The 270974-nt window shown below is 42.2% G+C and overlaps 6 protein-coding genes and 2 long non-coding RNA genes across 14 annotated transcripts; 5 read left to right on the top strand and 3 right to left on the bottom strand.

The window, feature by feature from the left end:
• The first annotated feature begins 26353 nt into the window (after nt 1-26353).
• LOC124148609 (alpha-(1,3)-fucosyltransferase C-like) lies at nt 26354-33095 on the top strand. The gene is made up of 2 exons (XM_046519792.2): nt 26354-26398; nt 31246-33095. Exon 2 carries the CDS (start codon nt 31255-31257, stop codon nt 32557-32559), a length of 1305 nt encoding a protein of 434 aa, XP_046375748.1. The 5' UTR covers nt 26354-26398; nt 31246-31254; the 3' UTR covers nt 32560-33095.
• Nucleotides 33096-42849: 9754 nt separating this feature from the next.
• LOC124148637 (ran guanine nucleotide release factor-like) lies at nt 42850-58107 on the top strand. Of its 2 annotated transcripts, XM_046519833.2 has the most exons (7): nt 42850-42998; nt 43153-43198; nt 44941-45048; nt 46344-46457; nt 52300-52404; nt 53728-53880; nt 55584-58107. In XM_046519833.2, the coding sequence occupies exons 3-7, from the start codon at nt 44954-44956 to the stop codon at nt 55696-55698; spliced, it is 582 nt and encodes a 193-aa protein (XP_046375789.1). In that variant the 5' UTR covers nt 42850-42998; nt 43153-43198; nt 44941-44953; the 3' UTR covers nt 55699-58107. The 2 variants fall into 2 exon arrangements, with proteins under 2 accessions (XP_046375789.1, XP_046375790.1); XM_046519834.2 differs by lacking the exons at nt 42850-42998; nt 43153-43198 and adding an exon at nt 43302-43322.
• A 2168-nt stretch (nt 58108-60275) lies between these two features.
• Nucleotides 60276-63527, bottom strand: LOC124148610. Its single transcript, XR_007220315.1, has 3 exons — nt 63373-63527; nt 61583-61772; nt 60276-60581 (listed from the first exon to the last, which is right to left on the bottom strand). It is a non-coding gene; the product is annotated as an uncharacterized LOC124148610 (long non-coding RNA).
• Nucleotides 63528-66696: 3169 nt separating this feature from the next.
• Nucleotides 66697-74603, bottom strand: LOC124148611 (cytidine deaminase-like). Its single transcript, XM_046519793.2, has 5 exons — nt 74495-74603; nt 70003-70122; nt 69213-69324; nt 67680-67737; nt 66697-67186 (listed from the first exon to the last, which is right to left on the bottom strand). The coding sequence occupies exons 1-5, from the start codon at nt 74526-74528 to the stop codon at nt 67064-67066; spliced, it is 447 nt and encodes a 148-aa protein (XP_046375749.2). The 5' UTR covers nt 74529-74603; the 3' UTR covers nt 66697-67063.
• Nucleotides 74604-77063: 2460 nt separating this feature from the next.
• Nucleotides 77064-146395, bottom strand: LOC124148639. Its single transcript, XR_006862992.2, has 3 exons — nt 146326-146395; nt 78801-78934; nt 77064-77525 (listed from the first exon to the last, which is right to left on the bottom strand). It is a non-coding gene; the product is annotated as an uncharacterized LOC124148639 (long non-coding RNA).
• Nucleotides 100151-211530, top strand: LOC124148638 (transmembrane protein 47-like). Of its 4 annotated transcripts, none has more exons than XM_046519837.2 (5): nt 100159-100835; nt 193047-193212; nt 197036-197041; nt 204046-204195; nt 207380-211530. In XM_046519837.2, exons 1-5 carry the CDS (start codon nt 100764-100766, stop codon nt 207610-207612), a joined length of 627 nt encoding a protein of 208 aa, XP_046375793.1. In that variant the 5' UTR covers nt 100159-100763; the 3' UTR covers nt 207613-211530. The 4 variants fall into 4 exon arrangements, with proteins under 4 accessions (XP_046375795.1, XP_046375793.1, XP_046375792.1 ...); XM_046519835.2 differs by lacking the exon at nt 100159-100835 and adding an exon at nt 182827-183157; XM_046519839.2 differs by lacking the exon at nt 197036-197041 and having other exon boundaries at nt 100151-100835.
• A 5605-nt stretch (nt 211531-217135) lies between these two features.
• On the top strand, nt 217136-236356 carry LOC124148640 (flavin-containing monooxygenase 5-like). 3 transcript variants are annotated; one of them, XM_046519840.2, is made up of 8 exons: nt 217136-217327; nt 219060-219123; nt 221479-221601; nt 231470-231925; nt 232407-232462; nt 234135-234531; nt 234719-234957; nt 235195-236356. In XM_046519840.2, exons 3-8 carry the CDS (start codon nt 221484-221486, stop codon nt 235510-235512), a joined length of 1584 nt encoding a protein of 527 aa, XP_046375796.2. In that variant the 5' UTR covers nt 217136-217327; nt 219060-219123; nt 221479-221483; the 3' UTR covers nt 235513-236356. The 3 variants fall into 3 exon arrangements, with proteins under 3 accessions (XP_046375796.2, XP_046375797.2, XP_048250029.1); XM_046519841.2 differs by lacking the exon at nt 217136-217327 and having other exon boundaries at nt 219048-219123; XM_048394072.1 differs by lacking the exons at nt 217136-217327; nt 219060-219123 and adding an exon at nt 230517-230584 and having other exon boundaries at nt 221474-221601.
• Nucleotides 236357-245917: 9561 nt separating this feature from the next.
• LOC124148641 (flavin-containing monooxygenase 5-like) lies at nt 245918-263019 on the top strand. Its single transcript, XM_046519848.2, has 8 exons — nt 245918-245947; nt 246833-246934; nt 252693-252815; nt 258457-258912; nt 259420-259475; nt 260775-261171; nt 261355-261593; nt 261839-263019. The coding sequence occupies exons 3-8, from the start codon at nt 252698-252700 to the stop codon at nt 262154-262156; spliced, it is 1584 nt and encodes a 527-aa protein (XP_046375804.2). The 5' UTR covers nt 245918-245947; nt 246833-246934; nt 252693-252697; the 3' UTR covers nt 262157-263019.
• Nucleotides 263020-270974: the final 7955 nt, after the last annotated feature.

Raw genomic sequence — 270974 nt, 5'->3', positions numbered from 1 at the left:
GAACGAACTCAAATTTGAAATTTTCTCTCAGGTTGTATTTAGTTTTAAGCTTATATACGAGAGTGGCAACAGAGCTGCAGTCACAGTGGGCAACCTCAGCTGAGGTAGTCTTTCGCCCAAAACGGCAAGCCAAGTTTATAAAGTGTGTTTTTTTTTCACAAACTTTATTCCAATACTACGGATTAGCATTTACATGAACATAAGTAGCCAGATATCTGTTTATCGAATCTGTTTTGAATGAAACATGAAACATTCATATCAACGATAATACATCACTCTCATACCTACTATTTGTGACCCGTGAAGATCCGGGTAGAGAATAGGTCTTCAGCAAGCCATGATTGCCGTGAAAGGTGACTATGCTTGTCGTAAGAGGCGACTAACGGCATCGGGTGGTCAGGCTCGCTGACATGGTTGATGCATGTCATCGTATCCCAATTGTGTGGATCGATGCTCATGATATCAATCACTGGTTTGGCTGGTCCAAACTCTGTTATTTACAGACCGCCGTCATGTAGCTGAAATATATTGCTGAGTGCGGCGTTAAACAATAAACAAACAAACAAACAAACCCGAGGATTTGTAACCATGCGTTTGATTTAGCTTTGAAAGACAATTTTACAAAATAAAATCAGTCAACGTCCGCTGATCTTTCTTTGCAGAGTTTTTTCACAGCTTGTACACAATGCGCTGTTGGAAGTTGCGAGGGAAGAAGGCAGTGGATACAAAGATTCTACTGGCGGCGTTGTGTTGTATATCAAAGGCATGTGTTTATGGATTGCTATAATATATAATATATATAATCCATATTTAATAGACTTTTAGTTTTTGTAGTTTTTTAATATGAACATTCAAAGAGTGGGGGCTAAGCTGTATGCACGTCGGAACTTCACACGCAATCCTTAGTAAGAAAATAAATGTAGCCTTGATACAGGGTGCACAGCTTTGTTGTTTTTTCACATGACTCCTTGTTTACAAACATCCGATTGGCACTTATTTATCCAATGGAAATGTGATTGACACATGGCTTATTTTACAAAAAATAGGAAGACGCGTGTGTTTTTCTCGGTTTTATTTTAACACATGACTTTTGCATATATATTAACATAATTACTTCAGGCTTGTAATGTGTTTCGCTGACCCGTGACGTTTGTACAAGGGGTTGCTGGATCTTTTGTTTTTGACAAACTATTTTATTGATATTTTATGTTCGCTGCCGCGACGAAGGCACACGAGTTTGTCTGGAACATGTATTCTGTCTGAGGACATATATGTTTATTCGGGACGAAGTAATAGTGTGCGTGTTATTCATGCGTTGTCACTCTAATTCATATGTAAATATGCCCCGTGTACCTTATGATGATGTGGATAAGTATTATTGGAATCCGCGACAACGAAAGTGAGATAACTGAGGCGATTAACCATTTGAAAATTAGAAAAGGCACCATGCAATGATAATACCTCAGCAGACATGTTGAAATGCCGTCAATCTGAAATAATTCCATTCCTCAAAAAGATTTTTACCAAAGTTTTTGATAATTTTAGGTGTTTTCCCAAGTTCCTTGGTTTCGTCTGTTATAATCCCGCTGCAAAAGGAAAGGTCCCCAACACTCCTGACATCTATACGGGCACAGATACATATCACTGATTTATTTGTGTAAGTTGCTGTACATTATGTTTACTCTGAAACGTTTGTATGTGGGTCGGAGGCCTCAAAGTAATATTGAGTATTGGCTTGGACGTGGGTGTTGGGGCGGGCGTGGGTGTCGGGTGGGGGAGGGGGTTGGGGCGGGCGTTGGTATTGGGATGAGCGTTTCTTTTGGGGCGGTCGACGTCGTTGATGGGTTGGTGAAGCTAAGGAAGGGTGGTGGAGATGTCGAAGTGGTCTGCAATGTGGCGTATGCATCAACATGTCCGTGGTCGGGTGTTCAGCTTCAACCTACGAGTCTTCTTTTGCTGTCCCTTAATTCTCTCATATTACCGGAGATAAATAGTGTGTACAGGTAGGATTGTTGATGGTGGAGGTGACCATACGCCATACACGCTGGGATACAAGGAGAGGCGACCCGTGAAGATCCGGGGTAGAATAGGTCTTCAGCAGCCCATGCTTGCAGTAAAAGGCGACTATGCTTGTCGTAAAAGGCGACTAACGGGATCGGGTGGTCAGGCTCGCTGACTTGGTTGATGCATGTCATCGATCCCAATTGCGTGGATCGATGTTCATGATGTAAATCACTGGATTGTCTGGGCCAGACTCGATTATTTACAGACCGCCGTCATATAGCTAGAATATTGCTGAGTGGGGCGTAAAACAACCAACCAAACCAAACCAAAATACAACGAGAGGCAGCATTGTCTCTCAGTATACCGTGTTCCTTGGGTCCACACAAACCCGACATCGCGTGGATATAAACATATTTATCACATGTTAGAATGAATGACATCTCGACCAGAGAGGATCCAAGGGCGACACGGCCATCCATATTTACAGACAACTGTCGCATTGTTCTCCCTTCGAGTTGAGCGAACAAAGATGGATAAACAGTTTGCAATGAGCGTTATTTATTGACATTCTTTGCGTGAAGTAGCAGGTTTGTTCAGTTATAGATTGTAGCAATGGGGTGGCGGTCGATAAACAGTAGGCCGTCGCCGTCATTTGAAAACAGATATCAGAATAAAGGCGACACACCCCTATCAATATTCATAAGAAATCTGAGAGCAGAGTCGATTGCACCGACTCTGTCACGAGCATCTATCAAATAGTGATGATATCAAGTGTTCGCGAATTCCTGCCCCACCCGTAACACCCGTCACAAACACATGCGAAGGCAAGTCAATTGTTCACCTGAATAAAACGGGAACATAGAGTCAAAGTGGGGAAATGAAATGAAATAAAAAAAATGAAATGAAACTGTTGGTGGTTCCTAGAATTTGAAATATTGTGTGTCTGATTTAGTGGGGTCTGTTTCTGGTTTGGCCAGATGTTTCAAAGCAATATCAAGAACTATGTTCTCCAGTCGATACTGTGCGCTCTGATACTGTTTGTAGTTCCACCCATCGGTCTTTTGCTTCTTTCAATGAAAACTTATAGTCGTGTTCTAACTTTGTGCAGTCCAACACGAACTAGAGTCGATTGTTCTATTCCGACTATATCATGAGCATGTGTGCATGAATCACCATCAACAAGTGATGACACTAGGTGTTCGCGAAAAGGAGAACTACCCTTTTTGATGTTCCTAAATACACAGCCAACCAATTACACTTTCAGTGTATCATTGCCACATGAAGATCTTATGACAAATCGAAGTAATGTGAAAGAAGACACTGATAATATATTTACACATCATAATTTGCATTCACAGCTTCAACACTAACAAACGTCCCCACGCCTCATTTTGGCTGCAATCTTAAAGAGCATGATTGTCATCTGCATTGGAACTGTATTGGAAAATCGAACCCGGTTAGGACACAACCCGGTTAAGCGAACGCTTTGCCCACTACCCCACGCCACCATCATCATCATATATTCCTTTCCCGGGCTCTTAATAATGCAGAATGTTATTGTTACATGTCATTGTAGGAAATCTACCGCAAGATTTGTCCAGTTCGATACTGAACTTATGTGGGACATTATATTATTCCCTGTAGAGTGAAGGGGGAAATCGATTTCAACGACTACACATCAGTATTGTACTGCGTGTGTTGTAGCTTGGACGACTGCTTCAATATTAATAAGTTCGTTTTATCCCATCTAAGTCAACGTTGGGTGCATTGTTTTTGCAGAGCTGACACCTTGCACACAATGGACCGTGGGAAGGTGAGAGGGAAGAAGACAGCGGATATAAGGAAGATATTAGCCGGATTGTTGATTACCAGCCTGCTGTCAATGTTTATTTTATTGCATTATGCTCAACAATCTGTACACGATCGGGAGTTGACGCAAAGCCTGTCAATGATGACGTCACCTCATGGATTTACACAAGATATCGATGCACATCACAATACGCAGATCCAACACATAAGCCGGACCAAAGGGCGAAACTTAGATAGAAGCAATTCTGAATCTCAGACGGGATTCCAGAGAGTTGGAGACACTCTCAACACGTATGTGTATTCGGCAATATACGACGACATTGATGTCCCTATAATCAGGGTAATAGCATTGGTTAGACATATCCAGGATGCGAGGGAACTGCCATCATTTGTATGCACGTACTTTAATGGTTCTGGACAAGCTTCTCCGGTCACGTACAGGGGAATACTGCAGTATGTACCAGAGCCTAAGTGGGGATACAGGTAGGTTTTACTTGACGTATTTCATTAAGTAAATACAGGACATGGAGGGTCACAACAGCCAAAGTATATTCACAATATTCACAGTACATATATATTCAATGTGAATGTGTCAAACAGAGTGATTGTGCGGCATTAAGAGGAGAGAATTGTGTATAACCCTGAATTAATCAAATATAATATCGATTGATACGATCCTTGAAACAAGTTCAATGCAAATTGAAATGCACATGCGTTCCCCCATATCTTGCCACCCAGATCGGATAATATTCATTCGTTATTGAATTGCTACCACATGCCAAGATTGAGAAGAAATCAGCGACACCATGCCCTTGGACGATTGCAAGCTGGACAAACCGCACGGCAAGTAGCCAACACATTTCAAGGCCACGTAAGGACCATATACAGGCTCCAGCAACGGTACCAGACCACCAACACTACAGATGACCGACCACGTAGTGGAAGACCAAGGGTCACCACCCGACGTCAGGATCGTCAGATTGTGCGACAGCATCTTCAAGATCAATTTGTTACTGCTGCGGAAACTGCTCGACAGACCATGGGGACACACCAGCGACACATTAGTGCTGACATCGTGCGTCGACGATTGACGAGCAGACCACTGTCACAGGCCACACCGAGGACCCATTCTGACGCTACGCCATCGCCGGGACCGTCTTCAGTGGGCAACACAGCACCAGCATTGGCGCCGACAGCAGTGGAGAAGAGTCCTCTTCTCAGACGAGAGCTGTTACTGTATCTGAACAGCAGATGGCAGACAGAGAATTGGTCTTGCACAGAGGGTCGGCCCTGTGGTCTTCCAGAACATCGGTCCAGGGAGAGGCAATGGTGTCACAGCAACTCGGTACATTGATCAAGTCTTGAGACCACACGCCATACCTCATTTGGCACGTCGCCGCAACCACGAGTTTCAGCATGATAACGCCCGTGCCCACACTGCGAGAGCAACAAGAGACTTCCTCCAGCAGAATGGCATCAGAACCATGCAGTGGCCTGCCCTCAGTCCCGATTTAAATCCTATTGAGCACCTGAGGGACGAGATTCAAAGACGGCTGAATGACGTCCGACCAAGGCCGACAACTGCAGCTGAACTGCGTCAGGCGTTCCTCAGAGTGTGGGCTCAAGTGCCTATGGCCTTCACCAACCGCCTCATCCATTCCATGTATCGACGTCGCACGGCAGTCATCAATGCACTTGGCGGACACACGAGATACTGACTTGTGATGCCATTTCCTCAGAGACTAGTGTTGTGTTTCACTTTCAGAACATTTGACACTTTAATTTCAATCTTGATGATCAGATTTGCCAAGTTTCATCTTTTTAATATGTCTCAAAGTATGTTTAAAGCGTTTGGACAAATAAGGTTTCGCATATATCTATCCGTGGTGGCGTTTCATTTGTGGTTCAGTATATATCAACCAAGTAGGAATGACATTAGGGACATAGAATCCGTAGGGTGGGGCATTGAAGTGGTAAGGTTTTCAACGACCTTCATTTAAGGTCAAGGTCATTCGAATGGTCAAGTTCTCTTTGTTTCATTTGTTTTTTTCAGATACCATTCTGGATTTATTAAGTGTGGGTTTCCCAAAGACGGACGGCCAACAGCAGTAAGGATAAGTGGAAATAATACTACAAAGGCTTACAACATGCTGAGAGTTATCTACCCTTTGAAGAAAAAAAGACAGCTTACAAGATGTTTCTCAGCACTTCATTCAAATTTCAGCGACACATTACAGCTTATACAGACACTTGAAATCAGCCTCATGTTGGGTGTTGAACATTTCATTGTTTACAATTACAGTATACACGAATCTGCTATGAATGTTTTAAAACATTACCGTAATTTGGGAGTTTTAGAAATCTTGCCATGGGATGTACCTGTAAACCGATCTGAGATTCATTACTTTGCACAACTTGCTGTCATTCAAGAGTGTATGTACAGAAACTTGCACGTCTCCGATTTTATACTGACTGGAGACACGGATGAAGTCTACATACCAAAGGTGTATGCCAATACTACAGACATGATCGTTGACAACTTGAAAGGTCGACCATCGTGTTCTTGTCTGCTTGTCAAAAATGCCTTTTTTCCTTTGAACCTTCAACCTCATACGGGGAATTTCACTCTGAAGCAAGAAGCAAGAAGACTCAATCTCACCTACCTGTTGTACACACGCGGTTTAAGAATCAACAATCCTGGCGATAGATCAAAATTGATCATCAAACCAACAGGTGTTGAAATCGCTGGTATACATAAAGTTGAACGATTTCGGAAAGGACACAATGGTTGCATATGTCAGTATTCTCGGTGCCTTCTGCACCACTACCGTATTGTACCACCAAAGGAGTGGGGCTCCTTCCGAGCAACAGACGTTACGTTGCTGAAGTATTCTGAAAAAATTGTTAAACGTGTGATCGTGAGAATAACCCAGTTAAACCTGGATAGACAAAGCCATTGAAATTTTGATGTTATGAACTGCTCCGAGTTTAACAAAGAATATATTGGTCTTATCATTCAATTCTCTCTGAGTGAGCGTGACAGTAGAAATTCGCACATTCGACCCAATACTGGAATCGACCTTGGACCTTCAGCGTGAGGAGCGAACACTTGAAGCACCAGGCTACCCTTTCATCTGACAAATTCGATCGGCTAAATGTTCACAGCATATTTCTGTAGGCAATGTAAAAATGCCTTGCTTACTTGTAATAAAACAACAAATACAGTAAACTACGGTTATAACAAACTCAAAGGGACCACTAACTTTAGTTTGTTAAAACCGTAGTTCGTTATAAGCATACTAAATACAGGATAACTATAGCAAATATATATCTGTCAGTTCGTTATAAGCGTGTTCGTTATAAACGTACTTTACTGTAGCATAACGGTAGACTGTGTAGTGCGAACCCAGAGTGTTCAGTCATTATTTCAATTAAATCGGTGGCTATTCCTTGACTTCACAGATCCTCATTCCAGTGCCAAGTTGAGATTGTAGTTCGAGCACTAGAACATAGCTATAACAGTTCTGACAAAGGCAGTAAATACTTTTTATTCATTCATGCATGGAGGATGACTTTCGGGGGTTTGCCAAACTTGTTAAAGTTGAATAAGTCCTTGTTTTAAATAAATTTATTTAAGTCAATTTAAAAGAATCTCCTTTCTTTAATGGTTAACATTCATTCACATCCGTACATATATACTACTAAAACATGTTAAGGATCACCCTATTCTTTCATGTTACTGTTAATGTGTTTTACAATGCCAGATTAACTAAAGCAATATAAAAGAATTGGGTGATCCTTAATTTGTTTTTTGAGTATTATGTAATTGTCAGCAAGTTTGAGAAGGGTTTTGTCACAACTGTGCAATTCTAACTTGGAGGACCAGAGCAAAAGAGATATTAACAATGCTGAGGCGGAGATCATGAGTACATCACTTACAACTGTAAAAGGAATGACAGTTTGTGATGGGTTGAAAAACGTTGTTTTTAAAGACAAAACAACATCTTCTGAATACATCCACTGAGTCATTATCACCAACTTGGGCATTTGTCATTTCGTAAGGTGTAATGTTGTTTGTGTGTTCGTTTTTTAACGCCGCACTCAGCAATATTCCAGCTATATGTCGGCGGTCGGGAAATAATTTAGTCTGGACCAGTCAATCCAATGATTGACATCGTGAGCATCGATCCACGTAATTGGGACACGATGACATGCATCAAACAAGTCAGCGAGCCTGACCACCCGATCCCGTTAGTCGCCTCTTACGAAAAGCGTTGTCGCCTCTTGCGGCAAGCATGGGTTGCTGAAGGCTTTTTCTACCTCGGATCTTCACGGGTCGGTTTCAATGTAGAGTGGGGTTACTTGTAGACTTAAACGCGCTACATTGAATTTGGAACCGAACGCGCAGAGTAACCTAGCTCTACATTGAAATGACAGTAATAATAAAATTAATTGTTGTTCCACTTTGAAAATAATAAATGGGAACAATTTGTTGTTAGTGAAGATACTGAGTGAAAGGCATTTGTTGAATTTTGTGTTTTTAGTGGATTTCGATCTGAATTAAGGAAACACCGATGATGGCTGATTAATATAACCAAGTATGGCGCTGTATATGTTCAATTGTTGTTGTTTTAAATTAATATACTTTACTCTCTTATACTTCTAACATGGACTTTCCGTCCGTAAAGAAGATGATTGAAGCCTTGCAACGTTTAGTTCTTCACCGCGCGTCACTATTATGACGTCACACCGCACATTGTTACGCCAAAGATGTGGCGTCTGAGACTGTGGGGCGTGAAGAGACAAGGGTAAGAAATTCGCCCCCTTTTAGCCTACAGGAACTGCATGCTGATATAATTGAGCAACTCCTTTGTATTGACAAGGCTGAGGTTTTCGGGAAGCCTTTTTCTTGAATTTGAACAAGAGCAAGTTTGTTATTTTAAGCTGGTACAAACATATAGTAAAATCATCATCTGGTCAAAAGCTTTCTCGTTGTTAGTTTTACCCTTTTGATTTGAAATCGGCCCTGCAACCCATTTAGTGGTGATACTTAACAGTATGTTCTGCCTAACTGAAACAATTTAACACAGGTGAGAGGTTAGGTGAAATTGGGTGGCCAAGATTACATTGCGACGTGCATGCACGTGTGTGTGTGTGTGTTTGTGAGTGTGTGAGTGGCTGCTTGTACTAGTCCGGACTGATGCCGATTTATAGTGCTAGCCCACTGAGATACCATGCCGCAGTTTAACATGAATACCCCACTCAGACACAGTATACTGACTCCGAGTCAACCAGTCCTTGTTTTAGCCCCTTAATGCCGAACGCCACGCAGGGTAACAACAAGTACCATCTTTTAACTTCTTTTGGATCGAACCCCGTACCTTCCGCTCTCCGGGCGGACGCTCTTCTACCAGACCATGGAGGCGGTCCAATTAAACACAGACTATTTGTCTCTCTCAAGTGCTCAACTTCTATCCTATCTATTCTATCTTTTATCCAACCCCATTCACTGTTTACTACTTAGAACTTAGAAAGTAAACGGGGAAAGAGGGAGGCTTGTGTCCGCTTATTCTGTCCGTCAATATAATGAAATATGGGTTTAATAGCTTGTGTGTATGTATGTATGTATGTATGTATGTATGTATGTATGTATGTATGTATGTATGTATGTATGTATGTATGTATGTATGTATGTATGTATGTATGTATGTGTGTGTGTGTGTATTTGCGTGCGCGCGTGTATGTGTGTTTGGATTTTTTTGTGTATGTGTGTGTGTGTTTGCGCGCATGTGTTTGCGCGCGCGCGTGTGTGGATGTGTGTGTGTGTGTTTGCGCGCGCGCGTGTATGTGTGTTTGTGTATGTGTGTGTGTGTTTGCGCGCGCTTGTATGTGTGTGTGTATGTGTGTGTGTGCGCGCGCGCGCGTATGTGTGTGTGTGCGCGCGCGGTTGTGTGTTTGCGTGCATGTGAGCGTGCGCGTGTGTATGTGTGTGTGGGTGCCCCTACTGTTAATTCTGTATAAAAAGCTAAGGGAATCATGTACCCATGACGTCAATTCTGAGTGTGTTAATCGTGCTTTGCAGTTCGGGTGGGTTATACGCGACTTTACGCTTACACCAATATCAATAACTGTATCCATAATTGATCGTGGTAACACATACACATGATATAGCCTGAATGTTCCACCGCGCCAGGCGTCATCCGTTCTCTCCGTCACCAATGTTAGAAACAGTCACGTGTTTCATGTGAAATGGAGCACATACAGCACAAACATATTCAGATGTATTCACGCTTCAATAATTTACGACCCTACAAAATATACTCAGGAACCATATGTATTGTTCAATGCATCGATTTATCTGTCCTTTGATTTCCATTGACTTGGTGAAATCTTTAAGTGTTTCAGTGTTTTGTATCTTGTAGTTATGGTTACCGTTATGGAGATGATGTATCGTTGTCGGGGACAGGGAGATGATGTACAGTGGTCGAGGACAGGGAGATGGTGTACCGTGGTCGGGGACAGGGGGATGGTGTACCGTGGTCGGGGACAGGGAGATGATGTACCGTGGTTGGGGACAGGGAGATGATGTACCGGGGTCGGGGACAGGGAGATGATGTACTGTGGTCGGGGACAGGGAGATGATGTACCGTGGTCGAGGACAGGGGGAAGATGTACTGTGGTCGAGGACAGGGAGATGATGTACCGTGGTCGGGGACAGGGGGATGATGCACAGTGGTCGGGGACAGGGAGATGATGTACCGTGGTCGGGGACAGGGAGATGATGTACCGTGGTCGTGGACAGGGAGATGATGTACTGTGGTCGGGGACAGGGGGAAGATGTACAGTGGTCGGGGACAGGGAGATGATGTACCGTGGTCGGGGACAGGGAGATGATGTACCGTGGTCGGGGACAGGGAGATGATGTACCGTGATCGGGGACAGGGAGATGATGTACCGTGGTCGGGGACAGGGAGATGATGTACCGTGGTCGAGGACAGGGAGATGGTGTACCGTGGTCGGGGACAGGGAGATGATGTACCATGGTTGGGGACAGGGAGATGATGTACTGTGATCGGGGACAGGGGGATGATGTACTGTGGTCGAGGACAGGGGGAAGATGTACTGTGGTCGGGGACAGGGAGATGGTGTACCGTGGTCGGGGAGATGGTGTACCGTGGTCGGGGACAGGGAGATGATGTACCGTGGTCGGGGACAGGGGGATGATGTACTGTGGTCGAGGACAGGGGGAAGATGTACTGTGGTCGAGGACAGGGAGATGGTGTACCGTGGTCGGGGACAGGGAGATGATGTACCGTGGTCGGGGACAGGGAGATGATGTACCGTGGTCGAGGACAGGGAGATGATGTACCGTGGTCGGGGACAGGGAGATGATGTACCGTGGTCGGGGACAGGGGGATGATGTACTGTGGTCGAGGACAGGGAGATGATGTACCGTGGTCGGGGAGATGGTGTACCGTGGTCGGGGACAGGGAGATGATGTACCGTGGTCGGGGCCAGGGAGATGATGTACCGTGGTCGAGGACAGGGAGATGATGTACCGTGGTCGGGGACAGGGAGATGATGTACCGTGGTCGAGGACAGGGAGATGATGTACCGTGGTCGGGGACAGGGAGATGATGTACCGTGGTCGGGGACAGGGGGATGATGTACTGTGGTCGAGGACAGGGGGAAGATGTACTGTGGTCGAGGACAGGGAGATGGTGTACCGTGGTCGGGGACAGGGAGATGATGCACCGTGGTCGGGGACAGGGAGATGATGTACCGTGGTCGGGGACAGGGAGATGATGTACCGTGGTCGGGGACAGGGAGATGATGTACCGTGGTCGGGGACAGGGAGATGATGTACCGTGGTCGAGGACAGGGAGATGATGTACCGTGGTCGGGGACAGGGAGATGATGTACCGTGGTCGGGGACAGGGGGAAGATGTACTGTGGTCGAGGACAGGGGGAAGATGTACAGTGGTCGAGTACAGGGAGATGATGTACCGTGGTCATGGACAGGGAGATGATGTACCGTGGTCATGGACAGGGAGATGATGTACCGTGGTCGGGGACAGGGAGATGATGTACCGTGGTCGGGGACAGGGAGATGATGTACCGTGGTCGGGGACAGGGAGATGATGTACCGTGGTCGGGGACAGGGGGAAGATGTACTGTGGTCGAGGACAGGGAGATGATGTACCGTGGTCATGGACAGGGAGATGATGTACTGTGGTCGGGGACAGGGAGATGATGTACAGTGGTCGGGGACAGGGAGATGATGTACAGTGGTCGGGGACAGGGGGAAGATGTACTGTGGTCGAGGACAGGGAGATGATGTACCGTGGTCATGGACAGGGAGATGATGTACTGTGGTCGGGGACAGGGAGATGATGTACAGTGGTCGGGGACAGGGAGATGATGTACTGTGGTCGGGGACAGGGAGATGGTGTACCGTGGTCGAGGACAGGGAGATGATGTACCGTGGTCGGGGACAGGGAGATGATGTACAGTGGCCGGGGACAGGGAGATGATGTACCGTGGTCGGGGACAGGGAGATGATGTACCGTGGTCATGGACAGGGAGATGATGTACCATGGTCGGGGACAGGGAGATGATGCACCGTGGTTGGGGACAGGGGGATGATGTACCGTGGTCGGGGACAGGGAGATGATGTACCGTGGTCGGGGACAGGGAGATGATGTACCGTGGTCGGGGACAGGGGGAAGATGTACTGTGGTCGAGGACAGGGAGATGATGTACCGTGGTCATGGACAGGGAGATGATGTACTGTGGTCGGGGACAGGGAGATGATGTACAGTGGTCGGGGACAGGGAGATGATGTACTGTGGTCGGGGACAGGGAGATGGTGTACCGTGGTCGAGGACAGGGAGATGATGTACCGTGGTCGGGGACAGGGAGATGATGTACCGTGGTCGAGGACAGGGAGATGGTGTACCGTGGTCGAGGACAGGGAGATGATGTACCGTGGTCGAGGACAGGGAGATGATGTACCGTGGTCGGGGACAGGGAGATGATGTACCGTGGTCGGGGACAGGGAGATGATGCACCGTGGTCGGGGACAGGGGGAAGATGTACCGTGGTCGGGGACAGGGAGATGATGTACCGTGGTCATGGACAGGGAGATGATGTACCATGGTCGGGGACAGGGAGATGATGCACCGTGGTTGGGGACAGGGGGATTATGTATCGTGGTCGGGGACAGGGAGATGATGTATCGTGGTCGGGGACAGGGAGATGATGTACCGTGGTCGGGGACAGGGAGATGGTGTATCGTGGTCGGGGACAGGGAGATGATGTACAGTGGTCGGGGACAGGGAGATGATGTACTGTGGTCGGGGACAGGGAGATGATACTATGGTCGGGGACAGGGAGATGATGTACCGTGGTCGGGGACAGGGAGATGATGTACCGTGGTTGGGGACAGGGGGATTATGTATCGTGGTCGGGGACAGGGAGATGATGTACCGTGGTCGGGGATAGGGAGATGATGCACCGTGGTCGGGGACAGGGAGATGATGTACCGTGGTCGGGGACAGGGAGATGATGTACCGTGGTCGGGGACAGGGGGATTATGTATCGTGGTCGGGGACAGGGAGATGATGTACCGTGGTCGGGGACAGGGAGATGATGTACCGTGGTCGGGGACAGGGAGATGATGTATCGTGGTCGGGGACAGGGAGATGATGTACAGCGGTCGGGGACAGGGAGATGATGCACAGCGGTCGGGGACAGGGGGATTATGTATCGTGGTCGGGGACAGGGAGATGATGCACAGCGGTCGGGGACAGGGGGATTATGTATCGTGGTCGGGGACAGGGAGATGATGTACCGTGGTCGGGGACAGGGGGATTATGTATCGTGGTCGGGGACAGGGAGATGATGTACTGTGGTCGGGGACAGGGAGATGATGTACCGTGGTCGGGGACAGGGGGATTATGTACCGTGGTCGGGGACAGGGGGATGATGTACAGTGGTCGGGGACAGGGAGATGATGTACCGTGGTCGGGGACAGGGGGATGATGCACCGGGGTCGGGGCCAGGGGGAAGATGTACCGTGGTCGAAGCTAGGAAGATGATGTACCGTGGTCGGGGACAGGGAGATGATGCACCGTGGTCGGGAACAGGAGAATGATGTACCGTGGTCGGGGACAGGGGGAAGATGTACCGTGATCGGGGACAGGGAGATGATGTACCGTGGTCGGGGACAGGGGGATGATGTACCGTGATCGGGGACAGGGAGATGATGTACAGTGATCGGGGACAGGGAGATGATGTACCGTGGTCATGGACAGGGAGATGATGTACCGTGGTCGGGGACAGGGAGATGGTGTACCGTGGTCGGGGACAGGGGGATGATGTACCGTGGTCGGGGACAGGGAGATGATGTACTGTGGTTGGGGACAGGGGGATGGTGTACCGTGGTCGGGGACAGGGACATGATGTACTGTGGTCGGGGACAGGGAGATGATGCACCGTGGTCGGGGACAGGGGGATGATGTACCGTGGTCATGGACAGGGAGATGATGTACTGTGGTCATGGACAGGGAGATGATGTACCGTGGTCGGGGACAGGGAGATGATGTACCGTGGTCATGGACAGGGGGATGATGTACAGTGATCGGGGACAGGGAGATGATGTACTGTGGTCATGGACAGGGAGATGATGTACCGTGGTCGGGGACAGGGAGATGATGTACCGTGGTCATGGACAGGGGGATGATGTACAGTGATCGGGGACAGGGAGATGATGTACTGTGGTCATGGACAGGGAGATGATGTACCGTGATCGGGGACAGGGAGATGATGTACCGTGGTCATGGACAGGGAGATGATGTACCGTGATCGGGGACAGGGAGATGATGTGCCGTGGTCGGGGACAGGGAGATGATGTGCCGTGGTTGGGGACAGGGAGATGGTGTACCGTGGTCATGGACAGGGGGATGATGTACAGTGATCGGGGACAGGGAGATGATGTACCGTGGTCATGGACAGGGAGATGATGTACTGTGGTCGGGGACAGGGAGATGATGTACCGTGGTCATGGACAGGGAGATGATGCACCGTGGTTGGGGACAGGGAGATGATGTACCGTGGTCGGGGACAGGGAGATGATGTACCGTGGTCGGGGACAGGGAGATGATGCACCGTGGTTGGGGACAGGGAGATGATGTACCGTGGTCGGGGACAGGGAGATGATGTACCGTGGTTGGGGACAGGGGGATGATGTACAGTGGTCGGGGACAGGGGGATGATGCACCGTGGTCGGGGACAGGGAGATGATGTACAGTGATCGGGGACAGGGAGATGATGTACCGTGATCGGGGACAGGAGGATGATGTACAGTGGTCGGGGACAGGGAGATGATGTACTGTGGTCGGGGACAGGGAGATGATGTACCGTGATCGGGGACAGGAGGATGATGTACAGTGGTCGGGGACAGGGAGATGATGTACTGTGGTCGGGGACAGGGAGATGATGTACCGTGGTGGGGGACAGGGAGATGATGTACTGTGGTTGGGGACAGGGAGATGATGTACAGTGGTCGGGGACAGGGAGATGATGTACAGTGGTCGGGGACAGGGAGATGATGTACTGTGGTTGGGGACAGGGAGATGATGTACAGTGGTCGGGGACAGGGAGATGATGTACTGTGGTTGGGGACAGGGAGATGATGACAGGGAGATGATGTACCGTGGTCAGGGACAGGGAGATGATGTACTGTGGTTGGGGACAGGGAGATGATGTACAGTGGTCGGGGACAGGGAGATGATGTACTGTGGTTGGGGACAGGGAGATGATGTACAGTGGTTGGGGACAGGGAGATGATGTACTGTGGTCGGGGACAGGGAGATGATGTACCGTGGTCGGGGACAGGGAGATGATGTACCGTGGTCGGGGACAGGGGGATGATGTACTGTGGTCGAGGACAGGGGGAAGATGTACTGTGGTCGAGGACAGGGAGATGGTGTACCGTGGTCGGGGACAGGGAGATGATGCACCGTGGTCGGGGACAGGGAGATGATGTACCGTGGTCGGGGACAGGGAGATGATGTACCGTGGTCGGGGACAGGGAGATGATGTACCGTGGTCGGGGACAGGGAGATGATGTACCGTGGTCGAGGACAGGGAGATGATGTACCGTGGTCGGGGACAGGGAGATGATGTACCGTGGTCGGGGACAGGGGGAAGATGTACTGTGGTCGAGGACAGGGGGAAGATGTACAGTGGTCGAGTACAGGGAGATGATGTACCGTGGTCATGGACAGGGAGATGATGTACCGTGGTCATGGACAGGGAGATGATGTACCGTGGTCGGGGACAGGGAGATGATGTACCGTGGTCGGGGACAGGGAGATGATGTACCGTGGTCGGGGACAGGGAGATGATGTACCGTGGTCGGGGACAGGGGGAAGATGTACTGTGGTCGAGGACAGGGAGATGATGTACCGTGGTCATGGACAGGGAGATGATGTACTGTGGTCGGGGACAGGGAGATGATGTACAGTGGTCGGGGACAGGGAGATGATGTACAGTGGTCGGGGACAGGGGGAAGATGTACTGTGGTCGAGGACAGGGAGATGATGTACCGTGGTCATGGACAGGGAGATGATGTACTGTGGTCGGGGACAGGGAGATGATGTACAGTGGTCGGGGACAGGGAGATGATGTACTGTGGTCGGGGACAGGGAGATGGTGTACCGTGGTCGAGGACAGGGAGATGATGTACCGTGGTCGGGGACAGGGAGATGATGTACAGTGGCCGGGGACAGGGAGATGATGTACCGTGGTCGGGGACAGGGAGATGATGTACCGTGGTCATGGACAGGGAGATGATGTACCATGGTCGGGGACAGGGAGATGATGCACCGTGGTTGGGGACAGGGGGATGATGTACCGTGGTCGGGGACAGGGAGATGATGTACCGTGGTCGGGGACAGGGAGATGATGTACCGTGGTCGGGGACAGGGGGAAGATGTACTGTGGTCGAGGACAGGGAGATGATGTACCGTGGTCATGGACAGGGAGATGATGTACTGTGGTCGGGGACAGGGAGATGATGTACAGTGGTCGGGGACAGGGAGATGATGTACTGTGGTCGGGGACAGGGAGATGGTGTACCGTGGTCGAGGACAGGGAGATGATGTACCGTGGTCGGGGACAGGGAGATGATGTACCGTGGTCGAGGACAGGGAGATGGTGTACCGTGGTCGAGGACAGGGAGATGATGTACCGTGGTCGAGGACAGGGAGATGATGTACCGTGGTCGGGGACAGGGAGATGATGTACCGTGGTCGGGGACAGGGAGATGATGCACCGTGGTCGGGGACAGGGGGAAGATGTACCGTGGTCGGGGACAGGGAGATGATGTACCGTGGTCATGGACAGGGAGATGATGTACCATGGTCGGGGACAGGGAGATGATGCACCGTGGTTGGGGACAGGGGGATTATGTATCGTGGTCGGGGACAGGGAGATGATGTATCGTGGTCGGGGACAGGGAGATGATGTACCGTGGTCGGGGACAGGGAGATGGTGTATCGTGGTCGGGGACAGGGAGATGATGTACAGTGGTCGGGGACAGGGAGATGATGTACTGTGGTCGGGGACAGGGAGATGATACTATGGTCGGGGACAGGGAGATGATGTACCGTGGTCGGGGACAGGGAGATGATGTACCGTGGTTGGGGACAGGGGGATTATGTATCGTGGTCGGGGACAGGGAGATGATGTACCGTGGTCGGGGATAGGGAGATGATGCACCGTGGTCGGGGACAGGGAGATGATGTACCGTGGTCGGGGACAGGGAGATGATGTACTGTGGTCGGGGACAGGGGGATTATGTATCGTGGTCGGGGACAGGGAGATGATGTACCGTGGTCGGGGACAGGGAGATGATGTACCGTGGTCGGGGACAGGGAGATGATGTATCGTGGTCGGGGACAGGGAGATGATGTACAGCGGTCGGGGACAGGGAGATGATGCACAGCGGTCGGGGACAGGGGGATTATGTATCGTGGTCGGGGACAGGGAGATGATGCACAGCGGTCGGGGACAGGGGGATTATGTATCGTGGTCGGGGACAGGGAGATGATGTACCGTGGTCGGGGACAGGGGGATTATGTATCGTGGTCGGGGACAGGGAGATGATGTACTGTGGTCGGGGACAGGGAGATGATGTACCGTGGTCGGGGACAGGGGGATTATGTACCGTGGTCGGGGACAGGGGGATGATGTACAGTGGTCGGGGACAGGGAGATGATGTACCGTGGTCGGGGACAGGGGGATGATGCACCGGGGTCGGGGCCAGGGGGAAGATGTACCGTGGTCGAAGCTAGGAAGATGATGTACCGTGGTCGGGGACAGGGAGATGATGCACCGTGGTCGGGAACAGGAGAATGATGTACCGTGGTCGGGGACAGGGGGAAGATGTACCGTGATCGGGGACAGGGAGATGATGTACCGTGGTCGGGGACAGGGGGATGATGTACCGTGATCGGGGACAGGGAGATGATGTACAGTGATCGGGGACAGGGAGATGATGTACCGTGGTCATGGACAGGGAGATGATGTACCGTGGTCGGGGACAGGGAGATGGTGTACCGTGGTCGGGGACAGGGGGATGATGTACCGTGGTCGGGGACAGGGAGATGATGTACTGTGGTTGGGGACAGGGGGATGGTGTACCGTGGTCGGGGACAGGGACATGATGTACTGTGGTCGGGGACAGGGAGATGATGCACCGTGGTCGGGGACAGGGGGATGATGTACCGTGGTCATGGACAGGGAGATGATGTACTGTGGTCATGGACAGGGAGATGATGTACCGTGGTCGGGGACAGGGAGATGATGTACCGTGGTCATGGACAGGGGGATGATGTACAGTGATCGGGGACAGGGAGATGATGTACTGTGGTCATGGACAGGGAGATGATGTACCGTGGTCGGGGACAGGGAGATGATGTACCGTGGTCATGGACAGGGGGATGATGTACAGTGATCGGGGACAGGGAGATGATGTACTGTGGTCATGGACAGGGAGATGATGTACCGTGATCGGGGACAGGGAGATGATGTACCGTGGTCATGGACAGGGAGATGATGTACCGTGATCGGGGACAGGGAGATGATGTGCCGTGGTCGGGGACAGGGAGATGATGTGCCGTGGTTGGGGACAGGGAGATGGTGTACCGTGGTCATGGACAGGGGGATGATGTACAGTGATCGGGGACAGGGAGATGATGTACCGTGGTCATGGACAGGGAGATGATGTACTGTGGTCGGGGACAGGGAGATGATGTACCGTGGTCATGGACAGGGAGATGATGCACCGTGGTTGGGGACAGGGAGATGATGTACCGTGGTCGGGGACAGGGAGATGATGTACCGTGGTCGGGGACAGGGAGATGATGCACCGTGGTTGGGGACAGGGAGATGATGTACCGTGGTCGGGGACAGGGAGATGATGTACCGTGGTTGGGGACAGGGGGATGATGTACAGTGGTCGGGGACAGGGGGATGATGCACCGTGGTCGGGGACAGGGAGATGATGTACAGTGATCGGGGACAGGGAGATGATGTACCGTGATCGGGGACAGGAGGATGATGTACAGTGGTCGGGGACAGGGAGATGATGTACTGTGGTCGGGGACAGGGAGATGATGTACCGTGATCGGGGACAGGAGGATGATGTACAGTGGTCGGGGACAGGGAGATGATGTACTGTGGTCGGGGACAGGGAGATGATGTACCGTGGTGGGGGACAGGGAGATGATGTACTGTGGTTGGGGACAGGGAGATGATGTACAGTGGTCGGGGACAGGGAGATGATGTACAGTGGTCGGGGACAGGGAGATGATGTACTGTGGTTGGGGACAGGGAGATGATGTACAGTGGTCGGGGACAGGGAGATGATGTACTGTGGTTGGGGACAGGGAGATGATGACAGGGAGATGATGTACCGTGGTCAGGGACAGGGAGATGATGTACTGTGGTTGGGGACAGGGAGATGATGTACAGTGGTCGGGGACAGGGAGATGATGTACTGTGGTTGGGGACAGGGAGATGATGTACAGTGGTTGGGGACAGGGAGATGATGTACTGTGGTCGGGGACAGGGAGATGATGTACCGTGGTCGGGGACAGGGAGATGATGTACAGTGGTCGGGGACAGGGAGATGATGTACAGTGGCCGGGGACAGGGAGATGATGCACAGTGGTTGGGGACAGGGAGATGATGTACCGTGGTCGGGGACAGGGAGATGATGTACCGTGGTTGGGGACAGGGAGATGATGTACCGTGGTCGGGGACAGGGGGATGATGTACCGGGGTCGGGGCCAGGGGGAAGATGTACCGTGGTCGGGGACAGGGAGATGATGCACCGGGGTCGGGGCCAGGGGGAAGATGTACCGGGGTCGGGGCCAGGGGGAAGATGTACCGGGGTCGGGGCCAGGGGGAAGATGTACCGTGGTCGGGGACAGGGGGATGATGCACCGGGGTCGGGGCCAGGGGGAAGATGTACCGTGGTCGAAGCCAGGAAGATGATGTACCGTGGTCGGGGACAGGGAGATGATGCACCGTGGTCGGGGACAGGAGAATGATGTACCGTGGTCGGGGACAGTGGGAAGATGTACCGTGATCGGGGACAGGGAGATGATGTACTGTGGTCGGGGACAGGGAGATGATGTACAGTGGTCGGGGACAGGGAGATGATGTACAGTGGTCGAGGACAGGGAGATGGTGTACCGTGGTCGGGGACAGGGAGATGATGTACCGTGGTCGGGGACAGGGAGATGGTGTACCGTGGTCGAGGACAGGGAGATGATGTACCGTGGTTGGGGACAGGGAGATGATGTACCGTGGTCGGGGACAGGGAGATGATGTACCGTGGTCGGGGACAGGGAGATGATGTACCGTGGTCGGGGACAGGGAGATGATGTACCGTGGTCGGGGACAGGGAGATGATGTACCGTGGTTGGGGACAGGGAGATGATGTACCGGGGTCGGGGACAGGGAGATGGTGTACCGTGGTCGGGGAGATGGTGTACCGTGGTCGGGGACAGGGAGATGATGTACCGTGGTCGGGGACAGGGGGATGATGTACCGGGGTCGGGGACAGGGAGATGATGTACTGTGGTCGGGGACAGGGAGATGATGTACCGTGGTCGGGGACAGGGAGATGATGTACTGTGGTCGGGGACAGGGAGATGATGTACCGTGGTTGGGGACAGGGAGATGATGTACCGTGGTCATGGACAGGGAGATGATGTACCGTGGTTGGGGACAGGGAGATGATGTACCGGGGTCGGGGACAGGGAGATGATGTACTGTGGTCGGGGACAGGGAGATGATGTACCGTGGTCGGGGACAGGGAGATGATGTACCGTGGTTGGGGACAGGGAGATGATGTACTGTGGTCGGGGACAGAAAGATGATGTACTGTGGTCGGGGACAGGGAGATGATGTACCGTGGTTGGGGACAGGGAGATGATGTACTGTGGTCGGGGACAGGGAGATGATGTACCGTGGTCGGGGACAGGGAGATGGTGTACAGTGGTCGGGGACAGGGAGATGTACAGCGGTCGGGGACAGGGAGATGATGTACCGTGGTCGGGGACAGGGAGATGGTGTACAGTGGTCGGGGACAGGGAGATGTACAGCGGTCGGGGACAGGGAGATGATGTACAGTGGCCGGGGACAGGGAGATGATGTACCGTGGTCGGGGACAGGGAGATGATGTACCGTGGTTGGGGACAGGGAGATGATGTACCGTGGTCGGGGACAGGGAGATGATGCACCGTGGTCGGGGACAGGGGGAAGATGTACCGTGGTCGGGGACAGGGAGATGATGCACCGTGGTCGGGGACAGGGAGATGGTGTACCGTGGTCGGTATCTATCGGATAAGCTAACTTCATTTGTTTCTATGCACGAAGTTAAATAACATAGATCAAGGGTCGTAACTCTGTAAAACATAATTGATCGACAATTTTCGAACTCAGTGTTGACAAGTGTCTCTTAGATAAACATGCAAACATTCATTCCAGTAACTTCGGTAGTATCAGAGAAATTTTTTGAAAAGCACGGAGCTAGGGCCAGTGGCGCTCAAAACATTCTTCTAGATATCAAATGCCTCCGCAAAACCATAAGTTTTTTAAATGTCTGCGATATCTTTCAAGATTTACAGTGCAAAATTGTGACAGGGACTGCATTCCACAGAAGTGGGGTTGCGACAGACAAAGTCCCCTCTCTAAGACTGGTTTCGGTAACAGAGACTGATGGCTGGACTTTAGACCCAGATCGTAGATTCAAATTACAAATCAGTCTTAAATAGCACGTTTAAACATATTCTAAACAAACATAGAATCAAACGAAGAAAAGTATGTCAGACAATGTAGCATGCCCTTGTCACACTCCCGCTCGCCCGCCCCGCATAATTTTGTGTGTTTTCAAATCTATAGGTTATTTAAAAAAACAAACCCAGTTAATTGAATTTGATTTCAAATGTTTAAAAACTGACAGTGGTTCACGACAGTGCAATGACAAATAGTGTGTGAAGTGTGCATAAAATAAGCTAATAACGGCAATTGAGCTCATGCGTGCATCAATATTAAAGTTCGTTTTGATCCAGGTTGCATTGCCCAAATGAATGCCGACACCTCGTCAAAAGCAGAATTACAGCTTTTTAACTTGACTGAGTAGTGCAAAGGAGTGGGGGGAGCTGAGATTGTATCGAAATTAATTAATTGTCCCCGAAAATGCTTCAACAAAATAAAAAAATGCTTCAGATTGTGGAATTGTTTGATAGGCATGACTTTAAAGTTGACGGATGACAAAGTAGACACAATGGATAACAACTTCTTAAATATTGTAAAGGTGACGTTTCGGTATAGACCCTTACACCGTTGTCAAGCAAGTCTTGCAAGTATAAGTCTTCAGCAACACGGGACGGGAGGTCAGACACGCTGATTTGGTTGATGCGTGTCATCGTATCCCAATTGCGTGGATCGATGTTCATGATGTCAATCACTGGATTGTCTGGTCCAGACTCGATTATTTACACACCACCGTCATATAGCTGGAGTATTGCTCAGTGCGGCGTTGAACAACAAACAAACAAACCATACCAATTAAATGTCGACAGAAGATATTGAGAAATAGCAAAACTATGCATTTCAAGCAATAATGTTTCGAAACTAGACGTCAACATCATTTGTATACTACAACCCCTTGAATCAAGTTACACCTGTAAATGAATATTAATATTCTTACAGAAACCTCAGTGTAGATAATGCACAAACTGACCGCCGCATACCAGTAATATATATCTTACATATGCGGCTAAACACAGTGTCACTCCTACTCTGAGACCCCTTATGTAGGTCTTCCAAACCAGACTAACACAGAGGGTCAGTCATAAAAGAACGCTAAGGCTCTGAAAATACATAATTTTGAAAGAAACAAACAACTGAAAAAGAGCCCCAGTGAACCTGTGAAAAATGTAGACTTGCTTAAAATAGTGCGTGACCGGAAGGGAAGATACATGTAATATGGTTCAGGGACTGTGACCGGGGACGAGGTCACTCCCTTTAGGGGGCCAGCGATTAGTGTGACGTCACTTGGTCGCGCACACGGTTAATCCGTCTGAGAGTCAAAGATCAGTTTGTAATTTGACGCGGTAATCCATGGTTACAGACGATTGATCGGCTTTAATCTTCCATTATGTAATTAAAGTAAGGTCTCAGTTGTGTTATATCGGGTAGCTACTTCACTCTGTCGCCATCGATCAACACCTACACCTACAACGCCATCGATCAACACCTACAACTCTGCGACCTTCTCTGTTCATCAAGGTAAGAAAGGATGTTATTTAATGATGTAAACCTGCACTGCTTGCACCATCTGTACTCTGAGTACATTATATGTACATATTACACTGTTGGGCATTAACAATGATTAGAACTTACATGGTTGTATCGGAGCGTTATAATATTTATCACAGGGCTAATATCCAGTTGAAAACACTCAACTTTGCGGATATGATATTCTCTGAAAAATGTTATTGTAAATAATATTTAACCAGCTGTTTCTTTTCTAAAATGTTTGTATTTTAAGGTAGGTTCATCATACCGTAGTTATGTAAACAATGTGTGAAAGTCAATAGTTTACATGGTCTTATTCTTCACGGTAAGAATACCGTATTGCTGCTAAGATAATGTCTTCAGTACTTGTCAACATATGTTTCTATGTCATGTACCATCAGTTTGTCATCCCACATTTTCTTAATTATCTTCGTACGACAGCGTGAAAATGTATTTCCTTATCTGTTTGTATACTTACTGTACCGTCAGGATGGTTGGACCCGGGAAGATCCGGGTTAGAATTGGCCTTCAGGAACTTATATTTGTCGTGAGAGGCGACTAACGGGATCGGGTGGTCAGGCTCGCTGACTTGGTTGATGCTTGTCACCGTATCTCAATTGTGTAGATCAATGTAAAAGAAACAACAAACAAACATGCCACACAGTTTTCTGATTCACCTCCAATGTCGAGAACAAGGCAGGGTCACAAAAAGTACCATCTTTTTACGTCTTTGGGTATGACGGGATCGGGGATCGAACAACCGACCTCCCGCTCTCCCTACTTACTTACTTACTTTGGAGATTTAACGTGCGCTTTCCGACTGATGCGTATTTCGCACACGGGCCCGGCCAGGCCATTTAATGTGTTTCCGAAAGGGGCGAAAGTGGTGTGTGCAACCCAAGAGGGGGCTTTAGGGGCTGCTTATATAGAATTTGGGAATTTTGAGATTTGGAATAGATGCCGATGGGGTAGGGGAGGAGAACTAAGGGAGCTGGGTATGGTGGATGTTTGTGTGTTTATGTAATTTTTGATTTGGTGGATTATAGTGTTTTTAGATGCGTTTTATTAGTTCCGTTTTGATTAAGAATACGCCTAAGGCCTTGAAGTTTTCTAGTTTATTTTGTGGGTTTAGTATTGCTTCTAGAGTGAGAGCCTTGTTTAGATTGAGGGTGGTTGTAATGCGGTTCAATGTGTTAGGTAGTGTGTGCAGTAGATGAGTGCGTGTTCTGGGGTTTCTAGTTGTTTGCAGTGTGGGCAGTTACCTGTAGTATGTTTTTTAATTTTTTTTAGGTGGTTATTTAGGTTGGTGTGTCCTGTTTGGAGTTTAGTGATTACTCTGTCGATTTTTTTTGATGGATGGTGAATTTTTGGTTTGGTTAGTGGTTTGCTGAGTACTTTTTTGATTTGGCTATTTGAGTTTAGATATAGGTTATGCCATTTTTTGGTGATTTTTTGCTTATTTACACATTTAATTTCTGATTTTGAGATGGGTAAGTTTAAGCTTATTTCTGGGATTTTGAGGGATATTTAAGGTGCCTTATCGGCGTTTTCATTACCGTATATTCCTACGTGGGCGGGTATCCACAAGAAGGTTATTTGTTTGCCTGCGTTAGTTAGGTCGTTGGAGCTTTTAAGTATTAGATTTATTAATTGAGGTCGGTTTTTGGTATTTTTGTTTTGGAGGGCTTGCAGTCCACTTAGGGAGTCGGTAAGTATTAGGATTTTACTGTGGTTTTTGGATTCTTGACCTCCCGCTCTCCCTGCAGGCGCTCTATCCATTAAGCCATGTTGGCTCTCTGCGTTCGTTCAAGATAAATATACAGCAATAACACATGTGAGCATTACATTACCGTCTTGAGTTGAGCATTTAAGGAACCCGTTCAAGCATATTGACATAAGACACTCATGTTTCATAAGGTTGGGTGCATTTCAATAAGTTCTCGTCACTTGCACCTCACTGAGAACTCCCCATGCTATGTCAGTGTTGTCATAGCGACTGATTTATGACTACCATTGTCTGCAGTACATTTGACTTCAAGGGCAATTTACCCTGTAACCATGTCTCCATAACATAATTGTCATTACGTTTTAGGCGCTAATCCCCGTTGTTAATCCTCACCAACATTTCATTGTATTTTGACTGTCAGTCAGCCTGGACTACCATATCACTTCCCTTTAACTACTGCTTTTTATAGTATTGCATGTATTGCCCTAATTGATCATCCCATGAACTGTGTTTGTTAATCACGCCCATATGTCCAAAGCAACGTCGTTGTCTCTTTGTCTGTCCGTTGGTGTTCATTACTATATATGTGCTACCATTACACAGTTACTACGGTGTTAGTCAGGCTTGGTATTCCGAGTGCTGGCATAGGGAAGACCTCGAGCAGGATATGCCCTGAGGTGAGCTGGAGCTCCGCTCACCTCTTGTACGCCTGAGCTGGAAGGTCCGCTCATTGCTGTGTTTGTGTTGTCAGAGCAGGTATTCCGCTCATTGTGCAATTGTTGTTTATTGTTTACATGTTGTGCATAAAGCGTTCCGGGACAGTGATGTCGATTTTGTCCTTTATTCCCCCAAGAGCTAATTCCCCGTCAACATGCACGTTGACAATATAATGAATATATGGTGACGCTATTTCTTCTCAAACATTACAGGTGTGTGGAGTTTCAAAACGTTATCGAGCGGACAACACAGCTCAGCTTGGTGAGTCGCATAGGGAGGCACATCATAAACACATTTTTAAGACTGTTATTCCGAGTTTTCACATCAATCTCATCTTCCGCGACAAAAAGACTTTTGCTCACAATTACCGCTTGTTTCTCCAAACGTTGTCCCTAACATTTTGCTTGATAGCTTTGACACGTTTTCCAAATTGTTTTTGAATAGCTGGCGAATGAGATTGTAAATTCCGTTCTGCAGTAACGTAGGCCTCGAAGGTTATTGCTTTGAGGTACCTGTAATACTGTTCACAGCAGTTACATGTTCTACCTTCATTAATGTCACTTGCAAAATGGCGACTCCGTGAACTGATTTTCGAGTAGAAATCCACAGATTTATCGTCAATAAGCGCCCCCGTGTTCTTCTCAATCAATATACATGTAGTATGTTATAAACAATCGGAAAGAACTTTTTTACTTAGTCGCGTTAAGCACAGATATAATGCCTTGTTTACTTAGAACAACCGTAAAGGATATTCAAAACATGTCTTTTCAAACGCACTTTGAGTCAAAGATTGATCATTCCGGTGTCCCGGTATAAACTCTCCCCCGTACAAATTCTCCCCCCGGAGAGTTTATACCGGTACAGATTCTCCCCCGGAGAATCTGTTCTGAAATAAAATCTCCCCCGGGCGGATATGTTTCGCGCCCCCCTCAGTATAAAGTCTCCCCCCTGATTATTCGGTTTGTTGCAATGTCTTTCAGTACTATATTCTTTAAATAGTTATCTTTAATGTAAGGAGGGTTACTTTAAAAAATAGATTATGAAATATGGTCATAATGAATTGATATTTCAGCATATTTTATTTGGTAACTGTACCTTCCATCCTAAAATAATTATAAGACATAATCATACCAAACAAATTTGAATGAAATGACTTAATGTAACAAATACACGTACGGTTACTGTTGTAACAGAATTCAGAAATCTTATTAATCCTCGCAAACATTCGGTTTTACCACTAACTACGTAAAAACTGTCAACATATCCACGCGCGCCTCCAGCTCAGGCTGTCCGTTATACTCTGATTTAAGATCTAAAATATATTCCTTAATACAGGCTACGATTTGAAAATGGTATCAGTGTAATATCAGTGGCTAGAATATCATGGTGCAAGCAGGTTTCTGTTAAACATACAACATCATAACTATCTAATTCAGCACTGATAAAATCTACTTTGTCTTTAAGGCTGCGTACGTTTAGATATATAATCTTTAAATCTGGACTATGCAAAGGTCCTGGATTCGGATGGATATCACCGCAGCCGAAGAGAAAAAGTAAAACTAAGAATGATAATCGGAAATTAGATAAGCAAAGTAACCCAAAATATAGAGAAATGTGTATCATCTTCCCGAAATGATAAGCATGTAGAATAGATTTTAAAAAAACCCCACCCCATCCTGTATTGAATAACATCAACCGGCATCGTCAAAGCAAAGTGTACATGTAATTGTTACAATCGGGCTGGCCGTGAATCTTAATGAAGAACACCTTGTTAAAAAGACACACCGAAACTGATTGACCACAACCATCAAAATAGTAAAAATGATACAGTATAACCTCATACTGAAGAGAAAACAAGAAAAACACAGAGAAGTAAAATAGCACGTCATATAGAAATAAGATAAAGTAATCTGAGAAGGGATTCATACGTTATATACAACTTAAAAAAATAACATTATGAAAAACGAAAGGAAAAGTGCCCCCCCCCCCCCAAAAAAAAAAAGAAAAAAAAGAAAAGAAAGAAAAATACCCCGCAAAATCAATCAAAATCAAAATCAACAAATAAAAGGAAACAACCACACACACACAAGTAACTAAATGTATATTTAGATAAATATATAACCCAGAACAAATAAAGGAGAGAAAAAAATAAATAAAAAATACATTTTTTTATTAAACAAATAAACATTCAAACCTTGAGGAATATGAAAAGCCAATGTGTAATACCAAAGCAAGAAGACACGATAAACTGTACCAACATTACAATGTTCCCCGATGTGCATGCTTTACCTGGGCTACATACGGGTGATCTAAGTTAGAAATATATGACTGATATAAATTCTTTATACACGGTAATATCGAATATTCTTGGATTATCTTTTTTTTCAAATGTGCTCCATTCAAGAAAAGTTATATAGAATTATATATTTACTCTCCCCCATGTATTTTGCTCTTTTATGTAAAAGCTTTTTCACCTTACACATTTTAATTACAGATTCCTTTGTTTTGATTTTAATGCAAACAACCCAGGCTTTTGAAATGCTATACAAAAAGTATGCTCAAAAGTTCGGCGACTTTGTTTCCATAGTGCGCGGTTTGGCGCAAAACATAAAACCAATATTTATGAGTATATAAGACTTTATCACTGTATCCAATTCCAAAATTTTAGATATAAACTTAGGACAGTTCAGTTTAAAATTCTTCAACCTTTAATTCATCACAGGATGTGTAGCTAGACGACGGGAATCTATAGTCTTGACTGTTTTCTTTGATGAGAATGTTTACGATAAGATAAACCAAAGAATGTCGGCTATCGACCTAACCATATGCACCGCAGATCTATCTCAAAGTACTCAATGGGAAGTGCACGACGTCCCGCTAGGTAGTGACCACTTCCCGATAAACATAACCATAGTAAATACAAACGTACCAATCCAAACAGAAAACCAAGAACCAAAATTCTATTACAATAAGCTAACTGGGACCAATCCCAAGATATCTGCAATGAAGCTAACTTGAACGAAATAGAAAATAATGACCCAGAAACCTATTGTTAAAACCTTACAGACTAATATATAATAAAGGCAGCCAAAACCTCCATCCCCTTCAAAACATCAGGCAAACCCACGGTACCATGGTGGAATGAGGAAATAGAACAGACTAGACGAAAACGTAAATCAGCCTTCAATAAAGCAAAACGCGACTACACACATCTAAACTTAGCCCACGAACTAAACCACCAGGTTCAGAAACTAGTCCAAATAGCCAAAAGTAGAGACTGGAAAAAATTCTGCGAATGTATAAATAACCGTACAGATGCCAGAACGGTCTGGCGCAAAATCCACGCCATTAGAGGCTTAAAACGACATAAAAAACTAACATTAACAACTCAACCAACCCCGCCCAAAAAGCAAATAATCTCGCCAACCACTTTTCGGCCGTTAGCAGTAGCACCAACTTCAGCCAAAAATTCCAAGATAAACTTAAAACAAAAAACAAACCCACAAAAGAACCAAACAATAACAATCTAGAAATAAACCAACCCTACACAATGGAGGAGCTCCTCTACGTAATCCAAAACAGGAAAAAGGGCACAGCCCCAGGATTAGACCAAACTTCTGAACAAATAATTAAAAAAAACCACCTAAAACTATATCCTACTCCCTGGAAACAGGCCCTAGTCATACCAATCCCTAAACCTAATAAACCAGCTAATCAAGCTAACTCATATCGACCAAAATCTCAACTTCAAACTTATGCAAAGTAATGGAATCAATGGCTAAAAATAGATTACAACATTACCTAACCCAAAATAACATCAACTATTGAACTGCATGGCAAGTATTTATAAAACGACCGGGGGAGGAAATATTCTGGGGGGAGACTTTATTTCGTAGGGTGGGGGAGAGTTTATTTCGAGAGGGGCGGAACTGTACCGGTATAAATTCGCCGGGGGGAGACTTTATTCTGGGGGCGAATATATTTCGTGACACCGGCAATGTATGGCTGGATATTGGTAACACCGACCTCTTTTCGATTCGGTTGCAACTTGACCCCGTCTCCGCACATAGAAACGCCGTCTACACCGCGTCACGTAGTTGCTTTGTATTGATCTACGTCACAATTAAAGACTTCGTGCATGTACTTGTTCGTTTCCACTCTACATGCTCCTGCTTTTAAATCTTCCCACTTTACCCGTGTCGGCTATTTCATCGCCATTGTCCTTTCGGTTACTACCGATGTACACGAAACACGATTAAATTTCATTGTATTACCTCACAATCGGAAGGAAATCGCTTTGTTTTTTTTAACGGTTCCACCGAAAGAATATTACTTCCACCAGATATTCATGAACACAAGCTACGCTGTTCACAATCTTACAAGGAGACAAGCTGTACACTCATGACATTGGTCATTTCTGTTTACAAACTGAAAACGTATAAAAAATATCAACAGTCGTCGGTGTTTAAATCTCCTCGCCAAGTTATCAGAAGACACTCTGGTGAGATTCTCTACACGTGTTGTATACCGATAATATATGCGACTGGCCTCTGACCAATTACCATTAGATGGTTGTAAAAGGCGTTTAACGTCGATGGTTGCCATTAGTTTGTTTGTTTGTTTGTTGTTTAACGCCGCACTCAGCAATATTCCAGCTATATGACGGTGGTCTGTAAATAATCGAGTCTGGACCAGACAATCCAGTGATTGATATCATGAGCATCGATCAACGCAATTGGAACACGATGACATGCATCAACGATGTCAGTTAGTCGCCTCTTACAACAAGCATGAGTGACGGTGGCAGTGTTGCTGAAGACCTATTCTAACCCGGGTCTTTTGCCATGAGTAATTTCCTCTGCTCTGTACATGACTGTGATGTTTTATTTGATATGCCAGGCAATGTCAAGGTTACCAGTTACTATCGTCTTAGTGGTAACATCGAATGCCGAAACCAAGGGTTCATTATCACCCCCATTTGATCGTTTGATTGTGGAGGGTACTCATATATTTGTGGCGTTACAGATACATTTTCGTTCCCTTCTTAATTGCCGATGTGACGTAAAGCATTAACTCACTCACTCACTCACTCACGTTCTCCTTTTTAGGTTCCGACGATGCAACGATTACAGCGCATCACATTCGTTGTGAGTGGTATATTATTGTCGGGAATGGTTGTTCTGTACTGCAGTGTGTCAGAGCAGGAACCAGTGTGGCTGATGCCGCTTCAAGCTGCCGTTGTGAACTACACAATCGACAGTCTGTCGGATACAGACCTAGCATCGCTCAGAGCAGACAATGACGTCAATGATATCACCGGCCCTTACTACAAATTGGTTGTCAGTGCTTCAAAGACATTTCCATATTTTTATAAACCAATTTCATTTCACTCCACCGAAAAGTACAGACAAAGAGTTTCCTTTAATGTGAATTTCGGAAATGGACACCAGACGACACAGGGAAACCAATCAAAGATGATACTGTTTTATAACGCGCCAGAATGGTTTCAGCACAAGGATTTCAAGGATGTTTGTCCACAAGGTTTACAAAAGTGTCCACAGAAAGGCTGCCAATGTTCATACGATCCCACGCAGATTGCAAAAGCAGATGCTGTCATCATCGATGTAGTGCAACTTTCAGACAACATTCCACCTGCCAAACAAGCTAACCATGTGTGGATCATGTTTGGCTTGGAGTGTCCCAAATATTTTGAAAGTCAGTTCTACCAATCCAGTCGATGGCGCCGTATGTTCAACTGGACCATGACTTACCGACTTGACTCTGACGTTGCCTTGCCTTACAATGTTCTTTTACGCAAGGCACCACAAAAATCAGTTAATTTCACAAAAATCGCTTTGAAAAAAACTAAGTCGGCTCTCTGGTTTGTAAGTAACTGCAAGACTCCCTCCAGGCGCGAAGACTACGTCACCGAATTACGCAAGCATATACCAGTGGACATATATGGGAAATGTGGTCCCTCGCAGTGTACTTATGGTAGCGATTGCCAACAGTCATTTTTCAATGAATATAGATTTTACTTCGCGTTTGAAAATTCTTTGTGCATTGACTACATCTCTGAAAAGTTGTATAAAACCTATTCTCACACCATTGTCCCTGTGGTTCGCGGAGGTGCTGATTATAATTCCCTGATACCAAAAGGAACGTACATTAATGCAGCGGACTTTTCCAGTCCAAAAGAACTGGCGAAATATCTTAAATATCTGGAAACAAACGTGACGGCTTATGCTGAGATACTGGAAGAGAAATCCAGGTATACACATTCCAAGTTAGTAGCCACATATGAATCTGCCTTCTGTGACATTTGTGTGAAGCTTCATAATGTGGAGAAATATTACCAATACTATTATGATAATGTCCACTGGTTACACGAAGGCACATGTCACAATCCTAGCGACGTTTGACAGGCTTTTGTGTAGGGTATATCATATTTGAAAGAGGTGTTGATTTTCATGACCATTATATTAACATACGCGATATTCCGAAATACATGTTGTTTTATCCAGTCCTAACAGTCTTGGGTGCCAAAATCAACCCTGCCACATTATACTGTGTCAGTCAGTCATTCCAGGTTATTCAATAGTTAGTGAGTTAAAATTTGACGTCGCCTCGGCATTTATTCAGCTATATAGAGACGAGGTTTATTCAATGGTGCTGAATTAATACATTAATCATTAAGTTTGCAGCGTTTCGGCGCCGAGTAACGTTTTGATAACGTTTGTAATGTAGTGGTCAAGTCCAACTTTCAAGTGAATATTTTCTTTAGCCCCCGGGTTAAGTTCATTTAAAACACTTTGTTCAAATTGGAATGATTGATGCTTTTTTGTGCAAGATGCGTTTACTCGAAATTGTATGTATATTTATCATGTATTTATTTTCCGTGTTCGAGTGCGAATCAAATAAATATATGTCTGTCTAACAGAGGTTACTAAACGAAAAACTTATAACATGTCCCTTCTATGTCCCTCCTATTGACCAATCAGATTCCACCTCTTATATTACAGTCAAGTCTCGTTAATCCGACACTCGTTAATCCGACAATCGGCTTTATCCGACACTAATGGGTCTTGACTGTACTTGCATTTTGCCACAAATAAAATGGCGATCTGATCGATATTCAAGATATATATTGTAATAAAACGGATCTTACTTCGCGATGTGCATCAAATCACGTACGTGAGCACCTTGATTAAACACATGAAAAGATTTCGAAAATATATGTTAACGCTTAGTTTTCGGAACACATACTTTGTAAATGCTGCAATCGCCTGAAATCTGCACGGCAGTTTACGAACCGGAACCGGAAACTGGACATTTATAGTCAGTTAACTCCCTTGCCTCGGGGAGATGCAGAGCCCTGTGGTAAGAGCTGACAAATGAGGGTGTAAGTTTTATAAAAGGTTTATTGCGCCAGGGGTTAAAGATATTGGTGCATATAATTCTGATATCACGTTTTAGTTATTTTCGGAATGTGTTTGACTGATTGTGAATCCTGACAAACTACTTTCGCAACATTCATTCGTTCGTATTCGTTCAAGAAAACCATTTTATTTAAGCTGTAATTGCAATATGGTAATTGCAAGAGGTCAACAAACTGAGACTCGTGAAGATCCGGGGTAGAATAGGTCTTCAGCAACCCATGCTTGCCTTAAAAGGCGACTATGCTTGTCGTAAGAGACGACTAACGGGATCGGGTGGTCAGGCTCGCTGACTTGGTTGATGCCTGTCATCGTATCCTAATTGCGTGGATCGATGCTCATGATGTCAATCACTGGATTGTCTGGTCCAGACTCGATTATTTACAGACCGCCGTCTTATAGCTGGAATATTGCTGAGTGCGGCGTTAAACAACAAACAAACAAACAAACTGAACTTCAAGCAATATTGATTTTGTAGTTTTATTATCAAATCCTGAAATGATTTAACGATATTGTCGTTTTAGTAATCTATTTCGCTGAACGAATGTATGCCAGTTCAGGATGAACGATGAATGTGGGATGACCCATCACAGTTGGTCTGTTCCCCTCAACTGACATATCTTATGCAAATTACAAATAAAAAGAATGCCAAGCCAGAAACCAAATTGTATCGTGAAGTGTTCTGAAGAGCACAATCACCGACTCCGTGGTCTAGTGGAAGGAGTGTCTGCCCGGAGAGCGGAAGGTCTGTGGTTCGTTCTCCGGCTGCATCATACCAACATACGTTAAAAGATGGTACTTGTTGTTATCGGGCGGTGGGTAGCCTGGTGGTTAAAGCGTTCGCTCGTCAAGCTGAAGACCCGGGTTCGATTCCCCACATGGGTACTATGTGTGAAGCCCATTTTTTTATGTTTCCCGAAGGAAGGAATAGCGGCGTAAAACCATCCTCACTCACTCACTCATTTGTTGTTACCCTGGCTGGCGTTCAGCATTAAGGACAAAAAACAAGGATTGGTCGACTCGGAATATACTGTGTCTGAGTGTTAGATGGTATCTCAGTGGGCTTTAAACCCGTCATTAGTCCGCAAACACACATTTCAACGTTTTCACAATTACCCAATTTCACCTCACCTCCTCTGACGAACACAAAGATCTGCTTGACATTGTTTGTGTTTTTTTTGTTTTCCCGTACTTAGGTGGGAGTTCGTTCAAGTCCACTAAAAGGTTCGCGTTCATGTGGATAATATTAAAAACAGAATGTATGGCGGAATTACCTTTACAGGGAACTGCTGGTTGTCCATGGTAGTATCGCGAAATTGGCAGAGTCAGAATTGTTAGGGGGATTACAACTAGGCTAAAGAAGAGGAGACGATAAGTCTTTCCGACAGCACACTCTGTTGTAGTGCCCACTGTCTTCCCAAGGCAAGGGGGTTAACTGACTATAAATTTCATTTTCCACCCTTGACGGCTTACGTTTTTAATTAATAACATGAAAAGATTTCAAAAATATCTGTCGACGCGCATTTGATCGCACCACGGACGTATATACGTCTTTGATCGCACACATGTTTTGCAAGTCACGGAGTCGACCGAAATCTGCACATGAAATCAATGTTGTTTACGAACCGGGTTTCTAGTTCGTTTCGCGATTTTGATTGATCTATGCATAGACTCGTTAGTTCAGCCAAAATGTAACTCCGGAATTCCAGAATAGTTAGGCAAGGGCGGAATCTGGACTTTTATAGTCAGTTAACTCCCTTGCCTCGAGAAGATGGCTCTGTCATGAAACACTGTTTTCATCAGCCATGACTGTGAGGACATTTTCAGCAGTTCTAAGCACCCGGTTAACCTCAATGCCTGAAGCCAAATGGGAACTCGGTGTCTATTCAGCTACGTACTTGTGATCATACAGAGTACTAGTTCATGGGGTGTACTTAACAAGAGGTTACGATCAAAGTTTACTCCCAATTTAGCGTTACTTCATTGTTATATTAAATTTGCCACCGACTTTAAATGAATGGACTGTCACGTACTTTCAGTGCCTAAATAACTAAGAGACGCGCCATTAACTACCACCTTGCAATGCAGCTATTTATGCATAGAATACTAGCAAATATAGGATCATTAACTGCAGGAGCCCACAAAGTAAAGGTTCTACAAAATAATACCTCTACCAACCAAAGTGACCCGAGGCGTGGAGAGACCGTCCCAGATCTTCAACATAAGCGGACTGATTCCCAGGCTTGTCATGGCGTTGACTGCGGCTGCCGCTGCTACAGCGATATATCTTCACCCCTCTGTTACCAACTGAGGGCAGTGTAACGGGTTGGAGGACTGGGGACGTGGTTATCAGGAGGTTTGATGTCCCATGCTGACCGTCAGTTTTGAAGCGAAAACCCAAACAAATAATAAAAGTCAACTGAAATATTTGCTTATTATTTATTTGATGACAATTACACTTTAATTATATTGAGCTAACTGCGAGACGTATACAAAATTAACGTTGTTGGTTTTTTTGACAGATTATTAATTTCTACAATTTATATTTTGTTTAATTTATCAGCTTAAAAGAATAAATACGAAGCACAAAGGCAGAGGCAATATTGCTGCAATGTAATTATTATCAAAGAGCTGTAATAAAAGTCGATAGAATCATTATAAAATTTCTATAAATTCGCAGGACCGAAAACCACAACTTTCGTTGAGTCTGTTAGTTCTGCAACTGATTTGCAACAAGATTATGGTTACAAAGTGACGTCACATCCGGTAATACATGTAGTAGACGACGTCAGACGTTCGAACGAGAAGGATGCGATTAAACACCAAATATAGGAATATTTAGATGGATGTAATCTACCACTTAACATGTCCAGGGAAGTGTTTCCGTATTGCAGCCTCTTTTTCTTTCCTTACAAGCAGCAGAATCTCTCCACTTGAACACAGCACACGTATTTAAACATTAACATGTCGTTTTAATTAGTTTCAACAAAATCAGTAAATGCACTACGTGTCACTGGATTTTCTGGTTCATCGGTAGCGAGACAAGATGGCGGCTTGAGGTAGCCGGCTATTTTCACGCTCCTCAAATTACGTGAACATTTGAGAGACTGATTAAAGAAACACAAATGCTGAAAATAGAAAAAAAACACATATCATGTTTTGTTATTAATATACAATTCAATATAATGCGTGGGGTATTGTCCGTGTGGGGTATTGTCCGTGTGGGGAAATGTCCATGTGGGGTATTGTCCATTCAGGGTATTGTCCATGCGGGGAAATGTCCATGTAGGGTATTGTCCATGTAGGGTATTTTCCATGTGGCGAAATGTCCATGTGGGGTATTGTCCGTGTGGGGTATTGTCCGTGTGGGGTATTGTCCATGTGGGGAAATGTCCGTGTGGGGAAATGTCCATGTGGGGAAATGTCCATGTGGGGTATTGTCCATGTGGGGAAATGTCCGTGTGGGGAAATGTCCGTGTGGGGAAATGTCCGTGTGGGGTATTGTCCGTGTGGGTTATTGTCCATGTAGGGTATTGTCCATGTGGGGAAATGTCCGTGTGGGGTATTGTCCATGTAGGGTATTGTCCATGTGGGGAAATGTCCATGTGGGGTATTGTCCGTGTGGGTTATTGTCCATGTAGGGTATTGTCCATGTGGGGAAATGTCCGTGTGGGGTATTGTCCACGTAAGGTATTGTCCGGGTGGGGTTTTGTCAATGTGGGGAAATGTCCATGTGGGGTATTGTCCATGTGGAGTATTGTCCATGTGGGGAAATGTCCATGTGGGGAAATGTCCATGTTGGGTATTGTCCATGTGGGGTATTGTCCCTGTGGGGAAATGTCCATGTGGGGAAATGTCCATGTGGGGTATTGTCCATGTGGGGAAATGTCCATGTGGGGAAATGTCCATGTGGGGTTTTGTCCATGTAGGGTTTTGTCCGTGTGGGGTATTGTCCATGTGGGGAAATGTCCATGTGGGGTAATGTCCAAGTGGGGTAATGTTAATGTGGGGTAATTTCCGTGTGGGGAAATGTCCGTGTGGGGAAATGTCCGTGTGGGGAAATTTCCATGTGGGGTAATGTCCATGGGGGGTAATGTCCGTGTGGGGAAATGTCCATGTGGGGTAATGTCCATGTGGGGTAATGTCCGTGTGGGGAAATGTCCGTGTGGGGAAATGTCCATGTGGGGTAATGTCCGTGTTGGGTAATGTCCATGTTTGGTAATGTCCATGTGGGGTAATGTCCATGTGGGGAAATGTCCGTGTGGGGAAATGTCCGTGTGGGGTAATGTCCATGTGGGGTAATGTCTATGTGGGGTAATGTCCATGTGGAGAAATGTCCATGTAGGGAAATGTCCATGTGGAGAAACGTCAATGTAGGGTAATGTCCGTGTGGGGTAATGTCCATGTGGGGCAATGTCCGTGTGGGGTAATGTCCGCGTGGGGTTATGTCCATGTGGGGTAATGTCCATGTGGGGTAATGTCCGTGTGGGGAAATGTCCATGTGGGGTTTTGTCCATGTGGAGAAATGTCCGTGTGGGGTAATGTCCGTGTGGGGTAATGTCCGTGTGGGGTAATGTCCGTGTGGGGTAATGTCCATGTGGGGAAATGTCCATGTAGGGTAATGTCCGTGTGGGGTAATGTCCGTGTGGGGTCCGTGTGGGGTAATGTCCGTGTGGGGTAATGTCCGTGTGGGGTAATGTCCATGTGGGGTAATGTCCATGTGGGGTAATGTCCGTGTGGGGAAATGTCTGTGTGGGGAAATTTCCATGTGGGGAAATGTCCGTGTGGGGTAATGTCCGTGTGGGGAAATGTCCATGTGGGGTTTTGTCCATGTGGAGAAATGTCCGTGTGGGGTAATGTCCGTTTTGGGTAATGTCCGTGTGGGGTAATGTCCGTGTGGGGTAATGTCCGTGTGGGGTAATGTCCGTGTGGGGTAATGTCCATGTGGGGAAATGTCCATGTAGGGTAATGTCCGTGTGGGGTAATGTCCATGTGGGGAAATGTCCATGTAGGGTAATGTCCGTGTGGGGTAATGTCCGTGTGGGGTCCGTGTGGGGTAATGTCCGTGTGGGGTAATGTCCGTGTGGGGTAATGTCCATGTGGGGTAATGTCCATGTGGGGTAATGTCCGTGTGGGGAAATGTCTGTGTGGGGAAATTTCCATGTGGGGAAATGTCCGTGTGGGGTAATGTCCGTGTGGGGAAATGTCCATGTGGGGTTTTGTCCATGTGGAGAAATGTCCGTGTGGGGTAATGTCCGTGTGGGGTAATGTCCGTGTGGGGTAATGTCCGTGTGGGGTAATGTCCATGTGGGGAAATGTCCATGTAGGGTAATGTCCGTGTCGGGTAATGTCCGTGTGGGGTAATGTCCGTGTGGGGTAATGTCCGTGTGGGGTAATGTCCGTGTGGGGTAATGTCCATGTGGGGTAATGTCCATGTGGAGTAATGTCCGTGTGGGGAAATGTCCGTGTGGGGAAATGTCCATGTAGGGTAATGTCCATGTGGGGTAATGTCCGTGTGGGGAAATGTCCATGTGGGGTAATGTCCGTGTGGGGAAATGTCCATGTGGGGTAATGTCCAAGTGGGGTAATGTTAATGTGGGGTAATTTCCGTGTGGGGAAATGTCCGTGTGGGGAAATGTCCGTGTGGGGAAATTTCCATGTGGAGTAATGTCCATGGGGGGTAATGTCCGTGTGGGGAAATGTCCATGTGGGGTAATGTCCATGTGGGGTAATGTCCGTGTGGGGAAATGTCCGTGTGGGGTAATGTCCGTGTTGGGTAATGTCAATGTGGGGTAATGTCCGTGTGGGGAAATGTCCGTGTGGGGAAATGTCCGTGTGGGGTAATGTCCATGTAGGGTAATGTCCATGTAGGGTAATGTCCGTGTGGGGTAATGTCCATGTGGGGTAATGTCCGTGTGGGGAAATGTCCATGTGGGGAAATGTCCATGTGGGGTAATGTCCGTGTGGGGAAATGTCCATGTGGGGTAATGTCCGTGTGGGGAAATGTCCGTGTGGGGTAATGTCCGTGTGGGGTAATGTCCATGTAGGGTAATGTCCGTGTGGGGTAATGTCCATGTAGGGTAATGTCCATGTGGGGTAATGTCCATGTGGGGTAATGTCCGTGTGGGGAAATGTCCGTGTGGGGTAATGTCTGTGTGGGGTAATGTCCGTGTGGGGTAATGTCCGTGTGGGGTAATGTCCGTGTGGGGTAATGTCAATGTAGGGTAATGTCCGTGTGGGGTAATGTCCGTGTGGGGAAATGTCCGTGTGGGGTAATGTCGATGTGGGGTAATGTTAATGTGGGGTAATGTCCGTGTGTGGTAATGTCCGTGTGGTGTAATGTCCTACACCCCAGTAAAGGTACCCACGGGCAAATTGTTCTGAGCTGAGCAGATATATTTGTGCTAAGAACTTTGGATTTGGTTGATTTGATTACAGTTTTATTAATTTGGTGAATCTTTGTTTGTTTGTTGTTTGTTGTTTGACGCCGCATTCAGCAATATTCTTGCTAGACGACGGTCTGTACACAATCGAGTCTGGACCAGACTACCCAGTGATTGATATCATGAGCATCAATCCACGCAATTGGGAAACGATGACATGCATCAACCCAGTCAGCGAGCCTGACCACCCGATCTCGTGTGTCGCCTCTTACAAGCACAGAAGCCTTTTACGACAAGCATGGGTTGCTGAAGGCCTATTCTACCCGGATATTTGTGTATCTAATATTGACATGCTGGTACAGAAATGAAAAGTCAACCAATTTATTCTTAACATGATATACCTGGGCTGATATGCTTCTAGCGAAGAGGTGAAACATTGCATAAATAACTCAGTCAATCATTCGAAATTACAGAAATGCATTTTGACATATTGGAGTTTGTGATTGATGCCATATATACTTGCATGTGGATTAAACACATTTATAATAACTTTCACTGATCATATTAAGATATTGACAAGACAGTGAGTGAGTATGGTTTTACGCCGCTTTTAGCAATATTCAAGCAATATCACGGCGGGGGACACCAGAAATGGGCTTCACACACTTTACCCATGTCGGGAATCGAACCCGGGTCTTCGGCGTGACGAGCGAACGCTTTAACCACAAGGCTACCCGACTGCCTCTGACAAGACGGAGTTGGGGCTCTTTATACTCATCTTTCAATTGTTTAAGCAGTAGTGCGTAACTGGTATTACACTCAATTTTGATAGTATAAATATATATACTTAAGATTATACTAGTTAAGACGAAGAGCGGTATATAAAACATTAGAAACTTTGGGAGAGTTGGAAAACGAGTTTGGATTTTACAAATTTAAAATTTATATGTATATCCATTTTTTATTTCGATTCATAATTAATTAGGGCAGGGGCGCTGCTAATCGCCAATTCAGAATACAGAAAGTATAAGGGGTGTGTTTTCACCCTACAAAGTTAGACTGTTATAATCATAATGGGACTGATTAGATCCTGGGGAGTGACCTGGTCCTACTACACCGGTTAAGCAGCCTAAAATCAATCCCTCAATAATTCTTTCTCGAGTGAATTGCGTCTTGGCCCAAAACACTCACTCAAGGCTCATGCAGATCACTCCCTATTGGGCTCAAATAAATCCCCTACATTTGTTAAAATATTCTACTTCTGTTCAGTTTTGGCATACTAAATGTTTCAGATGTTCATGTGACTTTCTTCTCACCTGAAAGGGAGTAGCTGATTGTTCAATTGTCCATACAATAGTGTGTGTGTACAGTAGGGAGGTGTGCAGGAAATGTTGTATAAATAGTTGGGGGAGTGATTGGAGCCCAGAGAGTCATTTGAGCATATGAGTGTGGAGTGTTCTGCTTCTCGGGGGAGTGATCTCAGCCTCGGCCCTCACCTGGAGTGATCTCAGCCTTGGCCCAAGTCATCCTATAGTGATCTCAGACTAGGCCCAAATCACCTTAGAGTGATTTAAGCAGGGCATTAAGTTGGGCCTCCTCCACCGGGCTGACATGGCTCAATACGGGCGGTCGATATCAGCCCGGGTGGTAAGAAATTGGAGTTACGTCCCTTGGTCCGTCGTCTGCTCGTCTTGCTTTCCTGTGACAATGTCTTCCAAACAAGTTGAAAATGTATTGCATTCACATGCAAATAGAATTATGGAGCTAGAAGCTATCTTGGACAAAACTGCGGACACGGATTGTTTTGTGAACAAAATGAAAAACAAGAATACGATACGTGAAACCCACAACGACGTAAATTTATGAATGTTTTATGGAGGGGTACAGTGATGTTATGGTATGTGATAGAAACGTTATTACTATCAGGCCTAGAGGGCTGTCATAGGTCGAGGGTTGATAATGTGGTATGATATGAAAACTGACATAATAACCTCCAAATATCTATATGTTAGGCAGTCTTATATACGTGTATGTATTTCTTGTTTTAAATGAATAGCAATATTTCTCCTGAAGATTAAAAAAATATTAATATGTATATCCCACGGAAGATGTTTGTTTTCGGGCGTTTAAAATGGGTCTAATTAATTATTTGTTTGTTTGTTGTTTAACGCCGCATTCAGCAATATTCCAGCTATATGACGGCGATCTGTAAATAATCGAGTCTAGACCAGACAATCCAGTGACTGACATCATGAGTATCTAATTTATTAGCAATGTCGGGACAAAATAGGTTCCTTGACCCTAAAGGATTCCTACCAAGTCAGACAGAAACAGGGTTGTTCCACTCACGAAGTAATCAGTTTGGTTTGGACCAAAACAATTGAGATATTACACGTGCACTCATGGGTGTCATTCTTTTTGTAAGACCTTTTCCGTAAGAACGGACGTCCGTCACCTCCAATACGGCAAGGCATCAAGAAAGGTCCGAATCATTTGGTGAAACATCGGAACTAACATGACAATTATCAGTTTGATGGTCGATTTGTCTGTTTTACCAGGGGGCGGTCGGGTAGCCTAGTGGTTAAAGCGTATGCTCGTCACGCCGAAGACCCGGGTTCGATTCCCGACATGGGTACAATGTGTGAAGCCCATTTCTGGTGTCCCCCGCCGTGATATTGCTGGAATATTGCTAAAAGCGGCGTAAAACCATACTCACTGAAAGCTCACACCGACTTACTCGTTTTACGAAGGATGCATCCATTTGTAAACTCCTTACAGCTACGTTTTGGACACGATTACATATTCCGCGACAAAATATAATTCAGCCACCACACTGATTTTACGAGCGGTTCATTAATCAAATCTCACAACAGTGTTGTTGTTTTGTCACTGTGTGGAGCTCGCGGAACTTGCAACATGGCGGCGCCCTTTTCGATTTCACAACACATGATGTCATGACATATATACTGGATGAAACCAGATAATTCCACCAAGAACAAGCATATTGCTCACAATTTGCGACTGGGTCGTTGATACTGAATGGTATTATTTCTTGTTATTCAATTAATAAATGCTTGCTTTCTCAATTTGATTCACAATTATGTGGAAAATGTTTTGTATTTCAAGAATGAATGACCATGTTGACATCACCGAAAAAATGGGAAATTTTGTCATGTTTGTTTCTTTTAAATTTCAGCTGCAAAGTTCGCCAAGTTGCACAGAACTGAGTATAGTTTTCACGGGTAAGGTATTGACTTTTACTCATGTTAGTTAAATTTCGTCTCACATTGGAGAATCTGTTGACAATGACATGTGCTTGTAGGCCGGGACAGGAACATCTTGGCGCACGGTCTGCACATGGCGGAAGTTAGTTTGTGAACGGAATTATGGACTTAAATTATAATATTTAGGTCCGTCATGGAATTGTCTTGTCTGTATTTCCTTTTGTATTTTCATATTTATGTGTACAGCTGAAAAACCTGCCCCTGTTGGGGTGTGACAACTGTGGGTTTCAGGATACCCGACAGTATCTTGAGAGCTGGTCGTGCTAATGGCCGTTGACATTAGTGCAAATGTGCAGAAGTGAGGACAAATGGGGTGTGTGAGTGTGGCTGCTTGTACCAGTCTGGGCTGATGCCTGATTTGCAGTGCTAGTCCGCTGAGCTACATGACACAGTTTAACATGAATACCCCACTCAAACACGGAATGAATGAGTGAATGATCCGACCAGTCCTTGTTTTACCCCTTTAATCATGTTATGCCGAGTGCTAGGCAGGGTATTGACTCTAACAAGAAATACCATCTAATGTCTTTTGGTATGACTCAGCTGGGGATCGAACCTTCCACTCTACGGGAGGGCAAACGATTGTCCAGAGCTGATGGTTTCAGTAGTAATTTGTTACCTTGTGGCAGCTTGTGTCCAGTTGGTTCCAAAATGGTTCCAGTCAACCTGTTTGTTTTACTAGAAGGTAAAATGTAAGACATGATGAAGAAAGAAGTGTAGCCCTTTGGATTATTTGTACAAAATGACCAAGCAAGTGCCCTCCTGTAAATCACCACCATCCCTTATCTAAATCCATAATAATAGTTGATCCCTCGTCATCCTGGTTACATCCATGGCCAAAGATTACCAGCACATGTCTGTTTAGAATGATGTAGATGCTGATTACAGCGTTACCGTTTACCGGTAATTACTGTTTTTATGCTAGACTTAGACTGGTAATTCATGTGACTGCCAGTCCCTGCGAAAAAAATCAGCTAGTCTGTTACCATCAGGGTTTCCCTTGTCTATTTCTAGGTTAAGTATCCATTTGTAGCGACTTTGTCTCGAAATATTAAAAGAAAGAAGAGAAAATAATGACTGAAGTTTGTGTGAATGACGTATAGATCTAACTAAGTTATTTGAGAGATGACATCTTTGCACTGAACATGATGCTGAAAGAATAAAGACCAAATAATTTTTATATGTTTTTTTATTTATTGAAAGTTGGGACTGGCTAAAATTTGGGGGGACTGGTAATTTTTAGAGTTGCCAGTCCATAAAGACTCAGTTTCAAAAGCCAGCGGGAACCCTGGATTATGATGTGAAAAGTAGACGGAGAAGTCCTCAGCAGTTATTCAGACCATTTAATGGCAGTTTATTCATCATCATAGTCATAGGCAAGGCATGGCAGCACACGGACAGCATGTGGTTCCATAAAAAGGTAGGAACCGGGTGCATACAACTGTCGAACCGAAACGGAATGGCAGACAAACGAAATCACACCCAACGACATGTACACAGCATCAGCAATAGGCAAACAGCTTTGCTGTTCTTACTTTTATCGAACAGCATTCATTCATTACTTTATGACACGATACTAAAATATGCAGTTAACTTGAAGAAAGAATTGGGATTCAGGATTCAGTGAGAGATTGTTTGCCATGTGTTCACAACTGAATTCAAAAATCCTTTAACTACAAAGTTAATGCAATATTGTCCAGTTGAGACGAAACCATGGATGCAGTCGCAATGGACACCACGTCAAATGTTCGGAAGCTCTTCGGAGGATGTCTGTCTGCTGTTTTGCCTGCTGGTGTCAAAGATGTCAGGTAAGATTAGTCATGAGGGTACAGTGCAGTGTTTCTTACCGAACATCCATTGTATGTTTTTTATTCAATATACCATAGATTTTATTGAGATTAACTTTTTTTTGAAAATATTTAATTGTTTCAACATTGGACTCATGTTGATGAGCTGCCGACTGGCGTGTGTAGGATTCACAGCTGAACCAATACCTACTGAGGTTAACTGATCTGTACGTGTACTGTCGTTATGTTTGGACATCTTACATATACACTATTTAATTCACTGCTGATGGTGACTGACACTGATTAAGTTTAAGGTGAAAATTCAGTTTGCTGTAGCTGTTAAATTGTTGTACAGAATTTGTCATTTACATGATGCTGGCGGTCTAAAGCCCGTTTTTATAATGTAATGTTATGTATAGTGCTATTGATTTTATGATTACATACAAGTTTTAGATATTTCTGTGGGGGTGTCCGGTATTTCTGTGATAAGTCTAGATATTTTACTGTCCCTCGTTGGCAGGTTTTTATGTAAGTCCCAATGTATTTATATGTTTAACCTTTGATAGTCACGATATGGCTGAAATATTGCCGATGTGACTTACAATTTTTAACTCAATCACTCATTTGCATGAATTTTATATGACAATACAGAAAGGCAGCCGTGACTTGTGATATGACCATTAGGATGTTATGTCACATGTTCATTATAGTCATGGTCTACTGTCTGTGCCTCATTTTGGTTGGTTGGTTTGTTGTTTTACGCCGCCCTCAGCAATATTCCAGCTATATGACGGCGGTCTGTAAATAATCGAGTCTGGACCAGACAGTCCAGTGATTGACATCATGAGCATCGATCCACACCATTGGGATTGATGACATGCATCAACCAAGTCAGCGAATCTGACCACCTGATCCCGTTAGTCGCCTTTTACAACAAGCATAGTCGCCTTTTAAGGCAAGCATGGGTTGCTGAAGACCTATTCAACCCCGGATCTTCACGGGTCCTTCATATTGCATTTTACCTACTTTACTATCGTGAAATAGTCATGTTGTTTTGTAGAAGCCAAACTTCTTCCAATGTAATTTTAGACCATTTTTGTTTTACAGTGTTATTATGATCATTATAATCTTATGTTGCAAATGCACCCGAAACTTTCAGGGGGGGCAACAGCACCACTTGGTACTAAATTGTCAATAGTTTCACACAAACCCTTCATTCCAGTCAAAACATTAAACCCTGATTAACATGTTTAAAGTTTGAACAATGTTTGAATGATTACAGGTCAGGAGATCTGATGTTGATATGTACATTTCAGTGAACTGCGAGAGATTCCAGACAACCAAGAGGTGTTTGTCCACACTGTGACCGACCAGAGTCTCATCATTGAGATCTTGGAGTTCGTGGAGGAGCCAGATGAACAAGCAATCAGGTGAGAAGGAGTGGCGCCAGATGAACAAGCAATCAGGTGAGAAGGAGTGGCGCCAGATGAACAAGCAATCAGGTGAGAAGGAGGGGCGCCAGATGAACAAGCAATCAGGTGAGAAGGAGGGGCGCCAGATGAACAAGCAATCAGGTGAGAAGGAGTGGCACCAGATGAACAAGCAATCAGGTGAGAAGGAGTGGCGCCAGATGAACAAGCAATCAGGTGAGAAGGAGTAGCGACTGATGAACAAGCAATTAGGTGAGAAGGAGTGGCGCCAGATGAACAAGCAATCAGGTGAGAAGGAGGGGCGCCAGATGAACAAGCAATCAGGTGAGAAGGAGGGGCGCCAGATGAACAAGCAATCAGGTGAGAAGGAGGGGCTTCATGGTTAGAGAGTGGCTTATCACGGAGAAAACCTGGGTTCAATCTCCGCAAGGATACAGTGGTGAAATTTATTCTTGGTGTCCTCTGTTGTGGTATTGCTAAAAGTGGAATAATACCTCACTCACTAGCGACATACAGATAACATGTACACTTGATGCCCGATAACATGTACACTTGATATCTGATAACATGTACACTTGATGCCCGATAACATGTACACTTAATATCTGATAACATGTACACTTGATGCCCGATAACATGTACACTTAATATCTGATAACATGTACACTTGATGCCCGATAACATGTACACTTGATATCTGATAACATGTACACTTGATGCCCGATAACATGTACACTTAATATCTGATAACATGTACACTTAATACCCGGATAACATGTACACTTGATACCTGATAACATGTACACTTGATGCCCGATAACATGTACACTTGATGCCCGATAACATGTACACTTAATATCTGATAACATGTACACTTAATACCCGGATAACATGTACACTTGATACCTGATAACATGTACACTTGATACCTGATAACATGTACACTTAATATCTGATAACATGTACACTTGATGCCCGATAACATGTACACTTGATGCCCGATAACATGTACACTTAATATCTGATAACATGTACACTTAATACCCGGATAACATGTACACTTGATACCTGATAACATGTACACTTGATGCCCGATAACATGTACACTTGATATCTGATAACATGTACACTTGATGCCCGATAACATGTACACTTAATATCTGATAACATGTACACTTAATACCCGGATAACATGTACACTTGATACCTGATAACATGTACACTTAATACCCGGATAACATGTACACTTGATACCTGATAACATGTACACTTGATACCGGATAACATGTACACTTGATACCCGGATAACATGTACACTTGATACCTGATAACATGTACACTTAATACCCGGATAACATGTACACTTGATACCTGATAACATGTACACTTGATACCGGATAACATGTACACTTGATGCCCGATAACATGTACACTTGATACCTGATAACATGTACACTTGATACCCGATAACATGTACACTTCATACCTGATAACATGTACACTTGATGCCCGATAACATGTACACTTGATACCTGATAACATGTACACTTGATACCTGATAACATGTACACTTGATACCTGATAACATGTACACTTGATACCGGATAACATGTACACTTAATACCCGATAACATGTACACTTCATACCAGATAACATGTACACTTAATACCCGGATAACATGTACACTTGATACCGGATAACATGTACACTTGATACCTGATAACATGTACACTTGATACCCGATAACATGTACACTTCATACCTGATAACATGTACACTTGATGCCCGATAACATGTACACTTGATACCTGATAACATGTACACTTGATACCTGATAACATGTACACTTGATACCTGATAACATGTACACTTGATACCGGATAACATGTACACTTAATACCCGATAACATGTACACTTCATACCAGATAACATGTACACTTGATACCCGATAACATGTGCACTTGATACCTGATAACATGTACACTTCATACCTGATAACATGTACACTTAATACCCGATAACATGTACACTTGATACCCGATAACATGTACACTTGATACCTAATAACATGTACACTTGATACCCGATAACATGTACACTTGATGCCCGATAACATGTACACTTGATACCTGATAACATGTACACTTGATGCCCGATAACATGAACAATAGATACCTGATTCACAATTCCTCAAGGTGACACACTAAGTATCCATGAACAATAGATACCTGAATCACAATTCCACAAGGTGACACACTAGGTATCCATGAACAATAGATACCTGATTCACAATTCCACAAGGTGATACACTAGGTATCCATGAACAATAGATACCTGCTTCACAATTCCACAAGGTGATACACTAGATATTCACTCACTGTTTTGTAGGTTAGGGCAATTTTTGCTGATGATTATGATGATGGTATGGTGCCAGAGTCATTCTTACAAAACTGGTTTGAACAAAATAAATGAATATGAGGTGATGAGGTGAGAGAACCCGGGACCTGTCTGACCCAGACTCCCCACAGAGATAAGCTTGGGGTACAGGGCACCTGTTCTTATCTAGACTCCCCACAGAGACAAGCCTGGGGTACAGGGCACCTGTTCTTATCTAGACTCCCCACAGAGACAAGCATGGAGTACAGGGGACCTGTTCTTATCTAGACTCCCCACAGAGACAAGCATGGGGTACAGGGGACCTGTTCTTATCTAGACTCCCCACAGAGACAAGCATGGAGTACAGGGGACCTGTGCTTATCTAGACTCCCCACAGAGACAAGCCTGGGGTACAGGGCACCTGTTCTTATCTAGACTCCCTACAGAGACAAGCATGGGGTACAGGGCACCTCTTCACAACCGGACTCCCCACAGAGACAAGCATGGGGTACAGGGCACCTGTTCTTATCTAGACGCCCTACAGAGACAAGCATGGGGTACAGGGCACCTCTTCTCAACCGGACTCCCCACAGAGACAAGCATGGGGTACAGGGCACCTGTTCTTATCTAGACTCCCCACAGAGATAAGCATGGGGTACAGGAGACCTGTTCTTATCTAGACTCCCCACAGAGATAAGCATGGGGTACAGGAGACCTGTTCTTATCTAGACTCCCAACAGAGACAAGCATGGGGTACAGGGCACCTCTTCTCAACCGGACTCCCCACAGAGACAAGCATGGGGTACAGGGGACCTGTTCTTATCTAGACTCCCTACAGAGACAAGCATGGGGTACAGGGCACCTCTTCTCAACCGGACTCCCCACAGAGACAAGCATGGGGTACAGGGCACCTGTTCTTATCTAGACTCCCCACAGAGATAAGCATGGGGTACAGGGTACCTGTTCTTATCTAGACTCCCCACAGAGATAAGCATGGGGTACAGGAGACCTGTTCTTATCTAGACTCCCCACAGAGATAAGCTTGGGGTACAGGAGACCTGTTCTTATCTAGACTCCCCACAGAGACAAGCAGGGGGCCACAGGGCACCTGTGCTTATCTAGACTCCCCACAGAGACAAGCATGGGGTACAGGGCACCTGTTCTTATCTAGACTCCCAACAGAAATAAGCATGGGGTACATGGCACCTGTTCTTATCTAGACTCCCCACAGAGATAAGCTTTGAGTACAGGAGACCTTTTCTTATCTAGACTCCCCACAGAGACAAGCCTGGGGTACAGGGCACCTGTTCTTATCTAGACTCCCTACAGAGACAAGCATGGGGTACAGGGCACCTCTTCACAACCGGACTCCCCACAGAGACAAGCATGGGGTACAGGGCACCTGTTCTTATCTAGACGCCCTACAGAGACAAGCATGGGGTACAGGGCACCTCTTCTCAACCGGACTCCCCACAGAGACAAGCATGGGGTACAGGGCACCTGTTCTTATCTAGACTCCCCACAGAGATAAGCATGGGGTACAGGAGACCTGTTCTTATCTAGACTCCCCACAGAGATAAGCATGGGGTACAGGAGACCTGTTCTTATCTAGACTCCCCACAGAGACAAGCATGGGGTACAGGGGACCTGTTCTTATCTAGACTCCCAACAGAGACAAGCATGGGGTACAGGGCACCTCTTCTCAACCGGACTCCCCACAGAGACAAGCATGGGGTACAGGGGACCTGTTCTTATCTAGACTCCCTACAGAGACAAGCATGGGGTACAGGGCACCTCTTCTCAACCGGACTCCCCACAGAGACAAGCATGGGGTACAGGGCACCTGTTCTTATCTAGACTCCCCACAGAGATAAGCATGGGGTACAGGGTACCTGTTCTTATCTAGACTCCCCACAGAGATAAGCATGGGGTACAGGAGACCTGTTCTTATCTAGACTCCCCACAGAGATAAGCTTGGGGTACAGGAGACCTGTTCTTATCTAGACTCCCCACAGAGACAAGCAGGGGGCCACAGGGCACCTGTGCTTATCTAGACTCCCCACAGAGACAAGCATGGGGTACAGGGCACCTGTTCTTATCTAGACTCCCAACAGAAATAAGCATGGGGTACATGGCACCTGTTCTTATCTAGACTCCCCACAGAGATAAGCTTTGAGTACAGGAGACCTTTTCTTATCTAGACTCCCCACAGAGACAAGCATGGGGTACAGGGCACCTGTGCTTATCTAGACTCCCCACAGAGACAAGCATGGGGTACAGGGGACCTGTTTTTATCTAGACTCCCCACAGAGATAAGCTTTGGGTACAGGAGACCTGTTCTCACCCTGACTCCCCACAGAGACAAGCCTGGGGTACAGGGAACCTGTGCTTATCTAGACTCCCCACAGAGACAAGCATGGGGTACAGGAGACCTGTTCTTATCTAGACTTCCCACAGAGACAAGCATGGGGTACAGGGCACCTGTTCTTATCTAGACTCCCCACAGAGACAAGCATGGGGTACAGGGGACCTGTTCTTATCTAGACTCCCCACAGAGATAAGCATGGAGTACAGGGGACCTGTTCTTATCTAGACTCCCTACAGAGACAAGCATGGGGTACAGGGCACCTCTTCTCAACCGGACTCCCCACAGAGACAAGCATGGGGTACAGGGTACCTGTTCTTATCTAGACTCCCCACAGAGACAAGCCTGGGGTACAGGGTACCTGTTCTTATCTAGACTCCCCACAGAAATAAGCATGGGGTACAGGAGACCTGTTCTTATCTAGACTCCCCACAGAGATAAGCTTTGGGTACAGGAGACCTGTTCCTATCTAGACTCCCCACAGAGACAAGCATGGGGTACAGGGCACCTGTGCTTATCTAGACTCCCCACAGAGACAAGCATGGGGTACAGGGGACCTGTTCTTATCTAGACTCCCCACAGAGACAAGCATGGGGTACAGGGGACCTGTTCTTATCTAGACTCCCCACAGAGACAAGCCTGGGGTACAGGGGACCTGTGCTTATCTAGACTCCCCACAGAGACAAGCATGGGGTACAGGGGACCTGTTCTTATCTAGACTCCCCACAGAGACAAGCATGGGGTACAGGGGACCTGTGCTTATCTAGACTCCCCACAGAGACAAGTATCTAGACTCCCCACAGAGACAAGCATGGGGTACAGGGGACCTGTTCCTATCTAGACTCCCCACAGAGACAAGTTTGGGGTACAGGGGACCTCTGCTTATCTAGACTCCCCACAGAGACTAGCATGGGGTACAGGGCACCTGTTCTACCTGGACACCAGATGGGGCTTTACATGATAATTTGATTAGTCCCTTTGTATGATCCAAGTGGCAAAATGTTTTAGTGAATGACAACAAACATGATTAGTTTAAATTTTTTATATTTCCAGATCTGTATAAGCAATCTCAGAGTGATATATGTTTTCTTTGTTTCAGAACCCATTTTGATGATGTTGCGGACAGCAATGGTGCAGCCAGCAACGAGGACAACACACTGCAGCACACAGAGCAGGTCGACAAGCCACAGACGAGAATGTCAGAGTGAGTTATTTTGTCACAGACGCACATGCAATAGCAAATCTGAATTTTATGCTCACCACAACTGAAAATTCAGGTGAGTTTATGGCTCATTTCCCCATCTGTCATCCATCCATCCATCATTACAGGGGGATGATAGTTTGTTACCTTTTCTTGGCTCGATCGTGGGGCCACCCCATGTAGAACACATGTTGTGTCCCTTGCGATGAAAATGCAATAATCGAATCAGATCGTTGTGTTCTTGTTTCGAATGGCTTCACAAAGATGACTACCAAAGTAGATGACTACGTCGATGAGATAACAAAATGTTTCGAGATTTCATCCCCGACAGACAAACAAAATGACAGATTACCACAGTGAAGATGCCTATGACTGTCCGTTTTGCTATTACAATAACAGAGGCATACAGACCAGTGAGACGACACAGCATCAATATTGCACATCACGGCAACTTGAAATACAGAGCAGGGGATCATCTAAAAATAGCACTGCATCTCAGTCACTGTGATAAGTGTTCAGTCGGAGTTCAAATACAATGAAGTTTGCACTCTAATATATAAATGTACTTGAGTGAGTTGATTAAAAACTTTGAACCACCCTGACAATATTCAGCTTCACTCACTCACTCACTCACTCACTCACTCACTCCTGAAGCAGTAACGTTTTACTGAATTATAAGCTTGATTTTGGGCAAGTTCATTTGGAAATAGGGCAAGTAAGAATGTTGGCCAAGTAACATTTTTATTCATTTTTCAACTTGGTACAGAATGTGTTGAATGAAAAAAAAATTGACAAACTTAGTTGACATATAAAAACTGACCCCACTACCAGCTCATGAATCATTGCTGAGTTGGAGTTGCTTGACAAAGGAATCTGTTGGAGGGAATCAACATTTCAGAATTAACTTCCTGTTTATGCAACCATGTAACCCTGTGGACGCAGTTCCCTAGTTCTCTCAGCAGCAAAGTGTGAATTTGGCAATTATAAATGAACCTAGGTCATTAGAATGCCCAGCAACCCGCTTCTTTTTTCAGTGGGGTAGCCTAGTGGTTACAGCAATCACTCATCACAGCAATGCTGGGTTCGATTCCCAAAATGAGTACAATGTGTGATGCCTATTACTGGTGACCCCGACGTGATATTGCTGGAATAGTACAAAAGTCATACTTACTAACTCACTTTTTCATTCAGACAATTAAAATGAAATAGATTTATAGAACCTTTCTTTGGCAAAGTTGTTCTTGAAATACAGAATAATGGACTTCCTTAAGCATGTTTGTATGCAAGGAGCCAGCAGGACTACAACACTGAATCACTCTGTTGCAGATGTGACAAGATTTACTACATCCTTGGACAACAGAAAGTTTCAAAGTTCAAAGAATCTTCTAAGAACCTGATCAACGTGCACATGGGCCTCTTCCGTCTGCCCCAGTACACCACCGACATCCTGGTGACCTTCAACGACCCAGTCAGTATTGAGTAAGTAATTGAGTTTAACAAGCAGGTCCAGCACTTCACCACACACTTTACAGCATGATTCACTGTGGATCGGGGTAATATAGGGAGGCTTCACTGTGGACCGGGGTAATATAGGGAGGCTACACTATGTATCAAGGTTATATAGGGAGGCTTCACTGTGGATCGGTGTAATATAGGGAGGCTTCACTGTGGATTGGGGTAATATAGGGAGGCTTCACTGTGGACCGGGGTAATATAGGGAGGCTTCACTGTGGACCGGGGTAATATAGGGAGGCTACACTATGTATCAAGGTTATATAGGGAGGCTTCACTGTGGATCGGTGTAATATAGGGAGGCTTCACTGTGGATTGGGGTAATATAGGGAGGATTCACTGTGGACCGGGGTGCTATAGGGAGGCTTCACTATGGATCAAGGTAATATAGGGAGGCTTCACTATGGATCGGTGTAATATAGGGAGGCTTCACTATGGATCAAGGTAATATAGGGAGGCTTCACTATGGATCAAGGTAATATAGGGAGGCTTCACTATGGATTAAGGTAATATAGGGAGGCTTTACTGTGGATCAGGGTAATATGGGGAGGCTTCACTGTGGACGGGGGTAATATATGGAGGCTTCACTATGTATCAAGGTTATAAAGGGAGGCTTCACTGTGGATCGGTGTAATATAGGGATTCTTCACTGTGGATCAAGGTAATATAGGGAGGCTTTACTGTGGATGGGGGTAATATAGGGAGACTTCATTGTAGATCGGGGTAATATAGATAGGGAGGCTTCACTTTGGATCGGGGTAATATAGGGAGGCTTCATTGTGGAATCGGGGTAATATACGGAGACTTCACTGTGGATCAAGGTAATATAGATAGGGAGGCTTTACTGTGGACCGGGGTAATATAGGGAGGCTTCACTGTGGATCAGGGTAATATAGGGAGGCTTTACTGTGGATCGGTGTAATATAGGGAGGCTTCACTGTGGATCAGGGTAATATGGGGAGGCTTCACTGTGGACGGGGGTAATATAGGGAGGCTTCACTATGTATCAAGGTTATAAAGGGAGGCTTCACTGTGGATCGGTGTAATATAGGGAGGCTTCACTGTGGATCAAGGTAATATAGGGAGGCTTCACTGTGGATCGGTGTAATATAGGGAGGCTTCACTATGGATTGGGGTGATATAGGGAGGCTTCACTGTGGTTCAGGGTGCTCTAGGGAGGCTTCACTATGGATCAAGGTAATATAGGGAGGCTTCACTGTGGATCGGGGTAATATAGATAGGGAGGCTTCACTGTGGATTGGGGTAATATAGATAGGGAGGCTTCACTGTGGATCGGGGTAATATAGGGAGGCTTCACTGTGGATCGGGGTAATATTAGGAGGCTTCAGTGTGGATCGGGGTACTTTTCTTATCTCAGTATATAAATGTCAGCATATCTGATCATGAAACAACTTTCCTGTCACCTGTGCATACAGAACAAGTGTTTAGTAAAACATTTATGAAGAAACCAAAATTTCTCCTGCTCATCAGCTTGAAATAAACAACCAATGAAAACCACTATTCTTTAAGACGAATTTGATATGATTAATTGTATCAGAAGATTGTTATGGTTATAAACAAACATTTTTAGCAGACAGGACAGAAGTCCTTATGCTACCATTGAGACGGTACACATCACATAGCTTATAACTGACTCTTTTCTCCCTCAGCCCAGACAGCAGCAGTCATGCGGCAGTTCCAGTTTCCACCAGCAGATGGACCGAGGAAGAGTTTCACACTCTTGTGAAGTCACTCTCCATTGACGACCCAGACATCTTCCCTTGATTCCATCAACTCCACAAATCCAGTATCCAGCCCCAGCTGGAACTCTGGTGTAGGCGCTGTCTGCTCCTGATGCAAAGTTTGGAAATGATGCTATCCTGAACTCTGGGGAGAGGGCCTCGGGAAGTAGAAGTTTATAAGTGAGAAGTAATGGATGTCAGTCATTATCACATCCTTGAAACCGTGTGTGTTTCTCTGCTTCACACATACCCTGGGATCAGACTGGTAACATTGGACTGGCTTGAAAATATTCCATGTAATACTGACGGTGGGTGTTGTGTTCAAAATTCAAAATACAGAGATACTGTCTAATGAGTTTATTTGCACAATATCAACATTCTTTGGCTTTAAAATTGAAAAATGCTCATTGACCCTATTGGTGGTGGTGACCAGAAAGAACGTCAATTTGCTCCTGTTTTAACCAGTTGAGTGAGTTACCTCCCTTCCCTGTCAGCTTGTCTAAGCTCCTCACACTGTCACAGTGATATCCCGTTAGTGGATCTCTCTATGCCATCGCTGCCACCAGTCAAAACTCCCCACTGTGGTAGATGACCACAACCATGCTTGGAGTTGAACTCGCAACCAAATGACTGTTTTGTTTACAAACAAGTGACGACTGTCATGACGCCGAATACACTTACCCCTGCTAAATTACTTTGTTTGTTTGTCAATTTGACTTTCTATTTCATTAAAACTGTCATGTAATTGATATTGTAAGAATATGATGGAGAATCTCAAACCAATCTGATTATACAAACAACAAAGTAAGTTCATCTGTAAAACATGGTCAGTCGTAAACCTTTTCAAAATGAACTATGATGGCATTCCCAAAGACATAAACAAAAGTATTAACGTTACTACATTGGTGGTTAGAGGCCAAATTTCAAGATTCTGGTGGCAGCGATATTACAGAGAGAGTAACGAAGGTGTCACATGCTGGGAAAGAGCTTGTCAGCTTGTAGTGTGCTGTGCAGTGGGTTGATCGGTGTCCCATCCAGCAGCTTCAGTATATTGATTCTACTTTAGGAATCAAAGGTTACCAATGTTGACATCCCAGGGGTAGATGTGAAGTGGTGGACACATCGAAGATGTCTTTATCACTGAACTTATTCAACGGAGAACAAGATTCATCTATTAAGCATGTTCAGGAAAAAAGTTTCCAAACTTTGTTGACTTAAAACATGCAACAGGGGTCATTTTTGGAAATTGTCGTATATTTTACACAATGAACCATTATTTCAAACAAACAAACCCACATTGAAAAGTACAGCTTAATGATAATTATGGATTGCTGTTACGTTTTGTGCAAACAAAATACTGTGAATGATACACTGTGTAAAAGACAAGTGACCTCTCCAGGGTGTTCCATCAGTGTTCATGTTGAAGGCATCTTCCTGAGGCAAAGTCGTCACGATATGGCTGAAATATTGCCGATGTGACGTAAAGCATAAACTCACTCACTCACTCCTGAGCAAAGGAGCTAACTGACTATAAAAGTCCAGTTTCCACCCTTGCCAAACTGGGCTTGAATGTCTGAGGTATATTTTGGCTGGCCTAACGAGTCTATGCATAGTCCAAATCACGGAAAGAACATGTGGTCCCTAAACAACTTGGCGACTGTCTTGCAGATTTTGTCAACTGGTCCTCGACAGATATTTTCCAGATATTTTCCAAATGTTTCAATGAACTTGCACAAGTGATATGATGCATTTTGGGAGAAAAGACACGTTTATTACAATGTAAGTCTTGATTATCGATAAGATCGACTTAACTGGTCACCTACAGGTGGAATCTGATTGGCCAGTGGAAGGGACATATCTCGTTACAGCCTATTGTGGCATACGATCATGGCACAAAATTCGAGCCAAGGTCAGCAAGGAAGGAAAGTGGACTTTTACAGTCAGTTAACTCCCTTGCCTCGGGAAGATGTGTTGAAAGATGCTGCAAGTTTTGTGAAAGCAGACCCCATGATGAACCGACCATTTGATATTCTGGGATTTTGTGATCAGATCAGATATGTTTCAGCTACAGCTGTGAAACCAGTGGCAGACTATTTCCTATTTTAACAATCTAAAGCATAATTATTATTTTTCAAGCATTTCCTGAAAAATATATGTTTTTGATAAAATCCCAGGCCATCCCCAGAATACCAAGTAGTCTGTCCCTCATGAGGTTTACTTATGTTGATATTTCTCCTCGGAGAATTTTAAGGTGTTTGAATTAGGCCACACTTTTTTAAACTTGTTTTATGGATAAACCAATTATATTTTTTTGAAATGGGGGAAAATAAATAAATCTGAATTTGCTGCTTTTTTCCCCCCTGCCAATAGTATATATATACCTTCTAAACAACGACCCACTATTAAATATTTGTACCAATGCTTAATAAACAAACTTTTGTGAAGAAACTTACAGAAGCTATTTTGTTTATACAAGCCTAATTGTAGTGGATGAGAAAACTAAATAATTAACCTGAATTGCTTCTTTTTAACCTACCAACACTATTACAGTGAAAATCTCAATATTCGGTCAAGGTCACAGCAATTAAATTTGTAGCTATTCCTGCTTGAAATGCTGTGTATCGTGCATCATTATGAGGACAGCACCTCTTAGAATCTACTTTTTTCTGACAATAAATGTAGGGACACATGCCACTTTGGGTATTTCCATGCTTTTTCAGTTCCCAGAAATGCATGTCATCATCATTCTCCACCTAGATATTGCTGTTTCATGGATGTTTGAGTAATCTCCTGCATCATTTATGCAAGGTCAAAGGTCATATTCATTGGTCTTGCTTATCTTGACCAAATATTTTCTCACTTTGGTGTATCAACAACAAATGTAAGACGAACTCCATGAACAGGCTTGATAATTTCATATAATCAGTAATGTAATGTGCACTTTCGGATCTGATCATCTCTCTCAACATTTTTTTTTGGTGATAGATGCATGATCTTATTGACATTGAAAGCCAACACCGGGATCGGAAAGTGAGGCTCGCTGACTCGGTTGATGCATTTCATATTATCCCAAATGTGGTGGTCCATATTGCCGAGTTAGGCGATGAAAGACTGCAAAAGCAATTTCAAGCTAGCAATCATCAGTGTCTTTTGGGGGCTATTTTGGAAAGAACACTTTTCCAACCCATGTAAACAAGGTCACGATCACAGCAATTGGTAGCTGTTAACACAATCTACTTCAGGACATTTTTTGTGTTTCTCTGAAATGAGATTTGACGTATGTAATGTGTGGGTCAGCCTGTTAGATCAAATTGTCTCTGAAGTACAAGATGAAGACCCTCAGTAGATCATGTTCACAAAAGACACTGATTATTGCTAGCTTGAAATTGCTTTTGCGGTCTTTCAACATCAGAAGCCGAACACAGCTATATGACAGCGGTCTGTAAAGTCTGGACCAGATAATCCAGTGATTGATATCATGAGCATCGATCCATGCAATGGGTTGCTGAAGACTGGGAACCAAAGTATAATAACAATGAAGACTAGAGAGGCTGGCACATAACATTTATTCTGCTCAACTACACAAGATGTTAATTGTGACAATATTCCTCCACCCCAGAACATCCTGTAGTGACAACACACCAGACAAAGCCTTCAGAGTAAAACTGAGCACATGAAGTTCTGAAGTGCAGCAGGCTTGAAACATGAACCATTGAGTGATTTACATGAGTCAATCAAGTCACCTCTTACGACAAGCATGTGATGTTGAAGACCTATTCTTACACAGTATATGTCCAACTTCAAGTGCATACATCTTGCAGGTCTCACAAAGTCAGTGGATAATGATGCATACATGCTCTACACTCACTGTATTCTAGTATAGCACCAGTGTGTAATGGACCAATCACACCAAAATGGGCAAGATCCTGAGCAGATTCTTTAATGGGGGAAAATGTTGTCCATTCCACATCAAACTTATATGAAAGCTCTAACATTTTGCGCACTTATTTTGATGTCACAGTCCTATGGTCTGTTCTGATTATAAACACTGCCCAGATAACTGTTTTTTACTCTTTTTTATGCATGACAAAGAGCTGTCACTGGGTCAGGGTTACACTTGCGTCTCAGTGAGAATAGACTTTCATTGCAATCATGCATGTGAGATTCAACCATAATTCGCGACTGCTTCAATACCCTTACTACCAGGGGACCTTCGGCATCAAATTGAGAAACCAAGATATTCTGAGCTGTCTTTAAAGAAATGACATTTGGAAGGTTTCAGTGTAAGATTTGACCATGCTGCATGTCTTGCTGAAGTAAGTATTACCCCAGGGTTAGGTTAGGGTTAGGTATTAGGGTTACCCCACTTAGCAATATTCCAGCAATATCATACTAGGGGACAACAGAATGGGCTTCACACATTGTACCCATGTGGGGTGAGTGAGTTGGATTTAACGCCGCTTTTAACAGTATTCCAGTTATATCGCGGCGTGTCAGCTTCATGTGGGAGGAAAGCCCGAAGTGATGCAGGTCTCAGACGTTTACCACTTCGGTGAAACATACGAGCATGGGTATTGTGCTGACAAACCTAGAAACATAATTGGGGCGGACCGGGATTCGAACCCACAATCATAGGTTTCTGGCGTGCCCAAGGGACGCAACTCTGCACAGCGAATCGCGGCGCCTTAGAAGACTGGGCCACCCGTGCCCCCTACCCACGTGGGGAATTTAACCCGGGTCTTCGCTGTGATGAGGGAACGCTTTGGCCGAGAGGCTACCCGACCGCCCCACGCTTGCTTGTAGCGGTGGACAGTATGTAGAGTAACCAGAGTAGTTTGTTGAAGGAATCGCAAACGCAGGTTGAAGTCCTTAAGATGACACTTTCATCAGAGCCGATGACATCAGCTGGGAAGACAGACGAAAGGCCTTGTGGAAATAAATACAGTTAAGTTATGCAAAATACCCATAGAACATTACAGTTAGAACTGAACAAATATCACAATCGTATATTATCACACAGTTACTTCCAGTGTTTACTAACTTGTTACCTTGAAATATCTATGTAGTCGCCTGTTGACGATCCATTAATATGCCTCAACATGAACGTGAGTGAGTTTGGTTTTAACTCCGCTTTTAACAGTATTCCTATGTCATGGCGTGTTAGCTTAATGTGGGAGGAAAGCCAGAAGTGATGCAGGTGTTAGATGTTTGGTGAAACCCACGAGCGCGGGTATGGTGCTGACAGACCTAGAAACGGGATTCCAACTCACGATCATAGGTTTCTGACGGGTTCAAGGGACGCAAATCTGTACAGACTTGGACACGCGTGCATCCATACACATGATTTTGTCATAATGTATACTGACTAGCATAGGTTATTTAAATATGATAATGATTACAGTTATCCATAGCATAACATGTATAGAATATAATATGAGAAATAACTCACTGTGTATGGCACGGAGTCTTATGACGTCAAGTTTGTTGTTTAGCGCCGCACTCAGCAATATTCCAGCTATATGACGGCGGTCTGTAAATATTCTAGTCTGGACCAGACAATCCAGTCATTGACATCATAAGCATCGATCCACGTAATTGGGATCGATGACATGCATCAACCAAGTCAGCGAGCCTGACCACCCGATCCCGTCAGTCGCCTTTTACGACAAGCATGGTCGCCCTTTCGGGCAAGCATGGGTTGCTAAAGACCTATTCTACCCCGGATCTTCACGGGACCATACGTCAAGTACATAATTTGCCATAGTGACTCCCGCTCGTATCCCCCCTCCCTTCCCCCTCCTATGTGGGCTGGAGTGTTTGCCAGTTATGAAGCTATTTGTTCAGTGCTTGAACAGGACTAAGACTTAGATAATGAAATAGAAGCTGAAAATAAATACACTTCATAATATATATACGTAATCACATACTACTGCATTTGTATTCACTGAGCAATGCTTCCAACTCTTTCCGGTGGAAATGATCCATATGCCCCTGTTTCACATGTGTAGGTTTATCTGAAGATTCCTTACACTCGAGCCCCACCAACAGTCTGACATCTGTACAACCTCTTACAGGTCCTGGATTCACCACCAACACACAGGCCCTGAACTAACACACCTGCCAACAAACAGACATTTCTTGTTTTCAAAATAATCACCTCGTTCAATCATCTGTTCATCACACAGCTTCCCACCAAAACAGACGCCCGAAAACTGACATCTATATGGTATGACAACAGATTCATCATATGTACTGTGGTAACCCTGTCATCCGATTCAAGTTACCCAAATTGATTTCGTTATTTTTAGGTACAGAGTTACACGGTTAAATTTTGATAAGAAATCCCAACCAAGATGATCATCAAAGACGCTTTCATAAATACGGACATACGCGTTAACTGTACCCAGACTCGATTATTTACAGACCGCCGTCATATAGCTGGAATAATGCTGAGTACGGCGTAAAACAACAAACAAACAAAACAGCATCTAATGAATCGACGGATAAGCCGGTAAGCTTCGAGTTCGGTTTCTGGATGAACACTTGGAACATTTGGAAATGCCTTCTCAAACGAGGTAACACTAATGCATGACATGTGCCGGAATCAACGACTAGTAGCATTCTAAGTCAACAGTTTTGGATGGTGAAGCAGAAGGTTGTCACTCTTACGACAGAATCGCGCTGTGTAGCCTCGCATACCACACTGGTATCCATGTGTACCTCTACTGGAACTAGCCGCACCATGTGACCAAAAGGACTGACGTTACACCATAATTTGTACCCCATTGACTAGAAGCAACACGGCTTTCTCTTTATGACCAAGTTTTGTTTCAAAATGATCATTTAATACGCAGAATGTTCTGGGACTGTCAAATTTTGGGGAGTTTAGCTGGCTGAGTGAGTGAGTGAGTATGGTTTTACCCCGCTTTCAGCAATATTCCAACAACATCACGGCGGCGGGTACCAGAAAGGGGCTTCACACTTTGTACCAATGTCGGGAATAGAACCCGGGTCTTCGGCGTGACGAGCGAACTCTTTAACCACTAGGCTACCCCACCGCCCCTTTAGCTAGCTGAAAAACAATGACTTGTACATGATCTTTACCAGATTTGGAATGCAGACCATCATAGAAATGTTGAGCACAAAGCTCTTCCTTATTTGATTTTGCAAATGAAGGATTAGCATCCTCAACTTTTAAAGTCAAACGATGGGAAAGACTTCCGCTCGTACATCCCTCAAATGTATATAAATATATAGATAGATGGAAGAAACACGCTCTTGGTAAATATATGTAACTTTAGGAGGGAGATACGGGCGGAAGTCTTTCCAAATTCATCAGTGGTTTCAGAAGCTTTTTGAGCCAATTTATGGAAATCAGAAACTGCGTTTTGGTTATGTTCAACAGTTCTGTCAATTTGTTCTATCTATTACTTCTTGAAAGTTTCAAAGTCAGACTTTGATTCCTCTGAACAAACCAAAACCGTCAACACGGTGACCCGGTGGTAAAACAAGTGCCTGAACATTTGTCTTAAACTCAAACCAGATCCCCCGGCCTTAATTTTGGAAAAGTTCTAAATATATGCAGAAAAGAGTCAATACCTGGCATTTTAAAATCTCCCCTGAAAGTGCAGGACTGTTCGGCGTTCGGACTCCGTGAGACACACTACTCAAAAACTGTGACGAAAATAACATACAAATTCTTCAGTGTTTCACTCACATGTTGGATTTTAATTTGTTGTGTCTTCAAACTTTCTTCACTGCTGCCACCAGGGATAAGGGAAAAGAACGAAGAATGCCGGCCGGCATGCCAAACATAAAATTCTGCTCGACTCCACGTGACGGAAGACAAGGCTTAACTGCACATGCTGCACGGACGACCCGTTCACCATACTCGGCCCTGATTGGTCTGCCGTGTCACGTGCCGTGATCCACGGATATCGTAACATCTAAAGTTACCACAATACAATGTTTACATCTCACAATAGATTGACACACACATTGCAAACCTCCGCAGTACTTGACCTGGGAAATTAACATTTTGCAATCAGTATACATCAAGGACACATCGATAGTCAAGGTCATTCACTCTTTGATAAACAGAATGATTTAGACTGCATTGACAATATACTTTACATTCAAAGACTGTGAACTTGTAATCCCATCAACATTTGAATATTTAATTTTCCGTCTTTTGAATTTAGGAGTAAAACGATTTAAAACTTTATTTGATTACCCTTCAAAGAAGTCTGGATTGCCATGACCAAACATGACTAATAGGAGCATGAGACATTGTCTGTCTTGGGTTAAATTGGCAGTCCTAAGAGGTTTGATTAATATAGTTAAAACACGACAGCTTGTATCAGCTAACAGAGACTTGATTGAGCATATCTATCTAGTAGTTAATGATTACTCTGCTTCCACAGACAGCGTCCCCGTTTCACACAAGTTGCTCATTACAAAGTCAAGGCATAGATGAGATTTGGGCGTACATGATGTTTCATGATAGTTCCTCATCCGACTAGTAACCTGTAATATTGCCTTTCATTGTACGGACATTGAGATGTGCTCATAATATCAGTCACTGGTGTGTCTGGTCTAGATTCGATTATCTACAGAACATCTTCATACAGGTGGAACCTTTGCTGACCACAGGTTAGACAAGAAACAAACAAGTCCGAACCATAGTCATAGTCACTGTTTCCGAGTTAGTGAGTGAGTTGGGTTTAACGCCGCTTTGAACAGTTACATCATGGCATTTCAGTTTGATATGAGAGGAAAGCCCGAAGTGATGCAGGTCTCGGACGTTTACCATTTTGGTGAAACCCACGAGCACGGGTATGGTGCTGACAAACCTAGAAACATAATCGGAGCAAACCGGGATTCGAACCCACGGTCACGATGGGGTGCTCTAAAACTATCGATTGCTTCCTGTCTTGGTGGATGTCAACAACATTGATATAGCTCTATCAAGGCGACCTGTAAATAATCGAAGCCAGTGACTGGCAGATGAAGCAGCCTCCCAAGTCGCCGTGCTGTGATGACATGCAATCAACACAACACAACACAGCATCGATGTAATTTGCCGGCTCTAGGGACTCACCTGGACAACTCGTGTTATTGCCGGACAAGCCGAAAAGCGACTCGTGGCCATTTTTACGACGGGGTTCCGTCTGAGCGCAAATGGGCACAGCTACAAGAATTGTCACCTCGTTGCGTAATGATTCACGCATATTTTCCCCAAATATCATATAAATTGCAGATGCATTAAAAACACATCGTGATCTTGGGTACTTGAAGTCATACCCGCATTCTGATTGGGGTTTGCCGTATTTTCGTACATAACATTCATCGATAGGGGGACGAGTCTTCTTGTAGATTACGGAAAGGGGCGAGTGGTGACGAATGCTCCAGGTACTACATGTACAATCAGGGAACGGCCTCTGTGTTTCATCTTAAGTTTACTGGGGCGGTCGGGTAGCCTAGTGGTTAAAGCGTTCGATCGTCACGCCGAAGACCCGGGTTCGATTCCTGACATGGGTACAATGTGTGAAGCCCATGTGAAGCCGTGATATTGCTGGAATATTGCTAAAAGCGGCGTAAAACATTACTCACTCACTCTTAAGTTTACTTCGGCTGTGGCATAAAGAATTCTTCACTTACAGGGATTCAAGGGCCCCACAGGGCTGAAATCAACGCAGATACATCTGATAGCAAGTCCATGAGTGTATAGGATTGCGTGCTCATCTGATGCGTGTCTGCATGACGTCGAAACCTCGCCACTTAATGCCACTTGGCGGGACTATTTCTTTTCGCGCCATTGCGGCAGTGTTTATTGCATATGCTAGCCATTTACTTCTCACACAGGGAACCGGAAACAACAACAATTTTAGCATTCGGAATATGATTTCCTTGATAAAGTATCAATATATTATTGATTGAACGAGTGAGTGAATATGGTTTTACGCCTCTTTTATTAATATTCCAGCAATATCACGGACACCAGAATGGGCTTCACATATTGTACCCATGTGGGGAATCGAACCCGGGTCTTCGGCGTGACGAGCGAACGCTTTAACCGCTAGGCTACCCCACCGCCCTACGTGATTGAGACAAAGTGTTACTGAAATTACCATGCTTATTTGTAGCTTAACAAACCTTTTGTCCTAATGTAACAATACCACAACGGCTTGTGAATAATCGAGTCTTGGTCAGACAAACCAGTGGTCGATAGTATGAGCAACGTTCCACGCCGTCGGAGTACGATGACGCGCAACCAACCAAGTCACCGATCATATTACGAAAAAGTACTGAGTTAGCGTCTCTTACCCAGGGCCCTATTTCACAAAGCTGTCGCAGCGCTACGATACTCGTGAGCCTACGTTAAAGTATAGGAGTTAAGTGATTGCCGTAGCACTACGATCGCTTTGTTTGTTTGTTTGTTTGTTGTTTAACGCCGCACTCAGCAATATTACAGCTATATGACGGCGGTCTGTAAATAATCGAGTCTGGACCAGACAATCCAGTGATTAACATCATGAGCATCGATGTACGCAATATGATGACATTCATCAACCAAGTCAGCGTCAGCCTGACCACCCGATCCCGTTAGTCGCCTTTTACGACAAGCATAGTCGCCTTTTACGGCAAGCATGGGTTGCTGAAGACCTATTCTTCCCCGGATCTTCACGGGTTCGATCGGTTCTTGAACGGGGGCCGAAAATGAATACAACTCGTGGAAAACGTTACAAACATAGTTCTTGACAGTCGTCAGGTGATGCGATGTCACGACAGCCTTCCAATAATCCAGCATTTGCCTGGCAGACCAGTGGTTGACAGCATGAGCATCGCTCCACAACATTGGGCACGTGACCACGCTGTCAGCCAGATCACGCATTGTAACCACCAGATCGTCCTAAATCAACACTTGATGCACGGGATGTGGAGGACATGTTCCGCCGTCAACCCCAACGGGCATGGTACTCATCTCTGAAGGATATGCCATGGGAATCTTTTTTTTTTTAAAAACGTATGGAAACTATAGTTACTTTATCAGGTTTTATTGCTCAGATTCAAACATCTTCACATACAATTACATCATAGTGAACTTTATCAGCAGCCTGTGTTACAAACTAGTTCGGGGTATCGATAAAATACCGATACATTGCTGCTTTACCGATTTGCTGTTAAACTTGTTAAGGAACATCTGTTTTTGTTGCATATGTCATCGATAGTCGTAGGTGGGGCACCCTACCGAAACCAGTCGAATATCGTTTTCGCCATTTTGGATGCTGTCAGCTGTGACCGTGACGACTGAATGTTGGAACATCCCGTGTATACTCGTGGAATTGACGTACGATACTTCGTGATAAACGTGTTCGATGTTAGCATTGCAGAGCAGCTCGTGTTTCTTATTTGACTCTTTCCTCCTGCAACGAGGCTGGGGTAAAAGGTAACGGCACCAGCTCTCCCATCTGCATCTTCATCCACGTCTTGTCCGGTTTGACCATGTACAAGTCCCAATCCAGCCCGAACTAAGAAACCAAGAGATATTTGCATGTTTCAATGACTGTTTGGGTATTTACTGTGGTAATCCTCATTAACCGTGGACTGGCAACCATACTGAGCTCGTGGGCTTGGCGTCATGATATTAATAATGTGCATACTTTTATGCGCTAAAGCCACGCCCTGAAGCATGCTCAAAGGACTACATTATTGCCCCGTTCAGTGTGCACTCGATTTTCATTCTCAGACCCACGGGAGTATACAACCCAAGTGCTTTTGAGTCGCTAGAAGGCGACACATTACCATTTCATCCTACCGGGTACCCATTCATTGCTGGTTGGACAAAAGCACATTTCGAACAAGGCGGGGTGGGACCGAAGCAGAGAAGCTCCCACGAGTCAAACTGCCGAAAGTATCTGAGCTTCACCTGACGTGACATACTGTTAAAACCCAAGTGTAACTCACTCACTCACTCACTCGTTTAATGAAAAGATAATTTAAACAGTCAGTAATTGTTTGTACCTCAATAAAAAACTGCCGACAGGCTCCACATGGTCCTTTGAAGGTGTCCACTACGTCGCTGAAATAAACACATATAGTTCATCTTCTGTCAGATAGACACAGAAAACTATTCGATGGGCTCTCAGGGCAGATAATTACCGACGATGGAACGAACATGGGTAAGTTGATCCTTAAAAGTGATTGGTGTGGTATTCTTCTTCTTATTATTTTTTTACACCTTCCAGAGGCAAGAGTGTCCACTATAACCAATAAAAAAATTTTCACAGTGACTTTGATTTACTATTGTGGACTTTACCGCTTCGGGAAAATGCCCTTTGTGATGGTGAGCAACCGACCGGTAGTTGACATCAAATATCTGTTGAACTCACGGTCGAACAAGTTCAGGAATATTTCAGAATACCAGTTTACCATTTAAATCATTGATACACTGGTTTGGTTTTTTAGTAATTTTTTTTCGACGCCACAGTCAGCATTTTTCCAGCTGTAGCGTTACTCGGTGGGGTGACCTGGTTTTACATCGCGTACAAGATTATCTTTACTCGTGAAAATCTGGGTAAAATGGATCTTCAGCAATCCATGGTTATCGTAAGCATTGGTAAAGGGATCGGGTGGTCTGGCTAAAGGGATCGGGTGGTCTGGCGCGTTGACTTGGTCGATTCATGCCATCGTAACGCAATTGGGTACACCGATGTGCATAATGTCAATCACTGGAATATTTTCAAATTGCGTCATATAGCTGAGGGCGGCCCTAAGCAACACACAAACACCCCCCCCCCCCCCCCCCCCCTCTCTCTCTCTCTCTCACTCATACAGACTACTCACCATTATTTTGATCAGAAGTCTCGGATTCTCCTTTCAATGTATGTTTTAACTTAATGAACTAAAATATATGAATACACAGCCTACACAGAGCCATATAATAAATAAACATATCATTATATACCATGCCGCAATTGAACATGCATGAATACCCCTCTCAGACATTCCGAGGCGACGAATCCTTGTTTTATCCCACTTATGCTTAACGCCAGGCAGGCTGCTCACACAATGAAGCCTGGGTGGGACATAATGTTAGTTGTCCACAAGTCTCGGGGGGAACATAAACTAGCGCAGAGGTACATCAGGCCATGTGCCATGGGCCGCTGGACAACGAATTGAACTCACCGCACACCTAATTATATTGCCCGCATGTCTTATGCATGCATGATTTGGTCGGAATAGGTAAAAACACCACAGTTAGGCATTTACAGCAGACACAAAATAAACTTAGAGTTACTACCCTTTGATCTAATTCATTCGGAAAATATCGTTAATAACCGGAGAATGGCGTTTCACATCTATAATTAGCGATACAAATTGCGGTTGGTATGTTGAAAATATAATGCCAACAGTTCCGCAATCTAAGCGGGGAACATAAGAAATATTTCACACACGTTAGCGAGGTCCGTTGTAAATAATAGAATAGATTGTAGCAGGGAGTCTATATCCTTGAATAGTCTCTCCGATTGTAGGTATAAAACACAAAGTCGTTACCAGGAAACTGCCGCTGCTCTGAACTTGCGATGACCTTTGGATAAAGCATTGGTCATGGCTACCCTTTCAGCACATATGCTTAGACCGTAGGAGGCGTTTTCAACGTTGCAGCCTGCAACAGTGAAGTGACATGTTCAAAATAGTGGCTCCTTGTCTTTCCACCAACATGAAGCCTGCAACAGTGATTGGGTTGGTTGGTTGGTTGGTTGGTTTGTTGGTTCGTTGGTTTGTTGTTTAACGCCGGACTCAGCAATATTCCAGCTATATGACGGCGGTCTGTAAATAATCGAGTCTGGACCAGACAATCCAGTGATTGATATCATGAGCATCGATCAACGTAATTAGGATCGATGACATGCATCAATCAAGTCAGCGAGCCTGACCACCCGATCCCGTTTGTCGCCTTTTACGACAAGCAAAGTCACCTTTTACGGCAAGTATGGGTTGCTGAAGACCTATTCTACCCCGGAATCTTCACGGGTCCTGCAACAGTAAAGTGACATGATCAAAATAGTGGTTCCTTGTCTACCCACCACCATGAAGCCTGCAACAGTAAAGTGACATGATCTGGAAATATTTAGACACCTTGTCTTCAAGACTGCAATTATGACATGTTTGAAGATCAGACTAAATATAATCACGCCATGAAGTCCCATTTACTAATCCCACATCTGACATGTAGATAATAAAAACAATTTGGGAAATAATACCTCTTGTATCTCCTATCGAATGGATTTGTGTAATATCGCAATGCACCGATCCGTCGCTCAGGGCTCTGTTTCCATGTTACCTGCGTATACTTCTCCACTTTCTGTCAACACTGCGCATCCCACATGGAAGTTGCTGTATGGGCAGTAGGCACAACCCTTCATGTCGAAGGCGGCGTTCACAAGTTCTTGTAGTTTCTCATCTAGAAAAAGACATGGATATTATTCAAACCTTACTGCATCCCACAGTGAACGAACTCACAGTAAAAAAAATGCGGTTTCCGTTTTCCGGATCACTTCCTGATACCTCCGAACACTCACCCACATCGCATCCGGGTATCCTATGGCAGATACCTTGCCGGATACCCGGATACCAGGAGGCACGCTTTCCGCTGAGGTGTCCGGTGCCGGGTACCACGGATCTGGTCTCCGGCAAGGTAGTGGACGGTGTATTAATTTTAAGAGTTTTTGAAACAGTGTACATTTACTATTTTGAAATTAAATGATTTTACGCTATGATTTTAATTAGCAGCTGTAATAATTGGCCTGATTCTGCATTTCAAAATAGTGTCAAAAATAGTAAAGTTTTATTTAACTGGTATTTGTTAACAGTTTGGCCCCAAGAGGCTGTTTACAACTATTTAGTAGCGAGTCCGAGCCAGGGTCCTCAGTCCGAGCCAGCGTAATAAAGATGGTCCTGGCCTTCCATGGGTCAGTTCCCACGGAGGACTCACACCACTGCTGACCCGGACCTCTCACTGGCTACGGACATGGGGCAAACTTGGTCAGTTCCTTGGCTCTTCTTCCTTAGACCTGGCGTTAACGTTATCTGGTGTCATAGTTATCTGTTATTTGTCAAATGTGTGACTAATTTACACAGAGATCTTGGTCAGTTTGTTTATTGAGTATTTCTGTTGGTAGGTCATTACTTACATTATGGTCTTTATTAAATGAAGTGTCAAGAGTGCTTCAGTTAGTGAGTGAGTGAGTGAGTTGGGTTTAACGCCGCATTTAACAGTATTCCAGTTATATCACGGCGTGTCAGCTTAATGTGGGAGGAAAGCCCGAGTGGTGCAGGTCTCAGACGTTTACCACTTCGGTGAAACCCACAAGCACGGGTATGGTGCTGACAAACCTAGAAACATAATCGGGGCGAACCGGGATTCGAACCCACAATCATAGGTTTCTGGCGTGCCCAAGGGACGCAACTCTGCACAATGAATCGCGGCGCCTTAGACGACTGGGCCACCCGTTCCCCCAGTACTTCAGTTATGTCTGTTATGATCTACTATCAGAGTTATTGGATGCATGTGGTTTGATGTATTGTTTTTTTGTCTCTAACTTGTTGCGAGGGTCTCAGTGGTGCCTGTGAATTCTCTAGACACAGCTAGGGTTGTAAACCCTATAGGGCAAGCATCAGTCCCTGAGGGGCCGTTATCTGGCACCGTGACACTGACATCATCGTTTGTGATTGGAAGCTGAACTAACTAAATTGTAGCTGATAGGTTGCCGAACTGAATACATTGTGTGATGGGTTACTGAACCACTGCGTCGTGTCTGAGTAAGCTTGTTGCCGAACTCACTACTGCGTACCTGACAAAGCTTGTTGCCGAACTGAATACATTGTGTGATGGGTTACTGAACCACTGCGTCGTGTCTGAGTAAGCTTGTTGCCGAACTCACTACTGCGTACCTGACAAAGCTTGTTGTCGATCTGAATACATTGTGTGATGGGTTACTGAACCACTGCGTCGTGTCTGAGTAAGCTTGTTGCCGAACTCACTACTGCGTACCTAACAAAGCTTGTTGCCGAACTGAATGTATTGTATCTGATAAGTAGCCGAATTAACTTTATCGTATGAGACTTGTTGCCGAACTGACATTGTCGTGTCTGATAGGCTGCAGAACTGACGACACTGCATCTGACTTGTTGCCGAAAGATTGTATTGCATCTGATCGGTAAGTTGCGTAGGTCTGGAGTTTAATCACATTTCAAATGTCTTCGGCCTATCTGAATAATACATCGCGCACCATAACTAATAGATTATATCCCCTGTAGTTTTGTCAAGTTACGAAAAATCTCATCTTCATGCATATAAATGATATAATCTAATGAAACATGCATTATCTGTGTTAAACGGTTAAGGTCATACAGGAATTAATTCCATTATGAAACTGATGTTCGTGTGTCATTAATACACAATTATGACATTATGAAGCTCATAATTACTGTACCTGACGTCAAGTGAAGCTGTAATTGATGAAATATGGGCCGTCATTACCATATGAACACTGACCTATGAGGGCATTGGCACACGCTCCCATTCGAGGTGAGGTGAGGTGAGGTGAGGTGTAGTGAGGTGAACGGGGCCTAACGTCGCGTTCAATGCGTTCAAGATTATGTAACTTATACAGCATCTCTCTCTCTCTCTCTCTCTCTCTCTGATTTTATAGCGCTAGCCCACTGAGATAACATGCCGCAGTGTAACATGAATACCCCACTCAGACACTCCAGATTGCCCAGTCCTTGTTTTAGACCCGGAATGCCGAGCCCAGACAGCTCCCATTTTAATGAGTCCTATCAGTACATGTATATTTTACATCTCGTTTACTTCATTTTACCCAGAAAAACGTCATACAGAAAGGGGAACAGGTGGCATATCCGTTGAATGCATCCCACGTTGCTATGGAGGGTTGATGACATCAAATAGGTACATAGTTCAAGGCCTGAGTGAGTGAGTGAGTTGGGTTTAACGCCGCTTTTAACAGTATTCCAGTCATATCACGGCGTGTGAGCTCAATGTGGGAGGAAAGCCCGAAGTGATGCTGGTCTCAGATATTTAGGCCTGAGTTTTACAGCAACATTGATCACAGTTCACGTCATAATGTAACTGAAATACTGTTCAAAGCGGCCATCGCCTTAACTCACTTATCCACTAACAAATAAAATACAACGACCTCGGTTTTCATGCCGGGCAAATCGGGGAAAGCTGACGGCCACGATATGTAATGCCGTCTTACGACTAAGTCTGAGTTAAGTTATGTTTGTTTGTTGTTAAACACCGCACTCAGCAATATTCCAGCTATATAACGGCGGTCTGTAAATTATCGAGTCTGGACCAAACAAGCCAGTGATTGACGTCATGAATATCGATCTAGGCAGTTGGGACACGATGACATCATCAATCAAGTCAGCGAGCCCGACCACCCGATCCCGTTAGTCGCCTCTTACGACAGGCATAGTCGCCTTTTACTATGTTTATGGCAAGCATGGGTTGCTGAAGACTTATCCTTACCAGGGTCTGCAATATGAGTGAGAGAGGCTGCAGCAATGTGAGCAGGTGTGTTACAGTGTGAGTGCATTGTGGTACAGTGTGAGAGCATTGTGGTACAGTGTGAGAGCATTGTGGTACAGTGTGAGAGCATTGTGGTACAATGTGAGAGCATTGTGGTACAGTGTGAGAGCATTGTGTTACAGTGTGAGAGCATTGTGTTACAGTGTGAGAGCATTGTGGTACAGTGTGAGAGCATTGTGGTACAGTGTGAGAGCATTGTGGTACAATGTGGTCAGTTATGTGGTCGCTTTGGTGGACGCGGCCCTTAACACATAATAGCTCGCATCTACATCTCCATGGTTGGTTGTTTGGTTGTTTTACGCCGCACTCAGCAATATTCCAGCTATATGTAAATAATCGAGTCTGGACCAGAAAATCCAGGGATTGATATCAGAAGCATCGATCCACGCAATTTGGATACGATGACATGCATGGAAAGAACTTCCCATCACCCTACTTTACAAAATTATTCAACCCCTTTCCTTACAAATTGTCGAATTTAAAGTATTTATTTGAACTTTCAGTTCTTCTATTTTGTTCATTAGAAAACTTGGATACCACCAACCCTACCTTTTCTAAGTCTAGCCTTGTTTGCGTAGATATTGTTTAAAGTTGCATTCGGAGAATTCTTAATTTCTCCTAATTGTTGGCTTAATTGCTGCGGCGGTATACAAACGTGTGCAGTTGAACATCAGACATGTTTGGATGGCCTACGTCTGCAAACATGTATGAATGGACACATCCGTTCCCTGAAATTGATTGATTCGCATTAATCATAAAATCAATCAATCAAAGGTCTTCGGTAGAAACAGCTAGGTACTTACTTACTTACTTACATTGGGGATTTTACGTGCGCTTTCCGACTTCTAGCGTATTTCGCACACGGGAAACAGCTAGGGCTGACCGTGGGCTAAGTTAATACACCATAATGATGATGATGATGATGATGATGATGATGATGTTATCGTCATCTTCATTAGTAGTGGTGTATTGAGGGGTTAGTACATGTCTAAATTAACCCCAAATCCGGCATATCAACAAGCGGTTCATGTGAAGATTTTCAAGATTGAAAAGCAACAATGGCGACCTAGAATTTAAGGAGCACGTGGTATTCGGTGACGCGGTATCCTCTGTTCCGTGCGACACAAAGCAGTCCCCCACCCTCAACACGCACACAACGTTCCCAACTATCGCCAACGGCAACAAGTTATTCGCCTATTATGTTTTAATCACAGCTTACCCAGCGCGTCGAAAGGTTTTCCTTCCATCGCCATTGTGGGCTAGCACTGCAACACCAGCTCCTGACCGCGAGTGAAATGGACAAGCATTCGTTATTTGAAATATACAAGTCGATCACGTGATTTCGATGGGTCGGTGAAGAGCACATTGTGTCTGAAGTGGCCATAAATCGAGACTAACGCGTAGTCTCTGAAAATATATGCTTTTTGAAAGAAACAAGCAACAACATTTGAATTAAAAAAGAGCCTCATTGAGATGGAAGGACCTGTGGTAAATCTAGACTTGCTTCATCTAGGGCTACAACATTACAGCAAAGGCTTGGCGGAAAGGAAAATAACATGGTTCAGGGGCTGAGAGACAGACCACGTGCATGTTGTAGCATATGTTAGTTTTGCACTGAAGTACATGAATATTTAAAATGTATTTGTGAACGTGTTTTGTTTAAATTCCCAAGTATTAGGTCGCCTCGATTTTCGTTTTTGTTCTAGTTCATGTATTTGTTTTATCCAAACAATGTTATGTTTCACATATTCGCTCATGTTTTAAGTAGTTAAACATTAAAACAAATGAATATACACTTGGTTAAAGCGTTCGCTCGTCACGGTGAAAGCCGAGGTTTGAATCCCTTCATGTGGACAAAGCGTGAAGCCCATTCTGGTGTCCCCCGTGGTGATTCTGCTGGAATATTGTTGAACACGACGTAAAACCGTGCTCACTCCACTGTTTTCGGCGACTTCTGACAGTCTCCCATATTCCTTATTTCCCGCTTCAACTCGACTGAACAATACAAGGTAGTGATTAGGAAATACTTTGGTGGATGTCTTTGTCTAAAATTGTGTGCTCCTCCTTCGGCAGTATGGTCACTAAACTGATAATGCCACAAGCTCTCCGGTGTCAAAGGTAGTATTATACACACTTCTTGAAGATCCGGGGTAGAAGAGGTCTTCAGCAACCCATGCTTGCCGTAAAAGGCGACTAACGGGATCGGGTGGTCAGGCTCGCTGACTTGGTTGATGCATGTCATCGTATCCCAATTGCGTGGATCGATGCTCATGATGTCAATCACTGGATTGTCTGGTCCAGGCTCGATTATTTACAGACCGCCGTCATATAGCTGGAATATTGCTGAGTACAAACAAACAAATCAACCATTTGTTTTACAGTGGCAAAGGGATAAGCTGAGCCAACACCTATTAGCTTAATGGAAAAGTCTGGACTATTCAAGGTTGAGTGAGTGGGTTGGGTTTAACGCCGCTTTGTACAGTATTACAGGTATATCACGACGTGTCAGCTTAATGTGAGGGGAAAGTCCGAGTCTGTGACGCTTACCACGTTGGTGTAATCCTCGGATATAGGCGAACCTTGAAACAATTTGAGACAACTGGGACTCGAACCCATGATCATAGGTGGCACGCTAGAGGGATGCAACTCTTCACATCGAATTGCGTATACCACCAGAGATGAGTAAATCGCTGCCAAGGCGATGAGGTTACTGCGCACGGTCAAGTACAGACACAACCAATAGCAGCATAAAGAACTCCCTGCACAGTTCACGTAGGAAGATCATATCAGTGGGTTCGAATCCCAGTTTGCCTTTCTTTTGTTTCCAGGTTTACCTGCACTATACTGTAGGTGGTAAACGTATACTCCCATCATCACTTCGGGCTTTCCTCCCACATCAACCTGACATGTCGTGATCACAAGAATCAATCCACGCAATTGGGAGACGCATCAACCAAGTCAGGGAGCTTGACCACTCGATCCCGTTAGTCGCCTAAACATCTGTAGACGCCCAGTTGACGGTACTCATGCTCTGAAAATCCTGCAATTGATCGAAAGCTGCACAGCAGTCCCCATGTTGCTTTTGAATCGGATGTCGATTTCGTTATGATTTTGATAGGACAATGTATAGACTGGTTATTCTAGCCAATATTTTCACGTCGCTGTACAAGTGCAATAGCCTTGGACGCGACGTTAAACCCAATTTTACCTCACCTCACCTCTCCTCTCTCTCTTTACCTCACGTTCTCTCCTCTCTCTACCTCTCACTCTTCTCAATCTCTCGTTTTCTCTCTCTCTCTCTCTCTCTCTCTCTCTCTCTCTCTCTCTCTCTCTCTCTCAGTAAGGGTGGTGGAAACTGGACTTTAGGTAACGCCCTTGTCTCGGGAAGATGCCCAGACACTGGAGAATTAATCGTAAAAACTCAAGCCAAGAATGAGTTGGCAAGTCTAGATTGCCTCAGCTGAAATTAAGCATTTTCAGGGCTTCATTTAGATTATATTTTTTAGTTTGTAGATACATATTTTTAAATATGATAACTTTATTCCTGGGACTAAATGTTAGTCTGGTTTCAACATGGTGTACGATGACCCATTAACAACCAAATCGCACACCGTGTCCACCTGATTCCCAAGTTAGTCGTCTCTTAAGGCAAGCATGGTCTGCCTGGACCAACACTGCGCCGGAATACCCAGGAATCAAATACACATAGCGCTCACACAAAATTAAAATTGAATCTAGGTTCCAGTTGGCTTTCACAACCACACATCCACAAACCTCACAAGGCCTAATTTGTTCGGCATCCATCTCTTGTCACTGGCCGACTTATTCCGGGCTATTTGATTTTCTCTTTTACGCTGACACCTTTCCCTCGCTAAATGTACAAATTAACAGTGGCGGTCTTGGATTTCTTCATTAGTATTCTAGTATTTGTCCTCGGAATCGCACCAAATACAGATCTCTGTCTCTTAAAGTTTATTTGATTATTTCTGATCCCTTTCCCAAGGCTGATTAGATTTGCTCACTGGTTCGCTGTGTCGAGGGTGGAATCCTTCACAGTCAATACCAATGCTCTCAGCTGATCACCCTGGCACGTCCCTCTTAGCATAACTTAGTTTCGCTAAATATGTCGAGCATGTAAAGTTTTCAACAAATACCACCGAGGTCACAGTGCTGTGCATAAAAGCCCATTGATCACTGCTTCATATCTAGAAGGCTGGTCGAGGTCCCCGATAGAACGCCCGTCATGCCGTCTGAAAGAAACGTGGACAGACTTCATAGATTATTGTTAGTGATTTTGGATCGATGGTGGCGGATAAAGAAGGAAGCTTTGGGTTTCACAGGTTATTAGGTTACAGAACTAGTGGCAGGTTTGTATTTAACAAAAAGAAAACCGGTTACAAAAATTAAGTTAACAATCGTCCCAGCTCTCGAAAAAAAATCAATTTTCATTTTGGAGTCAACCTTGACACTTCGATCTTAACTCTTCGTTTGGTCCTGGAATGAGTTAGCCTATAAATGTGTGAATCTGTGGCACACCCAGCAGCCGGTATGGCACTCGGTCCATGTCATCAGCCTGGTGGGGACATCCCTGGAACCCTTTCTGAACCTGAATCCCAACTGGGACGGTGGCACGAACACATTTCAACCAAAACTGCGCTGGTTCACAAATTGAGTTTACCGAACAAAAAAGTGGCTTGATTACATAATTTCTCGATTCCTAAACCCGTCCCTAAACTTGCACCCGTCCCTAAACTTGCACCCGCTCCTAAATTTGCACACGTCCCTGAACCTGCACCCGCTCCTATATTTGCACGCGTCCCTGAACTTGCACACGTCCCTAAACTTGAATGTTAATATGTCATTTTAAACACTTCTAAGAAACAACATCTTTAAGGACCCCCGCCATGATTTTGCTGGAATATTGCTAAAAGCGGCATAAAACCCAACTCACTCCCTGTTCAAGGCACACGCCTGCCATTCAAAGTGTGTCAAGCCCGTTCTGCACGTGGTACTTTTTAAGTCTTTTTAAGATTTAAGAATACCTATTAACTGGCCCTTAACTAGGCCAATAGCTAAACATAATCATAGAAATAAAAGGAAAAAGGTCAATTTGTTCACAGGCTTTACCAAAAATATTATCTCGTTCAACGAAAAACAAATTATATTAGCTATTGCTACAACATTCAAATTATGTGTGGCAAATCGTTTTGGACAGAAAACAAGACAGAACTCGACTAACAGTGTAGTGTCTGTTCTCGTTTGTTGGGACCACTTAATGTTGGCTTACGAAGCAGCTGTGCTGTTCACTTCTTCTACCTCTCATATAAGCGAGTAAGATGTATGGGTGTATGTTAAGACCTTTGCGTATAAAAATACAATAGCATACTCAATTTATCGGTTCAATCGTGCCTCTCCACTCATTATCATTACGGAGTTAAATTTAACATTCAATCTGACGCTGTAAATTGTACAGTTAACATAATTCTTCGTCTTAAACATGGCATGGTGTCACCTTAATAACACACCTTACGATCATTGTCCACATTGGTCCTGTGTTGAAAAATGTAAGACTTTTCGTCGGGTGATATACTTGGGTGGAGTTCCGGTTTGTCGTATACTATGGCAAGCCATGCCAGACACCAGATCAGCGCACATCCACCTGTCGATAAACATGAAGAAGGAAATACAGTATTCAGTAATATAAAGACCTTGTTTGTTATTTAACGTCGCACTCAGAAATATGCCAGCTGTATGGCGGCGGTCTGTAAATAAGCAAGTCTGGGCCAGGCAATCCAGTGGTTGATATCATGAACACCACTCTACGCAATTGGGATACGATGACATGTATCAACCAAGAGAACGAGCCTGACCACCCGATCCCGTTAGTCGCTTCAAATGACAAGCAGGGTTGCTGAAGACCAATTACACCCCGGATTTTCACGGGGTCAATTTGAGGATGTGATCTTCTTTCGGTGAAAGAGAAACGTTTTTGTTTTATAGCCCCGTGCTGTTCGTCTACCCAAACTTTTATTGTATTCTGCTTTTCATGCCATTTTGAAATTAATTAATGGCTTTCCATTGAAAAACAGAAATCATGATGCAAATACCGACCAGAGGTTGTACAGAATTTTCATGAATGTGCGTACAATAATGGAAGAAAAGGTCTACCAAAAGATGAACATATTGCACAGCCTATTCTTACATGCCCAACACAATAACCATCTGTCTCATTGAATAGAGCGGATATCGATAGCTGTTGAGCTTTTCATTAATATTTATATATCTTTATATGCTCATACTATTCGAGGAGAAACTGTTGGTTTAAGTGCCTATTTATGGTAAAATGAGGGCTGCGATGAACGTTATCCTATAATTTCTGACGTCAATGTAATCAAGATGACAGTTGTTCAGTGTCCCGTTAACCGTTATCAGTTACAGCTGGCTGTTTGACCTTCTTGTCAAAATGTGGTCTGCAGGGCTGTTGTGAGTGTGTGAAGTTCATACCACAGGAATAAAAAAGTTCAGATTTATAATAGTTTTCCTTTGAAATACGACACTGCAGATGGGAAAAGGGTTTAAATACTCTCTAACTGAATGTACTAAATCATATGAATACATAGCCTACACGCAGCCATATCATCAATTAACATATCATTTGAAAATATACAAAAGTCGGCGAAAGGTACGTGTGGCACCAAAATATATCAGGGAATTATCAGCATGGTTTCAGCAATATTCCGGTATATCAGGCCTGTGACGCAGGCTTCACGGACTGCACAGTCAGTTCATGTGGGAAATCTAACGAAACAGCACGTTTTGCACCCATAGACAACCTGGTCCCTAAACACACATGTATAAGGCTGCATTAAAGAGAAATGAAAAGGTTTCTCGGGCATACTTTTGAAGAAGGCAGTAGGACTATAAGGGCTGGGACGGGTAACTCGGGTACTCGGGTCGGGTAGGTACTGTGTAGGACCCGGGTACCCACAGGACTACCCGAACCCGTGTTTAGTCACGTGATATATTGTTTCATGACAAAAATTCACAATATAACTACGTTGTTACACGACAATTTTAAGTCTCTAATGTTCGCATTTCTTCGTAACTATGAACACGTTCCTTCTGACTTACATATGTTTGAACAAAGCTGAAACGTCAGTCAGCTTCAGTGTATGCATGACCACATCGTTTTATACGTGTATCTAAATACATTCTGCCAGGGCAACTGTCAAACTATTCCCAATCGGACATTTTGTACCTATCTCTTGACACCAACAGCGGGTAGGGTCGGGTAATAGGGGTGTGGGTACACGGGTAGTAAAAATGGACTCGTCCGAGCCCTAAGAACTTTGTTTATATGTTGTTGTTTTTATTGAAAACATGTGTTATATTTTCTTCCACCAAGGATAGCAACTGGTCAACCATTGAACTCGGCCTTTTAACACATTGTCAGTTGTCAATCATTTGTTTATGGAGAACAGAGTATGCTTCAAATGACGTGGGAAATTTGAAGTGATGCACCTATGCCTGAGGTGAGGTGAGGTGAGGTGAAATGGGGTTCAACGTCGCGTCCAAGATTATTGCACTTATATAGCATCGTGCATGTACGTGTGTTTGTTTGTGTGGCTGCTTGTACTAGTCCGGACTGATGCCGATTTATAGTGCTAGCTCACTAAGATACCATGCCGCAGTTTAACATGAATACCCCACTCAGACACAGTATACTGACTCCGAGCCGACAAGTCCTTGCTTTAGCCCCTTAATGCCGAGCGCCAGACAGGGTAACAACAAGTACCATCTATTAACGTCTTTTGGTATGACGCGGCCAGGGATCGAACCCCGAACCTTTCGCTCTCCGGGCGGATGCTCTACCACTAGACCACGGAGGCGGTCCTATGCCTGAGACATATTTCCCTTTTATAATTCGCCTTACCAACGAAGATACCGACACAAGTATATCTATTCATATATGTTTGGGACACACATACCCTCACACTCTTCATGAACGAATATTTCCTAAACATACTCCGGCAGGGTAACACTGCCTTGCTCCTCTACTGGGGGGGGGGGGAAGTAACCACTGTTACTTCTGGAAATAAGGATGACAAAAACCTCAGCCTACTTACACATATCCCCTTAAACTGTTGCACACGTGTTCTGACACACGCTCACGTTATGTGTTGCAAATGTCGGCGTAATAATGGTTCGCGCCGGTCGTTATATCAATACTTGTACGTCGTGACATCATCACAAGCACTTCGCATAGGGTCCCTCTGTGTTCTGAGTCCCACACCATACCCGTGCTCGTGGGTTTCACCGAAGTGGTAAACGTCTAAGACCTGCATCACTTCGGGCTTTCCTCCCACTTTTAGCTGACACGCCGTGATATAATTGGAATATTGTTAAAAGCGGAAAATTCATTCACTCACATACACTCTATCAAAAACACGTAGCCACATGTAGGTTAAACACTTGCTCTCTCATTCTTCCCCCAGCACCACAGGGCATTTCTTTATCCGCCGTCTTATTCTCTTATGCAATTGCCCATACCTGCTTTCACAGAAAAACATTGATCATTGCGTACCAAGAGAACACACAACATTTGCTGTTATAAGTTTTTGGATGGACCACAAAGGACACCTGAAGGCTCTTGTCCAATGGCAGATCTCCATTTGATCACGTGTGACCCATATTGCTCCTGGTGACTTATTGCAGCTGAGTTCAACCGAAATAACACGTACTGCACGTGCACTCCGTGCAATACGTGCTATCGACACTGACGTTGACTGTGTTTCAAGTGACAACGAAAAGTTGTGACAGTGTATTAAAGGAACATGAAAATACTGTCGCATCCGTGTGCGAAATACGCTACAGTCGGAAAGCGCAAGTTAAATCTTCTATATCAGTCAGTCAGTCAGACTGTCGCACGAAAGAAATCCGTCGTTTTTAACTATTGCCCAGGGACCCGTTCCACAAAGCGATCTTAGCGCTACGACTGTCGTAAGTTAGTGTTAAAGAATGGGAGTTACGACCGAGTTAGCGCTAAGATCGCTTTGTGGAACGGGGCCCTGTAATGTTTCTGTCACCTACATATTGTGTCATAGAGACATCCAGATGTTTCGTTTTATCAATATATGCAAACGTCAGCATATTGTACCTTTGACACAAAGCAATCACATTCATGACATGCGCAAATTGCGTTGTTCCCAACTCGACTGTTGGCTCAACACGTGGCTGGAGACAGCTGAAGGCAATGTGCCAGTGATTCTAGATATGTCGGTGCCACATACGTGTTAAAAACGTTATATCTTATCTTCGTGTAGCAGGAAAACGTCTTGTCTTTATTACTGATATGGGCACATGTAACGTTTCTCATAGTAGCGTATTCCATGTTCTATTATTTGATTTCCTTTGTCAAAGTATGCAAAAGAATTTTGAGAAGTCTGAAATGACTCGCGGAGAATCAGTGTTCAAAAGTTCGTGTGCTTCATTGAGTTCAATTACTCTATTATACATAAAATATTAATGCAATGAAATAATGAAAAGTAAAACGGTGCGCCTTCTTGTGATATCGGAGTTCACTCGTCAGAACGCTGCCTTCTTACATTCCTGTGGGTGAGAAACCCATTTAAGATAACTGGTGTCAAACATATGTGTGAGATCGAATCCCAGGTCCGTGGTTGGCTACTCCATGGTGATGACCTAAGGTCAAATTAGGACGGACTACTTTCCCGATTGTAATTCATTCAAGTTACTCGTGCTTCGGTGGAATTCACATTCGTCGGTGTCGAAACTTTTAGAGTGTAATTAATGTTCTTTGGTCCTGTCTAGTGTGCATTATCATCATCGCCTTGATAATCGACATATATGGCGGAAACTTTTATTGTGGAAGGTCACACTATTAAGCAGTAGGTTGGATGACTTCACAATTAACCTCTGAGTTATGTATTAATGCGCCACTGTGATAATGAGAATAGACAACATATGCACAGATTCGATGCTAAATTTGTGCGATTTTAGCGTATGTAACAAACAGATTAATGCAGTCGTGCCTGTCAGATACCATTTACCTTAAAACTCGTTGTTTCAAAATGTATCCCGCGCGCTTTCGCTCGTTAGATACCATATATTTACAGCGAGTTGTTTCAAAACGTATCTGACAGACAATCGTGGCGTAATCTCTATAAGCTCGGTTATCAAGTGTATTATATATCAGTGCTATTAGGACAAATTCCCTGGACCCATTCGCCACCATATAACCGTTTCAGAAGTGACGTCACCATCTCTGTCTCCGATCTGAAACGAAGCACATATTTTTTCTCGCTTGCGAGATTAATTTAATCAACTGCTATTAGTAGAGTCTGAGACACAAATCGTGGCCAAAAGAGGCAATGGTACGTGGTGAATGGGTCCATGGTATCTATTTCACACTTGCTAATGTGGGATGGAATGCTCGATGAAGTGAAAACATATATTTGCACAATTACATGCAGACACAGGTGGAAGGATCGCCGAGTCGTCTCCCAGAACCCTAAGAATAGACTAAAATTGAATCCATCTCAAATCTAGAATGATTTGGTAAGTGTAGATTGCCTCAGCTTTGGGCTCCCAGAAATTGATGGATGTCATCGAATCCCAATTACGTAGATGGATTCTCATGATGTCAATCACTGGATTGTCTGGTCCAGACTCGATTATTTACAGACCGCCGTCATATATCTGGAATATTGCTGAGTGTGGCGTTAAACAACAAAAAACCCAAAGAAACTGATCGTTCGAGATGTTTCTTGATGTGACAGTTTCTAGAAGGCTGGTTGTGCTCATATAAGAACGAGATTCGAGGTGCTGAGTGCGGCGTTAAACAACAAACAAAGAAACAGACAAACCACTGTGACGCAATCACAAACGTTTCTTATACCGACAACCCATTGAGATTCGGGGTGAGAAAAGTACGCCATGTGTGCAGCAACAGCCGACTACAATGAGATTAGGGTGGTCAATGGGTGTGAACACCTGGCTGAGTGTGTATTATCCTTCCGAACTTTCACCCACTTACTCGCAGCTCTGTTTTCCGTGATCCCGTTGTATTGAGTGAGTGAATGAGTGAGCATGGTTTTACGCCGCTCTTAGAAATATCCAAGGAAGACCACAGCGGGAGACAAACAGTGTACCCATGAGGGGGATATAACCCGGCCCTTCGGCGTGACGAGCGAACACTTTAACCACTAGGCTTCCGACCTCTCCCTCGTTCCTTAGATGCAAGACCCGTGAAGATCCGGGGTAGAATAGGTCTTCAGCAACCCATGTTCGCTGTAAAAGGCGACTATGCATGTCATCGATTTCAATTGCGTGGCTCGATGTTCATGATATTAATCACTGGATTGTCTGGTCCACACTCGATTATTTACAGACCGCCGTCTTATAGCTGGAATATTGCTGAGTGCGGCGTTAAACAACAAAACAACCAACCTTAGATGCAAACTAACAAACTGACTTGCTCAAGATGAGACAGACAGAATTGTAGGCGTGAAATACCAATCACTTGTTCTCTCTACCTTCATCATCAGTGATGCTCAATCTCTACAAAGAAACAGGAGGAAATTAAGAGCATCAATCTAAGTCTCTAGGGCCATGTTCGTTTATGCATGCCACACGTAACTGACATATATGCTCCTCTGGAGTTTAAGCTATTATCCCCACCTGTTGAACCGCTGTGGGTGACAGCTAACCTCAGCTGCAGAGTCAAGAGACGACACTGACTATGGGGAGATTTGTCCCCGGCAGCAGGACTGTATCGACAGCGGAACTAGCAACGGAGGGGTGCAAGATGATGTGAATGTTATAGTCTTATGAAATATTGAATGATCTGGATAAGGCAATGACTTTTAACAATTTGTGTGTGATACATGAATATTGAAATTATGTTCGTATGATTTCAGCAATGGTGATACGTTCTGCTCGATGTAGACTTGCACGCTTTTTAGACACAACTTTGCTGGAGCGACAGCAGCTTGTTTTCATGCTCCACTGCTCATTAACAGCAATCACGTTCCGCGTTATTAACGCGGAACGATCTCGGAAATGTAACATGGGCCAAATCTGTTTGTGAGTAAACATGTTGATATCTTGCTTGTGGCGTATTGGGGATTCGCTTTTTGACCTCCTTGAGGATGCTGGGATTGAAATGCGACTCGAATTGTGGTAGAGGGTGATCGCTGAATGGGTCATCATTTCCCGACAGCGTGCACCATTGGTCAACCACTGATTTGCCTGGTCTGTACAGAGTTGCGGCCCTTAGTCGGGCCAAGATCAAGCTCCTCACAGCGATAGTCCGTTCGGGGAGCTCTCTATACTATCGCTGCCACCAGTCAAAACTCCCCACTGTGATAGGTGGCCCAAACCATGCTTGGAGTTGAACTCGCAACCGAATGACCGTTATGTTTACAAACCAGTGACGACTGTCGTGACATCGAATACACTTACCGCTGATAAATTACTTTCTTCGTTTGAATTTCTATTTCATTAAAACTATCATCTTTAATTGTAATAGTAAGAATGTAAGGGAGAAGTTAAGGATTTTCCGTTAGTCTGCAATCTCGAACCAATCTGATTATACAAACAACAAAGTAAATTCATCTTGAAAACATGGCCAGTAGTAAACCTTTTCAAAATGAACTATGATGGCATTCCAAAACACATAAACAAAAGTATGAACGTGAATACATTTGGGGTTAGAGGGCAGATTTCAAGATTCTTGTAATGGCCGCGCCCACACTGGTGGCAGCGATGTTACCGAGAGTGTAACGAAGGTGTCACGCGCTGGGAAGGAGCTTGGGCCAAGATTAGTTGGTTTGGATTCAAGATTTGCTTAGTTGTGTATCTTGGTTTACAAGCATATCACCCATGCTCGAGGTTTTATGTTGGCGTTGGCTGATGCGACGGACACGTGAGATCTCCAATTTTGGCGGAGAGAGGCCATTTTGTTTTAAACGTAATCACCGTAATCACGGAGTCACCGGGAGATTCTCTTCTCCTTTTGTTTGTTTGTTGATAAACGCGGTTTGTAAATAGTCGAGTCTGGGCCAGACAACCCAGTGATCGATATTGTGAGTAGCGATTCACGCCGTTGGGTACGATGACACCGAAATCAACCGAAAGCAACCGAACCACCCGGCCTGACCAGCTGATTCATTAAGTCGCCTCTTCCGCCCGCCATCCCCGGCGGTAAACAAGAAACAAACACAAGAAACAAACACAAGAAACAAACACAAGAAACATTGCATACAGAAGGCAGGGGTTGCGAGCGTTTTGCAGAATGGCACGGATGAGAAATGGTGTCCCTTAAGAGCTAAGATGCCATTGACATCCGTTAAAAACAGCAGGCTTCACGTTCAGACTATCTAGGGGAAAACGACACTCCATTATTTATTATACTGTCCATCAAGACTTGTCGTGATATTCCTTTTAGTCCTACTCCCTCGCATTCTGGTTCTAAAAACAGTTCCTCAGATCTGACAGATGCTTCTTTTGTTGAGTCGGCTATACAAAAACCGTTGGACTGTACTTGTAATTGCATTGTTGGGGTCGAATCAGCTCCTTTTAGAGTTAGTCCTCTGTCCGTATCTCAAATATTGGATGACATTGCTCAAGGCAAACACAAGTCAGCTAAAAAGGCTTTTGTTCAAGGAAAGTCGGATACTCCAGCAAATTAGGTTTTTCTTGTGTGTTCTCCAAGTTGGACGTACCGTTTCAAAGACCAACGACTTCAAGCTTTGGCAGCTGATCTTCCACAGCCTTTTTTACAGTCAAAGGCTCCTGACACTGTAAATATCTACAAGGCCTAACATATAAAAGACAAGGAGTGTGCAAACAGTTGCCGAAATACAACCGCTTCCGGCTTCTGACTTCTATGTTGTTAAATATTTGTTTTCATTTAAACGAAGTTTTGCAAGGTGATTTCCAAATTGGAACCCCAGAAATGGGTTCGTACAGAAGTAAACGGTGAAATCAGTAGATAGCCACACAATATCAAGATGTCAAACAAACATAATTAAAACATACAGTTTTAGGTGTACAATCACAAAGGGCAATACGGAAAAGTAGCAGCAACAATTAGTTACAGGCCCAATAACACAAGTCAATGCCCCCGCGAGTGTCCAGAATTAGTCACTGTCGAATGTTTTGAAATGGGCATTTGCTCAAATCTTGATTAAAAAACATTGTTGGAAGTTGGCAGGAAATCGGTGTTTTCTGGTTAGGTATCCCATCCACACCTGGCAAGCTGATAAGACGTACTTCAGGTCGTGAAAGGCCTCGTAACGCCCTCGTCTTGCTCTTTTATGGGTACAGACAGCCTTCTAGAAACCGTGACCTCACGAAACTTATCGAATGTATACAACTAAGGGACGTAACTCTAATCAACACGCTGTCGACGTTGCCTTGGAAAAACATTCTTGTCACTTTGTACGAGCGCTTCATTTGCTGCCACTGCGCAATACAGCCTAAACAAAATCTACTTCCACTTTACAAAAGTGGCAGACTGCTGCGTCTGTTCATCAAGCAATGTATTTAATCGTCTGGGCTCATCTGACGATCGAATTTAATAACCCATGTGCTTTCCACATCGTAAAATCTATAACTGAAGCTGTTTATGTTCTGAGATGGATCTTGTATCGAGAAAAGAGCCTATTACACCGATTGTTCTTGGTTGTCAAGAAGATCAATTTGGCGGTGATGATGCAAATTAGTCTCGGTTCCTTGGCCTCTTGCCTTGTGGCTTATGCAGGAAGTTTCAGATTTTCGGAGTTCATTCTTTTGAAGTGTGCTGATGGCGTATGGCAGAGGCTACATGACTATATGTTAAGAGTGAGTGAGTGAGTTGGGTTTAACGCCGCTTTTAACAGTATTCCAGTTATATCACGGCGTGTCAGCTTAATAATGGAAGAAAGCCCGAAGTGATGCAGGTCTCAGACGTTTACCACTTCGGTGAAACCCACGAGCACGGGTATGGTGCTGACAAACCTAGAAACATAATCGGGGCGAACCGGGGTTCGAACCGACGATCATAGGTTTCTGGCGTGCCCAAGGGACGCAACTCTGCACAGCGAATCGCGGCGCCTTAGACGACTGGGCTAGCCGCGCCTGACTTCAACACATGAAGTCCATTCGCCGTGTCCCTTCCATGTACTGCTGGAATGTTGCTAAAATCGGATTAAAACCAAACTCGCTCATTTGTTATGTATTGAACTGACTCCTTCGGCTGACCGTGGATTCTTTAACTATCGATCCACCACATCTCGTATTATCTCGCGGGAAGATGCGAACATGACTTATTACGATCGCTGCTGTGTCCTTCGTTTGATGTATTGAACGCCTAATTGGAAGCGGTAGAACACGAGCCATTGTGGCAAGATATAATGATGGGGGCAGTGTGGGCAAGTTTTGCTGTACTTGCAGGAGATTGAGGCAGGTGCTCGTTACAGTATATACATAATCCCACAGGGCAGACCGTTAAATGGTGGTGTCACATGATCAGGTCTATGATTCATATTATATGTATGTGGTGTAACTGAATGTTATAACAAATATAACATGTAGGCCAGTAGGGCAACTGGCAGAGTGCTACATGCATGGGTCACTCTCTCCATACTTTAAGCTTGCCATTGGCTTGTCAATGCTGCTGCTTTGTTATAAGTCCATATATAATGCGACTCATTTCATTTACCAAGTGAGTGAGTGAGTTAGGTTTGACGCCGCTTTTAACAGTATTCCAGTTGTATCACGGCGTGTCAGCTTAATGTGGGAGGAAAGCCCGAAGTGATGCAGGTCTCAGACGTTTACCACTTCGGTTAAACCCACGAGCTCGAGTGTGGAGCTGACAAACCTAGAAACACAATCGGGGCGAACCGGGATTCGAACCCACAATGATAGGTTTCTGGCGTTCCCAAGGGACGCAACTCTGCACAGCGAATCGCGGCGCCTTAGACGACTGGGCCATCCGTGCCCCCCTTAAAATATTGATTTGTGTTAACTCGTGTATTTGTCTGTTGATTGCAATCGTATATGAAAGTAGTGTCGCTTTATGCCCAAGTTTATCATAGGTTCTTTTGTGCCCAAGGGACGCAACTCTGCACAGCGTGCTTATGGGTTTCACCGAAGTGGTAAACGTCTGAGACCTGCATCACTTCGGCCTTTCATCCCACATTAAGCTGACACACCGTGATATAACTGGAATACTGTTAAAAGCGGCGTTAAACCCAACTAACTCACTCATTGTGCAACGTTGATACACACGAAGATCTAGAATATTGGAAATAAAATATAGAATAAACCACAGGGCAAGAAACATATTCTAAGTTTTAATTAATTTTGTTTATTTCAATGAGACAAACATTGGTGTGAAGTTTGATTCATGAGACGAAGTTGTTTCGTGGAGAAATCTGATATGGTTATACTTACTGACGACAAATGACGTCACGCCATCAAACAATGTCTCCAGGACGAAATCAAAACCGAGCAAAGAAATTGGGCCACATCCAGTTTATTCTACTTAACAGAATGATGCTCCAATGTAAACGGATGTCAGTTTCCGAAACAAAATTCCGTTCTGTTCATGTTGGAGACCATCATGTTTGACCTCGGCCAAAACGTGACATTACCTGGTTTTCTTTCTCAGCTTTATCACGTCGACAGGCGACACTATTTTCCATACAGTTATCATCGATAAACTCTTTAATTGCACGAGAAATGTCCTGATTGGAATCGAAGGCTTCGCCAATCACTTGACTTAGCCCTCTGGCGAACATGACTATGTGTCTGCGTGCGATTCATTCTGGGCTGATCCGATTATCGTATCCGGTGCACGGTCGGAAGTATCTGTCACACAGCAGTACAAAGACAGGAGCGGAACCGAATCTGATTTATCCTGTTTATTATAGATTTATCTGTCTGTCTGCACACTTATACGTTTAACGTTACGTGTAGCAAAGACATATTGATAATGTATGTGGACTACCAATAACGGCAGACAGCACACACCCTGTTAGTCCTGATAGAGCTAAGATGAAACACTCATGTTTGGTGTACGGATTTGCACTATGCAAAACGTGAGTGTTACAGTTTTAACCACCTTGCCACTTTCGTCCAGCCAGATCTGTATCTTTCGTCTCACAGGTTTTTGTGTGCCATAGCATCGTTATCGTTTATTTAATCTCATGTAACAGCTTATGATAACATGATATGTGGAGTGCAAGTGTCATTAAAATGTAGGTGAGCCAATCTGGGCAATATTATCAGATTATATTCGTTTCGCAACAGATCCGCACGAACTTACCGCGGGTATACGTAGTCGAACAGGTATGTCCAAAGGAGAATGTGAGCCGGGATTTATTAATGTCAGTGTGTCAGGATGAGAGAGAGGGAGAGAGAGGAGAGAGAGAGAGAGAGAGAGAGAGAGAGAGAGAGAGAGAGAGAGAGAGAGAGGAGAACGAGAGATTGAGAAGAGTGAGAGGTAGAGAGAGCTAGAGCTAGAGAGAGAACGAGTGATAGAGAAGAGAGAGAGGTAGAGAGAGCTAGAGAGAGAACGAGTGATAGAGAAGAGAGAGAGGTAGAGAGAGCTAGAGCTAGAGAGAGAACGAGTGATAGAGAAGAGAGAAAGGTAGAGCGAGCTAGAGCTAGAGAGAGAACGAGTGATAGAGAAGAGAGAGAGGTAGAGCGTGCTAGAGCTAGAGAGAGAACGAGTGATAGAGAAGAGAGAGAGGTAGAGAGAGAGGTAGAGCTAGAGAGAGAACGAGTGATAGAGAAGAGAGAGAGGTAGAGAGAGCTAGAGAGAGAGAGAGAGAGAACGAGTGATAGAGAAGAGAGAGCTAGAGCTAGAGAGAGAGAGAGAGAGAACTAGTGATAGAGAAGAGAGAGAGGGTAGAGAGAGAGCGAGGAGAACGAGAGATTGAGAAGAGTGAGAGGTAGAGAGAGCTAGAGCGAGAGAGAGAACGAGTGATAGAGAGAACGAGAGATTGAGAAGAGAGAGAGGGAGAGAGAACGTGAGGTAAGGAGAGTGAGGTGAGGTGAGGTGAAATGGGGTTTAACGTCGCGTCCAGGATTATTGAACTTAGCGACGTGCATAACGTGTGTGTGGGGCTGCTTGTACTAGTCCGGACTGATGCCGATTTATAGTGCTCGCTCACTGAGATACCATGCCGCAGTTTAATATGAATACCCTACTCAGACAGAGTATACTGACTCCGAGCCGACCAGTCCTTGTTTCAGCCCCTTAATGCCGAGCGCCAGACAGGGTAACAACAAGTACCATCTTTTGACGTCTGTTGCTATGACGCGGCTGGGGATCGAACCCCGGACCTTCCGCTCTCCGGGCTGACGCTCTACCACTAGACCACGGAGGCGGTCTGAGAGAGGAGAGAGGAGAACGAGTGATGGAGAGGAGGGCGAGAGAGAGAGAGAGAGAGAGAGAGAGAGAGAGAGAGAGAGAGAGAGAGAGAGAGAGAGAGACGTCTTCAGTTTGACCCGGTTTTCAAACTTCTAGTGTCTGCTCTTGTAGGTATATTATGTGATAATCAATGACTTCAATTACATCGGATTCCAGATGCATGTTGGTGGTAACGAATTCGAACAATTTTAACCAACTTAATGCACCTTTCTGAACTGAAACTACAGAGGACAGAGGAAGGAGAGGCCGAAGGTATATTCATGCCAGAGTGCTACGGGGCGGATGAGTCGTTCCTTATCTGATTAAGAGGCAGAAGTGATTGTATGTCAATACAATTCTGTAGTCGAGACGTTGAGTAAGTGAGTTATTTTTCCTCCGATTTTAGTACGCCAGAGTTTCTTCTCGGGGGAATGGTTAATGTCCTTGGTTCGTGAACGGTGATTTATTGTGCTTATGGTTAAAATAAATTTGCTCCCGTACTGTTTCATCAAGGTACTTCATAGATCACACTATTTTCAACCACAGTCAGCATCAAGTTGTATGGTATTAGGATGACATACCTTCACGCAGTGCTTTTAAAAGTTACAGAATCAAGTATACCAGTAAGTTTCGAGTTGAGTCCCGTCAGTCATGTTAACAGTCCCGCCATCTTTGATTTTCTGACGTCACGTTTGCGTGTCATCGGGTGGTCAGGCTCGCTGACTTGTTTGATCCATGTCATCGATCCCATTTGCGTGGATCAATGCTCACGATGTCAATCACTTGATTGTCTGGTCCAGACACGATTATTTACAGACCGCCGTCGTATAGCTGGAATATTGCTGAGTGCGGCTTTAAACAACAAACAAACAAACAGTTTTTTTCTTTCGTGTGGTGTATTTTCGTTAGACGTCGTCTCCAAGCCCTGGTATTTATTTTGTCACATTTTGTGACTGGTGGCAGCATCCATTTTTTTAGTAGTATATCCTCCAGTAATTACCGACCTTGTCTGTCATTCAGACCCTGATCAAAATATATCCAATACAGCCCATGCAAGTCTACAATGTTTCGCAAGTCTTGATTACTGCAGTATCAGGAACATCTGAAAATGAAGAGTCTCTGAGCACCTTTTTTTTACATATTTTATGAATAATTTAACAACTTTTTTTGTTGTAAGATATGTTCACTTCAGAGACTAGATATTAGTCTATTATCGACCAGTCTTGGGTTGTTCCAGTACGCCTTTATCAGCATGCATGGGATACAGGGGCCTTTTCTGCCAAGAAAAAAACATAAAAAAAGGACCATCTGCTCAGTTGGTTGGTTGGTTGGTTTGTTGTTTAACGCCGCTCTCAGCAATATTAATGCTATATGACAGCGGTCTGTAAATAATCGGGTCTGGACCAGACAATCCAGTGATTGATATCATGAGCATCGATCCACGCAATTGGGATCGATGACATGCATCAGCCAAGTCAGCTAGCCTGACCACCCGATCCCGTTAGTCGCCTCTTACCATGTGACGTTGAATACGTATAGTATACTAGAACGGATGGCGTAGACGTGAGTGAGTGAATGATGCTTTATGCCGCGCTCTACAATCTTCCTTGTCTGGAGATAGCAATGAAAATGGCTGGAATATTGCTGAATTCGACGTTTAACAACAAACAAACAAAACGTACATGCACGTAATATGCATGTTATTGGAATAATCGTCATCGCGATGTTAACCCAATTTCACCTCACCTCTCACCATCGCAAGAAAACACAGGGCATATCTGGCATTTTTTAACCACTTATATACACTGTGTCGTCTGCTCGCTGAAGCACTTTCGCGCGCACAATATGAAAGGAATGTAGCCAACACTGTATATCAAGCGCAAACACATGTTCGCACACTCGTAAGGAAACAATCAGGATAGCATGTCCGGCCAGGTTACTTTCACTGGTTTTTCTACAGGAATCCACGTCCGCCTGGGAGCATGTAGCCTGCAGCTTTTGGTAGACGAGAGCCCAGTTGATCTCATTCAGGTCTCGCCGCACACGGCAATAGGCTCAGGGGATGCTTTTATTCCGTGTAATTAAACCAGACCCCGCTCTCAGTAATCAGTGCGATTCACGGGTCTGCTGCTGCTGCTGTTGGTGGTGGATCATTAAGACGCCTGCTTCTGCATCTCACAGACTTTCTAGTCACTGCGAGGGCCGATTTATGGCTAGGGAACGGAACAAGATGAAGTATAGATGCCGTCTGATAATTATCAACGAACCTAAGTAGGATTTTTGACAAGTATCGTTTAAATGGCCTCTTAGCCCATGTTCGCCATTTTCTGATTATATTTATAACCGCGATTCGGTTTGTAACAGCTTGTAATTGGTGTTTATCGAAGAAATTATTCATGCATGTTTTCGTTCCGAAGAGATACATTGCAGAACAAACGAACTCGTGATTTTGGATCTATCTAGACCTCACATGTATAGAGACGGGATTATCATCGTGTTGGCAGCATTATAGTCACCGACACATGTGACGTTGTTTGTTTGTTTAACGCCGCACTCAGCAATATTCCAGCTATATGACGGCGGTTTGTAAATAATCAAGTCTGGTCCAGACTATCCAGTGATTGACATCATGAGCATCGATCCACGCAATTGGGATACGATGACATGCATCAACCAAGTCAGCTTGTGGCCTCTTACCATGTGTCGTTGAATTGGATTTGTCGCATATTCCTATTTGTAAGGGGTCGGCGTGCGGCTCTCAGTATGAGATAACAGTCCAGACGATAGCATTCACTAGATACGGATATGCTACAAGGCATGATTAAATCTGAAAATAACTTGCAAACATTAATAAAATAGTGACTTTGGTTTAACGCCGCTTTTAGCAATAGTCCAGCAATTACACGGGGCTAACCAAAAATTGGCTTGTCACATTGAACCCATTGCATTGATCAATGCTCATGATATTAATGATTGGATTGTCTGGTTCAGACTCGATTATTTACAGACCGCCGTCATATAGCTGAAATATTGCTGAGTGCAGCGCTAAATAACCAACCAACCAGCCAACTCATGTCGGGAATCGAACCCGGGTCTTCGGCGTGACAAGCGAACGTTTTAACCACAAGGCTACGTACCCGACTGCCCCTAATGAAATAAAATAACTGTGATACAGAAAAGTATGATGCATACATGGTAATTATCTGAATCTGAAATGATGATAACAGCTCGTTCAGGTTGTCTAACAGTAAATGTACAACACAATGGAGATGAGTGAGTGAGTGATTGAGAATGGTTTTACGCCGCTTTTAGCAAAATTCCAGCAATATCACGACGGGGGACACCAGAAATGGGCTTCACACATTGTACCCATGTCGGGAATCGAACCCGGTTCTTCGGCGTGACGAGAGAACCCTTTAACCACTTGGCTACCCGACCGCCCCGAATAGAGAAGAGGGTTGGTGAGGAGCAGCTCATAAGGTTTTGTTTGTTTGTTGTTTTACGCCGCACTCAGAAATATTTCAGCTATATGACGGAAGTCTTTGCATAATAGAATCTGGACCAGACAATCCAGTGATTGATATCATGAGCATCGACCTACGCAACTGGGATACGATGACACGCATCAACCAAGTCAGCGAGCCTGACCACCCGATCCCGTTAGTCGCCTCTAATGACAAGAATGGGTTGCTGAAGACCTAGGGTTCAGCAAGATTCCTGCAACATCATTTAAGGGGACAGCAAGAATGGCTTCACACATTGGTACATGTGGGGAATCGAACCCCTGCCGTCAGTGTGAGGAGCGAACTCATTAACCGCTTGGCTAACCCTACGTCCCGGCATATGAAGTAGTAGGACAACAGTGCGTAACATCTTTTAAACATCTGTGTATGTGATTTTGAAATTTAGATTAACTGGAAGTGATACCTTTCTTCGGTAGGTTTTGTTTTGCCGCAAATATTGTTAATGTGTTGTGAGTGATTGAGTGAGTTTGGTTTTACGCCACTTTTAGCAATATTCCAGCAATATCACGACGGGGACACCAGAAATGGGCTTCACACATTGTACCCATGTCGGGAATCGAACCCGGTTCTTCGGCGTGACGAGCGAACGCTTTAACTACAAGGCTACCCAACCGCCCCGTTTATGTACTGACGCACGCCAATATCCTCTTTTCGGTTCATAAATACTAAAAAGGGTATCATATATTTCACGGACTGTTACTATTGCCATTTTCCGTCTTTTGGGATAACATGAAATGTGTGTGTGCGTGTTGTGTGTGTGTGCGTATGTGTATGTGTGTGTGTGTGCGCATGTGTGTGTTTGCGTATGTGTGTGTGCGTATGTGTTGTGTGTGCGCGTATGTGTGTGCGCGTATGTGTTGTGTGTGTGCGTATGTGTGTGCGTATGTGTGCATAAAATGATAATCTCGGCGTGTGGCTGCTTTTACTGGTCCTGCTTGTGGTGCAAACCCACTGAGATACCATGTCACTGTTAAACAAAGATACCCGACTCAGATACAGTAGACTCCGACCCGACCAGTCTTTGTTTCATACCTTTATTCTGAACGCAAGGCAGGGTAACAACAAGTACAATCCTTTGGGGCCTCGAACAATGGACCTTCCTCACCCAGGACAGACGGTCTGTCCACAAAGTCACGGAGGCGAACCCACCTCTTGTGATCACCGTTTTAACATCAATACCACCAACGGCACACATTAATACAATACTATTCGAAGGAAATCATGATTGAATCAATGCAGTAACTATTCCAGAAGGTAATCTACATGAAAAGGTGGCTGACGACAAACCTCATCATAAATTCGTCCTCACCACAATCAGCCCCTTGTGAATATGATCTGAAATCAGATTTAGCCAAAGCACACGTGCTGCACGGGATAAACGTGGCATACCAAGCTTCCCGTGCCGTGAAACGATAAACAAAGACATACAGCACGAGGAAAACATGCGTGCGCGTGCATCATTACCGCTAGCCTTGCTCTAAGGCTGCTCTGAAAGACACGTCAATGGATGTGTAGTAATTCTATCCTCCTCATAGACAAGTCGGGGTAAACGCAAGTCTACATTACGGCGCGCATGCTCAACAAAGTGCATCACGTTTCTCGGTCAAAAATGGTAAACATGGTGATGTAATATTGAAAACACGTGGAAATTGTGCGCATGCGCACGTCAGAGACAAAGGAGTCTGTTTCATTATCAAGGTTATATCATGAGACATGAAAGATACATTGTTTGCGTTAATGGAACTTATCTTTTTTAGGAAAATAGCAATCTTGTGTTCGACATGTTCCTTGTGAAATGATTATGTCAGCAATGTGGGAATTTCTCATAACGCAGATGTAAAAGCGTTTTACTCAAATACATGTGTGTTTTGCCCTATCAGCAAAACAACAATATTTTTTGAGCCACGTGAACTTCCGACGCCGAAAGCATTTGCATATAACTTGTGATATTTCTAACAGTCCATGGGTGGGTTAGCCGAGTTGTGAAAGTGTTCTTTCGTTACACTGTAATCCTTGGTTCGATTCGCTGTATGAGTACAATCACAAATCGGGCGGTTGGGTTGATTTGTTTGTTTGTTGTTTGACGCCGCAGTGTCAGCAATATTAAAGTTATATCAGGGTAGCCTGAAGATAATCAGGACCAGACAAACCAGTGATTGATGTTGTGAGGAAACTGTCGGGGTACGATGACACTCAATCAACCAAGTCACCCGTTCCATTAAATCGCCTGACCCGTGAAGATCCGAGTTAGAATTGTCTACAGCAACCCATGCTTGCCCTAAGAGGCGAATAACGGGATCGGGTGGTCTGGCTTGCTGACTTTGTTGATCCATGTCATCGTACCTCAATTGCGTATGCCGATGCTCATATCAATCACTGAATTGTCTGGTCCAGACTCGATTAATTACAGACCTTCGTCACATTGCTGGAATAGTGCCTAGTGTGGCGTTAAACAAACGATTGAGTGAGTGAGTGAGTGAGTGAGTGAGTGAGTGAGTATGGTTTACGGCGCTTTTAGCAATATTCCAGCAATATCACGGCGGGGGACACCAGAAATGGGCTTCACACATTGTACCCATGTCGGGAATCGAACCCGGGTCTTCCGCTTTAACCACTAAGCTACCCGACCGCCCCTAAACAAACGAACAAACAAACATAAAGTCGCCTCGTACGACAAGCATAGGTTGCTTGGGGCCAGTTTTAACCCGAATTTCAAGGGCTGTAGTTCTGCAAGTTAAAGCAATGGCTCCAAAGACTGGGCTGGATTTCCTTTGTGGAAACACTGCGTGAAGCCCCGCCCTGGCTGCAACAATGCTTCACAAGGCAACAAGGCACCAAGTAAGGGCTTAATATAGTTTCAGATAATACTTATCCCTATTTCAGCCGAGCGCCTCCGTGTTAAGTGGTTGGAGCGTCCTCGGTGGGCGTTGGTTCGATCTTGTGCACATCATACGAAAAGAAGCTAAATGAAGATAATTGTTGTTACCCTGCCTTGTGCTCGGCATTTAGGGGATAAAACAATGACTGGTCGGCTCGGTGCCAGTATACTGTGGGCTATCTCAGGGGGCTAGCACTGTGAACCGGCATTAGTCCGTACCAGTACAAGCAGCCACACACACGTGCATTCACGTCTCTACATAAGTGCACTCATCTTGAACGCGACGTTAAACCCCATTTGACCTCACCTCATTATTTCTGCCTCGAAACTGAGAGATTTCAGGATTCCTCAAGTCTCGAAGGCTTCTTTCTGGAACGTCGTACAAAACGCAGAAATGAATTTGAAATCAGCATGAAAAAGGTAAGGATGGGAAGCCGTTGGGCGTCGTGTGGTCGCCCCGTGCGTGACGGGGAGCAGGTGCGCGTCTGGGGTCGAGGCAAATAGCTTGATCCTGGGGATTAGAGAGTTTTGTATCCCCTCTTGGGGAGAAATCGAAGCTGTCCTCACATAAGTCGTCTAAGGCGCTGCAATTCGCTTTTCAGAGTTGCGTTCCTTTGGCACGCCAAGAACCTATGATTGTGGGTTCGAATCCCGGTTCGCCCCGATTATGTTTCTAGGTTTGTCAGCGCAATAATCGTGCCCGTTGGTTCCACCAACGTGGTAAACGTCTGAGACCTGCACCACTTCGGGCTTTCCTCCCACATTAAGCTGACACGCCGTGATATAACTGGAATACTCTTACCAACCTTATAGCAATGAAGCATTACAGCAATTGTCACAAGTAAATGAAACACTATACATCGTGAGATCATGGTGCTTTCTTCAAATAAATACATTATGCTAAAAAGATATGTCTCTTATTTGCATGGTGTTTACACGAAAAACACAATTATAATGTATCTATCTTAATTCCGTGAATAATTAGTGGGGTCGAAGGTCTTTTGTTTTCGCACCCCTTAAGAAAATCCGGATTCTGGTCAGAAAAGGCCCCCAGTACCCCATGTTTACAGAAAGAGCTGATTAAACTTAAGATCCGGTTGTAAGAATGTGTGAATCCCCGTAGAATTGGTCTTCAGGAAAGCCCACCATTGTCGTAAAAAACGACTTTGCTTGTCGTAAGAGACGACGAACGGTTTCGGTTGGTCTGGCTCGCTGACTTGGTTGATGCATGTCATCGTATCCCACCGGATCGATGCTTGTGATGTCAATCACTGGATTGTCTGGTCCAGACTCGATTATTTTTTTACAGATCGCCATCATATAGCTGGAATATTGCTCAGTGTGGGGATATAATACAACGACAAACAAACAGACAATGCGTGACCTGGCTGATTGTTTGTCCCCCACCCCGACGACGTGTTAATGCTATCAAACATGAGTAAGTCAGCTTTGATACAGCTGGAGTGCGGCGTAAAACAACATTTAATCACTCGCCAAAGAATATATTCTGCAACACATCCATTCAACGAGTCATTGATATTAATGTGTGCCACTTCATCTTGACCCGCTAAAAACTATGCAAAATGAAATGATAATTCATATTCAAAGTAAGTAAACAGTCGAAAAGAAACACGGGAATCAATAGTCTGAGATCCACGCGGAACCCTATGATCACAGATATATGAGATCACACCCGATGGTGAATACAAATCACACTTATTATGGATAGTGTTCCACTCGTACCTTATTGCATAATGTAAGTTGTACAGCAATAACTCTTTATTTCCCTAGAGTCATATGGAATTCTCGCACTACCGTCATTCAACAGGCTCTATGACAGGCGGCATGCTGACACCAACAGAGAGACGGTGCTGTTGTTCAAAACATGCAGACTAGTTAATCCCGTGATTGAGTGGAGTTGGCGAAGGCGGCAAAGACTGGTCCAAGTCCTTGATTGCGACTGCTTATGTTGAATGCACGGAAAATATATACACATTGTACCACATATGCTTGAACGTAACGTGCGTGTACCACTCGAGATAGTCGACTACGAGCGCGACACTCAATTATCGATTCTCAGTTCTTCCCAAGGCTTGGTTTGGTAAGGTTCATTGCCAAAGTCCCAATCTGCGTGCTATTGGTATCACATCTCTGTCAGCGCTCGCCCTGACACACTTAATTAATTTCTGTCACACGCATTGACAGTAAGGTCTTTCTCCGCACCGACATATTCTGTCGACTCGAAGACATACTTGTCACAAGCAAGCGCCTCCAAGGGAATCACCTCGCATCTTGTGTTACTAAAAAGAGTGAGGTCTTGGGACATCTGCTTTTGTCACCGATGAACCAAAACATTCCTTCCCGCCAAAACGCTCCGAGCAGACGACAACGTTCCGGGTCCATTGAGCTGCAGATCGCTGGCTTACGGTCATATCGGGCCGCTCAGTTTAAGCGGTGGTCAGTTATCCAGCGTCTGTGTATTTGAATCCGTACAATAGCACGGTAAAAATAGCGAACAGAGCTAAGCCGTGGGGAAACCCAAAGCATCTCTATTTTCTCGGCTCCTCAGCGAGTGCAGCGAGCGCCGCATCATCCCTGCATCCCGTTCTGGCTTCACAGCGGTGTGTTCCAAGTTCGCACCTGGAAACTAACTAACTTCGGAACTATGCCAACGGAAGAAACAGAAATGGCGCCGACAGTAGCGATCGAGACGGTGGTGATCGTTCGCCCGTTAAAGGTAAGGATCTTACTTTTTTTCTCTCCCTAGTTGAACGTCATCTTTTCTGAGATATATGGGCTCATGGATGTGAAATATTAACCGCTAGAATGTGACTGAAGTCGCAAACACAGCGACTTGGATGATATGGTTTGGTTGACCTAGAAAGCGATCTACATGTGTTCCAGGATATCCGACTCCGCCAGAACAAGGCTTGGGTTTCGGTCTTTACCTGTTAGATTCTTCAATGTCAAATGCCTATTTTAGCTTCTACTGGGGGTAATGTTTGAGTTTGTACGAGCTACAAGTGCAGTAATCAAATTAGTACATGCACTTGAACGGCCCTTGCTCTGTGATATATCTATGAGTTGGGAGGCTACGGTGTAATGTTGCCAAGTATGTTGGTAGCACCTGCTTGTATTTCGCTCAAGGGGTTGTGACTATTGTTTGTGCTCGTTTTGCGTCCTGTCTCACTTAACCCGTTCAGGAGGTGAATAGTTCCTACATTTAAATTTAGCAGAATCGATTTGCCAACTGGTAAAACTGAGCGATTGTTATCGTCAATATTTCATGGGGTCTTTTATCAATATCTCCTGCATCTAGAATTCTGCCCTCAGAAGAACGAATAGGTTATGATCAAGCTCGCTAAGAGTTGATGTGTGCAGACCATGCATCAGCCGTTTGATTCTCGATCCATATGTCTGCTCCATGTAATACCCACACGCACAGGGGTTGACAGCCGCACATTTAATCATTTCGTTATGACTGTTTTTAAGAGATAAGTCGGAACAGTTTTTGTAAACGTCGTGACACAACTATTTTATGATATTTACAATCTTCAATGTATTCAATGTGTCGTGCATGACTTAAAGAAATGTGCCTCGTCCAGTGATATTCGTAAGAATCTTTCTTGAACAATCGAATACACCTTGTATTTTATGTTTCACTCATCAGATGAGAACTAACACTTACAAATCATGAAATGTATTGCATATTACAAAGCCCAAGACGCATGCCTTATATATCTTATCCGGGCGGTCGGGTAGCCTAGTGGTTAAAGCGTTCGCTCTTCACGCTGAAGACCCGGGTTCGATTCCCGACATGGGTACAAAGTGTGAAGCCCATTTCTGGTGTCCCCCGTCGTGATATTGCTGGAATGTTGCTAAAAGAGGCGTAAAACCAAACTCACTCACTCACATCGTCCTCGTGAACGTGTGTTCCACCATACCCACACACAAGTGCACAGGCACAGGCACAGGCACAGGACAACAGTAACGAGAACACACTGACGCATTCACACACTTACACACATAACATGTGATGACACATGCATATAAAACATGTTTAACCAGGAGCTTGTGTCGGAGTACTTTACCTTGAACCAATACGATTGGAACACTTTTAACCTCAAATGGGCTTCTCGTGTTGAATATTTGATTTAGAAGTGAACCCTAACTCTCATTCTACACTTACGCATCCTCTAGCGTCAATGAAGTAGTTATCAGTCGACCAACATCATCATTCACGGTTACAAAGATGAGCATCTAACAAATCTATCCGGAATAGTAGTATCATTTTTAGTAAGGCCCTGTCGCATAATGTGTGTTACCTTATTATATAATCTTCGTATCTTTGACTAAGTGATTAATCACACGTACCTTCCACGAGACAATTTGCATTCTGACTAACGGAATGTCGCCCGTGAACACGAGAACACTTGTAATATTCCTGGAACAGCGACTTACTCTGATGAGGTATTTTATAGTCATACATGCCATGCGTGCGAATGGTTTTGCCGGTGGCATACCTCACCAACGTGCCACTTCTTGTGTGTGCCCTACCCCCTGCTCCTCACTACAGTCGTTGATGTTGTGTGATGCGATCCACGTGCATGTCAAGAACGACTACCGTATTAGTTCTAGTAACATGTAGTAACACGTGGGCCTGTAGTTTTCCTTTTTATGTGTTTAGGGTATGAGAGGGCAATGTATGAATTTGCATGCACAATATTTTAAAGAATAGTCTCTATAAATACGTTCAGTCTGTCCAAAAAAATGATGGGAAGGGTAATTGGAAGCGAAGTTGTGTTTTTATACCTTACATACCGTTGTGCAAATTGTCAAGCAATAGTTCTACTAGAAACTGTCGTTGTGTTACAAATGCCTGGCTGCGCTTTCTTTTGTGTAATGATAGTGAAAAAGAGTCTACAACGTATTTCTAATTTCAGTAACGCTTTGTTTGTTTGTTGTTTAAAGACGCACTCAGCAATATTCCAGCTATTTCCAGATTTTCGCAGATTCTTCAATATTTCATTGTATGACATAAATAGCATAACATTCACAGTGCCCCCTAGCCAATATGTTTCTGCCCCGCAAGATCCATCTTTGATGCAGCATCACTGCAGCATAGTATCTCAGTGGGCTAGCACTATAAATCGGCATCAGTCCGGTCGAGTCAGGCAAACACCCGCACGTGTGTCGCTATATAAGTGAAATACTCTTGGACGCTACGTTAAACCCCATGTCACCTCACCTCATCTTGATCCTTCCCTCCATCAGATGAATAACAGGATGGAGAACATCTATCTCACACACACACGCACGCACGCACGCACGCACGCACACACACACGCGCGCGCGCGCACACGCACAAATGAAGCCAGTTATAGTTGGATACATACACGTGACAATGTTGAAGGGACACAACTGAGAGGGAATTGATGGACATGCCAGATGTTATCGTGGAGTGGGTACAGCGCAATGTGTCTCTACAATAGATTAAATGAGTTAAACAGTAAAATGAAATTAAATTCCCCAAGAATTGGGGAGGAAAACTCGATTAAATAAACACCCATTGTTGCCCGACATCACCAGTCTCCTATTTAAGTACTGGTCCGAATTCTGTCGTAGTGATTCACCAGACTGTTATACTTCCGATGAGAACCGCTATAATAAATTATGTATTTGTATTTCCCACCTTGCTGAACAACCCCCCCCCCCCCCCCCCCCCCAGGAAAATAAGGAACCTTCTAGAAACATCTTAGTCACACAGTCCCTGAAAGATTTTATTTCCCTTTCCGCCAAACCCTTACTGTAATGATATAGCCCTCAATGAACCGAGTCTCGATTTTCTACAGGTTCGGAATCTCACTGGGGCTCCTTTTCACTTTAAATGTAGTTGTTTGTGTCTATTAAAATATATATTTAGATACATCTTTACGGACAGTCGATACGACAAAGTTATGCAATCATTATGTGACGAACTACCTGCCCTTTTACATGAAATACCGAGAATATAAATTACACTATTAAACTGTTCATTGCCCTGAAATGTTTTCGCTCATCAATTAAACATATCTCACGTGACAATTACCGATTCCTTGAACATTCATAATTGAACCATAGCCATTTTGGACCGTTTTTATCTTAAAAACATATTAAATTGAAATAGTACCTGGGTATTGTATTGCACGTATTGGTCAATCTGACAGGTCAAAAGGTCAAGTTGTGGAAAGATGTCCATGTTAGCTACAGGCCACCTGGTGAAACATCTGGTATTCATCTGGAAACAAGGTAGTCTCCGTGGCTGTGGTCGTGAATGTGTCCAAAGTGTTGGTCGTCCCACACGCTTCACAATGACCCTTTTATTCATGCTTGTATTTCGTCCTGGATCTCCTGTCCACTAAGGAATATACTGTATGCTATATACTTCACCAGGTAAAGAATGTTTGACTGTGGATTTTGTGCCATGGTTCTCGTTTGGTATGGATAAGCGGTCGTTGGCTTACCAGAATGAAGACGTGTCTACACATTAGGAAGTGGGTCTGGTTCACCATGGCTTGCAGTCTTCGCTTGGTTGTGCTTTCCTTATGCGTCAATGTACAATGAATTGGGATGGATTAATTAGCGAAGGACTCACTCGGGTGTTAAAATAATAGTCAAAGAAATAGATGTGTGGTTTAAACATATTTGGACATAAATACGATGCACATGTAGATTTATCATTTTTATACATACAGTAAAGAACGTTTATAACGAAAACGCTTATAACGAACTGACCGATATAACGAACGTATTTTTTAGTCCCGACCATTTGTTGTATAGATGCTGTATATATGCCTACAACGAACTACTGTTATTTCGAACTAAAATTAGTGGTCCCTTTGAGTTCGTTATAACCGTTGTTTACTAAATGTAAAATATCTCGATGTCAGGAACATGTATGTCATAAGGAATATTTTAATTCATAATTATTGATTCAGTTATCTCGACTCATACCGGTAATTCAAGATTCATATTACATGTCTATATGAAACCAACTATGTCCAGATGCTCCGGTGGTTAAAGACGCATAATACATGTCTATAAGAAACCAACTATGTCGAGATGCTCCGGTGGTTAAAGACGCATAATACATGTCTATAAGAAACCAACTATGTCGCGATGCTCCGGTGGTTAAAGACGCATATTACATGTCTATATGCCACCAACGATGTCGAGATGCTCCGATGGTTAAAGACGCATATTACATGTCTGTGGCTCTATCGAAACTTTGGCAACTTTGGAATCTACGTGCATTTGAACAAACTATTCTAAATTTGAAGGCTTCTATCTTCGGTTAGCGTCAACATGGCGTCCATACAAACCTCATCCGTAAGTAGGGAGGCATTTGTAGTCCACGAATGCATGTATATATTGTACCAGGTACCCTCCACATATGACATCGTATCTCATGAACAGATAGTACTATCGTGAGCACCACCTGTTGTTTATAAAGTATATGCGTTAAGACGTGTCCGTCTGATGGCCATTGCTGTCTTCCCCACACTACTTTCGACAGCTCTGGCACCTCTATAGCTGCTTGTTTATCTAGGCAGGCTGGGAGTTTTCGCATCAATCCCTGTACTTCAGTGTATATATTCGCGCATATGGCCACATGTGTTTTTGGTGTAAGGATCCACTGTTTTCTTTACTCTTGGTGTTTCCATCAATATAATTTCATCCCTATACTTTCGTACATATACGCCCATACGGTTTTCCATATACTTTCATCCATATATTTTCTTTCATATACTTCCATTAATTATTCAATTCTTTCATGCATATACTTTCATACATTTTCCCATATACTTTAATGCATATAATTTCGTACATTACTTTCATACATTTTCCCATATACTTTTAAGCATATACTTTCATACATACACTTTCATACATTTTCTATATACTTTCATGCATGCACTTTCATACATTTTCCCATATACTTTCATACATACATTTTCCCATATACGTTTATGCATTCACTTCCATACATACGCTTTCATAATTTCCCCATACACCTTCATACATATACTTTCATTATACACTTTCATACATTTTCTCATATACTTCCATGCATATACTTTCATACATACACTTTTATACATTTTCTCATATACTTTCATGCATATACTTTCATACATACACTTTCATAATTTCCCCATATACCATCATACATATACTTTCATTATAGTTACACTTTCATACATTTTCTCATATACTTTCATGCATTTACTTTCATACATACACTTTCATACATTTTCCAATATACTTTCATACATACTTTTCCCCATATATTTTCATGCATATACTTTCGTACAAATACGTTCATGAATATACATTCATACTTATACTTTCTTACATATACTTTCATGCATATACTTTCGTACATATACATTCATACATTTTCACATATACTTTCGTACAAATACCTTCATACATATAGTTTCATAAATATATCCACATGTATCCACTGTATAACATATAATTCCACTGAACTTGTGCAATGAAAGATTTATTGTGACTTAAATCAAGTCTCGTTGTCCTATATTTCCAGTTGATATTCACAGCAATTCAAATACCACTTGAGATCAATGAGTGATCAACCATTCTCCTAACCTTAAGTGTATGGTGATATGAAATCGTGCAGTCTCATGTTTCGCTGGCATATAACTGGTTATTTCTATCCACGCTCCATGTGAATTTCTTATATCCTTAAATAATGAACTTTTCATCTTGATTTAACATATTGGATTAAGGAGGACAGACAGGTTAACGCCACTTGAGAACCACTGAAACTGATGCAGCTTTCCTCAAACAGCTTGAAATTAATTATAACGCACACGCACACGCACACGCACACGCACACGCACCACGTACTGATTACGAATCCCCGACATCTCGATATTTATCCTAAAATAGTTGGCGACGAGATTCCGTGTACTGACCGTGTATTATAAAACTGCAGGGACACATCTGCATAGCCACCACAACACGAATAATAGGAATACACGTCCCTCGGTCAACCTTTGATGAATAAACAAGGAGTGAGTGAGTGAGTGAATATGGTTTTACGCCGCTTTTAGCAATATTCCAGCAATATCACGGCGGGGGACACCAGAAATGGGCTTCACACATTGTACCCATGTCGGGAATCGAACCCGGGTCTTAGGCGTGACGAGCGAACGCTTTAACCACTAAGCTACCCGACCGCCCGAATTAACAATGGTTAAGCAAGTATGTTAAATTTTGTAATAGAATTCACAATTCCTGTATTGCTATGTGTTGCACCTATGCCACAATCATTTCGTTGAGACACCCAGGGCGTGACGGGGAAGCCAAGGGGCTTACACTTTCTCTCGTCACGTCAAAGGCAGGAGTTCCATTCCGCATGCTTATATGTACGACATGTGCATCCCATGTCGTGTGTGATGCTCCTGGAATATTGTTGAAAGCGGCGTAAAACAATACTCCCTCACCTATCCCAACAAAGCATATATTCAGCAAATTGCACTTAAATACGAATTATATTTCCCTCAGTCTTCCCCTTAGACACATCCAGACTGAAAAATATAATTATTTTTAAAATAACTTATCATCCATTATCTTCTACTCAGTGACTACACACATAGCATATCCTTGTCGTGCCTGTATCAGACGTTGTTGATGACCACGGTGCACATGTCTATTGTAGTATGTGACCTTCAAGTTTGTCTGCAGATGGTAAATGGCTTCATCACGTCGTAATTATCCCCTTTTCTATTCTTGCTGCTTCACCTCCTGGTTTGTTCAGTGCGGAATCACATTATTGATCTTGTGGATATAATGGCTGACATTACACAGCATCAGGTGTGGCCGGATTAGGGGGATCATTGTCAAATACGGCTATGAAGACACCCTCTGTGCATTTCTTGATACTTGACTAAGTGTAATTGTGTTCTAACCTTGTTTATGCATATATTTATACAGTGCATTAGGTAGCCATATTAAATTGTTTAGGTACGTACAAGAAAATATGTATGCACTTAAAAATTGGTTTTGACACAAAAAATACAAACGTTTTCTCAACGTTACTAGTCTTTAAACACTGCACACTTAAGGTCTAACTATGATACCCATATCAAGTACAGTTGCCATCGCCACCATGAAACATGGATGAACATGTAGCTTTCTTTTGCCCAACAGTTTTTGAAAATGATACTCGTGTGAAGGAAATATCTTTTGTGATTTTAAATTTCTCTTTCATTTGTCCTAGAAGAGATACATGTAGGAAAGTGAGGCTCTTAGGGCCCAAGTGTGAGTTACGTCCCTTAGCTGCCAGGATCCGCTACCCTAACTACGTTCTGAATATGATCCTTGGTTTGTTGAACTTCCACAACCTGCATTTATGTTGGCTTTCTTCTCATATTGAAATGGCAATACGTGATACAGCTGAATTACTAGTCGAAGAGGGGTCAAACAAAACCTTCTATATTTGAATTTGCTCAATGTGTAGGGCGCAATAAAGTACCAAGTTGAACCAATTTCTACATATGGGATCAACGCGGTTGGTTGGTTGGTTGTTAAACGCCGCACTCAGCAATATTCCAGCTACATGACGGCGGTCTGTAAATAATCGAGACTGAACCGGACAATCCATTGATTAATATCATGAGCATCGATCCAAGTAATTGGGATCGATGACATGCATCAACCAAGTCAGCGAGCCTGACCACCCGATCCCATTAGTCGCCTCTTAGACAAGCACAGTCGCCTTTTACGGCAAGCATGGGTTGCTGAAGACCTGCTCCTCCCCAGATCTTCACGGGTCGGCGCAACGCGGACACCTTCGGGTGTTCCTATTGTATACAGTTTAGCAAAATAGCACATTCGTGTTCTTGATTCTAAGATGAATGCATACGATACTCTCGGCATCTGTGATGAAACTGTGTATCCATGCAATAACGGAGAACACGCCATCAGATAGTAGACATATCCATTACTTTCCCAAGAATATATAGCTGCTGTGTGGAGACATGTGCGTTTCGCGTTAAGATGTATTCCTGTATTCCCTTACGGTTTCTTCGGACTATTAAAAAGTCTCAAAAGTTATGTTTATGTATGCATAAATATCGTCGATTTAAAATGAAGTAATCCCGAATGCATCAGAAGTATATCGGCTTCGAACACTCAGTCTGGTACAAACTATCCACATTGTTTCCTTCCACTTCAAGGCTGTGAAAGGGTGAAAGCAAATTGTTGTCAGGTATTCAGTAATGGCTTGGCATAAATATTTACTTTTTGAAATAAATCTATTTAGGTTAGAATTATTTTGTGTTAATCACCGCAGTCTTGTTTAAAGTGGCCTTTTGAGGTTGATAGATTATTCATAATATCTCCATTAGAACGAGATGGAAGGCACTTTACAGCGTGTTTACCAGTCAATGGGAATGGTGATGGGGTGCAATGAAGGCGATCCCCATCTTTCTTGTCCTAATTACGTATCTGGAAGCTGTGTCGGGGTGAAGGAGATAGAACATGCTTGACAACTTTATTGGCAATCGCAAACTTCTGAAGACCCGTGAAGATCCGGGGTAGAATAGGTCTTCAGCAACCCATTCGTGCCGTAAATGAATGAGGTGACTAACGGGATCGGGTGGTCAAGACTCGCTGACTTGGTTGATGTATGCCATCATATCCCAATTGCGTGGATCGATTCTCATGATATCAATCACTGGATTGTCTGGTCCAGACTCGATTATTTACAGACCGCCGTCATATAGCTGGAATATTGCTGAGTGCGGCGTTAAACAACAAACAAACAAAGTACTGAAGGAATATGTGTTTTTTTGTAAAGTGTTATTTCTGCTCGGCAACTGGCATTGTTTTATTTATTTGTAATATATACTTACTAACATGTGATTGTTGTGTCATAAACATATTGCAATTATTTAAAAAATGCAATTTCAGTCTTATAGTCTTTTTCATTTGTATGCCACACAAGCAATTTGGAAAAGGTGAAAAAACGTTCACCAGGTATTCCCTGAAAAAACGCGGTAGTATTCATTCAGCTATATTTTTTTTTAATGAAACACATGTACTGACTGAAAGATTAAACATTTTAATAAAGTTTTAACCTAGCAGTTAATATGCCTTAGGTTGGGTTACTCCCAATCTGTTGACTGACGTTCGGAGAGTACCCGGGTTTGCTACCAGGAATACAGCCCATCTGACAATCTGGGTAATGCAGAAGGCTGCAGTGTTGGGGAGTCTTCACATTCTCCGAAAAGTTCTGGGTGGGTTTGACTAGGCAGCGCTTCCTGGGAGAAGTACCATTCGCTGTCTGGTATGCGTGTAGAGGGGGGAAGGGCCCCGAGCTGATGATGAGCCTAACTGTGCCAGGATCACCCTCTTTTCTGCATGTTTTATTTTAATCAGTAAATAATAATAATCTCCATTAGCAGGTACAAAATGTGTGTTTCGATCTTGACTCGCTAAATAGCAGTTTGCAATGAGTTATAATTTACTATTTGAAGCTTCGGTCCACTTCTCATTCTATAAAGAACTTAACGGACCCCTGAACATCCGGGCTAGAATAGGTCTTCAGCAACCCATGCTTGTCGTAAAAGGCGACTGTGCTTGTCGTAAGGGGCGACTAACGGGATCGGGTGGTCAGGCTCGCTGACTTGGTTGATGCATGTCATCGATCCCAATTGCGTGAATCGACGCTCATGATGTCAATCACTGGATTGTCTTCTCCTGACTCGATTATTTACAGACCGCCATGATATAGCTGGAATATTGCTGAGTGCGGCGTTAAACAACAAACCAGCCAACCAACCAACTTAATTACAACGTCAAGTTTTCATGTGGACACCTAAACTCAGTACATCGTCAAAACATTAATTGCTATCCATGCTCGTATCACTGTCAGGATAGTAAACAAAGTGGAATCGACATTCAGAAACCATCTAGACGTTCACGAAGTAAACCTGTAAACGTACCACCATGACACCACATCGTCGTGAAACGTCAAGCATGCCAGAAAAAGGATTTGTTTTGAGGACAGACAATTTGTGTGTGATGGTTTTGTGGCAAGGGTGTGTACTGAAAGACACCCTTTTCATAAAAAAAACAACAACAAGCTATTATTTTACGTAGTTACAGGGCATATGTTTTTGTTAGAAAAAAAGCTTCCTGAACTGTTCACATAAATAATAGCATGCATGTTTGTCCTGTCCTGTTGTTTGTAATCATTTCATAAACATAAACGCGACTGACGTCTTCATTTGTGACATGACACAACTACGATAGTTATGCCTGATGTTCTCGTGTCAAGTATGACCACCTACTTGTTTTGAGCTCGAGGTTAGCCAGAAATTGTGAGAAATGGAAATAGTTTTATGTGACATTTCGCTTACTCAAGCTTTGTGCTTGACTTGATCGAATTTGCTTTTCCTGCACCCCTTGAAAAATCGATGAACAGTTGATTGATAGGCGAAGGGAGAAGAATATGTAATTCTGCGACAGATCGACTTGACATGATTTTCAGTATGGCGTATGATGGTGATTTAGATTCCATTGATGTTTTTACTTAATGCATCCCACTATCAACAAGCACGTGCGCACTCAGACGCTCATATATATTCAACGTCAACGCCAGAGAATAATCAGCCTCGATTATCTGCCGAAACAGATTTCAATTGGCGTAAAAGGCTAAATAGTGTTGAAAATATTAATGGATCACTGAAAATCACACCAAAAGGGTAAGCACGACAAGCTCCACCGGTAGCACCCGTCACTGACATAAAACATTTGTGTGTGTATTTCATCTCTGAATGAACCAAATCTACGCTATCGCTATTGATTAATGAAACATAGCTTGTCGAGGTGTAACAGTTACAACATGGTGTGATTCACTGAAACCTTGTCCTTGCACTAACGGCTAAAACCCAATTGTAAATATTTCACCTGAAGCTGGTAGTGACATCAGTTCTGACGCACACCTGTGCTGTGACCAATGGATTATCTCTCCAATCTGTTGTCCTAAATAGGAGGTCCGTGAAGATCCGGGGTAGAACAGGTCTACAGCAACCAAGGCTTGCCGTAAAAGGCGCCTCGTTGGAGGCGACTAACGGGATCGGGTGGTCAGGTTGATGCATGTCATCGTATCCCAATAGCGTGGATCGATGCTCATGATGTCAATCACTGGATTGTCTGGTCCAGACTCGATATTTACAAACCGCCGTCAGAGAGCTGGAATATTGCAGAGTGCGGCGTAAAACAACAAACCAAAACAACCAATCCTAAATAGGATAGACCCATTCGCCACCAGAATGAGTGAGTATTGCTTTATGCCGCTTTTAGCAATATTCCAGCAATATCACGACACCAGAAATGGGTTCCGTACATTGTACCCATGTAGGAAATCGAACCCGGGCCTTCGGCGTGACGAGTGAACGCGTTAACCACTAGGCCCCGCGCACCAGAACATCCTTCTCTCTCCCTCATCAGTACCGTTGAACATACTGTCTCTGATGTGATGGCTGATGGGCCCAGGGTAGTTATCTTTACGAAATGTAGATATAATACCCTAGACAAGTGAGGATGAATGTGTGATATGTTTCTTTGATGTTGCGATCAAATATCGTTCTATTTTTCTGCACTGATGTATGCATTGGTAACAAGCTAACCAGTGATCATATGTACCGTGGTGGAGGCAATCACTCTTGCAATCTTGGCTGAACCTACATGTCTTCACAGTGAAATGCCACCGGATATGTGTTGGATATGCGATTGGAGAGTCGAAAATAGAGATTGGAGACATACATTATTATTTATGCCGTAAGTGGTATTTGACCTTTAATGAGTGAGTGTGTTTTTACGCCAGCAATATCACGGCGGGGGACACCAGAAATGGGCTTCACACATTGTACCCATATTTGGAATCGAGCCCGGGTCTTCGGCGTGACGAGTGAACGCTTTAACCACTAGGCTACCCGACCGCCACATTTGACTTTCAAGGTCTGCTCCAAATGCAACTTGGATGTATTTTCAAGTTTTTTGTCGAGAAAAGGGGACATAATAGTAAATATATTTCCTCACAGCAGCGTGTGGACAAAACAATACTTGACATTTAAAATATTTTTTAGTTAAACGCTGAATTCAGATAAACGCCATGAAATTTGGGATGCTTACAAAATGTTTCATGGAAATGACTGTTAAGTGAATGCTATTTCCCTATGTTTCCTCCATCCGCATCACTTAAATAGGCCTATAATCAATACGTCTTTAATGCATTAACAAACATACTCACACTCGGGTAAGAGATCGAAATACGACCGACATTGAGATTGAGGACTAAACTATAGATGTTCAAATTCTACCCAAATGTTATGGGGTCACATGTGTGCATTTTAGAATTTTAACAGCTTAAGTATTGAAGAAGTGTATGAGCATAAAACCATTTAGAGGAATTATTAAGTAGAAAATCAATAATGTCTTCATCTGAAATGCACTGTTATTGAAATCAATACCTACAGAGGTTCTCTAAAGCCCCTGTTAAAAGAAAGGAGTTCAATTGGAGATGTTTCGTCCATCCAAAACCTCCAATTATTGCAGTATTGATCCCTTCGCATGTGCCTGTGCTATTCTTCAAAATGGCATCTGTTGCATTTCTCGACGGAGACAAGTTGGCAGATGCCCGGAATATTAGATACATGGGACCGGCGTATGTAGCGATTTGTCAAGTCAAGTAGAAACTAACTAAATAATAATAATAACTGAAGATGTTTCCAATTTATAGTGAAGAATTTAATGTGGGTTATTTATTTGGAATGGAAATATACAAAAGATCATATTCAGTATGGATCCGCCCAAAAATATAAACTAAATCATATTCCGCATATATATCGCCATGCGTTTTAGAGCTAACCGAAAGCATTCCCGCAGTAAATGTTTTTTTTTACGAAATTGTGGACTGTTTATCCCAGTTCTGGTCGTATCCCATTTGTGGTCGCTACAGGCGTACAGAAAACCCCGATTCCAGAAAGAAAACAAGTGTAACGTGATACTGCTATGGCACTGTGCATGTACGAGCTTTCGAAGATATCGCATTGAGTTTCTGAAAAGTATCTTAAGTAGATAAAGTGAGTGAGTGAGTATGGTTTACGCCGCTTTTAGCAATATTCCAGCAATATCACGGCGGGGGACACCAGAAATGGGCTTCACACATTGTACCCATGTCGGGAATCGAACCCGGGTCTTCGGCGTGACGAGTGAACGCTTTAACCACTAGGCTACCAAGCAGATAAAGATATAAGATGCGTTATCAAGATCAAACGCTTGGATTCATCATGCATGCTTTATAATCGTTTTTTATTGCAGTCGAAAAAATCATGAGTATTGTGCACCATTGATGTACATTTATTGCAAAGGGGGTCGGAATTTTCTCGATACAAATATATTGTCTTGAAAAATATAACTATGCTCCAGACTGTCGAAAAAAAAGATACTTTCTGCCACGTCTTGCATACATTGTTGCAAGACGGTTTTTTTCTAAAAAAGTAATTAAGTTCATATTTTTAAATAAGAATATATCTGGTTTTGTAGTTGTGGCTGAAATAATATCCTGTCTCGATACACAATAAAAAGTGTAAGGTTTTTTCTATTTCGCTTCTTGTCGTCCAATTTGTGGAGGGATTAGCTTCTCGGTGGAAGGTGATATATGTATTTATCTGTTTCGGTCTACATTACCCTTCTTTTCACTAGTGTGTGTTCAGCAGTGTCAATCGATCACCATCTCACCACAGAGTTGATGGGTTTTCGCACGCACCTGCCATCCGAACGGCTTCGGCTCATCCTCATGCCACAGGGGATTGCCTCTATTCCGATAGCATGTGAGGTGTGGACAGAAAAGCATAATTTATTCGGTGGGTCTTTGAAATAACATGTCGTCTTCGTGGTCTTAGGTCGAGAACCCGTCTCGTTACTCATGTAACTGAAGAAATAGGTGAGGTGAAATGAGGTTTAACGTCGAGTCCAAGATTCTTGCACTTACATACATCACATTTCTTCATGCAATGTCAGTATGGTTTTCTGTCCATATGATTGATCTGACAGTATTTTAATAATTGTAATATAAAATGTGATGATTCTAGTTTTGAAGCTTTAAATTAAATATTGAAATAATTGAAGCTTTACTTAATGATCGTGTTTATCAGCTAGTTAGTCAACAGTGTGAGCGCATTCGAGGTGAGTTGAAATGGGGTTTAACGTCGCCTCCAAGATTATTGCACTAATATAGCGAGTTGCATGCACGTGTGTGCGTGCGTGCGTGCGTGGCTGCTCGTACTAGTCCGGGCTAATGCCGATTACACAGTGCTAGCCAACTGAGATACCGCAGTTGAACATGAATACCCCACTCAGACATAGTATACTGACTCCGAGCCGACCTGTCCTTGTTTTTATTCCCATAGTGCCGAGCGCGAGGAAGGGTAGCAACAAGTACCATCTTTAAACGTCTTGTGGTATTACGCGACCGGGGATCGAACCCCGGACCTTCCGCTCTCCCACTAGACCTTGGGGGCGTTCTTTAACTGATAAATTAAGCATGGAAGATGTAGTGTCCCTATGCCTAGTGAAGTAACAGAACATAGTTTGATTGAAAAGATGAATATCCGAACGGAATGATCTCTCGTAAATTCTAACTCAATGACCAATTAAGGTTAAGTGCTAACTGACTTTTATGATAATGCATTTTCGCAATGAAGAAAACCAATTTGACATACTTGCACCCGTTGATTATTTATTGCTTTGTTAAGGGTTCTGTGTACCTCTACTGAGGTGTTATGAACATCTCATGTATGAAATATATCATGTGCAATATATTACGTTGGCTTTTTATCTAAAGGCAAATCGTAATTGAGTCTCTCGTGAGTCTTTCGTACGTCACTTATTAAAAAGACGTAACATAACTTTCTCATGATATTCTCACTAAGTAGACGGAGAAGGTTAGGAGTCTAAAGTGGTTATATAGGTGTAAAGTGCGCTTTCAATTATATTACCGGAAAGAAGCTGAAGGTAGTTTTAACCTTCATGACGATTTTTCCTCTCGGCTGTCGTTTATAATTTGCCAAATTGCAATTTCTCAGACCTGGTTATGCTGTAAACGGTAATCGTCTTCTTTTTAAGTACCATGGTTATGTGATCAGAGTGTGCCTTGGATTAAGGTAACTGCAGGATGTTATACGGGGATGAGAGGGGTACCGATGTTAAAAACATTCTTCATGTTCTAGTTTTTTTTCTTTGTGTTGTTTTTATTTTTGTCGTCATGTTTTCAAAGTACCACTGTTTTGAGAGTGTTTTCGTCTCTGTCCTCTTCATCATTAGTCCGATGAAATTCCCTATTTTGACTTTTACAATACGTTCCCGTGTTTTATAGGTGAACAATTGACTTGCCCTTGCGTGTGTTGTTGGCGGATGCCATCAGTGGTGCAGGATACGCGCACCTTTCCGCGAACACCTGGTGTCATCACGTTATGACGGTGATTCAGAACCATATGCTGAAGATATAGTCAGAATCCTACAACTGACTCTGCTTTTAGCAGATATTTCTTATGATTATTGAAAACAAATAATTATTGTTTTGTCGCTTCCATTTCCAATATGCCTCAGACTGTTTTGGTAGTTCTAACTCCCTGCTACACTTAGTAACTACAAGGCATAACGGTTTATCTGCCCAAGGTGGACAAATGGCTTTGAGCTTTTCATGATGGGGTTGATAGCATTTGTTAACGAGGGAAAGACACTTTGTAGGTAAGGGGGAGTTGGGTTTAACGCCGCATTTAACATTATTCCAGTTATATCACGGCGTGTCAGCTTAATGTGTGACAAACCTAGAAACATAATCGGGGCGACCCGGGATTCGAACCCAAAATCATACGTTTCTGGCGTGCCCAAGGGACGCAACTCTGCACAGGGAATCGCGGCGCCTTAGACGACTGGGCCACCCGTGCCCCCGAAAGACGCTTTGTAATACTTTTGTTTAGTAAGCTGAGTTTAATATCACACGTAATTTGAAGAAAGAAAACTAAAGTATGTGAAATATCATCCCGACAAAAAGACAACCATCTGTTGTCCATTTATAGGCTCATTGACACTGACATCGACAATACCAACATGGCGTCACTTTGAAAATCGCGAAAATGTACGTATCGGTAGAGTATTAACCTACCTTTAGAGACTTATGGGTGAAGTATTTTTAATGTTTGAAGTAAGAACAAATAACGTGAAAATAATGATACAGTAAAGTACGGTTATAACGAACTCAAAGGGACTACTAATATTAGTTCGTTATATCCGTAGTTCGTTATAAGCATATATACAGCATAACTACAGCAAATAGTCGGGACCAAAAAAGTAAGTTCGTTATATCCGTCAGTTCGTTATAAGCGTGTTCGTTATAACCGTAGTTTACTGTACATGTATGCCAAAATGCCAAAGTTTTACAGATCGCATTAGGCAACTTCAAATACATATGGGAGCACTGGTGACCCAGTTGTCTTATTCGCTGTGCAGAGTTGAGTCCCTTGGGCGCACCAGAAACCTGGTGACGTTTCTTTTGCGGTTCAGTATATATATCCATGCGCACATTGTAGGAATACTTGCAATGTTTAGGTAACGTTTGTGAGAGATGAAAAAAAGGTGTTTTTGACGTAGGTATTCAAGAATTGCATTATGTGATGAAGTGGTTATCACGCTAGTGTGTTTTGGTATGGTAAATATCCTGTATTAGGAATAAACACAATGTACTTAGCTCGCCAAGGCTTGATAAATACAATGTTTATTCCTAATACGGGATATTAACCATCCCAATACAAACTCGCGTGATAGCTTCTATTGAACTATCATTTGTTATGTAAGAATATGCTGGCATCAGCAGATCGTCTCGTCAAGTGACATATCTCCACACACATATACGCTGTGTCCCAAGCTTACCACTGTGACAAGGTGTGGATTATATTGATAGCATTCACTGGCATGCATTATTGATTAATCATGACACCGAGTCCCGACCTCAGAATTAAATCCTGACGTTCGGTCTAGACAGAGCACCACACTGTGTTCATTTGTAAGATATTGCAGTTGTGAGAGGACAATATGCATCTTCCAAGGGAGCTTCTTTGCATCATTCTTGATATATTGTCTCTAACTACGAAATAAATATGTACCTTACATTTAATTCCAATAAATTGTTGAATGTTTGCACCAAACAGCTCCTTGATCTTCATAGAAAACTGATTTTCCCTTCAAAGATTACATGATTTATGCTTCTCGCTAAAATACTCGACACCGTCAGTTTCAATATACTTTTGCAGTTCTTATCTTTATGTTCAGAAGGGTAAATGTCTGCTTCATCTGAACCAATATTCCTGATAATATACAGTCTCTTGTCGCATTATTTCTTATGTCTCCATACCATTCTGTCTCCTGCTCGACAGCTGGGACAATATAGTGATGTATTATCCAACACTACATTGTGGTCGGCTGAACGCGCTCCTTTGCGTACCGCCATGCATTATCCTACCGCGGGGCGTATAAGTCGCTTCAAAAAATACTGCACACCTTCGGCTGTACAGAAAACATCGACTGTGACGAATTCCATGAATTCTCGGTGATTCGTTTGATTAGGGAATCAATACACGTCTCACTCCCAATGTGGGTTTTATTACAAGCATTGAAGGAGGTTCTCGAAGGAGGTTCTTGAAGGAGGTTCTCGAAGGAAGTTCTGGGACCACTCCACATCTGTGCAGGAGAAGCAGTACAGACTCTCCAAAGTGAGGAGTGGTTGTTATTCCCTCTGCCATCTTCACTAGCAGCAATAGTACATAAACAATCATTTGAACTTTTGGCACAGCACAATACAAGGATGAATACATTGTATTGTTTTGTTTTGCTCTTTTACCAACATTGGTTAATTTTTAATATATATAGAATTTCACATGAACGACTTGGGCCCTTACTTCGAGGAATAATTTAGTCTAGTCAAGTTGACATAAAAGTTTCCGTTCGCCTGAGTGTAGGAGGGCAAATGTACATTTTATGATAATAATATTGATAAAGATAATAATGATAAAGATAATAATGCATCTCTTTCTATCGGGTACCCATTCATTGCTGGGTGCACAGAGGCACATGTCGAACAAAGTCACTTGCCTAAGGAGACACCACATGTGCTTCAGTGCGGGGCGGGACCGAAGCCCTAGAAACTCGCAGGAGCCAAACTGCCGAAACGCGGTCACCCATCCAACTACTCTCCGCGACCGATGTTGCTGATTTAGAGCCTCACCAGATTTGTGACCTGTGCACAGGACCACGTGGCCATCACATCTTTTGTAACATCCGTCTAAAATGGGGTTCGAGTTGACAGAATGTGAAAAGTGATGTTATATAAAATTTTAGAAATTAAACGCAATGAACGTCACAGCGACAAAACCCTTTCATTAATCATAAGAAATCAATGCCATGATTCCGACTCTATCCCTATCATGTGACCATGAATCAGTATCAAATAGTCATGACAATAGCCTCACCGGTGGAACCCGTCACAAACACACGCAAAGGCAAGTCAGATTATCAACATAACATACACTGGGAATAGGGAATTAATTGCCTCAAAGCTTCCTTACGAGCAATTGATTGATTGATTGATTGAGTGAGTTGGGTTTAACGCCACTTTAAATAATATTCCAGTTATATCACGGCGTGTTGGTTTAATGTGGGAGGAAAGCCTCAGGTGATGCAGGTCGCAGACGTTTACCACTTCGGTGAAACCCACGAGCACGGGTATAACGAGCAATTAAGTAGGACGTTATGTTTTGAACATTAACTGTCGGGCAAAAACAAATACACCCATGTTTGATGGTTGCATAAATGAAACAAAATAGAAATGGTTGTTTCGATGGTGATATATATCATACGGGCATCATAGTTGTGTTTTGAACCGTAAGTTTGCAAGTTTGTTTTTGCGACTGTGTAATATTGTTTGTCAGATCTATTTTTTAAGTGTATACTTTGTTTACCCGGAAGTGTACATAAACTTTAATGAAACGTTGGTCCTAGATTACTTTTAAAAGGTGGTGGACAATGTGAAGATGAGGCATACTCTCCATTCACAAAAAAAACAAGCTTAATGTTCACTTGATGAAGCTATCTTAAGAGTCCGTTGACGACTTTGACGAGTGAACATTAAACTACTTCATCTGAAATATGCCTAAACGATGCTTCTGGAATCAAAGAAACAAGGAATATAGATAGTACTTTGTGGTTCTAAGCTGTAACCTTGATCAAACAACTTCTGAGCAAGAGTCGTATGACGCCTTTTGAAATCTTGGTAGAAAGAGCTTGTTCGATTGTATCTCAAAGGTTGTAAAATGTAAACGCCAATGGCTGGTGCTTCTGAAATATTGCGCGACATGAAGGGAAAATTGACTTTTGGCAGATAAAGTCATCCCTCTTGTCATACAGTCTTCTGGTGAATGCCTTGTCACTCTGAATCTTTACGCATAGATCTAAATATGAAAGAGATGAGGCAGTCTCACTGGTCTCCCATATTTCTAGTTCATTCTACCCCATTTCACCTAAAATTAAACTCCTTTATCTGAACTAGGCATAAAGCTAGAATCAAAGGAACAAGGAATATAGATTGTACTTAGTGGTTCTAAGCTGTTAATGTACCGATTAAACATATTAGAATAATATATTTATAAATACACTTAGTATAACATGAGAAGCAAATCCTTCAAAGTGATTGCCATCAGTAGTGGCAGGATACACCCTGGCCGGAACGACAAGTATGCTGTTCATGATCTCCACTCTTGACAGCAAGGACCAGTTATCCATGTGTTTCTATTTAAGGATAGCCGCGACGTCATTAAGCTGTATAATTAGTTGCCTGTGATAGAGTGTTTACGCATTACACTCCAGAATAACCCACGCATCTTCATATCACCAATAATTTGTTTTATGCAACAATTTCATCCATGTTGACACGCTTAAAACGCTCCATTGACAAGAGAGTGTTATGTAACTTCTTTGAGAGGCATTTAGAAGTGGGAGTACTAAGTAAGGAAAAGATATATGGATGAACAACTTCTTCAACCGACACTGAAACGTCGCTCCTAATTGTGACAAAGAGGTTGTTCATCTATATATCTTATCCTTACCAATTGTAACATAAACGATTATGTCATCAATCTTGATACGTGCTTAAAAAAGCTTCATTGAGAAATAAGTAACAGTAATGATTTGTCTTTTGCGAAGAATATTATTGAAAGTAACGTATGGTTACTGTTGATAAATGTTATTTCTGTATAAATGAGCGTTTGAGTTTTCAATTCCTAATTTGGTCTGACTATGGTGTATGTTACCAACGCCATAGTCAAATTGCATACTGTATGCGGTCTTAAGCGCCACCTACCAGAGAGGTAATTCATCATGTCTTCACGTGGGAATGGGGGCACGAGTGGCCCAGTCATGTGAGGCGCCGCGATTACCTGTGCAGAGTTGCGTCCCTTGGGCACGCCAAAAACCCATGATTGTGGGTTCGAATCGCCCCGAGTATGTTTCTAGGTTTGTCAGCACCATACCCGTGCTCGTGGGTTTCACCGAAGTGATAAACGTCTGAGACCTGTGCCACTTCGGGCTTTCCTCCCACATTAAGCCGACACGCCGCGATATAACTGGAATAATGTTAAAAACTAACTCACTCACCCAATTCACGTGGGAATAGTCGCAGTTCACTGCCGGTAACAGCTCTGTATGTCGTATCATCTATTTATGCAACAACAGGACAATTTAGCGAGATGAAGGACAAGTGTTCTGCCTGAATCTAGGTTTACCGGTTGACTATCTTGAATACGTTTTCTAATTCCAAGTCGCTAAACTTCGTGATGGTGTTTGCGCGATGCATCAAGCTGATCACATGTGTTCTGTTGAAGACACCTTTTCTGACCTTTAACATTCAATCAGACGGAGGCAATTCCACCAGACCTCGATCAATGCGTGAAGCGATTGCTCGTTACCAGCTTGAAATTACGTGTAGAGTCCTATTACCTGTTACATGAGCCTCCTTAAAGTAAGACCTCATTACAGTAATATTCCAATGGAACACGCACACAGGCTCTTTCCTAATTGCAGCTTGTCTTCTTTGAAGGGGATAACAGATCATGAAGTCTCATGGTGTATCGAGGCAAACATGCGGTCAAATGGTATACACGCGCATTAACAACAAACCTGACTCTATGCCAAGTTCAAAACAGGTGCTATACTGCCCTGTTTGACTTAGTCCCCTGGAGAAATAATTGGCTGGCTCGCTATAATAGCTATATAAACAGTTTGCTCGCTATGTTAGCTTGATTGTGTTTCTGAGGCTTGTGTTTTGATATCCAGATCGGTGTCCTGCACACAGGGGATTCCGATGGCACGGCTCAAATGTATTCAGGTTCTGCTTAATGCCTCTCACGAAGACATTCTACACTGATGGATATTTGTATGCCCTGTATTTGTATATTTGTGATGGCTAAGTGAATGCATATGTAAACATGTTTTTTGTCTGTTGCGTCTTGTGGAATGCTTAAATATATTCACGTGTGAGGCGATGTCACACATCACATTTCTTCATGGACATGGAATGTCCGAATGGTTTTCTGTTCATATGATTGTAATAATAATGTAAAGCGTGATGATTATATCCTTGAATCTTGAAATGATTTGTCTTTTAACGATCGTGTTTATCAACGAGTTATTCAACAGTGTGCAACAGTGTCAACTCAATCGAGGTGAGGTGAGGTGAAATCGCGTCCAAGATTTAGCGCACTTATATAGCGACGTGCATGCACGCGTGTGTGTGTGTGTGTGTGTGTGTGTGTGTTTTGCTGCTACTAGTCCGGACTCATGCCGACTTTATAGTGCTAGCCCACAAAGATACCATGCCGCAATTTAACATGCATACCCCACTCAGACACGGTATACTGACCATATGCATTGAGCCGGCCAGTCCTTGCTTTAGCCCCTTTATGCCGATCGCCAGGCAGGGTGACAACAGGTTCTATATTTTAACGTCGATTGGTATGGCCTGGCCGGGGACCTAACCCAAGACCTTCCGCTCTCCTGGCGCAGGCTCAAACTATAAGACTGGTCTGAGCGCAGTCGAGGTACATGATCGATCTGTTTAAATAAACATTCAGGCGTACAGTTTCGTTGACGTAATGTACATTTAGAGTGAGTGAGTATGGTTTTACGCCGCTTTTAGCAATATTCCAGCAATATCACGGCGGGGGACACCAGAAATGGGCTTCACACATTGTACCCATGTCGGGAATCGAACCCGGGTCTTCGGCGTGACGAGCGAACGCTTTAACCACTAGGCTAACCGACCGCCCGTACATTTAGAACAATCATAAACCCTTATCTATAACAGGGATCGTTGGTAAACTTTCGATGTTTCGATAACAATACAAAAAACATGAAACAGTAAGTTTTGTGTACACGGGCTGAGACGAAGTATTTTTTCGAAATAAAAGCGACAAAACACTTTCTATATTCACAAGAAAGATGTTTATGAATGACGATCAAATAGTGATGATACCAGGTGTTCGCGAAAAGGTGAACTTATCCTGTCACTGGGTGCACCCAGCACAAATACATCCAAAGGTAAGTCAATTGTTCACCTGAAAAGACACGGGGTCATATGTTACAAGTCAGAATAAGGACGTGCATCTGGCGTCATTTTTGTCACAGATGCATCAACTTTGGAAATGTCCTCCACATATCAACAGGACTAAAGCAATTGAATGTGACTGGGCTGGTAAATTTGAAGATTTGTTTCTAAAATACACTAAAATGGAAAAAGAACTGGAAATGTTAAAATCTGAACGTATTTCAGATACCAAAAGACATAAAACCATGCAAGAATCCATCACAAAATTAAACCACAGAGTCCAATCCCTGGAAGAGAAGCGTTCTGTAACCCCCCTACCTCCCGAAGACACTGAGATTACTATGTTGATCGGACAACTGGCCTCTCGTATTACACTCATAGAGGACAGAGAAGAAATCATCAACAACTCATCACCTCATCCCAAACCTGCACCCCCTGTGACCTCGGATGGCCAAGCAGTTGAAACAGAGAGCAGCATGCCTCAGCAACCAACTTCACCCCCCAGTGCTGACTCAAGCCCCTCAGAATTCACAGTAGTGAAGGACAGAAGGCCAGTGAAAGACAAAACCTCACAGCAGGAGTCATCACAGAATGATAGAAACACCAGAAATGGAGGGAAAATCACCACTAATGCACAGGAGCAAATGTTCAGAGTAAACAGTCATGTTAAGACTGTGTTCATAGGAGACTCAGTCTTAAGATTTGTAAGGCCACACCTCCCAGACTGTCATCATTCAGCAGTCTTCAGTTTCTCTGGAACAACCACTGAACAACTACTCGAAGAACTCAATAAGTTCAAAGTTAACCATTCAGTGGAGACATTGGTACTTCATGTTGGTGTAAACGACTGCTGGCTTCCACCACATTTCTCACTGGACCAAGACAAATATGAAAAATTGATAATGAAATGTCAAAATGCATTCCCCAGGGCAAAGATACACTTGTTTCTGATGGTGCCAAGCTCCACACGTGGAATATTGTTCCAGTCCATTGCAAAAGGCAACGATACAATAAGACGTATTGGACAGAAGTACAAACACAACGTTATTAACCATGACAGTGTGTTCATTACTGCCTCAGGAGCTCCTAAGAAAAACATGTACCATGATAAGGTCCACCCAAGCAAACACAAAATCCATCTTTTCGTCAATTCCTTTACGGACAACATTTCGTTGATGATACCGCCAAAACTTGATCGTACTAATTTTCCACCTCTGTCATCGAACTTAAGAGATATACAAGCATCCAGACCTCAGCCTACAAGTCATCCAGTGCATCAGATCAGTGACAACAACAACAAACATCACCATCATTCCCAGTTTGGAAATGTAAATCCTGATCTAATGTTACATCAACCCCAGGAATCACAGCAACCCTGGCAGATACAGCTGCTGCCCCCTTATCATACATCCCATGACAGCAGGAATGGACAACTGAGACCACCTCCACCTCCTGGGCACCAGGTACCACCCCCATGGCCTGTCCCCCCACAGATAGGACCAAGCGCTCAACTGAACCCGTCCATGGACCCCGCCTCCATATGGTGGTCATCGCCACCATCACAACTACAAACAAGTGATTCAGCACAGGACATAATCCGCAAACTCCGTATGTGCCTCTCTGGAGTTATTTGAAAAGAGTGATGGAGTATATTTATTCTCCATATTGGTTTGATGTGCCATCAACTTTCTGTGTTATATTAACATACCTTACTTTCATGTATCCAAGGATTATATCATACCATCCTCAAGTGCCAAATTCCATGTGGATTATATTCATAATAATACCAAAACAAGATTGTACAATGCATATATGATGACTCTCCTCCGGACCAACCTGGCAGCTCAGCAAACCGTGCTTTTTCCTGCCTGTGCCACATTAGGCTATATTTTGCTTTGTTTTATTATTCTGTGAATGATGTATACCCAGTGTGATATGAACTTTTCATTTTGGAACATACAAGGACTCCATCATACAAAAGACAATGATTTGTATGACAAACTGAAAAACTATGACTTTCTTAGTTTAACTGACACTTGGGAGAACCAAAGTGATGTTTGCTTTCATGGATTTCATACCATTAGTGTATCTAGAAAACATAGTTTTGGAAACAGTAGTCGAGGTGGAATAGCCTTCCTCTGTAGAAACGACCTTAAACACCATGTAAATGTGATTTCATCTAGCCTTTTTTCTCTCTGGGTGAAAATAGATAGAACATTATGTTGCACCAAGAGAGATATTTATATAGGTACCATCTACATACCGCCAGAAGGGTCCTCATTTTGGACAAAATGCAATATTGATCCATTTGACATCCTCCTTAAAGAAATAATCAAATTCTCTAATTTAGGTGAGATCATTTTGGGGGGGGGGGGGGGGGGGGGGGGGGGGACTTTAATGCCCGTACAGCGTGCGAGGATGAATGTATTGATAATACAAACATAGATCACCTGCCAGACCTACCCAGTGATATAGCCTCAGACATACAAACCCCAAGATGTAGTCTTGATGTTAAAAGCAATAATTATGGGAAATCGCTCCTTGATATAGCCACATGCTGTAAATTAATAATATTAAACGGGCGAACTATTGGTGACAGACTTGGCAACTTTACATGTCACACGTATAATGGTCATAGCGTTGTTGATTACGCGTTAGTCACAGAAGGAATCTACCAAAATATTTCATATTTCAACATAAAACCATTAACATGGCTATCAGATCACTGCCAGCTATCCCTTAAACTTTCAGTAACCACAGATCAACTCCCTAAAATGAACAAAAACATTAATAAGGCCACAAATGTAATCTTTACTAAATACAGGGGTAGAAGACGCTGGCATTCCAACAGCCACACATGTGTTAACGATGCTACCTCAAACTTCAATATTCAAACTGCCTTAAACAATTTTATGTTAACCTCCAGTCCAAAAGATGGTTCTGAATGTGAAGCGCTTGTTGATGCCTTCTCTGATATATTACAAACTGTCAACAAATTGTCAACAAAACCTTGCAAAAATAAATCAAATGTACCAAAAAACCAATGGTATGATGCTGAATGTAAAGCGGCAAAACGTAATATGGAACAAAAATATCAAGAGTTCAATAAAGAAAGCAATATATCAATTAAAAATAGGGCTCTTGTATCCAAAAAAGAATACAAGAAGTTACTCAGAAGAAAACAACGTATCTATAAACAAAATCACATTGAACAACTGGAAACCCTGTCAAAAAAGGAACCCAAAAAATTCTGGAAACTATTAAATAAACTTAGAACCTCATCCCAAAAGGAATCTGTTTATCCTGATCCTGAGGAGCTAACAAACCACTTCAGGAATATTTACAACACTAAAACAAAAATATCTTCTCTGGATCCTCTACAAAATTCTTCAAGACATGGAGATATGCATATATGTGACGGTCTTAATAAACCAATAACAGCTAATGAAATTCTCACTTGTATAAAACAATTCAAAACAAACAAAAGTCCAGGCGAAGATAACATAAGAAACGAACTTTTAAAATCAATATCTTGTTCATTGATAGACCAATTGGTTAAACTGTTTAATGACGTATTAAATAGTGGTCACTTTCCACAGAGCTGGGCAGCCTCGGTTGTTACCGCATTACATAAGAAGGGTGATAAGACTGACCCTAACAACTACAGGGGTATTGCACTAAGCAGCTGCTTAGGTAAGCTATTCTGTAAGGTTATTAATGAAAGAATAATGGAACACATGGACAAAAATCAATTACAAGACCACTGTCAGTCTGGATTTAGGAAGGGCTACCAAACATCAGATAATGTATTTGTTCTTAAAACATTAATAGATTCTACAAAAAGTAAAAAGAAAAAACTATACACTTGCTTTGTAGATTTTCAAAAGGCCTTTGATTCAGTTGACAGATCACTACTCCTAACAAAGGTATTATCAAATAAAATCTCAGGCAACATATTTAAAATAATATCATCACTATACAGTGATATCTCTTATAAAGTGAAAACTGACAAGGGCATTTCACAATCCTTTAAATCCAACATTGGGGTACGACAAGGGTGCATTTTGTCTCCCACATTATTTAATATATTCCTTAATGACCTTCCACATTATATCAAATCTGATAGCAATAATATAACACTCAATGGTTTAAACATTTGTCATTGGTTGTTTGCCGATGATTTAGTTCTATTTGCCGATTCCCCCCAAAAGCTACAAGTGTTACTTGATGGACTAAAGGTATTTTGTGCCACAAATAACCTAAAGATTAATAGTGACAAAACAAATGTTGTAGTGTTTGGACAATCAATTAAAACAGAAGAAAAGAATACTTGGACCATAGGTGATACAAAAATACTAGTTACAGATAGTTATAACTATTTAGGAATACGCTTCGAAGCAAATGGTAAACTTAAAAACAGTGCTAAACCTCTCTTGAAAAAAGGCCTAGGGGCCTACCACAAGCTTCAGTCCACCATTTTGAACCAAGATATACCAATAGCTCTTGCTTGCAAACTATTTAAAACATTAATCGAGCCAGTAATTTTATATAATAGTGAAATCTGGGGTGTAGAATCAATCCTCCTGAACAACTTTGATTCATTTATCCCCGAAAAACTGCAGCTCAAATTTTGTAAATCCATATTAGGTGTCAACAAAACAACACATAACTGGGCAAGCCGAGCTGAACTAGGACTCTACCCCCTTATCTACACAGTATTAATCAAAATAGCAAATTTTTATCACCATGTCTGTTCTTCCAAAAACATAATACTTCAGAACGCTTTTACAGAAAGTACATATTTGGTGAAAAAACGATTAGGATGGGTTTACCAGCTAAATATATTCTTAGGAAAACACAATTTGAGTATTTCAGCTTTGCTTTCACCAATATTCAAAGAGACAATCAAATCTAAATTCAACTCCCTCTTCAAGGAATCTCTTCAAGATGTAAATACAACAAGAGGCACAGGAAACAAACTTAGGACATATAGGCTAGTTAAAAATGAAATAAAATTAGAACCCTATCTCAGTCACTGTAAAGTAAAAAAATATCGAGTTCACTTTTCTAAACTAAGATTAAGTAACCATAAATTAAATATTGAACTTGGAAGACACACAAAGCCACCAACCCCACTACATCAGAGGCTATGCTCTACATGTTCAATCATTGATAACGAAAAACATTACTTACTTCATTGTATTAAACACACTCGAGAAAGAAATATACTATTTGAAAAACTATCCAGACAAAATGTAAATGTAAATGTCCATAGTCATGAAGACAAATTATTTCAATACATCCTGTCAAATAATGAAGCAGTCAATATCAACTGCATTTGTTTCCACATCTATAATTTCAAACAATAAATACCCCCTCATAATCAACCGTTGACATTTTATGTATAAAATATGTAATATTGATTATTTTGTTTTTGTATGTGTCTACAGGAATGTAAATTATGTTTGTCTGTATATATGTATATATAAATCATAATGTCTTGTCTTTTAAAATTGCATTTGTCCCGTAATGGAACGTTTCTGCAATAAATAAATATTATTATAATATTATATTATTATCTACCATAAAAAAAATTGGAAACGTTTTGAAAGCTACACAAATCATGTTTCCCAAAAGCATACGAAAATATGATGTAATCATAATACGTAAAGTTCAAAATGCAAGTAAGATTCCACTGTCTCAAATATCAGGACAATAGCCGAGGTCGAAAGTCTTAGTTGATTTAGACCGTTGAGGCAGATCATATCAATAACACGTCGTGGCAGGTGGCACGCTAGCTTGATTGAGTCAGTGTAAATAGCCTAGGTCACGTGGGATCTCAATGATTGATCTGTCATGATACATTAAACTTTAGATGTCTTGAAGTGGTTCACAAACAACTATGGACTGATGCTGGCCATTTTCAGGCCTCCGGTGTGAAGCGACATTAGTTTTAGAGGATGTATTTGTATTATCTGAGTGACTGAGTGAATTTAATTTAACGTCATTTAAAAAAGCATTCCAGTTATATCACAGCGTGTCAGCATTATGTGGGAGGAGAGCACTAAATGATGCAGGTCTCAGACGTTTACCACTTTGGTGAAACCCACAAGCACGGGTATGGTGCTGACAAACTTAGAAACATAACTGGGGCGACCTGGGATTCGAACACACGACCATAGGTTTCTGGCCTGACCAAGGGACGCAACTCTGCATACCCGTGCCCCTTCTATCTGATGTTAAAAGCTTACGTATATAGTGGGTGATCATGCTGACGTTAAAATGCTATCAAACACAACAGCCACTGTGATATTGCTGCAACCAGGTCCATGACACTGGCAGGTGGTGGTGCAATTTATTTGTTTGTTTGTTGTTTAACGTCGCACGACATCGACCTCCGCAATTGGAACACGATGACATGCATCAAAGTCAGCGAGTCTGACCACTCGATCCCGTTAGTCGCCTCTCACGACAAGCATAGTCGCTTTCTACGGCAAGCATGGGTTGCTGAAGACCTATTCTAACCCGGATCTTCACGGGTTGGATGTACTTTGCAAACCGTTTAATACTATTGAGTTTACATCTGTCAAGAGTGAGTGAGTTGTAACTTCAGTTATATCATTGTGTGTAAAATATGGGAGAAAATAACACAAGCAAGGATGTGTTGCTGGTCGCTGTTCTCGTGTCCATCATATAGAACAGCGCACAGTTAGATCGCGAACTAACAGTAAAGCAGTGATGGTGCTCACAAACCAGTGATGGTGCTTACAGACCAGTGATGGTGCTCACAAACCAGTGATGGTGCTCACAGACCAGTGATGGTGCTTACAAACCAGTGATGGTGCTCACAAACCAGTGATGGTGCTCACAAACCAGTGATGGTGCTTACAAACCAGTGATGGTGCTAACAAACCAGTGATGGTGCTCACAGACCAGTGATGGTGCTTACAAACCAGTGATGGTGCTAACAAACCAGTGATGGTGCTCACAGACCAGTGATGGTGCTCACAAACCAGTGATGGTGCTCACAGACCAGTGATGGTGCTTACAAACCAGTGATGGTGCTAACAAACCAGTGATGGTGCTCACAAACCAGTGATGGTGCTCACAGACCAGTGATGGTGCTCACAAACCAGTGATGGTGCACACAGACCAGTGATGGTGCTCACAGACCAGTGATGGTGCTCACAAACCAGTGATGGTGCTCACAGACCAGTGATGGTGCTTACAAACCAGTGATGGTGCTAACAAACCAGTGATGGTGCTCACAAACCAGTGATGGTGCTCACAGACCAGTGATGGTGCTCACAGACCAGTGATGGTGCTCACAGACCAGTGATGGTGCTCACAAACCAGTGATGGTGCTCACAGACCAGTGATGGTGCTCACAGACCAGTGATGGTGCTCACAGACCAGTGATGGTGCTCACAGATCAGTGATGGTGCTCACAGACCAGTGATGGTGCTCACAGACCAGTGATGGTGCTCACAAACCAGTGATGGTGCTCACAGAGCAGTGATGGTGCTCACAGACCAGTAATGGTGCTCACAGACCAGTGATGGTGCTCACAGACCAGTGATGGTGCTCACAGACCAGTGATGGTGCTCACAGACCAGTGATGGTGCTCACAAACCAGTGATGGTGCTCACAAACCAATGATGGTGCTCACAAACCAGTGATGGTGCTCACAGACCAGTGATGGTGCTCACAGACCAGTGATGGTGCTCACAGACCAGTGATGGTGCTCACAGACCAGTGATGGTGCTCACAAACCAGTGATGGTGCTCACAGACCAGTGATGGTGCTCACAGACCAGTGATGGTGCTCACAGACCAGTGATGGTGCTCACAGATCAGTGATGGTGCTCACAGACCAGTGATGGTGCTCACAGACCAGTGATGGTGCTCACAAACCAGTGATGGTGCTCACAGAGCAGTGATGGTGCTCACAGACCAGTAATGGTGCTCACAGACCAGTGATGGTGCTCACAGACCAGTGATGGTGCTCACAGACCAGTGATGGTGCTCACAGACCAGTGATGGTGCTCACAAACCAGTGATGGTGCTCACAAACCAATGATGGTGCTCACAAACCAGTGATGGTGCTCACAGACCAGTGATGGTGCTCACAGACCAGTGATGGTGCTCACAAACCAGTGATGGTGCTCACAGACCAGTGATGGGGAGGAACCTGATACAGTTAAAGGCACTCGTGAAGATCCGGATGAGAATTGGTCTTCAGCAACCCATGCTTGTCGAAGGGGCGACTGACGGAATCATCGTTACCAAATTTCATCGAGCGATGCTCATGGTGTCAATCGTTGGATTGTCCGGGCCAGACTCGATTATTTCAAACCAAACAAAAAACAGCTAAAGGATCCGCCCAATAACAAAATAATTTTGTTGTATGATTGCTGTCTCAAAGACAGAAGCAATGTGTGAACGGGCACCTGTTCCCCCTGACGATGAGCGTCATGCAACGGAACTAGCAACTAGTAAAGCTGTCAGGATTAGATAAATTACTTTTCAAAACAAACATTCCTCGACGGCGTCTCTTGGGGAACGTTGGGTCTGAACAGTAGCGTAATTCCAAGCAGAAACGTCTGATGTGGTAAGCGTTTAATCGTAACACATGAGGGAAATACATGTTAGATTGGACATTTACAGGTTATGTGAATCCCCAGAGTGCGTTTATGCATTCAAGCAGTGCCAAGCTAAATCTATATTTACTTGCAACTGAGGCGAGCTTGTTATAGTACGACTTGAGGGTTTTGTATTGCTGTAAAGGATGCATGACTGATAGTTTAAGTGTTAACCAACAATGTGGTTTCTGTGAAGTCAAGCTTCCAAGTAATGTTGTGTTTTAGTAACTCCTAGGTGTAGGGTTTTATTTTGTTTTATCCTTGTTATCAAGTGAAACACAATATGTTTACTTCCAACGGAATAAATAATTGACTGGTTGGTTGGTTTGTTGTTTAACGCCGCACTCAGCAATATTCCAGCTGTATGACGGCGGTCTGTAAATAATCGAGTCTGGACCAGACAATCCAGTGATTAATATCATGAGCATCGATCCACGCAATTGGGATCGATGACATGCATCAACCAAGTCAGCGAGCCTGACCATCCGATCCCGTTAGTCGCCTTTTACGACAAGCATGGGTTGCTGAAGACCTATTCTACCCCGGAATTGTTCTCATAGAGGAGATAAGATTAATTTTATCATGATGAGTATTTGGGTCGGATAAATCATTCAGCTTTCTTGCAGTGGTAATCAAATCACACGTTCGTCACCTCATGATGTTGATGACCGCCTCCGTGGTCGAATGGTAGAGCGTCCGCCCGGAGAGCGGAAGGTCCGGGGCTCGATCCCCGACCGCGTCATACCAAAAGACGTTAAAAGATGGTACTTGTTGTTACCCTGTCTGGCGCTCGGCTAAAACAAGGACTGGTCGGCTTGGGAGTCAGTATTCTGTGACTGAGTGGGGTATTCATGTTAAACTGCGGCATGGTATCTCAGTGAGCTAGCAGTTCAGCATCAGTCCGGACTAGTACAAGCAGCCACACACACACACACACACACACACACACACACACACACACACACACGCACGCTATATAAGTGCAATAATCTTGGACGCGACGTTAAACCCTATTTCACCTCACCTCACGATGTCTATTTATTACAGTTATGTAATGTATAACTGTATAAAGATGAAATCCAGAATGATTGCTCCATAGGAGTCCGCCACAAACAATATGAATGATCAGGGTTACAGTTTGGCATCAGTTATCATGGTTTTTTTCGAAGAAGATTTTGTTGCAAAGGCATATATCCCCATCACACTTATCCGCAGATCTACAGCCTTTGTCTTGTCGTCTGCCTTCAAGTTTGTTGACACGTTCTCCGCAAACCAATCAGCGAGCTGTTGTTGGTGTGTTGTTGTCAGGAAAACACTGTCAATTGTTTTTACGGAAGTTTTCCATGAGCGCTAATAAGCGGTGCTATTTGCTGTTTGATTGGATTAAGGTTGGATTAAGGTAAGGATATATATCAGTACACAGGGGAAGGGGGCGTCGCATTAATATCGAGTCGCATCTTTGGCTTGGGGTCAACAGTCGTATTTATTTGGAGAAGCATCAGTTTCAAGATTTACAGTATTAAATTGTTCGCTGGTAATACTGTCTCCTCCGTCAGACAAAAAAAGCACTTTGAGGCAGATATATAAAAATATTTGTCTCGAACAACCCCAGTTTGACAGTGTCTCCAGACAAGCAGGAGTGCTCGTGCATGAGAATATTAATATTGTAGCCTTCGTAAACCTTTATGACAGAAATGATATAAATGTGCTGTCAAATTTTCGATATCCATTTCATTTCATCCTCTCTGCATATTTATCGCTATGTGACAAGTAATAAATCAAATTCTAATATCGTTTTTCTACTAAAATACTTTCATTTCTTGGTTCTCAGAACTGTCACGTTGTTAACTGTCTGTCTGGCAATAACTCCGTTCCATATATGTTGACTTACGGAGAAAGAATCCAGCATTATGTAGAATTGATAAAAATTTAATATTACATCCTGGGTAAGGGCTGATGACAACATCGTAGGGCCACATCGAGTTTATCCACCATCACCAATCACCAATTAAGTGTCTATATTTATTTTGCTTGTAATTAGCTGATGACAATGACTGAGTGGTGACAGCTAGTATCTAATCCCTGAGATGGTCCAATTTACAGCAGTTTATTAGGCGTGGAGAGAGAGCTTAACGATAAAATAACTACCTTTCCTTGAATATAGGTTGACGTGTGAGTTATTGCCCCTGTCAGACTGAACTATGGCAGGGGACTGCCAAAATAATCACACAGTGGAGGCGTCCTTAGGAACCCACTCAGATAATAATGCCTGCCATATAAGTCACATCTCCCCCCTAAAGCAAATTACAACATCCAAAGATTATATAGCCCGCGGTACATTACTGATTAATCCACTAAACTGTATATTCAGGAGCATAATCCGCTGAACTGTACGTACACGAATACCTTAAAAGATTACCATCTTTAACAACCTGAATATCCGTCATCCCTACACTCAATACTGGAATAAACCAGGCAGATGGCTGTTCTTGAAAGAAGTCGACAGACCTCCTTCAACCAACGGACCTGGTTACCAGAAATTAATCACGCCCGACTCCCGACTGTACGTATATTATCAAGAGATGAAGACACTATCTCTGTGCAAGACTTCAAACAGGGCTCCGGAATTACCAGTAGATTTGGTTAAGTCACCCGAGTTTCGGCTCACATGACGTCTGTTTGAGGGTTGGCCAGATCTGGTGCCATGTTGAGATGCATGCCATGATCCTGTCTAACCAATTTGTTTTTTTATCAACAGTCACTTCACAAATAACTCAACAACGTAGGACCTCATATTGCCATTACCTTCATTAAGCCTACACGTCTGTCTGTAGTGAGCATGGTTTTATTACAGATTCGCCGTGTACCAGAGTTCTGGTGCCAATGTGTTCAGAGAACTAGTCTCTGTATTAATACTGACAGTCAAGCGTTTACAAGCGTCTGAAATGAACTTTGTAATAAAAAAATGAATCAATTTTGTGAAATACACGTCAATGTGTGTAAGTTGATTAACTGTAATTATGGACTGGTAATAGTTAAAATACCTACAAGCAGATGGTTGCTGAATATTTGTGCAATGCAGGCAGCTTATCTTAACAGAAATGTATGTTGAAAACGATTGTCACACATTCCAGAGGGTAATTTTACACGAGAATTTCCACTGGTGTTCATCATCATGAGATTTATCAAACAATATGAACCTAACATATTTCATGTTTAATGAGTTGCTTCAGATATGTACGTTATCTGTGCATGTGAGCATCCACGCTGTGATCAGAACATTTATGGCTTGAATAATAATTTACTATCGGTAAATACACATACATGTGTTAGTGCAACAGGTGCATATAACAGAGATAATTGACAAATTCTTATTTTGTCGGGGGTGTAGGGTGATGGTGGTGTTATGGTGTAGTGGGGAAAGGGGGATTACTATACCAAATATTTTGGGTTCGTATCATTGGGGTTCATCAGTGACTTTCAAAATGGTGGTGCAGGGATGTCATCAGTCCACGAAACCGACCACCCCTAATCTGTAATCTCCCAAAAGCATTTATGTTTGAATTATAGTTTCTGAATTCCCCTGAATCATCTATTGAATCATAAAACTATATATGTTCGGTTAACTACAACAATGAGGAATAATACATTTTCCATTTCCACAATAAACATTCAATATTCAACCAAAACTGTTCTTCTAGAAGTAGTTAAGATTCATTGTTATACATCTTATCAATATTCCAACAGCACTGTATGCATAAACGAATTGATTTTGAGGAAAGTTATTTTTTTTAGTTTTATTACATTTGGTGTACATACAGGGAAGAAATGTAGAATCCATAAATACGTTGCCGCAGTCAGAGAATGCCTGGATGCTCTTAACGGATGATGTGATAAAAGAGCTTGATGCTCATCAATAGATTCATCGGATGACACACAGTTTCCGCCTCTTACATTGTGTCTCACGCATTGGCGCAGAAGACGTATCAGATGAGGCATGCGATGAACACTTCGGAGATGGCATAGCATGCAATTTGAATCCAGCAGCACTTTTTAACTCAAACGCTTGGTGATAAATGTCTTTTGAACTCGAAAGGTTCTTTTTATCGAAGTTTTGCATTGCTTTTCGACACGTGTCTGCAGGGAAATTAGTTGGGGAAATTGATTGTATTTAACAGCGGACGTTTTTGTGTGTTTGTGAATTCGAAATAGACCTCATAGAAGGGTAACGTGTTCTTAGTTTAAACCACGTTATGATGATGAGGATACTGACACAAGCTGAGCAAAGGAAATATACTCTTGACCCTTCTGAAATAACGTACAGTTTCGATGACAGTGTACGTGTAATATTACTGTAGGAGTTTGCGCCTGCGTGCGTGCGTGCGTGCGTGCGTGCGTGCGTGTGTGTGTGTCCCTGGAATTCACATTTGACCCCAACTTTAAAGTTTGTTTATCGGTGCACAGCTGTTTATCATTCATTGACATGCAGGTCGTACAAGGCCTCTGACAGCTAGAACACCGGGTGTTCGCGGGGACGAAGACATGTCCAGACCTTTCACCGTCCCTATGTAGGTAGAAGTGACACAGTCATTTCTAAAGTCATAAGAAATCTCAATTGCACGATTCTGACTATATAATGAGCACTTTTTTATGAATCACTATCAAAAAGGGATGAAACCAGGTGTTTCGCGAAAAGGTGAGCGTATCTTGCCCCACCGGTGGCCCAAGTCACAAACACATGCATCGACAAGTCAATTGTTGACCTGCCGTTCTATATGGTTCATGTTACATTCCATGTCATCTATTCCAAATTCACAGTGTATGTTTTTTCATCTTTGGATACACCCTGTAATTGAAGTTTCAGGTGAGCTACATATCCCCATCCTCTCTGTCTAAGGACCACATTACGTCACGCTAGACATCTTTCTTGAGTATGCCATTAGTAGTGATATCATCGAAGTTTGAGACACATGATATTTCACAAAGTAACACTTTCAAACAAAATCGATCAACACATCTTCATCCATGATGTTGTACACAACCAAAATACAAGATGGGATGGATCATAGTTGGACACATGGTGGTGTTTCAAAACAAGATGTAACACCACGTAAATAAACCATGTTCTCTTTTCGCCACGACGATGTCTCCTTTGACACACAACCAGTTCCTTGTACGACACACAGCGTCGCAGGCTTCATGTGATTCCATCCCTCAGAGGCCCATAATCAATGCATAATATAGCATCTGATAGAACTGTGGAACTGTTTAAGAGCTGGTCATGTATTCTGTAGCTTGGGTCTTTCTTCACGGGATCTTTCATCGGCCAGACGAAGGCGCTTATTTATCGATAGATCTTGTAAATGCAGTTAAGTGTGTCAGTTTGATATGTTGAGAAACATTGAACCACGTGCGATGTGTGTCAGGAATATTGATTAATGTTTGGGAACAATTGTACGCATGGGTTTTTTTTCGGCCCGTGCATGTTTGACATAACACACTCATATTCTTTCTCGCTGTATTAAGGTTTTTCAGTACCCTGGTCAAATAGATGTCATAAACGACAAAGGAGGTTTAAAAATAAAATATTTTGAAGTGTGTTAACGGCAGTTTTGAATTATGTTTTGAATGATGCAAATATATTCTTACGAATAAAATGCTAACACAAGATGGATAATCAAAGAGTTGGATCAAATTTGTTTTAGAAGACTGTGTTATTAGACACAACTATTATCTCTTATACAACATACAGTTATCGAGAGTAACAAAAACATATTCCCTTTTCTGGAGCCACAACCTGGTTGTGCGTGCCGCCAGACAACTTGAACAACGCTGTTGTAAAACCCAATTTAATATTAACGGTAGCAGTCAAGATACGTCACGCCAGAGAAACCAGACATCGAAAAAATAGATGTTATATAAGGTATAATGTCAAAAGGAGGCTTAAATGCGAGGGGATCTGACAATTATTTCCACGGAGCTAGACAAGTTTTCAAGCTCCAGCCCTCCAAGCAAAGGATTAACAAAAAAATACATGACATCTTATCGTTTTTTCGGAAAAGAACTCCCCTTTTTCAGTTTTATTGCATAACAAAAGATACCCATTTTCTTGTCGAAAATGGAGCATGTCACAAATTCTGACACTTAACCAGCTGAGGCCTGGGCGTTTGTATTGATCTCTCCCCGACACTGAACCGACCCCATACAGGCCCAATAACATTGATTCAGCTTTAATTTGTTCCACATTGATTTCGAATAAGACATGGTTCTTAACGCATCTTCATGTTTGCAGGTACATCCATCCCTTCCAGCATCCGGTGAGGTGGAAAAGGGTTGGTGTAGTTCCACTTCATTGGTCGTCGGATGTGCCCATGCATGCATATATCTTAGGGTCAGATATTTCCAGGGATGTATTTGCTTGGCTGTATTCAACTTAAATTCTGTGTACTAGGAATTAATATTTTGAATCTAACGATACCAATTATTATAGAACATAACCATACGTCCGCCTCCGTGGTCTAGTGGTAGAGCGTCCGCCCGGAGAGCGGAAGGGGTTCGATCCCAAGCCGCGTCATTCCAAAAGGCGTTAAAAGATGGTACTTGTTGTTACCCTGTCTGGCGCTCGACATTAATGGGCTTAAACAGGGACTGGTCGGCTTGGGAGTCATTATACTGTGTCTGAGTGGGGTACTCATATTAAACTGCGGCATGGTATCTCAGTGAGCTAGCATTATAAATCGGCACTCCGGACTAGTACAAGCAGCCACACACACGTGGATGCACGTCGCTATATAAGTGCAATTATCTCGGACGCGACTTTAAACCCTATTTCACCTCACCTCACCTCACCTCACCTCACCTCACCTCACCTCACCTCACATAACCATACACAGGACTTGTATTGTCGGAATGCCTTTAGTCGTGATTCGCGAACACCTGGTGTCATCACTGATTTTCGGAAAGCCAGTCACATCATTTTCATCACCATTTTTCCCTTCACGCCCAGTGGAATCTGTTTCGGTGGATAATCGAGCCTGGTTACTCTCTGGCATTGACCTTTTATATTTATGAGTATGGAAATTGCATTGTCACTTTTATTTAATTTTTAATTATCCAAATTCAGGTCCACTCTATTTTGGGAATGCTTACAAATGTCCGTCTGTTGTTGCACAATGATATTACGCTGCTTTTTGGTCATCCATATCAAATAAAGATCTTGATAGTTATTCGCGACAGAAACATACTTTTCAAGTTATCAAATTAGGTCGATTTCAAGTTTAATTTAAGTGTTTCTAAATCAGCGTTGACACGTGAATTCTCTCGAGGGAAGGCTACAAGAGACACCAGTTAAAGAATTATCCAGCTCTTCCTGATTGTGACATTCTCCATATAAGTCATTCCTGGAAATATGTGTCAGCGTGCCGGTTACTAAGAGAACGTGTTTATATTATTAATAATAACAAAATAATATTATAATAACCATTTATATTGCGCATATTTCCACACAACACAGGGGCATGCTCAAAGCGCTATGATTTCCCCGGTCATTCAGTGTGCACTTAACAATCATTCTCAGCTCCCTGGGGATCATACAACTCAAGCTGCCTGTTAACAACCTCATCCTGCCGGGAACCCATTCACTCCTGGGTGAGCAGAGGGATATTTCGAACAAAGTCACTTACCCAAGGAGACACCACATGTCGCTAGACTTTACCTGGTTTGGGACCTCTGAGTAATACGCAGGACCACGTGCCACCACAGTGTGTTATGTCGATAGAAGATGAGACTGAAATAACTATGAAGGAGCATATTTACCGAAACAAGAAATAATAATACAGGAAAGGCCTACTTTGTCTGGTAAAGGTGTTACATGTGCAAATATTATCAAGCAAGGAAACCAAGGTTGACATAACACCTTGCTCTGTCTTGTCGGATCAGTTTCCTCTTAGTGTGTCAATGAGATGGTTTTAACAGTACCTCTGTTCAATCACAGCGTGCCAGCTTAACATGGGAGGAAGGTCGAAACTGACCCAGTCACCGGACGCAGTAAGACGTTGGTGAAACCGGCGCTTACATGTGTGGTGCTGACTTAAAATCATAATCAAGGTGGAGTGAGTGAGTGAGTGAGGAGGGTTTTACGCTATATTCCAGCAATATCACGGCAGGGCACACCGGAAATGGGCTTCGCACATTGTACCCATGTCGGGAATCGAATCTGGGTCTTCGGCGTGACGAGTGAACGCTTTAACGACAAGGCTACCCCACCGCCCCTAAACAAGGTGGATCCTCGAACCCGCAATCATAGATTTTGACAAGCTTAGGGGCAAAACTCTGAAAGGATGAGTGAGTGAGTTGGGTTTAACACCCCTTTCAACAATATTCCATTTATATCACGGATTGTCAGCTTAATGTGGGAGGAAAACCCGAAGTGATGTAGGTCTCAGATGTTGAACACTCTGGTGAATTCCACGAGCATGGGTATGGTGCTGACAAACCCAGGATCAAAGTCAGACGAATCTTGGGTGAAGCAAAGTGCGTTGCCTCACGTCCCTGGGCTATTCCTTGCCCCAGCCACACGCATATGAGGCACTTTCAGTACCTGTGTATAGCTTTCATTCCATTCCAGAAGTTTTTGACACGAAGCTCATCGTAAATATTACAAAACATAGGCTTGCTATTGCTTACCGTGTGTGTCAGTGGGTCACTGTTATACCGACCGATATGAAGGACTACATTACTTTAACGTCCTCGACAACTGGCTGGAGAGAAGCGGAGTAGCATGCAACTCCCTGTACATGTCCGCCAATTGATTACTACGTCCGATACATACCGATCCGCAATTACAATACTGAGATTCCAAAAGTAGGGCACGCTGAACGTTGAGGGGTCTGCCCGAAAAAAACATGTTCCAGTGCATTGGGGTTACCCATTTCCAGAACTAAATACAAGATTAACCAAAGTGATCGTGTTTCCATCAAATCAACTTATACTCTGTTATCAAAGCACTTTGGACGATGCTCGAATTTGTGTTTGGTCTAATGGAGCACTTTTTTGCGTTTCATTTTTTTAAAATCGACATGGTAACACTGTGCATCGAGGTAATTGGGGAAGAAGTGTTCAGTAGAAATTCACATTTGTGTATTCTCCGTCAATGTACAAGCTAATTAGTTGATCTGGTCTGTATTTGTCATCGAGCGAAGTTTTTGTTGAAGGTGCACTGAAGAGAAATACAAGAACATATATAGAGGGTACCTTGGGATTCCGATGGAATCAGCCCAGCGGTGCTTGTCATAAGGGTCCTCAAAAAATTGAACGGCTTAGGTTAATTTAAGGGCAGAAACAGGTTGTATGCGATTTCCACTATTTCGACATGGCCGTGATCGGTTATGAAATGGACTGGCCAACGATCATGATCAGAAAGAATATGAGATTCGAACTCACGGTCAGCAGGTCCTGTCATCTATAAGGGGATCAATTCTGCACGGACATATTCGACGCCTGTACCAAATGTCCTTTTAGGAATGTACAGTATTCAGGCATTCGTGTTCGTTAAGAGCTCGTATAAGATGAGGAGGCACAAACATGATATTTGCAGCATAAATGCATTAATGCGCAAGGAACAATTACATCTCCCTGTATAATTCAACCTCTACCATCTCCCAAGTCCCTCATCACAACCCTGGAATAGCCTGTGACCACCATGTCTTGACCTTATCTTAAATGATTTTACCACAATGGTCAGGTTGGTTTTGCCGGCAAGGGACACTCTTTCTGTGAAAGCATATGCTAGAGTACCCTCACTGGGCAGAGAATCAATGAATCTGTTATTTCAGACCTTTATTGGCAGGAGATCGATACAACGTTCTACAGAGGTGTAGATACATTGTTAGGGACAAATTGACTGAAGCATCAGTTGTCGTTGTGGTGTCACATAGTTAATCAGCAGAGTGAAACTCGTCAGCTTTGTATATTTATATCCACGATTTCCTCTCTGTACAAGTGGTCATAGCAATCTAACGAATACATAACATAGTGATTTGCAGTCGTTGTTACCTTGATTAGCAGTATGAAAGTAATGCACCTCACAGATCCCCAAAACATTAATACATTCTCTTTGTAGATGTCTGCCACATTATTGCCACACCTCCTTTGAATATTTTACTTACTGAAGCTATTCAGTTTGTTGCCTTTAATTGTAGATATAATCGGCTGTTTCAATCAGAGGGGGTTTATTGTGATTTGACAACCTCTGATCGACAAATCCGAATCTAGTAATTCCTAATTCATGGTAGGATTTATATTTACGTTCTCATATAAGAACTCTACTGGAATAGTTCGCTGTGATTGATTGTATGCCCTCTCCTAAAGGCGCATGGGGATTTAGGGCAGGAAAGGTATACTTAGCTTTCAGGCTCATCGGAAAAACAGATTGAATGGAGGACCGAGTGGTCATGGTGGAGTGGGTGCCATCCTATCCCGGCGGCGTGGACCGTTGCTCATTGTATCAACCACTGTTCCAGACGCCATTACTTACTGACCGCCCTAGTGAAGCTAGGATGTTGCTGACATCGGCGGTAAATACCATTCACTCACTAACTCCATCCGCGTGCCTCTACAATATTAACTGATAGGGTCCGTTAATATAGAAGTAAGTGATTAGAGACTGTTCATCAAATATTAACTTATCATATATACACATTCAAGTGGTTTCCTTAAAGGTTAAGAAAAACAAAAAGATTTCAAAGTTATTAATGAGCCCTTAAAGAGACAAATGTTAAAGAAAACTCTTAATACTGCGGCGATTTGTCTCAGATCTTGTAATGAGGGTCGGACCGTTTAACATTCTGGTTGGGGATGAGATTTTATCAAAAAACATGATTCGGTTTCAGATTGTTAAAAATAATGAAAATCTATTGACTCATACTTTCAACTTTAGCTGAAAAGAGACCCAGTCTTCAAACAAAATCTCATTCCCGGGACATTTGTTTTCGGTAAAATCCATGGCGGCCATGTTCCGACTTCAGGTGTCAACAGCGTTATACATTGCATTCTTCATCGCAAGGCTTCTACAGTTAGTGATGTCCATCACGAGTAACAGCGATTCAAGTACATCCTGTACCAGTAAGCTATTTCTAAGAGTCGAATAATATCATGAGAGAGCACAGATATGTCGCAGTTCGCTAAACCATGTTAAAACTTAAATCAAAGGAATCAAAGTACTGAAACGTAGACAGGTGTATACCCGATGACATCACGGACATATCATTTCAAGTCTCCTGTCATATCAACGTGCATTGATGTGTATTAAACTTCACCTGTGCCTGGGGGTACGGATGACCCAGTCGTCTAAGGCGCCGCAATTCCCTGTGCAGAGTTGCGACCCTTGGGCACGCCAGAAACCTGTGATTGTGGGTTCGAATCCTGGTTGGCCCCGATTATGTTTCTAGGTTTGTAGTGAGTGTAAGTATGGTTTTTACGCCGCTTCTACCAATATTCCAGCAACATCACTGCGGGGAACACCAGAAATGGCCTTCACACATTGTACCCACGTTGGGAATTAACCCGGGTCTTCGGCGTGACGAGCGAACGCTTTAACCACAAGGCTACCCGACCGCCCTTCTAGGTTTGTTATCACCATACCCGTACTCGTGGGTTTCACCAGCGTGGTAAAGGTCCGAACTTGATATAGCGGAATTACTCACAGACTCTTTTGGGTCAGGTCTTTGTTTTAATTTCACTCAGACAGAAGCCGATGTCTAGGCCAATCTAGACCAGGGCTCGGGGATTAAATAGTCCCGAGATTATACTTATAAGCTAATGGCCGGAATTGATCAGCACTAAATGCTGTAGTTGTTATACCGACAGCTTTTCGTCCAGACATAGCCATTTACGTGGCCATTTCTAATGATTTAATTTCGTAGAGTCTCCCACTGTTTCTTAGCCACGGGGTTAGTCTTGCTGTGACCCACGCGAGGAGGTAACGCTAGAAGTTGGGGTCTCCCAGTGGCTAAAGCATTTGCTTGGTAATCAGAAGAGATCTTATTGTGGTGTCCCCGGCCGTCATAGTGTTAGAATGTTGCTGTGAGCCTCTTCACCTTCTAACCGAGATATCGAGAGAAGCGAGTGCAGTGCACCCTTCTGCATACCAGCAGTTCCTGCTTTGTGTCATGTTAAAGGTCACTGTTCGTTTAGAAATCATCCTATTGTAGCGGCTATAAAATTTCCAAGTCCCGTGATGGAATTCGAACCACGGACCTTCTGATCCGAGGTCGGACGCCTTGTCCACATGACCAAAGAGCTGTTAACCCACAAGCTGACAAGGTAAGGATGTCATCTGTGGGATGACTCCACGCCCTGCTTCACTTTCATCGAAGCACAAGAAATGTTCTCAAAGAGCGTTATGATGCCTCATCATCAGCCCTCAGCCATATTGGTCTTACAGTTTGGATCCTAATGGGAATCGAACACATCGTTTGCACGATAAGCGGTAACCTACCCACTGTGCCACCCCAAAACAGTGCGGGTTTGATTGATTCAGAGAGCAGTTAACCGATGATCCTTTGGTTCCCGTGTGGAACAACATAGGTCATACCGTGTTTCTTTGAGAGTCCCACAGCCGACATTGCGACATTGAACAGGTGTGCCAGATTAAACTTGAGGCTTAGGGCTGGTGCTGCTGCTGACATCAAGAGGATCCTCAACGACGGAGGAGGATGAAAAAAAACCCATCTTCTCTTTGAATATGTGTCTGGCTTTTTTCACAATGTTCACATTCAGAACACTGTAAATGCAGGGATGGCTTTAGTGTTAAATCTGATCGTTCGCAAACGCTTCGCAGGTTCTTGAAAGCTACGACCGGTTTGATGAATTTATTAGATTAGTGTGTAAATTAGAACCATCTTGCGTTACCTTATTCATGGCCAATGAACATCCATTAAGAAAAATCTACCGAAATATATAAAAAATTATTCGAGTTTCAGCGGTTGCTTCTCATGAAATATTTTAGGATGTCTAAAAATACAGTTCCTCTCCAAAGGGTTTAATAGTTTTCTGTTATTATAATATAAGGTTAATTCTTCATCAATTTTCAAATCACGCACAACGACTCATGCGTGGGGGTCTCCGAAATTAATCCTTCACGAGTTATGTCCCTTGATACATTTTCGCGAAACATTGAAACAGTACATGTTACTGTGTGAGGTAGTCTGAAAATATCTCCCTCTGTTACAGCATGTCTCTGCGAACGGATCTCTGAATTTGTCCCAATTTTTATTTGGGATGGTAAACTTGATGACAGTAATCCTCTGCGACAAAAAAGGTCACACAATGTAGCGTGGCCCGTGAATATCCGTGTTAGAATCAGCAAACCCGTGTCATTAGGGAGACTGACGGGGTCGGGTTGTCAGACTCGCTGACTTTGATGCATACCATCCTAATTGCGTAGATCGATGCTCATTATATCAATCACTGGATTATCTGCTGGATATGTTTAGTGCGTTATATGACACCGTCGTCTGTTTCGATTAAATCATGGTGACATCTGGCAAAGAACATCACTTGAAATTCAGATAATTATTTCTGGAGATCAAGATACTAGGTATCATTTTGCGAGTCATACAGATCCTGAAACAAATATATCCAATACAGCCCATGCAAATCTATAATATTTGACAAGTCTAATGAAAACAGTCTCTAGGCTCCTTTTTGTTATATTTTATAACTATAATTTAACAACTGTTTTTTTCTGTGAGCAATTCTCCTAGATATATCTGGAACTATTGTTCACACAATCATCTAACATTGCTGTAGAAGTAAAGTCCATTTCAACCAATTGTTACACAATGAAGTGCTTACCTTGTCGGCGTCATGTTCCGTTTGGTCAGTGTGACAGATTAACTGCAGCTGGAGCTGGATGCACTACCTGAAATAACATCAAATCACCAATAAATTGAGGTAAATCGGAAACATATTAAATTAATGATAGCTTAATATACAATACAGCCCATGCAAGTTTATAATAGTGCGCAAGTCTAGATTACTGTCGTTTGTAGTTTCTGGGCTCCTTTTTATTATAATATATTAAGATACTTCAACAACTGTTGGTTTTTTTTGTAAAATATTTTCATTTCAGAGACGACATATTCGTACACTCTCATTGAAAAGTTCAACCACATTTATGTATCAAGGACGACTTGTGTTATTTTACAAACGCTTCTCCCAATTGTATAACCTGAAACACTTCGTCCCAAGCTGTGTTATAGCCCTATATCAATAAAACATGATACCAGTTACAGGGGTGAGTGCGTGAATGAGGTTTTACGCCGCCTTTAGCAATATTACAGCAATATCACGGCGAGGGACACCAGAAATGGGCTTCACACATTGTACCCATTTCGGAATCGAACCCGGGTCTTCGGCGTGACGAGCGAACGCTTTAACCACCAGGCAACCAGGCTGCCCACCAGTTACAGGAAATAAACGAAAATTTAAAATCATGAATATTTTTTTACAAATTTTGTATAACGCGTGTCAATATCAAAGGCACTTTATCAAATGTCACATGCCTGGTGTCTCGGTAAAGATATATTCAATATACTCAACAACAAAAGTTCCTGCGACACCAATATTTTAGTGTATTTTTCAACCAAGTAAAGTTTGGTTTTCAATATTGTAGTACATGTATGGAATCAAGTCACAAAAACGCAACTGCTGCAGAAAAGCATGCATTCCATGCAAAAGTTTACTTTTATGCAAGCCCCATGCATTTCACTACCCAAGAATGGGCATAAAAACATGTGCGTTAACGGGATTCCATATGCATTGTTTAGCATCGTGCTGACAACAACCACTCAAAAAACAACAAAATTACGCAATTATTCAACATTACGAAATGCCACGCCTGTCCGAAAATGAGCGTCGGCGAGCCATTGGTATGCCTGAAGCAGGATCGAGTCAACGTGGTGTTGCAAGACAATAAATGTCCACAGAAACACCATTTGGTGTTTATGGCAACGTTGGCAACATACGAATGCAGTCAGAAACCATCCTCGGAGAGACAGGCCACGCGTAACCAATAATCGACAAGACAACTGGATTCGAACAACACACCTACGAAATCGATTCCAGCCAGCAACAGTGACTGCAAGAAGCATCCCTATCCTTCGACGAATATCTTAAAAACCGTACGGCGTCGCCTCAGATGTGCAGGGATTGTCGCCAGAAGACCCGCCGGACGTCCCATTTTGACAAGAAACCACCGTCAAGCACGTCTATAGTGGTGCAGACAGCGTCTACGCTGGACGGCCATGCAGTGGGGGACAGGTTCTATTCACTGACGATTCTCGTTTTCACCTCAGCCACAGCGATGGACGGGTTCGAGTATACCGACGTGGAGGTGAACGTTACGTCAATCATTGTGTCATGGAAGAAGATCGGTTCGGGGGCGGCAGCGTTATGGTATGGGGTGGGATTACAGCAAGACAGAGGACCCGTTTGATAGAGATCATCAGCCCTGTTGTTCTACCGTTTTTGCGTCGCCATGGCCCAGGCATTACCTTTCAACATAAAAACATGAAACATATTGCTCGACTTGTTCAGGATTCTCTTCAACAAAACAACGTGAATGTCATGCCCTGGCCGGCTCGCTCCCCTGATCTCTCACCAATCGAGCACATGTGGGATGAGATGGATCGGCGCCTTCGACGTCAACCACGTATTCTACAGACACTCCAGGAACTTCGAAACATGCTCCAGCAGACATGGTCAGATATCCCACAGAACTTTGTGCGACGCCTAGTCCATTCCATGAGACGGAGATGTGTTGCTTGCATCGCAACCAGAGGTGGACACAGACGCTATTGATTTGTAAATTGACATTGGCATGTTCATGTGTTTTTTTTATGAAATCAAGCATTTTCTGAAGTCAGTATGGCAAATTAAACCATTTGAACACTTACAGGATTGCTGCAAACCGAAATTGTTTAAGATTTGGTAAAAAACATAACTTTGCATTAAATCTTATTCAATGTCACACGAACTTTTGTTGTTCAGTATATATCAAAGCACCCACCCATTCATGGACATTTCCCAGCGAATTTTGTTCACATTTAGATCAAATTATTTCATGTGTTGTAGGAAATGGGGATCAGCAGATAATATTAATATTTGACCTATATTTGCCCTTGGACCATGCTCCTAAATTCTGCAATCATCATCTCATTTTCCAGAAAGCTTAAACTTCACATGTTGTTCCTACTACGATGACACCTGAGGTTCGAATCTGATTTAAGTTTTTCGTGGCAATTACCTAGCTTTTTGTGCAGTTAGTAGTGGAATTCAACACATATGTTCAACTTTTTGTGATATTTAATCTTTTTACCTTTGTTTTAACTATGGCCTTAAATTGTCTGACAATGCATATTTGTCTCTGTCAACTGCTTCTCTGAAACTGCAAGTATGAGGCAGCAGAACTTGAACTGACCTGTTTCTCCTTATGATGATATCATGTTTTGTTCAAATCATTAGAATTTAGTGTTAAAGTTTCCTCAGTACTTAATTGTGCAGACAATATTTGAATATCAAGGCTGCCAGAAACGTTTGTTGGGTAGCTGTTGACGACATACACATTGTTTAAAACAATTCTGACACTCTTGTATCATTTGTATACGTGACCTTGAAAGGACATAGTGGAAACAAATGAAAACGAAAACAAGTTCTTTCGTCATGTTATGATCTAATTGCGTCACTGCTCTGCCATTGAAGTCTGTTGTTGTTTCTGTCCATTGACGCTCATACGATTGCGCCACTCTCCGACATGTTATAAAACATTGCCCCCTCCCCCCTCCCCCTATGTAATGAACCGACCATAACTATCCCAGTCACTTGCAGCTTCATTATTGCGTACATCCAACTTGTGCTGACGGAGCTTCTGACAACGGGTGACGCCTTTCATGACATCAACTCTACTCACGACAAGAGCTAAATCTGCGGACCTTGCGGGATGTGTCACGCCCGGGAGACGTGTTTCTACCTAAAATACACAGTCCAGAACATGTTTCACAAGACTGGGGAGTAAAATATAATGATCGAGGACAAAACAATGTACATTGACTATTAACGAGTAAAAATATGGCAATTATGATATATGTGTCCGTTCTCTGTCAACTTCCGTTCGTTTCAAGGGGTCAGTAGTAGTATGTTCGTGGTTGGTTGCTTGTTTGTTTGCACTCAGCAATATTCCAGCTATATGACTGTGGTCTAAGTCTGGACCAGACAATTCAGTGATTGACATCATGAACATCAATCCACGCAATTGGGATCGATGACATACGTCAACCAAGTCAGCGAGCCCCACCACCCGATCCCGTAAGTCGCCTTTCACGACATGCATGGGTTGCTGAAGACCTATTCTATCCCGGATCTTCACGACAAGCATGGGTTGCTGAAGGCCTATTCTATCCCGGATCTTCACGGGGCCTGTTCGTGGTTGGATTTGGTGCGATCAATATTGAATACAATATACAATATATTTGTCACAAACATTAGCCCAGATATACGACGAGCACTTTTTATGGTGGATGCGGGTCGCTGTCGGACAAGTGGACACAATGTTGCATATTTTGCACTGTTGGAAATTGAAATTCACAGATTTCCGGATAAATGATTTCGTTTCACGAAGCTATCGTCCGATAGGTGAGGTTTCCGGATATGTGGTGTCTGGATAAGCAGGGTTCCACTGTACGTTCACTTTACTTAACGCACAACTAAACATTCCCATTTTTCAAGGAACGCATGCACAGGACGCAGATTTATGTTTTGTACTGTCTGTGGTTCCTGGTATAACATTCACATCAAATGATACTCTTTCGTAGGGCATTGGTTGTGTTTTAGTTAACATACCAGGAGTGGCTGAAACGCTGTGGGTCCAACTACGAATGATGGGGGGCACGGGTGGCCCAGTCGTCTAAGGCGCCGTGATTCGCTGTGCAGAGTTGCGTCCCTTGGGCAAGCCAGAAACCTATGATTGTGGGTTCGAATCCCGGTTCGCCCTGATTATGTTTCTAGGTTTGTCAGCCTATACCCGTGTTCGTGGGTTTCACCGAAGGCGTAAACGTCTGAGACCTGCATCACTTCTGCCTATCCTCCCACTTTAAGCTGACACGCCGTGATATAACTGGGATCCTGAAAAGCGGCGTTAAACTAGCTCACTCACTCACTCACTCACTCAAAGGGGGGAGCAGATGAACACCCTCTGTATTCACCAGATCTGGCATCGTCAGGTTTCTCACTTCTCAAATTAAAAGAAGGAACTGTCCAGCAAGAATTGGGCAAATGATGATGACGTAATTTCTCTGGGGGACATTATACACCGGGAGGTTGCCTTCTGCACTAGCAGATCCAGGAACCCCAGCATCGTTGTGGACCTCGGAGTGGATTATGTTGAAAAATAATTAGCAGACAACTCCATCATCGCAGTCCATCACAGTTAGGCTCAGAACTTTCCAGCCACCCTCATACGTCTTCATGTCATAACGTATTATTACTAAAGATGAGAATGATGGAGGAAAGTCTCTGAAGGTTAATGGGAACGCATCACTCATGGTTAACGGAACATGGGATAAACTGTATAACATCGAAATAAATTTTCTCTTCCGAAAATGCAACCACGCCACAATGAACCACCAGATTTCTTCCACATATGGATTCAGTTTTTAAAATTTTAATTAACATTAAACTTAATTCTACTTCTTAAATTCCATATGAATTAGAGAGTCTGATGTAGAAATCAATAACTTTATTATATTAGATGAAATATGACGGGAACATTTCTATGAATATCCCGAAATACTTTATGACAGATTAAGAATATTATATGGGACCTGAAACGAATTAAATCCTGCAAACACTTAATCCGTTTTCCAGGTCGGTTTAATTCCTTTATCTGCGACATCGCTTGTACATTGAAAGGGGGAACCGTATGTCGGCGTCCACGTTACCCAACTCGTCTCTCAGTAATGGGATTTGATCCATGGCGTCAATGACGTAGATATCAGTGCCTGAGAGGAAAAACTGTGTCGTAATGTGAAGCACAATTATGGGCTTTCCATAAGGACGCTGGCCCCGAGGGGACTGTGTCCGCGTGATGTAGGTCACTTATTGACCAGTCTGATCACCACCTTTAACTTTCTGACTGGATAATTTAATTTGGCTATGCCTGAGGGCAAATGTTTTTGATTAAACCTAAAATCGTACATTTGTATGTTATGCCGCTGGAATGTTCTGAAATGTCCGTTGGTGTGGCTTATTTGGCCGGTTGGGGTCACATTAAGGATATATACATAATTTGGACTTATATTTGAACCGGACATCATTTGAACTGGTATGCTTGTATGTTGCCTATGTAGCTAGAAACATTCTTGTAGCTTTACCATGGCATGGCGTCATTTCTTAAACATTTCATGAACACCTGGTGTCATCAATGATTTTTAGGGATGCATGCATATCATTTTCACTGCTATTTTGCTTTTTTGCGCTGAATGGAATCTGCTTTTTCGGGAATCGAGACTGGTTATTCTCAGGAGTTGACGTTTTTATATTGACTGCATTAGGAAACAAACTCTTTCAAAATGCATGCATCATAAATGAACTTTTGACAACAAAATGATTATATACTTTAATTTTGATCATGCATTATTCTGCAAACCATTTGAATGAACAAATTATATCGTTTACTTGTCGCTTGAGGGAAACGTATAATGCTATTATGGCAGCATGAAATATGAATTTGCATAATAATTTGTTTTCGTTTGATTTTGAAAGAATAAATCGCTTTCAAAACCTGATTTGGCAAGGGACGATATCTGAACGTAAAAAATATCCACATGATATCAGACTGGAATGAGAAATTAACAAAAAACAAAGGATTGAAAATGGAATTGGGATCGGCAAAAATGTTCAGATCTGGCGATGATGTGAAAAACGACTGTGTATTGTTGGTCTTCCTGCTCGGTGTAACAGAACCGTCGACGTCATCCCGTGTATTTCATTGTTTGTAGAAGTAACTGTGAATGTTGTTTAACGCCGGTAAAATTCACGTTATTTCACGTCGGCCTAAAAATCGAGACTGGGCCAGACTAGCTAGTGACTAAAAGCATCAACAACGATCTACGTCATCGGGGTATAATGACACGAAGTCGGCCTGACCATCCAATTCACCCGTGTCAAATACATCACCGTTTATTGTACGTTTCAATTCTAGCGCCCATCAAACATGGGTGTATCCTTTCATCTGTCGGCCGTTTAATTATGATATACTGGGGATTTATTCTGGCCCGTATCTCCGACAGGGTATTTGCTCCTTGAATTGCGATGGTACAATTTGAAGTATTTTGGGGGCATCCTGAAATTCCTTTTTTGGCCGTTTTCTAACATGCATGTACATTTATCCGTCTTCCTCAAGAACCTCAATTGCGTCAATGTGTAATAGAGAGCACGGGTGGCCCAGTCATCAAAGGCGCCGTAATCCGCTGTGCAGATCGTGGGTTCGAATCCTGGTTTGCCTCGATTATTTTTCTGGACTTGTCAGCTCGTGCTCGTGGACTCCACCAAAGTGGTAAACGTCTTGGACCTGCATCACTTCGGACTGTCCTCCCACATTAAGCTGACACGTCGTGATATATGGAATACTGGAATACTGTTCAAAGCGGTGTTAAGCCCAACTCACTCACTCCATGTGTGATAATACCGTTGGAATTCCATTTTCTTGAAGAAACAAAACAGGAGAGGCGCCTTAAAATATTGAGTGAGTGAGTGAGATGGGCTTAACGCCGCTTTTAACATTATTCGAGTTATATCGCGGCGTGTCAGCTTAATGTGGGAGGAAAGCCCGAAGTGATGCAGGTCTCAGACGTTTACCACTTCGGTGTATCGCATCGCGCAAACACCATCACGAAGTTTAGTAACTTGGAATTAGAACTATATTTAAGATAGTCAACCGGTAAACCTAGATTCAGGCAGAACACTTGTCCTTCATCTCTCTAAATTGTCCCGGGAAATATATGTCGGTTGTTGCATAAATAGATGATACGACATACAGAGCTGTTACCGGCAGTGAACTGCGACTATTCCCACGTGAATTGGGTGAGTGAGATAGTTTTAACGCCGCTTTTAACAGTATTCCAGTTATATCACGGCGTGTCAGCTTAATGTGGGAGGAAAGCCCGAAGTGATGCAGGTCTCAGACGTTTACCACTTCGGTGAAACCCACGAGCACGGGTATGGTGCTGACAAACCTAGAAACATAATCAGGGCGAACCGGGATTCGAACCCACAATCATAGGTTTCTGACGTGCCCAAGGAACGCAACTCTGCACAGCGAATCGCGGCGCCTTAGACGACTGGGCCATCTGTGCCCCCCTTAAAATATTGATTTGTGTTAACTCGTGTATTTGTCTGTCGATTGCATTCGTATATGAAAATAGTGTCGCTTTATGCCTAAGTTTAGACAATGAACAAAACCTGGACAAGGGGACATATTGTCAGACAGAAAATCGATTGACAATTATTGCTGAATGTCAAATCGTGACTGGAATTCTTAGTTTTGCAGACATCGTTGTCTTGCTCTCGTGACAAGTGTCTAAATAAATTGAGTTTTAACATCGCTTTAAACAGCGTTTCAGTTATGTGATAGCGTGCCAGCTTCGTGTCAGCTTAAACCCACAAGAATTGTCGAGGTATGCCACGAAATACCACGAGCACCGGCATTACGCTCACAAACCACAAATCATAAACTTGGCGAGTCTTGAACTTGAAGCCGCGACTCGCCTTATTAAAGATTTTTCTGGTATTTTTTATCAGTATTTGCTGAAGTACACAACCTTAAATGTGTAAAGTATTATTTTAGTACATTTTAGTTTTTAAAGTCTAGTTCAGTTCTTCAAAATGAAATCTTCATAAAGGGGCACATTTATGACGGTATTTTACGAGTATGTGATTTCTACGAAACAGCTTGAAAATGGATTGATTTGCTTAATATTATTTAGAAAAATAATTAATTTGTGTTGGTTTGATCATGAACTTGGTTCCAAAAAGTTAACGGTACTTTGGAAAGTATTTTAGTTCTAGCACGACGCGGCAATGTGGGAGGTATCCCGAAGTAACTTCAGATGAAACACATAAGCACAGGTACAGTGCTGTCAAACAGTAGATCAAAATCCGGATGTATGGCATCAATCCTGACAAGACCCAAATGGTATTAACATATCTCATGTTCCTTATCGTCGCCAGCCGCCCTGATCTGTAGATGTATACAGAGCGAATTCTACATGAATTACTGATAAAAACTGTCGGGCAAAATAAAGTATACACTTGAAAATTGAATTTGACCAAAACGTTATTAAGACGTTACTGGTCTGAAAACGGTCGCCGACACACTGCAAACATAGGGCCCCATACACAACTATGATACCCGTACCACAATAACCATCCCTTGAAGATTCCGGGGTAGAATAGGTCTTCAACAACCCATGCTTGCCGTAAAGGCGACTATGCCTGTCGTAAAAGGCGACTATGCTTGTCGTAAAAGGCGACTAACGGGATCGGGTGGTCAGGCTCGCTGACTTGGTTGATACATGTCATCGATCCCAATTGCGTGGATCGATGCTCATGATATCAATCACTGGATTGTCTGGTCCAGACTCGATTATTTACAGACCGCCGTCATATAGCTGGAATATTGCTGAGTGCGGCGTTAAACAACAAACCAACCAACCACAAAAATCATCATAGAACAACAATTTCTTATCTACGAAACAATTTCTTGTTTGTTTTATTTTTAGCCACCATCAACCCTGATTATTCTTTCCTTTGCCCCATGTTTAACTTCATGTACTATTTTAACGAAGCGAGACGCTGTTCACCAGTTTTGTGAAATGGTAACTTTCGAGAACGAGTGTACTGTTTTATTTTTAGACGACCCTAGATCAGCGTGTATATGTAAATTGATAACAACTTTCAACCAAACCGAAACACGGTTCCTGCTATTGAAACGTGGCAAAAGACATCTTTTAAAAGAATTGCTCCATCTAATGGTGATTCAAGCGCAAAGTTGCTCGTAAGCAGAAGATCTGTAAGAACGCACACATAATCGAAAAGCTCTGCTCTTTGAATCAGATGATTGCTTCCGCAACTAATTGTCCCAGCCGCTTACCAATCAATATCGTTCGTCACTTGGATGTATCCGTGAATTTACATCTAGACAGAACTTGTCGGTTTGGTAAGGCGTAATGAGTCTGATAAAGGAAGTTAATGATATCCCCACTCTGAAAGTGAAAATGAAAATAATCGTGTTTCCTTGACTGTTGAGTAAGGGACGATCTCAAGCCACAACGAGAACATAAAGAGATAATCGTCAAACGTCATTTTCAACGAGATCACAACGTAATGTCATTGTTTGTGACGTGAAATTTGAGTCAGATGGGTCTTAACGACGCTTTGCATACTATTTCAGTCATGCCACGGCGTGTCAGCTTAATGTGGAGGCAAGCCTGAAGTGATGCAGGTCTCAGACGTTTGTTGAAATCCACGAGCACCGTGCTGACAAACCTAGAAACATAATCGAGGCGTACTAGGATTCGAACCCACGACCATGCGTTTCTGCGTACCCAAGTGAAGTTACTCCGCACAGCGAATTGCGGCTCCTTAGATGAGTGGGCCACCCGTTCCCGCGAGATTCTTGAAGAAGTCGAATACATGTACATATGTATTTCAGAACAGTTATTATAATTATTAGAAAATTAAGAGACGTTTACCACGACTATGGGTGTCCGCGAATCTAGAAACAATCGGAGAGAATCTTGGATTCGAACCCACGACCATGTGTTTCTGGCGCGCAGAAGGGACGCAACTCTGCACAGCGAATCTCGGCGCTTCATGTACCCAAAGAATTTATGACGTTTTACCGGCAGTCCAAGACACGTTTCCCCGTTCCGCGAATACCTGACGTCATCACAGATTTTCGGGGAACCATTAATATTTTCAGCGCTATGTTGCCTTTTACGCCCAAAATAATCAGATATGTTCAGAATCTGTTTCTGTGGAAACTCGAGACTAGTTAACATTCTCTGGCGTGTTGTGTTCAGGAAGATGATGTTGTCACGCGATTTCATGATAGTATATGAATGAAAAATTGATTCAGCGTGACCATTAATGGCTGAGGTCACAGTTATCCAACATCAAATAAAGCTGAATGGACCATTACGGTCTATACATGTGTGAAATAAAGATTTATTGCGTGTATCAAACTGGCCGTCTCTTTATCGCCTCGTGGGCAATGTGTACTGTTGATACATTATACTTGTAATTGAATATTTCCAATACAATAGTTATAACTGTCCTTCCGGCGAATTTCTCCACATTATAGTGTATCTAAATACTGACAACTAGAATAGCTCATACTCAGATGCGCGCGAGGGGGGGGGGGGGGGTGTACATTCGCACCGATTGATGCATACTAACGTTTTGCTGGATGCTTGGGTATGTGATCTGATATATACAATCAGAACCCGTCAGGATCCGGGTTAAAACTGGTCTTCAGCCACTCACGCTTGTCGTAAAAGGCGACTAACGGGATCGGGGGATCAGCCTCCCTGACATGGTTGATGCATGTCATCGATCCAAATTGCGTGGATTGATGCTCATGATGTCAGTCAAGATTATTCACAGACCGCCGTCCTTTAGCTGGAATATTTCTGAGTGCGGCGTTAAACAACAAAGAAACAAATAAAGCTTTGCTGATTGTGATGACAAATACTCTCCTCCTCCACCAAACTGTATCTGAGCTGATCGGCAATTGACATACAACCCGATATTCTGCTGAGCATCGAATGTCAATACTGTAATGTCGTTGAAGACAGTTTAATTTCATCTGTGACACAAATGTGCCTCACCAAAGTCAAACTCGACAAATGCATTCTCCGCAAGTGTCTGGGGACCTGTTTAAATGTCCTCACGCCGTGTGTAACACAAAACCCCATAGCTCATTTTCTGATGTCTCGAGATCGAAGCTTTGTCGGTTTCACACCTCAAGCTTGAAGGGTCATCTTGTCAATTTCATCCCAGCCGCAACATGCAATGAACACCGCATCTGTCCCTTAGATCTCTCGCAACTGTCAATCCCGCATCGGCTAAAAGTTTGGTTACCATGGCAATTGGGATTAGCGATAAAACCACTGGGATGTGTTTTTCAACCAAAGATCTAAATAAAAACCGACCGGTAGCATTGTGCATCAAAATCTTATCTTACAAGTAGTTTGTGTACATAGCAACACGGGTGATAGATGTATCTTGTCAATTTCACCTCGCCCACGTGACATTGATGATGATATAATGTACACACCCCATGTATGTTCACGTGTCTCGTGCTGCAGTGATCGTGGTTACAGCTTTCTTCAAGAGTTATGTTTAACTGCATTTAGTTGTCCACGTGCTGCGAAGTAACATAATGCTGATCAGATGCAGAATCTCATTTTACACATTCACATATACAGGATGCAAACGTGAACTTATGTCTGTCAACTCCTATTATTTTTTTTTTTCATGAATGGATCTTCTGAAGGAAACAAGATATGGTGTGGTATATCCGACATTAACAGTGAAACATTAAATTTGTGAACTGAACGTTTGAGATACTCTTCTAAAAGGTTGGGGATATTAATAAATAACAGATGAATTGGAGAAATGCAAAGAGGTATCGAGTGATCGTAATGGCTGGATAAGAAAAAAGGAACGACTAGGTGTAACATGACCATCAACTGAACATGTTGGCTGTTTATTGTAAGGGAACAAAAACCAAGAAAGACGACAGGGTGTGAAGTAAAAACATGAACGTTTGAGTGAGTGAGTGAGTTGGGTTTAACGCCGCTTTTAACAGTATTGCAGTTATATCGCGGTGTGTCAGCTTAATGTGGGTGGAAAGCCCGAAGTGATGCGTCTCAGACGTTTACCATTTCGGTGAAACCCACGAGCACGGGTATGGAGCTGACAAAACTAGAAATATAATCGGGGCGAACCGGGATTCGAAACTACAATCATAGGTTTTTGGCCTGCCCAAGGGACGCGACTCTGCACAGCGAATCGCGGCGCCTTAGAAGACTGGGCCACCCGTGCCCCCTCATGAACGTCTGAGATGACTTGGATTAATAAAACATACGGCGTGGCAGGGTCCGAATCAACTCAAAAAGACCGTTTGAGAGAGTCTTGTCCGTTCCTCTTGCAGCGCCTAGTCCAGTTCAGCTAACGTAGCGGGTGGTCTTTGACGCCGACGTCCATGTCCCCCAATCATGTCCCAGACGTTGGGATAGGTCAGGACCCATGGCTGGCCAGTGCATTCTGGTGATGTTGTGCTGCTGGGTGGGGGTAGTTACGATATGTGCACAGTGGGCACGAGCGTTATCGTCTTGAAAGACAAAACCTACACCAGCATGCATATGACTCGCCAAGGGCACAGCTATTTGCTCCAGTATGTTCGTGGTAGCGCTGTCCTGTGATTCTTCCGTCGACAATATGCAGTGGCGTTATGTCAGTCACGGTGATCCTGCCCTTATTATAACATACCCACCTCCAAACCGGTCATGTTTGCCTTACGTTGACGTTCGCATGGACGCCTCAAGACATGTCCACACCTTTTCAGAATGACTGGAGTATATCTGGACTCATCTGTAAACATTAAACGGGACCATTGACGATTCTACCAGTTTCTCCGCTTTACATTGGCGTCTTGCTTGAATGTGTTGATTTGTTATGGGCGGTACGACACGCGTCTTGAGTGAATGTGTTGATTTGTTAAGGGCGGTACGACACGCGTCTTGCGTGAATGTGTTGATTTGTTATGGGCGGTACGGCACGCGTCTTGCGTGAATATGTTGACTTGTTAAGGGCGGTACGACACGCGTCTTGCGTGAATGTGTTGATTTGTTATGGGCGGTACTACACGCGTCTTGAGTGAATGTGTTGATTTGTTAAGGGCGGTACGACACGCGTCTTGCGTGAATGTGTTGATTTGTTATGGGCGGTACGACACGTGGTCTCCGTGCATGCAGAATAGCTGCGGTAACTTGAACTTCGGGCCTTTGCACAAAAGAACAACAATTGGATTGGCTCGATTTCTGAAACCATGGGTGATGATTTATGTTGTTGACCCTGAGCGCCCGTGCGGGGCCGATCATAAACACTTCGTGTCTGCAGAAACCAGTTCCAAAGTCTGCAAATCACAGACTGACACGCATTGAACATGTCGGTTACCTCTCTCTGAGTTCAACCAGTTTGAATCAGGCAAATAGACCGTTTGGCGTTCATCGCGTTGGAGACGAACACTCCCAAGCTGATAAATACTGCATTAAAGCATGAGTGGAGAGCTTACGTGTTACGGGGGATAATGGAAGTCAGAAACACTAATGGCTCTGAGCGATTTGACGATCTTTCTGTGTCAAAGTCAAGAATGATCCCCTGTCAATGTGCACGGAGGTATTGCATGGGCCACTTGGAATGTTTTGGATGAGTTGGGGCTTAAGGTTTTGGTTCCGAAATCTCAGGCAGTCATTTTTCAAAGCTGGCCCCTTGTATTTCATTATCCTCTACTTTCTTTGCAGATGATACAAGGTTATTAATAATAAATGTTATGTTTCACATCATTTTATGTGTAAAATTTTAAAGGTTTGCTTTTGTTGATACAAAATTAGAAGTAATGGAATTTACGAACGGCATGTTGACATTGTGGTTTTATAATAAAATTCCCCTACTCCATAAAGAAATACCACCATTGGTATTCCGGGCCAGAATATGTTCCCAGTTCTAAATGCTTTAATAAAGTCAAACTAATGAAGATCGTTAAGTCACAATTTGTGATGTGGCGCATTGTGTGTCTTGGGGCGTGGATTGCAGTTCATGATGTCGACCACTTGTTTTTTGGACCAGGACGTGATTATTTACAGGCCGCAATGGAATAATTGTCCAAATATATTCAGTTAACTGACACGCCTTGATATTACTGAAATAATGTTATATCTTATTATGAATTTGGAAATACTCGATTTCCAAACCCAATAACCATGGCCATATATGACAAAACAGCTGCTTTCACGGTTGCATCTTATATTTATAAAGAAAATATTTCTTTCTCATCTTTGTTGGTAGGTACTTTGGGATAATGATCTTTACATCTGCAGGTTACAAAATGCAGATTTCATACAATATTCAATGTATGTGTGACAATACATTTTGGAAGGAAACACGATACTATGCAAAGAATGTGTATATCAAATTTTAGGGCCAACAAAAGCTTGAATTTTCTCCGACTGTGACGTCATACAATGAGCGCTGTGACGTCATAATAGTGCTGCGTGGCATAAGATTTAAACATTGCAAGGCTTGCTTTATAATTCTTGAGGGGGGTTTGCTGACGTAGAAGCTGTGCTACACAATTCCAGTGCCGTTCACACGTGCGCGTAAAGTATACCATATGATCTCAATAAAAATGCGTGTTTCACTTTTTTTAATCGCTATTATAGGAACTTTCGTAAATCAAATCGACATCCTCCTCAAAACTTTGGACACACTGCGCTTCATTATCTTCGCTAACACCAAGGATTTCATGTTTCATTTTGTCATGTGGAATGGAGATAAACATACTGTGAACTGTGTTAACTGTAGATTTAACGGCGCTTAATTAACATTTGAAACCTGAAGGCTGAGCGTTGAACTTCGATTCCATGTTTAATTTAACGCCATCAAATCTGCAGTAACATACCTCCACATCGACAACTCAGAATGCGTATCTCCAATTCATTCTTACGAATGTAAGATGACTACGAATGACAATTCTCCGCTCACAAACACAACACATATCGGGTGAACTGACCATGTGCCTGAAGCAAGCATACAACACTTATTAGTCTGACAAGTCGAGCTGTTTACAACTGAAAGCATGGTATTAACACGTCACTATCGGTTCAAGTCCACGGATACAGCAAGTCTGCGGTTCAATACTGCCCATTAAGCTCTCTGTTGATAAACTTTGTGTTGCTGTTTGTCATGAATGTAGGTCAGTGTCATGTGTCTGGGTTGCCGATCAGCGAGTAGGGGGTTTGTTCGTCACGACATGTCAAACTGTAATTGCTCTGTTGACAGACGTAAGTGCTGTTACGTCCCCCATCCCCATCCCCGTGGAACATTGCGTAACAGGGCAGCAGCTGATGACGAAGCACGGAGACCCCTGCTTCTGACGCTAATGAGCAGACGTGGTACATTTTGAGAAGCTTTTAAGATTCATGACAGACATAACCAACAGCCTACGGCATGTACTACAGTTAATTGAAAAAGAAAATGCTCGAAGCATTAACCCTACATGTTCTCATCTTCGTAGCATCGTCTATGGTCTATAGAATTGGGTGATACAAGAATATGCGGTATTGTGTATGTTTCAAAGATTTGGTGATACAAGAATATGCGTTATGGTATAAGTATCATATATTTGGTGATACAAGAATTGTCGGCATGGTATAAGTATGACATATTTGGTGATACAATAATACACGGTATGGTATCCATATAAAATATTTGGTGATACAAGAATATCCGGTGTGACATAAGTATGAAATATTTGGTGATACAAGAATATCCGATGTGACATAAGTATGAAATATTTGGTGATACAAGAATATCCGGTGTGACATAAGTATGAAATATTTGGTGATACAAGAATATCCGATGTGACATAAGTATGAAATATTTGGTGATACAAGAATATCCGATGTGACATAAGTATGAAATATTTGGTGATACAAGAATATCCGATGTGACATAAGTATGAAATATTTGGTGATACAAGAATATCCGATGTGACATAAGTATGAAATATTTGGTGATACAAGAATATCCGGTGTGACATAAGTATGAAATATTTGGTGATACAAGAATATCCGATGTGACATAAGTATGAAATATTTGGTGATACAAGAATATCCGATGTGACATAAGTATGAAATATTTGGTGATACAAGAATATCCGATGTGACATAAGTATGAAATATTTGGTGATACAAGAATATCCGATGTGACATAAGTATGAAATATTTGGTGATACAAGAATATCCGATGTGACATAAGTATGAAATATTTGGTGATACAAGAATATCCGGTGTGACATAAGTATGAAATATTTGGTGATACAAGAATATCCGGTGTGACATAAGTATGAAATATTTGGTGATACAAGAATATCCGATGTGACATAAGTATGAAATATTTGGTGATACAAGAATATCCGGTGTGACATAAGTATGAAATATTTGGTGATACAAGAATATCCGGTGTGACATAAGTATGAAATATTTGGTGATACAAGAATATCCGGTGTGACATAAGTATGAAATATTTGGTGATACAAGAATATCCGGTGTGACATAAGTATGAAATATTTGGTGATACAAGAATATCCGATGTGACATAAGTATGAAATATTTGGTGATACAAGAATATCCGGTGTGACATAAGTATGAAATATTTGGTGATACAAGAATATCCGATGTGACATAAGTATGAAATATTTGGTGATACAAGAATATCCGATGTGACATAAGTATGAAATATTTGGTGATACAAGAATATCCGATGTGACATAAGTATGAAATATTTGGTGATACAAGAATATCCGATGTGACATAAGTATGAAATATTTGGTGATACAAGAATATCCGATGTGACATAAGTATGAAATATTTGGTGATACAAGAATATCCGGTGTGACATAAGTATGAAATATTTGGTGATACAAGAATATCCGGTGTGACATAAGTATGAAATATTTGGTGATACAAGAATATCCGATGTGACATAAGTATGAAATATTTGGTGATACAAGAATATCCGGTGTGACATAAGTATGAAATATTTGGTGATACAAGAATATCCGGTGTGACATAAGTATGAAATATTTGGTGATACAAGAATATCCGGTGTGACATAAGTATGAAATATTTGGTGATACAAGAATATCCGGTGTGACATAAGTATGAAATATTTGGTGATACAAGAATATCCGATGTGACATAAGTATGAAATATTTGGTGATACAAGAATATCCGGTGTGACATAAGTATGAAATATTTGGTGATACAAGAATATCCGGTATGACATAAGTATGAAATATTTGGTGATACAAGAATATCCGGTGTGACATAAGTATGAAATATTTGGTGATACAAGAATATCCGGTATGACATAAGTATGAAATATTTGGTGATACAAGAATATCCGGTATGACATAAGTATGAAATATTTGGTGATACAAGAATATCCGGTATGACATAAGTATGAAATATTTGGTGATACAAGAATATCCGATGTGACATAAGTATGAAATATTTGGTGATACAAGAATATCCGGTATGACATAAGTATGAAATATTTGGTGATACAAGAATATCCGGTGTGGTATTAATCGGCTATTGGAGGTATACGTCACAGGTAAATGGATGATGAGTATCCGGTATTGGTTGATACAAAAAGTTGCGAGTACCAGACAGTGGATGATGATACAAGTATCAGATATATATTGGAAGGTATAGATATTGGATAATGGTACCATAAGCGGGTGGTGTTATGTGTATGTCAACGGGTATGTATGCGTGTGCGTGCGTGTGCGTGCGTGCGTGTGTTCGTATGTGTGCGTATCAAGGAGGAAATATTTATCCTCATGTTTCGATTAAAGGAGAGGTATTTGCTGATAGAATATAATTAAACAAATATGTGTTATGCTCTCCAGAAAGTAATTACACACAGTTCTGTGTGGGAGAGGCGTTATTATCCTTATAACAATTAAACCTGTCCATTGGGAAGAATTGGAATGGTCACAAAAAGAATCTTGAACCGCATTATTTTGTTGCACAAAAAGGCAGAGGTATCAATACCATGTGGATTCTCAAAACGTCAAAGCATTTGCTTAATTTTTCCTATCTCAGAAAAGAACTAAGATCAATGCGTGCGAAAAGATCTGACGTTTCAACTTTGTACGCCCCGTTGTACGGACACTCAGCGTTATTTTTGGACTTGTCAAATCACTGTTTATCAATGGAAGTCGAACTGTGTCTATCTAGCTGTAAATGTCACAGATGCAAAAACGTGATTGAGAGTAAGCCTCCTAGGTCAGACATACTTTATCAGTTGTCAATGAAACAAATAGAAAACCGTCCTTGTGGACAGAGTGAGAATTAAGTTACTCATTTCTTATATTGACCAACATCACTCGTGACAGGTCATTGTATATTTAGCATCATAATCTCGGTACGTGTAGGTCTACTGTGAGCGACCTTTCATTTGGCTTGTCTCAGAACGTTAATAAGTTTTAACAATATGGATCGAAAGATTTCATGTCTAGCGTCGATGTTGAAGATATTTCTCGAAAGGTACATTGGTTAAAGATTTTATTAACGTCAGCCGTTCTTTTCAGAGAAGGAATTACAAGATGCGTTATGGTTGAAATGATACGATTATTGACAATAGACGAACAATTACAACTGATCTGTCTGAATCACATTGTGGCATACACGCTCAGAGGAATAACACTCCTTTTCGCACAAGGTCGATCTGTCTGTTTTGATGTATTGCAGATCCATATGAGTTCTTTTAGTCTGCCTCGCCTTCAAAACGTAATGATTCAGAACGTAGTATCGATGGTACGAATGTTCCCCAGATCCATTGATCATGATATATCTGTCAGACGCTAGTCCTGAATTAGTCAAACGTGAGTCACTTTCAACGTATCGAGCATTTCAGTTCTTCAATACTACCCGAGCGAAATGGTTCATAACCATTCTATCAGATATTCATCTCTTTATCGCATTAACCACTGGGTTTTAGATGGGAAATTCAATTTGGCTCTGTTTCACGTCAACAAGCATTTGTTTCAATAAGAATAGCTGCACGTGGCGTTTTGTGTCTGATTTCAGAATATTTTGAAATCGTTTTGTTCCAATCCAATTTCGCCCTCCCCTCCGCTACTCGATCCGTTGCCTTTAATGACGTTGTGATTCCGTGTAATGAATGTGCGGATTGAATCCTTGTGGACTGAGAGGGCCTTGCACGCAGCTGACAAGAATGAAATGTCTGCTAATTCCTTTCCCCATTTCAAAGAAGCAACACAGTATTTTAGAAGTATCTGACGCAGCGGGTAATTAGACGGTTAGGTTCTAGTCTTTGACTGGATTGAAATATTGAATTTTGAATTGCGTTATAAGTTTGATTTCTTCACTTTATCTCAAACATCCATCCTCCCGAGGCAAGGGAATTAACTGACTATGAAAGTCCAGTTTCCATCATTGCCGAGCTGGGCAGCAATTATGTTATTGCTATATTATTGTTATTTTATTTTGGCTGGACTAACGAGGCTATGCTTAGCAATCTCAATTCACAGTGTAATTTGAAAGTATGTCGAACATTTAGACATACTTTGATCTGCTGAAATGTTGTTAATCAAATCTACGATAGGCAGCCATGTAACTGATATGTTGTTATCGTTACAGGCAATTACACGTTCATAGAAACTACATTTGTACTATGATAAATGAGAAGATTCGTTCCTGAGGCAAGATCCATAGGTCCTGTAACTATATTTGACTTCTAAATATACATGTCTCTGAAGACATATCGCCAACACTGCATTTACCTGATGTCTATTCTATTTGCTATTTGATCATGTGTAAGATATACAATACATAGGCATCATCTTCATTCTAGACGGGATCCAGTTTGTTAATTACAAATTTGCGCTGACACCGTAAATCTTACAGATGTAATATCTCTCTCTCTCTCTCTCTCTCTCTCTCTCTCTCTCTCTCTCTCTCTCTCTCTCTCTCCGTAATATTTTATACACAACTGGAAACGATTCCGTTATCAAATTGTCAATATGAAACGGCGGCCTGCAAAAAAATATCAGATTAGCCAGTACCATCAGCTGTTACGATCAATATCCCTTGTCTATCAAGTCTGTATTTTTAATGGAAGTGCCACTGTTGTGTAGATTCCACAGATCTCATATTATGAAAACGTCGAAACATAGCTATCGCTTCAGGCGCCAGATAAGGAAGTAGTACTCGATCAACAAGACCGGGTCTTCAAACACACAATTCCGTCATATATTGTTTAAAAGTGTATAAGCCCGTCTTTTCATAAAATGGCTAACGGAAATGTCACAGACGTACACCAATTATCCTGAACCTTCTTTAGATTCTTGTGGTGCTCTTCAGACGATGAAAATTTGAGGTTATGTTACGTGGTGTTATGAATGATAATCATCTTTGTACAAAGCCTGTCTAATTCGTATGGAATGGAGTATTTGTAGATGCCATCTTAGAACCTAACTACAAAGTCTCTGTTGATCTTTACGCTGATTGTATTGAGTATTTTGATAATAGGTTCTCTCACACTGCACTTTCATATTGGCCTGATTCAAACCTCGAAGACACGTGCGTCACGCACACTGAATACAGTCCTTTTGTGGAACCTAGCGGAAAACTTGACTTGTTATTCAGATGAATATTTCAGTCAAAGAAGTTCTATAGTTTAAGGAGTGCACTTGTATTGGACAGATCGACACAGACACAATAGGGACGTGAAGTGTCTGTCATGGAGTGCATCAAAAGACAATCTTTCAGCAACTTCTGGCACGCAGCGCCATTCAGGTTGCATCGTAGTTCTTAACACATTACAAATTTGTCATCTGAAATTTCCTAACCACATTCGCTGTCTTTGATTCCATTTCTCCTCTGAGAAAAGCAATGTCATACAAATGTGTGTGGCCATCCAGTAATGACAATTGTTTGACATCTGAGGGCCAGAAATAGCCACCCTGTAGACGATCGGGAATCGCAGAAGTATAGACCTAATGGCTGTAACTGGAACACATAACACTCACAGTGTCTATAACGGCTTGTATTAATGAAGAATGGCAACATTAGCATACGCGAGATATGACATCCACAATGAGAGCGTGGGGTATTTTCCGAGTCCCTGATGTATAGCTGATCTTCATGTCAGGTTTAAGCCTTTGTCATGCAAAGCTTTCAAGTCGTCAATGGATCTTTTGCCCAAAAGATACGAATATTTCTATGCAAATAAAAACAAGAATAACGGTATCAGTTGAATTTCAACGAGTATGTTACCATATATACATTTAAAGAAATCACATTGATAAAGCCACCATAAAGTTGTTACTTCTGTTGTATTCAGTATTTAATGGTATCATTTGTCGAGCGCACGTCGTCTTGGTATAAGCATATGTATATATGTATGTACACTGCTTATAGTTAATCTCTCTGGGTGTTTTGTTCGTCCATGCGCCTGATATCATATATATTGAACCGGAAAAGAAACGTCACCCTAAGTAACAAAGTTGTCATTTAAATATCTGGGTAATTTTTGTCAAAGTTTCTAAAATTTAACATTACCTTGTCCGGAAAAATGAAATTTGATGATAAAAAACAAAGCAGGTGACAATAAAACCGATCGCCAAAACGCATCACGACAACGACCATGGTAACCCGATACACGTGCAAATTGAAATGCACATGCGTTCACCCATTTCTTGCCGTCTATAAATCCACCCAGATCGGATAATATTCATTCACCAAGCCCTTGGACGATCTCAAGCTGGACAAACCACCCGGCAAGTAGCCAATGCATTTCAAGTCCACATAAGGACCAAAGCAACGGTACCAGACAACCAACAATACAGATGACCGACCACGTAGTGGAAGACCAAGGGTCACCACCCGACGTCAGGATCGTCAGATTGTGCGACAACATCTTCAAGATCGCTTTGTTAGTGCTGCGGACACTGCTCGACAGATCATGGGGACACATCACTTCTGCTCGTCAATCGTTTACGCACGGTGTCCGCACTAATGCGTGGACACCGTGCGTTGACGATTGACGAGCAGACACCTCCACTGTCTCAGGCCACACCGAGGACCCATTCTGACACCAAGTCATCGCTGCATCTTCAGTGGGCAACACAGCACCAGCACACCACCACCAACTAGGTTGTACTTTCGAGATAAAGAGGAATTCACCGTCGGAACAACGAGGCTGGTAGCTCGGAGACAACAAGGTTGTTACATTCGAGATGGGAAGATTGTTACTTTCGAAATGACGATATTGTTTGACTTTGCGATAAGGAGGTTGTTACGTTCGAGGTTACGAGATAGCAATCACCGCGGTGACAAGGATCGAACAGTTGCGTCACCCAGATTAGGTTAATCCATCTTATGTTCGCAATATTAATCTTTCCTTTGCCAGACGACGTTCAAACGGAAGAAGCAGTTCGCATCGAGTACACTGAAAACAGAGCAGTCAGTAAAACGATTGATAGTCGATATATTACCGGGAATTTCCAGGACTTCCCGTTGTTCCATGGGAACTGACCTTTAGTTTCGTGTGGACAAAAAACTTGAACCGGTAAATCAATATGAACATTAGCAACTGATGGTGAGTTAGGGCTTGTCGAATCGTATAGGATATTCATGTATAAAGTGGTAATCGATATATTCTACTTTTGCCAATGCAGCTGAAGCCATTTATTAACAAGATGGAGCTTTTGAACCAACCAGATTACAGAATATTTTGCGCCCAATACCCAAAAGCCACTTGTGATTGCTGCTACACGTCGGCATTAACTGATATTTGACAGGATTAGAATTCACCACATTGTTGTCCAAGAAGATGTAAGTCTCGAATTGCTAACCATCTGTTCTGAACTTCATGTTAAAAATATTAAGAATTGTCTGAAATATGCTGATTCATGATTTTCAATATTTATGCTTTCCACGAGATTGGTCAGCAACATCAACGACTAAATCAACCTTCTGACCAGCACAAAAAGAGGAAGCACAACAATCCTCGATAGATCTGATACTGAGTCATGATGACAGTAATAGCATAGAAGGAATATCACGTTGATCGTGAAGTTCATCACAATAGACAACGGATGTGCAAACTTGATGATACACTTTGAAGTGTGATCATCAAAGCCACGAACGAGGGAAAACAACATGGCGTTTGATTAATATTTTATAAAAATAAATCAAACTGTTAACTTCAGAACAACATAAAAACCTCTGCTGTCTGATGTTCTTTCCGTCGCTGGCAAAAATAAATATGATTAGAAACGTTCGGGTTTTTTTTCGCCATCTGTTTCCCGTAACATGCTGGTTCTGTATCCACAGTGAACAAAAACACGAGGAAGAAAGTTTAATTCAGGAAATGTATCAAAGATCAATATCCACAATTGTTTCTTTGAGTGTTTTCAAATTATTCAATTTCACAGCCAGAAGGAAACAAACATTAACCAATGTACTTCTTCAACTACTGATTTTCTGATGTCTTCGACATCCTGATGTTGAAAAGTATGTGAGTGAATGTTGTGTCACCCACTTCAGCTGTGTCATGGCGGCCTTGGCGTCGTCGACCTTGGAGCAGAATAAAATATTTGTTAAACGACCAAGGTCGTCGGTGTGCAATGACACACACAATGTTGTGTTAGACAAGCGCGATTCACGACATATATAATCATTAAAGTGAGTGAGTGAATGAGTTGGGTTTAACGCCACTTTTAACAGTATCATATCGTTATATCACGGCGTGTCAGCTTAATGTGGGAGGAAAGCCCGAAGTGATGCAGGTCTTAGACGTTTACTACTTCGGTGAAACCCACGAGCACGGGTATGGTGCTGACAAACCTAGAAACACAATCGGGGCGAACCGGGATTCGAACCCGTAATCATAGGTTTCTGGCGTGCCCAAGGGACGCAACTCTGCATAGCGAATTGCGTATCCTCAGGCTATAATAAGCTCCCTATAATTATTATAAAATGACGAACAAATTAAAAGCTGTTAAAGCTAAAGTATGATTTTCATTTCCAATACCTATTCTAACCATGTTAACAGTGGCTTTTTGGAACAGGTAATGCTAATTCAAAACTATTGATGGCAACAGAATATCGATATCAGGGAAGCAAACGCTGCATATCAGCTGCACACGGTGTCGTGTGAAATGACTGAGTTCTTCCTTCGTTATTCATCTGTAGCCAACGGTAGAATATCTGGCCTTCTGAGCCTAATATTTGTTTGTTTGTTTGTTGTTTAACGCTGCACTCAGCAATATTCCAGTTATTTAACGGCGGTCTGTAAATAATCGAGTCTGGATCAGACAACCCAGTGATTGACATCATGAGCATCGATCTACGCAATTGGGTTCAAAGACATGCATTAACCAAGTCAGCAAGCCTCACCACCCGATCCCTTTTACGAAAAGCAAGGGTTGGTGAAGACCTGTTCTACTCCGTCAGGGATCGGAAGAGTGAACGTCGACCAACAACATCACCATGATCTACGAAAACTTATCGGAGCAATAATGCCATGTGCAGCAACCACTGAAAAGTACTGTCATAATTCTTGACAGCATAACGGAGGCGGTTGTCACGCAACCTGTTCCACAATTATGTGCCAGTCCTACCTTACCATCAGTCCGACTAAATAAGACAAAGAGTACTCATGACCTTGAGATGTCCGTGTTGACAAGTTCCTGTGTGGGATATTTTGTCAGCTGAATCTTAAGTGCCTCCCTGAACTCCATTCAAGTGAAAGCGACAAAATATCAAGCTCATTCACGCGCACGCATGCCAGGGTAATTACGGAACCAGCTCTTGAGACTGCTCCTAACCTTATACCAATGGTATTCTTCTGGGTCCAATTTGACCGATCTGTTTTTTACAAAATGCGCTGCTCATCTGTCTATTGTACACAGCAATGTCCCCTCCAGACATTCAATTGCATGTAGTCCGCTAATGGGCGCGTAATTGAGAGCGACGTTAAAAAGAAATTGGTTTCTTTAACGATCTTTGCTTCCCGGTCTTATGCTGATGCTGTGACCGAACGTGCCTGCATCACCAATAACCTTCTAGCGCTGAGGTTGTTTTTATCAGACTCATGCATCAAAATAATTATTAAGTCTGTGGTCTACATGGCGTGATTGCTTTTAGCATATTGGATGATTGTGCCAGAGAAATATACTAAAATGAGGTGGAACCACAGATCTTGGTAGCTGAGGATTGTAATTCCGACGTTTGGTTAATAATGTATTGTCTCTGGTCAAAACCCAACAAATGAAAGCATATATACACAAAGTCTGGGATATATTGGATGATTGCCACACAGATCAACAAAATAATAAAACATTGTAATTCAACTCACAATATTGGCTCCACATGCAGCTGTTGTCTGCACATCTCTCGATATTTTAACAAGGAACAGCGGAAGGATGTGAAATTGCGCACATGTTTCTTGGTCTAATATATATATATATTGTGCAATATTCCAGCAGCAGCAGCCTTTGAAGTCAACATTTCCCAACTTTTGAGATACAGTCGCGCATGCTCTTTCCACAAAGATCTTAAAAAGCACCATACGATTCTTGCTAAGAAATTGTTTGATCAACATTCAAGGCCTTTGTAAAGCTTTTAGGACCGCCTCCGTGGTCTAGTGGTAGAGCGTTCGCCCGGAGAGCGGAAGGTCCGGGGTTCGATCCCCGACCGCGTCATACCAAAAGACGTTAAAAGCTGGTACTTGTTGTTACCCTCTCTGGCGCTCGGCATTAAGGGGCTAAAACAAGGACTGGTCGGCTCGGAGTCAGTATACTGTGTCTGAGTGGGGTATTCATGTTAAACTGCGGCATGGTATCTCAGTGAGCTAGCACTATAAATCGGCATCAGTCCGGACTAGTACAAGCAGCCACACAAACACACACACGTACATGCACGTCGCTATATAAGTGCAATAATCTTGGACGCGACGTTAAACCCCATTTCACCTCACCTGTAAAGCTTTTAAAACGTATTAGGGTAGACAGGTGGACGACATTTCCATTTCCAAATTTGACGCATCAGTGACAAACATATGTCCGATGCAATTCCCTGTTTTGACTAGTATCATATGTTCCCATGTTTTTATTTCTTCAGACCAATTGACTTGTCTTTGCATGTGTTTGTGACGGACGAGTGCCGGTGTTTAGGCAGGATACGATCACCTTTCCGCGAACACCAGGAAGCATCACGGTTTTATCACTGTGATTCATAAATACATACTCACGATACAGTCGGGATCGTACAATCGACTCTGATTTTAGCAGAGATTTGTTGTGAACATGGAAAAGGTTTTGTGGCTTTTATTTATATTTATTCTGATTCCGTGTTCAGTGATAACGGTGGAATGTTCCAAATTCCTTGAGTTGAAAGCCCAATTGCATACAGCAACAAACAACAAAGAATGCAAAGTTGTCTTATCCTCCAAAGCTTGGCTGTTAGTCATGATGGCTTGGCATAAAAAAATTCCAGAATTACGATCGCTATCCTTTCAGACCTCTAACTTTCAGTGTATTCTTCGAACAATGCCAATTCCAGTGGAGTTGTGGGGTGATGTAGTGCTGTTTAGCTTACAAGTACGGGCATATCAACAGCTCCCCCTTATGCAAGGGCAACGAGTATTGATCCGCAGGTTAGCCAACACGAATCTTGACCTAACTATATATACGTGATTGCCTATATGTGTTTATTTAACAAGGACACAGTTCATTGTTGTTATTGTTTTGTAAAAGGTTAGGATTTCATCAACATATGTTGGTGTTATTTCAAACGCATGTTGTTCGCACTCACATGCTCCAGATATGCCTCCATGTAATCACGATTGTCAAAACCATTTCAAAGAACTGTCAATGTCAGTTATGTCACCCAATTCCGATAATGTGTTTTCATGTTATACTTGGAAGACATGTTATAGAAACGTGCAGTACTTTGGATCTTCTCACACTAATCTGCTTATACACTGTATGCCAGCCACGTCAACAGAAACATTGTTATGTACATATCCCATGCATGGCGTGCAGTGTCTGATGAAAGCAGGTTTTTTTTCTGTTTGTACAGTGCTGCCTGATCCTCTAAGTAATAGGTATGGGATGACTTTTCCTTATATGCTCTAACATTAATCACTGCAGAAGACGACAACTTAAAATATATTTCTCATAATGTAATGATCTTTGTTACAAATGAGAACTGTATGCAGAAAGCGTATTCCTTTATATCAAGTATCATGGTTGGTTGGTTGGTTGGTTGTTTTACGCCGCACTCAGCAATATTCGAGTCTGGACCAGACAATCCAGTGATTAATATCATGAGCATCGATCCACGCAATTGGGATCGATGACATGCTTCAACCAAGTCAGCGAGCCTGACCGCCCGATCCCGTTATTCGCCTCTTACGACAAGCATAGTCACCTTTCACGGCAAGCATGAGTTGCTGAAGACCTATTCTACCCCGGAATCTTCACGGGTCTCAAGTATCATGGACACGTGTGACATGATGGTTATAAAACTCATACTTTTCTAACTCTTGTTACGCCGCTTTGGACAGTATTTTAGTTTGCAAATGTGGCAAAGGACGTAAACGCCTACCCATATGGTGAAACTGTGAGTTAGGGAATATGGTTATAGCAATATTCCAGCAATATCACGGCGGGGGACACCAGAAATGGGCTTCACACATTGTACCCATGTGGGAAATCGAACCCGGGCCTTCGGCGTGACGAGCGAACGCTGTAACCACTAGGCTACCCGACCGCCCCTTTGGTGAAACACATGGGCACGGTTGTGGTAGCAAATTAAGGATCTTAGTCTGGACAAGATGGTTATTCGAACCGTTAACCACACCCTGACATGACCAAGGGGCGCAACAGGGCGAATTTGTAGGGATTAAACGACAGGACGTCTTTTCTTCAACTCATAGTATCATAAAACTGATGGATTGATGCACGGAAGGATGAGTAATTTGTCGATGATGATGGATGCATGCTGATGAGCCATCATGGATGCAGGACTGCAATGAGGGAAAGGCCACTTCATTGAACGCATTCAGCTGTTCGTCCTAATGACTTTGCAATAGTCTCTTCCCTGGCAATCCTAACTTGTTCAACTGGACATATGTGGCAAGCAATCGTCCATCAACGGCACCCATGATCATGTTCTTGTGTGTAACCTGGCAAATGCTTTGTCGCGACAAGCAGATATAGCTCAGCATGGTAGATAAGTGAAAATGGTTTTCAATGGTTTTCAATGCCTGGCAGTGGTTCGCCAGAATGTCCTCATCAATAGCTACCAGACAAAATCAGCACTCCGTGCGTCATCGTGCCAGCGTGGTGTCAGTGCAAGTAAAAGTGAGACGATGTTCGCCAAAACGGAAATTGAGCATCCTCTATGTTGGTGCTTCTTTTATCATTGATCCCCGAGTGAGTCCAGAACGTGTTGGTAACTAAATAACGTAGCCAGGATAGTTCATATACAAGGCATTGAAGCTGGAATAAGTTTTGAAAACAGTTGTAGCGACATGTATGAAAAATCAACAGGTTGCACTGTGCATATTCACTCGGATGTGATAAATATACATATATTCAAACTTAATGTTGGGGTCATATCAGTGAGTAGTGTGTAGTATTGAATAAATCGGAAAATGATAGAATTACTTAATTTACAAAAGAAGTATTTGCATATAAAAGGATGCCTTCTCCTTTGGAAGCTGGGAAAGACACACACCTTCCATAACTAAATATGTTTGATGAAAAGGGTCGTTTGTGGTTGCGAGTGGAATTGTATCAACTGAAATATTACCTCCTCAGTGTTTCATTCTGAATAAAAAAAGATGCCTTATTGCTACATGAATTAAGTAAATGTTTTCTGTACTATACAACCGACCATATATATTGTCAAGATTGTTTTATTCCATCAAATACTACTATTACAAAGTACACACGACATTCAAACAAAATAAAAATACTCAGAGTCATCTTTCTTGATAGAAGTCTGTATATAGCTTTGATGAAAATAGTCTACCAGATACTATTACTTGATGCACGGCATGGTTATTTTGAGACTTGTATCGAATACCAATCTCACGACATGATCCATTTCCGTGTCGATACACAACACTTTTTAAATCCCTCGCTTTAAAGGAATTACATTATGTTGGAATTTGGTTTAAAGAGTGTGTTTTTAACTCTTTGGGTGCGTATGGATGTATCGGTAGTTATATCGTACTCACTACTTAACTAATGTTAAGCCAAGCCAAGATTCAATGATGGTTGGAATCCACGATTATGTCAAATTCGGATCATTGCTTTGTTGGTGCCATACCTCTACTAGAGCAACACGGAAATGGCATGTGAATGTCACATTCATTGGTTCTTGCACGTGTACGTTTATTAAACTAACCTTGAAGACGTGTGAAGAAATATAACGCCAGATCTCATCTTGTCAATGAGTCATCCCTTCCAACACATTCATGTTAACCGATCTAAAACGTGTGCAATTCCATCTTTTGAATGCCAGTTTCCCTTTAACGCCTGGCAATTACAACCGTCGCCGACTGTCGCCGTCCCTATGTCCAATATCTGGTTTCAGATTGTATGGACGCATACTATGTAATTGGTAATGCCACCCTTGGAGACGTGGCGAATGAGTCAAACATGGCTGCAGGCTCCACGGCCTTTGTTGAGAACAGACAGGAGAAGCTCGGCTAATCCTTCACTAATTTGAGCAGAGAATCGCTATTTGAATCCGCTAGCTTCAGGGACATCTCTGTGCATGTTTGTGTCCTGCTCGATGTGTAATCACGGGTCTCATCACGGGAAAAAATCGTGCTGCAATTTCCTTCCATGTTTACCAAAACAGGTCGCATGGTGCTCAACAGGACAGACAAACACTGATAATGAGATCTCGTGGAATCTGATGGCGTCTTGTGTTGGAAGCCGCCATGACATACTGTCAGACGGAGGACAATGAAGTAATGGCACATGCCTACAAATACTTAGCTTCAATACTTTGATACTAAGATTACAATCGTGACGAGTATTGTAAAAATTCCACATATAGCTCTCTAATTCAGACTTTCTGTTTCTCAACGAATCAAGGATATTCTCTTCTTTCTTCTCCTTTTGAAAACAAACTCTAGAAAAACATGAACTTGGCTATCCTTGGTAGCACCGCATGGGCATGGCGACGAAGACATGTGCATGGTTTGATTTTGAATCGTATTTACATAACGTTCGATTATATTCGTCTGAAGGGAATTTCCTGATATACCCACGCATGTCACATTTATGGACGAAGAACTGATTATACGATACAAATAGTGTACAAAGATTTATCTATACATTGCTTGGCGGATAAAAGGGAAAATAACCCATTTCGGTGTGTCATCTATGTGATCGATCTGGCCAAACATAAGTTTGTTCTTTATCATATATATGTAAATGAAATATGTTTGTAGATATGCATTCCATTTGAGAGTGATTGTGGCAACTTGGATGTAGTTTCTAGAACATTGGAAATGAGACATAAACATTCGTCTTGAAGGAAATGCATTCACAGTGAGCCTACATCAAACTGAACTGGAAAGAAAACTATCCTCTGTACACAAATGGGCAATCACCATGTCAGTGTATCGCTCCCGCAAATATCCTTTATTAATCCTCAGGAGGCAACAGAAGGGATCTTTGCGGAATTGGAAGTATTTCGGTTTTGTTATCTGTTTCTGAACATGCCATTGTACATAGAAGACGAGCCACATAGAGTGTCAATTTCATAAATGACAAGAGTGTTTGTCAATTATTTTGAATATTGAATACAGTTCTACCAAATGCAGTTGAACTAGTTTGCGACTCAATACATCCCATGTACATGTACTAAACAGGATAATATTCATATAGAGGATTAAATGTATCAATTATTATATGTAGATGTGAAATGATTCAATTACACATTATCATGTCAGACGGAACTTGACCCAGTGACAATAAAACTAGAAAAACGTCAGAACTAAATTGTAATCAAAGTTACAATTTTAACGTCATTTGCAAACAGATGTAAGTTCAAAAAGCACGCATTACATGGATTAAATCAGTAATAGTATTCCTGAAAGATATCGATTCAGTTTAACTAATATCCTACCCTTCCATTGATTTGTTTCCACTTTGAAAGTCGTTTGTGTCTTCCCTCTTCCGTTTCCGTCATTAAAGACAGTCAACAGACTTGATCAGTACATATTCCAATAATGGACTGTTTGCTGCAATGATTGAGAACAAGCAGCAATTACATGTATGTCACAGTTAAATCGATGTAAGAAAATCCATATATTGATGAACAATTTCTTGGGATGTTTGTTACTTGTACTTCAAACACCTTGATTTATTCTCGGACACAGCTCCACATCAATAAAGATACATCCTTCACACAATGATAACAAAGAATACCCCCTGGCCAGACGCGTCCCAGCACAAATAGCGCTATCGTTGAGATAAAAAATAAGTATAAAATGTCATTCGTTATATTAGTTAGTTTGTTTGTTGTTTAACGCCGCACTCAGCAATATTCCAGCTATATGATGGCGGTCTGTAAATAATCGAGTCGGGACCAGACAATCCAGTGATTGACATCATGAGCATCGATCCACGCAATTGGGTTACGGTGACAAGCATCAATCAAGTCATCGAGCCTGACCATCCGATCCCGTTAGTCGCCTCTTACGACAAGCATAGTTACCTTTTACAGCAAGCATGGGTTGGTGAAGATTCTACCCCGGATCTTCACGGGTACATTCCTTATATCAAGTGTCATTGCCGGCGTAGTTGATGTCTCAAAAAACTGCAACGTATTTGTCGTTACATGAAAACATGTCCACTCTCTACCCCGGAAGCATTTCATCTCAATTCCATGCTCCTTACAATTGTACCGCTTATCTGATTCGGGGCGGTGGGTAGCTCAGTAGTTTAAGCGTTCGCTCGTCACGCCAAAGGCCCGGGTTCGATTCTCCACATGGGTACAATGTGTGAAGCCCATTTCTGGTGTCCCCCTTCGTGATGTTGCTGGAATATTGCTAAAAGCTGCGTAAAACCTAACTCACTCACGCTTATCTGATTCTACCCTCGTATCCTCGTACCTAACCTGTACCTTCGTGTCCTCTTACCTACATTTACCAATGTGGCGTGGACTCTGGGTTTCATCCATCTTCTTCAGGTCTACCCTTCTTTCCACGTCCACACATATCCCGGTTGTACTTCCATCCCAGCAGCATCCTCCATCTACCATTGCATTCACAACCTCGTATCATATTTCTTCCTTCCTTTTGGACACGCTTCCAACTTTTCGAGATTTTCTTTCACAAAACCCGACGCTTAACTTGACATTCTTTCGCTGAAGGCGACGTGTCCATCACACGCGCTTGTTCTCGTTTTCATGTTTGTTCGACGAGACAGCGAACAGATGAAGGAGAAAGTTTTCTGAAAGTAACCCTTTGGTTCATGTTCAGCCGAGGTCAATTATACACTTCAGAATCTAGCTTTGGATACTCTCAACACTACACAGATCTTCATCAAGAAGAAAGTGTTTCTTTATGAGAGAGGTCGCGACTGCTAACTCTTTATATATGCTACGAATAACCATCGTGTGTGTACTGCACTATTTCTTTAAACGTTGTTTTTCCCAGATTATTGAGATGATGTATAATAAAACTATTGTTATTATTACACAGGTAACTCAAATGTTTCCTTCACTCATTTCCTAATTGAAAAACTTCCACTTTTACCATCACTGCAACCATGACCTGTTTAACAACCATTGTCACATGACCTACATAACACTTATTGTCACATGACCTGTATGACAATCATTGTCTCATGACCTGTGTGACAACCATTGTCATATGACCTACATAACACCCATTGTCACATGACCTGTATGACAACCATTGTCTCATGACCTGCATGACAACCATTGTCACATGACCTGCATGACAACCATTGTCACATGACCTGTGTGACAACCATTGTCACATGACCTACATAACACCCATTGTCACGTGACCTGTATAACACCCATTGTCACATGACCTGTATGACAACCATTGTCTCATGACCTGCATGACAACCATTGTCACATGACTTACATACGACCATTGCCACATGACCTGCATGACAACCATTGTCACATGACCAACATAACAACCATTGTCACATGACCAACATACCAACCATTGTCACATGACCTGCATGACAACCATCGTCACACGCCACCATAGAAATTCATGAACGAAGTTTCTGAATGTGCATGACAAGCACTTCTTTAAAAGTGACATTATAAAACAAGTCTGCCATGGGTGACCAACATACATTCTGGATGAAATACTTTCTCAAACTTATGGAATGGTCATAAACGTATTACGTCAATAGGCACTTTGGAAACAAACAAATCCGTTTGAAAACATTTGCATGTGGTCACAGAATAGAGAAAACAACATTATTTTGCGCTAATAATACCGTTCCGAGTTTCCCCCTCTTAAAAGCATTGAAAATCGTTGCTGTAATGAGCTCCCTGCTGAGTTGTAACATTGGGGTCTAGAAGGTACTTGTGAATTATTAAGCTGTTTCTAACTTCCACTTCACAGATTCGTTTATGCGCCCGTATGGAAAGTATAGATTAAGGTATCTAGAAAACATTATGTGTGAACTTGTTATCGATTGTTGCATGTACAACTTTTACTTCAGTGGCACATGTGATGCCAAACAGAGTGATCTCGTGATTGGGGGCGTTGTGATACTTCACAAACTTATTGTCGACAGCCCAAACCTTACTTTCATTTACAGTTTCTTTTCCAGTGATTTATTTGCAATCATTATGGAATATATTTTCTACCAACTGCTCAACTGGACTTTTCGTCACCCCACGTAATCTGTTTTTTCTCCTTTTTTCATCATCATGGAGTAACGATCCATCGATTCTTCCCCTTATCGCGATACTCAGGTGAATGAGCCATGCATTGCCAGCATTGACGAAAAGCAAGACACACAATAAAAGACAATATTATAATTCCAAGCCGGCCAAGTTCAACCATGTTGGTGTGTATTTGGTTTGCGTTTAACTCGCTATGATATGTTCTTTATTCCATAGAAAGGGTATGTGATCTCAGATCATATATGCAAATCCCATTTTGGCAACTCGTGCAAATGAAAAACGTACTGAAATCAACTCGTTAAAAGTATCAGTTTGTATCGTGATTCCTACAGTATCGGACACCATATATGTGGATGTTATATCGCACGTCTATATCGCCTCACATCGAAATCCAGGTTGCCAACGTACTGTGAAAAGCCACGTCATTGTTTCTCTTTGTAACATTTCGGGTACTGTCAATCGATGGTTCCAGCTAGAGCAAAACTAATGATAAATGATGTTTTGTTATTGTATTGGTGGTCACTTAACCAATGCCAACCATTCTCGGTATTTGGTCTCAAAACAGTGACATCACTACACAAGTTTCCATCATGATTTCTTTAAAATCGTTTGTTTAACTTTTCATGATACTTAATCATTATAAATAAACGATAAATTATGGTATCATGGCTTTCGTGACCTTTATTATCATTAATACATGGTCTCGAACACTTTTTAAATAGCTCAAACAACTATAGTATCTGACAGAAACATTTCGTTGTAGGTGTAGGTACAGAGTCCATGTTCTTTAACATCATGATAAAGTTAAGACCTTGTGGCTTTTTGACAACAAGGTGAGGTGAAATGGGGTTTAACGTCGCGTCCAAGATTATTGCACTTATATAGCGACGTGCATGTGCGTGTGTGTGTTTGTGTGGCTGCTTGTACTAGTCCGGACTGATGCCGATTTATAGTGCTAGCTCACTGAGATACCATGTCGCAGTTTAACATGAATACCCCATTCAGACACAGTATACTGACTCCGAGCCGACCAGTCCTTGTTTTAGCCCCTTAATGCCGAGCGCCAGACAGGGTAACAACAAGTGCCATCTTTTAACGTCTTTTGGTATGACGCGGTCGGGGATCGAACCCCGGACCTTCCGCTCTCCGGGCGGACGCTCTACCACTAGACCACGGGGGCGGTCTTGACAACAAGAAGGAACCAGTGAAGACCCGGGGAAGAGCAGGTCTTCAGCAACCCATGCTTGCCGTAAAGGTGACTCTGCTTGTCGTAAGAGGCGACTAACGGGATCGGGTGGGCAGGCTCGCTGACTTGGTTGATGCAGGTCATCGATCCCAATTGCGTGGATCGATGCTCATGATTTCAATTACTAGATTATCTGGTCCAGACTCGATTATTTACAGACCGCCGTCATATAGCTTGAATATTGCTGAGTGCGGCGTTAAAAAACAAGAAAACAAACAAACAAAGCAAGAAGGAGAACCGAGCAACATGGGTCAGCGTTCCACACAATGACATGTCAAAATTGGGAAACTTCTAAAATGACGGTGAATACGATTTTCAGACTAGAAGTAAAACATGTTGAAACGTTTTTTTCATAGTTTATGGGATATGATTCGTGTTTGTCTGGGAATGTCGGTATTGCATGCTTGTGGAAAAAAAGTTGAATAGCTAAATAGTTACAAAAATAAAGGAAGACATATTTATGTTGGTTGGTGAGATTTAGCTTCAAGATACTGGAACCTGTTTTTGTCGGATTTTTAAATTTAGTTTCGAGTATTGAAAACCTATGCGGACATGCGACATAATTTGTCATATATCTTAAGTTCATCAAATAAAACATGTCAAAACAAAACAAAAATATAGGTGTGTTTCCACAGTTTTATGTTAGTGTTATTGACGGATTGGAGTATATAATAACGAATCTTCAATTGTAACAAATGTTATATTTGGGTTAACACTTTCTCAGTAAAGTACAAATTCTAGTACTTTTTTAGCTGGGGTGGGTAAGATCGCTGACTTTGTGTCCTGGTGATTAGGTGCCTCACTTGGTGGACTCAGCACGAAAAAGTACAAAAATGTGTACATGTACATTTGTTTCACTTGACCACTTTGAAAACGTCATCAAAGATCGACTGTATGTGAATCGCGTTGCCATTGAGGTTCGTCCTGGACACACGAGCAAATAATAAATAACCCGTTGCTAACACGAATAACAACCGAACCATGATTCTGAAATTGGTCCTCTAAACATCATTAATGCAATTGGCCCTTGCTTCTTCTGCTTATGGTGACGATCACCTTATACCCAATCATTTAGGGTCTCTTTCTGAAAGAAGCCTCATAACATCATTATCAGGACAGAGTAAAAATAACACCCTCCCGTCTGTGCTTCCTTTATTGCATTCTTCCCCACATTGATGCGTAGGAGACGGGGTTTGTTAAGGAGAAAGGGTTTACCCCCTTACGATAACTGTGGATAATGCAATAATGGGCATAATTATGACTCTAAGCACCCTGTTTCATTGATGGCCTCGCTGGTTTGACGTTTCCTCGGATCCTCTCAAAGGCTTCGGCGTGCCCGGCAATACTGCCACGCATTCTTTCATAATTAGAGGCTCCGGTCACACGGCAGAGTAGCAGGCAAGAAATCGAAGCTGTGTGGTAGAAATCGGAAAAATCAAGGCGTGCGTGGATACAGCGAAACAGTGAAATGTCGAGTAAGAGATATCGTCAGTGTTCTTTCAAAACGACAAATGAATATTTCGTGGATGACCCTTTACCAAGTGAACACCATGTCCGCTGTTCGTCGGTGAGTGGAACTTTTTGACAGTTCTGTTTTACATGTTTTATTTTACTATTGTTGAATGTACGTGTTTTGGGAGTCAGTGTCAATGAGTGTGGGAATGTGTGTTTGTGTGGATATCGTTGCTTGGAAACAAGTGCGATTAGAAATACTCTCAGGAGTGGACATTTTAGTGTTTTATTGTTCACGTCACTGAAGACACGTACATTGTGTTGGTTCAAGGCATTATTACAAATGAACTTTTGTTACTCCGGATGTGATGAGGAACTTGGCCTTTATTTAAAAGTATGAAATATATATCATCAACGCTTGAGAAAAGACACTCATTATTATCCAGCACTGCAAAACCCCTTAAAGTGATCACGAAAAGGGTAAACATGCTTAGAAGTACCTGATCTACTCCATAATTGTATAGTTCGACTCCATAATTGTATAGTTCGTTTCCATAATTGTATAGTTCGACTCCATTATTGTATAGTTCATGGTATATAACTGATTAAACTGCCATTTAGTCCCAGGAATAAAGTTATCTTATTTAAAAAAAATATTTCTACCAAATTTAAAAAAAATAATATCCAAATGGATTTCACGAACAGTTCTGAGGCAATCTAAACTTGCAAAATCATTCTTTACTTGAGTTGAACTCCCTTTTCCATGTTATTCTCTTGGGTCTGGGAGAGTGAGTGAGTGAGTGAATATGGTTTTACGCCGCTTTTAGCAATATTCCAGCAATATCACGGCGGGGGACACCAGAAATGGGCTTCACACATTGTACCCATGTCGGGAATCGAACCCGGGTATTCGGCGTGACGAGCGAACGCCTTAACCACTAGGCTACCCGACCGCCCCGGGTCTGGGAGAGAGACTGATGAAGGATAGATAGGGTAAGCTTAGTCATTCAGGATATTGGTCCTTCTGTTGTGCCTTTGCAGAGAGTGTATTCTTATCATGAGTAGGCGGGGAATCAGTGTACCACATAACTTCAGGTTCATCAGTGTTTTTGACGTAGTAGTATTCCTGGTTATGTTATACAAGGACAGACCGGATCATTGTCATCGTCCCAATATCGGGTTGGGGAACATCAAGAAAGGCCATAAATTGTACAAATTCTGGGCATCTGACCAGGTCTTCGGCGTGGCGAACCAACAAGCCAACCCAACGTTCTGGGACGCGATTCTGAAGAACAAATAATATATTTGTGGTGTTCGGGAGGTTCTTTATACTCCCTAGAACAAATGCACCGACAGCTTACTGACAACACCGTGTACAGGTCTGAATTACTGGCCTTGTTCATTGAACATTAAAGGAAATCAAAACTGAAGTCTCATACTCAGGGGAAACAACCGACATTGATTCTTAGCTGTATGTTCGTTTTATGCGTCTGTATCAATACTTTCACACAACTTTTCAGGGCAATGTAAACAGCCATGCACGTATTATTGACCAATGTGTGGCTAATATGTTTGTTCTTCGTTGCTGTTACTATCGTTACAAGTAGCAGTTTATTGCACAACTTTTCTGATTGTTCAGATTATCTTTGGCAAATTATGCAGTTCTTTTAATTCCCAACCAGACACATGAACCGAACCTGGAACAAATTATCGTACCCGTTATCGATAACAATATATCTCACCGTGTATATTGATAGGGTGAGTGAGTGAGTTTGGTTTTACGCCGCTTTTAGCAATATTCCAGCAATATCACGGCGGGGGAAACCAGAAATGGGCTTCACACATTGCACCCACGTCGGGAATCAAACCCGGGTCTTCGGCGTGACGAGCGAACGCTTTAACCACTAGGCTACCCGACCGCCCCTATTGTAGGGACCCGACAATTAAAAATAAAACAATATTGATAATAATGAACGAATACGGAGACAAATGTGTTTTAATTATGTACATATACATGTGTTTTTATATTTTTCTCAAGTTATGTATTTAACATTTCATGCCAAACTTTCTAAACATTCTATTGTGCTTCTAAAACTTTTCAACCGCCTTCAGTGAAGCACACGTACCAGTGGCGCACAGGATCATTATCTATTCTACTTCGTAAACCATTCCTGTAAGACAGGTGTTAACCTCATTCTCTAAAGTGTTGTGTTTTGCCTTGCAAATGCCCATCAAAATGCCCAGCACCATTAGCTCTAAGGACGAGATGTTTGTATGAGAAATAGTTTCACAATGAATGTGCCAAGTAGATCCTGAACTTCCTTGACAGAACAGGTTTATTCAATCTAATTATATTGTGCTCGCAACAAACATAACCACTTCTTACCAAATACGAATCACATGTATTGTTTTTCATATGAACCTTGCGTAAAGACAAGCATTCCTTGAATGGTTCTGTTTCACGAATTATGAGTGAGTTAGTGAGTGAGGGAGTTGTGTTTAAAGCCGCTTTTAACAGTATGCCAGTAAGATCACGGCGTGTCAGCTTAATGTGGGAGGAAAGCCCGAAGTGATGCAGGTCTCAGACGTTTACCACTTCGGTGAAACCCACGAGCACGGGTATGGTGCTGGCAAACCTGGATAACATAATCGGAGCGAACCGGGATTCGAACCCACAATCATAGGTTTCTTGAGTGCCCAGGGGACGCAACTCTGCACAGCGAATTGCGGCGCCTTAGACGACTGGGCCACCCGTGGCCCCCACGAGTTATGAGTAGCAGTGGGTCATGATACGCTCACCTTTTCTCGAACACCTGGTATCATCATTATTTGTTGGTAATTCATAAACACATGCTCATGATACAGTCGGAATCGTGCAATCGAGTTCTCATGATTATGGAAAGGGTTTTGTCACTTTTATGTTAAAATTCATCCGAATCTGACCACAAGCCTTTAAAGAAACCATCGAGGAAGTGTCGAAACTTATAATCTGTCTCTATCACAGTGTGTATGGAAACCGCTACAGAGAAGATCCAACATTTCTGTCAACGCAATTTCCTCCTCAGATACCCCGAGGTGATTCTACTCAGCATTGTCAGCAACGCACGAATAGCCATCCGTTTTTTTTAGCATGTAATTCTTTGAACTATTTTGACTCTGATGCAAGCATCAGAAGGGGCTTCATGTGTGCGTGTCATCGACTTTTATCCTTACAAATGTCAAATCTGCTAACAAACTGGTCTTTCACTCGATTACATCAATACCACAATATCCCGTTGGGCACGACAATACACCTCTCATTTCTATCCTTCATATAAACGCCAAACAAATACACTCTCGTGTCATATATAGTACACAATATGAGATTTATGATGAGTTTGAGGCTTGTCTGATGATCGTATTAGCACACCTATCAGATTGCTCGTAAGGGCTATAACTTGTTATTTGATCCGTGTCGTACACATAGAACTTACAATCAATCATAATCAATCATTTTCCAAACTAGTTTGGTGGGAGTGTATATGTACAGTGAAGTATGTATTGGAATAACGTAGCAACGTGTAAATCAGTATCTCACAACGACAAAACCTGTGATGGCCTGGGTTAGCATTGGTATTGGGAACCCATGCTCTTTTCGGGTTGTCAGTCTCGTTGGCTGGGTTGATGCATGTCTTTGTATACCATTTGTGTAAATCGATGCTTATGCTATCAACCACTGGACTGTCGGGTCCTGTTTCGAATATTTACATACCGCCATCATATAGTGGAATATTGCCGAGTGCGGCGTTAAACAGCACACAAACAAACAAACACAATGACAACAAATGCGTATTGCTGCTCTCTCACATATTCAATGTCGTGTCAGCAATGGTTTTTTCAAGAATATACGTTTGCCTTATCTTTCAAGTCAATTTGAGGCGAACCAATTTACTTTGTGAAGAGGTGAAGCCATGTGTGGGTGAAGAGCTGCAGTGAAGTAGCTCTGGTTCCCGACCGACAAGAAGCTTTCCGTCCACCTGCCGTTGTCAAAGATGTCTTCGCGACTGTTTGTAGTGTATGCTTTGTCGTACTGTGGAGTGAAACCCACCAAATGGTGATTGATTTGTTGGTGGTCAATACTCGATTACTTGAATTCGACATGTGGACAGGTTGTCATCGTACAGCATTTAGGCTTGCTCTGGGGCCTAAACAGATTAAATCCTTGCACCATATTATGGTAATATGTTTTCATTATGCTGGATGAACACATTACGCGATGACGCATCTTCAGGAAGCGTTTCCTTAACGGCATTATTAAAAAATGCTCTATATGCAGCAAGATATTCACAAACCGGGAGAAGATTGAATAAAGGTTTGTTACTCCGCTTTTATTCAGTTCTGCGTGTTTATTTGATTCTTGCTTTCTCCTTAAGGGACCGACCATTTGATATCGGGATTTGGCTGGGGGCAGAAAATTTCTTGAAAATAATTGAAATGCTGAAATAAATTTCCCCAAATCAATCGCTACCCAAATTACATTGTTTGAATGTGTTTTCAGACACATAGTTGTAGTTTACAAATATTTGTTATTGCATCTGTAGCCGAAAAAATCTTATCTCCAAGCAAAATCTCTCTCCCCCCCCCCCCCATGGGCATCTAAGCGAACCTGTTTCTTATTATTCAGATTAGTTTTTATCCAATAGCTCCAAAGATAACACATTTCACATTTCTCGGGGTTTCAGAAGGAAAGCTATTTTCAAAGTAACATCATCGGAAAGATGATGTTATAGTCGATGGAGAAATACGTTTCGATTTGAATATTAGCTTCTGGATGAAAACACGACCCATATGAATCAATACACATCATTTACAACTTTGGTTTCTACTGCTGCAATTAATATTGCCTTTAAAGCTGTTCATGTGATACTTGGGAGGAAACTAGTTCCGGGCTTAGGCGGGCGTACGTCTTTTCAGGGCCAACTGCATCGTACGTGACACCGTCAAAGGATAGAAGATGTCCACGCGTCTCAAGAACTTTTGTTTAAGTTGCCATTGATCCGTGGGATCAGATGGCTGTGTCGTTTCCAGTTAGATTTGTTAAGATTTTGCTATGGTATCTTCATGTGATAGATATAAGTATGATGCATGATTTAACACTGGTGAACAGAGGGAGTGAGTTGGGTTTAACGTCGCTTTTAACAGTATTCCAGTCATATCACGGCGTGTCTGCTTAATGTGGGAGGAAAGCCCGAAGTGATGCAGGTCTCAGACGTTTACCACTTCGGTGAAACCCACGGGAATGGGTATGGTGCTGACAAACCTAGAAACCGGGGCGAGCCGAGATTCGAACCGACAATCATAGGTTGTTGACGTGCCAAAGGGACGCAACTCTGATCACTTAGACGACATGGCCCTCCCGTGCCCTCCAAGTGAACAGAAATAACGGATCGTTCTAGGATTGTACATGCAATTTTGAGGCCATTTGACCCAGAATTGTAGGATTTCGTTGAACTGAGTCACGAGTCCAGGGTGCCACCACACGTTTTGACACCTCTGTTTCGGGTGTATGGACAGATTCGTGATTCCACCAGCTGGTCATCTACCAACGGGTCAGTGGATTCTTTTGAGTGTACAGGGTGAATATACTGTACACTTGAGATAGTGACAACACCATACAGACACTGTTGACTGAATGAAATACCAGCAGTATACAATCTCAGTACCTGGCTATAGCAACAAAGCGTTCGTTGTGCTCCGACCTATCGTAACTATGTACTTTATCATAGGCTTACGAATAACGTAGTGCTACGAAAGCTTTGTGGAACCGAGCCCTGACCCTTCAGAACGCTCGCCCACTCCGATCACGATTGGTGAAAGGCTTGCCACATTTCCTCACAATGAGAGATACTTCAGATTGGCGAGTGTGGCTTTATTCACGATACGAATAGAAATATTTATGTCGAAACCAGCATTCGGTGCTGACAGTCTGCAAACTTTCATGCAAACGTTAAAACGTAAAGTTTTACAGTGAGCGAGTTGTGTTTAACGCTGCTTTTAACAGTATTCCAGTCATATCACGGCGTGTCAGCTTAATGTGGGAGGATGCAGGCCTTAGACGTTTACCACTTCGGTCAAACCCACGAGCACTGGTATGGTGCTGACAAACCTAGAAACATAATCGGGGCGAACCGGGATTCGAACCCACAATCATAGGCTTCTGGCGTGCCCAAGGGACGCAACTCTGCACATCGAGTTGCGGCACCTTGCACGACTTGGTCACCCGTGCCCCTGTAAAAGTTTACATTAACATTGACATTAAAGTATCTTGTAATGATTCTAATGGAATCAGTTTCAATCAACCATTTTCAGCGAACACCCGGTGTCATTTTGATTCGTGAATACTGGCGTTTCCGTTCTAGTTTCACGCGTTATATTTACGTGACAGAGCATTCCAGTACGAATACTACTTGGTTTTGCCCCAATTTACTCATTTAAATCACAAGCGAGTAAATAATTCTATCGTGACAGTGATGGGGAGGATATGTGCGTGATGAACGTCAAAGTCACACTGATGCATTGCACAGACAGATTCTAGCAAAAGTATTGATTATTTTATTCATTTTGTGACTACCTGTTTCGTTTGGACATATCTATCTGTTCTGAAATATTGTGAAAATAAGAGGCGACAAACGGGATCGGGTGGTGAGACTCGGTGACATGGTTGATGCATGTCATCGTATCCCAACTGCGGAGATCGATGCTCATGATGTCAATCTCTGGATTATCTGGTCCAGACTCAATTATTTCCAGACCGCCATTATATAGCTGGAATACTGCTGAGTGCGGCGTTAAACAACAAACAAACAAAAACCGAACAAACATGTTTTGAAACTCTAACTCATTGGGATGCGATAATGTACTTCGGATTATAGTGGAAACCGAAAATCGGAGCCCCTAAGTCCAAACAAACGTCAGAATGTATTTGGCGTTGAACGTTATTTCCACATTGTGTTATTTGTATGCAGTTCAGCAGCTACAGGACCAGTTTCTTACTCTTGTTGTTCAGACTCGAACGCTCGTTTCCTGATTACGAGTCTTGGTTTTTGCAAGTCCTGCTTGTGTTTCATCAAAGTGGTACGGCCAAGAAGACCTGGGTCACTTCGGATTTCCTCCAGCATTAACCTGACACGTCGGGATGGAACTGGAATGTTGTTCAAAGCGGCGTTAAACCCAACTATTTCATTTTCATTCCGTACCGCACCTAATGAAAGGTGAAGCCATACCCAACCCAGAGGTGGAATTCATAATGTTTGAGAACATATTCCCGCAGCATGGGCCCCGGATGAAGCAATTAAGCTTCCTAACATTCTGCTGTAACACACAAATACGTTACCATTCATAAGTCGTCTTCATGCCATGTTTAATTTTTAACTCTATGGGTTGTGAAATGAATTGAGTTCATCAATGTGAGTGTCACTGAGAACTACCCTCCTCTGTATAACACTTTAGCATTTCCCTGCGGACAGTGCTAGTAGACCAAAGCATCGCGGTTGAATGACCAGTTAGGCGCCTCAATTAGGAGTTCTCTGGGAGAACTCTCAGAGGTACTAGAGTTTTATATGACAGCTTTCCGTCGGCATTTGACCTCCCTGGAGTGTGGTTGAGATGATTGCTACTGCCTGCTTCATTGGAAGGGTTAAACCTGTTATTTCCCTCCTCCATAAACATGAATGAGGCCTTCGTGGGGTTTGTTCAAATATTTAGACGTCAATCATGAATCAACATAAATTGCTGTTCAACTTCTGGACCTATGAAACCAATAGTAACTCTTTAAGCTTTGGGACCACTCAGTATCTTTTTGACAGTCTTGATATATATATATATATACTGATGGAAACGAATCGGGAACAATGCAAAATATAAGGAAAAAAGCTTTACTGTCAGTACATTTGAAATAGGGCGTATACAAATTCAACACGTCAGAGTCAAATGTTGAGATGTGTTTGTGCGCATTGTTTTCAACGCTGGCTAGCTTGTTTGTTTGTTGTTTTACGCCGTACTCAGCAATATTCCAGCTATATGATGGCGGTCTGTAAATAATCGAGTCTGGCTAGACAATCCAGTAATTGACATCATAAGCATCGATCTACGCAATTGGGAATACGATGACATGCATCAAGCAAGTCAGCGAGCCTGACCACCCGATCCCGTTAGTCGCCTCTTACGACAAGCATAGTCGCCTTGTTTCAAACGCTTATGCGGTAGACAAGACTGGGAACCCACGATAGCATATCATTTTACTGTGTCTAAAACTAAGTGTTCCCTTTTCGTCTCCATCAGTATATGTTACTGGTTTTTACGGTTACGGTGTGGGAATATATTCTGTGATCATGCATATTTTCAAGATGTCCACATGGCCTTTGTTGCCTTTAATGATATTTATTGACTAAGTTATGGTCATAAATCATATTTTAGCTGTGCACGTGAAGGTAATTCGGTTCGCTATTCCTGACCTCTGTCCTTTAGTGTCAAGGATTTGTGAAAATCAATGCCGTGGTTAGCGGATGTGTGACTTCAAACGTTTATCCATAAACGCATAACACTAAATGACCTGGTCTCGACGAGCCTTATCGGGGCCGAGACGAGCAAAGCCATACAGTTCACCGATGAGTGTCACGTTCGCTTAATCAAAAAGAAATAATTATGTTTCTATAGATTTGCTACTTTTAGCGGTGTTGATTACAGCGACCTGATTGGACGTCTCGACAGATATATAGTTAAAACATCATGCTCATTCTCGTGTTTGGAGACTGTTTAAAGCATTGGCTGTTCAAGGAAAACAAGAATTATTTACTCTCTGTGGCTGTTTGTATCTGTGACGAAGTACAGCTTTGTACACCCATGGACAAACATATAATTCACGCTGCACATTTCGCTGTAATGCTGTCCAAGTAAGGTGATGTGAAATAGGAGCACGGGGCTCAATAGCGTCCGGAAATTACCATGAATATTAAATGTAACGTTTATTGCATGGCTGGGGCATATGTTGACGCAAGTATATATCGATAATTTTCAGATGGGTCGTGGCAGCATTGTTGTTCTGTGTTAGGGTTATATGCCCGCAAGACCCATTGCTCTTACTTTCATCAGTACACGTCTTTCGGACAACCGCGGACACAGAGCTGTGCCACGTCATTTTCTCGTCAAGAACATTGCCAATTCCCACTGTCTTCACCAACGGTTGCGTAATAAAATATTAAACATTTTAGCTATAATGGCTGGCTGTATAAATTCTACACGCAAGCTTTCTGAATGACTACAAACCTTACAAGAACTTCTTCCTCCTCAGTCCCCACATCCCACCCTAAGTATAATGATAAATGACAAGGTTTGAGAGAAGAAACCCCGATAGGATACAATATGTCGGTTTATTCAACGAATTCGTTTTAAAGCCAGGCAGAACAAAATGTAGACAAAAACCAAATCAAGTCACAATGTGTCTTCAAATTCTGAACAAGATTAAGGGGACTCAGTCATCAGAGCTGTGTATAGACAATGCTGTAATGTTGCTGATCCTGTGTGTTAGGTCATATCAGAGCTGTGTATATACAATGCTGTAATGTTGCTGATCCTGTGTGTCATGTCATATCAGAGCTATGTATATACAATGCTGTAATGTTGCTGATCCTGTGTGTCAGGTCATATCAGGGCTATGTATTTACGACGTTGTAATGTTGCTGACATCGAGTGTCAGGTCAGGTCATATTAGTAATAGGTGTAAATGCTTCTTTCATGTTGCTGACATCGAGTGTCAGGTCATAGTGTTGCTGTTACCGATTGTCAGGTAATAAATGTTCTAGGTGTACATGCCACTGTCATGTTGCTGACATCGAGTGTCAGGTCAGGTCATATTAGTAATAGGTGTAAATGCTTCTTTCATGTTGCTGACATCGAGTGTCAGGTCATGTTCGTGTGGTGTGGAAGTGATGCTGCAATGTTGCTGACATCGACTTGTTGTGTTTCAGGTCATATCAGTCCTATGTGGATGTGTTGCTGTGATGTTGCTGATGCTGTCGATAGCAGCAACGACATGGCTGGAGGCCGACGGTTTTCGCGAGGGATTGTGGGAAAAATGCAAATGGCGCGATAGGATAAACCAACAAGTCGACTGCGAAAAGAATTATCCAAGAGGTGAGTGACGGTTGTGAGATGATAACATATATCAGTTATAATTGCTGTTGTAATAATTGCAGATAATTGTTCTTATGTCACTATTACCTGGATACAGTTAGGGTTATAAGGTAGCTTTTTGGGTTAACCACTCGCTCGTCACGCTCAACGAGCGCTCGACCTGGGTCAGATTCCTTACGTGGGTACAATGTGTGGAGCCCATTTTTGGTGTCCCCGACCATGATATTGCTGGAATATTACTAAACTCGGCGTGAAACCTGACTCGCTCACTTACTCACGCTACAGTTATTAATACCATCATCGCTGAATTACTTGTCCTTCGACATCATTTGTCATTGTTAACATCAGTGTGACAAATTAACAAGATTTGCGTTCCGTGAGGCATTGATGCTCAAAACTTGAAACATGGTTTGAATTTCAAAGGTTGGCAACTCTCATATAGTGTGGTATATTCTCGTTAACACAAGGCGATAAACACACATCTGGACACACCATGACTGATTTGCTTCATAATGACGTATTCACGTTTTCATGGATTTCAATTGCTTCTCCGCGTCAAACGAGGCACACGGCTGTCCGACAATGTTGTGACGAATGCGCCTACGGGTTCCTACATTGACGTCATGCTGTATTTGTGAGATCTGCCCAAAGCATTTGGGAGTGATGTGGGTTTGTCAATGACCCTTCAAAATCAATATTTCTCATGAGGCAACTTTCCACACGTCTTGCAATAAAAATAGGGATTTGTGACGGGTTGACTGTGCATGTGATCTTATTGCATCAAACCTGAGACAATAACAAGCATGATGTGAATGACGGAATATCCCTTATCCCAGACGTGCCACCCCGACCTGGAAATAGTAAGTGAGTTGGGTTTAACGGCGCTTTTAACAGTATTCCAGTATCGCGGCGTCAGCTTAATGTGGGAGGAAAGCCCGAAGTGATGCAGGTCTCAGCCGTTTACCACTTCGGTGAAACCCACGAGCACGTGTATGGTGCTGACAAACCTAGAAACATAATCGGGGCGAACCGGGATTCGAACCCACAATCATAGATTTCTGGCGTGTCCATTGACGCAAATCTGCACAGCGAATCGCGGCGCCTTAGACGACATGGCCACCCGTGCTACCCCGACCTGGAAAGACGGTCAACCTCAGGTCTATTCGATCCGACCTGGTATGTCTCAGAAACCTCGAAAATATAACCTCAGAACAAAGAAGTCTGACAGAACTGTTAGATATCACAGTTAATTTCATTTGTATTCAACCAATGTTGACGTTGTCTCAAACCAAATTGACTTGAACAATAATCTGTCTACCAGATAAGCAAATAACTTCTGGGAGCTGCTGGTTTTGACATCCGTATATAAACTGCCGGGCAATCTATGCACCCATGTTTGATGGTGGCTTAAGAGGAAACACACAAGAAATGGTGAAGCGACGGTAGTGTATTGGAGACGGTATCATAGACAATATTACATGCATTATATCAACGTGTACCTCACATTAATGAGTTAGCCGAGTAAAGTTTTGATGACGTTTGTAAAATTTACGAAGTGTTTACTTTCTTTTGCCCGACAGTTTAAATTCTACGTTTCAAATGCATGTAATGATGTTTGATCATTAAAGGAGAGAAATGGGTGTCTCATAGGCATTTGGTTTAGCGTCGGGGCGGACTGAGTGTTTAAGCGAGTGTGGTAACGCCACTGTGAACAGTATTCCACTTATATCACAGCTTGTCAGGAAAGCCCGATCTGATGCAGGTCTTTGACGTTTACCACTTTGGCAAGACCCCCGAGCACGTGACAAAACTCGAAAAATAATCGGGGCCAATCGGGATTTGAACCCACTAACGTAGGCTACTGGCGTGCAAAAGGGACGGTTTATCGTTAGTGTCTACCCAAAGAGCATTGAGTAGTCAGGCTATGCGACTTTATCGATTGCGTGTTCTCATACCCCGACGTCGTACGACGTTGCTCATGCTATAAACCATCAGATTGCCTGAACATACATTATGTTGCTGACTGTCCTTATGCTACTAACAAAAAATGGAGAAAAAAACATTTCACTATTGTTCATCCTTGAGGACAGTTCATGTTACTTTATAATACGATTTCATATCAGCAATAATATTTATCGTAATTCATGCCTTCCTTATGATGATAAGATGTTACGTTATTAGACATAGACAAATCAACTACTTAAACAAGTTTAAGGAGGTCATTACTGGGCCTCTTGCACAAAAAGATCTTAGTCTTAAGATTATTTTAACGCCTGTATTTTAACAAAGACTTACAACAGCTGTAGCTCTAAGATCGCTTTGTGAAAGCAAGTCCAGACGTGTCGTCTTCATATTCGGACAATCTGCCATTCACGTGTCTACTTTCTATGAGAACCTATCAATTTGTTTGTTCGCCTTGCGTAAACACTGATTTTATGAATGACATTTCAGTCACAAAGTCGATTCATCCTTTGAAGTCTAAATCGATTAGGTGAAGGTTTGATATAAGTGAACTTAGATTGTTAATAGTTTCTTTTAAGTCTTTGCAAACGTGGGTGGAACCTTTGACTGCGACGCCACTCACAACAATTTCCATGATTTAATTATTTTATATAGACATGACTAAATCTTGAAGTAGTGTGTTATTCATATAATAGGATTTCTTTGGCAGTTCTTGTTTCAATTCTACCGTGGCATTACTTGGGAAGGCCGCGTGTATCCCACTGATGACACTCCATGACTTCAGTACTTATTTATTGTCTCACGATGACGACATCATTATATAAAATATATATAAATTGCAATTGGAGTGTACAATCCAGTATTTAAAGTTTAAGACAAAACACAACGCCGAATACTTTCTCCGGCATGTTATATGTATATAACTTTACCACTTCGGTGAATCCCACGAGCATGGGTATGGTGCTGACAAACCTTGAAACTAGATCGGGGCGAACCGGGATTCGAACCCACAATAATAGGTTTCTGGCGTGCCCAAGGGACGCAACTCTGCACAGCGAATCGCGGCGCCTGGGACGTCTGGGCCACCCGTGCCCCCTACTACGGTGAAGTAGAGTCAGGCCAGATATACCAGTGATTGCCATTTTGAGCAACGATCCAACCAGAAAGGGAACGTTGACACACTAACAATCACGAGCCCGAGTCTGACCAGCCGAATCGTCGCCTCGTACGACAAGCATAGGTTGCTGGTGACCAATTCTATCCCGGAATCCCCATTCTATCTGATGCTAACACCAATTCATATTTTTCTTAAAGTGAGTGATTGTGTTTAGCAATGTTCAGCAATATGACGGCGCGGGACACTACCAAGGCTTCATACACTGTACCTTGAGCAGAATCGAAGCTGGCCCTTCTGAGTGACGAGCGAAAGCTTTAACCACTAGTCTAGTCCCAACCTTCCAAGTCCTTTATGAGGATGGTTCTACCTGCATTTATCTTATATAGGTTTACTAATATTAACTAAATAATATATTCTTCTTCTCTTTTTAACTCACTCCCATTCTGGATTTAGATAAATGTATATGACAGACATAAAATGTGTATACTTAATTTTCAAGACGCATTTACTCCGTAAGCAAAACATACGAAATCGTGAATTGGCAAATTAATTATTATGTTATTACATGTATATTCTCTTGCAGGATATTATTTTTGTGTTAGCAATACCGTAAGGCACCTTTCTAAAGCAATATCTTTCTTATGTATTAGATACAATAATGTAGGAAAACCTATATAATATGCATCCATTCCTTGTCTCTACTAACTTCTGTTTTCTTCCTTCCTCTCCTTTCAATGGCTACAGATAAAGGTAAGTTATGTCTTCAATTCACGACAAAATGATGAAGTGCATGCATATATATGTCCTTAACATTGCATTCTCCTTGAAGGATGTGTGCTGGTGCAAACTGCATCGTTACCTAACTGTCGGGCAAAAGAAAGTATGCACTTGAAAATTGGATTTGACTCTAACCCTAACTTAACAATCAAAACGGTTATAGTCTGAAAACAGCCGCCGAAATACTGCCAGCTTACGTCCCAAAAGACAACTATGATACCCGTATCAAATACATCACCATCGAATAAACATTTCTCGTTTGTTTCATTTTTAGCCACCAACAGACATGTGTGTGCTTTCTTTTGCCTGGTAGTGTATGACCTCTTCACAGAAGGGTGCTCTGAGCTGTGGGCATCACTATACTTTTACTTTTCGAAGGTTAATGCTCCTAAACTTTTGGCTTCCATTTTGGTTTTTATGTCCGTTCTTCTTGTGGCGAAGATAAATATATGAAAACCGTTTTGCATATTTTGTGTATTTTACAGTATATCTATAGTAATTCATTGGCATGTACAAATGTTGGTCACCATTGTCTCAATCTTCTCAGAACCATAATTATAAGAATCAAATGATACGTGCAGTGTGCAGGACCGAGTGTCGTCCATTGAGAAAGGCAGCTCCAATTTGTTGGTATGAACAGAAGAAGGCCGCATGCTGGCATCCGTTTTTTAAAACTTAATTAGTTTATGGAATGAAATGATAAACTTCTCCATGTCACTGAAGGTGAGATGATCAGCGAATAAAACTGAAAAGAAATTTATGACAGAATATGATATCTTTCTCTTAAAACTTGTTTTCAAAATCATCATTTTGCTTCCCTTCCGAATCTTATCCTCGTCTCATCTCATATTTCCCGCACACAGGCATACGCACATGTACACGCATACGCCCATGTACACGAACATGCATATATACACGCACACGCATATGTACACGCACACGCATATATACACGCACACGCATATGTACACGCACACGCATATGTACACGCACACGCATATATACACGCACACGTATATGTACACACACACGTATATATACACACACGTATATGTACACACACGTATATGTACACGCACACGCATATATACACGCACACGTATATGTACACGCACACGTTTATGTACACGCACACGTTTATGTACACGCACACGCATATATACACGCACACGTATATGTACACGCACACGTATATATACACGCACACGTATATGTACACGCACACGTATATATACACGCACACGTATATGTACACACACACGTTTATGTACACGCACACGCATATATACACGCACACGTATATGTACACGCACACGTTTATGTACACGCACACGTATATGTACACGCACACGTTTATGTACACGCACACGCATATATACACGCACACGTATATGTACACGCACACGTATATATACACGCACACGTATATGTACACGCACACGTATATAAACACGCACACGTATATGTACACACACACGTTTATGTACACGCACACGCATATATACACGCACACGTATATATACACGCACACGTATATGTACACGCACACGTATATGTACACGCACACGTATATGTACATGCACACGTATATGTACACGCACACGTATATATACACGCACACGTATATGTACACACACACGTTCATGTACACGCACACGCATATATACACGCACACGTATATGTACACGCACACGTTTATGTACACGCACACGTTTATGTACACGCACACGCATATGTACACGCACACGTATATATACACGCACACGTATATGTACACACACGTATATATACACGCACACGCATATATACACGCACACGTATATATACACACACGTATATGTACACGCACACGTATATGTACACGCACACGTATATATACACGCACACGTATATATACACACACGTATATGTACACGCACACGTATATATACACACACGTATATGTACACGCACACGTATATGTACACACACGTATATGTACACGCACACGTATATGTACACGCACACGTATATGTACACACACACGTATATGTACACACACGCATATATACACGCACACGTATATGTACACACACACGTATATGTACACACACGCATATATACACGCACACGTATATGTACACACACACGTATATGTACACACACGTATATGTACACGCACACGTATATGTACACGCACACGTATATATACACGCACACGTATATGTACACGCACACGTATATGTACACGCACACGCATATATACACGCACACGTATATGTACACGCACACGTATATATACACACACGTATATATACACACACGTATATGTACACGCACACGTATATGTACACGCACACGTATATGTACACGCACACGTATATGTACACACACGTATATGTACACGCACACGTATATATACACACACGTATATGTACACGCACACGTATATATACACACACGTATATATACACGCACACGTTTATGTACACAAACGTATATGTACACGCACACGTATATGTACACGCACACGCATATATACACGCACACGTTTATGTACACACACGTATATGTACACGCACACGTATATATACACGCACACGTATATGTACACACACGTATATGTACACGCACACGTATATATACACACACGTATATGTACACGCACACGTATATGTACACGCACACGTATATATACACACACGTATATATACACACACGTATATGTACACGCACACGTATATATACACACACGTATATGTACACGCACACGTATATATACACACACGTATATGTACACGCACACGTATATATACACACACGTATATGTACACGCACACGTATATGTACACGCACACGCATATATACACGCACACGTATATATACACACACGTATATGTACACACACACGTATATGTACACACACGTATATGTACACGCACACGTATATGTACACGCACACGTATATGTACACACACGTATATATACACACACGTATATGTACACACACACGTATATGTACACGCACACGTATATATACACACACGTATATGTACACGCACACGTATATGTACACGCACACGTATATGTACACACACGTTTATGTACACGCACACGTATATGTACACGCACACGCATATATACACGCACACGTATATATACACACACGTATATGTACACGCACACGCATATGTACACGCACACGTATATATACACACACGTATATGTACACGCACACGTACACATACACGCACACGTATATATACACACACGTATATGTACACGCACACGTACACATACACGCACAAGTATATGTACACACATACGTATATGTACACCACACGGATATGTACACGCACACGTATGTATACGTGCACACGCGTATGTACACGCATACGCATATATACACGAACGCGCACATGTACACGAACATGCATATATATATGCACACGTATATGTACACGCACACGTATTTATACACACATATATATATGATCACGCACGCGCTTATGTACACGCACACGCACATATACACTCATATATATACACACAATATGTCACACATGCATATGTACACGGACACCCATATGTACACGGACACGCATATGTACATGCACACGCATATGTACGCGCACATGTATATGTCCACGGACACGCATATGTACACGGACACGCGTATATATACATATACAGGCATATGCACATGCACGCGCATATGAACACGCACACGCACGCTCACAACACACTCGAAATAAAACTTCGTGTAACTGTCGATCACTGCGATCGGTACTCTGCACTTAAATCCCCGGATATATTCGGTGTTGAACATTCTTATTTTGAAGTTGAAATGTCCTGAGGCTTTCGAATTCTTTCGTATAGAATTCTGAGTGTTTTCATAAAATGAGCAAAGTTAATGCCAAACATTATTCACAAAGAGAAATGCTGTAGGCTATTCATCTATGTGATATGAAAGTCGGGATGATGCCCATGTTGCAAGAGCACTGGAATGGACACGTAACCGAAGTTACTCTTAAATTGAAGTTGCCTTAAATAACGTCACAAACGAACACGATACTACTGCTGTGGAAACAGAACTCTGATTTTCATCAACTCGGGCACATTTACAACAAATGTATTCTGTTTCGCAGTTCATAAACAATTTGAAATCTTTTTCATTGTTGTTTATTTGTAGAAACCTTTATATGCTAATCTCGATCAATATTCTTTGCCTTTGGTGTCTACATTTCACTACTTTTGAGGTTACACGAGCATGCTCTTTCCACGAGCAAGATTTCAAGAGCATCATATGACTCTTGCTCAAAAGTTCTTTTGATTCCGGTTATAGCATTCACGAGGGGCGGTGGGGTAGCCTGGTGGTTAAAGCGTTCGCTCGTCACGCCGAAGACCCGGGATCGATTCCCGACATGGGTTCATGTGATATTGCTGGAATATTGCTAAAAGCGGCGTTAAATCATACTCACTCACTATAGCATTCACGGCCTTATTAAAGCCTTTAAAATGTATCATGGTAGACGTGTGGAGGACATTGCCAAATCTGATGCATCTGTGACCAAAATGATGTCAGATGACATTGCCTATTTTGACTTGTGCCACATGTTCCCGTGTTTTCTCCAGGTAAACAAATTACCTGTGTTTGTGACGGGTGCCACCGGTGAGGCAAGATGCACGCACCTTTTCGCGAACACCAGGTGTCATGATACATCATTATGATAAAGTCGGAATCGTGCAATGAACCTTTATCAGATACCATGTCTCATAAGTATGGAAAGAGTTGTGTCTCTTAACTTTTATCAAATTACTACCATCTACTAAACATATCTGTTAATGAATGTTCTCCGTTCAACTCAAATTGCGAGAATTACAGAGCATATGAATTAAACTAACATTAACTAACATTTGTAAAAAGAACTCAATTTACAAACGCGAACATAATGGCATGATGCGACTGCTTTGCTGTTTCATAATAAAACCTGAACAGTACTTGTGCGGCATTTGAACGTTAAAGTTAAACCACAAAGTTATTCCTGTGTGTACATGTGAACGATATTCACATTTAATGTGCAAGATAAAAGCGAAGACCCGAGGATCACTGGTGAAGAACGCTGCTTGTTGGTACCTCGTGCTCGCATCGAGTTGATTCGTCCGTTAATGCCTCAATATATAGGCAAATATGCAGAGATCCCTAATAGTCCAAGGGTTTCACAAATCTTCCAAATTAGATTCTGGCTTCACTGAGCCAGCGGTGATTAACGATCCATTAATGGCCAACATTGTTTCCAAATATAACGCTATAATCAAGAATTCATTCAAGGTTCGCAGTATGCCACTAACCAACATGTGTGTCCACCTAAATTAAATATCATATTTATATAATGTGGACCAAGATGTCTCGGGTTAACTTGTCAGCACCGATATTCCTGCAGACTGTACTATTTTGGATTCTGTTAATACATTATGTGGTTCTTTTTATCACTTAATAAAGCCTCACGTCAAAGGTATTACAATTCTAAATGAGGAATAATACATATGTGAGAAATTAGATGAACAAAAAGGAAAAAAGAAATATTGATATTATAGATTAATGTGTGCTGCTGAATAAAGTTAATATTCTTTGTATCACCAAAATATGTTGATGGAGCCATCGACAGGCTCCGTTGTATCTGTGCCGTGCCGTGCCGAATGGCCTCAGTTGAAGCTAAGGGTACCAACGAACTGTGATCACATTGCTGATTATGCACCAGTATATACCAAAACCAGATTATACCATTGTCATTCAAATACCAGATTATACCATAGTCATTCTAAATACCAGATTTTTACCATGGTCATTCAAAATACAAGATTATACCATAGTCATTCAAAGTACCAGATTATACCATAGTCATTCAAAATACCGGATTATACCCTAGTCATTCAAAATACCAGATTATACCATAGTCATTCAAAATACTACATTATACCATAGTTAGTCAACATACCATATACCATTAATCAACGTTACATACTGTACCACCATCATGTAACGAGCAGTCATTCAAAATACCAGATTATACCATAGTAATTCAACATACCAGATTATACCACAGTAAATCTACACACCAAATTGTGCCATAACCATTCAACGTTCCGTTTCCAGATTATGTCATAGACATTCAACATAGTTACCAATTTTTACCATAGCCATTCAACATACCGTTTATTCTTCAGCCAGGTGACAAACTAAATTAAACCATAAAAATTCAACGTACCCGATTATACCATTGCCATTCAATATGCCAGATTATACTAAAGCCACTCAATAATTTGTTTCTACATCACGCATTCGAAAAACAAGATTATACCATAGTAATTCAACATGTCAGATAAAACCATTCAACGTACCATATTATACCATCGACATGCCATTTTACACCATAGATATTCAACATACCATGTCATACCAGTCATTCAACGTTACATACTGTACCATAGCGATGTAACGAACAGTTTGTTTTTTGTGTTGTGTTATGCCGCACTCAGCAATATTCCAGCTTCTTGTTACCAACTGCCATGTACTGTTTCATAATACTGTTTTCACAACACCCCATTATATCACGACAGTCAATACATAGTAAGATTCCCTTTTCTTAATACGTACATATGGTTCAGAAATTCACCGAATACTTGTCTTCAATAGATAAATAAAGTGCCGAGCAAAAGAAAGTATATACTTGAAAACTGGGATTTAACCCAAAACTTACAAACGTCATAAACGTGAGTTGGCTGAAAACAGACTCCGAAATACTGCAAACCTTGTTTCCCGAATCAAATACATTATCGTTGAATAACCATTCCTTGTTAAAGTTTTAGACACCATCAAACATGTCCATACTTTATTTTGTCCTAAAGTATACATTATAAAGATACGTTCCTTTTCAAAAGAGTCTTGAATCATACACGGACACTCTGCTTACTACAGTTTTATGTTTTAATTTCAGCATGGATCCAGGCGTGCAGGACAATGTGCTTGCTGTCGCTAGCCACCTGTCTCGTCTCCATTGTAGTGGCGTGTATAGGATTAAGGACGGACAATTTCCGCTCCAAGTACACATATTACAAAGCAGCTTTGTCTATCATGTTTATAGCAGGTAAGTGTTGGAAGTTGGTCAACTTCATTATTATTTTCATTCGGTTTAGACACATCGCTATTTGATTTATGACGGATTTTATTGTTGGTTGTGAAATTATGTTGGCAGACAAGTCGAATTGGTTGCACCCAGTTTAATGCATGAAATCTTTGTCACTAAAAGGATATCGGGTGGATTGGGGGAGGGGGGTTGGGCGGACAGTGCAGCCGAATGTCACGCAGTATTTTGGGGTTTTATTATCAACATGTGCACATCATGTGCCGCTCACCCGCGATCCCCATTTCATGTGAACATAACTGGAATTTGACAATTCATGTACATTTTATCTAGGCAGTTCATGGTTGAGATAGAAGGTCAAGGTCATAAAACGGAAGAAATTATAACTTTGCTATTACGGTAGCTAGAGGCATAGGGCTTTCTGTTTCAAAGGTGTGCTTTGATAAACCGGAAGTTTGTTATGAGGTGAGGTGAAATTGGGTTTAACGTCGCGTCCAAGATTATTACACTTATATAGCGATGTGCATGCACGTGTGTGTGTGTGTGCTTGTACTAGTCCGGACTGATGCCGGTTTACAGTGCTAGCTCACTGAGATATCATGCCGCAGTTTAACATGAATACCCCACTCAGACACAGTATACCGAGCCGACCATAATTTGATTTAGCCCCTTAATGCCGAGCGCCAGACAGGGAACAACACGTACCATCTTTTAACGTCTTTTGGTATGACGCGGACAGGGATCGAACCGCGGACCCTCCGCTCTCCGGGCGGACGCTCTACCACTAGACCACGGAGGCGGTCACTTTGTTATGAAGTTGGCTAGATTGTAACACAGGAGAAGGTTGCTCTGTATTGGGCATATGTGAGGTCACCTGCTACTTTATGTCACTGTCAGAATGGTTCATTATTCATACTTCTAATGGGAAACGTTTGGGGCATTCACGGAAAGGTATCGATCCAACCGGTTTATGAGGACTTTAAGTCCCAACAGACTAGTTCCACTGTATCAAAATTAAGGTAATCCTGACATCTGACTGAAATGGGGATTGGCTGCGAAACACGTGTGACTTGCGTCATTTTCTAACCGGCAATGTTGAAGCACCCAGCAAATGGTGTCGCTGGTCCACGGTGGTCTGTGTTCAAGCCGCCATGACGTCAGTCACAGTCAGCAACATCACGCTAACAACAATGTTCAATCCCCCTTCAGTTAAGCTCAGAGCGGCTTTTCGATAAAACTAACAATACATTACTCTACGAATCTTTAGAGGAGTAACATTCTAGACTACACAAGCTCCCATTTCGAATTGAACCTTGACTACGATGGGGAATCTAGTCCATATATTAGAAACCCAATAAATACAATGAAGTAATTATCAAATATCATTCATCGCGGACATTATAAACGGAATACAGTTTGCCGGACATATTTTTTAAAAAAAGGACATGGTTCCATATCTACATATAATCGCCTCAACGAGTATGGTAATGTCACCAATTCGCCAGTAAATGGCATAATTAAGATTACTTGAGCATGGAAAATGAGATAGTACCTTCAGAAATAACTTATCAAGTCTTTCTCCCGAAGCCTCTGACAAGTGCGCCAGTCATAAGGAAGTGTATCACATTCATCACCGTCCTAGCGATGAAGCCAAAACACATCATTACCTTATGATGTCTTTTTAATAGCTTTTGACATGTAAAGCCAGAGACTTACGTAGTCATTATCTGCTTCCAAAACAACCTAAGTGCTGTATCTTAATGTGTACGTATGTGTTTGTGTGTGCTTCTGTAGACTATGAGCAGGTGGCGTACATTGCCAATATTACCTAGAACCATTATCAGAGCGAAGCTGAGGTTCCAACCTGAAATCAGCGGACCCTGGGATCCCTAAGGGAAGCAACTCTGCACAGCGAATAGCAGCGCCTCAGACCCCTGGGACATCCATTGTGGCTGATCGAGCAGTCAGAGGAAAGCATACCTAGGGTCATACCGAATATTAAACGAAATCATTACTGAGACACATTTAGGAATTCCTTCTAAGGCTGACCTTTTTAGTTCATTACCAGAACATTTGTGGATACTAGCAGTTGGTTTTTAGGCCACATTGATCTCGTAGCATCATTAGCGGCAAATAGTTGACAGGAAATGAAAGCCTCGGTTGTAACGGTAATGGGATTGCTTACATGTGATTGACAAGATGATAACAGCTTTCAGATTATCTTCCATCTAATGAACGTGTGTAGAGTGATGCAGCATGTACGTCGCATGGCCTTTACACGAGTCAGTCATGCAACTGGTGTCCTTTGTTTTGCTGATCCAATAAAAAAACCTAATTGCTTAAAACTGGCGCTCATGCAGGATATGAACCCCGCGGGCACAATTGCTAAAACTGATTTTCAGGCCTAGATCATACGTATCCATTATCTTGTGAAACTAATTTGGGTACATACTCGTTCGAGAATTCGTTTTTATTTTTCGCAGCTCGTCCCTCCATTAAACAATGATCATGCCTGCGTTGAAGGAATATGAAGTACATTATGGTCTTGAAATCTTTAAGGAAAAACTGAGACCAGTCCACTCGCATTCGCAATCGCCCTCGCATCCATACCCTCACCCGCACTCGAACTCGCATCCGCGCCCACGCCCACGCCTACGCCCACGCCTACGCCCACATCTACCTCCACAATCACACCCGCACCCTAAGTTGAACTTGTATCTTTGCCAGTGACCCTCCACATCCACAATCACAACCGCACCTACAGCATTGTCCTCATCCACGTCCCCGTCCACTTCCTCACCCACAGTCACGTTCAAACCACGGTCTACGCCCACGCCCACGCCCACGCCCACGCCCACTCAAAAACCCACTCCCACGCCCACTCATAAACACACGCTCACGCGGACCCCATCGCCCATATCCACATTAGGTCCCCCTTTGAAATAATTTATTGATACTGGTGTGAATTCTGATTTTGTGAAAATTAGAAGTTTGGGTAAATTTAAATCTCAGATCCTGTAATGCAATGCGCCTGCTACACTTGGTTCGTTTGTATACTTGGTATACTTCTCTTATGTTTTTACTCAAGTTTAATAATATATTCCACGACGGGGAACTATTCAAATGGTATATCACTATGTGAACAAACTCATTTCCAGCATAATCATTTGCAAATTGAATGTTTCAGCTTTGTTTGAAGTCATCGCTCTCATCATCTTCCCCGTGAAGTTTCTGGAAGAAGTAAGTCTAGAACGCTCTCACCACAAATGGGAGTTCGGCTGGGCATACGGGGTTGGCTGGGGGTCAGCCATCTTCATGTTCGGTGCCGCCATCTTACTATTGATAGACAGGGAGAGTGAGGAAGTCATCTATAGGGAAAAGACGATTTATAATAAAGAACCCGAACCAGAAGAGGTGTGAAACTAACGATTCTTCCATGGAACAAAAACAAACTACCCGACAGTCTTTCCTAATGTGTGTGTCCCGAATCCCAGGGGAATATCCAGACACCCTGTTAGAGTGTGATGTAGAGTGTGTTGTCGCTGATGGGATGTTCAGAGGAAAGCATGCTGAGGACCATGTCGTTTAATGGTCATGCATTTGAAGGTTGCAAAGACTAAACTGAACCAGCATACAGAGAAAATGGTAATTTTAACATCCATGATATGAAGGATTATACTCGTGCCACGCCTGTGCTGTTATGTCAGCGCACGTCTATATAACACGTAAGCGCCAGAGAATAACTGGTCTCAATTATCCGACGGAGCAGATTCCATTGGGCATAACGGCGGTGAACATAATATGAATGGATCACTGAAAATCAGTGATGATGAAAAGTGTTAGCATATCCTGCCGTACAGGTAGCAACTCAAGTGTGTTCGTGGGTTTCAAATGTGAGCTGTGTTATTCAGAAAGGAAATACCGAGACAACATCAGTATCAAATGTTGCAACTATGTATCTGTGTGTCCATCCATCACAGGGCCCTAATGGATATTTTATCTGCATGAATAGTCCTTCAGCAATGACATATATGGGATGGTTTCCAGGGAGTGCCATATAACATGATGAGATTTCTGGTAGATCGATGTCCAACTGCTGATAGCGCGTGTGGTGTTTGACATTAAATAAGTGCACAAACGAGACCAGAAACTTGGACCTGTTACGAGATAATGAACCACAACATGCTGAAGGATTGCTTTCTGTCCAAGCTTTGATCAGATTCTGGACGAAATTATTTGCATCTTTTTAACCACAATTGGAATTTGATTCAAATCGACAAATTTAAAACAGATGCATGCTATCCAATTGAGAGGCCATCATTCTCTGAATTTCTCGCCTTTGTTACTAACATCATCAAGTAACGCCACAACATCTGTACTGCTACTACCGTCTGTATTCGTCCAGAAACGACACATCTCTGTTGAGTTGAGTCCTATACCGGAGAGCTCTCATGCAGTAAACTGTTACTGTTATACATGTAGCTTATGGCTCCGACAATTAACAATGGGATCAAAAAACTTTCTCAAGAAATAGGTTTCCGTGAGCTTATAACATTATATCTTATTTCATTCGGGGCAGATAAATAAGTCAATGGCTTCAGTCGAGGGCCGAAGAAAATGAGAGCTCATATGCTAAAAGGTTGTTTAAAATGGGGCGGACATCAACATCAACACGAGGAATAGCGTGAGCATTACAGTATCAAAGACTACGTCAAGGAACGAGGGACAGGGATGAATACATGGGGCAATACTATCCTTTGAGGATGAGAACTTATCGCCCAAAATGAAACTTCACAATACTTTCGTAGTCTCCAGAAATGTGTGTTTCCTTCCTTGTTTTTATAAACTTATTTTGTCGAATTTGTTGTATTTCTTAAAGATACTGTGTTTAACAAGTATTTATACCGTGCGACTTGTTGGATCTTCCTTGCCATCATCTCTTTATATCCTTCGTGTTTGTTGCAGAAGTGTTTTCGTTCAAGTGTAAGCAAAGGGGTGAGATTGTCAACATTGTCTGTGACAGGACAACGATATTCACTATCCAATAAATTGTCTCCAACCATATTCATTTTCAAGAACAAAAAGAGCAAATATTGCATGTTCGCACGAATGTAAAGTTTATATCAGGGTGCTTGTGCGAATGATCAGATTCTTTTATATGACAGTTTGTAGACGTTTAAGTATAAAGTTGTTTGGTATTATGATGTTGGCATAATACTTCAAGAGACTGTGCAACACTGTCTAGATATTATATGACACTTCATTAACTAGTGCATCGCAACCTTTAATAGAAAAGTGGACACAGTGGTCTGCGAGGTCTCTCCCGATTCGGACTGTTTCTTATCACGTTACATGTTATCTTTTCAAAATGGCCTCCATTCTGTAGCACACGTCGTGACTCTTATTCTCTGTCAATAACCAAATGGTAATCGGTTGATGTAGACCTAAGTCTTCGTAAACAAGCGTGATAAGGACAAAGGTTCATAGATAAAAAAGAACGACAAATGTTGATAAAAAAAATTCTTCAGCGAGATAGAGGACGAATACAAATAGTCTTCAAGTGTGAATTCAGTCATAAATACATGTACATTAGTTACAAATGTCAACCCAATTTGTCTACATATAAATGCTCCTGTTTTAAAGGATCTATTCATGGTTTTTTTCATTTGATGTTGGCATGACAATGTGTTGTCGTGAATGATCAGTTTTGCCTCAATATGCATTCTACTCCTTCTGAACACGACATGCATCGGGTTTTTAGATATTCCAACTCAATAAACAAAACCAACGTCACGATGGAGCATTAAAGCAACAGTTGGATTCCGTGTACATGGCAATAGCATTGCATGACTGATTATAGTATTTGCATGGCAAGTGAACAGAAGAACATTCAGTCGTATATAAGGCATTTCCAGTGTTTGCAATGTACAACGTACAATGTGTGTAGGTCTTCATCTCTGTGTGTACTCCAGCCATCCAGTCAGTCACCACAATGGAAAATGCAGACCATGTTGCTATAATATTTACGTAACTATTATGACTGGCCTCTGGTAACAGTCGTAACATCTTGATGCTGTACTGATTATGTGCATTGTATTGTGCATTTTGTGACTATTGTGTTTGGATATGAAAAGGTAGGATACATTAATGTATTATACAATATTCAAAGAATTTTCAGGATGTTAAATTGAAGTTACCCATTTGCAAAATTGCACTGTAAAACATATGGTATTAAATAACAACGACATATTATACGTCTAAGCCCACTCTATTATGTATAACGCCGTGATATGATTGATGTACTGTTCAGACGGGCTTATTTTTCAACTATTTACTATATTTTGAAATCATGGTCTTATAATATTCACCCTCAGCAGTTTTTGTCGTGAAGCTAATTGGGGAACAGGGTGACCAGCAGCTGATTCAATGAGCAATGTTGGAAACCCACATTCGACCTGTCATAATCTTTGGTCAGTCAGGACCATACCTGTGCATGTGGGTTTCCATGGGCGGAAAACATTTACGGCCTTCATCATTTGGACTTTCTGCAACATCAAGCTGACACGCACTAACACAACTGAAATACTGTTCACATCGGCTTTCAAGCCAAATTGATCTCATTGTGACTGTTTCTACTTTTTCATGATAATTCCTCAGACATAAGTGTACAATGTGGATTGGTTTTATATATGGTCATAGCATAGCAAAACAGTACATTTCTTCATGCAACACTTCCCCTGGGGATCTTTTCCAGCTGTAGAAACTAACAGTTTCAGCTAGTCCTTAAAATGAAAACATATAGCAAAACCCTTAAAAATGGCAAATTTCTCCTTTTAGGATACCTTAACTATTTGGCAGGTTGTCAAGGACTAGGACTAGTGCTAATTTCTGACGCTGTTTTCTATTGATTTTCGCGGCAATAATATTACGATTATGAACTTCAGGCGTTAATTCAATTGGAGAAATATGTTTTCAAAGTGCATGAAAGTTACTTAAATACTTTAGGAAAGAAATATCATTTTTCTTCCCTCAGGTGCTAACAGACAACGCGTAATCTACAGATTGATTTGTGTAAGCTTTCGAGGGAGTATTATGTTGTTCTTCCCCAATCGTTCGATGAATGAAATTGCCAAACAATGGGCAACATTATTCCTTTTGTTATGTGACCTCACTTCAAGCATACCATCAATTACAGTCAACAGTACAAACATCCCCCAGTAAAGTGTCATGCGGGTCTTCTCTTTCCACCAACTCAGAGTTTTCTTATCTGTGTATTGTACAAACACCAACATTTGTATGTTTTCTGGATGTTGGACAATAATAAATAAACATCATGTTTGTCTTTCGTATGTATTACTGTATTATCATGACTGCCATCAATCTGGAAAATTATTGAAACAGAAGGAACTTGTTTCGTTTGTTGTTTAACGCCGCACACAACAATGTTCCAGCTATATAACGGCGGTCAGTAAATAATCGAGTCTGGACCAGACACGCCAGTGATTGATATCATGAGCATCGATCCACGCAATTGGGATTCAGAGAGCCTGACCACCCGATCCCGTTAGTTGCCTCTTCCGACAAAAGTAGTCGCCTTTTACGGCAAACATGGGTTGCTGAAGACCTATTCTACCCCGGATCCTCAGGAAGAAACTGGAATGTTGGGAATACCTTAGTTGGGATTTAACTATTTTTGGATTAAATTGTCGTTGCTCGACTTTTGAGTGAGTGAGTTAAAGTTTATGTCACATCGGCAATTTTTCAGCCATATCGTGACGAGACAAAATTTGACATTAATAATATATATTTAAACTGAATAAAATTCTGTCGGCGAAGGACATTATAATAACTAGTTTGAGAGCATGTATGATAAATACGCATTCAACAACACAAAATAAAAACGGGCTGTAGATCGCCAGCATTTGAAAGTAGATCAACACACAAGGGACCATGGGCTAGACTTTTGAACCCTTGGTTCCACAACGCAAACTTAGCGCTACAGTTTGTTTGTTTGTTTCTTTGTTTCTTTGTTTGACCATGCCACGCTCTCACTTGCGGAACGTCACTCAGGCGTATATGTCACAACAGTACTTTGTAGTCGGTGTCGCTGTCACTTTCGATGAAAATATTGCGTCTTTTGACGGAAACTGGACTTACAGAACTCTAACAAGATTAATCGTGAAATTTACGCCATAGTGATGACGACACCAGAACAAAATGGATATTTTGAGATTGCCGACTGTTGACATGACTCGTGGACCGCAATGCATCACGGGAGTTTCACGAGCATATGATGCTTTTATTGGGTTCAGTGTGTTTCCTGAAATTAGTTTGCATATTCACAGATATGGCATTGTGTGTTCACGGCCTTCGGCCATGGGAGCCATGCCAATTTACACTTGTTAGAGGGGCTTGTGATCTAGACTACCAGTTGTCATAGGGGCTTGTGATCTAGACTACCAGTTGTCAGAGGGGCTTGTGATCTAGACTACCAGTTGTCAGAGGGGCTTGTGATCTAGACTACCAGTTGTCAGAGGGGTTTGTGATCTAGACTACCAGTTGTCAGAGGGGCTTGTGATCTAGACTACCAGTTGTCAGAGGGGCTTGTGATCTAGACTACCAGTTGTCATAGGGGCTTGTGATCTAGACTACCAGTTGTCAGAGGGGCTTGTGATCTAGACTACCAGTTGTCAGAGGGGCTTGTGATCTAGACTACCAGTTGTCAGAGGGGCTTGTGATCTAGACTACCAGTTGTCATAGGGGCTTGTGATCTAGACTACCAGTTGTTAGAGGGGCTTGTGATCTAGACTACCAGTTGTCAGAGGGGCTTGTGATCTAGACTACCAGTTGTTAGAGGGGCTTGTGATCTAGACTACCAGTTGTCAGAGGGGCTTGTGATCTAGACTACCAGTTGTTAGAGGGGCTTGTGATCTAGACTACCAGTTGTCATAGGGGCTTGTGACCTAGACTACCAGTTGTCAGAGGGGCTTGTGATCTAGACTACCAGTTGTCAGAGGGGCTTGTGATCTAGACCACCAGTTGTCAGAGGGGCTTGTGATCTAGACTACCAGTTGTTAGAAGTGCTTGTGATCTAGACCACCAGTTGTCAGAGGGGCTTGTGATCTAGACTACCAGTTGTTAGAGGGGCTTGTGATCTAGACTACCAGTTGTCATAGGGGCTTGTGACCTAGACTACCAGTTGTCAGAGGGGCTTGTGATCTAGACTACCAGTTGTCAGAGGGGCTTGTGATCTAGACCACCAGTTGTCAGAGGGGCTTGTGATCTAGACTACCAGTTGTTAGAGGGGCTTGTGATCTAGACCACCAGTTGTCAGAGGGGCATGTGATCTAGACTACCAGTTGTCAGAGGGGCTTGTGATCTAGACTACCAGTTGTCAGAGGGGCTTGTGATCTAGACTACCAGTTGTTAGAGGGGCTTGTGATCTAGACTACCAGTTGTCAGAGGGGCTTGTGATCTAGACTACCAGTTGTCAGAGGGGCTTGTGATCTAGACTACCAGTTGTCAGAGGGGCTTGTGATCTAGACTACCAGTTATCAGAGGGGCTTGTGACCTAGGCTACCAGTTGTCAGAGGGGCTTGTGATCTAGACTACCAGTTGTCAGAGGGGCTTGTGATCTAGACTACCAGTTGTCAGAGGGGCTTGTGATCTAGACTACCAGTTGTCAGAGGGGCTTGTGATCTAGACTACCAGTTGTAAGAGGGGCTTGTGACCTAGACTACCAGTTGTCAGAGGGGCTTGTGACCTAGACTACCAGTTGTCAGAGGGGCTTGTGACCTAGACTACCAGTTGTCAGAGGGGCTTGTGATCTAGACTACCAGTTGTCAGAGGGGCATGTAATCTAGACTACCAGTTGTCAGAGGGGCTTGTGATCTAGACTACCAGTTGTCAGAGGGGCTTGTGACCTAGACTACCAGTTGTCAGAGGGGCTTGCGATCTAGACTACCAGTTGTCAGAGGGGCTTGTGACCTAGACTACCAGTTGTCAGAGGGGCTTGTGATCTAGACTACCAGTTGTCAGAGGGGCTTGTGACCTAGACTACCAGTTGTCAGAGGGGCTTGTGATCTAGACTACCAGTTGTCAGAGGGGCTTGTGATCTAGACTACCAGTTGTCAGAGGGGCATGTGATCTAGACTACCAGTTGTCAGAGGGGCTTGTGATCTAGACTACCAGTTGTCAGAGGGGCTTGTGATCTAGACTACCAGTTGTCAGAGGGGCTTGTGATCTAGACTACCAGTTGTCAGAGGGGCTTGTGATCTAGACTACCAGTTGTCAGAGGGGCTTGTGACCTAGACTACCAGTTGTCAGAGGGGCTTGTGATCTAGACTACCAGTTGTCAGAGGGGCTTGTGATCTAGACTACCAGTTGTCAGAGGGGCTTGTGATCTAGACTACCAGTTGTCAGAGGGGCTTGTGATCTAGACTACCAGTTGTCAGAGGGGCTTGTGACCTAGACTACCAGTTGTCAGAGGGGCTTGTGATCTGGACTACCAGTTGTCAGAGGGGCTTGTGATCTAGACTACCAGTTGTCAGAGGGGCTTGTGATCTAGACTACCAGTTGTCAGAGGGGCTTGTGACCTAGACTACCAGTTGTCAGAGGGGCTTGTGATCTAGACTACCAGTTGTCGGACTTTCATGTTTATGGTAGCCTCGGTGGCTGAGTTGGTTAGATCGCTAAATTTGTGTGCGGGTGATTAGGTGCCTCACTCTGGCTGTGTGAGTTCGAATCTCGGACTGGACTCAAAATTCAGCATTGTGGTGTGCTCGCTCTATGATTGTTCCGTTTCAGTGATTTAAGAGTGCACAAGTGAACGAATTCGTGAGTATGGTTTTACGCCGCTTTTTAGCAATATTCCAGCAATATCACGGCGGGGTACATCAGAAATGGGCTTCACACGTTGTACCCCATGTCGGGATTCGAACCCGGATCTTCGACGTGACGAGCGAACGCTTTAACCACTAGGCTACCCGATAAGAGTGCACAAGAGCCTAGACATAAGAAGTCGACCCGGTTTCACACATTTAGCAAAAACGTTCAACTACCCAACAAATGCCGTTCAGATGCCTTACGTTGACCTGACCAATCACTCGGGTTGACCTGAAGGTTATGTCAGCGTTGAGGGGTCACCTCAAAAATGCCCATCTTCTACTATGCCAAGAAATATAATTTTTGTGGTGGGATTCACCGCTTTGGTCTCAGATTCTACAATGCCTAGTTCATTAAATGTCTCAGCCTATCAAAAGCCTTCCAAGCTAGACCAGGTTTCTCAACACCGCCAATATCAAAGACTTTCACAACTATAAAGTAGTCCTGCTCCATGATGCAAGTCACTGCTGAAGTTGTTCTCTGACAACACATGGGACAACTCCTTAATCCGAAGGGCACTGCAGTATTCAAGTAGTAGGCACCGTTCTATGTGAATTGTAATTATGTGGATCAACTGGTAACTATAGAAAGGGTTTGCTCAAATCACGCTTATACATGAGAACCCCAGGTCCTCCAGCCATGACCATTGCATCTTCCCGAGGCAAGTGAGTTAACTGACTATAAAAGTCCAGTTTCCACCCTTGCCGAACTAGGTCGGAATTATGGAGTTACAGTTTGGCTGGACTAACGAGTCCAATCAAAATCGCGCACCGAAATCGAAATCCGGTTCGTAGAGTGTCATGCAGATTTCGGTCGACTGCAGGATTTGCACCGCTAACTCGTTGTCAACAGATATATCTTTTCATGTTTTTAATCTAGGTGCTCACGTGATTTGATGCACTTCGCGATGTAAGACTCGTTTTATCACAATATAGATCTTGATTATCGATCAGATCGTCTTGACTGGGCGCCACCGTTTCGTTTGAAACAAATGCAAGTGATACGAGAGGTTGAATCTGATTGGTCAATAGGAGAGGCATAGAAAGGACATAACTCGTAATAGCCACTGGTGGCGCTACGATCGAGCCCAGGAATTCCAGCCTAGTTCGGCAAGGGTGGAAACTGGACTTTTAAAGTCAGTTAACTCTCTTGCCTCGGGAAGATGTGACAATTGCTGCAAACCCATCAGCTGTTGGGTACTGTAAACGATAGTCCTCCTTTAAATAAATGTAATTAAGACTTGACTGAATATTTGACTGAAAAGAATCAAATCAATAACAGTGCTTTGTCGGAACACTCTGGTGAAATAATCAGCTTGCCATGAAATGGGTCGTTCACAAAATGTGCCACAATGGATCCAAACATCACTTCCTTCTCAATATAATGTGATGTGTCTTGAGAAAACAACAGGGCTGGTGTGTGGTTCTGTAAAGTTTGTTTGTTTCTTGTTTAACGCCGCACTCAGCCGTATTCCAGCTGTATGACGGTGTCTGTAAATAATCAAGTCTGGACCAGACAATCCAGTGATTGACATCATGAGCATCGATCCACGCATTTGGGATACGATGACATGCATCAACAAAGCCAGCGGGCCTGACCACCCGATACCCTTAGTCGCCCCTTACAACAAGATTAAACAGGGCATACTAGCACCTGTATAAATCACTGGCCAACCAAACACTATAATCACAAATAACCTTATCCTGATAGTTTCATAAATAATGACGCCACAGCACAATATTCGGTCGTATTGTCCAATGACCCGTCGACCCATTATAATGTAGATTTTACACTTCTGCGTGTTGAACTAACTAATGTCAACACTAACCGGTAAGCGATACCATCCAAAACGCAATGTAGATATCCCTTGAAAGTGTTCTGTCACAAATATCTTGCAATAAGCACATCGTCATGGCATGCTGTATCATATGCCCGAAGAAGCACAACACCCGACATGGGGTCATGTGACACTGAATTATGACGTCACCACAAATTGTGCAAAGAAGTTTTTGTGCCACAGAATAAGCGGAGCGGAGAGGCTGGGTGGTTTTGATAAAGCGTAGCCACGAGTAAAAATATCTCCTTTCATCCGTCACGCGATGAGAGAAACATGATATCTCACGTGACACTTTCTGTGGCTTACTTTGCATGGAAGACGGAGTACACAAAAGGTCTCCTTGCAGGTAACGAAAAGGGGCGAGGGATGACGAATGCACTCTTCCCGTCAACACGGTGACATCAGCATTACCTGGTGAGTGTTCGAAAGTTCACAGTCGTTAGTTATGTTGTCATGATAACTATGTTCTTACTTACTTACTTTGGAGATTTAACGTGCGCTTTCCGACTGATGCGTATTTCGCACACGGGCCCGGCCAGGCCATTTAATGTGTTTCCGAAAGGGGCGAAAGTGGTCTGTGCAACCCAAGAGGGGGGTTTTATATATGCTATATATATATGTGCTTATATAGAATTTGGGAATTTTGAGATTTGGAATAGATGCCGATGGGATTGGGGAGGAGAACTAAGGGAGCTGGGTATGGTGGATGTTTGTTTGTTTATGTGATTTTGATTTGGTAGGTTATTGTGTTTTTAGATGCGTTTTATTAGTTCCGTTTTTATTAAGAATACGCCTAAGGCCTTGAAGTTTTCTAGTTTATTTTGTGGGTTTAGTATTGCTTCTAGAGTTAGAGCCTTGTTTAGATCGAAGGTGGTTTGTAATGCGGTTCGATGTGTTAGGTAGTGTGTGCAGTGGATGAGTGCGTGTTCTGGGGTTTCTGGTTGTTTGCAGTGTGGGCAGTTACCTGTAGTGTGTTTAAAAAATTTTTTTAGGTGGTTATTTATGTTGGTGTGTCCTGTTTGGAGTTTAGTGATTACTCTGTCGATTTTTTGGATGGATGGAGAATTTTTGGTTTGGTTAGTGGTGTGCTGAGCACTTTTTTGATTTGGCTATTTGAGTTTAGATATAGGTTATGCCATTTTTTTGTGATTTTTTGCTTGTTAACACTTTTAATTTCTGATTTTGAGATGGGTAAGTTTAAGCTTATTTCTGGGATTTTGACGGATAGTTTAGCTGCTTTATCGGCGTTTTCATTACCGTATATTCCTACGTGGGCAGGTATCCACAAGAAGGTTATTTGTTTGCCTGCCTTAGTTAGGTCGTTGGAGCTTTTAAGTATTTGATTTATTAATTTAGGTCGGTTTTTGGTATTTTTGTTTTGGATGGCTTGCAGTCCACTTAGGGAGTCGGTAAGTATTAGGATTTTTTTGTGTTTTTTTTATTCTTGATTATGGAGGGCTGAGGCCATGCCCATTAGTTCTGCCGTGAATATTGATTGGTTGTTTGGGAGTCGGAAGGATTAGGTGGTTTTAGTTGGTTGTGTGGTATGGACTCCGAAACCTGTGTGTTTGGAGGTCGGATCTGAGGATCCGTCCGTGTAAATGTGACACCAATTTGGCCAATGTTCGTGTATGTATGCTAGTGTGGTAGTTTTAGCTATGTTTGGGTCGGTTTGTTTATTTATTTGGCTAGCTAGTGTTGTGTCTATTTTGGGTATTTTAAGTTTAGGGGTGAAGATATTTGATTGTTTGCAGTTTTGTTTAAGATTTTTAATTTGGTGTTCATTTAGGTAGTTTGTTATTCTTTGGGCTATTGGGGTAAGTAAGGGGTGTTTACGAGCTAGAGCTTGGTTTTGGGGGCTGATGTTTTGGTTTATTAAGTTTTGGATTAGAGGGTTTGATTGGGACGCGGCCCAGAAATTTAAGCTTAGCTGTTCCCTGCGTAGACTTCAAGTTGTCCATAACTATCAGCGCTAATGACTGTAAAGTGTTGGCTTCCATTGTCTATTGCTAATCACCCATCAGCGCCAATTACCTGTTGGCTTCCTTTGTTAAGTTTCCACCTTTTATCTTATTACTTTTGTTGTTCTTACATGTACATATATATGCTATATGTTTGTCTTTTCATCTTTCGGGTGTAATCTCAGTTTTGACGATCCCCGAGGATATTGTTCACTCTTCCCGTCAACACGGTGACATCAGCACAACCTGGTGAGTGTTCTTAAGTTCATAGTAGTTACTTATGTTGATAACACAGCTATGTTCTTGGTCCCTGTCCCGAGCTATTTGAGATGTTGAACGTTAGTTGAGCGTTACAGTTACGATATACATTACACGTTATCATACAGCGAGTGACTGTGACCTAGATAGATTCAAATTCAATTCAAATTACGCATTCATATAGCGCTACTTATCCAGACATACTGCCTGCTCAAGAGCGCTCAGTCGTATACTCTTTTGAAGAGGATGGTCTTGAGTTTTGATCTAAAGGTGTTGACATCTTCAGATCCCCTGACATCAATGGGCAGTGCATTCCATAGAGTTGCACCTGCTTTTCGGAAGGTTCTGTCGCCATATGTTGTTCTAGATATGTGATGTTAACAGATAAATGTTCATTAATCTGGCATTGTGTTACCGAATGTTTATGTGCATTATCATGTCAGTTTATCTCTAGTTTTGATCACATCACATCGTACTTCACGGGGATTATAGGTCAAATTTTCCACGTAGTGTGTTGCGGTCATAGGTCAAGGGTAAGGTGTCATGGTGGTTGTGGTGTTATTTGTTTCAGTGTTGTGAAAGCCAGATCAACCTGAATATAACAGTATTTACCAAATATCATGCGGAAATGTGGTGTAGGGAAATACCTTGTTTGTATAGTTGCAGTTATTATGGGGAAAAAACTGTGGAATGTATGAATATAACCATCGGTTATGCTGTGTTTCAATATTGTGTATGTCAAGTTAACCCACATATTGTCAGTCATGCATGGAAACACACTTTCAAAGTTATTCAGGGTAGAAAAGAAGTTTTTTTGCTTGATCTGCGATTTTACCTTAGATATTGTGATACAAGGCAGGCGGCGCTGTATGGAGTGTCTCGCCTTGTGTGAAGGTGCATTTTAGACACTCGTGAAATTAATTGATATAGACATGTTAAGGGAACGACACGAGGGGATGTGGTGATGAATGGGCCCAGGGCATTTATCCTAATAGAATGAAGTTATGATACACCGGATCATCGAGGTTAAATCGTAATGTTCGGATGGTATTGTACAATATGCACGACCATCCAGCCAAACTAACACATAAAGAAAACTACAAGAAGCCATTGACATCAGGAGACCGTGATAAGGGAACCTATCTGCCCAGTGCTTGGGACGTATTGCTTTGATCTTTGTCGGGCCTAATTATGTAGCTGTCTTCCATTTGCCAATTGCTATTTCTATTCTTTTACCTTTTATCAGTGCTGATTACCCCCGGCCCTCCCCTTTGCCCATTGTTAATCATTAATAATTTAATTACTGGCTTCAAGTTGTCCATATCTATCAGCACTAATTACTGTAAAGTGTTGGCTTCCATTGTCTATTGCTAATCACCCATTAGCGCCAATTATCTGCTGGCTTCCTTTGTTAAGTTTCCACCTTTTATCTTATTACTTTTGTTGTTCTTACATGTACATATATATGCTATCTGCCTAAAAGCATTCATTCAACTGATGAAGGAGTAAGTATATACTCCGAAACGTTGTGTTCCTCATAACAAAGGAGTTGACATCCATAAATTCTGTTCCTTATGTGTATCGCTTCTAAATGTCCTTCGGGGCGGTCGGGTAGCCTAGTGGTTAAAGCGTTCGTTCGTCACGCCGAAGACCCGGGTTCGTTTCCCGACATGGGTACAATGTGTGAAGCCCATTTCTGGTGTCCCCCGTCGTGATATTGCTGGAATATTGCTAAAAGCGGCGTAAAACCATACTCACTCACTCACTCACTCACTCACTCACTCACTAAATGCCTTTCAAAGACTTGATTATCTACGTACGTTTTGGAAAATGCTTTGAATAAAATATCATATCAGAGAGGAGATGTGCTTTTCCTGTGCATAACTTCAACTTGTTTCAATTTTCACGATCAGTGGTGGGAGGTTTGTATAACCTGTGAGTATCGTTGGTTGAGACACAGAGTTACTTTTAACATACAAACTATCGTAGATATATCAACAGTCGAGTAACGTGACAATATAAGGCATCCCCAATTTGAATTGAAATTACCATCACGGTGTATAATTTCATGATTGCTAGATGATATGTAAGAAAAAAGGAATAACCTGGGATGCTTATATTTCAAAATTGCTAGGTTTGGGCTAAACACAAGCTAAAATATATCAATGTGTAAATACTTTGGCATCAGTGTTTCCTGAACGATTAAAGATCAATCACATTTCATAACGCCTAGAACCTGTGAATATAAGTTGATTCTTTTTATTTTTCTCTCTTAATTCAACGCCCACAGAAGTTAAACGTATGTGTATACTCGACAAATATGTTCTTGAAATTTACCTTTCACAGTAAACATGGACGCAAAGAAGAGAGTCGCCATTGTTGGGGCAGGCATTTCTGGTTTGTCAGCCATCAAGTCATGTTTGGAAGAAGGTTTGGAGCCTGTGTGTTTCGAACAATATGACAACCTTGGTAAGTTGGTGCAAGTATGTGAATGTGGATTCAAGTGTGGATATGGGAATGTGGGTTCAAGTTTGTTTTAACCCCCTGGATGACACAGGGACATATATGTCTTCAACCCTCACTTTGAAGCCGAAAACATTCAAAATATACTGGCGGAAAAAGGTAACTGTGCTTCATGTGAAGTGTTGTGAATGTTATGTTATTCGTCTGATCAATGTTTTATGATAACAAATACCTGGTAGTAGGAGACAGAACGCCCTGAAAGAGGGGGTGGTGTAACAACTCAATCAACAATGTCAACAAGTGAGATTGTTCTATGGATGACACCGTTATTGAGCAAGTTAGCATCTACACCGAAACGTAACATTCATTGTGATAAAGAAGTTGTATATCCAGAGAACTATCGCCCTTGTTCAACATACCAACTTGTAATATAAATGCCACTTAAAGAAGTTAACAATATCAATATCGGGCGAGATCACCATTTGCGTTAACACATACGAAGCAGCGGCGGTGGATATAAGACACCAGAATGTGACCAGATTGTTGAGCGTTGGATGATCATTACCGTATGCCTCTAGTCCATGAATTGTAATGCCACCCCAAGCCATTGCACATCCATCTTCACACTAACGAACTAAAACGTTATCCTGGACGCCTGTAGATCCTTGCACGGCCATCAGAGCTGTTCAGGTGAACCTGGACTCTTTGTGAATAACTGGGCGTGTAACTGGACTCTTTGTGAATAACTGGGCGTGTAGCTGGACTCTTTGTGAATAACTGGGCGTATAACTGGACTCTTTGTGAATAACTGGGCGTGTAGCTGGACTCTTTGTGAATAACTGGGCGTATAACTGGACTCTTTGTGAATAACTGGGCGTGTAGCTGGACTCTTTGTGAATAAAGTGGGCGTGTAGCTGGACTCTTTGTGAATAACTGGGCGTGTAGCTGGACTCTTTGTGAATAACTGGGCGTGTAGCTGGACTCTTTGTGAATAACTGGGCGTATAACTGGACTCTTTGTGAATAACTGGGCGTGTAGCTGGACTCTTTGTGAATAACTGGGCGTATAACTGGACTCTTTGTGAATAACTGGGCGTGTAGCTGGACCCTTTGTGAATAACTGGGCGTATAAATGGACTCTTTGTGAATAACTGGGCGTGTAGCTGGACTCTTTGTGAATAAAGTGGGCGTGTAGCTGGACTCTTTGTGAATAACTGGGCGTGTAGCTGGACTCTTTGTGAATAACTGGGCGTGTAGCTGGACTCTTTGTGAATAACTGGGCGTATAACTGGACTCTTTGTGAATACCTGGGCGTGTAGCTGGACTCTTTGTGAATAACTGGGCGTATAAATGGACTCTTTGTGAATAACTGGGCGTGTAGCTGGACTCTTTGTGAATAAAGTGGGCGTGTAGCTGGACTCTTTGTGAGTAACTGGGCGTGTAGCTGGACTGTTTGTGAATAACTGGGCGTGTAGCTGGACTCTTTGTGAATAACTGGGCGTATAACTGGACTCTTTGTGAATAACTGGGCGTGTAGCTGGACTCTTTGTGAATAACTGGGCGTATAACTGGACTCTTTGTGAATAACTGGGCGTGTAGCTGGACTCTTTGTGAATAACTGGGCGTATAACTGGACTCTTTGTGAATAACTGGGCGTGTAGCTGGACTCTTTTATGAATAACTGGGCGTGTAGCTGGACTCTTTGTGAATAACTGGGCGTATAACTGGACTCTTTGTGAATAACTGGGCGTGTAGCTGGACTCTTTGTGAATAAAGTGGGCGTGTAGCTGGACTCTTTGTGAATAACTGGGCGTGTAGCTGGACTCTTTGTGAATAACTGGGCGTGTAGCTGGACTCTTTGTGAATAACTGGGCGTATAACTGGACTCTTTGTGAATAACTGGGCGTGTAGCTGTACTCTTTGAATAACTGGGCGTATAACTGGACTCTTTGTGAATAACTGGGCGTGTAGCTGGACTCTTTGTGAATAACTGGGCGTATAAATGGACTCTTTGTGAATAACTGGGCGTGTAGCTGGACTCTTTGTGAATAAAGTGGGCGTGTAGCTGGACTCTTTGTGAATAACTGGGCGTGTAGCTGGACTCTTTGTGAATAACTGGGCGTGTAGCTGGACTCTTTGTGAATAACTGGGCGTATAACTGGACTCTTTGTGAATAACTGGGCGTGTAGCTGGACTCTTTGTGAATAACTGGGCGTATAACTGGACTCTTTGTCAATAACTGGGCGTGTAGCTGGACTCTTTGTGAATAACTGGGCGTATAAATGGACTCTTTGTGAATAACTGGGCGTGTAGCTGGACTCTTTGTGAATAAAGTGGGCGTGTAGCTGGACTCTTTGTGAATAACTGGGCGTGTAGCTGGACTCTTTGTGAATAACTGGGCGTGTAGCTGGACTCTTTGTGAATAACTGGGCGTATAACTGGACTCTTTGTGAATAACTGGGCGTGTAGCTGGACTCTTTGAATAACTGGGCGTATAACTGGACTCTTTGTGAATAACTGGGCGTGTAGCTGGACTCTTTGTGAATAAAGTGGGCGTGTAGCTGGACTCTTTGTGAATAACTGGGCGTATAACTGGACTCTTTGTGAATAACTGGGCGTGTAGCTGGACTCTTTGTGAATAACTGGGCGTATAACTGGACTCTTTGTGAATAACTGGGCGTGTAGCTGGACTCTTTTATGAATAACTGGGCGTGTAGCTGGACTCTTTGTGAATAACTGGGCGTATAACTGGACTCTTTGTGAATAACTGGGCGTGTAGCTGGACTCTTTGTGAATAAAGTGGGCGTGTAGCTGGACTCTTTGTGAATAACTGGGCGTGTAGCTGGACTCTTTGTGAATAACTGGGCGTGTAGCTGGACTCTTTGTGAATAACTGGGCGTATAACTGGACTCTTTGTGAATAACTGGGCGTGTAGCTGTACTCTTTGAATAACTGGGCGTATAACTGGACTCTTTGTGAATAACTGGGCGTGTAGCTGGACTCTTTGTGAATAACTGGGCGTATAAATGGACTCTTTGTGAATAACTGGGCGTATAGCTGGACTCTTTGTGAATAAAGTGGGCGTGTAGCTGGACTCTTTGTGAATAACTGGGCGTGTAGCTGGACTCTTTGTGAATAACTGGGCGTGTAGCTGGACTCTTTGTGAATAACTGGGCGTATAACTGGACTCTTTGTGAATAACTGGGCGTGTAGCTGGACTCTTTGTGAATAACTGGGCGTATAACTGGACTCTTTGTCAATAACTGGGCGTGTAGCTGGACTCTTTGTGAATAACTGGGCGTATAAATGGACTCTTTGTGAATAACTGGGCGTGTAGCTGGACTCTTTGTGAATAAAGTGGGCGTGTAGCTGGACTCTTTGTGAATAACTGGGCGTGTAGCTGGACTCTTTGTGAATAACTGGGCGTGTAGCTGGACTCTTTGTGAATAACTGGGCGTATAACTGGACTCTTTGTGAATAACTGGGCGTGTAGCTGGACTCTTTGAATAACTGGGCGTATAACTGGACTCTTTGTGAATAACTGGGCGTGTAGCTGGACTCTTTGTGAATAAAGTGGGCGTGTAGCTGGACTCTTTGTGAATAACTGGGCGTATAACTGGACTCTTTGTGAATAACTGGGCGTGTAGCTGGACTCTTTGTGAATAACTGGGCGTATAACTGGACTCTTTGTGAATAACTGGGCGTATAACTGGACTCTTTGTGAATAACTGGGCGCGTAACTGGACTCTTTTATGAATAACTGGGCGTATAACTGGACTCTTTGTGAATAACTGGGCGTGTAGCTGGACTCTTTGTTAATAAAGTGGGCGTGTAGCTGGACTCTTTGTGAATAACTGGGCGTGTAGCTGGACTCTTTGTGAATAAAGTGGGCGTGTAGCTGGACTCTTTGTGAATAACTGGGCGTGTAGCTGGACTCTTTGTGAATAACTGGGCGTATAACTGGACTCTTTGTGAATAACTGGGCGTGTAGCTGGACTCTTTGTGAATAACTGGGCGTATAACTGGACTCTTTGTGAATAACTGGGCGTGTAGCTGGACTCTTTGTGAATAAAGTGGGCGTGTAGCTGGACTCTTTGTGAATAACTGGGCGTGTAGCTGGACTCTTTGTGAATAACTGGGCGTGTAGCTGGACTCTTTGTGAATAACTGGGCGTATAACTGGACTCTTTGTGAATAACTGGGCGTATAACTGGACTCTTTGTGAATAACTGGGCGTGTAGCTGGACTCTTTTATGAATAACTGGGCGTATAACTGGACTCTTTGTGAATAACTGGGCGTGTAGCTGGACTCTTTGTTAATAAAGTGGGCGTGTAGCTGGACTCTTTGTGAATAACTGGGCGTGTAGCTGGACTCTTTGTGAATAAAGTGGGCGTGTAGCTGGACTCTTTGTGAATAACTGGGCGTGTAGCTGGACTCTTTGTGAATAACTGGGCGTATAACTGGACTCTTTGTGAATAACTGGGCGTGTAGCTGGACTCTTTTATGAATAACTGGGCGTGTAGCTGGACTCTTTGTGAATAACTGGGCGTATAACTGGACTCTTTGTGAATAACTGGGCGTGTAGCTGGACTCTTTGTGAATAAAGTGGGCGTGTAGCTGGACTCTTTGTGAATAACTGGGCGTGTAGCTGGACTCTTTGTGAATAACTGGGCGTGTAGCTGGACTCTTTGTGAATAACTGGGCGTATAACTGGACTCTTTGTGAATAACTGGGCGTGTAGCTGGACTCTTTGTGAATAACTGGGCGTATAACTGGACTCTTTTTGAATAACTAGGCGTGTAGCTGGACTCTTTTATGAATAACTGGGCGTGTAGCTGGACTCTTTGTGAATAACTGGGCGTGTAGCTGGACTCTTTGTGAATAACTGGGCGTGTAGCTGGACTCTTTGTGAATAACTGGGCGTGTAGCTGGACTCTTTGTGAATAACTGGGCGTGTAGCTGGACTCTTTGTGAATAACTGGGCGTATAACTGGACTCTTTGTGAATAACTGGGCGTGTAGCTGGACTCTTTGTGAATAACTGGGCGTGTAGCTGGACTTTGGGGCCGGATGTTGTGCTCCCTCAACCGGTTGTGTACGGTTCTGTCACTAACCGGTCTGAAAACAGGAATCATTCGAGCTGTTAATGTGGCAGTTTGGTATCAATTCCGTAGATGCACCAACCGAATATGGTTGTCTTGTTGACTTGATGTCTTATGTGCACGACCGGCCCGTGGCAAGTCACGAATGTTCCCTGCTGTAGACGTTGTATTTTAGCAAATCGTAGCATTGTGTATTCGTGCTTTATGGTTTTAAAAACATCTCCTTTCCTCCGTCACGAGATGAGAGAAAATTTATATCTCACGAGACACTTTCTGTGGTCTACCTATCACACAAAGACTTTTCACAACCCCTTGCAATTGCGTCTTAAACAGTTTGCAAAATCTTAAAAAAATTAAATCAAAGTAACAAAAATATTTGAGGCAATTTTTTTTATTTGCAAATAAATAGCCAGGATAAACAGGTAGCCGCTACATCCACATGTGCCCAGGGGCTGGTTGGATATTTTCAACCATTTGAAATAGAAGTAGGCGATATTATACAGTATAAAAAGGATAAGATAAGATAGGTAAGATAGGTGAAAAAGTGGATAGGAAAGGGGCACATAGACATAGAAGATGGTGGTATTGTTCTGTTACTAAATACGCAGCAATACCAGACCATTTATTTTTGGCGTTAACGCACCCATGTATGAAGTTTTCAATGTTATAAATTTGTTTCATCATTTTCTGCAGCTGAACCATACTTAAGTTAGTTTCCTTACATATATGTATTTTACTATATGTATATTATTATGAAGTGATTACGTAGAAAGCTCTGGCCAGGTTCTCCAAGTAGAAAAGACAGTTCTGTAACTTCGACACTAGGATTTATTTGTGTTTCTTACCAAGTTTGAAACTGATTAATCAAATTTCTAACATTATGACATTCATAGAAGATATGCTCCAACGTCTCATATTCTTCATTGCAGAAGTAACATTTAAAGTCTGTAGATATTCCTATTTTGTATAAAAATAATTGTGTTGTTATAATGCGATGTAATATTTTATACTGAAAGTTTCTAGTTTGATTGTCAATGCTGCATTGATTGATAAATTTAAAAGGTGAGGTGGGGTGGGGTTTAACGTCGCGTCCAAGATTATTGCACTTATATAGCGACGTGCATGAACGTGTGTGTGTTTGTGTGGCTGCTTGTACTAGTCCGGACTAATGGCGATTTATAGTGCTAGCCCACTGAGATACCATGCACCAGTTTAACATGAATACCCCACTCAGACAACGTATACTGACTCCTAACCGACCAGTCCTTGCTTTAGGAGATTGAGGATAGAAAGACTAAAATATACACGTAAGGGATAGAGAGAGAAAAGAGGAGAGAGAGATAAAAGTAAAATAAATACCTGAATAATCACCCATTGAGCAGAAAAGTTTGGGGGGAAACTCCGACGAAAAAAGAATTATCGTGAATGTCCGCAAATCGCATTATGTAGTCACGACCACAATACATAGATACATTTGTAAACCTTCACATTACAAACAAGAAAACATTGATGCAGATCATCAAAGTTGCCCGCCATATGTGATGCCTCACAAACGCATAATTATGATGTTACTGAAAGGCACGAAGAAGCATAATATTATTAACCACAAATAAGACAGCGCTGAAAAGTAGGGTAGGTAGGGTAGGTCTATTTAAAACAGTTAACTTGTTTAACGCCCAATCAGCATTATTCAAGCTATTTGACGGTGGACTGTAAATAATCGAGTCTGGACCAGACAATCCAGTGATTGACATCAAGAGCATCGAACTACGCAATTGGAATATGATGTCATGCATCAACCAAACCAGCGAGCCTGACTACCCAATCCTGTCCGTCGCCTCTTACGGCAAGCATGGCTCCGGGTTGCTGAACCTGGGTCTTTATTAAAAAAAGTAGATCGAAGGAAATGGAAGCAATTTCTGGCACAAATGTAAACATGTGGAAACAGTATCAATCTGTCAACAATACATACTCAAATAAATGATTATTTTTTACAAAATGCAAAATGAAGCATTTGGTTATAATAACGAAAATGGAAATAATAAGGACTCCATATGGCAAAAAGGTCATACTAGATGAGGTCTTTTTGTCACAACCACAGATGCATTTACTCAAATATGATCACGAAGTTGGAGAAATTTCAGTACCAGAACAAATCAATAGCAGAGATTCCTCGTCTCTTGTTTTACGTTTTTTGGTCAGTTTCCTTTTTGTATTTCTTTCCTTCAAAGAATAGTAAATATGATCTTGATGAGTTACTTGTTTTTTTCTATGTACTGTTTTTTGTCCAGTGTCAGTAACTGTTGTGGAATGTGGTTTACTTGTAACAATGACTGGTGTGAGTTCATGTGATGATGATTTATATACTGTTAAGATGAAACATAACAATTCATCCATTCTACTAAGCAGAAGTAACACTGCTTGTCCATTCGGATCAATCTGACCCAAACCATTCCGCTGATGAGAGTCAAATGAATCAAAATCCGTAAATATTGCAATGGAGACATAATTAAAAGTTACCAAAAGTGACTTGGATATCAATATTGCTTGTTGAAATGATTGCAGGAAATTTGTTTCCCCTGCTTCAATATTTGGGGCATCTGTGACGGGGCCATAAAACTGATCTGTTTTGTCGACAATATCGCTTGAGGCAGTGGCTGCTGGGAGCTGACCTAAATACCCCTCATAGACCGTAGTGAGCTGTGCATTCATGCAACAGATTATCGAGGTCAGTGGAACACGGTACAGACGCAAATAGATTTGAGGCCCGGGACACAAAATATATGATAGCGACCAGAGCTGCGGCTGTACATTGAATTCCATTAAACGGTTAAAAAATACTACAGCCTTGATGCAAATTCGCCGATACACTATCACTATTTTGCTTTGACTTTGCAACCAAACGTTTCACACGTGGCTATTGGCGGTGCACTGATTAAGAAAAACACGGGGGACTGGGAATACGGAATATAACTATTCCAAATATTTCCAGTGAACATGAGCATCCAAACACAATAACTTGAGATGTTGTCGTTGTTCAATAAGCATATTCAGAACATATTTATATATAATGCTGTTATTTACGATGTCCGGAGTGCAGTTCTTCTTTCGTATACACCGTGCAAATCATAAAATTAGTCCTTGAGGAAAAAAGGACATCGGATTATATATGAATGGTTTTAAAATTTCAGCTTATGACAAGAAAAGGTCAGATGCATCAATTAATTGCATAAAGACGATTTTGAAGTAACTCTTATTGCTGGAAAAGAATAGCATCACCATTTCAAGCACATGATTTGTATGTGTCGTTTCGGTAACTGCGTGGCTTGAAATTTCAAATAAACAAACATGTCGACATACATGCTATAAAACTAACCTTTCCCGTATACTTCCTCGCCCTGAAGAATAACAGTGCTAAAAATATCATTGTTACATCAGTAGATGGTGGATGAAAACAAACCAAGGGAGGTAAGCGTGCAGTTGACTCAAAGTATTTTATGATATATTACGGCGCTTCAACTGTTACAGTTACTGGTGCTCCTCTGAGAGAAACTGTACATTGTGATTCTGTTATTTCAGCCTTTTTCGGAACCATACTTTTTTAATACAGTTCTGTGCAAAGTCAGAAGTTTCGAAAAAAGTTCACGGGATGCATGGGCTACCCTTTGACCTCCGTTGATTACACTACAGGTGTGTTGAAATTGTTGAGGCAAGAGTCGCACAAATATCACATATGTGCAAACAGTTTTAACACAGCACAATGATGATGCAATAAGCGTAAAGCATACCCGGAAAGAACGTCTTTATGTGGTTTTTTTCAGGAAAGCCTGTTTCACACCTGCCTTACCATACCTGATCAAGGGAGGCAATCTAAACAAGATATTTTAAGGTTAATAAAATTATTTGTCATATATATATATAGATATGATTAAATATGAAATCAACTTCAACCAAAATACACATTAAATCTACGAGACCGTTGTTGGACGTGAAAGAATACACGCTGGTCAAGTAAATACATATGCGCTTTGCGAAACGAAGTCTCGATTTAGGAGTTAAATGTCAAAGCGTTATGTTCATTGCAGTGAAATATCAAGTGTTATGTTCATCGCAGTGAAAATATCACTTTTCACAACTTCAGAAAAGTAAGTGTTTCACGCTTATGTTCATTGTTTATAATAAAAGTGTATTTTACACTGGCGATAAACATTATGTTTTAACATTTTCAGATATTTGGATGTTATTGAGTATTTGATGAGCGAAAAAGGTAAACTCATTTGAACCTCTGACTAACGCCAGACACATGCACATCTGACAGGTGTATAATAAGTTTCTCCAAAATAGAAAATGTTATAAACATGAGAAATTGATAGTTTATAACGAATCATTTTCAACAGAATAACGAATGGCAAGAAGCCATATTAACTCTATTATTGACCATCTGTCATTATTTGGCGATACAGGGAAGACAATTTGCGGGGAGGTATCTCTTGTAAGAAAACAGTTCCATCAAAGTGTTCTGTTCACTACAGAGAAATATCAAGTGTTTTGTTCCCAACTTCACGCTTGCACGCTTAAGTATATATTAAAAGTGTATCATGTTTTAACATTTTCAGATATGAGGATGTTTTTTAGTATTTGATGAGCATTTGAACCTCTGTCTGATGCTGCACACAGAATTCTCAATGACACCCGCATATATGACATACTAAGAAGTATATATAATGTGTGTCTCCTAAATAGAAAACGTTTATAAACGCATTGAATTGTTTAGGAGGTGTTTGGCACTACACGGAGGAATACAGGGAAGGTCAGGGCGCAAGAGCCTTTGACAATCTGACAACAAATATCAGCAAGGAGATGTTCAGCTTCAGTGACTTCCCCATCCCTTCCCACTTTCCGCCATTTCTGACGTGCAGTATGGTCCACGACTACCTCAAGAGCTACTGTGAGAATTTTGGACTCGGCAAACACATCCACCTCAACACCAAAGTCATCAACATCAGGAAGTCATCTGACTACAACGTTACCGGAAGATGGGAGGTAGAAACGGAGGAACCCCAGAAGACTCAAAGGGATATCTTTGATTTTGTCATGATCTGCTCAGGTTTCTACAAGAAGCCTCGATTCCCTGACGTTGAAGGAATGGATACTTTCAGAGGAAGCATTGAGCACTCCATGAAGTTCAAAGATGCTGCGAGATACAAGGGCATGAACGTACTTGTTGTTGGTGAGGAATGTGTGTTGCAATTGTAGAGCATGATCAATCTATGGGTCAATTGAAATATCCCCATCTATGGAATCTTAGAAGGGATACTGTCCCACTGTCACCCTTTACAAAAACGAGCAAAAAGTTTTAAAATTAACAAAGCATGACAATGCAGGAATGTGACATGTTGACCAATTTTGCTTCTTTTTCTAAAGGCAACAAAGTGACAATGCGACAATGTCCATTCTAGGTGATTCAGTGGTGCCCCCAGCACAGCATGCCTAAAGCTAGAGCAATCTTATCAGGTTACATTCACTCTCACACATAAACAGAGTTGTTCCAAGCTCTTTTACGCGTTACTGTAATTCATTATGATAGAAATGTAGATTGGTTCACAAAAATGTGATCACTCAAGACCTTTGAAGGGAAGCACATTATGGTTACAGTTTTCGAAACCTTTGAAAATAGTTATTCTGTCTTAATGTATGTTTTATATATTCAGGAAACTCAAATTCCTCTGGAGATTTGGCTGCCGAGTCTGCTCGCTTCGCACATCAGGTATGTTGCATTCAAACGTAATGTAGTTAGTTATCCGCATGTGAAAATAGGGTTCCGTAAGTTGTCAAGGTCAAATATGTTATCATTTCACCACTTTGTAATGGTCAGTCTACATGTATAATTCCCGAATATCTAAAAGTATACTTGAGTTGCCAGTTGTAATACTGTCCCTGAATCACAGCAATATGCCACCAAAAGCAAAGCAGTAAAGATGGAAACCGTGGTCTGGCGATGCAACCATGTGTCTACTTGGAATTTGGTCAGAGTTTCATGTCCACACACAGCTGGACAGTCTGCCCAAAGAAGACACTGCTGTTTATGATAAAGTCAGCAAATGAATGAAATGCAAGGGCTAGGATAAAACGGCTATTCAATGCAAAGAACATACCAAGATTGAGTGCAGCGATAAACGTATAACTAGTGGCCAGTCTTGGGAACTATGCAAGTTTAATACTGAGCTGAATGCTTATTTATTGGAGATGATGACCAACACGTGCAACATTACCAGGAAGAAGATGATGATGGACCGGATGTGGAAACCTTCCACGATAACACTGCATCTTGCAGTGGAAATGATGCTGCTGACAATATGACGATGCTGATAACCAAATAACAATAACACGTTATGATGACGACTTATCATCACACAATTACGATTTACCCGGTTCTAGATCCAAAGCCCTATTTCTATGCAAACATTTATCCTTGACTGACAGCACCAAAATGTCACTGAAACCAAAGTGGCAAAGGGGAAATTTATGGTCAGATGATCCAAACATGTGCCTTCTTAGCATTTGGCCAGAGTTATATATCCACGCAACAGCTGTAAAGTCCGTCCTAAGCAGACAATTATGATGATTTTCTGTTGCTGTGGGGTTTCAGAGCCAAGAATACATCAGATAGCTTTGATCACTGATCATCACAATAGGCATATCGACTTCGCTATCAGGGATACCAACTGGTACATTCCACTTGTGGGATTGTGGGAGAACATGTTCACTGTCTGCAGCAGCCCGTAAAGCAACTAGATATCTGTCAAAAATATATTTGTAATGACACACAGGCTGGAGTATAATTGAATGCCATCCTTTTCTGTTCACAATCAGAGTGATAATGCTGTGGCACAATCATTGGGACATGAGCCGCATCTATTGCCCCAACAGAGTTAGGGAGTGAGTGAATATAGTTTTACGCCACTTTTAGCAATATTCCAGCAATATCATGGCGGGGGACACCAAAATTGGGCAATCGAACCCGGGACTTAGGCGTGACGAGCGAACGCTTTAACCACTAGGCTACTCGACCGCCCCCAACACAGTTAGAAAATTCCATTTGTTCTGAAAGTCTTCACAATGACTGGACGTTTGATTCCTTTTGAATATTTGGAGGACAAAGACGATCGAATATGGCTCTGGACATTCGATCGTGCTCTCTCCACAGAGAATCATCGAAATTTGCAAAACAATTACACCAATTCCTACCTCTATGTTTTGTCCATAGGATACGTTTTCGCAACAATGAGCATCCAACACGAAAAATCTTAGAATGAGTCGACGTCTTTTGTCCTGTCTGAAAAGACGTCTGTATTTGGTCATTACTTATTTGAAAATGGAACTCAGCTCTCCATATTACAGGATATTTAATCTGTACCTCTTTTTTAATCTTCATGTAGGTGTATTACAGTGTAGGAGAAGGTATGTGGATGGTACCATCGATTGTGAAAAACGGGATGCCATACGATTTAGTTCTTCTCAAGAGGTCCAACTTGTGGAATGCTTCAAAGTTTTCAAAGGTGGTGGCAAACATGTGCAACGACCGACTTGATCATGTTCTTGGCGGAATATGCCCGTCTTCTCCGCCTTCAAGAAGCAGAAGAATGGTGAACGATAAAGTCCAGTACAATATCATGAATGGAAGGATTAAAGTTGTCAAAACACTCACTCGTCTTGGACCCCATGAAGCTGAATTTGACGATGGCACTATCCTCAAGAACTTGGATGCCATTTTATTTGCAACCGGATATCAGCTGTTAGTTGACTTCCTTGATCACGAGGAATCGTATAAAGGGGGTAAGAACGATAATATGCTATGTAAATCATATATTTTACTACTTGCGCGTAATTACAGATACAAAGTCTGGAAAGTGGTTTTAATAGAAAACCTTAATATGTCGATACAATGTTTCAATCTGTTAATACCTGACGATATTTTGTGCAAATGTTACAAGCTACTACTATGTTACACTCCTATCTGCAGATAATGGCAAGCTGAATCTGTACAAGATGATGTTCCCATTATGGCACCATCACACATTGTCGCTGGTAGGCTGTGTTGACACCACTGGTTCCTTTCCACCATTAACTGAGCTGCAAGGTCGTCTCGCTGCCAGAGTATTTGCTGGCTATCACAGACTGCCTTCTCTTGAAGTCATGGCGGATGATGTGGAAAAGACAAATTCATTTGTTCTTCAGAGATTTGGACGCTACAAATATCTGGTTGGTATTATATTGACGTCACATTAGCCAGACAAAAAAGTCCCTGAAACAGTTTTAAAATAATCTTATCGTGAGTAATTAAGATAGTACAAAATATGTTCCCCAAATTTTCACTGCTCACTACGCACCTTACCATGGCTTTGCCAATTGAAAGATTTGATTTTTTTACACCTGGCTGTTTTTTTAACCTGAAACATTGAAATAATTGTACAGTAAAACATATATTCTACCTTCCAGATGCCAACTATTATCTCTTGGGATGAACTGGCAGCGGACCTGGGTGTTGCACCGTCCTGGTGGGATCTGATCAAGGCCGGACCCCGACTCGCCTACCTGTACTACTATGGGCCTGCCTTCCCCTATTACCACCGTATGTGGGGGCCTCATCCGTGGCGTGGTGCTAGGGATGCCATCGACCATGCACTAGAACATGGTCACTATGCCAAGCAAGTGAGGCATGTCCAGGGACCGGACCATGAGGGTTCCAGCTTCATGCCAAGATTCATTATTGTGTCTGTCCTCGCTGTCTTGCTGACTACGATGTACAATGGCTGAACGTATTCCTTTTAATCATCACTGTCAGATGCTAAACATCATGACAAAGTACAACAAGAATTTAAAACATTTATTCCAGATAGTACTGAATATTTGCGCTCCATTTGATGGTAACCTGACAAAGTTTGGCTTACAGACAAAACGACGAACCTTCGTTGAGCTACCTTTATAAATATTAACTCACAGTTCCTTATATCAGGTGATAGCTCGATATGTGTATGAACTTTACATCGGCCAATTACCTGCTTGTGACAGAATGGGGGTTAAGCTGTCTGTTTCAGAATGGAGGCCATTTGTAAGGATAGTGTGTCCTGCATCCCGTTACTAGCTAGTAAAGAAAGAAATGTTATATGCATGTGTGTATAGCCACCAATCTTAAATGTGGTACAATTATCTGTCAGATAGCTGTAAGATAATTTGTTATTCATGCCATCTTTATGTCGAAGCACATATCACTACCTTATTAGGACAGCATCCTTAAATACTTGGAGGTTATAATGACAACATGTGGGATACTTTGTTGGATAGTTTTAGCATGGAAGGATTTTCTGTAGATTCAACTATAAATAGATTTGGTAAATGCTTCTTAGATATTTGCATATCTTTTCGATATCATAACGTCCAGGTTGTGAATGGGGGATGTGGATCAGACGCATATGTGGGGATTTCGCTTTTATGGGGGATTAAGGCACTAGCGTGTATTATAATATATTATGTTCATCTGAGTTATTTGATAAATGATGTAGGTTTGACATTGAGTCGCCACATCTTCCTCTCACAATGGATTGACATACGTTGATGCATCTGGACAGGATAAAAGTGATCCAATTATTAATGAATCGTTCAATGTGTTAACTTGTTTTTTGTTTAATGCCGTACTTAGCAATATGGCAGCAGTCTGTCAATAATCGACTCTGCATCAACCAAGTCTTCCAGCCTGACCACCTGATCACTTGAATCTTTCAGATTTGCATGGACCAGCGATGGAGATGATAACTTGAGATACAATTTGTCATCAGATGAAGAATCTTATTTACTTGAAAAGGCAACAGATGCAGCATTCGTTAACATCAATGCTAGTGTTAAAAATATAACTGAAGCCTTATGTGTGGCTGCATCAGATATGTAGAGAAAGGTCTGTTTTAACAAAATGTATCGTCAGTGGTATGATAGTTCCTGTGAGTTATTAAAGAAAGAAAGATGCAAATGTTTGAATCTTTTTAGAGGGAGAAAAGACTTGGTTTCATTGGGAAATTGTCACCTGATCCGGAATCAGTATAATGTAACATGTAGACAAAAGAAAGTTGAAAACTATGACATGAAACAAGAGTTTCATGAGCAAAACATTGCTGTTTCAAAAGTCTTTCAAATTTCAAAAATCCGGAGACAACTCCACGCAGTCAGAAAAGTATTAGTGAGTGAGTTGGGTTTATCGATGCTTTTAACATTATTCCAGTTATATCACGGCGTGTCAGCTTAATGTGGGAGGAAAGCCCGAAGTGATGCAGGTCTCAGACGTTTACCACTTCGGTGAAATCTACGAGCACGGATATGGTGCTGACAAACCTAGAAACATAATCGGGGCGAACCGGGATTCGAACCCACAATCATAGGTTTCTGGCGTGTCGAAGGGACTCAACTCTGCACAGCGAATTGCAGCGCCATAGACGACTGGGCCACCCGTGCTCCCCAGAAAAGTATTAATATCGAATATTTGTCTGATCATTACAAAAACAAGTTATGTACATCCAATGGTGACAAAGATGATGACTTTTCCTTGGATTTGAAGATGATCATTTATTGCATATGCTGATATCCAATTATGACGAGATATACACGAGACTCCGATTACAAGTGATCAAATAAGGGAAAGCATTTCTCATCTCAACATAATTCAGCTGCATATGACCAAATTATTTTAGAGTCACACCCCCTTAATGCCCAGCGCCAGGCAGGGTAAAATCAAGTACCATCTTTTAACGGCGGGCGATCGAATGCTCTTCGCTCCACCACGAGACCAGGAAGGTGGTCTTATACTTTCCTGAAGACGTGGCACTTGCTATTACCGTCCCTCTATACACAGACAAGGTTCATTGAATGAAACAAATAAGTACAGACACATTGACTTTTCAAGCAAAGAGTTCACATATATCACTAACAAAATATTAGTATACTGGGCTGATGGTTTTGAAAAGACTAGCATGGCACAAACTAGTTTTAGGCAAGGATACTCGAAATGGATAATTATATGTATGTTGCAAACAATAGTAAAAAGTACTTAGCAAAGAAGGGTGGTTCAAAATATGTAATTATTGTAGATTCTTCCAAATCCTTTGATTCTCTTAACAGGGCTTTTCTCGAGCTTGAGGTTTGTGTTTTCAACCCACACTACGTAGGAAGACTACGTGCAGCATGCACGCAACTGAAGTCCATGACATGCAAAATGGGCGATCTTTTTCAATTGATCTTCCCTTCACTAACCCGCTAGGTTCGCTGACCCGGACGGTCCAACCTTTAACTGACGGCGCATGTGGTATGCGCAATACGAGCACTACATGTTACTATGACGCCTATAGACAGTTAACTAGTATAACCTTCACTTCTATCGGCAACGGTCATGCTTGTGTGTGGACAGCATATCTTTTCGCCTAAACAATGATTTATCTATTGTCATGCCCGGAAATAAATGTTCCTTGGTTTAATGATACATCAGGGATGACCACGACTGAATATATTATAAGTTAACCACTAGATAGGCGTTCCATGCGATGCGGTGAGATCAGCTGATCGTTCATTCCAGGTCGCTTTGTTGACGTTTTGCAATCGGTACTGAAAGTGTTGCCCTTGATGTATGAATATCACACTTTTAAAAATTAAGCAGATTTTGTATACGTTCCTATATCTACGTTGTAGTATCGCCGAGCAGGCTACATCATATGCATGCATTTCAGTTTGTACAGCGGTACGCGAAATGTGAAGATCTTATGCAACGTAAAGTTGCCCGTTGCCTCAATGTTGTGAATATTGACAGCAACACATGTAAGTATTTGTCTGATCTATAACTGACAGCAATGAGAAATGTTTTCAAGAGATGGTAAAATAAAGGAAATGGAAATCATTGAAAATCTGATATTTAAGGGTTAATTGATGCATGTTGTATAAAATGATTTCATGTATGAATGGAGGCTGTTTGTTGCCAAATACTACAATGATTATATTTCAATATGATCAATGAAAGATATATATTATGTTTCCCTTTTTTAAATTTTACAAAATAGAAAGTTGTTTTTTTTCAGACACTGAGGAATCTATATATTAGTTAAAATACATATTCAAGAGTATTTGTACCAACTACAATTTTTATGAAATAAAACAATATATTCATACTAATTTTCAATCTCTATAATGTTGATTGTACTAACATTGCAATGTCTACATCCAGTTTGCATTGACAATAATCATATGATTGTAACACAGATAAAGCTCATTCTTAACTTCATTAGGCCTTGCTTTTTATGTTTCCTTGTTCTAAACTGATGTTTCAAATTCCAACATAAACAAATTATTAATGTTATTCTTTTTTCTCTTCACACCAACAGATATCTGCATTGCACAATGACACTTATTATTTTATTTAATATCTTGGCATACTTGTGCATGTGTACTAGTATTTGATTACAGGTGCATGACTTTTTAGCAGTCATCTGTTTCTGAACTGAATATTATGCCAATAAAGATAATAACATTAAAAAAGGACTCTGGTATTCTTTCATGTTTGGAGAATAAATCAATGTCATTGTGAAAACATTTTTAATTTCTTACATAAGTTACTTTAAACTTCATAAGATCAAAATAGATCCAAATTAAAACGAGGAGATTAAATTATGCAGTCTAATTCATTTCAGTCAGTCTGTCTAAAATCCAGTCCTATTTTTCAGGCAATAATAAATGAATGAAAATTAATTAACACCTATGATGATGACTCAGAGCACTTAATGGTGGGACACATGTTATAAGGGGCAGAATAATATGGGTAAATCTCTTATTTCAAAGTATGATGACTAATATGTATATTGCAACTGTCAGAGTAACTGAGTGCTTAATAGATGCATGGTAGACTTTTATTTCGAATATTTCTAAAAAAATAATATAAATTTAAATATTCAGATGCAACTTTAATTTTGATATAAAAAGTAACATTTAAAATCAGTTGTTTTATTTTTTTGAACGTTATTTCTTCTTAAAATATTTGTAAAGGCACGGATGTATACTTACTTTATAGATCATTGGTAAAGGCCTGTCAAAGATGCCTGTGTGCTGCAAATGTAGGCGTATCACTAATTTTATTATATTGAAGTCCATGGTGGTACTTGTTGAGATTTGAATGCTTCGAATTGTGGTGGGAAATAACACAAAGGCTGATAAATAAAATGAGTCTGCATTATTTCATCGATACAATATGTTAGCCCAGACTGACAGAATGCCTCGCTGTTTTCTGACGTAGAAAATACCGTGTCAATATACTGTTTTTCATGACGTTTTTCCCGCTATCTTCCATAGTGACAATTCGTCTTGTAGTTGAAGACTCAACAAATGTTGATATTATAAACTAATAATCACTCCAAAATATCTTCTAGTTAAAAAGAGTCAGTTATAAACGACCGTTTTTGAACGAAGGTGCAACAGGGTAAGTCTTCTGCTTGGCTCCGTCTCTACATGTCACTAGTTGTCGCAGCGCGCATTGATCCGGGAACCAGACCGGAAGCGACAGGGTGGACCGTCGCTTATATCATTTCAAAAGGAGAGTTATTGCCCTTTGGAACAAAAAGATCGCCCATTGAACAACCTTTCATCAACCTGCCCTGGTGGCTCATTAGGAAAACGGTGGGTTTCAAAATTCAACATGATGTTGCAGGTTCGATTCACGTCATGTTCATGTGAAAAACATTTGGGGCTTTTAACCAATCTAAAATCAACAATATATTCACATCAAAAGGCCATTTAATAAAACTTCAATCGTATAACTCTGAGCAGCTCAATTGGCAATAGTTGCAGTATGATTAAAATAAACTGAAACTCTGTTCAACAACAGTCATGTACCAAATCAATTAAATTAAAAGGTAAAACTATTAATGCTTCCAAAAATGGTGCTGAAAAGATTCAGCTGTTTCAGCAAAAACACTTTCCATCTCATAATTAATATAATCGGAAGACATAAGTTAGGTACCACGACACCTATGCCAAATGCTGATACATTTTGAAATGAAAATGAGACAATTAATAGTCATTAGAGAGTTTCTCAGTGCTGCTGTAGTGGTTATGTTTGAAATTGAAATTGGATCGGAATTCTGTGAGCAAAATCATAGACATAACAACTAGAATCAATTATACAAAGTTTCAACTAAATATCATCTCAATCCATTTCTTGTCAAAGCTAATTTAAATCCACCAACACAGGTATGTTGTTGACAAACAATAACAAGAGCAAGGCTCATCAATGCCTCAGGGATGCATATGATGTGGCAACAGCAAACCTCCCACACGCATCTTCAACCAACATCTAATTATTTAAGCTGTGACCTGATATTGTTCCATTTGGTGAGGCACAATAGTCAATGAATGTTTGTATTTGATGTGTCAATAAACTGAATTTGGCTGAAATCTTTCAAATTCAACAACTATTGAAGAACATGTGTTTTAATAACTAAAATGAACCATAATGACATAATTGACAGAACAGGACACGGATATACCAGATCATTTCGTACGTGTTTTTACTCATATCAAGTTATTCCCACCTTAAAATACAGTTTCTGAAGAGAGACATGTGTATTTGATGTAACACTAAAACATTATGGAATAGAACTTGCAAGATTAAGACAAGAGCTTGCGATTTAACAAGAAAATAAATATATCATTCTTTACTAATATTAATATGTCCGTTGTATGTTAATGTATAAAAACAGTTCATTGATTAATATGATATTCATTACCCTAGTTTACTGATATTTGTTTCATTAATGCCAAGTAACACGGATGAAAAACAGGGCTTCTCTTGCTATGGTTACAGTTGTGAAGCGTCGAGGGAATGTGTTCCTGTAACCTTTACCAATAATGTTCTTCCACGTTGTATCTATTTGGGGAATCGAACCGAGGTATCTGTCGTGACGAGCGAGTTCGTATTGTTGTACAATAGGTTTCGGAATATTCTAGAAAGATCATATATTGTACAAATTTGGAGAATCGAAACCTGGTCATCCAAGTGACACGCGAACACTTTAACCACTATGCTACCCAACCTGTAACCGTTCAGGGTGTCGATGGCCAAGGACAAGTAGGCAGGATCGAGCTAAAACGGCGAAAAAGTTTGCTGCAAACTTTTATTACGCTATTGAGTATTGGGAGTTACGGGAGAGACGATTAGAAATCATCTACATGTAGCTCACCTTCTTTTTCGACGGCCACATGTGTTGCCTCTTACAAACAGTCATATTGCAAACAGACGTCAAATGTGTACACAACATCGAAACTGGGGTAATCGGAGCTGGCCTCTGGTAAATCAAGCTTAAACGACGGATCAAATTGCTGTTGACTTTCATCAAGGTCAGTAAGGAATCGTCCACATGCAGTTCATCTCCATGCTCGACGGCCATGCGTTGTGCCACCCGTTACAAATCGTCATAATGTCAAGTGAACAGACGCCAATGGTGTACACAACGTCTAAACGGTCGCTGGTCATGTGTCCTGTTTTCAGATGAGTTTCGATTCGCCTTGCACTTCCGTGTTTGGTGACATCAACGTCAAGCCAATGTCAACCTGAGACCTCATGACAGATTTGGCAGTGGATCGGTAATGGATGTGGTCCTTCCCTCCATTTAACACGTATGGGGCATGATCGAAAGACGTGTGCGTCAACGTCATCGGACGCCGACTACTTCCGCCGAACTTTGCAAGGCGCTGCAATATTAATTGGACAGACAGCCTCAAATTGCCATTGAGAGACTCATACGTAGTATGATGCGTGGATGAATGAGTGGATGAATGTTTGACGTATAGTGGTGGTATTTTGCACTACTGATACTGTCACTACTGGTTGCTATGTGTTCCTAATTTGTTAATTATCATCATACAACTATCAGTAGAAACCAATAGCTCTTACAATTTTTTTTTTATATTTCAAGGTATTTCCAAGTATTCCCTACTTTTTTTAGTATACTATTTTTCATAATCTGGCTTTAGCAATAGTCAACACAGAACTCTTTTAACTGAGTGAGTAGGAGAGTGTTGGGTTTAAGCCGCTTTCAACATCATTTCAGTTATTTTACGGGCGTGTCAGCTTGATGTGGGAGGAAGGTGATGCAGGTCTCAGACGTTTACCACTTTGGTGAAACCCAGTCTTAAAGACATGTCGTATTGGGCAAGTGTTACAAGTACGTCACATCGGATTTTGCGTATGGCGAAATAAAGTAGCTTACACGTGTTTCAAGGATCATTCATACAAAGTGTCTCTCTACCTAGGCATTCCACTGAAAGACAGTCCACATCCCATCTATGACGTAGATGTAGTGGGGCAGCTGACCCCACCCTGCATTGTGTTATCCAACCACGCCATGCCGTCACCTATCCCAAGTCAAATACCAGGACCCTCTCGGCTGAAGGGACACGGATGCTGCCAGTTTTTGTTTTCAAGAGAAAACGAATGCGTGAGGAGCTAATGGAGGGGTCGTCACCTGGAGCGGCCGGAACAGTCTCTGATTCCGAAGTCTTTCATAATGACCTGGATCACCACTTTCTGAAACACGCTGTCGCTGCGTCTACCGACCGTCCCATTCTCATTCTTTACGATGAACATAGGCCTCATGAATCTCTACCATTTATTAACTGCGCGTATCAACATAATATTATTCTGTTTGTCTTGCTAGCACATACATCCCACTTGTAACCTATGGATGTTGGATATTTCGGTCCGCTTTGCAGGGTTTACAACAACCATAGACACAAGTTCATGCGGCCATGCTACCGGATCTATAAGCAGTCATTCAATGTGTCATTTGGCCTGTCAAGCCTATTCAGTGTAACCGACTCCAGCGAATCTACACGCCTCTCTCATGACACGCTGGCTGCTATGACCAGAATTAACTTTGCCCTTTCAATTGTTTTTCAAGATGACAAATGTCAGTTATATAAGACCACAGTGTGGCATTTTTTAGCAGAAAACCAAATGTTCTAATGGAGAAACCACAAAGAAACATAGAAAAGAAAAACCCACAAAGAAAAGAAAAGTCTTCAGAGCAATGGTTGGGGACAAGGAGATGTTGATTCTTGAGAAACCAGGTAAACCATCCTCCATCCTCCAAATGGAAAGGTTGGAAAGAGGCAGAATAAACGTGAGCACATCGAGGTTACTCTTGCGTCGTCCCGACATCGAATCGTCTGATTCAAATGACGAAGTCGACTCAGACGAACTTTGCTGCCAGTGCCACAAATTTCATCCCGAGGAACTCCGAGTTATTGCGTCCATGGTGTTTGTGCGGTGGCCCCAGTCAATTCTTGTGATCATTGGGTACATTTAAAAGTGTGTACCCCTGCGAGGGTAGTACGTGTGAACTTTTGATTATTTAAAAGTGTTTGGATTTGAGCCCTTTTTTCATTCACCAGAATGACCATTATTACATTTTCAATACCACACATATTTTTGTAAAATTACTCATTTTACGGATCACTTGCAACGATGACCAATTTTGTACCCCCCGAAGAACACCATATTTGCTCAAAGGAGGTCACTGTTGGTCAGCCAATAATCTGACCGAAATCCGATGACTTCACTTTCAAGAAGTTTGTTTTGGTAGCTGAAGCGATCAGCCAGTCGCTTCGTTGTTACAAAAGAAAAAAACCGATCACGATTTGTGCAAAATATAAATAAATGTCGAGGACCGCCTCAATGGTCAGTATACTGTGTCAGTGTGGATAAGTACAAACATCCATCCTCACACGCGCACGCGCACGCGAACACACACACATGTACGCAAGTGTAATAATCTTCTTGGACGCGGCGTTTAACCCCATTTCACCTCGCCTCACATCAATGAGAGTAAAGTTGACAGGTGACGCAACACCGAGTTCCATCTTTATCATTTATTGGGCGCGGAAATTGCAATGTTTCTCATTTGAGGGAAAGCCGATTACTCAAGGATAATTGCGTTTAACTGCGCCAGAACCAGCAGTGACATTTTAAAGCCGTGACATTTCGATGTGTGACTCATTGTTGATTTTTACCAAGAAAGAGCAGCTCAAGGTATGTATATGGTACTGTTCCTTCAACAGTGTGATAAACGGCAATACTTGATGGGTTTCATTTTTGTTCAGCTATTTCGACTGTTACTACATGTGAATATTACATCCAATGTGTTTTGAGTTACGCTTCTGTAGGACTGTACATTCAATTGTTCAGACAGCATGTTGCTGGTTTGTTTCCTGTACCCTAAGGCATTCTATGTGTTGACTTCAACCACAAAGGCGCGGCAATCTTAGTCTATTTGGTCTCGATGTGAATACATTTTGGGACGATATGTCCTTTTCTGTGTTGTGTAAAAGCAGGAACGTCACATTTAGATACCCTAGTTTTATACACTTAATACAATCAGGGAAGGCAGTGTTGAGGTTCTCACGACCTAATGTCATGTTAATTCCGGTCGACGTTTATTTTAACTAGACAGGAGCTCACCGACACTGTAGCAACAGATGGAATTTGATAAATACCAATAATCTTTGTTTGGTTTATGTAGTGGTGACGAAATATCAGGGAAATAATAATAAACGTTGTATAATTCCATATATGGAATCATAATGTCATTTTTGCCTGATATGTACAATATATTGTGAACTAAGAACACACATGCTCCCAAAATATTTAAGTATGCATTCTGTGTGTCATAAATATAACAGCCTCTTTGCATCACAGGATGTGGGTTCAGTTGTGGCAGATGTGTGTTAAATCACCAGGACATTGTTGTACTGAGATCAACTATGTTTAGCGGGAGTACCCCACAGTGAGAGAATATGACAGGTGTTCAGACATGTGACTTTCATGTTTCAGTGACGTTGTTTATCAGTACAAAGCTATAAATACAAAATGTCTCTATGCTGGTTAAATCTCTTATTCACTGTTATAATGTAATAGCTTAGGACAGTACCTGGAGCAAAAAAGCAAACTAGCTGCATTAATTTTAAAAAATTATATGTAACATTATATCCTAAAGTTTAGTTTGCATTGTTGGGGACACACAAATGAAGAGAAACGAAATAAACATTGAACTATTTAAAACAAAATACTTTTAATTCGGAGACTGTTTGCAGTCTACACCAATCTCTATCTCCGTGGTACATTTACCGACGTGCACCTGTCACATTCCTACAACACTCCAACACTGCAACGGTGAGTTGTTGCATTTTTTATAGAGAACCATGGTTAAAACGCGCTCAGACTTTTAACAATATCTTCATGTCTCCACTGCTCAAAATAACACTGCAACAATGAAGCTATTACTTTGTAGAGATCAATTAAGAAAACATATGGATAACTTTACCACTGTAGATATATCAATATCAACAGTATCATGTATACCACAATGATTGTGTCCACCTAATACCTCTTGTTCCTTGAAACAATAAGAAATGTTTCAGGAAGTCATTGTTGTAAAACAAAATAATACTAGTTTTGTTTTCATAATATGTTTGTTTTCTCCTTTTATATTACGTAAATATTTAAACCGAAATGTGCAATATTCTCATTCAGGATTCGACTGATTTTGATAGAACCACAAGCAAAAGCCAGTTTGTTTTATCTTCTGAGTTAAACGTGCGCTTTATCACCGTTCAGGTTACTTACATCAACATGTAGGGGGCACGGGTGGCCCAGTGGTCTAAAGCGCCGCGATTCGCTGTGCAGAGTTGCGTCCCTTGGGCACGCCAGAAACCTATGATTTAGGGTTCGAATCCCGGTTCGCCCCGATTATGTTTCTAGGTTTGTCAGCACCATACCCGTGCTCGTGGGTTTCACCGAAGTGGTAAACGTATGAGACCTGCATCACTTCGGGATTTCCTCCCACATTAAGCTGACACACCGTGATATAACTGGAATAATGTTAAAAGCGGCGTTAAACCCAACTCACTCACTCACTCACTACTACAAACTTTCGTTGCGCCGTGTTGATCCTCTGGATCGATCATAATGGCTACATAATGATGTAAGAAAAATCTATTTCTGTTTTTCACGAGTATCCTTCAACTTTAAAACTATTCCGTTTTTATTAAACTTTAGTTGCTTCATTTTTCGGGTGTAATCTCCGGTCCAAGTTTTCGACGATACCCAAGGACATTGTTTACTCTTCCCGCGTGAACAAGATAACGTCACCATACCCTGGTGAGTGTTCTCAAGTTCACAGTAGTTAGTTATGTTGATAACATAGCTATGTTCTTCGTCCCTGTTCAGAGCTATTTGAGATGTTGAACGTTAGTTGAGCGTTACAGTTAGGACAGATGTGAACAAAGTGAGAAATTTCCTGTCGAGCGTACAAACGTTTACGGATGGTTATAATTAATGTTGTTGATTATGACACGCATTGTAAAAATAGATCTATTGACACTGTGTGATTACTAGTGTAAACATAGCATACGACTACAAGTTGTCTAGCCACATGATTGACAACTTACTTCCGTGTTGCCAGAACATGGTACACGGTATTGTATAGCCAGTGATTGACCTAGATAGCAAAGAGATGTCAGGAGATAAATGTTCATTCATCTGGCATTTTGCGACCGAATGTTAATGTGGATTATCTTGGATTATCTTGCGAGCACAGTCATGCCAGTTTATTTCTAGTTTTGCTCATATCACATCGTATTTCATGGGAATTATAGGCCTAAATTGCCATGTTGTGTGGAGCGGTTAGAGGTCAAGGGTAAAGTTTCGTCAAAGTTATGTCGTTATGTTGTTTTTCAATGTTGTGCGAGCCAAATTAGCCTGTATGTAACAGCATTTGCCAATTTTCACGCTTGGATGTAGGGAAATACCTTGTTTGTATCGGTACAGTTATTTAAGGAAATAACTGTGGAATGAATGAATTTTAACAATGGTTATGCTCTGTATCAATATTGTGTTAGTCAAGTTAACCCGCAGTTAACACATATTGTGAGTTATGTATGGAAACACACTGTTGTGTCAAAGTTGTTCAGGGAAATAACTGTAGAATATGATATAGATACAGGTATTATCATCCGTTAAAGTCCGCTTCAAAATTGTCATGTATCATGTTTGCTGTGTGGGTGGTGTTGCAACAAGTATTTAGGTCAATAACAGTTGCATGAACGGATGGTATAATATAAGTGGTGCAGGAGCACGAGGGGTACATGGAGCTTTATGCGTCCCGCGTTAGGTTTTATACCACGAGCCGGAGGTTTTATACCACGATCCAGAGAATGAACACGGGGCACAAGAAATTTTATAGCATGCCTCCTGGGTCCTGCATCGTCGGCAGCGACGTCAATGGTGTCAAGGTCACAGAGTATGGCCACGACCGCGAGCCGCAACTGCGGAGAAAAACTTTGATTTAGTGACAAGTCACGTTTTATGCGGGTTGAAGACGTCGTGTTTACAGGCATCGCGGGTGGAGGACGTCGTGTTTACAGGCATAGCGGATGGGGGACGTCGTGTTTACAGGCATCGCGGATGGAGGACGTCGTGTTTACAGGCATCGCAGGTGGAGGACGTCGTGTTTACAGGCATCGCGGATGCAGGACGTCGTGTTAACAGGCATCGCGGATGCAGGACGTCGTGTTAACAGGCACCGCGGATGCAGGACGTCGTGTTTACAGGCATCGCGGATGGAGGACGTCGTGTTTACAGGCATCGCGGGTGGGGGACGTCGTGTTTACAGGCATCGCGGGTGGAGGACGTCGTGTTTACAGGCATCGCGGATGCAGGACGTCGTGTTTACAGGCATCGCGGATGCAGGACGTCGTGTTTACAGTCATCGCGGGTGGGGGACGTCGTGTTTACAGGCATCGCAGATGCAGGACGTCGTGTTAACAGGCATCGCGGATGCAGGACTTCGTGTTTACAGTCATCGCGGGTGGGGGACGTCGTGTTTACAGGCATCGCGGATGGAGGACGTCGTGTTAACAGGCATCGCGGGTGGGGGACGTCGTGTTTACAGGCATCGCGGGTGGGGGACGTCGTGTTAACAGGCATCGCGGATGCAGGACGTCGTGTTTACAGTCATCGCGGGTGGGGGACGTCGTGTTAACAGGCATCGCGGATGGAGGACGTCGTGTTAACAGGCATCGCAGGTGCAGGACGTCGTGTTAACAGGCATCGCGGGGAACGTTATGCAACGTTGTTCTACCGTAACGACAATTGATATTTAATTCCTAACACACACCTTTGTTGTCAATTTAAGTTGACTAATTCAGTATTTTAAGGAATATAATATGTGAATCTGTGTCTGATGTTGTTATTTTAGACCCGTGAATATCTGGTTTAGAAATGGTCTTCAGCAATCAATGATTGTCGTAAGCAGTGATAATCGGGAGCGGGTGGTCTGTAAATAATCAAGTCTGGACCAGTCAATCCAGTGATTGACATCATGAACATCGATCCACGCATTTGGGATACGATGACATGTATCAACAAAGCCAGCGGGCCTGACCACCCGATACCCTTAGTCGCCCCTTACAACAAGATTAAACAGGGCATACTAGCACCTGTATAAATCACTGGCCAACCAAACACTATAATCACAAATAACCTTATCCTGATAGTTTCATAAATAATGACGCCACAGCACAATATTCGGTCGTATTGTCGAATGACCCGTCGACCCATTATAATGTAGATTTTACACTTCTGCGTGTTGGACTAACTAATGTCAACACTGACCGGTAAGCGAGACCGCCCAAAACGCAATGTAGATATCCCTTGAAAGTGTTCTGTCACAAATATCTTGCAATAAGCATATCGTCATGGCATGCTGTATCATATGCCCGAAGAAGCACACCACCCGACATGGGGTCATGTGACACTGAATTATGACGTCACCACAAATTGTGCAATGAAGTTTTTGTGCAACAGAATAAGCGGAGCGGAGAGGCTGGGTGGTTTTGATAAAGCGTAGCCACGAGTGAAAATATCTCCTTTCCTCCGTCACGAGATGAGAGAAACAGGACATCTCACGTGACACTTTCTGTCGCTTACTTTGCATGGAAGACGGAGTACACAAAGGTCTCCTTGCAGGTAACGGAAAGGGGCGAGTGATGACGAATGCACTCTTCCCGTCAACACGGTGACATCAGCATTACCTGGTGAGTGTTCGAAAGTTCACAGAAGGTTAGTTATGTTGATAACACAGCTATGTTCATGGTCCCTGTCCCGAGCTATTTGAGATGTTGAACGTTACAGTTACGATATACACTACACGTTATTGTATAGCGAGTGACTGTGACCTAGATAGATATGCATTGTAAAGAGATAAATGTTCATTATGTCGGGGCTAATTATGTAGCTGGCTTCCATTTGCCTATTGCTATTTCTATTCTTTTACCTTTTATCAGTGCTAATTACCCCCGGCCCTCCCCTTTGCCCATTGTCAATCATTAATAATTTAATTCCTGGCTTCAAGTTGTCCATAACTATCAGCGCTAATGACTGTAAAGTGTTGGCTTCCATTGTCTATTGCTAATCACCCATCAGCGCCAATTACCTGTTGGCTTCCCTTGTTAAGTTTCCACCTTTTATCTTATTACTTTTGTTGTTCTTACACGTACATATATATGCTATCTGCCTAAACGCATTCATTCACCCGATGAAGGAGTAAGTATATACTCCGAAACGTTGTGTTCCTCATAATAAAGAAGTTGACATCCATAAATTCTGTTCCTTATGTGTATTGCTTCTAAATGTCTTACAAAGACTTGATTATCTACGTACATGTACGTTTGGGAAAATGCTTTGAATAAAATATATCATATCAGAGAGGAGATGCACTTTTCCTGTGCATTGCGTATCACGTAAACTTCAGTTGGTGTCCATTTTCACCATCAGTGGTGGCAGGCTTGTATTACCTGTGAGTATCGTTGGTTGAGACGCTGGGATTGTTTTAACATACAGACTGTCGTAGATATTTCAACAGTCCTTGTTCGTCTTTATTCAATGTTTGTTGTTTCATCTTTCGGGTGTAATCTCAGTTTTGACGATCCCCGAGGATATTGTTCACTCTTCCCGAGTCAACACGGTGACATCAGCACAACCTGGTGAGTGTTCTTAAGTTCATAGTAGTTAGTTATGTTGATAACACATGTTCTTGGTCCCTGTCCCGAGCTATTTGAGATGTCGAACGTTAGTTGAGCGTTACAGTTACGATATACATTACACGTAATTATACAGCGAGTGACTGTGACCTAGATAGATATGTGATGTTAACAGATAAATGTTCATTAATCTGGCATTGTGTTACCGAATGTTTATGTGCATTATCATGTCAGTTTATCTTTAGTTTTGATCACATCACATCGTACTTCACGGGGATTATAGGTCAAATTTTCCACGTAGTGTGTTGCGGTCATAGGTCAAGGGTAAGGTGTCATGGTGGTTGTGGTGTTATTTGTTTCAGTGTTGTGAAAGCCAGATCAACCTGAATATAACAGTATTTACCAAATATCATGCGGAAATGTGGTGTAGGGAAATACCTTGTTTGTATAGTTGCAGCTATTATCGGAAGAAACTTTGGAATGTATGAATATAACCATCGGTCACCGGTAACCATAAAGTTAACCCGCAGTGACACATATTTTCAGTCATGCATGGAAACACACTGCTGTTTCAAAGTTATTCAGGGTAGAAAAGAAGATTTTTTGCTTGATCTGCGATTTTACTTCAGAAATTGTGATACAAGGCAGGCGGCGCTGTATGGAGTGTCTGGCCTTGTGTAAAGGTGCATTTCAGACACTCGTGGAATTAATTGATCCAGACATATTAAGGGAACGACACGAGGGGATGTGGTGATGAATGGGCCCAGGGCATTTATCCTAATAGAATGAAGTTATGATACACCGGATCATCCCTCCCCTTTGCCCATTGTTAATCATTAATAATTTAATTACTGGCTTCAAGTTGTCCATATCTATCAGCACTAATTACTGTAAAGTGTTGGCTTCCATTGTCTATTGCTAATCACCCATCAGCGCCAATTACCTGTTGGCTTCCCTTGTTAAGTTTCCACCTTATTACTTTTGTTGTTCTTACATGTACATATATATGCTATCTGCCTAAAAGCATTCATTCACCTGATGAAGGAGTAAGTATATACTCCGAAACGTTGTGTTCCTCATAATAAAGAAGTTGACATCCATAAATTCTTTTCCTTATGTGTATCGCTTCTAAATGCCCTTCGGGGCGGTCGGGTAGCCTAGTGGTTTAAGCGTTCGCTCGTCACGCCAAAGACCCGGGTTCGATTCCCGACATGGGTACAATGTGTGAAGCCCATTTCTGGTGTCCCCCGCCGTGATATTGCTGGAATATTGCTAAAAGCGGCGTAAAACCATACTCACTCACTCACTCACTAAATGCCTTTCAAAGACTTGATTATCTACGTACGTTGTGGAAAATATTTTGAATTAAATATCATATCAGAGAGGAGATGCGCTTTTCCTGTGCATAACTTCAACTTGTTTCAATTTTCACGATCAGTGGTGGGAGGTTTGTATAACCTGTGAGTATCGTTGGTTGAGACACAGAGTTACTTTTAACATACAAACTATCGTAGATATATCAACAGTCGAGTAACGTGAAAACATAAGGCATCCCCCAATTGAATTGAAATTACCATCACGGTGTATAATTTCATGATTGCTAGATGGTATGTAAGAAAAAATGAATAACCTGGGATGCTTATATTTCAAAATTGCTAGGTTTGGGCTAAACACAAGCTAAAATATATCAATGTGTAAATACTTTGGCATCAGTGTTTCCTGAACGATTAAAGATCAATCACATTTCATAACGACTAGAACCTGTGAATATAAGTTGATTCTTTTTATTTTTCTCTCTTAATTCAACGCCCACAGTAGTTGTTATGTAACGTATGTGTATACTCGATAAATATGTTCTTGAAATTTACCTTTCACAGTAAACATGGACGCAAAGAAGAGAGTCGCCATTGTTGGGGCAGGCATTTCCGGTTTGGCAGCCATCAAGTCATGTTTGGAAGAAGGATTGGAGCCTGTGTGTTTCGAACAATATGACAACCTTGGTAAGTTGGTGCAAGTATGTGAATACGGATGTGGGAATGTGGATTCAAGTTTGTTTTAACCCCCTGGATGACACAGGGACCTATATGTCTTCAACCCTCACTTTGAAGCCGAAAACATTCAAAATATACTGGCGGAAAAAGGTAACTGTGCTTCATGTGAAGTGTTGTGAATGTTATGTTATTCGTCTGATCAATGTTTTATGATAACAAATACCTGGTAGTAGGAGACAGAACGCCCTGAAAGAGGGGATGGTGTAACAACTCAATCAACAATGTCAACAATTGCAAGTGAGATTGTTCTATGGATGACACCGTTATTGTGAAAGTTAGCATCTACACCGAAACGTAACAATCATTGTAACAAAGAAGTTGTATATCCAGAGAACTATCGCCCTTGTTCAACATACCAACTTGTAATATAAATGCCACTTAAAGAAGTTAACAATATCAAAATCGGGCGAGATCACCATTAGCGTTAACACATACGAAGCAGCGGCGGTGGATATAAGACACCAGAATGTGACCAGATTGTTGAGCGTTGGATGATCATGACCGTATGCCTCTAGTCCATGAATTGTAATGCCACCCCAAGCCATTGCACATCCACCCTCACACTGACGAACTAAAACGTTTTCCTGGACGCCTGTAGACCCTTGCACGACCATCAGAGCTGTTCAGGTGAACCTGGAATCTTTGTGAATAACTGGGCGTGTAGCTGGACTGTGGGGCCGGATGTTATGCTCCCTCAACCGGTTGTGTACGGTTCTGTCACTAACCGGTCTGAAAACAGGAATCATTCGAGCTGTTAATGTGGCAGTTTGGTATCAATTCCGTAGATGCACCAACCGAATATGGTTGTCTTGTTGACGTGATATCTCATGTGGATGAACGGCCCGTGGCAAGTCACGAATGTTCCCTGCTGTAGACGTTGTATTTTAGCAAATCGTAGCATTGTGTATTCGTGATTTATGGTTTTAAAAGCATCTCCTTTCCTCCGTCACGAGATGAGAGAAAGATTATATCTCACGAGACACTTTCTGTGGTCTACCTATCACACAAGGACTTTTCACAACCCCTTGCAATTGCGACTTAAACAGTAGTTCCATGTTTGCAAATTCTTAAAAATAATTAATCAAAGTAACAACAATATTTGGGGCAATTATTTTTATTTGCAAATAAATAGCCAGGATAAACAGGTAGCCGCTACATCCACATGTGCCCAGGGGCTGGTTGGATATTTTCAACCATTCAGAATAGAAGTAGGCGATATTATTCAGTATAAAAAGGATAAGATAAGATAGATGAGAAAGTGGATAGGAAAGGGGTACATAGACATAGAAGATGGTGGTATTGTTCTGTTACTAAATACGCAGCAATACCAGACCATTTATGTTTTGCGTTAACGCACCCATGTATGAAGTTTTCAATGTTATAAATTTGTTTCATCATTTTCTGCAGCTGAACCATACTTAAGTTAGTTTCCTTACATATATGTATATTACTATATGTATATTACTATGAAGTGATTACGTAGAAAGCTCTGGCCAGGTTCTCCAAGTAGAAAAGACAGTTCTGTAACTTCGACACTAGGATTTATTTGTGTTTCTTACCAAGTTTGAAACTGATTAATCAAATTTCTAACATTATGACAATCATAGAAGATATGCTCCAACGTCTCAAATTCGTCATTGCAGAAGTAACATTTAAAGTCTGTAGATATTCCTATTTTGTATAAAAATAATTGTGTTGTTATAATGCGATGTAATATTTTATACTGAAAGTTTCTAGTTTGATTGTCAATGCTGCATTGATTGATAAATTTAAAAGTTGAGGTGGGGTGGGGTTTAACGTCGCGTCCAAGATTATTGCACTTATATAGCGACGTGCATGTACGTGTGTGTGTTTGTGTGGCTGCTTGTACTAGTCCGGACTGATGCCGATTTATAGTGCTAGCTCACTGAGATATCATGCCGCAGTTTAACATGAATACCCTACTCAGGCACAGTATACTGACTCCGAGCCGACCAGCCCTTGCTTTAGCCCCTTTATGCCGAGCGCCAGACAGGGTAACAACAAGTACCATCTTTTAACGTCTTTTGGTATGACGCGGCTTGGGATCGAACCCCGGACCTTCCGCTCTCTGGGCGGACGCTCTAGACCACGGAGGCGGTGCATTTGTAGGAAAGTTGTGAATAGATGAAGAGAGATTTGAAAAAAGATTGAGGATAGAAAGACTAAAATATACATGTAAGGGATAGAGAGAGAAAAGAGGAGAGAGATATAAAAGTAAAATAAATACCTGAATAACCACCTATTGAGCAGAAAAGTTTGGGGGGAAACACCCACGAAAAAAAGATTATAATATAAATCATCGTGAATGTCCGCAACTCGCATTATGTATTCACGACCACAATACATAGATACATTTGTAAACCTTCACATTACAAACAAGAAAACATTGATGCAGATCATCAAAGTTCCCCACCATATGTGATGCCTCACAAACGCATAATTATGATGTTACTGAAAGGCACGAAGGAGCATAATAATATTAATCACAAATAAGACAGCGCTGGAAAGAAATATTATTTATTTTGAGTATTGGGCAATACAGTTGATACATTTGCATAGGGTAGGTCTATTTAAAACAGTTAACTTGTTTAACGCCCAAACAGCATTATTCAAGCTATTTGACGGTGGACTGTAAATAATCGAGTGTGGACCAGACAATCCAGTGATTGACATCAAGAGCATCGAACTACGCAATTGGAATATGATGTCATGCATCAACCAAATCAGCGAGCCTGACTACCCAATCCTGTCCGTCGCCTCTTACGGCAAGCATGGCTCCGGGTTGCTGAACCTTGGTCTTTATTAAAAAAAGTAGAATGAAGCATTTGGTTATAATAACGAAAATGGAAATAATAATGACTCCATATGGCAAAAAAGTCATACTAGATGAGGTCTTTTTGGCACAACCACAGATGCATTTACTCACATATGATCACGAAGTTGGAGAAATTTCAGTACCAGAACTAATCAATAACAGAGATTCCTCGTCTCTTGTTTTACGTTTTTTGGTCAGTTTCCTTTTTGTATTTCTTTCCTTCAAAGAATAGTAAATATGATCTTGATGAGTTACTTGTTTTTTTTCTATGTACTGTTTTTTGTCCAGTGTCAGTAACTGTTGTGGAATGTGATTTACTTGTAACAATGACTGGTGTGAGTTCATGTGATGATGATTTATATACTGTTAAGATGATACATAACAATTCATCCATTCTACTGAACAGAAGTAACACTGCTTGTCCATTCGGATCAATCTGGCCCAAACCATTCCGCTGATGAGAGTCAAATGATGCATACGAATCAAAATCCGTTCAAATTACAATGGAGACATCATTAAAAGTTACCAAAAGTGACTGGGATATCAATATTGCTTGTTGAAATGATTGCAGGAAATTTGTTTCCCCTGCTTCAATATTTGGAGCATCTGTGACGGGGCCATAAAACTGATCTGTTTTGTCGACAATATCGCTTGAGGCAGTGGCTGCTGGGAGCTGACCTAAATACCCCTCATAGACCGTAGTGAGCTGTGCATTCATGCAACAGATTATCGAGGTCAGTGGAACACGATACAGACGCAAATCGATTTGAGCCCCGGGACACAAAGTATATGATAGCGACCAGAGCTACGGCTAGCTGTACATTGAATTCCATGAAACGGTTAAAAAATACTATAGCCATGATGCAAATTCGCCGATACACTAGTCACTATTTTGCTTTGACTTTGCAACCAAACGTTTCACACGTGGCTATGTGCGGTGCACTGATTAAGAAAAACACGGGGGACTGGGAATACGAAATATAACTATTCCAAATATTTCCAGTGAACATGAGCATCCAAACAAAATAACTTGAGATGTCGTCATTGTTCACGAATAAGCATATTCAGAACATATTTCATATAATGCTGTTATTTACGATGTCCGGAGTACAGTTCTTCTTTCGTATACACCGTGCAAATAATAAAATTAGTCCTTGAGGAAAAAAGGACATCGGATTATATATGAATGGTTTAAAAATTTCAGCTGATGACAAGAAAAGGTCAGATGCATCAATTAATTGCATAAAGACGATTTTGAAGTAACTCTTATTGCTGGGAAAGAATAGCATCACCATTTCAAGCACATGATTTGTATGTGTCGTTTCGGTAACTGCGTGGCTTGAAATTTCAAATAAACAAACATGTCGACATACATGCTATAAAACTAACCTTTCCCCGTATACTTCCCCGCCCTGTAGAATAACAGTGCCAAAAGTATAATTGTTACATCAGTAGATGGTGACTCAAAGTATCTTATGATATATTACGGCGCTTCAACTGTTACAGTTACTGGTGCTCCTGTGAGAGAAACTGTGCATTGTGATTCTGTTATTTCAGCCTTTTTCGGACCCATGCTTTTTGAATACAGTTCTGTGCAAAGTCAGAAGTTTCGAAAATAGTACACGGGATGCACGGGCTAACCTTTGACCTCCGTTGATTACACTACAGGTGTGTTGAAATTGTTGAGGCAAGAGTCACACAAATATCACATATGTGCAAACAGTTTTAACACAGCACAATAATGATGCCATAAACGTAACGCATACCCGGAAAGAACGTCTTTATGTGTTGTTTAGGAAGTGTTTTTTTCAGGAAAGCGTGTTTCACACCTGCCTTACCATACCTGATCAAGGGAGGCAATCTAAACAAGATATTTGAGGTTAATAAAATTATTTGTCATATATTTAGATATGATTAAATATAAAATCAACTTCAACCAAAATACACATTAAATCTACGAGACCGTTGTTGGAAGTGAAAGAATACACGCTGGTAATGTAAATATATATGTGCTTTGCGAAACGAAGTCTCGATTTAGGAGTTAAATGTCAAAGCGTTATGTTCATTGCAGTGAAATATCAAGTGTTATGTTCATCGCAGTGAAAATATCACTTTTCACAACTTCAGAAAAGTCAGTGTTTCACGCTTATGTTCATTGTTTATAATAAAAGTGTATTTTACACTGGCGATAAACATTATGTTTTAACATTTTCAGATATTTGGATTTTATTGAGTATTTGATGCGCGAAAAAGGTAAACTCATTTGAACCTCTGACTAACGCCAGACACATGCACATCTGACAGATGTATAATAAGTTTCTCCAAAATAAAAAATGTTATAAACATGGGGAAATTGATAGTTTATAACGAATCATTTTCAACAGAAAAACGAATGGCAAGAAGCCATATTAACTCTATTATTGACCATCTGTCATTATTTGGCGATACAGGGAAGACAATTTGCGGGGAGGTATCTCTTGTAAGAAAACAGTTCCATCAAAGTGTTCTGTTCACTACAGAGAAATATCAAGTGTTTTGTTCCCAACTTCACCCTTTCACGCTCAAGTATATATTAAAAGTGAATCATGTTTTAACATTTTCAGATATGAGGATGTTTTTTAGTATTTGATGAGCATTTGAACCTCTGCTGCACACAGAATACTCAATGACACCTGCATATATGACATACTAAGAAGTATATATAATGTGTGTCTCCTAAATAGAAAACGTTTATAAACGCATTGAATTGTTTAGGAGGTGTTTGGCACTACACGGAGGAATACAGGGAAGGTCAGGGCGCAAGAGCCTTTGACAATCTGACAACAAATATCAGCAAGGAGATGTTCAGCTTCAGTGACTTCCCCATCCCTTCCCACTTTCCGCCATTTCTGACGTGCAGTATGGTCCACGACTACCTCCAGAGCTACTGTGAGAATTTTGGACTCGGCAAACACATCCACCTCAACACCAAAGTCATCAATATCAGGAAGTCACCTGACTACAACGTTACAGGAAGATGGGAGGTAGAAACGGAGGAATCCAAGAAGACTCAAAGGGATATCTTTGATTTTGTCATGATCTGCTCAGGTTTCTACAAGAAGACTCGATTCCCTGACGTTGAAGGAATGGATACTTTCAGAGGAAGCATTGAGCACTCCATGAAGTTCAAAGATGCTGTGAGATACAAGGGCATGAACGTACTTGTTGTTGGTGAGGAATGTGTGTTGCAATTGTAGAGCATGATCAATCTAAGGGTCAATTGAAATATCCCCATCTATTGAATCTTAGAAGGGATACTGTCCCACTGTCACCCTTTACAAAAACGAGCAAAAAGTGTTAAAATTAACAAAGCATGATAATGCAGGAATGTGACATGTTGACCAATTGTCGCATTGTCGCACTTTTACACATTTTGCTTGTTTTTCTAAAGGCAACAAAGTGACAATGCGACAATGTCCCTTCTAGGTGATTCAGTGGTGCCCCCAGCACAGCATGCCTATTGCGAGAGCAATCTTATCAGGTTACATTCACTCTCACACATAAACAGAGTTGTTCCAAGCTCTTTTACGCATTACTGTAATTCATTATGATAGAAATGTAGATTGGTTCACATAAATGTGATCACTCAAGACCTTTGAAGGGAAGCACATAATGGTTACAGTTATCGAAACCTTTGAAAATAGTTATTCTGTCTTAATGTATCTTTTAAATTTTCAGGAAACTCAAATTCCTCTGGAGATTTGGCTGCCGAGTCTGCTCGCTTCGCACATCAGGTATGTTGCATTCAAACGTAATGTAGTTAGTTATCCGCATGTGAAAGTAGGGTTCCGTAAGTTGTCAAGGTCAAATATGTTATCATTTCACCACTTTGTAATGCTCAGACTACATGTATAATTCCCGAATATCTAAAAGTATACTTGAGTTGCCATTTGTAATACTGTCCCTGAACCACAGCAATATGCCACCAAAACCAAAGCAGTAAAGATGGAAACCGTGGTCTGACGATGCAACCATGTGTCTACTTCGGACCTGGTCAGAGTTACATGTCCACACACATCTGGACAGTCTGCCAAAAGAAGACACTGCCGTTTATCATAAAGTCAGCAAATGAATGAAATGCAAGGGCTAGGATAAAACGGCTATTCAATGCAAAGAACATACCAAGATGGAGTGCAGCGATCCAAACCTGTGCCTACTTAGCATTTATATATCCACGCACAGCTGTAAAGTCCGTCCTAAGCAGACAATTATGATGATTTTCTGTTGCTGTGTGGTTTCAGAGCCAAGAATACATCAGGTAGCTTTGATCACCGATCATGACAATAGGCATATCGACTTCGCTATCAGGGATACCAACTGGTACATTCTACTTGTGGGATTGTGGGAGAACATGTTCACTGTCTGCAGCAGCCCGTAAAGCAACTAGATATCTGTCAAAAATATATTTGTAATGACACACAGGCTGGAGTATAACTGAATGCCATCCTTTTCTGTTCACAATCAGAGTGATAATGCGGTGGCACAATCATTTGGACATGAGCCGCATCTATTGCCCCAACACAGTTAGGGAGTGAGTGAATATAGTTTTACGCCACTTTTAGCAATATTCCAGCAATATCATGGCGGGGGACACCAGAAATGGGCAATCGAGCCCGGGTCTTTGGCGTGACGAGCGAACGCTTTAACCACTAGGCTACTCGACCGCCCCCAACACAGTTAGGAAAATTCCATTTGTTCTGAAAGTCTTCACAATGACCGGACATTTGATTCCTTTTGAATATTTGGAGGACAAAGACGATCGAATATGGCTCTGGACATTCGATCGTGCTCTCTCCACAGAGAATCATCGAAATTTGCAAAACAATTACACCAATTCCTACTTCTATGTTTTGTCCCTAGGATACGTTTTTTGCAACAATGAGCATCCAACACGAAAAATCTTAGAATGAGTCGACATCTTTTGTCCTGTCTGAAAAGACATCTGTATTTGGTCATTACTTATTTGAAAATGGAACTCAGCTCTCCATATTACAGGATATTTAATCTGTACCTCTTTTTTAATCTTCATGTAGGTGTATTACAGTGTAGGAGAAGGTATGTGGATGGTACCATCGATTGTGAAAAACGGGATGCCATACGATTTAGTTCTTCTCAAGAGGTCCAACATGTGGAATGCTTCAAAGTTTTCAAAGGTGGTGGCAAACATGTGCAACGACCGACTTGATCATGTTCTTGGCGGAATAGGCCCGTCTACTCCCCCTTCAAGGAGCAGAATAATGGTGAACGATAAAGTCCAGTACAATATCATGAATGGAAGGATTAGAGTTGTCAAAACACTCACTCGTCTTGGACCCCATGAAGCTGAATTTGACGATGGCACTATCCTCAAGAACTTGGATGCCATTTTATTTGCAACCGGATATCAGCTCTCAGTTGGCTTCCTTGATCACGAGGAACCGTATAAAGGGGGTAAGAACGATAATATGCTATGTAAATCATATATTTTACTACTTGCGCGTAATTACAGATACAAAGTCTGGAAAGTGCTTTTAATAGAAAACATATGTCGATACAATGTTTCAAACTGTTAATACCTGACGATATTTTGTGCAAATGTTACAAGCTACTACTATGTTACACTCCTATCTGCAGATAATGGCAAGCTGAATCTGTACAAGATGATGTTCCCATTATGGCACCATCACACATTGTCGCTGGTAGGCTGTGTTGACACCAATGGTTCCTTTCCACCATTAACTGAGCTGCAAGGTCGTCTCGCTGCCAGAGTATTTGCGGGCTATCACAGACTGCCTTCTATTGAAGTCATGGCGGATGATGTGGAAAAGACAAATTCATTTGTTCTTCAGAGATTTGGACGCTACAAATATCTGGTTGGTATTATATTGACGTCACATTAGCCAGACAAAAAAGTCCCTGAAACAGTTTTAAAATAATCTTATCGTGAGTAATTAAGATAGTACAAAATATGTTCCCCTCATACAAATTTTCACTGCTCACTACGCACCTTACCATGGCTTTGCCAATTGAAAGATTTGATTTTTTACACCTGGCTGTTTTTCGAACCTGTCCGTACATTGAAATAATTGTACAGTAAAACATATATTCTACCTTCCAGATGCCAACTATTATCTATTGGGATGAACTGGCAGCGGAACTGGGTGTGGCCCCCTCTTGGTGGGACCTGGTCAAGGCCGGACCCCGACTCGCCTACCTGTACTACTATGGGCCTGCCTTCCCCTATTACTACCGGCTGTGGGGGCCTCATCCGTGGCGTGGTGCTAAGGATGCCATCAACCATGCACTAGAACATGGTCACTATGCCAAGCAAGTGAGGCATGTCCAGGGACCGGACCTTGAGGGTTCCAGCTTCATGCTAAGATTCATTATTGTGTCTGTCCTCGCTGTCTTGCTGACTACGATGTACAATGGCTGAACGTATTCCTTTTAATCATCACTGTCAGATGCTAAACATCATGACAAAGTACAACAAGAATTTAAAACATTTATTCCAGATTGTACTGAATATTTGCGCTCCATTTGATGGTAACCTGACAAGATTTGGCTTACAGACAAAACGGCGACCCTTCGTTGAGCTACCTTGATAAATATTAACTCACAGTTCCTTATATCAGGTGATAGCTCGATATGTGTATGAACTTTACATCGGCCAATTACCTGCTTGTGACAGAATGGGGGTTAAGCTGTCTGTTTCAGAATGGAGGCCATTTGTAAGGAGAGTGTGTCCTGCATCCCGTTACTAGCTAGTAAAGAAAGAAATGTTATATGCATGTGTGTATAGCCACCAATCTTAAATGTGGTACAATTATCTGTCAAATAGCTGTAAGATAATTTGTTATTCATGCCATCTATATGTCGAAGCATATATCAGTACCTTATTAGGACAGCATCCTTAAATACTTGGAGGTTATGATGACAACATGTGGGATACTTTGTTGGATAGTTTTAGCATGGAAGGATTTTCTGTAGATTCAACTATAAATAGATTTGGTAAATGCTTCTTAGATATTTGCATATCTTTTCGATATCATAACGTCCAGGTTGTGAATGGGGGATGTGGATCAGACGCATATGTTGGGGATTTCGCTTTTATGGGGGATTTCGCTTGTATGGGGGATTAAGGCACTAGCGTGTATTATAATATATTATGTTCATCTGAGTTATTTGATAAATGATGTAGGTTTGACATTGAGTCGCCACATCTTCCTCTCACAATGGATTGACATACGTTGATGCATCTGGACAGGATAAAAGTGATCCAATTATTAATGAATCGTTCAATGTGTTAACTTGTTTTTTGTTTAATGCCGTACTTAGCAATATGGCAGCGGTCTGTCAATAATCGACTCTGCATCAACCAAGTCTTCCAGCCTGACCACCTGATCACTTGAATCTTTCAGATTTGCATGGACCAGCGATTGAGATGATAACTTGAGATTTGTCATCAGATGAAGAATCTTATTTACTTGAAAAGGCAACAGATGCAGCATTCGTTAACATCAATGCTAGTGTTAAAAATATAACTGAAGCCTTATGTGTGGCTGCATCAGATATGAACAGAAAAGTCTGTTTTAACAAAATGTATCGTCAGTGGTATGATAGTTCCTGTAAGTTATTAAAGAAAGAAAGATGCAAATGTTTGAATCTTTTTAGAGGGAGAAAAGACTTGGTTTCATTGGGAAATTGTCACCTGATCCGGAATCAGTATAATGTAACATGTAGACAAAAGAAAGTTGAAAACTATGACATGAAACAAGAGTTTCATGAGTAAAACATTGCTGTTTCAAAAGTCTTTCAAATTTCAAAAATCCGGAGACAACTCCACGCAGTCAGAAAAGTATTAGTGAGTGAGTTGGGTTTATCGATGCTTTTAACATTATTCCAGTTATATCACGGCGTGTCAGCTTAATGTGGGAGGAAAGCCCGAAGTGATGCAGGTCTCAGACGTTTACCACTTCGGTGAAACCTACGAGCACGGATATGGTGCTGACAAACCTAGAAACATAATCGGGGCGAACCGGGATTCGAACCCACAATCATAGGTTTCTGGCGTGTCGAAGGGACTCAACTCTGCACAGCGAATTGCAGCGCCATAGACGACTGGGCCACCCGTGCTCCCCAGAAAAGTATTAATATCGAATATTTGTCTGATCATTACAAAAACAAGTTATGTACATCCAATGGTGACAAAGATGATGACGTTTCCTTGGATTTGAAGATGATCATTTATTGCATATGCTGATATCCAATTATGACGAGATATACGCGAGATCCGATTACAAGTGATAAAATAAGGGAAAGCATTTCTCATCTCAACGTAATTCAGCTGCATATGACCAAATTATTGTAGAGTCACACCCCCTTAATGCCGAGCGCCAGGCAGGGTAAAATCAAGTACCATCTTTTAACGGCGGGCGATCGAATGCTCTTCGCTCCACCACGAGACCAGGAATGTGGTCATATACTTTCCTGAAGACGTGGCACTTGCTATTATCGTCCCTCTCAACAGACAAGGTTCATTGAATGAAACAAATAAGTACAGACACATTGTCTTTTCAAGCAAAGTGTTCACATATATCACTAACAAAATATTAGTATACTGGGCTGATGGTTTTGAAAGACTAGCATGGCACAAACTAGTTTTAGGCAAGGATACTCGAAATGGATAATTATAAGTATGTTGCAAACAATAATACAAAGTACTTAGCAAAGAAGGGTGGTTAAAAATATGTAATTATTGTAGATTCTTCCAAATCCTTTGATTCTCTTAACAGGGCTTTTCTCGAGCTTGAGGTTTGTGTTTTCAACCCACACTACGTAGGAAGACTACGTGCAGCATGCACGCAACTGAAGTCCATGACATGCAAAATGGGCGATCTTTTTCAATTTATCTTCCCTTCACTAACCCGCTAGGTTCGCTGACCCGGACGGTCCAACCTTTAACTGACGGCGCATGTGGTATGCGCAATACGAGCACTACATGTTACTATGACGCCTATAGACAGTTAACTAGTATAACCTTCACTTCTATCGGCAACGGTCACGCTTGTGTGTGGACAGCATATCTTTTCGCCTAAACAATGATTTATCTATTGTCATGCCCGGAAATAAATGTTCCTTGGTTTAATGATACATCAGGGATGACCACGACTGAATATATTGTAAGTTAACCACTAGATAGGCGTTCCATGCGATGCGGTGAGATCAGCTCATCGTTCATTCCAGGTCGCTTTGTTGACGTTTTGCAATCGGTACTGAAAGTGTTGCCCTTGATGTATGAACATCACACTTTTTAAAATTAAGCAGATTTTGTATACGTTCCTATATCTACGTTGTAGTATCGCCGAGCAGGCTACATCATATGCATGCATTTCAGTTTGTACAGCGGTACGCGAAATGTGAAGATCTTATGCAACGTAAAGTTGCCCGTTGCCTCAATGTTGTGAATATTGACAGCAACACATGTAAGTATTTGTCTGATCTATAACTGACAGCAATGAGAAATGTTTTCAAGAGATTGTAAAATATAGGAAATGGAAATCATTGAAAATCTGATATTTAAGGGTTAATTGATGCATGTTGTATAAAAGGATTTCATGTATGAATGGAGGCTGTTTGTTGCCAAATACTACCATGATTATATTTCAATATGATGAATGAAAGATATATATTATTTTTCCCTTTTTCCAAAATAGAAAGTTGGTTTTTTTCAGACACTGAGGACCCTATATATTAGTTAAAATACATATTGAAGAGTATTTGTACCAACTACAATTGTTATGAAATAAAACAATATATTCATACTAATTTTCAATCTCTATAATGTTGATTGTACTAACATTGCAGTGTCTACATCCAGTTTGCATTGACAATAATCATATGATTGTAACACAGACAAAGCTCATTCTTAACTTCATTAGGCCTTGCTCTTTATGTTTCCTTGTTCTAAACTGATGTTTCAAATTCCAACATAAACAAATTATTAATGTTATTCTTTTTTCTCTTCACACCAACAGATATCTGCATTGCACAATGACACTTATTATTTTATTTAATATCTTGGCATACTTGTGCATGTGTACTAGTATTTGGTTACAGGTGCCTGACTTTTTAGCAGTCATCTGTTTCTGAACTGAATATTATGCCAATAAAGATAATAACATTAAAAAAGGACTCTGGTATTCTTTCATGTTTGGAGAATCAATCAATGTCATTGTGAAAACATTTTTAATTTCTTACATAAGTTACTTTAAACTTCATAAGATCAAAATAGATCCAAATTAAAACGAGGAGATTAAATTATGCAGTCTAATTCATTTCAGTCAGTCTGTCTAAAATCCAGTCCTATTTTTCAGGCAATGATAAATGAATGAAAATTAATTAACACCTATGATGATGACTCAGAGCACTTAATGGTGGGACACATGTTATAAGGGGCAGAATAATATGGGTAAATCTCTTATTTCAAAGTATGATGACTTATATGTATATTGCAACTGTCAGAGTAACTGAGTGCTTAATTGATGCATGGTAGACTTTTATTTGGCATATTTCTAAAAAAAATAATATAAATTTAAATATTCAGATGCAACTTTAATTTTGATATAAAAAGTAACATTTAAAATCAGTTGTTTTATTATTTTGAACGTTATTTCTTCTTAAAATATTTGTTAAGGCACGGATGTATACTTACTTTATAGATCATTGGTAAAGGCCTGTCAAAGATGCCTGTGTGCTGCAAATGTAGGCGTATCACTAATTTTATTAAATTGAAGTCCATGGTGGTACTTGTTGAGATTTGAATGCTTCGAATTGTGGTGGGAAATAACACAAAGGCTGATAAATAAAATGAGTCTGCATTATTTCATCGATGCAATATGTTAGCCCAGACTGACAGAATGCCTCGCTGTTTTCTGACGTAGAAAATACCGTGGCAATATACTGTTTTTCATGACGTTTTTCCCGCTATCTTCCATAGTGACAATTCGTCTTGTAGTTGAAGACTCAACAAATGTTGATATTATATACTAATAATCACTCCAAAATATCTTCTAGTTAAAAAAAGTCAGTTATAAACGACCGTTTTTGAACGAAGGTGCAACAGGGTAAGTCTTCTGCTTGACTCCGTCTCTACATGTCACTAGTTGTCGCAGCGCGCATTGATCCGGGAACCAGACCGGAAGCGACAGGGTGGACCGTCGCTTATATCATTTCAAAAGGAGAGTTATTGCCCTTTGGAACAAAAAGATCGCCCATTGAACAACCTTTCATCAACCTGCCCTGGTGGCTCATTAGGAAAACGGTGGGTTTCAAAATTCAACATGATGTTGCAGGTTCGATTCACGTCATGTTCATGTGAAAAACATTTGGGGCTTTTAACCAATCTAAAATCAACAATATATTCACATCAAAAGGCCATTTAATAAAACTTCAATCGTATAACTCTGAGCAGCTCAATTGGCAATAGTTGCAGTATGATTAAAATAAACTGAAACTCTGTTCAACAACAGTCATGTACCAAATCAATTAAATTAAAAGGTAAAACTATTAATGCTTCCGAAAATGGTGCTGAAAAGATTCAGCTGTTTCAGCAAAAACACTTTCCATCTCATAATTAATATAATCGGAAGATATAAGTTAGGTACCACGACACCTATGCCAAATGCTGATACATTTTGAAATGAAAATGAGACAATTAATAGTCATTAGAGAGTTTCTCAGTGCTGCTGTAGTGGTTATGTTTGAAATTGAAATTGGATCGGAATTCTGTGAGCAAAATCATAGACATAACAACTAGAATCATTCATACAAAGTTTCAGCTAAATATTATCTCAATCCATTTCTTGTCAAAGTTAATTTAAATCCACCAACACAGGTATGTTGTTGACAAACAATAACAAGAGCAAGGCTCATCAATGCCTCAGGGATGCATATCATGTGGCAACAGCAAACCTCCCACACGCATCTTCAACCAACATCTAATTATTTAAGCTGTGACCTGATATTGATCCATTTGGTGAAGCACAATAGTCAATGAATGTTTGTATTTGATGTGTCAATCAACTGAATTTGGCCGAAATCTTTCAAATTCAACAATTGTGGAAGAACATGTGTTTTCATAACTAAAATGAACCATAATGACATAATTGACAGAACAGGACACGGATATACCAGATCATTTCGTACGTGTTTTTACTCATATCAAGTTATTCCCACCTTAAAATACAGTTTCTGAGGAGGGACATGTGTATTTGATGTAACACTAAAACATTATGGAATAGAACTTGCAAGATTAAGACAAGAACTTGCGATTTAACAAGAAAATCAATATATAATTCTTTACTAATATTAATATGTCCGTTGTATGATAATGTATAAAAACAGTTCATGATTAATATGATATTCATTACCCTAGTGTACCAACATTTGTTTCATTAATGTCAAGTAACAATGTAGTAATAAGGAAACAACTGTCAATGCTGTGAATCTAAGAAATTTCAAATATGTCACTTTATAATTACTGTACAACTTGTACACCCGCCACATGGCCCTTTCAGTATAATACTGGCAGTGAGTGAGTGAGTATGGATTTACGCCGCTTTTAGCAACATTCCAGCAATATCACGGCGGGGGACACCAGATTGTGAGTATCTGAGATCAGACACCTTTCACAAATGCAATGAGTACAGTATTGAATTCATACGTGACTTGTGTGTCGACACCTGTTCACTGCAGGCGCCAGGTAACACGGATGGATAAGGGGCTTGTCTTGCTATGGTTTACACTTCTGAAGCGTCGAGGGCGGTCGGGAAGCCTAGTGGTTAAAGCGTTCGCTCGTCACGCCGAAGACCCGGGTTCGATTCCCGACATGGGTACAATGTGTGAAGCCCATTTCTGGTGTCCCCCGACGTGATATTGCTGGAATATTGCTAAAAGCGGCGTAAAACCATACTCACTCACTCACTCACTGAAGCGTCGAGGGAATGTGTTCCTGTAACCTATACCAATAATGTTCTTCCACGTTGTATCTATTTGGGGAATCGAACCGAGGTATCTGTCGTGCGAGCGATTTCGTATTGTTGTACAATAGGTTTCGGCATATTCTTGAAAGATCATATATTGTACAAATTTGGAGAATCGAAACCTGGTCATCCAAGTGACACGCGAACACTTTAACCACTATGCTACCCAACCGGTAACCGTTCAGGGTGTCGATGGCCAAGGACAAGTAGGCAGGATCGAGCTAAAACGGTTTGCAGCAAACCTTTATTACGCTATTGAGTTATTGGGAGTTACGGGAGAGACGATTAGAAATCATCAACATGTAGCTCACCTTCTTGCTCGACGGCCACATGTGTTGCCTCTTACAAACAGTCATATTGCCAACAGACGTCAAACGTTTACACAACATCGAAACTGGGGTAATCGAAGCTGGCCTCTGGTAAATCAAGCTTAAACGACGGATCAAATTGCTGTTGACTTTCATCAAGGTCAGTTAGAAACGACAAGATGCAGTTCATCTCCATGCTCGACGGCCATGCGTTGTGCCACCCGTTACAAATCGTCATAATGTCAAGCGAACAGACGTCAATGGTGTACACAACGTCTAAACGGTCGCTGGTCATGTGTCCTGTTTTCAGATGAGTTTCGATTCGCCTTGCACTTCCGTGTTTGGTGACATCAAAATGAACGTCAAGCCAATGTCAACCTGATACCTCATGACAGATTTGGCAGTGGATCGGTAATGGAGGTGGTCATTCCCTCCATTTAACACGTATGGGGCATGATCGAGAGACGTGTGCGTCAAAGTCATCGGACGCCGACTACATCCGCCGAACTTGTCAAGGCGCTGCAAGATTAATGGGACAGACAGCCTCAAATCGCCATTGGGAGACTCATAAGTAGTATGATGCGTGGAGTGGACGAATGTTGCACTACTGATACTGTCACTACTGGTTGCTATGTATTCCTAATTTGTTAACTATCATCATACAACTATCACTGGAAACCAATAACTCTTACAATATTTTTTTATATTTGAAGGTATTTCCGAGTATTCTCTACTTATTTTTGGTATACTATTTTTCATAATATGGCTTTAGCAATAGTTAACACAATTTCTTTTAACTGAGTGAGTAGGAGAGTGTTGGGTTTAAGCCGCTTTCAACATCATTTCAGTTATTTTACGGGCGTGTCAGCTTGATGTGGGAGGAAGGTGATGCAGGTCTCAGACGTTTACCACTTTGGTGAAACCCAGTCTTAAAGACATGTGGTATTGGGCAAGTGTTACAAGTGCGTCACATCGGATTTTGCGTATGGCAAAATAAAGTAGCTTACACGTGTTTCAAGGATCATTCATACAAAGTGTCTCTCTACCTAGGCATTCCACTGAAAGACAGTCCACATCCCATCTATGACGTAGATGTAGTGGAGCAGCTGACCCCACCCTGCATTGTGTTATCCAACCACGCCATGCCGTCACCTATCCCAAGTCAAATACCAGGACACTCTCGGCTGAAGGGACACGGATGCTGCGAGTTTTTGTTTTCAAGAGAAAACGAATGCGTGAGGAGCTAATGGAGGGGTCGTCACCCGGAGCGGCCGGAACAGTCTCTGATTCCGAAGTCTTTCATTATGACCTGGATCACCACTTTCTGAAACACGCTGTCGCTGCGTCTACTGACCGTCCCATTCTCTTCTTTACGATGAACATAGGCCTCATGAATATCTACCATTTATTAACTGCGCGTATCAACATAATATTATTCTGTTTGTCTTGCTAGCACATACATCCCACTTGTAACCTATGGATGTGGGATATTTCGGTCCCCTTTGCAGGGTTTACAACAACCATAGACACAAGTTCATGCGGCCATGCTACCGGATCTATAAGCAGACATTCAATGTGTCATTTGGCCTGTCAAGCCTATTCAGTGTAACCGACTCCAGCGAATCTACACGCCTCTCTCATGACACGCTGGCTGCTATGACCAGAATTAACTTTGCCCTTTCAATTGTTTTTCAAGATGACAAATGTCAGTTATATAAGACCACAGTGTGGCATTTTTTAGCAGAAAACCAAATGTTCTAATGGAGAAACCACAAAGAAACATAGAAAAGAAAAGTCTTCAGAGCAATGGTTGGGGACAAGGAGATGTTGATTCTTGAGAAACCAGGTAAACCATCCTCCATCCTCCAAATGGAAAGGTTGGAAAGAGGCAGAATAAACGTGA

The sequence above is a fragment of the Haliotis rufescens genome, unplaced genomic scaffold (genome assembly GCF_023055435.1).
Source record: "Haliotis rufescens isolate VD_foot unplaced genomic scaffold, xgHalRufe1.0.p SCAF_13, whole genome shotgun sequence".
Classification (NCBI taxonomy): domain Eukaryota; kingdom Metazoa; phylum Mollusca; class Gastropoda; order Lepetellida; family Haliotidae; genus Haliotis; species Haliotis rufescens.
Note: the sequence above shows the minus strand (reverse complement) of the source record. Positions and strands in the feature narration are given on the sequence as shown.

Excerpts from the sequence above, each read along its gene's own strand:
- LOC124148611 (XM_046519793.2), bottom strand. The coding sequence starts at position 74,528 with ATGGCGATGGAAGGAAAACCTTTCGACGCGCTGG. Across the intron at positions 69,325-70,002 it reads AAGTGGAGAAGTATACGCAG|GCTGCAACGTTGAAAACGCC; the intron begins GTAACATGGAAA and ends TCACTGTTGCAG. Across the intron at positions 67,187-67,679 it reads GTCGGCAGTTTTTTATTGAG|TTCGGGCTGGATTGGGACTT; the intron begins GTACAAACAATT and ends TTGGTTTCTTAG.
- LOC124148641 (XM_046519848.2), top strand. The coding sequence starts at position 252,698 with ATGGACGCAAAGAAGAGAGTCGCCATTGTTGGGGCAGGCATTTCCGGT. Across the intron at positions 252,816-258,456 it reads CGAACAATATGACAACCTTG|GAGGTGTTTGGCACTACACG; the intron begins GTAAGTTGGTGC and ends TGAATTGTTTAG. Across the intron at positions 259,476-260,774 it reads CTGCTCGCTTCGCACATCAG|GTGTATTACAGTGTAGGAGA; the intron begins GTATGTTGCATT and ends ATCTTCATGTAG.
- LOC124148637 (XM_046519833.2), top strand. The coding sequence starts at position 44,954 with ATGGATGCAGTCGCAATGGACACCACGTCAAATGTTCGGAAGCTCTTC. Across the intron at positions 45,049-46,343 it reads GCTGGTGTCAAAGATGTCAG|TGAACTGCGAGAGATTCCAG; the intron begins GTAAGATTAGTC and ends TGTACATTTCAG. Across the intron at positions 46,458-52,299 it reads CCAGATGAACAAGCAATCAG|AACCCATTTTGATGATGTTG; the intron begins GTGAGAAGGAGT and ends TCTTTGTTTCAG.
- LOC124148640 (XM_046519840.2), top strand. The coding sequence starts at position 221,484 with ATGGACGCAAAGAAGAGAGTCGCCATTGTTGGGGCAGGCATTTCTGGT. Across the intron at positions 232,463-234,134 it reads CTGCTCGCTTCGCACATCAG|GTGTATTACAGTGTAGGAGA; the intron begins GTATGTTGCATT and ends ATCTTCATGTAG. Across the intron at positions 234,958-235,194 it reads TTGGACGCTACAAATATCTG|ATGCCAACTATTATCTCTTG; the intron begins GTTGGTATTATA and ends TCTACCTTCCAG.
- LOC124148609 (XM_046519792.2), top strand. The coding sequence starts at position 31,255 with ATGCAACGATTACAGCGCATCACATTCGTTGTGAGTGGTATATTATTG.
- LOC124148638 (XM_046519835.2), top strand. The coding sequence starts at position 183,059 with ATGTCGAGTAAGAGATATCGTCAGTGTTCTTTCAAAACGACAAATGAA. Across the intron at positions 183,158-193,046 it reads ACCATGTCCGCTGTTCGTCG|GTCATATCAGTCCTATGTGG; the intron begins GTGAGTGGAACT and ends GTTGTGTTTCAG. Across the intron at positions 204,196-207,379 it reads GTCTATCATGTTTATAGCAG|CTTTGTTTGAAGTCATCGCT; the intron begins GTAAGTGTTGGA and ends TGAATGTTTCAG.